Source organism: Oncorhynchus clarkii, chromosome 2 (assembly GCF_045791955.1).
Source record: "Oncorhynchus clarkii lewisi isolate Uvic-CL-2024 chromosome 2, UVic_Ocla_1.0, whole genome shotgun sequence".
Taxonomy (NCBI): Eukaryota; Metazoa; Chordata; class Actinopteri; order Salmoniformes; family Salmonidae; genus Oncorhynchus; species Oncorhynchus clarkii.
The window spans coordinates 15,437,480-15,701,591 of NC_092148.1; the positions used below are offsets into that span (position 1 = coordinate 15,437,480).

Sequence of the window (264,112 nt, forward strand, 5' to 3'; positions counted from 1 at the left end):
ATACAGTGCCCTCTGCATTGTTACAAAATGTGAGAGGCGCACAGTGATGTGGTACGGAGCTTGATTTGGCCTCTGCATGCCTCCGGAGGCTTCGCAATTGTGTCACACCTTCGACCACATTTGTGGATCAAGCATAGATTGGCTTTCAGGCTACACTATCATTCCCACATTTTGATAGTCACATTGTGGACTTAGGGACATTCTCAATTAGCCTAGCTAACTCTTCCGTCATCTCATCGCCTCTTTTTGAAACTGGTCAAAGGTCATCAAAGAGAGGAGGCGAGGAAATGTGGAAACAAATGCACATGTATGAAGACTCCTTCACATGCAAATTAAATGTTTAAAGTAGTACAAAGTCATTTAGATAGTTTTATGAATAAAAGGATAAGTAGCATGTCGTTTTTAAATACGTGCCCCTCCCGCAAAGGACTCGGGTAGGATAATCTTGTGCTTCCTTGACATGAGGGTGCAAGGACACTTCTCAGTTCACCTACTAACATATTGACACTCGACCACTTATCGGTTTCTGGGTCACGGAGGACAGAGTATTCGAGGAGAGGACAGCCTTTTGTCCAAATGAGAACATCCCCTAGTCTCTGAAATTCCAGACCTAGGGCAACAAGGCTGTGGGTTGTAGGTCTTGTGGTTGAAGAAGCTGACACAATGTGCCAACAGTGCATTAGACTAATATATATATATATATATATATATATATATATATATATATATATATATATATATATTGGTGTGCTTGTTAAAGGGTTAATGATGCAAGGTGATTTGTAGATCAGTCAGTCTCGACTTGCATTTAAAGTCGGCTGCAATGTCGAACGCGCCCATTTATAACTAACTCGAAATAGTCAATTTATGTCGTTTTCAATGAGGGGGTTCGATCAATCTTGCCCAGGCAAGCGTGTAGTCGTGTTTTGCACCTGCTGAAAGTAGATTGCATTCGATTTGGAACCGAGCTGCCTCGGCGTGAGACCACTGATTAACAAAAAGGAAGAGGAAGGCATAACTCGCAGAAACTCGGTCTTTCTCCAGCAGGTGGCGTTTGTTCATTGTTTCAACAAACAAGGAGTTTAAATGAGAGTGTAAAACCGGGGCCTCCCACTCCTCTTTCTATTCTGGTTAGAGACCGTTTGCGCTGTTCTGTGAAGGCAGTAGTACACAGCGTTGTACGAAATCTTCAGTTTCTTGGCAATTTCTCGCATGGAATAGCCTTCATTTCTCAGAACATTAATAGACTGACGAGTTTCAGTGGAAAGTTATTTGTTTCTGGCCATTTTGAGTCTGTAATCGAACCCACAATTTCTGATTCTCCAGATACTCAACTAGTCTAAAGACTGACCGTTGTATTGCTTCTTTAATCAGCACTACAGTTTTCAGCTGTGCTAACATAATTGCAAAAGGCTTTTCTAATGATCAATTAGACTTTTAAAATTATAAACTTGGATTAGCTAACACAACGTGCCATTGAAACACAGGAGTGATGGATGCTGATAATGGGCCTCTGTACACCTATGTAGATATCCATTAAAAATCAGCCGTTTCCAGCTACAATAGTCATTTACAACATTGACAATGTCTACACTGTATTTCAGATCAATTTAATGTTATTTTAATGGACAAAAAAATGTGTTTTTCTTTCAAAACAAAGACATTTCTAAGTGACCCCAAACTTTTGAACGGTAGAGTATATTTAACAGATGTTATTGCGGGTGTAGCGAAATGCTTGTGTTCCGAGCTCCAATATCTAACAATTCACAACAATGCACATATCTAAAAGTAAAATAATGGAATTAAGAAATTTATAAATATTAGCACGAGCAATGTCGGAGTGCCATTAACTAAAATATAGTAGAATAGAATAGGGTATATACATTTGAGACGAGTAAAGCAGTATGTAAACATTATTAAGGTGACAAGTGTTCCATTAGTAAAGTGGCCAGTGATTCCATGTCTATGTATTTAGGGCAGCAGCCTCTAAGGTGCAGGGTTGAGTAGTCGGGTGGTAGCCAGCTAGTGATGGCTATTTAACAGTCTGCATAGAGATGCTTGCGAATATGGTCTATGGGGTATATCTGACCTCCATCATCTAGGACATGACAATGATTAATCAAATCTCCCCATTTCTGACCTTTTTTTTATACAGTTTTGCAGGCCTTCTCATACAGCTGCAACTGTATATGCATTTGTAAATCAAGACCTTTTTTGATTTGGGTTCTGGATGGTGCAACTGTTGAGAATCTGAGTCTATGGTTGTTGTGGGGGAAAGGGGTTGAATGTGTATGAGTGTGTGTGTGTGTATCCCACAACTGTTGCGAGGGGGTAAAAGATGTTAGGGACAATATAGGAAGATTCACAATAGTTGTTTGCTAATATAATAATTGCTTGCCATAATGTAATTTTGGTAATGGCGAGACTGGTGAGAGGTAAAAATCCTTTGCATAAATTGCCTACATTACTACAAACATTAACAGCTAATTATATATAATATAAATCGAGGTGAGGGCGATGGAAATGCATTTGGCAGTTGATCTACTTCTGTTCTGGAAGGATGGTTCCCGGTTTCTCCGGGGCTATGGGATCCGGGGGGTCGAGGGTGGTCTGCCGGGCATTGGGATGACAACCCAACTCGGGATGAGGAGGGATTTTAGTGGGTGGAATAGGGGGGACCAATTGGAGGTTTACTTAGTAGCAATGCAAATATTATGGTACAGCTATATAGACACTCAATCATCATGTTACATTTGCAAACATATATTTTGATTAATAGAATTTAAATGCGTGTCTTATTCTGGTAAGTGGTGAAGCCTACTAGATGATAACTTGTTTATAACTAGGACAGAAACGTATAACTGACTCTTTCCGACATAAAATAGAGTTGAAGTCGGAGTTTACATAGAGTTAGGTTCACATACAGTTAGGAGTCTGAGTTTACATAGAGTTAGGTTCACATACAGTTAGGAGTCATTAAAACTCGTTTTTCAACCACTCCACAAATTTATTGCTAACAGACTTTTGGCAAGTCGGTTAGGACGTCTACTTTGTGCATGACACAAGTCATTTTTCCAACTATTGTTTACAGACAGATTATTTCACTTAATTCACTGCATCACAATTCCAGTGGGTCAAAAGTTTACATACACTAAGTTGACTGTGCCTTTAAACAGCTTGAACAATTCCTGAAATGATGTCATGGCTTTAGAAGCTTCTGATAGGCTAATTGACATCCTTTGAGTCAATTGGAGGTGTACCTGTAGATGTATTTCAAGGCCTACCTTCAAACTCAGTGCCTCTTTGCTTGACATCATGGGAAAATCAAAAGAAATCAGCGAAGACCTCAGAAAAAAATTGTATACCTCCACAAGTCTGGGTCATCCTTAGGAGCAATTTCCAAACACCTGAAGGTACCACATTCATCTGTACAAACAATAGTACGCAAGTATAAACACCATGGGACCACGCAGCCATCAAACTGCTCAGGAAGGAGACGCGTTCTGTCTCCTAGAGATGAACGTGCTTTGGTGCGAAAAGTGCAAATCAATCACCGAACAACAGCAAAGGAACTTGTGAAGATGCTGGAGGAAACAGGTACAAAAGTATCTATATCCACAGTAAAAAGAGTCCTATATCGACATAACCTGAAAGGCCGCTCAGCAAGGAAGAAGCCACTGCTCCAAAACCGCCATAAAAAAGCCAGACTAAGGTTTGCAACTGCACATGGGGACAAAGATCGTACTTTTTGGAGAAATGTCCTCTGGTCTGATGAAACAAAAATAGAACTGTTTGGCCATAATGACCATCGTTATGTTTGGAGGAAAAGAGGGAGGCTTGCAAGCCGAAGAACACCATCCCGTGAAGCACGGGGGTGGCATCATGTTGTGGGGGTGCTTTGCTGCAGGAGGGACTGGTGCACTTCACAAAATAGATGACATCATGAGGCAGGAGAATTATGTGGATATATTGAAGCAACATCTCAAGACATCAGTCAGGAAGTTAAAGCTTGGTCGCAAATGGGTCTTCCAAATTGACAATGACCCCAAGCATACTTCCAAAGTTGTGGCAAAATGGCTTAAGGAAGCATGTGGGAAGCATGTGGAAGGCTACCCAAAACATTTGACCCAAGTTAAACAATTTGAAGGCAATGCTACCAAATACTAATTGAGTGTATGTAAACTTCTGACCCACTGGGAATGTGATGAAAGAAATCAAAGCTGAAATAATCATTCTCTACTACTATTCTGACATTTTACATTCTTAAAATAAAGTGGTGATCCTAACTGACCTAAGACAGGAAATGTTTACTAGGATTAAATGTCAGGAATTGTGAAAAACGGAGTTTAAATGTATTTGGCTAAGGTGTATGTAAACTTCCCACTTCAACTGTATATGAATATATTTACCCCCAAAATATATGGTGCAGACAATTACATTGATGGAAGCAACAATCTATCTGCAATATAAATGCTGATCCATCCCTTAAAATAAAACAGTCTTGAGATAGAAGCTGTCTCTTGGTCCCAGCTTTGATGCACCTGTACTGACCTCGCCCTCTGGATGATAGCTGGGTGAACAGGCCGTGGCTCGGGTGGTTGATGTTGTTTGATATTTTTGGCCTTCCTGTGTTATTGGTGTCCTGGAGGGCATGCAGTGTGCCCCGGTGATGTGTTGGGCAGACCGTACCACCCTCTGGAGAGCCCTGCGGTTTAGGGTGGTGCAGTTGCCGTACAGGTGGTGATACAGCCTGATAGGAGGCTCTCATTTGTGCATCTGTAAAGGTTTCTATTGGTCTTAGGGGCCATGCTGAATTTCTTCAGCCTCCTGAATTTGAAGAGGCGCTGTTGCCCCTTCTTCATCACACTGTCTGTGTTGGTGGACCATTTCAGAATGTTAGTGATGTGTACGCCTGGGAACTTGGAGCTTTCCACCTTCTCCACTGCTGTCCCTTCGATGTGGATCGGAGTGTGCTCCCTCTGCTGTTTCCTGAAGTACACGATCAGCTTCTTAATTTTGTTGACAATGAGGGAGAGGTTATTTTCCTGGCACCACTCCACCAGGGCCCTCACCTCCCTGTCGGCTGTCTCATCATTGTTGGCAATCAGGCATACTACTGTTGTGTCATATGCAAACTTGATGATTGAGTTGTTGGCGTGCGTAGCCACGCAGTCATGAGTGAACAGTGAGAACAGGAGGGGGCTGAGCATGCACCCTTGTGGGGTCCCTGTGTTGAGGATCAGCGAAGTGGAAGTGTTGTTTCATTCCTTCACCACCTGGGGGCAGCCTGTGATGAAGTCCTGGGCCCAGTTGCACAGGGCGGGGTTCAGACCCAGGGCCCCGAGCTTAATGATGAGCTTTGACGGTACTATGCTGTTGAAGGCTGAGCTAGAGACAATGAACAGCATTCTGACATAGGTATTCTTCTTGTCCAGATGGGATAGGACAGTGCGATGGCGATTGCATCCTCTGTGGATATATTGGGGTGGTAAGTGTAACAGGGTTGGTTATGTTTCCACTTGCCTCTAAAGAAATGTGTATTTAATGTTCAAGCATTCTTATTGGTTGGTTCAACTCTGATGAAAATAAGGTGTGTTGTGTATTGCCCCGCTTGCAGATAGGGGGAGATCGCGAACGTCAAGCCTTCCCAGTATGAAAATGTGATGTAAGGGGTAGGTCATGTTCTGAATACTGTTTTCTATTTTACAATGTGTACAAGTTTTCTGTACGCTACTGATTTATACATGTGTGGGCATATGGTACCTGTTAGGGATTGAGGGGTTTTCTGGGATGTGCTTTGGCATATGATTGCTGTAAATAAGTGTGTTAGCTAACATACACTGATGTAATGGTCACATAAACCCACTGCTAACACAGTTGTCTTCATGCTACAGATTTTGCCATCGACACCCATCAATATCGTTAAGCCCTGCACAACTAACGTGCTGTTTCCCATTTAACAACAGCAACAGAAATAAATTATGCTCAACTGGAACCGTTGGCTGATGTGATTTATTTGGAGAAAACAACGCAAGGAGAGTACGATATACATCTGTTACATAAGCACATTGAAGTGGGTCTAGGGTGACAGGTAAGGTAGAGGTGATATGATCATTAACTAGCCTCTCAAGCACTTCATGACGACAGAAGTGAGTGCTATGGGCGATAGTCATTTAATTAAATTACCTTTGCTTTCTTGGGTGCAGGAACAATGGTGGACATTTTTAAGCAAGTGGGGACAGCAGACTGGGATAGGGAGAGATTGAACATGTCCGTAACCCAATTCGGCCTTCTAAACAAACTTTGGCGAAGGATAAAATCTAAAAACTTAGTCCACTCTGTTTGTAATTTATTTTGTAATTTTTATTTCACCTTTATTTAACCAGGTAGGCTAGTTGAGAACAAGTTCTCATTTACAACTGTGACCTGGCCAAGATAAAGCATAGCAGTGTGAACAGACAACACAGAGTTAGACATGGAGTTGTCACGTTCTGACCTTTATTTCCTTTGTTTTGTCATTATGTAGTATGGTCAGGGCGTTAGTTGGGGTGGGCAGTCTGTTTGTTTTTCTATGATTTGGGTATTTCTATGTTTCGGCCTAGTATGGTTTTCAATCAGAGGCAGGTGTCATTAGTTGTCTCTGATTGAGAATCATACTTAGGTAGCCTGGGTTTCACTGTGTGTTTGTGGGTGATTGTTCCTGTCTCTGTGTTTGCACCAGATAGGGCAGTTTTGGTTTTTCCACATTTCTTGTTTTGTTAGTTTGTTCATGTGTAGTTGTGTTTGTGGGTGATTGTTCCTGTCTCTGTGTTTGCACCAGATAGGGCAGTTTTGGTTTTTCCACATTTCTTGTTTTGTTAGTTTGTTCATGTGTAGTTGCTTTATTAAAGTACCAGGAATAGAAACCACGCTGCGTTTTGGTCCGCCTCTCCTTCACCTCAAGAAAACCGTTACAGGAGTAAACTATTAACAAGTCAATAAATAACACAGTAGAAACAAAATAGTCTATATACATAGTGTGCAAAATGCATGAGGGGGTAGGTGAATAATTACAATTTTGCAGATTAACACTGGAGTGATAAATGATCAGATGGTAATGTACTGGTAGAGATATTGGTGTGCAAAAGAGCAGAAAAGTAAATAAATATAAACAGTTTGGGGATGAGGTAGGTAAAATTGGGTGGGCTATTTACCGATAGACTATGTAGCTGCAGCAATCGTTTAGCTGCTCAGATAGCAGATGTTTGAAGTTGGTGAGGGAGATAAAAGTCTCCAACTTCAGCGATTTTTGCAATTCGTTCCAGTCACAGGCAGCAGAGAACTGGAACGAAAGGTGGCCAAATGAGGTGTTGGCTTTAGGGATGATCAGTGGGATCAAGGCAGTCATCAGAAGAACCGAGGCTACTGAGTCTGCTGGTAGGAATATGGTTTCAATATGGCTTCTTCACACCATATTTGGTGTGAAGTGGATATTCCAACCGGATGCTTCAGATTTACACATCCGGTGAAACATCTGGTTCCTTGTTCTATGGCTTCCACTAGTTACCAAATCCACAAAGTCAAAATATGTTCAGAAATAAGGTTATCACTGTGGTTAAGGTTTAAAACCACGTTTTTTTTTGTTGAAATTGTAGAATAGGTTCCGTGTGGCTCAGTTGGTAGAGGTTGGTGCTTGTAACGTCAAAGTTGTGCATTCGATTCCCACGGGGGAACAGTACAAAAAGGTATGCATTCACTACTGTTTAGGAGTGTCTGCTAAATGAGGTAAAATGTTGTTTTTTTTAAATGCGGGGTTTATGTCTTTGTGAATGTGGTAACTAGTGACGATCTTGTTCTGTATGTGGAGGAACGTTGCGGACATAGACCCGGAAGTGCAGCGTTTTAAGGCGTCAACAAAGGAAAGTGAAGCTGTGTGCCATTTTCTCGTTAAGCATTTACAATATACAAAGTAATTGGCCTTCGTTGTGTTGTTCTCATTTACAAAGACTAGGCTACTAGCAGCTCAAAACAGTAGCTAGTTGGCTGCAACAGTAAGTAGAGTTTGCTGCCTGTAATATAATCCTATAACGAGCTATGCTATGTCTGAGGGAGGGGGTTGGTAGCAGCATGAATGCTAATGTCATATTGAGGGTTAGCTGACAACGTCACGAAAAGGATGCGCATGCTTCAATGTGGCATAACTCCATGTGTTGTGATTCTGGATTGCAAATAGCTAACAACAATGACAAGAAGCTGCCGTGTGGGGAATCGTTAATGGCTGGTTCCATATCGTTTTATCTTGTTATTGATACCGTGTCGTGTTTTGAGGTGTTTTTACTGTTGCCACGTCATCTATGCTATTATGACTCAAATTCGCTAGCTAGCTAACCAAGAAATGTAACGATGTATTTGAGAGACAAGTTCTCATTGTGCAAATGTATTTATGTTTTCAATAAACATTGGAGACGAAATATAGTTTACATGTTGTCAGCAATTTAAGACAACCCCGTCTGTTTTGCATTAGTTGTACAGGCGTCGGGTTTGTTGCTAAACAACCAATTCGTCTATAGGCCTATTATTACTGGTAGGTTGACTGTTAAAAAACGTATACATTTACATTGATTGTTCATATAGACTTGTGGTTTAAAAAATTACCCGATGATTGTTCAAATCAAGTTTGATTAGTCACATACACATACATGGTTAGCAGATGTTATTGCGAGTGTAGCGAAATGCTTGTTCTTCTAGTTCTGACAGTGCAGCAATATCTAACAAGTAATAAATATCTAACAATTCCACAACAAAAACCTAATACACACACATTTAAGTAAATTAATGGAATAAGAATGTTTAAATATATGGATGAGCAATGTCAGAGCAGCATAGGCTAAGATGGTATAGAATACAGTATATACACATGAGATGAGTAATGCAAGATATGTAAACATTGTTAAAGTAGCATTATTAAAGTGACTAGTGTTCCATTTATTAAAGTGACCAATGATTTCATGTCTATATGGCAGCCTCTCTGTACTAGTCTGATGGCCTTGAGATAGAAGCTGTTTTTCAGTCTCGGGCCCAGCTTTGATGCACCTGTACTGACCTTGCATTCTGGATGATAGCGGGGTGAACATGCAGTTGCTCGGGTGGTTGTTGGCCTTGATGATCTTTTTGGCCTTCCTGTGACTTATAGTGTTGCATGGTTTATTAATATGATCACTACTTGGTATAGCTCTCTAAGGGTGATGCTCAATAAAACCTGCTCTTTTCCCCACAGAATTCAAATGAAGAAGCACTCCAGTCAACAAGATGAAGAACAAACCTGGGAAAAAGCAACACAACAAAACCAAGAGGACTAAACACCATCGAGACCTAATCAAAACAGAGTGTGGAACACAGTCAGATGATGTTGACTGCAATAGAGAAGAACCAGACATTAGTCAAGCACCCTACATTACTAAAGGAGTTTGTATCAGCTCCATCCAAATCAAAGAGGAACCAACAGACTTTGAACAGCAGGGAATGGGAGAGGAACAAAACCGTTCAGTTCCTTCCTTCCAGAAGAAGCACATCAAACATCAAAATACATCCAATCCAATGACCGGGTGTAGCCAGATATCAAGGAGTCCTATGGTGATGCTAACAAGATTGTCTAATGTAAGAAGAGTTCCCAACATGTGACAGTTAGTAACTAGATAAGTGTTTCGACTTTTGGTTCATGCATACTGTGGTTTCTTCATCTTTCTAATCCATAAGGTGGTGGTTAAGACTCTTCTGCGAGACACTAAAGTGTGTTTGGTGAAGGAGGAAAACCCAGACGAGACAGATGGAGGTAAGGCATAGTTCATACATCCAGTTCACCCACAACACTGTATTTGAAATGGATGATGGGATTACTTGAACATCACCTGAACATTAATTTAGCAAACTTTGAAATGTATATTTAGCAGAGATATTTACTCAAGCGCTTTGTTGAATGAGGAAATGTAGGAAAACGCAACTATGTTCTGTCCCATCTCTCACTTCTCACTCTTTCTACCTTCTTTCCACTGCTCTGTCCCTCCTTCAGTCTCTTCTCCTCAGTTCTTTCCTTGTCCACACTGCACCATCTCCTTCACTGACTGTTACTTCCTGGAGAACCACATGAAGACCAAACACCATAAGCAGTACCTGGCTTTGTTCAAAGGCCATGTCTCAACGAGTAAAACCGTGTATGCCCCCACACACAGCTGTCCCCACTGTAGCTGCATGTTCCATACCTCACGGCAGCTACACGTCCACACCCGTCAGGCCCACCCCTCTCCCTCTCTGAGAAAACTCCACCCCTGCCCCTATTGTGCCCGCAGCTTCCAGTACATAGCCAGACTGCATACTCACTGCAAGGTTTGGCATAAAATGGCTGTCGCTTTCACAGATGGATACCTCAGTTGCGCTGACTGTGGAAAGAGCTTCAAGAATTGCTGGGGACTGGGGCCTCACCAGTGTCACAAGCCTGAGGACACTAAACTTGAGAATGGCCCTGTCTGTCTGAACATCGGCATGCCATGCTCAGAGTGTGGCAAAAGCTGCTCTAGTCCTCAGAATCTGCGCATTCACATGCGCACACACACCGGCGAGAAGCCTTACGTCTGTAAGGAGTGTGGCAAGAGCTTCTCAGAAGCCAGCAGTCATTGCAAACACATGATGATACACTCGGGGGTCAAGCCATTCAAATGCCAGGATTGTGGAAAGGATTTTGCCCGGATGTGGCACCTCCGAGTTCACATGACCGTTCACTCTGGCGAGAAGCCTTTATCCTGCCCCAAATGTGACAGGCGGTTTGCATACAGTGATTCTTTGAAGCTTCACCTGCGCACACACTCAGGGGAGAGACCTTTCAAATGTACTGTGTGTGGTAAAGATTTTGCAGATAAAGGTTATCTGAAGTTGCATCTGAAGATCCACAGCAATGAAAGGAACTACCATTGTGGGGTTTGTGGGCTGAAGTTCATAAACATTGCTGCGTTGAAAACCCACCAGCGCACACACACTGGGGAGAGGCCTTTCCATTGCACAGTGTGTGACAAGACATTTTTCCGACACGCACACCTGAAGAACCACCAGCGCACTCACACAGGTGAGAAACCATACACCTGTACTGAGTGTGGCAAAAGCTTCACTCAGTCTGGAGATCTTACAAAACACATACGCACCCACACTGGAGAGAAGCCGTATGAATGTTCTGTCTGCCACGGCTGTTATACCTCTTCAGGGGATCTGGGCAAACATATGAGGATCCACAATGGCTCACGGCCATATCACTGCCAGGAGTGTGACAAAAGCTTCCGCATGGTCGGTCACCTTAAAACTCACATGAGGACCCACACTGGTGAGAGACCGTACTCCTGCCCCCGCTGCCATCGTACTTTTGCTCGCGCCCACCACCTCTCTGGCCACCTGCCTAGATGTTGCTGAATGATTAGATTATTTATATACAGTCAACTCTTTTACTCTTGTTGTAGTTATTTAATAAGGGAACAGTGATGTACAGAAGATGGTTTTGTGCCCGACTGTTGTGGTAATGTCAATAAAGGCCTCTATAGTCTGTGAAAGATGGCACGCCTGTTGTCTGGTTCTGATGTATTTTGTGTATGTTTTTTCTTTGAGCTGAAATAAGAGAGCCATATCACATACATTTCAATCTCACAGTATTCTATTGGTAAACCATCATTGGCCTGCACTGGCTGGTTTTGATATTACAGCACGTTGTACATTTCATATTACAATACGCAAGCTATTGAAGAGGATTGATTCAATAATTTAGGCTATTTGTCTCTGAAATCCCAGACCTAGGGCAACATTGTCAGTGTGGGAGTCAACCTGTCTTCCTATGGAGAATCAGGACAGTAAATAAAAGGGTATGCTTTATCCTCTTTACAACAGGTGCTTATAATCCATACAATAACTCTCTTCTTGATAATACAAAGACAATTCATCATTGATTGTAACCTTTATTTAACTAATCTAGTCAGTTAAGAACAATTTCTTATTTACAATGACGGCCAAACCCGGATGACGCTGGGCCAATTGCTCTCTGCCCTATGGGATTCTCAATTACAGCCGGATGTGATACAGTCTGGATTCGAACCAGGTACTATAGTGACATCTCTTGCACTGAGATGCAGTGCCTTAAACCGCTGCACCATTTTGAGTCAGAACTGGCAAAGCTACAAAAAATGCTGATACAAAACTGATACTTTTGGCGAGAATTAATATTTATTTAAGAATCCACACCAATCCGGGCGACAGGGTAGCCTAGTGGTTAGAGCGTTGGACTAGTAACCGAAAGGTTGCAAGTTTGAATCCCCGAGCTGACAAGGTACAAAACTGTCGTTCTGCCCCTGAACAAGGCAGTTAACCCACTGTTCCTAGGCCGTCATTGAAAATAAGAATTTGTTCTTAACTGACTTGCCTAGTTAAATAAAGGTACAAAATGTTTTTTTTAAACAGCCTCTAAATTATTGCACACAATCTAGAGGTCATTGCTTGATTGGTCAGGTACCGTGAAATATTAACCGCAGGAATGGAAACGCTTGTCTATTATGTTGACCAGATAGTCAACAATGGAAATATATGTCCTCCCTCAATTATGGAAGACAGGCGGGACCATTCTAGCCAATGAGAGGTCAGATATACTTTGGCACAACAGGCAGCGCTAAGTCGTTTTTCTCCTAGCTGCCGTAATGCCACGTGCATCTACTTATATCCGTACATTTGTAACAACCTAAACATTACGAAACTTATATTTGATTTAAAAAAGCCTCACGTAATTCGACACTCTCATAGACCTCCATACAACAAAACATTTATCTCTCGGACAGATTTTAACGAGTAAAGCCTCTCCCTCTGTAAGGAAACACATTCTTCCGGTGTAGCGAAACTTCATTTTCTATTTGTGATTATTTGAACGAGAAACAGAAACTTGTTACTCTTATGGTTAGTATCTTTACAATCAGTATTTGGTGAGAGATATCTAGTCGTCAATAGGAGTAAGGTAGCTTACATTATCTACTATCTAGCTAATATTGTTAGCTAACAACCCTCAAGGCGAAGAGTCCATTTCTGACCCAGAAAGGTATGCAATCTAGCTAATTTAACTAACCTCCTAATGACGTAAAATGTAGTCTGCTATCAAATGTTCCACTCTGCTGTATGTTAAACCTTTTGATTTGAGAAAATAACACCGAGGTTCTGTACTGCCTCTTGATAGAGGTATGTCCATGTGACCGTTGTAGTAGAGAGAAACAGTGAAGGTGTCCTAACACCCATAGAACCAAACGGGGAAATGGTTCAAATCCGTTTTCCACCATATAATATGGGAATTTTAGAAACACTTAAAATAAGGGCTGTGTTTCGTGTAGGCTAACCCTGGCATGACTTCTTGATAACCAAGTACATCTCTCTTGGACAAGGTTACTTTTATCAATATATTCAGCTCTATTTACTCAGATCCAAAAATGCAAATTAGCATCAAAGTAGACCTGCAAGACTACAAATTTCATTTTGGTTTGGAAGGGGTAAATATAGGCGAATATATTGAAAAGTCACCTTGTCCGAGAGGGGATTCACACGGTTATCAAAACGTCACGCCAGGGTAAGCCAACAGAAAACAAAACCCTTATTTTAAGTGTTTCTAAAATCCCCTATGGGAAAAACAATTGGAACAATTTCCTTGTTTGACTGCTATGTTTCATGGGTGTTATGACTAGTACTGTGATGAGGTTGTGCAATTAAGGTATGTCGAAGTAAACATACTTCTCCAGTGTTTTGGCTAAGCCAGAATAGTTTTTTTCCCAACAGCCTAGTATTTTGTTGGCTTTACTCTGTAATATCTACAATGGGGAGAACAAGTATTTGATACACTACCGATTTTGCAGGTTTTCCTACTTACAAAGCATGTAGAGGTCTGTCATTTTTATCATAGGTACACTTCAACTGTGAGAGGCGGAATCTAAAACAATAATCCAGAAAATCACATTGTATGATTTTTAAGTAATTCATTTGCATTTTTTTGCATGACATAAGTATTTGATACATCAGAAAAGCAGAACTTAATATTTGGTACAGAAACCTTTGTTTGCAATTACAGAGATCATACGTTTCCTGTAGTTCTTGACTAGGTTTGCACACACTGCAGCAGGGATTTTGGCCCACTCCTCCATACAGACCTTCTCCAGATCCTTCAGGTTTCGGGGCTGTCGCTGGGCAATACGGACTTTCAGCTCCCTCCAAAGATTTTCTTTTGGGTTCAGGTCTGGAGACTGGCTAGACCACTCCAGGACCTTGAGATGCTTCTTATGGAGCCACTCCTTAGTTGCCCTGGCTGTGTGTTTTGGGTCGTTGTTATGCTGGAAGACCCAGCCACGACCCATCTTCAATGCTCTTACTGAGGGAAGGAGGTTGTTGGCCAAGATCTCACGATACATGGCCCCATCCATCCTCCCCTCAATACGGTGCAGTCGTCCTGTCCCCTTTGCAGAAAAGCATCCCCAAAGAATGATGTTTCCACCTCCATGCTTCACAGTTGGGATGGTGTTCTTGGGGTTGTACTCATCCTTCTTCTTCCTCCAAACACGGCGAGTGGAGTTTGGACTAAAAAGCTCTATTTTTGTCTCATCAGACCACATGACCTTCTCCCATTCCTCCTCTGGATCATCCAGATGGTCATTGGCAAACTTCAGACGGGCCTGGACATGCTCTGGCTTGAGCAGGGGGACCTTGCGTGCGCTGCAGGATTTTAATCCATGATTCAATCTATAGTGTGTTACTAATGGTTTTCTTTGAGACTGTGGTCCCAGCTCTCTTCAGGTCACTGACCAGGTCCTGCGGTGTAGTTCTGGGCTGATCCCTCACCTTCCTCATGATCATTGATGCCCCACGAGGTGAGATCTTGCATGGAGTCCCAGACCGAGGGTGATTGACCGTCATCTTGAACTTCTTCCATTTTCTAATAATTGCGCCAACAGTTGTTGCCTTCTCACCAAGCTGCTTGCCTATTGTCCTGTAGCCCATCCCAGCCTTGTGCAGGTCTACAATTTTATCCCTGATGTCCTTACACAGCTCCCTGGTCTTGGCCATTGTGGAGAGGTTGGAGTCTGTTTGATTATGTGGACAGGTGTCTTTAGATTCTGTCTCTCACAGTTGAAGTGTACCTATGATAAAAAAATAACAGACCTCTACATGCTTTGTAAGTAGGAAACACTGCCGATTTGGCAGGTTATCAAATACTTGTTCTCCCCACTGTATCTTGCTAGCCTTTGACCATGACTCTCATTTCAGTTCCATTACATTACACCTGAGCCATATGTATGTGTGCCTTCAGAAAGTATTCATACCCCTTGACTTATTTGACATTTATTGCGTTACAGCCTGAATTGAACATTTTATAAATATGATTTTTTTTTACCTTTTATTTAACTAGGGAAGTCAGTTAAGAATAAATTCTTATTTTCAATGACGGCCTAGGAACAGTAGGTTAACTGCCTGTTCAGGGGCAGAACGACAGATTTGTACCTTATCAGCTCGGGGGTTTGAACTTGCAACCTTCCGGTTACTAGTCCAACGCTCTAACCACTAGGTTACCCTGCTGCCCCTTTAATTTCCTTACCCACCAATACACGCAATACCTTATAATGACAAAGTGAAAATGTGTTTTTAGACATTTTTGTAAATGTATTTAAATTTTACTACAGAAATATCTCATTTACATAAGTATTCACTTCCCTAAGTCAGTACTTTGTCGAAGCACCTTTGGCGGTGATTACAGCTGTGAGTCTTTTTGGGTAAGCCTCTGAGCGCTTTGCATACCTGGATTGAACAATATTTGCCCATTATTCTTAAAAAAACGGTTAATTATTTATCAATGCTAGACATTTTCAAATCTTGCCATAGATTTTCAAAACTAACTAGGCCACTCCGGAACATTCAATGTTGTCTTGGTAAGCAACTCCAGTGTAGATTAGGCCTTGTGTTTTAGGTTGTTGTCCTGCTGAAAGATGCATTGATCTCCTAATGTCTGTTAAAAAGCAGTCTGAACCAGGTTCTCCTCTATGATTTTGCCTGTGCTTATAGCTGTATTCCGTTTTCTTAATATCCCACCAAAAATCCCTAGTCCTTGCCAATGACAGGCATACCCATAACATGATGCAGCCACCACCATGCTTGAAAATATGAAGTGGTACTCCCGTGATGTGTTGTGTTGGATTTGTCCCAAATGCCTTCTATTCAGGATAAAAAAGTATATTTCTTTGTCACATTTTTTGCAGTATTACTTAAGTTCCTTGTTGCAAACGGGATGCATGTTTTGGAATATTTTTTATTCTGTACAGGCTTCATCCTTTTCACTCTGTCATTTAGGTTAGTATTGTGGAGTAACTACAATGTTGTTGATCCATACATTAAACTCAGTAGCTGTTTTGAAGTCATTGGCCTCATGGGGAAATCCCTGAGCAGCTACCTTCCTCTCTGGCAACTGAGTTTGTAAGAATGCCTGTATCTTTGCATCGACTGGGTGTATTGATACACCTTCCAAAGCCGAAGGAATAACTTCACCATGCTCAAAGGGATATTCAGCATCTGCTCTTTTTATTTGTACACATTTACCAATCGGTGCCCTTCTCAGCGAGGCATTGGAAAACCTTGATGGTCTTTGTGGTTGGATCTGTGCTTGAAATTCATTATTCAATTGAGGGACCTTAACAAATAACTGTATGTGTGGGGTACAGAGATGGAATAGTTATTCAAAAATCATGTTAACTACTATTATTGAACACGGAATGAGTCCATGCAACTTATTATGTGGTTTGTTAACCATATTTTTACTCCTAAACTTTTTTAGGCTTGCAATAACAAAGGGGCTGAATACTTATTGACACAAGACATTTCAGCTTTTAATGTTTTATTAATAATATCTACAAAACAAATTCCACTTAGACATTATGGAGTATTGTGTGTAGAACATTGACACAAAATATCAATTTAAAATTTAGGCTGTAACACAACAAAATGTGGAAAATGTAAAGGGGTGTGAATACTTTGAATCCCCTTTATATGGCTCTGCATTACACATAAAACCAGTGATGCTCGGCCTGAACATTTGACACGCATCACTTGTGGTACGGTTTTGGAAGCATAAGGACCTAATCTTTTATATTGGCGAAATAATTTTTTAAAAACCAAAGGTTAAATTGATACACCTTTTTATAGGGTTAGGGTTCTCTACACGGCCATATTTCCATGTTACAGCGCTTGTTTACGGAAGACGGTCAACTACCTGTGCTAATCAGCTTACTGTAAGTGTGTATTTTGCATTTGTGAGATGAAAGTAGAACGATTTATGTTTCTAGAACCATACCGCAATTGAGAATCGATTCACATTTTGGAGTATTTGGCTGTTTTGGCTTGCAGAGCTAATTCGCCCTATAAACAAGATGTAAGGTCCTTGGACTAAGGAGTAACGTTAGGCCCCTTTTGTCCAATATGGGGCTACTGTCTTGCTAGCTATTTATTCACCCATTGATAAGCTATGTAAAAATGCATGTTGTAACGAAATGCTTTCCTTTGCTTGTTGTATTACTTTGTAGTGTTGGATGGGATGATTGTCATGATGATTCCTGACCTGGTGTTTTATTCAAATCAAGTATATTTTTTTTCCACAGAATGCAAATGAAGAGGAAGACCTAGACAATAACCAATCGACAAGATTAAGATCAACCTGGGAAAAAGCAACGCAATAAAACCAAGATGACTAGAAGTCATCGTGATCACATCAAAACGGATTGTGAAACACAGTCAGATGATGTTGACTCCAGTAGAGAAGATTCAGACATTGGCCAAGCCCACTCTCTCAGCAGTAATGGGTTTACTTTCAACATCATCCAAATCAAAGAGGAGGAAACAGACTTTGAAGTGCATGAACCAAGTGAGGAACATAACGGAATCAGATCAAATTATCACTTGGATTCTAGAGCACTCCACCAGGATTCTGGAACCATCAAAACCAAGACTGAAACAGATTCTGTTTACATTAGCCAAGGAACGGTGGAAATTAAGACTGAGCATGATTCTGAAATCAGAGTGGTTGAGACAGAAACTCTAGTGTACTCCCCCTCACACAGCTGCCCCCACTGCAGTTGCATGTTCCACACACCACAGCAGCTACTTGTCCACACCTGCCAGATCGCGAATTCTGACAACGTTGTGGATTTTTTGTTGAAGACCCCATTTCATTCTTTGGAGTCCACAGAAATGGTGCGAATTAAAACAGAGGGTCGACCTCTGCCTGAAATCAAGTACATAAGGAAGGATGACAAAGTGAGGAGGGCGTTCAATACCAACTGGTATAAAAAGTATCAATGGCTAACAGGTAGTCTTTCATCAAGCCGCTTGTATTTCTGGCCTTGTCTGCTCTTTGGAACGTTTGAGCCTTGGGCTAAAGGGGGGTTCAGTGACCTGAAGAACATTGACCGTTCAGCTAAACGGCATGACGAAAGCCGGGAGCATCTCAACTCCTACGCGAAACTCAAGCTTTTGGGACACCCGAGTCATCATGCCAATCATTCACTCAATGAAGGCCTGCGTATTCAAGCTGCGCAACACAACGAAAAGGTCAGAAGAAACAGGGATGTTCTCAAACGCCTCATTGACAGCATTGCATACTTAGGCATGCAAGAGTTGGCTTTTAGGGGGCACGATGAGATGGAAAGTTCCGCTAACAAAGGCAACTTCAGGGAATTGGCAGAGGTAATCGCGCGGTATGATGCTTTACTTGCTCAGCATATGGAATCTTCAACTGTGTTCACTGGAATGTGAAGAACTATTCAGAATGACTTGATAACTGCTATCGCATCATCAATTAAAAGTGAGATTAAAAGCGAAGTTGACGCTGCTCCATTTTTCTCATGGCAAATGGATGAAACTACAGACCATTCGCAGTTGTCTGTCATTGTCAGGTATGTGGATGAACGGGGGTGTGTCCAGGAGCGTTTCTTGGGCTACTTTGATGTGTCAGCTGGGCGAGATGCACAGTCTGTGTTTGATCTAGTGAATTCGGAGATGTCAGAGTTTAACTTTGTGGAGAAACTAGTCGCTCAAACATATGATGGCGCTGCTGTAATGGCTTCTGATTTAAATGGTCTGCAAGCAAAAGTAAGAGCTGTAGCTCCGAGCGCCACCTTTGTGCATTGCTATGCACATCCCCTCAACTCCGTATTAAGCCAGAGCGTGAAGTCTATGCCCAAGACCAAGGTTTTCTTTGCCACGCTGGGTGGCTTCGCAACTTTTTTTTGTAAGTCCACCAATAGAATGCTGCTAGAAAAGGCCACTTGTGCAAGTTTGCCAAAAAACGTACCAACACATTGGAATTTCACGTCCAGAGTCGTTAACACAGTGGCAAAAAACTTTGAGCATCTATTGGACACATTCACAGGTATCACAGAGCATCCTAACATGGATGATGACACGATTTTCGATGCAAATGGCTTCAAGACACAGCTGGAAGATTTTCATTTTATTTTTTTATTTTTCTCACTTTTGAATATATATTTGCTTGCACAGATGTGGTTTTTGACAGTGTGCAACAGAATGCCATGGATGTAGAATTTTGTAAGAGGAGGATTGAGAATCTTTTACTCAAGATAGAGGAGCACAAATCTGAAGAAGAATTTAGTGCTATATATCAGAAGGCTTCGAACATGACAGATGATCCAGAGTTGATGCACAGAAGGAAGCGGAGGCAGGGCACTCAGGATGTACTGCTACGTACAAATCACTGTACAATTCAATCCATGACAACATCAAGACACAAATATCACAGAGGTTCCAAAGCCTGGACAGCAGGAGATACATGGAGTTGTTAGATGATGAGAAATTTGAGTCATTCCGGAGTGAATTCCCTGCAAATGCAATGGAAAGCCTGTCCCAGAGCTATGGGTGTTTTTTCAACATGGAAAAACTGAAAAATGAGCTGCAAGTGTTCTACTGTGGTGAGGAGCTTCAAGGGAACAGTCGAAAACTGTGTGACAGAATCTTGCATTTCAAGGGGTGTGGATTGAATGAAGTGATGCCTGAGGTGTACCGGTTCATGTGCCTAGTTGCAACTATAGGGGCAACGTCAGCGGGCGTGGATAGCAGATTCTCTCGTCTGAAGAGGCTGAAAAGCTACACAAGGAACACCATGGGACAAGAGCGACTCAGGAACCTGGCAATCCTATCCATAGAAAGGAGAATTCTTAAATCACTACAGAAGAATCCTCACTGGTATGAGAGGGTCATTGACCAGTTTGCCAACCAGACTATGAGAAGAATGGACTTTATATTCAAGGTAACATATTAATAAAAACAATTGTGCTAAGTTTTTTTTTTTATTGCACCGATATGTGTAATAGATTTTATATTTACGTAAATAGTATTTGTTTTTTGGCCCAACTGTGTTTTGAATTGATTTGTTTCCAACAGTGATTGAGACTGGATGGTGGAAACTCCCTGAACTACTGCAAGGGAGTATAAGGTCCCATGATGCCAGTGATGTCTTAAAAGCAGAGTGTAGGTTCTGTTTGTAAGCATGTGCACATGTCCACATCCTGTCATTCTTCCTCTGGAGACCTCAACCCTTCTCATGCACTGCAGTCCGCGTTGACTAAAGCTGTCAGTGTCATCGAAAGATGTCAAACAAACTGACCGCTGCTGCTGCTACTAAAGAAAATTAAAACTTTGACTATTTTGGTGAATGCCGGTTTTCCTTTTTCAGTTTATATGCCTTTTGGACCCTGCACCCAAAGACTTATTTGAACTGTTAAGTTGGTTCTTGATTTTGTGTTGTATTTTGTAGTTATTATGGATCCCCATTAGCTACTCTTCCTGGAGTCCAGCAAAATTTAAGGCACTTATAAAATGTTTGTAGTTGATTAACAAGGGAAAAGTGATGCACAGATGGTTGTATATGGCCGACTTACTGCCAGGGGATGACAAAAGTGACAATGATTGCTGTAAATGAAGTATGTGAAAGAGGACACGTTTGTTGTTTGGTAATTGCACATTAGACATTACTTTAAAATTAATTATTCAGTGTTCACTTCAACAGCTGTAGAACATCCTGTCATAACTGATTTGTGTCAATCCATATGCCATCAATGGCCTGCACTGGTTTTGATATTGTGCCATGTTTCACTTGCTAATAATCATACGCATTCATTTTATTGAAGATGATTGGGCCAAGCATGTAGGCTACATTGTCATTCCCACATCTTGGCAGTGATGGTCTCTACCAATTAGAGTAGGGTTCCTATGCTATTTTCTCCATTCCAGCCATTACAATGAGCCCGTCCTCCAATAGCTCCTCCCACCAGCCTCTGCTGTAGTTTATACATTGGTTTCAATAACCATCATCTTGGTAATCCAATGGACACATTTAATCTTTGACAACAGTATTTCAGTAAGTACTGCTTTGATAAAGCTAGAAAATGCGAAGGGCGCAACTGCTACAAAACTGATACCAAAAGTACACCAAACGTATGTGGACACCCCTTCAAATTAGTGGATTTGACTATTTCAGCTTCACCTGTTGCTGCCAGGTGTAAAAAATTGAGCACACAGCCATGCAATCTCCATAGACAAACATTGACAGTACAATGACCCATACTGAAGAGCTCAGTGACTTTCAACGTGGCACTGTCATAGGATGCCACTTTTCCAACAAGTCAGTTCGTCAAATTTCTGTCCTGCTAGAGTTGCCCTGGTCAACTAAGTGCTGTTATTGTGAAGTGGAAATGTCTAGGAGAAACAACGGCTCAGCCGCAAAGTGGTAGGTCACACAAGCTCACAGAATGGGACTGCCCAGTGCTGAAGCACATAGTGTGTAAAAATCACCTATCCTCGGTTGCAACACTCCAAACTGCCTCTGGAAGCAGCCTCAGCACAATAACTTTGTCGGGAGCTTCGTAAAATGGGTTTCCATGGCCGAGCAGCCACACAAAAGCCTAAGATTACCATGTGCAATGCCAAGCGTCACCTGGAGTGGTGTAAAGCCCACCGCCATTGGACTCTGAAGGAATAATGGTCAGGGCTGTTTTTCATGGTTCGTGCTAGGCCCTTTAGTTCCAGTGAAGGGAAAGCTTAACGCTTCTGCATACAATGACATTCTAGATGATTGTGTGCTTCCAACTTTGTGGCAGCAGTTTGGGGAAGGCCCTTTCCTTCTTTAGCATGGCAATGCCCCCGTGCACAAAGAGGTCCAAACAGAAATTATTTGTCGAGATTGGCGTGGAAGAACTTGATTTGCCTGCACAGAGCCCTGACCTCAACCCCATCGAACACCTTTGGGATGAATTGGAACGCCAACTGCGAGCCAAGCCTAACCACCCCAACATCAGTGCCCGACCTCACTAATGTTCTTGTGGCTGAATGGAAGCAAGTCCCAGCAGCAATGTTCCAACATCTAGTGGAACCCCTTTCCATTTTTAGATAGTCAATTTTCTTCTTCACAATTGGCTGACTCCTCCTGATGGCCTGGTTGGACATGACTGCAACATGGTCTCCATGAGGGATCATCCAATGAAGTTGGAAGTCCCACCCAGTTGGCTACATTAAAATGGTGGAATCCCTCAATAGTGCTGCCCATGCTAATTCTCTTTTGGCCACTAGAGGTCTCTATCATTCTCTATGGCAGATACTTTTTGGCGAGAATTAATGTTCCTTTAATGTTCCCTGTTCCATCAGTCAATTCGTCACAGGCGCTAAATCTTTGCACATGATCCAGGGATCTTTGCCTGATTGGTCAGGGTTCATGACTAACAATCCAGGAAATGCATCAGCTTTCCGGTTAAAGATGGTGGATAAAGGAAGAGGTCCCGCTCAGGCCGTTGATCATTGAAATAAAATGGTATGTTCCGGTCTGCTTAACGTGGTGGCTGTCCAATGCATTAGCAGTTTGGTCTGGTCAGCTTACTTCATTGACTGTATATGAACCAGAACAATTAGGGAGTGGGATGTCTCGCTTTCTCTTCCGTCTCTGTTTCCGGTGACAACAATCAGAAAGAAGCTAGCTAAGCTAATTTCAAAACTTTGCTAGCTTGCCTTTTTATTTATTTATCCGTGAGTATTTATACGATAAACAACTTTTTCCTCTCGTGGTTGTCTTCATAATCAAGATAGCTACATTTGGTGGGTGACAATCATACAAAGTAGCAAGGGTGCGTTAGCTAACATACACGTTTAGCTGTCTTGCTACAACTATGCAAGCCTACATAGGTTACCAACGTCGACGTAGAAATCTAGCTAGGTAGGTTGTAACCAAAAGTTACTCCGCAGGTAATTATGATAATGCTGTGTTATGAAGGGCTATGAAGTAGTAGGCTATTGAGTGTTACTATGCCAGACTTCAGCATAGCTATGGCAGAATTGGGGTTTCTTACTTTTTACATTGTTGGATGGGTTATTATAATCCCCGATAGCTCTCTATCAGGGATCATAATAGGGTGATGTTCAATCAAACCTTGTCTTTTTTCCACAGAATGTAATGTGAAGGTGTTGACCTAACCAGAAACACACTTGTCAACAAGATGAAGCACAAATCTGTGAAAAAGCAACACAAAATCATGAGGTCTAAGTGTGAAACACAGTTAGATGATGTTAACTGCAAAAGAGAGGAACCAGACATTAGCCAAGCTCCCTCTCCCAACACTAAAGGGGTAACTTCCAACTCCATCCAAATTAAAGAGGAACCAGCGGACTTTGAAGTACAGAGTCATTGCTTCGATTCTAGAGCACTCCACAAGGATTCTGGAACCGTCATAACCAAGACTGAAACAGATTCCGTTTACATTAGCCAAGGAACAGTAGAGGTAAAAGCGGAGTATGATTCTGATTCTGAAATACATAAGGTAGTGGTTAAGAGAGAAACTCAAGTGTGTTTCATGAAGGAGGAGAATGTGGGTGAAGAAGACACAGATGAGGACACCAAAGACGGGAGGGATACTGACAGCAACAGAGGTACGCATACACACCCACCCTTAAAATCAGTGTCATCTTAAAATTTGCTGGAATATTTGATATTGACTGACTAGGCTAAATGGTTATTTGATATTGACTGACTAGGCTAAATGGTTATATTGACTTTGAATTTAAGATTCATCATGAAAATATAGGACTACTCTTGTTTACTTTTGAAATGTTTCTTATTTTAGTTTATGTCCCTCTTCTGTAAATCAAATCACATTTGATTAATCACATACACAGTTTACAGCAGGTAAAAGGTGCAGTGAAATGCTTACGTGCTAGCTCCCTCAACTATGCAGTACGTCAGTCAATAGCAATAATAACAAGAGTCAAGTCAAGAATAACAACTCATCTATTATTCTCCCTTTGTCTTTTTCTACCCCTACTTCCACCACTCTCCCTCAGTCTCTTCTCCTCAGTTCTTTCCTTGCACATACTGCACCATCTCCTTCACCAACCATTCCTTCCTGGAGAAGCACATCAAGTGGAACCACCAGAAGGAGTATCTGGCCATGTTGAGAAGCAGTTTTTCAAAGAGCAGTGGAACAGAGACGCTCCCAACACACAGCTGCCTCCACTGTAGCCTCATGTTCCAAACCCCACGGCTGCTTAGCATCCACACCCTCCAGATCCACCCTTCAGCCACTCCCCGGAAACCTGCCCGTCCACACAGAGTTTCGGCAAAACTCTACACCTGCCCACAGTGTGCCCGCAGATTCAGATACCTGGGCAGTCTGCAAAACCACTGTGAGCTTTCACACAAAATGGCTGTGATCAGCACCAATGGACACCTCAGTTGTGCCGACTGTGGGAAGAGCTTCAAGAATTGTTGGGGACTGGGACCTCACCAGTGTCACGAACCAGAGGGCACTGAACCTCAGGACATTAAGCCTGTGGTCTGTCTTGAAGTCGGCTTCCATTGCTCAGAGTGTGGCAAGATCCTCTGTAGTCCACAGAGCCTGAACATTCACATGCGAATTCACACCGGAGAGAAGCCTTATGCCTGCAAGGAGTGTGGCAAAAGGTTTGCGGAGAGCGGCAGTTTACGCAAACACCTGCTGATACACTCTGGAGTCAAGGCATTCAAATGCCAGGAATGCGGGAAGGATTTTGCCCGTATGAAGGGTCTCAGGAGTCACATGACCACTCATTCTGGCAAAAAGCAGTACTCCTGCTCCCACTGTGACCGGCAGTTTGGATACAAGTCTAGTCTGACTATTCACCTACGCTCTCACACAGGGGAGAAACCCTTTCACTGCACAGAGTGTGGTAAAGACTTCTCTATCAAGAGAAACCTGAGGCTTCACCTAAAGATCCACAACAATGAAAAAGGCCACCAGTGTGGGGAGTGTGGCCTGAAGGTGATAGACATTGGGGCGTTGAAGACACACATGCGCTCACACACCGGCGAGAGGCCTTACCACTGCACAGTGTGCAGCAAGCAGTTCATTCGACTGGAACACCTGAAGAACCACCAACGCACTCACACAGGGGAGAGACCATACGTCTGTTCGGAGTGCAGCAAGAGCTTTGCTCAGTCTGGAGATCTCACAAAACACATACGCACCCACACTGGAGAGAAGCCGTATGAATGTTCTGTCTGCCACGGCTGTTATACCTCTTCAGGGGATCTGGGCAAACATATGAGGATCCACAATGGCTCACGGCCCTTTCCCTGCCAGGAGTGTGACAAGAGTTTCCGCTTGGTCGGCCACCTTAAAACTCACATGAGGACCCACACCGGTGAGAGACCGTACTCCTGCCCCCGCTGTCTCCGGACCTTCGCTCGCACCCACCACCTCTCTGTTCACCTGGCTCAGTGTCGATGATTGATGATAATGATTTGCCTGGTTGTGTTGCGCCTTTCTCAAATTCATTGCTTTATGGGGGTAACTCACTCTTTCCACTACTCCCAATGTGTAGCCCTTACCTGGGGGGGGGGCAGCCATATTTCACCAGAACACTGAGGTGGGGCATTTGGCTGACTATTACAGCGGACAAACAAGATGATGTAGGAAGCGTCAATTCGAAGGTCTAAGAGCTCCAGACATTGACACTCCACTAGATACAGCTAGATGTTGGGTAGAGTTTTTAGTTGGCATGCAGTTTCAGATTTGTTTTCTGGACATTAAAGGGGTAGTTCAAAGTACAAATTAATCTAATTTCCCACTTACCGTGGCTGTAGATATAGATGATTCATCAAAACGTCAACATTTGATTATAGAGCAATAAAGTGACTTAAATGTAAGGTCTGTCATGTCAATTACTATTTTGGGTGAATTATATCTGTTTTGTGCTATATCTAAAATCATGACACTATTTTACTGAATGTATGATGACAACAATTTTCTGATGAAGGTGAGCAGAGTGGGTCTGCAGTACAGTCGTGGCCAACAGTTTTGAGAATGACACAAATATTCATTTTCAAAGTCTGCTGCCTCAGTTTGTATGATGGCAATTTGCATATACTCCAGAATGTTATGAAGAGTGATCAGATGAATAAGCAATTCATTGAAAAGTCCCTCCTTTGCCATGCAAATTAACTGAATCCCCCATTAACATTTCCACTGCATTTCAGCTCTGCCACAAAAGGACCAGCTGACATCATGTCAGTGATTCTCTCGTTAACACAGGTGTGAGTGTTGACGAGGACAAGGCTGGAGATCACTCTGTCATGCTGATTGAGTTTGAATAACAGACTGGAAGCTTCAAAAGGAGGGTGGTGCTTGGAATCATTATTCTTCCTCTGTCAACCATAGTTACCTGCAAGGAAACACGTTCCGCCATCATTTCTTTGCACAAACAGAGCTTCACAGGCAAAGATATTGCTGCCAGTAAGATTGCACCTAAATCAACCATTTATCGGATCATCAAGAACTCCAAGGAGAGCGGTTCAATTGTTGTGAAGAAGGCTTCAGGGCGCCCAAGAAAGTCCAGCAAGCGCCAGGACAGTCTCCTAAAGTTGATTCAGCTGCGGGATCGGGGCACCACCAGTACAAAGCTCGCTCAGGAATGGCAGCAGGCAGGTGTGAGTGCATCTGCACGCACAGTGAGGCAAAGACTTTTGGAGGATGTTCTGGTGTCAAGAAGGGCAGCGAAGAAGCCACTTCTCTCCAGGAAAAACATCAGGGACAGACTGATATTCTGCAAAAGGTACAGGGATTGAACTGCTTTTCTCTGAGTCCCTTTTCCGATTGTTTGGGGCATCTGGAAAAAAGCTTGTACGGAGAAGACAAGGTGAGCGCTGCCGTCAGTCCTGTGTCATGCCAACAGTAAAGCATCCTGAGACCATTCATGTGTGGGGTTGCTTCTCAGCCAAGGGAGTGGGCTCACTCACAATTTTGCCTAAGAACACAGCCATGAATAAAGAATGGTACCAACACATCCTCCGAGAGCAACTTCTCCCAACCATCCAGGAACAGTTTAGTGACGAACAATGCTTTTTCCAGCATGATGGAGCACCTTGCCATAAGGCAAAAGTGATAACTAAGTGGCTCGCGGAACAAAACATAGATATTTTGGGTCCATGGCCAGGAAACTCCCCATACCTTAATCCCATTGAGAACTTGTGGTCAATCCACAAGAGGCAGGTGGACAAACAAAAACCCACAAATTCTGACAACCTCAAGCATTGATTATGTAAGAATGGGCTGCCATCAGTCAGGATGTGGCCCAGAAGTTAATTGACAGGAAGCCAGGGCGGATTGCAGAGGTCTTGAAAAAGAAGGGTCAACACTGCAAAATTGACTCTTTGCATCAACTTCATGTAATTTTCAAGAAAAGCCTTTGACACTTATGAAATGCTTGTAATTATACTTCAGTATTCCATAGTAACATCTGACAAAAGTATCTAAAGACACTGAAGCAGCAAACTTTGTGGAAATTAATATTTGTCATTCTCAAAACTTTTGGCCAGGACTGTACATACAAGAAACAAATACTCTTTATACCGCCTATGTACTGAATCTATAACCTACTTTAACTGATAGTGTTGTCTTGGTGTGTGTGATAAATAGTTGTGTTGTAACTGATTAATTACACTACCTTTCAAAAGTTTGTGGTCACTTAGAAATATCCTTGTTTTTGAAAGAAAAGCACTTTTTGTTGTCCATTAAAATAACATAAAATTGATCAGAAATACAGTGTAGACATTGTCAATGTTGTAAATGACTATTGTAGCTGGAAATGGCTGATTTTTATTGGAATATCTACATAAGTACAGAGGCCCATTATCAGCATCCATCACTCCTGTGTTCTAATGGCATGTTGTGTTAGCAAATCCAAGTTTATCATTTTAAAAGGATAATTTGATCATTAGAAAACCCTTTTGCAATTATGTTAGCACAGCTGAAAACTGTTGTTCTGATTAAAGAAGGAATAAAACTGGCCTTCTTTAGACTAGTTGAGTATCTGGAGCATCAGCATTTGTGGGTTTTATTACAGGCTCAAAATGGCCAGAAACAAAGAACGTTCTTCTGAAACTCGTCAGTCTTCTTGTTCTGAGAAATGAAGGCTATTCCATGCGAGAAATTGCCAAGAAACTGAAGATCTCATACAATGCTGTGTGCTACTCCCTTCACAGAACAGCGCAAACTGGCTCTAACCAGAATGGAAAGAGAAGTGGGAGGCCCTGCTGCCAACTGAGCAAGAGGACAAGTACATTAGAATGTTTAGTTTGAGAAACAGACGCCTTACAAGTCCTCAACTGGCAGGTTCATTAAATAGTACTTGCAAAACACCAGTCTCAACTTCAACAGTGAAGAGGTGACTCCGGGATGCTGGCCTTCTAGGCAGAGTTGCAAAGAAAAAGCCATATCTCAGACTGGTCAATAAAATATTGAGATGGGCAAAAGAACACAGACACTGGACAGAGGAACTCTGCCTAGAAGGGCAGCATCCCGTAGTCGCTGCTTCACTGTTGACGTTGAGACTGGTGTTTTGCGGGTACTTTTTAATGAAGCGGCCAGTTGAGGACTTGTAAGGCGTCTGTTTCTCAAAGTAGACACACTAATGGACAAACAAATTGCTTTTCTTTCAAAAACAAGGACCTTTCTAAGTGACCCCAAACTTTTGAACGATAGTGTACATTGTATTTATTCTAAATGATTAGGCAACTGTTATTATAAGAATGTGTCAATGACTTGTTATCTACTAAGTCATTACTTTGACTAATAAATATGAACAACGTTAAGGCTGTTTAACCAAACCGTGCACAATGGAATAAATTATTTCAAAAAATTGTATATTGATAAATAGTTTTATTAGGTAGATATGTTTTGTTTTGAAACTTAGAATTTCTGTACAATGTAAGCCTAATAGATGCTAGGAATTAATATAGCACTTACAGTGCCTTCAGAAAGTATTCATACCCCTTGACTTATTCCACATTTTGTGTTAAGGCCTGAATTCAACATTGATTAAATTATTTTTTTTCTCACCCATCTACACACAATACCCCATAGTGACGAAGTGAAAGAAAAAAAAATGGAACTTTTTGCAAATGTATTGAAAATGAAATACAGGAATATCTCATTTACATAAGTATTCACACCCTTGAGTCAATACTTTGTAGAAGCACCTTTTGGCAGCGATTACAATTGTGTCTTTCTCGGTTAGTCTCTAAGAGCTTTCCACACCTATGATTGTGCAACATTTGCCTCAACTCTGTCAAATTGGTTGTTGATCACTGCTAGACAACCAAAGATTTCAGTGAAAACTTTATCTCGGCCACTCAGCAACATTCACTGTCCTCTTGGTAAGCAACTCCGGTGTAGATTTGGCCTTGTGTTTTAGGTTATTGTCCTGCTGAAAGGTGAGTTCTAGAGGTTGACCAATTGATTTTTCAACACCGATACCGATTATTGGAGGACCAAAAAAAGCAGATACCGATTAATCTGCCGATATAAAAAATAAAATAAAAAATGTTGTGTGTGTATGTATGTATGTATGTATATATATATATATATATATATATATAATACAGTTGAAGTCAGAAGTTTACATACAGTACACCTTAGCCAAATACATTGCAGTTTTTCACAATTCCTGACATTTAATCCTAGTAAAAATTCCCTACATTAGGTCTGTTAGGATCACCACTTTATTTTAATTAAGAAGTTGAAATATTAGTAGAGAGATATTTATTTCATTTATTTCTTCCATCACATTCCCAGTGGGTCAGACGTTTACATACGCTCAATTAGTATTTGGTATCATTGCCTTTAAATTGTTTAACTTGGGTGAAACGTTATGGGTAGCCTTCCACAAGCTTCCCACAATAAGTTGGGTGAATTTTGGCCCATTCCTCCTGACAGAGCTGGTGTAACAGAGTCAGGTTTGTTGGCCTCCTTGCTCGCACACGCTTTTTCAGTTCTGCCTACACAATTTCTATAGGATTGAGGTCAGGGCTTTGTGTTGGCCACTCCAATACCTTAACTTTGTTGTCCTTAAGCCATTTTGCCACAACTTTGGAAGTATGCTTGGGGTCGTTGTCAATTTGGAAGACCCATTTGCGACCAAGCTTTAACTTCCTGACTGATACCTTGAGATGTTGCTTCAATATATCCACCTAATTTTCCTCCCTCATGGTGTCATCTATTTTGTGAAGTGCACCAGTCCCTCCTGCAGAAAAGCATCCCCACAACATGATGCTGTCACCCCGTGCTTGACGGTTGGGATGGTGTTCTTCGGCTTGCAAGCCTCCCCGTTTTTCCTCCAAACATAACAATGGCCATTATGGCCAAACAGTTCTATTTTTGTCTCATCAGACCAGAGGACATTTCTCCAAGAAGTACGATCTTTGTCCCCATGTGCAGTTGCAAACCGTAGTCTGGCTTTTTTTATGGCGGTTTTGGAGCAGTGGCTTCTTCCGTACTGAGCGGCCTTTCAGGTTATGTCGATATGGGACCTGTTTTACTGTGGATATAGATATTTTTGTACCTGTTTCCTCCAGCATCTTCACAAGGTCCTTTGCTGTTGTTCTGGGATTGATTTGCACTTTTTGCACCAAAGGACTTTCATCTCTAGGAGACAGAACGCGTATCCTTCCGGAGGGGATTGACGGCTGAATGGTCCCATGGTGTTTATACTTGTGTACTATTGTTTGTACAGATGAGCGTGGTACCTTCAACCGTTTGGAAATTGCTCCAAAGGATGAACCAGACTTGTGGAAGTCTACAATGACTTTTTCCTGAGGTCTTGGCTGATTTCTTTTCATTTTCCCATGATGTCAAGCAAAGAGAGAAATACATCCACAGGTACACCTCCAATTGACTCAAAGGATGTCAATTAGCCTATCAGAAGCTTCTGTATGTAAACTTCTGACCCACTGGAATTGTGATACAGTGAATTATAAGTGAAAAAATCTGTCTGTTAACAATTGTTGGAAAAATGACTTGTGTCATGCACAAAGTAGATGTCCTAACCGACTTGCCAAAACTATAGTTTGTTAACAAGAATTTTGTGGAGTGGTTGAAAAACTAGTTTTAATGACTCCAACCTAAGTGTATGTAAACTTCTGACTTCAACTGTAATATATATATATATATATATATATATATATATATATATATATATATATATGTAATAATGACAATTACAACAATACTGAATGAACAAAGAACACTTATTTTAACTTAATATAATACATAAATAAAATCTGTTTAGTCACAAATAAATAATGAAACATGCTCAATTTGATTTAAATAATGCAAACACAGTGTTGGAGAAGTAAGTGAAAGTGCATTATGTACCATGTAAAAAAGCTCATGTTTAAGTTCCTTGTTCAGAACATATGAAAGCTAGTGGTTCAATATTCCCAGTTAAGAAGTTTTAGATTGTAGTTATTATGACGTGTCCGCTCTTTGTCTCTATACCTTTTGTATTTCATTCACCTTTGACTATGAACAGCGCTGTGATTCATGCATTGCTAAGAGCTGCTGGCAAACACAGTAAAGTTTGAATGAATGCTTACCAGCCTGCTGCTGCCTACCACCGCTCAATCAAATATCAAATCATAGACTATATTATAATATAATAAACACAGAAATATGAGCCTTTGGTCATTAATATGGATAAATCCGGAAACTATCATTTTGAAAACAAAGTTCAATGTAATGTCATAATTATGTAAAATTCTGGAAAATTAGTTCGCAATGAGCCAGGCGGCCCAAACTGTTGCATATACCCTGACTCTGCATGCAATGAACGCAAGAGAAGTGACACAATTTCCCTAGTTAATATTGCCCATTAACATGAATTTATTTGAACTAAATATGCAGGTTAAAAAATGATATCCTTCTGTGTATTGATTTTAATTAAAGGCATTGATGTTCATGGTTAAATTCATTCGTGCAACGATTGTATTTGTTTCGCGAATGCGTTTTTGTTTTCCACCGTTTGGCGAAGTAGGCTGTGATTCGATGAAAAATTAACAGGCACCGCATTGATTATATGCAACGCAGGACAAGCTAGTTAACCTAGCAATATCATCAACCATGTGTAGTTAACTATAGATTATGTTAAGATTGATTGTTTTTTATTAGATAAGTTTAATGCGAGCTAGCAACTTACCTTGGCTCCTTGCTGCACTCGTGTAACAGGTGGTCATCCTGCCACACAGTCTCCTCGTGGATTGCAATGTAATCGGCCATAATCGGCGTCCAAAAATGCAGATTACCGATTGTTATGAAAACTTGAAATCGGTCCTAATTAATCTGCCATGCCGATTAATCGGTCGACCTCTAATTAATTCATCTCCCAGTGTCTAGGATTTAGCCTGTGCTTAGCTCCATTCCCTTCATTTTTTTATCCTGAAAACTCCCCAGGCCTTAACAATTACAAGAATAACTATAACATGATGCGACCACCACTATGCTTGAAAATATGGAGCATGGTATTCAGTAATGTGTTGTATTGGATTTGCCCCAAACATAATGCTTTGTATTCAGGATTTTTTTTAAATTGCTTTGCCACCTTTTTTGCAGTATTACTTTAGTGCCTTGTTGCAAACAGGATGTATGTTTTGGAATATTTTTATTCTGTACAGTCATACTTTTTTTCACTCTGTCAATAAGGTTACTACCGTGGAGTAACTACAATGTTGTTGATCCATCCTCAGTTTTCTCCTATCACAGCCATTAAACTCTGTAACTGTTTTAAAGGCACCATTGGTGAAATCCCTGAGCAGTTTCTTTCCTCTCCGGCAACTGACTTAGGAAGGACATCTGTATCTCTGTAGTGACTGGGTATATTGATACACCATCCAAATTGTAATTAATAACTTCACCATGCTCAAAGGGATATTCAACATCAGGATATTTATTTATTTTTTACCCATGCCCTTCTTTGCGAGGCATTGGAAAACATCCCTGGTCTTTGTGGTTGAATCTGTGTTTGAAATTCACTGCTCGACTGTGGGACCTTACAGATCACAATTATTGCACATAGAGTGAGTCCATGCAACTTATTATGTTACTTGTTAAGCACATTTTTACTCCTGATCTCATTTAGATTTACCATAACAAAAGAGTTGAATACTTATTGGGGCCAGTGCCAAGCAATCTCAATTGAATCCATTTTAATTTGAGGCTGTAACACAACAAAATGTGGGAAAAAGTTGAGGGGTATGACTACTTTCTGAAGGCACTGTATATGTGTTTATTTCTATTTAAGCAAAATACAAGATGAATCAAATCACCTTATCACCAATGAGTCAACTCATTGCCGTCATTGTAAATAAGAATTTGTTCTTAACTGATTTGCATAGTTAAATAAAGGTTACACATAGCCAGTGACTGATATCAGAGATCTGCATATAATGACGAGATGCTCATGTCGCCGCCCGAAGTAGTTTCTCAAGGCTGGAGGGTAGGAGACATGCTTAAGCCCATAGAAACGCATTGGGCTTATTTTGGTGAGAGGGAACCCTCTCGCTTTGCCTCTTCCTCTCTGCTGATATACACTGAGTATACCAAACATTAGGAACACCTTCCTTATATTGAATTGCACCCACCTTTTGTCCTCAGAACAGCCTCAATTCGTCAGGGCATGGACTCTACAAGGAGTTGAAAGCGTTCCACAAGGATGCTGGCCCATGTTGATTCCAATGCTTCCCACTGTTGTGTCAAGTTAGTTGTATGTCCTTTGGGTGGTGGACCATTCTTGATACATACAGTAAACTGTTGAGCAGGAAAATCCCAGCAGCGTTGCAGTTGTTGACACAAACCGGTGCGCCTGGCACCTACTACCATACCCCGTTCAAAGGCTCTAAGTTATTTGCTGCTGTGCATTCTTAGAATCACTTGTATCGTTTAAACTTGTGTTAAATCCACTCCTCGGGTCATTGAGGACCACAAACACTTTTGTCCCTAATAGTATCCTATAGTAAGCCAGCCATTCATCAGCTGTGAACCTTACTCACACATTCATTTACAGCCTGAATATGCATCACTTGGACTAGGGTCCCAAACAAGCTTGTCTGGGCCATTTCAAAGGGAATTGCTATATTATTTTTACGTCTGTGATTACGAGGACGTAGCTGTAACTACCACTCGGGCACAGATAACAAAGATGTATTTAGAGCTAAATAATATTGAGTGTACCTTTGTTTAAAGCTGGAATCAATATGTTTTAAACCGTGTCCATTTTTCATTTAGCCGCGTCATGTCTGTGCAGAGGAGGAGCCGGGAGATAAATGGGCTGGATCTTCTAATTCCCCTGTTGCCGTTATCATAATTGTTGAACAACCACGGTTTTTAAAGATCGGGCGTTAGGGAAGGCAGGCCACACAAAGAAAGTTAATAGATTTAGAAAATTGAGATGGATTGTGCAGCAGACATATTTAGAATGTTCCATTGGTTTGGCAGGAAGATGGACAAATATGATCAGGGGTTGTGGTGGGGGAATAAAACAGAGTACACACACAGGGCAGCAGCAGAGAATGCATCCTGCCTCACAGATAAAGGTGTTAGTGTGAAGATATGTTGAGTGAGTGTGTGTCTCTGTTATGGTTAGTACTGTAATGGCCGGATGTGTCATAGTTTGAAGTCCAGAACTGCCGTAATGCAGATGAGTTCACCCGTGAATTGTCACTGAAGGGTCCTAATTGACAAGCAGTTCCTTTCTCGGGGCAGCAGGGGGAAACCGCTAGCTGTCGTTGGATGCTTCAGCCAGGGAATACAGGAGGAAATCTCTCCTCCTCTGATTTAGGAGCAGGCAGGAGGAAGAGCTTGAGTGCTGTTAGATGGCACAAACTAGAGATGGCAGTAAACAGACTTAGCACATTGTTTCAGATAAGCACAGAATGTTCTGAATCAGAAGGCATTGGAAAACATTGTTTCAGATAAGCACAGAATGTTCTGAATCAGAAGGTCTCTATTCCATTTGATAATCTATTCTTGTATCTATAATGTTGATCAGTGTTACATGTATTCTTGTATCTATAATGTTGATCAGTGTTACATGTATTCTTGTATCTATAATGTTGATCAGTGTTACATGTATTCTTGTATCTATAATGTTGATCAGTGTTACATGTATTCTTGTATCTATAGTGTTGAGCAGTGTTACATGTATTCTTGTATCTATAATGTTGATCAGTGTTACATGTATTCTTGTATCTATAATGTTGAGCAGTGTTACATGTATTCTTGTATCTATAATGTTGATCAGTGTTACATGTATTCTTGTATCTATAGTGTTGAGCAGTGTTACATGTATTCTTGTATCTATAATGTTGATCAGTGTTACATGTATTCTTGTATCTATAATGTTGAGCAGTGTTACATGTATTCTTGTATCTGTAATGTTGATCAGTGTTACATGTATTCTTGTATCTATAATGTTGATCAGTGTTACATGTATTCTTGTATCTATAATGTTGATCAGTGTTACATGTATTCTTGTATCTATAATGTTGATCAGTGTTACATGTATTCTTGTATCTATAATGTTGATCAGTGTTACATGTATTCTTGTATCTATAATGTTGATCAGTGTTACATGTGTTCTTGTATCTATAATGTTGATCAGTGTTACATGTATTCTTGTATCTATAATGTTGAGCAGTGTTACATGTATTCTTGCATCTATAATGTTGATCAGTGTTTCATGTATTCTTGTATCTATAATGTTGATCAGTGTTACATGTATTCTTGTATCTATAATGTTGAGCAGTGTTACATGTATTCTTGTATCTATAATGTTGATCAGTGTTACATGTATTCTTGTATCTATAATGTTGATCAGTGTTACATGTATTCTTGTATCTATAATGTTGATCAGTGTTACATGTATTCTTGTATCTATAATGTTGATCAGTGTTACATGTATTCTTGTATCTATAATGTTGATCAGTGTTACATGTATTCTTGTATCTATAATGTTGATCAGTGTTACATGTATTCTTGTATCTATAATGTTGATCAGTGTTACATGCCACAAGTGGAATACACCCCTTTTATTTAGCACTGTGTTTTTTTCTGTCTAAAACTACTTTTAGAACCTGTAGAGAGAGACAACACAGCCAACGCTTTTTTATTTCCTATTTTGGAACCAGTCATTGTGTCCAATGACAAACATCTCTCTCCTACATTCTGTCCTATTTTCTATAATATTGACATAATTATGGCATGATGCATCTCTTCCCTCCCTTCAATAATGTATTTTTCTCTCTATGGCTCTTATTTTCCATCCATTATCTTTCCCCAGCCTCAGATACATTGTATTTATGGTGCTCCAGTATACTCTGTGAATGTCTGACTCTGCAATGACATTATATTTCATCAGTACAATATAGATGGTACTATTGCGGATACTACTGCAAATCATCAACAAATCGAAACATGAAACCAAACATTTATTTAGCCTTCGACATCCCAAAGACAAACGGCAAAAGCGTTTTCAATCTGTCCCCTGACAGACAGTTGGTAGTCTTTTAGGTTGCAGTCTGAAAATTGAATTACCTCATATTGGATCCTATAAAAGTCCAGTTGGGGGGATTTTCTTTCTGTGATGTAATTTGAGGTATCCAATTTTCCTCGTATTTACTGTCTATATTTTTGTCAATTTGGCAGAGGAACACATTGTACGCGTTGGTGCTTCGGTGTCACCGGTGTCGTCGCAGTACGGTGGTTTTGGCTCTCATTGGCCCTGGAGGTCAGTGTGTGGGAAGAGAGGGTGGCTCTATGGGGGCTTTGGAGCCGCTCTCGGCCGTCCCTTTGGGCACCACCAGGCCCGCATCCACTCCTCTCATTCATGAAGGGGTCAAAATACGGGTCAAAACATCCCGTTAGACTCTGGAGAGACGCGCTGGTGTGTAGGCGTAGATGAAACTGGGTATTTTGGGGGGGCTTTGGTAAAGGCTGCAGCTGGTAACAGTTCTTTCGCTTCACTCTCTCACAAGTCCAAAGACGCCTAAAACTATTGGTTTACACAAAAGAGGAAGGAAAAAAACAACTCAATTGTTTGGTAAAGAGTGCTATGAGGAGGCTGGTGAACAACGTGGGTATGTAAGTGGGGTCGCGACCCAAAGTGGGCCACGGATACGTTAATGGTGGATCGCGACATGTCAGAGTAAAATACATATATATATATATATATATATATATATATATATATATATACAGTGCCTTGCGAAAGTATTCGGCCCCCTTGAACTTTGCGACCTTTTGCCACATTTCAGGCTTCAAACATAAGGATATAAAACTGTATTTTTTTGTGAAGAATCAACAACAAGTGGGACACAATCATGAAGTGGAACGACATTTATTGGATATTTCAAACTTTTTTAACAAATCAAAAACTGAAAAATTGGGCGTGCAAAATTATTCAGCCCCCTTAAGTTAATACTTTGTAGCGCCACCTTTTGCTGCAATTACAGCTGTAAGTCGCTTGGGGTATGTCTCTATCAGTTTTGCACATCGAGAGACTGACATTTTTTTCCATTCCTCCTTGCAAAACAGCTCGAGCTCAGTGAGGTTGGATGGAGAGCATTTGTGAACAGCAGTTTTCAGTTCTTTCCACAGATTCTCGATTGGATTCAGGTCTGGACTTTGACTTGGCCATTCTAACACCTGGATATGTTTATTTTTGAACCATTCCATTGTAGATTTTGCTTTATGTTTTGGATCATTGTCTTGTTGGAAGACAAATCTCCGTCCCAGTCTCAGGTCTTTTGCAGACTCCATCAGGTTTTCTTCCAGAATGGTCCTGTATTTGGCTCCATCCATCTTCCCATCAATTTTAACCATCTTCCCTGTCCCTGCTGAAGAAAAGCAGGCCCAAACCATGATGCTGCCACCACCATGTTTGACAGTGGGGATGGTGTGTTCAGGCTGATGAGCTGTGTTGCTTTTACACCAAACATAACGGTTTGCATTGTTGCCAAAAAGTTCAATTTTGGTTTCATCTGACCAGAGCACCTTCTTCCACATGTTTGGTGTGTCTCCCAGGTGGCTTGTGGCAAACTTTAAACGACACTTTTTATGGATATCTTTAAGAAATGGCTTTCTTCTTGCCATTCCTAAGAATTGGTAAGACTCTTATTTGCATAAAATGGACAGAGACCAGTCTCAAAAATCAACCAGCTGCGTTTATTCTCGAGAGTACTGAACATGATACAGTTTACTACAGTTTACTATTATAAACTGAAAATGACGTCATTAGTTTTCGTACTACTATGTCTCATCAACCAGCAGTACAATGGCTGTATAGTTCTCAAGCCTTCCCACATCGTCTCTCCCTAGTAAGATAATTTACGACCCAAGCCAAGGTCTGCCTGTGTAGATAAGCATTCTAGCCAGTCTGGCTATAAGTTCATTCATTTCTACCAAGGAACAGACAGTCATTGTTCTAATTCTTGATTATATTTACACACATTATATTCAGTACTAAGGTTAAAAAGAAAATGCATACATCTATACAGTAACATAATCGTTTTCTGATTAGTCAGTCCTGATTGAAATGTATACATAATTAGTCCTTATTGATTAAAAATCCCTTAACATGGGAACGATCTGGTAACGTCAGGTGAATGTTTTTTGCACCCTAAAATAATCAACCACACAACTGGTAGAATCAACCACACAACTGGTAGAATCAACCACACAACTGGACAGTTTTTGTATTTTGAGAAAATATATTTTGTGATATCCCCATAACGTTTGCACCAGACTGTTTCTATAGACCTAATGAAACATTATGGGAACCTTTTAAAGAACAGATTAAATGTGTTCCAAGAATATTCTTGCAACATCAGGCGAATGTTTTCTACATTCTATAATCATCAGCACGACTGGACAGTTTTTGTGTTATGAGAACATTTGCCACGACCTAACAAATGTTCTGGGAACTTTCACAGAAACATTTTTGGTTTGCTGGGCAAGCTGAAAAAGTTTAACAACCTCTGTCCTAGACAGTTGCTGCCAACTATTTGTTTCACACCCTCTGGCATGTAGGCCTATAAATAGGGCCTGTGTTTTGAAGATCTGACCTAGAAAAACTCAGGGCCTTAGTTATATAGCCTATATGGTTCCAGAGGTTTTCCTAGTCAGGACATGTAGTGTTTGTAGTGAGGACTTCCAGAGCTATCGCTAACAGGAACTGCTAACCACTTTCTCTTTGCTTGATTATGGGCTTGTCCAGCTGTACCATCCAGCTAGCATCTGTCGCAGCGGCTGCTGTCGTGGCTCTCTGACCATGGCCTCCCTCCTACTCCATCCCAATGTAACCTTTTGCTCCCTCTGTCTGTTTAGGGAGGGATAGAGATGTGGAGGGCGAGAGAGACTGACAGTGTGCGCTCCTCTGCTCAGTAAATATGAACTGTACCCAGCAGACAGACTCATTCATCACAGGGGAAAGAGAGAGGGAAAAGGAGGGAGGGAGAGGGAGGGAAAGGGAGAGAGGGGCAGAATGGAGGGTAGAGGAAAGGAGCGAGGAGGAGAAGAAAGTAGCGGCAACAGAGAAGTGACCACAGTACAGCCAAAGAGAAGGGGAGAAAGAGGGAGAGGGACAATTGAAGGAGGCAGATGGGGAGAGGATGAGAGAAAAGAAAGGAGGATGGAATGAGTGGGAGAGGAGGATAGCAGAATGGAGAGGCTGAGATGATTGAGGGATAAATAGAAGATAGTGGATGTATTTGGGGAAGCATGGCAAACAGGAAGACTTATGAAATGTAGAGGCACAGAGAATAGACTGGTGTATATTGTTTGAGCTCTTACAAGTGTGATACCTGACAATGTGTAGATCCTGATGTCATTCTAACCCTCAAGACAGACAGGCTTCAGATCTCAATTTTAGAGACTTGTTGAACCTCAGACCTTGACCTTCAATCACTTCATTTCTTAAAGGGAAGTGTCTTGTAGAGAGATTTCCACGTCAACCAATAAATACATTTATTTACTGCGTTGTGGTCATTTTCCCTCCATGCTTTTTACACTATTAACCATAGTTTGGATGCCATTAGCATTATGTTGAGGCCTTTCCTACTGAATTAACTCAAACTAGCACACTAAACATTACTAAGGCAACTAGACCATTTATACATCATTAGGCCTATATACCTATATATCTTCACTTTCAAATTCCCCTCTTCTCCCCTGACCCTCCAACTGCACCTTCCCGTTCCTCTCTCACCCCAAACCTCCCCCTCTCTGTATTTCCCTCCATTTCTCCTTCCTCCACAAAGAAAGACAGGAGAGAGGGAAGATGGCGTTTGGCAGATGCCATATTTCGACTTTCTGTCAGTGTGATTAATATTGACACGGTGTGTTTCTTACCAGGGGGTTGTTGACTGTGTGTGTTGTGTTTTGATTTCATTATTCTGTGCTCAGGCAGTTTTTCTTAAAGATCATACAATAACAGATGTGGGGTCTGAAATAGAGACACAGATATCAGGATGGGTTGAGTGCACTGGCCATATCACTAGTAGAGACATCGTCATCAGTCCTCCTATCTGAGACATGTCTTACCCCCTCAGGGTGTGCTAAGCAGAGGCCTTATCAACTGTGACACCCCCCCCCCCACACCCATGTATGTCTATGCCTGTGTTCATATTTCTAAAGAACTTCCCCTCTGGACTCGAGAGGGATTTAGGCTAATCATTCATTTCAGTGTGAACAGTTGAGAAGGCGGAAGAATCAAATCAATATCTAAATGTTGACTGCTGAGGAGAATAAATGAAGCAATGTGACGGAAAGGTTGAGAGATAGGAGAGAGAAAGAGGATGGGAAGGAAAATAAACTTTTACGAATAAACAAATAAAATACGAAGCTGGGAAGAGATAGTGCTGGAGACGCAAGAGGCGGACGGGGGGGTTATCGCTGGAGACTTGCATTGACTTTTTCCCTACTCAATCGCACGTGACTGGAGCCTGCGTGGGGGCTAACAGATAAATTCACAGAGAGAGAGCAAGAGGGAGGGAGAGAGCGAGAGAGAGAGAGGGACTGAGGGAGAGAGAGAGAGAGAAATTAGAAAATAAATTACTCTGGAAAGATATGACGATAGGCTACACTCGGCTTTAAATCTAAAAGGGAATTCGCGACACACTCGACCAATTTGTCACCGCGCTCTTTACCTTTTTTCATTTATTTTTTGTACTTTTTCACCTATTATTTTCGCTTCTTCAATATACAGATGCCCCTAATTTACCCCACTTTCCCTGTCTATCCAATTCTTCTTCACCCCATCCTGTTCCATCCATTCTCTTTACAAATTTCCCACAATGTTTTTGTCTTGGTTAGGCTACTATTCGCCTATCATTTGCCTAAAATTGTATCTGTTTGGCTTTTTCTTTTTTGCATTAGGCTATTATGTATTATTAATAATAAGCTACCTGCCTACACTTAACCCATGATCAACCCATTTCATGATGCTACTCTCAGTGTGGGATCATGCTACTTACCCCATAGGCTACCCAAAACGAGTGTCTTTATTTGTGTCCGTTTATAATTTATGACAAATCCATAAATCTATCAAACTAAACTACTTGTCTTTCAATAGGTCTGCCTTCATCTGTAACTACACCCAAGGATCTGTGCCCACTCTCCCTCCTTCTCCTCCTCCTCCCCAAACATATCAAAATCTAAGAGAGAGAGGGAAATGAGATGCATCGAAAAAAAGACTGAGGGGAACCAACAGTAAAGGATGGTTGGAAAAAGGGTGGAAGAATGGAATGGAAAAGAGAAAATAAAGAAAACGCAGACTTAAAGTATACCCCCCTCTTTTATTTAATTTAGACGCCAGGCGAAAATCGATCCTGCCATTCGATACGCAATCCGAATCAAGGCGAATTAAGCGGGCGGAAATTAACTCTGAAAATATTTTTGATGGAGTGGCTTGTAGTCTCTCGGCCAAATGGACTGCAAAGTGGAACAAATGACAGGGGCCTAGTGGTGGAGACAGCGCCGCTCCATCTTCCATTAGGCCGTAATGGGATAGGTCCAGCCCCCTAGCTCGACTCGGCTGCATTAATCAAAACAGCCGCTATATGAAGATTTATGGTTCTCCCCTCGTCTCCGCTCCACTCCAGCGCCGCCAAAGCCAGAGCCTGTTCTCGGTGTGTGTGTTTGAAGAAAGGAGGGGGTGATCTCTCTCTCTCTCTCTCTCTCTCTCTCTCTCTCTCTCTTCCTCCCTCCCTCCCTCCCTCCCTATACCTTGCATATACACAAACAGAGTCGTGTGTCTCGCTATGTGCACATGCTCCTTTATTCCGGGACTGTGTAATCGTATCTTGTCATTTTTGTCTACATGCATGTCATAAGACCTGTTTCTTCGATTGGTGCCTCTTATGGAGCTAGGTGATAGTCTATACTTCATGGGTTTCTACAGACTACATTAATAGTTTTAATATATACTGTATGTCTGTGACGCTGAAAGGCATTTGCCTTCTTTCCATCTATTTTTCTTTTATTACTGTTTATGACTGAACAGACTGAACCAATTGAACCGACTCTACAGACTGAACAGACTGAACCAATTGAACCGACTCTACAGACTGAACAGACTGAACCAATTGAACCGACTCTACAGACTGAACAGACTGAACCAATTGAACCGACTCTACAGACTGAACAGACTGTATTTTCAGAACCACAAACTTTTCATGAACAAATAAATCTTAGGATATCTCTGGCTAACAATCCTTACTCTCAGGCATTCAAATGTGTGACTTTAATAATAGCTCAGCCTAGTGGATGTACTGAACCATCCCTCCAGGTGGTTGATCTGTGGCCCAGTGAGAGAGAGAGAAGGAGGGCCACTGCTGTGCTGAAGCAGCGTAGCAGGGGGAGACAATCTGACTGACTAGTACAATGTAGGAACAAACCAAAAAACTTCAGCCCACTTTTGATGAAATGAGACTGATCGGCCCACCGCTGAGAGACCCTATTTGAATGTGTGTGTGTGTGTGTGTGTGTGTGTGATTTTAACAGGGAGCAGAACTGGAGGTCTCCCAATGGACATCCTCATGCCGTTGTACCTTATTTCCCAATATCTCTCTCTCTCTCTCTCTCTCACACGCACACGCATACACACACAGTGACTTCTCTCCTTAACGCCTAACTTTTCCCAGCTCTCTCCTATTCTCTTTCCCCTACCTCTTTACTTCCTGTATCTCCTCTGTATTCCTTTCTCTTTGGTACCCATTATTTCTACCTGTCCCGTCTCTTTCCCCTCTATATACCTCCCTATCTTTTTCCACTTTAGCCTATTCCCTTCGACCCCGTCCCCAGCTCTCCCATGCGGATAACCAAACCAACATGGAGACATCTCTATATCCATCTATCTCTCCTTTCCTTTTGCCCTCCCTCTTTTCCCTTCTTCTCTTTCTTTCACTGGCGCGTGGAGGGGAAGCTTGCTGCCAGTTTCAGTCTGCCGAAGGGTTTATTTAAATTAGAAACGCTTCTCTCTCTCTCTCTCTCTCTCTCTCTCTCTCTCTCTCTCTCTCTCTCTCTCTCTCTCTCTCTCTCTCTCTCTCTCTCTCTCTCTCTCTCTCTCTCTCTCTCTCTCTCTCTCTCTCTCTCTCTCTCTCTCTCTCTCTCTCTCTCTCTCTCTCTCTCTCTCTCTCTCTCTCTCTCTCTCTCTCTCTCTCTCTCTCTCTCTCTCTCTCTTTCCTGTTGAAGCCTCCAGAGTCCAGTCAACACTGGGCAACTTTGTTTGTAGAGTGAAGGGAAAGAGTGCAGGATGGACGGGGAGGAATGAAGTGAGGATATGAAGGGGGGGAAAGTAGAGGTGGGAGAGAGGGAGTTAGAGAGAGGTCAGGGGAGACCTGCTAGTCAGTGTTTGTTAGTTCCTCCCTCCTAACATGGCTCATTCAGCTCTGATTAGGCCCCTTAAATGTCCCCTCCACTTGACTCTGTCTGTAGGCTACCGCTCTGCCTCCTAGACATCCTATCATAGCACCCCTACCTTCTAGGCTACTGCTCTGCCCACTAGACATCCTGTCAGAGCACCATACCTTGTTCTCTTTTCCTCTCACTCTTTTTGTTTCTGTCTACTCTGGTCATATTTTCTTCTGTTCTCTTTTGGCCTCCCTATCTGTCTGCAGTCTCCCTGTTTCACAAGCTTGTTCTCTTACTAAGTCTCCAATTCCTCCCTCTATCTCTTTATCTCTGGTCCGTCTATCTGTCCATCATTTGACTCCGGTGAGTGAGATGCAGGGCATGGGTCAGTCAAGGCACCTAATCATCCCTGTAAATGATGACCCTGCCTTTTAAACACTTCTTCTCCCCCCCCCCCCCCCCCACCCCTCCTCACCTCCCTATCCCCCACCACTCTTTGCCTAACACACAGTTATGTGAACAGGCCTCTGCTCCGCTGCCGACACCGGCGTCAAGGAAACCAAGTGTGGAGAACTTAGAGGCAAGTCTCTAATGGCTGACTGACATCAGACAAGCTCATAGATCATAGGATTATTAATAACACTGTTAACCGGCCCAGTCAGGACCACCATCATCAACACAGACAAGAGACTTAATGGACACACTGATCATCTCTCATTCCCAGCACACAGCTCTATGCCTGTCATATAGGCTCTTGGGAGGTGGCACCCATTTCATTTGACTCATTTAAATTATGCCCCTATAGATGTGGGATCTTAATTTGATCATCCTGTTGCAGGACATTTAAAACTTGTTATTTGAGGTTCAACAAGGTTTTTGATGTTTGTAATTTTCACTTAGAAATTTCAGACTTGATTTTCCCATATGAAAAATATGTCAAATGTCCATTAATTCTAATCCACATAATAATTCACATTTCCTGTTGGTGCAGGAAAATGTTCCTGCAGTAGAAAACTGGCTCAAATTAAGATCCTACATCTGTAGCTCACAGGTGTTGGTGTAGAGATTAGAATCAAATCAAATTGTATTTCTCACAGGCTTCGTAAACAACAGGTGTAGACTATCAGTGAAATGCTGACTTACCAGCCCTTCCAACATTCTAGAAAAATTATAGAAACATAATAACATGAGGAATAAATACACAATGAGTAGCGATAACTATCTATATACACAGGTTACCAATACCGAGTTGATGTGCAGGTGTACGAGGTAATTGAGGTAGATACTGCATGTACATATGGGTAGGGGTAAAGGGACTAGTCAACAAGATAGATAATAAGCAGTAGCAATCACATGTACAAGTTAAGCAGTTATTCGCACCATAAGTGGCCACATCTTTTTTTTACCTTTATTTTCCTTTCTACAATGTCGTGGCATATTCCTTGTTACTTACAGTTACTTACTTCCTTATGAATGAGTTACTTACAGTTACAGTTACAGTTGTTACTTACAGGTAACGGAAAACACTCTCATTGAACATGCTTACAATTTGTAAAACTCTTATCAGCCTCATATTATTTCTATCTTTCTGTTATTCCTTACTTCCTTATGAGTGAGTTGTCCCCATTTACTGGTGATGATTACAACGGTGTTGATTGGGTTATGATGATTACGATGGTGTTGATTGGGATATCATTCTGCAGTGCGATGAGATATTCCCTGTGACTTGTAGATAATGGGCAGGGAAATGTGGCCTTTAAGGCAGTGAGGGCCCATCTAGGGAGGGGAGATTGAAAGGCAGCAGGGAATGAATGACCTGTCCATTTAACCAGCCGGGCTCAGAGAGATGGCAGGGGAGCGGGGCGTCCCTGGAGAGCAGGGTCTGGGGAAATCACACTCACACATCCACCAAACAACTGGATCCTATAGGACTGAGCTGAGGGAGCTATATACAGGCCAAGTTGAACCATTCTCCATCCACTATCATGGTTTGTTTGTATACTGTAAAAGAGAGTCACATTTGTGTTGTATGATTGAATGTGTGTGAATAATTTGAAATCGCAGTCTAAAGCCAATGACTCACAATCAATAGTTCATAGGCTTCTAATAAGGGACCTACAACAACTAACATAAATTAGTATATTTATTCACCTCATGTTTGATCATAGTGTGCTATTTCTCCAATGGTCTGTCCAGAAGTCTCAGAGAGCCCTTAGAATTGTAAATAATCTACACCACCTAAAGAGAAAAATAAAAACTATGGCTGACAGTCCCAGTCCTTTGCCCTGTAGTGCTGAAGGTTGGAAACTCTGAACACAGCTATCATCGCTGTCTATGGTTCTAAATGTTAACATTAGATATTCTGCAGGTGACAAAGTCACCACAGATCTCTTAGGAGATCGTTGGCCAATAGTAGTGTTGCTAATGCCAGCTCATTGATCCTTCAACTGATTACACTAATGAAATGCCTTCTATGAACTAGCATTGCATTAGAACATGTATTCATTTATTCACCATTAGGTCTTAAGTCTGATGCCAAACTAATACACAGTTAGAGCTTTCCTCTTTGTCTGGAATATGTGTTACCTTCAGCACATCACCCAGACCTTGACCACTGTGACCTTTGACTCATTCCACTGACCCCTAAAACAATAGAAGTGGCAATTGTATCTTAAATTGTCGATGCATCATGTTTGATTATCTTTACAGATCCAATGAGAGGGAGGAATGGGACTCTACTGCACCACAGACAAAGTGAGTACTTTCATATCAAAGATGCTTTATACTCGCCCAATGACAGACCTACTGAAATTATTTGTTTGTGGGAGATAAATAGTGGTCTGTTGGCCTATCGTTGTTTATTGAGCCCTTTTGATACAATATTTAGCAATAGGCAATTTAATTGGCCTTTGTGAAGAGGCAGTACTAAAGTACATTATGACTGTATTCTCATTATTCTAGTCTAAAACATTTAAACAGTTGTAAAGGCATCAAATAATTCAATAATATTGCTAAAGAATCATATTTTATCTCTAGCTGCCTTATTTTGATGGATGTCTGTTTATGATTCGTTCCGCCAAGAAATTCCTACAACATTTCTTTCCTGATAATATATCAATTTATCAGCCGAGATTTCTATGTTAATTTCCACCCCTCCCCCTAAAATAAAGCGTCTTACTCCTAAACGATCTCGAACTAATTAAGCAAGCGTTAATTAAAAATTCGAGAGACTATAAACGTGGAGAATTGTTGTGGAAACGCTGAAGTTAATCAAGCTTTCAAATTATTGATAACATCCTTAGAACAGTGATCGATCGGTAAGACATTAAGTGATAAAATAAAGCAGGGATTGTGATGTGTGTGTGTTCTTAGGAAAGTCTCTAGATGTAACTATCTAACAGTAAAAGGCTTGTTTTCAACCCATATGTTTATTTATTTTATTACATTTATTTAACTAGGCAAGTCAGTTAAGAACAAATTCTTATTTACAATGAAGGCCTAGGAGCAGTGGATTCGATCGAGCAAACTTTCGGTTACTGGCCCAACGCTCTAACCACTAGGCTACCTGCCGCACCTATGCTATAGTATGTTATAATGTACAATAATGTACAATGGCCAAATGTCAAATGTCATCACTGATGTTGTACTAGCTAAATCCCCTTTACATAAAAAACACAAGCTGTGAGCTCCTATGTAGTTAGTTATACGTGTATCGATACTCAATTGATGTGATGCCAATGCTTCCTCTCTTTGCAGGCGTTATACAAAACATCATGATTTCACATGTTTACATGTTATGTCCCCTGTGTGTCTGTTTACGCCTGTGTCAATGCCTGTGTGGCATGTGCTTACAAGGCGCTTCATCATTCCGCCAGCTATAGGAGCAATTCACCCATAAAGTGAGCCTTTCGCCCATAAATAATATTCAAGTCGCTCTATTGTTAAGTGAAAAGTTGACTGGTGTTTGATTTTTTCTTCTTATTTTTTTTCCTTCTTCTTTTCCGCGGCGACCTCGGGTTAGGACTCATACATCACGGGATGACAGGTATAGAAAGGCCCTAAATTAGCAACTAAATCGAATATTGATCAGCTATGTGCGGCCCTGCTAGTCTCGGCTGCTTGCCGTTTTTTTCCAGTGAAGGAGAGAGAGGAGAGAGAGAACGAGAGATAGAGAAGGAAGGAGGGAGGGGTGGGGGTGAGAGATGCGGCTGTGTGGGTCTCTCACTCTCTCTCCCCCCTTCTCTCTCTCCCTATCCTACTCTCTGTTTGAGTTTGAGTGCTTGTGAGTGTCTTGTGTTGTATATTGCTTTGCAATAAGAGCCAGTGAAACCGTTTTTATCTTCATCCGATTGAGCTTTTTCGTCTGTGCGTATCATTTTCTGTACCCGTTTGACTAAATATATGCAAAACGATTGATGTATACGCCTCCGTATTAACTCTCCCCATTATCTTTGGTTGAAGTGTTGTTAAATTGGCGTTCCGTTATTAATGATACAATGATGACAAACGTAGACTCCCATTAAGATCATTGTTAGCTGCTACGACATTATAGCCTACCCCCTTCCCTTATCACACGTCTGTCTTCAGAGGGAGAGAAAAAACTTTCCATACATCCCATCCATCAATCAACAATAGCCATATGCAAAATCCTCTCCACCACTTATTTTGTTTATTTTAGTTTTCAGCCCATGCTTCTTGAAGTTTCAATAAAGTATATCCTTACCCATTTGACTATTGGCCTACGCTGTTTATAGATCATTTGCTCGATGGCGGTGCCCCCTCCCTCCATGTTAGGATGAGAGGGAAGTCGACGGCGCGCACCGTTTGATGAAACGATCAAGGTCTTTCTCCCGGGAAACGTTGTGTGTCCGGGGCGGTGATGAACCAAACGCAAGGCCGGGCAGTGGGTGGTCAAGGTTACGCCGGGTCACTGAGATTAGTCCCGGCGAAGTCTTTAACAAAGGGCCGGAGCGTCAGGCCCGCTGAGTCCAGATCAAAGTATCGGGTGTAGGACAAGCGGGGCGTAAAACAGGGATGAGCTGCGGATTACAACGGGCTAATTGGAAATGAGTCTGTAAGTCCATTAAAAGAGGTGGTTGAAACATTCTGCTTCTCGTTTAGGCCTCTGTCGTCCCACGACTCCCTCATAGGCCAAAGTGAAACCGTTGGATACGGTTCTCATATAGTCATAGCCTAGGCCTATGGGATTCAAAATGTGCAGCCTACAATATCCTATTCATATTAGGTCTATAGCCAATGTTGCTATATATGAGTTTCATTGAACGCATAATGACCGTGCGCTTTGCTATGGTCAGGCGTTAGCTATTTCAGTACCATGGACAGCGTCAGGTCAGCACCTCGCTTTTGGTCAGCGCCAGATCGAGTTCACGTTGCAGATTCCTTAAATATTCCAGACTGCATCACTTTTTGAACTTTGTAGGCAGTTCTTGTCATTCTAACATTTTCATATGACATATGTGGGCCACGCATATTCCAATATATTCCATTGTAGAGATAAATAGCCTATTGCACCGAATAGGCCTACTTTTCTTCCATCTCATTTGTCTATTTTTGGTGTTACACTTCAAGATATATTTTAACAACTGTTTGCATGTTTTTTCATGCAAAGAGGACGACGATAGAAAATAGCAGAAGTTGTCAGAGATGCGCACACCCCTCGTCACGCGCCTCTTGGCTAGCAAGTTGTGTAGAACTTTGCTCGAGGACATTCCGGCAACCATCTGTTTCCGGAAGAACTCTGAGCGCAAGGCAGGAAGCCGAGTTCGCAAATTTGCGGGGAAAGGTGGTTGTCTGCCAATACGCCTGTTACTGTGAAAATGCTCCGTTTGATTTATTTTCTCTCTCCACTCAACTTTTCTAAAGACCTAACAGGAGGTAAGAAAATACATGCTATCTTCCTTTTTCTTTTTTCCTTGGCAGAACCAGAAATCAACAAACCTCCTTCCTACCGCCACACACAAGCCCAGTCTATAAACACCCACATCTTCCCATCAGATGAATGGTCTTCTTGAATTAGGCTGAAAATCATAATTCAAAGGATATCCTCAACATACTGAGTTCATATAGGGTTCATATGAAAGTGACCAAACACTTGTGTCATAGGCGCATTCATATATCACTAACCTCTTACATTACTTCATTTTAGCGAGTTACATTGCATTAAATGTATATACTGTAAGTGTACTTCTCAAAAACAGAATCTGAGCTTTGTGTATACTTTCATTTCAGAAGAGATCAAAAACTTGCACATTTGAGAGAGACAGAGAGTGAGAGAGACAGAGAGAGCGAGAGAAACAGAGAGAGAGAGAGAGATGGATAGAGGAAGATTGAGCAAGATGGAAGGAGGAGAGACCAGGGAAAGTACGGGTGGGTTGAAGGTTGTCAACAAATTAACACTGTTCACATTCTGTTCATTAAGAGAACGTCTGGCGCAGAACAAGGCGGTGTGTGTGTGTGTGTGTGTGTGTGCATGTGTGTGCGTGCGTGTATGTGTGTGTGTGTGTTATCAAGGTGAACTGGCAGAGAGACAAAGCACCTCTTCGAGGGGAAGTGCCCAAGGCAGTCAATGGCTTATACAGTACATGTGATTATATACAGTGCATAGATTAGAGGAGTGGAGTGCTCCCCAACTGTGGGCATTGGAGGGACACACACAGCTGATTCCTTCTGAAGTGTATCTTAAGACTGTACTAGCCTGTGGCGTTGGTTTTGTTTACAGTATAGGTCCCAAAATCTGTAGGCTATGTTTTAGCCCACAGGTTGAGGGCCACATATTAGAGGGTTGTCTGTTTCTGGCTGGTGGTTGTTATTGTATGTCTAACTACATCTTATGGTCAGCTAAATAGCTGGTCCCAGGCATGCCATCTTGTTCTGCTCATAAAGGCTAAGATTGAAGCTAAGGGAGGGAGAGCTGATCTTAGATCGGTTGTTGTTGTTGACTCCAACAGCATCTAATGATTTGGGCCAGTTCCAGAGAGGTTATAGAGCAGGTGGGTGCTCCACTGTTCACCATCAGGTGTTGTATTTTCTATTCTACTGCAGAGATGAGACCACCTGGCCTCACTGAGTCCCACTTGACATCATGGCAATCAGGAAATGGAGTAATGACATCACAGTGTTTCATTACGTTGTTTCATTGTTACTGTCTGTGTATTTGCTTGATAATAATAATAATAATTGAATTCTGTTCATAAAGGTTAAACGTAATTGACATTTATATTTACCATAGGAAAGTTCCTTTAGGATTTGGAGAGTGACATACATGGATGAGTGATATTTTGTTTCACTCTTTGAGGGTGTAAATTGATCAGAACAAAAGAGCAGAAGGTGAGAACCAACAAAAGAAGAAACAACAAGAGAAGCTTTAGATAAAGGAAGAAGAGGAGTCAGTTGTTTGAGACGCAAACTAAAGATGCAGCAAAAGGCCATTGCCATCCAAGCAAAGAGTACAAATGTAATGTAACCAGAAAAAATAGATACAGAGAAGGAGAGAGAGATGAATGATGGATAATTGCATTAGAAAGAAGAGAGGGCCAGAAGGAAGGAAATGATTAGAGGAGAATGGACTGATATCCGAGAGAGAGAGAGAGAGAGAGAGGGCGGGAGGGGAGGGCTCGCTTACCACCGCCGTTCAATACACACTGACACTCTCCCTCTGTGTCAATACATACCGTGTGTGTGAGTGTGTGTGTTCATCCTAATCCTAGTCCAGTGGCATACCCACTCTTGTCAACTCCTCACTAACATTTCATTCATTCTCTTTGTCTCAGTCCATCTCTCTCAATACTTTCTCTCAATTTGAGATCAATCCAACTAATTGTGGGATTATTTGATTGTGTGAAAGTTCTATATATAATGAGGACCTCTAATCCATTGATTTGTGTAGGTGTCAGAAACGGATTGTCTTATTCCTCTGAGATGGGCTCACATTTACACGTCAGTACTTGTTCTGTGTATTTTGTTGTCCATTGCTTCTCTCTCCCTCTCTCCCTCCCTCCCTCCCTCTCTCCCTCTCTCTCTCCCTCAATTTATTCTCCCTCCCTTCTCCATCCTACCCCCTCTTCTATCCAGGCAAGGACATCTACCCTTTGTCATTGACCCCTGACCTGTGTGTCTGGGCATTGACGGTCTCTTCTCTCCTCATGTCACTGGAGCTCCCTGTCAATACTTACCTGGTTTAGACACCATCCCTCAGCACTGTGGTCAGAGAGTGGGGGGGGGGGGGGGGGCAGATGCACTGGGGCACCAGGAGAGGAAGAGGAGGAAGGAGGAGGGATAGAGGGGGAGGGAGAAACATAGAGATGGGGAGCAGTGAAAGTGATCAAGATCGAGCATGTTTTAAAAAAAAGGGGTGAAAATGAGAGTGAGAGAAGTTTTAATGGAAATTATATAACTGTTGCAATGATATCTGTAAGCAGATGTACATTGACACTGACATTCATACTCATTCATCAAAAACATTTAACAGAAATTAACAGTTGAAAATGTCTTGATTACAATACACTTCATAACTCAGGCTGCATCTAGAGTGTATTTCATTTAATTCCTAAAGTGCACGTCTCTATTGGCCCTATTTTCCAGTCTACTCCACCTCCACCACGCTCTGCAACCCTTTCCTTCTCTCCCTCTTTCCTCTTTACTATTTTCATTTCCTCTAATCTTTCACTCCCTTGCTCTACATCCGTGTCACTTTGATTTCCCTGTCCACTGGCCTGCGGGATGTGTATGTGTGTCTGACTGTCGTCTGTTAAGAGAGTGTGACTTAATTGTGTAAAGCAGTTTTACCATCCTAAGTGAATCACCACGTGTCCTTTAGCACATCAAGATATGTGGCATCGGAATCCCACTGAATGTTTGAATGTACTGCTGAAACACACACACACACACACACACGCAAATACGTCTTTATTCCGTCTGTGTACTGGTGTGTCTGAGCACATTTGACGCTTTGCCTAAGCTATATGTATATGTATATCAGTGTGAACCGTGTGTGTGTGTGTGTGTGTGTGTGTGTGTGTGTGTGTGTGTGTGTGTGTACACTGCTGTGTCTGTGCTTGGTGCTGGATGGGCCAGCCTGAATGAGAGTAGACAGTGGGCACGTGGAGAGCAGGGGAGTGAGAAGGACGTAGCCCGGGTGGAGGGGGGAGAGAGGAGAAAGCGCTAGGCCGAGGGGGCCCCCTCTCCTAGACAGTTTGACTGATGACATGCATTAAACAGTTAATCTGTCTGATTGAATGTTTGCTTCCTCCAAATTGAAACATTAAACAACAAGGCGAGAGAGAGAGGGAGGGGAGAGACGGAGGAGGAGAGAGGGATATGGCTTCATCTATTGCCCAAATCATGCAAAGCATGGGACTGGAATATATAACACTGCCCTGTGAGCCAGAGAAGAGGGAGAGAGAGGAAGAGGGAGATTGGAAGGGACAGAAAGGGGGTGTGAATGAGAGGAAAGAGAGAAGGGGCGTGAGAGAGAGGGATGAGAATGGAAAGGCCATGGGTGGAAGAGAGAGAGAGAGAGAGAGAGAGAGAGAGAGAGAGAGAGAGGGAGAGAGAGTGTGTGTTGTAGAATGGAACTAACGAGAGGTATTGAGGTGAAAGTTCTGTACGGTTATCTATGTAAGTGTAAATAAGAACAAACTAACCATCACAGTGATGAGAAAAAGGAAAAAGGAGGGTAATCGATGACATTAATCAATCAATGAACTACCAGGGAGTAAAGAAAACCAGCAGCACTCTGGACCGCAGGGCCTGGATTTGAAATCCCCTCTCCTCATGTCATTAAAAGGACCCTCCTTTCCATAATGATGTCTTTTAACACATAGAGTTAAGAATTAGAACATTTAATATGATCTCTATGTTCTAACATTTGTTCAGATTACCCCTTCCCCTCCATCCTCCAGTAGGCTTGTCCTACCATGCTTCTCAACGTGTTATTATGTTCACTACCATGTCAGATTACCCCTTCCCCTCCATCCTCCAGTAGGCTTGTCCTACCATGCTTCTCAACGTGTTATTATGTTTACTATAGCCGAACCAGGTTATACTTTCTCAGGTTGTGACCTCTCTCAGAAAGAAGTCAAACCCCTGTCAGCAATCTCCCTGTGGGACCAACATGGAGATGACTGAGTCTGTCCGCCTACCACTGTAAGTACATCTATTTGTACAGTTGTTTACACTTGATCATGTCTGACCATGTGACATGTCTATATAGGTGATTCTAGGTATGAAAGCAAAACCAGAAAGGCAAGATCTTCATACTTGTTATTAATATTATTTTGTAGAGATTAAATATAAATACTGAGAGCAACAATTGTAATATGCCTGCCAATAAATGGTCCTCTCATACAAGAAAACAGACATTTTACTAATGAGTGGTTGCTGTCCAGTGCTGAAATGTGACTATAGTCTGCCGGTGCCTGCTGGGGTTGCTGTCCAAGGTCTTGAAACTGTTGCTGCTGATAGAGTCCTGGACATTAGCTTTAATGTTTACAATACTGTTAACAGACAGGTGCATAGACGGACAAACAGAAAGAGCTGTTACTGTGGTGAGGATGGTGAAAGATTGGGAGGAATTGGGTGACCCTCACTAGGTAATGTGATATGTAATTTACTCTCAACCTGACCCTGCTCTTCCCTGTATCCCACCATCACAACCCACACAATGTGTTTCCCTCTGTCTCAAGTGCATATTCTCAACAATGACCCGTCATTTTCTTCCCCGGCTGATTTTGGCCCCGCTTTAGGACCAGGGCATATAATTGCACAAACAGACAGAGATAATGGCTTGATGAACACGAGTCTTTATCGTCAACAGGCGCCAGAAACCCAGAAGCAATATGAAAACATTAATAGGTAGGTAGCAGGATGGACAGATAAATGGATAGATCTCTTAGAGAAGGTCAAACTCCTGTGGCCAAGCGCTAAGACCATCATGAAGAGAGAATTGATCGCCGCATGCTCCCAAAGGGGATAAAATGACCAATAAATTATTTTGAGGGTGAGGAACATTCTATAGGGAGGGAAGGAGCAAGGAAGGGGAGAAAAAAACAACCTGTTCTTTGACTGTATATAATGACCCAGGTAAACTGCTGTCAAGAATAGCTCCTGGATCTTCAACCGGATTGTTTGGGTTTAGAACCCGGAGTTGTAGAAGGTACATGCACCTCTCTCTCACCACCCTGAAATAATGTATTGGTGGATAGTTGTATCTCTTGTTCTTCTAAATTCAGCACTACCAGAACCCTTTGGCATAGCCCTTTGATTATTGACATAATCACCAACAAACCCCTCTATACACCCCCCCCCAGCTATTTTCTTCCTTTTCGGTTGAAAAACAATAGCCCAAGTACAGATACAGTAATGTACACACACTTATGCCATGTCATGTCATTCCTGGACCACCTATTGAGATGTGCCTTTTGTTAAGTAAATTAAGGGATCACCCCCCACTCCCACAGACACACACACACCCTTAAACACCCCTTCCCCCTTCAAAAGTGAGTGATCCCTCAGTGTGATGATGGCTCTGGTTCCTCCCCAGCCTGCATCAGTCTCTGCTTGGCTAATGACGCTCAGATGGATGGAGCGAGACACAGCCAATGGCCCTCCGTCACTAACAGAGGGATGGAGGGGCACGAAGAACAGTGGCGGATATGCAGATTGGGGAGGAGATGAGCGTGTGTGAAGACAGAGACAGATAGAGAGATCCACGAACGGGTAAACAGGGTGAGGTTGATTGCTAGCACAGAGAGAGGCCATTACGGCAAATCCGCACACTAATCATAATGAATCACTTACTTATTAAGTGTTAATTACAGTGCGCAAATACATCCCAGGCAGGGAGGCATGGACGTAGCTAGGCCTGGGTGGGTGCTACTGTCTGTAGGGTGCAGGCCATATTCATTTATTCGTATGTATTAATTTCCCTAATTAAAACAACAAGGCTGAGATAATAAGTGTTTTCTTTGTGAGAAACAAATGAAGGCTGAGAAAAGCAATATGAAGCAGAACGTGGCTCAGTGTAAACACTAAATCATATAAAGTGATGGTTCTTGTTCAGCTGTTCATTGTTAAAATGGCTTTATATCCATTGGGTTGGGTTTGGCTCCCCCTCCCCATTTAGTTATTGCTATTACCTCAAACCACCCCCGCCACACTAAAGTAAAGAAAACATACTCATCCCCCCTCTCTCTTTCTCTCTTGTGTTACACACACACACACACACACACACACACACACACACACACACACACACACACACACACACACACACACACACACACACACACACACACACACACACACACACGCACACACACACGCACACACACACGCACACACACATACACACACACAACCATTTAATGAGAGCATCTTTTCAACCCTTTCCATTGAGAGTATGGATATTCTTGATTTAGGTGGCAAGTTAATCTGCTCATTAAATGGCCTACAGTACTAGGGCCTCCAGTCCAGGACCCTTCAAACAGTAACCCCTCTGAAAACTATCAAATCAACCAAAAAGACTCAATCTTTCCCAGTTAATTGTCAAATGTTTACATTCTCTTCCAGAATCACCAAAATACTATTCCAATAGAGAACTAAACTGATTTGACCATTTCTGTTCTCCTATGCACACATCTCTCCTTGTTTTCATCCTCGCTCTTTCCTCCAATGGATTTTCTCAATTTCCTCATCTTTCTCTCTCTCAGCCCCAGAATGGCCCACCTGAACGTCTCTGGCGAGGGCGGGGCGCGGTAATGGCGTTAATGCTCAGTAATACGGGCCAGATATTATAATCTAAACACTGTCACATTGCGTTAGTCGTGGGAGACTGACGTGTCAATGCCGCGTTGCGCAGGTGACGCATAGGGCTCAGGAAGCGTGGCCCGGTAATCGTCGAAAACAGACACGTTTATTTTATGGTGAGTTTTTGTTTGTAGAATTTATTTCAGCCTATGGTTTGTGCCAGGGACAGTGAGTGGAATGCGCCTGCCTGTGATCCCACGTGCATGCGCCTGCCTGTGTGTGTTCACGCTGAGTGCGCGCTTGGTTGGTGATTTATGCGCGTGTGTAATTGAGTGTTCATAAAAGTTTGTCCGGAGCGCGTGTAATTGTGTGTTCAGGACCCACCATGTGCGAGCGTGTGTGTAATTGGGTGTTATCGATGCTGTGAGTGTTTGTGTGAGTCTCAAAGTGTGTTTGGACAGATCACGGGTTGAGTGGAGGCCTCGTTGTGAGGTAATGCTCTGGAAAGTTCTCATTGTTTGTTATCAGGACTCAGACATTCCCCCTAAAAGATGGTCCGTTTTGTTTGTGTATCGCTGTCTGTAAATTGCCTGGATTTACTGAAATCCTTATAGTGCTTGTAGTGTTTTTATTTCTTGTCGTCAATCATACAAGGATAAAGAATACTTTAAAAAACATGTACAGATGATTGTGGGTTTTAAAACCTTAAAGCCACAGTCTGTAAGATGTTCAGTGATTTAAATTGCCATTCTCATAACATTTCATATTAATGCAGCTGATCTATATCCTATATGTGTGGTGTCCTATATTAATGTTCTGTATTACTCTGGATGTATGGTGTATTATAGTGGTGTATGTATTCAGATGTTCTATAGTGTCTAGTGTTGAATATTAGTGTATAGTGTAGGTGCTTGTGGTCTGTGAGCATACATTAGGCATATGCTTAGTATAGTGTGTATATTGTTTTGTAGTGTAGATGCGTGATGTGTCTATACTATTGTGTAGAATTGTGTAGTGAAGGTGTGTGTGTGTGTGTGTGTGTGTGTATAGCCTGAAGGTGTGTGTAGTGTTGCGTAGCGTAGTTGTGTATAGCATTGTGTAGGGAAGGCGTGTGTCTCGAGTTGTGTAGTGTGGGTGTGTTAAGCGTTGTGTAACCTAGGTGTGTGTGGTGTGGGTCCTGTTTAATTGATGCAGGCTGCCCATCGATCCCTCCCGCCCGGCCTAATGAAGGCCTGATTGGTTTGTGAGGGCTGGCTGGTTCTGCTCAGCTGCCTGCTGCCGGCCCCGCCGCACACACTAATCCACACACACACCCTCAATTCACCATCACTCTTTTCTCTTGGTCTCACACTTGTCTCTGTCTCTCTCCTCTGTATCTCACTCTCCCTGCTCTCTCTCTTTCTACCACTGTCTCCCTTTATGTCTCTCTACTATTTCTCTGTTCTACCTCACTTTCCCCTTTCTTTTTATTGGACCCGTCTATCATAGACATTTGACCCCAACAACACTGTGTAACAAGTCTGACACCTAGATTTAGTCACACCCTTCTGTAAATGTGGACACACCAGTGGCTGTCCTCTGGTATTTGCTGTATATTTCTATATCTGTGTCTCCCCTTCAGCACCAACCTGTCATTCAGGGCAGGTGGGGCAGAGCCAAAAAAAAAGGCTTGCCTGTTTTGCATGTTATTTTGGCATTAACACGTGTCACATATCAGTGTGCAAAGAATGTAAAAAAATATATATATATAATATCTCATTGAGCTAATAAAGCCGCATACACTCAGTGTTCTGTCACTCATGGGGACACTACGTCACAGCCAAGTCTAAGGGTAGAGATAGAAAATTCGAACCCCTTGAGTGCTGCCATAGAGTTACATTAGAAGTGCCCATCCAAGAAGGCTCAAGGCTCATTGGCCACAGATAAAATCACATCAAATCACATATCTACAGTAGCTTTGATTGGACTACTTTCAAATCTTAGCTAGCAGTTATCATCATGAATCAAGTCGACAATCTACTGGAAAATCCTTTTTAATCTTTGCCATATAAAGAGAAATTATAGATCAAATGTATTGGTGAGTCTCCCGGATGGCGCAGTGGTCTAAGGCACTGCATTGCAGTGCTTGGCATGCCACTAGAGGTCCAGGCTCTGTCGCAGCTGGCCATGACCAGGAGACCCATGGGGCGGTGCACAATTGGTTCAGCGTCGTCCGGGTTAGGGGAGGGTTTGGCCGGCAGGGATGATCTTGTCCCATCGCGCTCTAGCGATTCCTGTAGCGGGCCGGGCGCAATGCCCGCTGACACGGTCGCCAGGTGTACGGTGTTTCCTCTGACACAATGGTGCAACGGACTTCCGGGTTAAGCGGGTATTGTGTCAAGAAGCAGTGCAGCTTGGCTGGGTTGTGTTTTGGGGACGCACGGCTCTCGACCCTCGCCTCTCCCGAGTCCTTACGGGTGTTGCAGCGATGAGATAAGACTGTAACTACCAATTGGATACCACAAAAAAGGGGCAAAAGTAAACGTGTGTGTGATATATATATATATATATATATATATATATATATATACATACATACATATATACAGTGCCTTGCGAAAGTATTCGGCCCCCTTGAACTTTGCGACCTTTTGCCACATTTCAGGCTTCAAACATAAAGATATAAAACTGTATTTTTTTGTGAAGAATCAACAACAAGTGGGACACAATCATGAAGTGGAACGACATTTATTGGATATTTCAGACTTTTTTAACAAATCAAAAACTGAAAAATTGGGCGTGCAAAATTATTCAGCCCCCTTAAGTTAATACTTTGTAACGCCACCTTTTGCTGCGATTACAGCTGTAAGTCGCTTGGGGTATGTCTCTATCAGTTTTGCACATCGAGAGACTGACATTTTTCCCCATTCCTCCTTGCAAAACAGCTCGAGCTCAGTGAGGTTGGATGGAGAGCATTTGTGAACAGCAGTTTTCAGTTCTTTCCACAGATTCTCGATTGGATTCAGGTCTGGACTTTGACTTGGCCATTCTAACACCTGGATATGTTTATTTTTGAACCATTCCATTGTAGATTTTGCTTTATGTTTTGGATCATTGTCTTGTTGGAAGACAAATCTCCGTCCCAGTCTCAGGTCTTTTGCAGACTCCATCAGGTTTTCTTCCAGAATGGTCCTGTATTTGGCTCCATCCATCTTCCCATCAATTTTAACCATCTTCCCTGTCCCTGCTGAAGAAAAGCAGGCCCAAACCATGATGCTGCCACCACCATGTTTGACAGTGGGGATGGTGTGTTCAGCTGTGTTGCTTTTACACCAAACATAACGGTTTGCATTGTTGCCAAAAAGTTAAATTTTGGTTTCATCTGACCAGAGCACCTTCTTCCACATGTTTGGTGTGTCTCCCAGGTGGCTTGTGGCAAACTTTAAACGACACTTTTTATGGATATCTTTAAGAAATGGCTTTCTTCTTGCCACTCTTCCATAAAGGCCAGATTTGTGCAATATATGACTGATTGTTGTCCTATGGACAGAGTCTCCCACCTCAGCTGTAGATCTCTGCAGTTCATCCAGAGTGATCATGGGCTTCTTGGCTGCATCTCTGATCAGTCTTCTCCTTGTATGAGCTGAAAGTTTAGAGGGACGGCCAGGTCTTGGTAGATTTGCAGTGGTCTGATACTCCTTCCATTTCAATATTATCGCTTGCACAGTGCTCCTTGGGATGTTTAAAGCTTGGGAAATCTTTTTGTATCCAAATCCGGCTTTAAACTTTTTCACAACAGTATCTCGGACCTGCCTGGTGTGTTCCTTGTTCTTCATGATGCTCTCTGCGCTTTTAACTGACCTCTGAGACTATCACAGTGCAGGTGCATTTATACGGAGACTTGATTACACACAGGTGGATTGTATTTATCATCATTAGTCATTTAGGTCAACATTGGATCATTCAGAGATCCTCACTGAACTTCTGGAGAGAGTTTGCTGCACTGAAAGTAAAGGGGCTGAATAATTTTGCACGCCCAATGTTTCAGTTTTTGATTTGTTAAAAAAGTTTGAAATATCCAATAAATGTTGTTCCACTTCATGATTGTGTCCCACTTGTTGTTGATTCTTCACAAAAAAATACAGTTTTATATCTTTATGTTTGAAGCCTGAAATGTGGCAACAGGTTGCAAAGTTCAAGGCGGCCGAATACTTTCGCAAGGCACTGTATACAGTGGGGAGAACAAGTATTTGATACACTGCCGATTTTGCAGGTTTTCCTACTTACAAAGCATGTTGAGGTCTGTCATTTTTATCATAGGTACACTTCAACTGTGAGAGACGGAATCTAGAACAAAAATCCAGAAAATCACATTGTATGATTTTTAAGTAATTAATTTGCATTTTTTTGCATGACATAAGTATTTGATCACCTACCAACCAGTAAGAATTCCGGCTCTCACAGACCTGTTCGTTTTTCTTTAAGAAGCCCTCCTGTTCTCCACTCATTGCCTGTATTAACTGCACCTGTTTGAACTCGTTACCTGTATAAAACACACCTGTCCACACACTCAATCAAACAGACTCCAACCTCTCCACAATGGCCAAGACCAGAGAGCTGTGTAAGGACATCAGGGATAAAATTGGAGACCTGCACAAGGCTGGGATGGGCTACAGGAAAATAGGCAAGCAGCTTGGTGAGAAGGCAACAACTGTTGGTGCAATTATTAGAAAATGGAAGAAGTTCAAGATGACGGTCAATCACCCTCGGTCTGGGACTCCATGCAAGATCTCACCTCGTGGGGCATCAATGATCATGAGGAAGGTGAGGGATCAGCCCAGAACTACACCGCAGGACCTGGTCAATGACCTGAAGAGAGCTGGGACCACAGTCTCAAAGAAAACCATTAGTAACACACTAAGCCGTCATGGATTAAAATCCTGCAGCGCACGCAAGGTCCCCCTGCTCAAGCCAGCGCATGTCCAGGCCCGTCTGAAGTTTGCCAATGACCATCTGGATGATCCAGAGGAGGAATGGGAGAAGGTCATGTGGTCTGATGAGACAAAACTAGAGCTTTTTGGTCTAAACTCCACTCGCCGTGTTTGGAGGAAGAAGAAGGATGAGTACAACCCCAAAAACACCATCCCAACCGTGAAGCATGGAGGTGGAAACATCATTCTTTCGGGATGCTTTTCTGCAAAGGGGACAGGACGACTGCACCTTATTGAGGGGAGGATGGATGGGGCCATGCATTGCGAGATCTTGGCCAACAACCTCCTTCCCTCAGTAAGAGCATTGAAGATGGGTCGTGACTGGGTCTTCCAGCAAGACAACGACCCGAAACACACAGCCAGGGCAACTAAGGAGTGGCTCCGTGAGAAGCATCTCAAGGTCCTGGAGTGGCCTAGCCAGTCTCCAGACCTGAACCCAATAGAAAATCTTTGGAGGGAGCTGAAAGTCCGTATTGCCCAGCGACAGCCCCGAAACCTGAAGGATCTGGAGAAGGTCTGTATGGAGGAGTGGGCCAAAATCCCTGCTGCAGTGTGTGCAAACCTGGTCAAGAACTACAGGAAACGTATGATCGCAGTAATTGCAAACAAAGGTTTCTGTACCAAATAATAAGTTCTGCTTTTCTGATGTATCCAATACTTATGTCATGCAATAAAATGCTAATTAATTACTTAAAAATCATACAATGTGATTTTCTGGATTTTGTTTTAGATTCCGTCTCTCACAGTTGAAGTGTACCTATGATAAAAATGACAGACCTCTACATGCTTTGTAAGTAGGAAAACCTGCAAAATCGTCAGTGTATCAAATACTTGTTCTCCCCACTGTGTGTGTGTGTGTGTGTGTGTGTGTGTGTGTGTGTGTGTGTGTGTGTGTGTGTGTGTGTGTGTGTGTGTGTGTGTGTGTGTGTGTGTGTGTGTGTGTGTGTGTGTGTGTGTGTGTGTGTGTGTGTGTGTGTGTGTGTGTGTGTGTGTATATAATTATCAGTGCTCATCGGCCATTGGACATAAACATTACACAACAAGTTGGAAATCAGAATTTCAACAATGAGTGGTTTGGAAGGAATCAGTGGCTAACTGCAAGCGTTGCAAAGCAATCATTAGCATGCTATTCAGTGGAGTGGCTGTGTTGTTCCAAGTCTGAGATTAAGGGTTTATTTTCCTAGTTTAAAATTATAAACATTCAACATTGGCCATGCTGTCAATGAAGCATGATTTGTGCTACGCTCAAAATAACTTAACTCAGTACTACAAAGTCTGACTTTAGTGAGTTCAAGACAACTGGGAACTCGGGAGAAATGAGCTATGACTGGGAAAATATGTTTTGAACTTTCATCCAACTCAGAATTGTAAATTGGGAACTCAGGCCTCTTTCTAGAGCTACGATCTGAAGATCACTGACGTCACCGCGATTCATACTTTTTTTCTGAGTTCCCAGTTGTCCTGAAAGCACCATAAATCCACAAAGGACCACTGTGCCACCTTCCTGTTCAAGTGAGCACAGCACAACAAGGTGAGTCCAAAAATGTATTGTATGCTGCTGCATATATGATGTAATATGCCAGGGAGATATGTACAGTATACTGTAGCTAAGAAAGTAATACTAAGTGTATGCTGTGTCGTAAGCTGTTAGTAGCCCATGGACCTCACCCTAATAATTGTCTATTTTTGCCTACTGTTCTGACTTGGTGGTGCACACGTAATCTATAACCTGTTTTTGAGAAATGTAATTGTTGAATATTATAAGTGCTTTCATTGTCTGCTTATATTCCCCCTTTATTTATCCTACGGTTCTGACTTGGTGTACAGCGAGAGCACTGTAGAATGGTCCATGTTCTGAATTGTCACTGTACATTTCAAAAGTGCTGAACAAATAATTATATTGACTATGTCCATTCTAGCTTGTTCATTAATGTCTTACTCTAAATTACGGATTGCCTCTTATCCACTTGTTCCTTTATGCCATAGTTTGTACATCTCAATTGTCTGTAGAAATCACATGTGTTTAAGCAAGTCAGCCATATCAGCTATGTTTTTTTAAAGGCAGTAAATGAGGCTGAATTAACTGTTTTGCTGCCAGACAAGGCTCCGCTGATAGCCAGGTGTAGCAGTGGTATAGTGCAATTAATGTATTGTTTAGTGTTGTGTTGTGCAGTGGCTTTGCTGGCATGCATCCCACTTTTTTTTTGCTCCACCAAGATGTGCATGCTAAAATGGCCACTGCTCCCCTTACTGTCCCCATATCTCTGTCTTGTATCAGGAACCATCCCAGACACACATGGTGTGTCCTTTTGTCTCTGTATCTCTATGTGTCTGAGGGCTTCTCTCTTGGTGTCAGTGTCTCAGTGTCTCTTTTCAGCACAGACAGTCTCAGTAACATGTCAGTCAGACATGGTGCGTCAGTCATCTCAACGACTATAAGTCTTCCTGTGCCAGTCACTACAGACACACATACCAAGGTATTACACTGCCGTCTCCCTAATGGGTTTGTCAAACACTCCTTCACAGAGCCAGTCACTACGACAGGCAGGGGACTGCTATCAGTCTCTCTCGCTCTCTCTCTCGTGTGTGTGTGTGTGTGTGTGTGTGTGTGTGTGTGTGTGTGTGTGTGTGTGTGTGTGTGTGTGTGTGTGTGTGTGTGTGTGTGTGTGTGTGTCATTCACCAGTGTCAATCTCAGAAGGGGAAATAAAAGGCCATCCATGTATCAGCCAAAACTCTCCCACTTTTCAGTCTGGCATTGCAGCGGGCGGCCCCATCTCTTACTGTGTGTCAGTCAGTCAGAGAGGCTGGAGCTGGCATCAAGAGGCATCAAGCTGTCATAGAAGTCTCTAGCTAGCAGGGTTCAAATTGTAGGGTTGCACCCTCACATCCATGTTGGAAATATGACTGTCTATCCAGACCTTTTTTTAGGTTATCCCTGTGGGTTCACGTGAATAATAATGTAAACAAACAAGCAAATAGCGCTGATAGCAGAGATGCATATTCAACACCATGGACAGCGTGATCAGAATCCCTGCAATCTGCCGTTCAGGACCAAATAACAGTGGAGAGAAGCTGTGTCTGGTGAAGCTGCAGTAATGTCAATGGCCACTAGGGGAATCCTGAACATCAAATCAACTGTTATTTGTCACATGCGCCGAATACAACAGGTGTAGACCTTAACGTGAAATGCTTACTTACAAGCCCTTAACCAACAATGCAGTTCAAGATAGAGTTTTTAGAAAATATTTACAAAATAAATGAAAAAGCAACACAATAAAATAATAACGAGGTTATATACAGGTTATTGGAGGTAATTTGTACATGTAGGTAGGGGTAAAGTGACTATGCATAGATAATAAACAGCGAGTAGCAGCAGTGTAAAAACAAAGGGGTGGGTGGGGTCAATGTAAATAGCCCGGGTGGCCATTTGATTAATTGTTCAGCAGTCTTATGGCTTGGGGGTAGAAGCTGTTAAGGAGCTTTTTGGACCTAGACGTGGCGCTCTGGTACCGATTGCCGTGCGGTAACAGAGAGAACAGTCTATGACTTGGGTGACTGGAGTCTTTGACAATTTTTGGGGCTTTCATCTGACAGGTCCTATTATATAGGTCCTGGATGGCACGAAGCTTGGCCCCAGTGATGTACTGGGCCGTACGCACTACCCTCTATAGCGCCTTACGATCGGATGCCGAGAAGTTGCCATACCAGGCGGTGATGCAACCGGTCAGGATGCTCTCGATGGTGCAGCTGTAGAACTTTTTGAGGATCTGGGGACCCATGCTAAATCTTTTCAGAGGGGGAAAAAGTGTTGTTGTGCCCTCATCACGACTGTCTTGGTGTGTTTGGACCATGATAGTTTGTTGTTGATGTGGACACCAAGGAACTTAAAACTCTCGACCCGCTCCAACTACAGTCCTGTCCATGTGAATAGGGGTGTGTTCGGCCATCCTTCTCCTGTAGTCCACGATCATCTCCTTTGTCTTGCTCACGTTGAGGGACAGGTTGTTGTCCTGACACCACACTGCCAGGTCTCTGACCTCCTCCCTATAGACTGTCTCATCGTTGTTGTTGATCAGCCCTACCACTGTTGTGTCGTCAGCAAAGTTAATGATGGTGTTGGAGTCATGCTTGGCCACGCAGTCATGGGTGAACGGGGAGTACAGGAGGGGACTACACACACACTTCTGAAGGACCCCCATGTTGAGGATCAGCGCGGCAGATGTGTTGTTGCCTACCCTTACCACCTGGGGGTGACCCGTTGGGAGGTCCAGGATCCAGCTGCAGAGGGAGATGTTAATTCCCAAGGTCCTTAGCTTAGTCATTAGCTTCGTAGGCACTATGGTGTTGAACGCTGAGCTGTAGTCAATGAACAGCATTCTCACATAGGTGTTCCTTTTGTCCAGGTGGGAAAGGGCAGTGTGAAGTGCGATTGAGATTGCATCATCTGTGGATCTGTTGGGGCAGTGTGCGAATTGGAATGGGTCTAGGGTTTCCGGGATAATGGTGTTGATGTAAACCATGATCAGCCTTTCAAAGCACTTCATGGCTACCGACATGAATATAATTCGGCCTTACTGCTGTCCAAGGTGCTGAATCTGAATATGCAATCCTGCTACGGGAAGGCCCACACAGGAAGAACCTATTAAGGAGCCTGATAGACTGCTTCCGCCTTACTTTATTTCAAACTATTAGATTTAGTTTAGTAAATAAGTCACAAATCTGCAAAAAACTAAAAAACTTCTTCAGTGATTCCTTGAAACGACAATCCCGAGGGGTCAATGAATCAGGGTGGGGGTCAATTCAGTTTTCAAATCAGAAAGTGAATTTTTTAAATCATTTTTTAATGAATACATGGAATTTTAATTGAATTACAAATTGACTGCATTCTATGATCTGAACCCTGGTAAGCTACAGAGTAGACTGGGTCCTGGTCAAGATGTTAACCTACAGAGTAAACTAGGTCCTGGTCAAGATGTTAACCTACAGAGTAGACTGGGTCCTGGTCAAGATGTTAACCTACGGAGTAGACTGGGTCCTGGTCAAGATGTTAATGTACAGAGTAGACTGGGTCCTGGTCAAGATGTTAATGTACAGAGTAGACTGGGTCCTGGTCAAGATGTTAACCTACGGAGTAGACTGGGTCCTGGTCAAGATGTTAACCTACAGAGTAGACTGGGTCCTGGTCAAGATGTTAATGTACAGAGTAGACTGGGTCCTCATCAAGATGTTAACCTACGGAGTAGACTGGGTCCTGGTCAAGATGTTAACCTACGGAGTAGACTGGGTCCTGGTCAAGATGTTAACCTATGGAGTAGACTGTGTCCTGGTCAAGATGTTAACCTACAGAGTAGACTGGGTCCTGGTCAAGATGTTAACGTACAGAGTAGACTGGGTCCTGGTCAAGGTGTTAACCTACGGAGTAGACTGGGTCCTGGTCAAGATGTTAACCTACAGAGTAGACTGGGTCCTCATCAAGATGTTGGTTTCCCTATAGAAGGCCAAGCTCTTCAACTGTCAATCATATTAAAGTCAGTCTGTGTACCTGTGGTGTGTGTGTGTGTGTGTGTGTGTGTGTGTGTGTGTGTGTGTGTGTGTATGGTTCCCTTTACCTTAACCCTCCACATATTCCTATAGCCAACGCTACCCCCACAAACACACAATAGCACACACTCTGATAAGTGGTGTGTGTTTACAGCTTGTTCATTTCCACTCTGCAACTCTCAGCTGAGAAAAGAGTGCGGGAGAGAGAGCAGGAAAGAGAGAGGGATAGAGAAAAGGAGAGCAGGAGAGAGCGAGGGATAGAGAAAAGGAGAGCAGGAGAGAGAGAGGGAGGGTTTATGGCAATGTTTTTGTCCTGGAGAGAAATAGCCCTCTAGATTGTAATTGGAGGCAGAGAAAGAGAGAAAGAGGAGGGAGGGAGAGACAGCAGAAATTGCTTGGCTGGGGCTGTGTGGGATGATAGTGTTTTTGACAGGTAAATAAGGCTGTGATTGTGGACAGTTACACTGCACCTCGCTGACCCTCACACACGCTGGCCTCCTCCATCTATATTTCACTCTGACACGCATGCTGACTCCCTCTCTCTACTACACACACCCTCACACACAACCTCACATACTGTACACACTGATACATATACACTCACACACAACCTCGCATACTGTACACACTGATACATATACACACTCGGACACACAGCCTCACATACACACAAACACAGACACACACTCGGACACATGACCTCACATACACACAGACACAGATACACACTCAGACACACAGCCTCACACACAAACACACACAAATGTACACGTGTACACAGACAAAAACATGCATGCCCACACACACTGTGTACACTATGGCACTCTCATTGATTCTACCAATAGCCACAGCACAGCATGCTCAGGAAAACACAACAGTACCCTGTTGTATGTATGTATGCATGCATGCATGCATGCATACATACATACATACATACATACATACATACATACATACATACATACATACATACATACATGTACCTTATAGGACAATCTGCCTTGGATATCAGGGTAACTTTCTAATGAAACTAGTCTGCGACTCCCACATGTACCAACCCCACTGCCTGACACAATCACATACTGTATAACATATACTAACATGACAGTGGGCTAAATACGTCATCCTTATAGACCTATACTGCCCTACCAAGCAAAAAGGCAGTAACTGCTCATAGTGTGGAACTGAGAAAAATTGCTTTTATTTACCTTGGTTTCACAGTAACTTTATGACCCCCAATTTCTTCCAAGCACAATACAATAGAGGCAGGATACTTGTCCACATGATTAAACATGTACTTAATGTAGCAAAAAATGTCATTAACTCATTTTTGACCAAATGTACAGTATACTGCCTTTTTGCTTGATAGGGCAGTATACTGCTCAAACATTCACTGACCACCATTAATTTATTAACCCTATTTATTTATTACTGTCCCTCTCAAACGATGTATTTTATTTTTGAATTTTTATTTTTGAAGATAGATTTTCTCTATAGGACTATAGTGGTATCTCTTCTTCCTACACGTTTTTCCCTTGCTTCCATCTTCCCATCCTCTTTTATCAAGTCAACAACCATCTCCCCCCTCCCCTCCTGCCTGCCCTTGCCTCCCTCGCTCCCTCCCTCTCTCACTTCAATCTCAAGTGTTTTCAATTTTATTCTAGAGTGGAATTAACTACCCCCGATGTCAAATTGCCGACGAAATCGATAATAATATCTTTACAAAAGAGGATATTCCAGTCTCTCGCGTCGGCTTTTGAAAAATGGAAAATTTAGCCGAGATTGATTCATTAGTTGACACGTTATAGGACGGTATAAGTATTGATCGCGGCCTGTCATGTCCCATCTCGGCTAATCGAAGCTGAGGCGCTCTGTCGATGGGCGCATTTTTCATAATTCCAACGCCGGGGAGAGAGACTAGCCGGCGCAGGCGACTGCTCGGCTCTGAGAGAAAAGGGGAGAGTGGAAGGAGGGGGGAGGGGGGGGGGGGCAGAAAGCAGAAGAACGATAGACGGGAAGAGATGACTGGGGGGAAATAGGTAGGGGGCAAAGAGTGGAAGACCGAGAAATAGAGTGAAAAAGAGGCATGGGGTAAAAGGGAAAAATAAAGGGAAAAGAACGGGGATTTTTTTGTGTGTGCACGGACACAGCTACACAGCTAGCCTGGAGGCCTGAGGGGTGAGGGCTAGGGGGAAGGTATTGGGACGTAGATAATTAATGCATTAACAAATTAAATCCTAACGGTGAGATAACGAGGTGGAGGGAAGAACGGAGGGGAAGCCAGTGGGATGGCAAAAGAGAGAAATAGGGCGACAATGGGGAGGGATGGATTTTAATTGGGGACGAAGATGCGGAGAGGTGTGAAAACGGCTAGATCGTATGAGGAGAGAGCGAAGGTGGAGTGCTGAGAGGGGAGGTTGGGGTGGTGGGGTGGGTGAAATAAATAGAAATCGAATGACTTGGGTGCGAAGAGAAAGAAGTTCTGAGGCGGAAAAAAATATAAAGAGCAGCGAAAAGACACAACGACAATGATGGAGAAACTTTTGATAGCTGTGCAATTCGTTTGGAAAGTTGGTATTGCTCGCGCTCAAGAATTCAGTCCAACATAATGCCACCGCTCTCACATTCTTGTCACGAGTTCCATGAATCTAGGGGACACGTCAATCAACTAAAGAACGCTGTTGGAAGGGAATGGAGTCTACCTGTTTTTTTGCCGCTCTTTTACTGGCCCCTGCATTGGCCCTCTGGCCCATGTCCTAGATATACCTGTTTTCCTTCCTGTATAAATAACATAATTGGCATACTGTAGTAGCTACAGTGTGAAACCATAAATGTTGTTCAAATGAAGACAATGTTTAAGTTGGATGAAATGGGCCAATAGACCCACAGATCCCTTTCTAAAAGGGGACTAAATTGTAAATATGGTGCAGTGTGGCTAAATTGATTAAGCTTGGCACTTGCAATGACAAGGTTTTGAGTTCGATTCCCACGGGGATCAGTAAAAACACATTTGAAAATGTATGCATGCAAGTAAGTCGCTCTGGATAAGAGCACCTGCTAAATGACTCAGATCAAAATGTAGACCTACTACAAGCGGTTTAGGCCTACTTAGAGAGGGAGATGCTGAGCTGAAGATGGTCCCCTATGTTCTAATATTCGCATGCCTAAATATAACCACTATTCTGGTGGCAACCTTTATGAATCTCAGTTCATTATATATGATTTGAATAAAGTCACAGGGATATTTTGTTGTGTTGAGTGTTGAGAGAAAAGCAGAGGTTGGGCCAAAGGCTACCACAAAAAAAATATGATAAGAGTGCTGCTGATGACAAATGGTGGGAGGGGGGGATGGAAAGCATCAAGACAAATGAGATACACAAAATTAGGAGAGATTGAGTTGATGGAGTTGGATTAGAAGAAGGAGAGAGGGATGACTAGAAAAGGAGGAGAGTGAGTGCATATGAGCAAGATGGAGAAATAGAGGGGAGGGGGTGCGCGCGGGGGTCTCGGTACTTGGCAGTCTCTGGGTATCTCAGGTTCTCTCCGGCCGGGAAAGCGGTCGATATTTAATTGTTATTGCTAGCATGAAACGCACGGAAGCGGGGCCTGTACGAAAAATTCTCATTTATTTGGTATTCTTGTTTTCTCTCCCCCCCCCTCTTTGTAGAACGCCAGGGGTGCGCGGGGTTAGAAGCGATGGGCAGTTACCGCGCTATGGGGGTAGACATAGAGGGATGAGGATGGGATAAGCTCTAAGGGAAGAAATACACCGTTTTCTTCTCCCAAGTTTAGTTTCTGTCCCTAGACACATCGGATCCCCCCTCTATCACCTGCACGTAGTCTCACTCCCACTGTCACCCGCCCCTGGACCCCCTCCCCCTGTTCCTCCATCACCCCTCTCTACCCCCACCTGTCCAAAATGAAAGATCTGTCATTTTCATCAAACGTCCAACCAAATATTATCTACACTCCATTCCAAGAGATCGAATCTTATTTAAGGCGACGAGATTCGCCATCTGTTTTCAAATTTCATTCCTCCATGAACTTTATTTTCCCCGACTTTGGGCAAAATTATAACCTGATCGATCCTCTATCTGGCCACCGTCTACATATATTTTCATTTTCATTGGCGGTCTCCCACTTTGCTTTCAGTCGGCGGGTCAATTTGATGTCTTGTGGACACACAGGAACACGCGCAGTTCACATTTTACAGAGTAGATAGAAACTCGAGTGCAGCCAGCTTGGGTGTAGAGGGCTAGACCCATATGAGCTTCTCAATCTCTTTCTCTCCACCCCCTCTCTGCTCTGCTCTTTCCCCGCGTCCTGGACCTCTCTGTCATGCTCGCTTGCTCTCCCCCTAGCAAGCACTGTCAACCTGCCTCGCCCTCTCATATAGCATTGTTTCTCGTCATGTCTCCATCTGGTTCGCAGCTTCTTCTTCTTGTCCCATCTCTTACGCACCGCGGACGCAGATGGAAGTGACATAGGAAACGTTTAGAGCGGACAACTTTTTTGTTGTTGCATTTGTCCTCTTTTCTTTTAGCAAACTAGCCTATTTGTTTTTAGGCAGGACATTTCAACAGAGTTTTGTTTGTTTTATTTACCAGCCTGGTTGTCTACACTTTAGACTACTCATACAAGGTCCGTTTTACTTTAACCTAAAGCTCAATATTCAGATTATTTTCTGTTTATCAATAACTTTTCAATAGGATGTAGCCTACTCTATTTATTAGCCTATTTATCTTTCTTTGAGTTGCTTTAGCCTACTATTATGCACACGTGGAGGATGGGCAGTGAAACGTGTTCATGAGTTGATTCGCAGTCGTCAGAAATCTCTGTCTATGTCAGTTACGTCGACCGGGCCCCGGAAACTCAAGTGGGACCTACTGCCAAGTCAATGAGAGCGCATCGGAGAAGGTAAGCATGCTCTCTTCCCATTGCCTCTGGATAGACACGTTAGACTAAGTGAGAGGAATACTAAAAGAAGACGTCGGAGTGCTCTGGAAACAGAGAGCTCAAGAGATTGAGGGGGAAAACACGTGGCTCCTTCAGAAATTGATTGATCTACAGAATGCGCACGGGAGTATTGTACTGCGCTCTATGCGTCTCCAAATAGATCTACGCGGGTTCCTTTGCTATTAAGCAGTATTGCGATGCTTATCTGACGAGAAATTGAGATGCTTCTTTGATGAGAACGTGTTGCGTTGCATTTGTAATGTAGGCCTACACTGAATGTGCACAACATTAAGGACACCTGCTCTTTCAATGACAGACTGACCAGTGGAATCCAGGTGAAAGCTATGATCCCTTATTGATGGCATGTGTTAAATCCACTTCAATCTCTGCAGATGAAGGGGAGGAGACAGGTTAAAGGAATTTTAAGCTTTGAGACAATTGAGACATGGATTGTGTATGTGTCGCATTCAGAGGGTGAATAGGCAAGACAAAATATGTAAGTGCCTTTGAACAGGGTATGGTAGTAGGTGCCAGGCACCCTGGTTTGTGTCAAGAAATGCAATGCTGCTGTTTTTTTCACGCTCAACAGTTTCCCATGTGTATCAAGAATGGTCCATCACCCAAATGACATCCAGCCCACTTTGGGAAGCATTGGAGTCAATATGGGCCAGCATCCCTGTGGAATGCTTTCGACACCTTGTAGAGTCCATGCCCAGACGAATTGAGGCTGTTCTGAGGATAAAAGGGGGGTGCAACTCAATATAAGGAAGGTGTCCTCAATGTTTAGTACACTCAGTGTATATCTTCACTTTAAAGAGCAGAAAGGTGAGATGTTAGCCGTGTATCTAATTGGCAAGAGAGAGTGGAAGGAGAGGAAGTGAGGAGGCAAGGGAGCTTTAGTACATGGGTAAACAAATGGGAGATTCACTTGAGAAGTTGTAGGTACAGAGTGTGTGTGTGTGTGTGTGTGTGTGTGTGTGTGTGTGTGTGTGTGTGTGTGTGTGCCTGTGTGCATGAATGTGCAAGGAAAGCCTCAAACTCATACAGTGTGTGGCTGGCCTTAGTTAATGCTTGCAGCACTTATAATGTAAGTAGGTTTAAATGGTGTATATTTGAGGGTATATTAGAGTGTGAAGCCCCTGTGAGGTGTATGTCTGTAGCAGTGTCAGTGCTGTATCTAGATGGGCCACAGTGTGATCAGTCAGAGTAAAGCATTATGCATGAGACACCGGCTGGGCCAGAGGTAAAGGCCAAGCAAGCATAGGATTTTTTTCCAATGATATCAGTGGTATCAATCACAGGTATATTTTTGTTATTCAGTATGTCTGGCTGGAAAAGCAACAAGCTCTCAGTCTCACTGCAGAATTAAATGTTCATCCATGTTCTCCAAAAGTCACATTTATATGATCCTGCTGCTTTGTGTTGTTCCATTTTCCCAAAGGTCAAATGTCGAAGTTAAAGGTCAAGTTTAGTCACTCATTCTGAATGGTTAAGGTTTGGGATAGGGTTAAAACCAAAAATAAAAAACTGTGTCCACGACTGGATTTGAACACACAACCTTCTGATCCAGAGTCATGGGATTACACACATGCCAGCACCCTGTCCACAATGCCCCATCAAAACACAAGCCTACTTGATGGTAATAGCGCTCGCTGTTGCCCCTAGTGGTCGTTAGTGGTCGCATTTCCCAACGTTCTCAGGACACGGGAAAGACGTCCAATTTCGATGTCAATCTTGAATAACCTGTCTGGTTGATCAGTGGCTTTGAGCCTCATCCATTGATTAGGTCGGCTACATCAACATCCACACCTCTCAGAAACACAGCCATTCAGTTATTTGTCTTGTACGTTATTCGACTGAGGTGATATTTATGATGACTTTAACCGGTTGATTATTGTCAGGTTGAATGGTTCCATGAGAGATAAAACAGTCATAAAGGCAGGTCCAGAGTCAGTCCTCCAGCACTGAGACGATGACAGTACAGTCAATGGCTCCAATCATTCCTCATCTGCTTTATGGCTCGTCCGACTTTTATAGCCGTTAGGCGGGCTTACATAAATGCATTAACGGATGTGAAGGGCACGGGGGCTTTATTCAGCTGGGTACTACATTTAATCAAGGGTCACTCCCAGTTCATAAAGTCAGTCATCCACTCCATGTCAGCTAGATCCACTTCAGAGTTTGGCTGAGACATGGCAGAGGACTGTTGCATGGATGTTTGTCTATTATTATTATTATTATTATTATTATTAGATGACTGCACTCCATAAAGAGATTATGATACTAGATGTGTTCTGTTTATTCATTCAACCAACTGATAGTAAAATAGATTAAAAAAACATTGTTCCTGCTTTATATTCCCTCTTATCAGTGCCTGTGAATTGCCTTCATTCTTTTCCTCTGTCCTTACTGTTATCCTTCCCTTTTCCTCTGTCCTTACTGTTATCCTTCCCTTTTCCACTGTCCTTACTGTTATCCTTCCCTTTTCCTCTGTGCTTACTGTTATCCTTCCCTTTTCCTCTGTCCTTACTGTTATCCTTCCATTTTCCTCTGTCCTTACTGTTATCCTTCCCTTTTCCTCTGTCCTTACTGTTATCCTTCCCTTTTCCTCTGTCCTTACTGTTATCCTTCCCTCTTCCTCTGTCCTTACTGTTATCCTTCCCTTTCCTCTGTCCTTACTGTTATCCTTCCCTTTTCCTCTGTCCTTTCTGTCCTCTGTCCTTTCTGTCCTTTCTGTTCCTCTGTCCTCTTCCTCCATCCTTACTGTTATCCTTCCCTCTTCCTCCGTCCTTACTGTTATCTTTCCCTTGCTCTTCAGTAAATCCTTATTTCTTTCTCCTCACTCAATTCTTCCTCAAACTTTTCCATCTCTTCCACATTGTCTCTGATTCACTCCTCTCTTTCTATCCACCCTCCCGTCTCACCTACCCCCAAGTTGGCCTGCCCCATGTTTGGGAGTCGCTTACCCCCTCTCCTTCTCTCACTTAACCCCATATTTCACAGCTGAACTGAGGCTAATTTCCCCCTAGTCGGCCGAGCAGCGCTCCCTCCACCACACCACCACACTTAATTACCCACAATTAAAGACCAACGCTAACGAGTAAATTGCTCTGTTATGAAATGACTTCAAAAGGGGACTGGAGGAAGTGGAATGGATTCGAGGAAAAGTTGGGCGCTAGCCTTGGGGGAGACTGGGAGGGAAGAGGAGAGTTGTCATGAAGTGTTTCCTTTTACCCCCGAGGATGTTTCCTTAGGCTGGATGTGCAAAGACCCATAGGCCACACCCGGGGCTGTAGACACTAAAATGTATGTGTATGTGGCCCATATAGTATCAGTCCTGTGTGAAGTATGCAGTATGTGGCTCTAACCAAAATTACTATATTGTGAAAAGCCTGTCATTTGAGGTTTGCTCAACTATTTTATATTGAGGTCAATTGGATATAGGTTCTTCAATTGAACATTGCTAACGCCCTTGCATTTTTTATTTATTTAACCAGGCAAGTCAGTTAAGAGCAAATTATTATTTACAATGACAGCCTAGGAACAATGGGTTAACTTCCTTGTTCAGGGGCAGAACAACAGATTTTTATCTTGTCAGTTCGGGGATTTGATTTAGCAACCTTTCGGTTACTGGCCCAATGCTCTAACCACTAGGCTACCTGCCGCCTGTAATGAAACATGTGGTGTGGCACAGGGATAGTAAAGGCAAATAGCAGACTGATGTAGGGGGACTTATTTGATCCTGGACCCCACAGAAAAGCCAGAATGTGGGTATAGTATATAGTATACTGTATTCTAGTCATTGATCATTTTAAAAGTTATTCTGTTAATTTTCTGGATTATGTGTGTATAGTTTATTTATTGCTAGGTATTATTGCACTGTTGGATCTAGAAACACGGCACTTCGCTGCACCTGCGATACCATATTCAAATCTGTGTATGCGACCAATAAACTTTGATTTGATTTTGTAAAATTATCTTGGATACTAAACATAACACAGCTTAGTATTTTTCAGTCAAAGGAAGAGCAGGCTTTCCAACCCCCCAAATAAACCCTAATTCAGATTATTTTCATACAGTTTGCACCCTAATACACAGACTAATGGGGAAAAGAAGAGCTATATGCTGGGGATAATTGTAACAGTGGTAGTAATAACGTCAGACCCTACACTGATAACAATTAGATTTGATTTCATTTGAGAATGCCTCCACAGCTGCTCCCTTCTCACCTCCTTAACCCCCCCCTGCCTCACTCCCCCAGACCTGTCTCCCCCCTCTAGATTAAAGTGGGTGTGTTAATTCCCTGGTGTAGCGATCGAAGGGCTCTGGCAACAATGGGAAATGGGCTATTGATTAGAACAGCTCAGATTAAGACTAGGCAGTGGAGCTCTTTCTTGCTCTCTTTCCCCCCCTTTTCTCTCCATTTCCCACCTTCTTCTTTCTGTCTTCCTGTCTGTCCTGCTTGTGTCACCTCCCTCTATCTATCCCCCTCTTTCTTTCTTTTGCCTACCTGTCTCTCCCCCCCTCTCTCTCTCTCTCTCTCTCTCTCACACACACACACACACACACACACACACGCGCACACACACAGTAAATGTCTGAGGATTTCCGTGTCTGTCTGCCCCCCCCTCCCCTCTTCTCTCCCTCCTTCTCTCCCTACATCCTCTCTCTTTCTCTTTCCCAATCTCTGTCTGTAGCTATTAGGCCTATCTATTTGCTCTCTCTCTCGCATGCACTCGTCTCCTTTGGAAACAAGGTAAAAACATTTGCCAATACCACCGTTGATGTAGTAAAGTCTAGAGATGTAGAAATAGAACTGTACAGTAAATGTACAGTAGTATAGACTTAAACAACTAAATATTCTAGATTCTAAACCACTCACTCCATAGCAGTCTGACACCCACACTGCTGTGAGGTTATATATCAATCAATCAATCCACGTCTTTGTTGTACCACAATTAAAACCTCCACTATCAAAATCTCTCTTATACTAAATTAGCTGTCATGATCTGACAGGGGACAAAATACATTGGATTTGCATTGAAAAGACATAAAACATACAAAATATAAGGAGACAGCAAATCTATACAGTGAAAAGTGAGCTAAAATTCCCCTGCTCTACTTATATTAATTACCTCAATCAATGGGAATGCTGTAGGTCAGTTATCCATCCTCCCCCTCCACCACTACTCTCTGGCAGAATGCCTACCAGGCGCCGGAACCACATCCAAGCCCAGATCTAGGATCTGTGGCCACACCACTGCTTCAACCTTGTTGGTGTTATAAGGTGCCTGGGATTGGTCTTGGGTCAGTGGTTAGGAGTAACTGTATTGCCCACTGCTTCCACTCTTTCGGCTGTGAGACGCACGCACGCACGCACACACACACACACACACGTGTCCACATCAATATTCCTATGTTCCTTAGGGACTATGAGAGTATTGGTGGAGCTTTCATCTGCTGAGTATGTGACCGTGTGTCTGATATCCCCTTCTCTCGATACACACACACACACACACTTAGCCCCCTCCCAGACACATGTGTAAACACTATGATACACACACACTTAGCCCCCCTCCCAGACACATGTGTAAACACTATGATACACACACACTTAGCCCCCCTCCCAGATACGTGTAAACACTATGATACACACACACTTAGCCACCCTCCCAGATACATGTGTAAACACTATGATACACACACTTAGCCCCCCTCCCAGACACGTGTAAACACTATGATACACACACTTAGCCCCCCTCCCAGACACGTGTAAACACTGATACACACACTTAGCCCCCCTCCCAGACATGTGTAAACACTATGATACACACACACTTAGCCCCCTCCCACACACATGTGTAAACACTATGATACACACACTTAGCCCCCCTCCCAGACACGTGTAAACACTATGATACACACACACTTAGCCCCCCTCCCAGACACGTGTAAACACTATGATACACACACACTTAGCCCCCTCCCAGACACGTGTGTAAATACTATGATACACACACGTAAACAGACATGGGTCAATGTCAAGGACATAATTGCATTCTTCAGCACAGTATCATGATAGGTTTGGTGTTAGAGGGGAAACTTGACAGGAAACTCAAGGGAACATGGAGGTGAAAAATTAGAAGGGGTCGTAGGGAGGAGAAAGGATGGGGACGCCATGCAGAATATGCACAAGTATCTTCAGAGGTTAATTAACAAGCCCAGACAGTCAGATCAGCACAGGACACACTAGAGGGCAGTAAAGAGGTGTGTGTGCGTGTGCGTGCGCACGTGTTTGTCTTGGTGTCTTGTTCTTGTTTGACCCAAAAGTTATTTATCTGAATATCCACTGTGGACTTACAGGTAACTGCCAAAATAAGGAAACACCAACATAAAGATTCTTAATAGGGTGTTGGGCCACTACAAGCCATTACAAGCCAAAACAGCTTCAATGCACCGTGGCATAGATTCTACAGGTGTCTGGAACTCTATTGGAGAGATGCGACATCTTTGGGGCATAGCCATGGTAGCCAAAATAATGGCCTGGCCAGCATTTTTATACATGACCTCAACCATGATGGGACGTTAATTGCATAATTAACTCAGGAACCACACCTGTGTGGAAGCACCTGCTTTCAATATACTTTGTATCTCTCATTTACTCAAGTGTTTCCTTTATTTTGACAGTTACAGTGCCTTGCGAAAGTATTCGGCCCCCTTGAACTTTGCGACCTTTTGCCACATTTCAGGCTTCAAACATAAAGATATAAAACTGTATTTTTTTGTGAAGAATCAACAACAAGTGGGACACAATCATGAAGTGGAACGACATTTATTGGATATTTCAAACTTTTTTAACAAATCAAAAACTGAAAAATTGGGCGTGCAAAATTATTCAGCCCCTTTACTTTCAGTGCAGCAAACTCTCTCCAGAAGTTCAGTGAGGATCTCTGAATGATCCAATGTTGACCTAAATGACTAATGATGATAAATACAATCCACCTGTGTGTAATCAAGTCTCCGTATAAATGCACCTGCACTGTGATAGTCTCAGAGGTCAGTTAAAAGCGCAGAGAGCATCATGAAGAACAAGGAACACACCAGGCAGGTCCGAGATACTGTTGTGAAAAAGTTTAAAGCCGGATTTGGATACAAAAAGATTTCCCAAGCTTTAAACATCCCAAGGAGCACTGTGCAAGCGATAATATTGAAATGGAAGGAGTATCAGACCACTGCAAATCTACCAAGACCTGGCCGTCCCTCTAAACTTTCAGCTCATACAAGGAGAAGACTGATCAGAGATGCAGCCAAGAGGCCCATGATCACTCTGGATGAACTGCAGAGATCTACAGCTGAGGTGGGAGACTCTGTCCATAGGACAACAATCAGTCATATATTGCACAAATCTGGCCTTTATGGAAGAGTGGCAAGAAGAAAGCCATTTCTTAAAGATATCCATAAAAAGTGTTGTTTAAAGTTTGCCACAAGCCACCTGGGAGACACACCAAACATGTGGAAGAAGGTGCTCTGGTCAGATGAAACCAAAATTGAACTTTTTGGCAACAATGCAAAATGTTATGTTTGGCGTAAAAGCAACACAGCTCATCAGCCTGAACACACCATCCCCACTGTCAAACATGGTGGTGGCAGCATCATGGTTTGGGCCTGCTTTTCTTCAGCAGGGACAGGGAAGATGGTTCAAATTGATGGGAAGATGGATGGAGCCAAATACAGGACCATTCTGGAAGAAAACCTGATGGAGTCTGCAAAAGACCTGAGACTGGGACAGAGATTTGTCTTCCAACAAGACAATGATCCAAAACATAAAGCAAAATCTACAATGGAATGGTTCAAAAATAAACATATCCAGGTGTTAGAATGGCCAAGTCAAAGTCCAGACCTGAATCCAATCGAGAATATGTGGAAAGAACTGAAAACTGCTGTTCACAAATGCTCTCCATCCAACCTCACTGAGCTCGAGCTGTTTTGGAAGGAGGAATGGGAAAAAAATTCAGTCTCTCGATGTGCAAAACTGATAGAGACATACCCCAAGCGACTTACAACTGTAATCGCAGCAAAAGGTGGCGCTACAAAGTATTAACTTAAGGGGGCTGAATAATTTTGCACGCCCAATTTTTCAGTTTTTGATTTGTTAAAAAAGTTTGAAATATCCAATAAATGTCGTTCCACTTCATGATTGTGTCCCACTTGTTGTTGATTCTTCACAAAAAAATACAGTTTTATATCTTTATGTTTGAAGCCTGAAATGTGGCAAAAGGTCGCAAAGTTCAAGGGGGCAGAATACTTTCGCAAGGCACTGTACCTGTATCTCTTACCTGTATCTCTCTCTATCCTCACTATCTGTATGGTGTTTTCTGTCTCACCTGCCGTACTCCCATCTCTCTACCTCATCCCTGTCTCTACGCCAGTGGAGGCTGCTGGGGGGGGGGCTCATAATAATGACTGCCATGGAGCAAATGGAATGGCATCAAACACATGGAAACCATGGAAACCATGTGTTTGATGTATTTGATACTTATTCTGCACCAGCCATTACCACGAGCCCGTCCTCCCCAATTAAGGTGTCACCAACCTCCTGTGATACACACACTCTATCTCTTGCTACCCATGCATGCACCCCATCCCTCTCTCCATCTTCTCCTCTGTCTCAGTGACTCCCTTGTCAGATACTGCACCTCTCTGCACTCGAGTGAGTTCCATAGGTTTACCTAATTGATTATTAAGTAGCTGATTGGGGATCAATTAAGTAATTAAAGTTGGTTAGGGCAGGGTCGATTGCTGGCATGGGACTGAGGACGTGCATTGAAGTGTGTGTGTGGTATAGCATAGCGCTACAGCCTTGCTTTTGCAGCCCTACATGACTTTTTACTCATGTTAGTAATTGTGGTGTATAAAGTGATATTTGGGGAATTATGTCCCATAGACATTTAACTACGCCCTTAATTGAATGTTGGATGCGTGGTAAGAGGAAATAAATGGCCATTGACTGTGAAAGTGAATGATACTGTATCTTAATATCTTCACCGTTTCTTTTACCTATTATGTTGAATTCCCTCTAGAAATATGGCAGTGGCTGTGGCGGTGGCTTATGCTTTTTTAACCTAGGCATCATCTGGCATTAAATATGTACAGGAGTAGTGAGGATTCAGTCTGAAAGAATAGTGAGGATTCAGTCTGAAAGAATAGTGAGGATTCAGTCTGAAAGAATAGTGAGGGGAGCGAATATGTGAAGGGATAGAATAACGACCGAGAACGATGATTGACGGTGTCACTGAGTGCACAATAGTACATTTGGGGGGTTTATTCTACGTCTTCCCACTGGGCACACACTGGTTGAATCAACGTTGTTTCCACGTAATTTCAAAGAAATTGCGTTGAACCAACGTGGAATAGACGTTGAATTGACGACATTGGGTTAAGCCTATCCGGAAATATGTTAGCGGTGCAAAATAGCCCAATACTTTGTTAATTGACGCATAATTGCACGGTTGAGTAGAAAAAATGGACAAAGATTTTGGTAAAACAGAGGAAGGGTGAGAAAGTATATGTGGCTAACCAGTGAGGAGGTAAGATAGAGGGGCTCCTCTTGTGGCGGTGCGACTGAAAAGAAGAGCGTGAAAGGAAAAACACACATACACACAGTCAAACTCGTGCACACACACAAAGACACACACAAACCTCATATACGAAACACAGGAGCGGAAACGGGTCGAATCCTACTTCAAATTCTCTTTCCTCTCGGCTTGTCGACCGGGGAAAACAAACCGACCCGAGGCACAGCGAATGGGGATTTACTAATTAACTACTTACACACAGAGAGATGCACACCTCCTCCGCTCCCTCCCTCCCTCTGTCAGTTCCCTCGGTCGAGGTTGTTAGTGTAGTGCTGCTTCCACGGTCCCCGGCTCGGTGCGCTACTGGAACAAACGCCTGGAGAGTGATCTCAGACCTAGGTAGACTGCTCACGCTTTGGCTGTTGAAAGAATACTGAACTACTGGGCAAAGACATTTGAGGTATGTCATCGTCTTTATAACGCCATGTCTTTGGCCGTCAAATGCTTTAGTTTTAGAAAAAGTATATGATTGTTTGTTAGATTTTGGATATGTGTTTTCTTTTATGAGTTTACTTTTTGTTGTGTTGTCAAGTGACTGAAACCAATATTATTGGGATTTTATTAGTAGTATTGTTATTAGGCTGAGCTTTTAAATGCTACTTTAGATTCGATTCGATTAACTATCCTATATCACTGTTTATTTTAGTTTTGATAATTCCTAGTTGGCTTCCAGTCTGCATACAGTAGCCTACCTGAAATAGTGAACAATCATAAATAGGCTAGTTTTGGGGGGATCACATTTGAGTCTCCCGTCTTGCCCAGCCCAGCATGCATGTGAGACCACTGCTGCTCTCCCGTCTTGCGGAGGGGGAAGTTGTCTCCCGCGCAGAGCTGTCTGTGCTGGCCCGGATTAGCCGTTAAGTGTCTCTATTTGTTAACGCTTTTACGTCTAACCCTCACCTCCACACCACAGTATCAATCAGTCAATTAAACAGGCACTCACACGGCTAGCAAGATGCGTCTAATGTCGGCTATGCGCCGCCTGGGCTGTGTGTGTGTATTTCTCTATCTGTCTGTATGAGTGACCCAGCCTAATTTACCTTCACAAAGTGTATGTAATGTTTGGCCGCGGATGCATTTGTCTTTGTGTCATCTTTTTCACGCTCTGGTGAGCCAGGATGCAAATACATGTAACATGCAAGGGAAACTGTGATTTTGGCAGACCCATTCATCATTGCGCGAGTAGACGTTTGCGGATGATTGTAACAAAACGGTTGGGTATCCAAAATCAGACCTAAAGTTTGTGTTTCAGGCTTTAGATAATACCCCCACATGTTTACAATGCTGTTATTTGTTGTGATAGGGACACCATATAGTTGAAAATAAAATAGCCAAATTTGAATGTTCACATTATTTAATTTTTTTTTAAATAACATGTTTATTAGAATATAATCGACTATAATATTATTTTATTTTACGAGTATCACAGGAAGTTCAAAGTCGTCTTGTGTGGATAACACAAACAGTTTCAATAAGTGGTATTGTGACTTTATTTGCTTTTCTAATTCAGTTGTGAGTGTGTGTGAGTGTATGTGTGTGCGCGCTTTCATGTTAGCCTAGATGGGAGTTGGAGATGCTGATCACGGGTGACCTGGCTGCGATATAGACGCAGAGAAAACCCTAAAATCTTTTGGAATAATCTAGCCTCTGCTTGACTTGACTTGGTCCCCCCCCCCAAAAAATATGTTGTTTACCCTAGTGAAACGTTGATGCATATTTATGGGCGCCGTGGGTTACCTTATCAATTATTTGTGCCAGTACATTTCTAGATAAACAGTGTTTATAAATCAATAGATGCATGTAACTATTCCAGATTAAGAGATAGATCAATAGGTCCACCTAACCCGACCGAATGTTTATTTTTTCTCTGTTCAATTATTCAGTATATCATCTAACTTTGCACAACTTTGCCACTGCTTACAAGCATCTACTGTGAGTTGCTGAGTTCAAGGCTTAAATTAAAGTTGTATTAATTTTAATAGACTATAGGGCTGCTCTTCTAATCGTCTGCATTGCTATTACTATGATATAGACCTAACAATGGTGACGAGAATGACAATGCGGTGCATATTGAATAATCATAATAATAATGATAAGAGCTGAATAATAATAATAATAATAATAATAATAATCTATTTAATTTAATCCAGCGTCAATTACGAAAAATAGTGTACAGAAAGAGTTAACAGTGCAGATTTTTATCCATGAAAAAGGAAGTCAGAAAGCTGTGTTAATGATATATTTTTGAACGACTAAATGCCCGAAATTGTGAAACCAAAAAATAACAAAAAATTCTCCTGCACTTTCACTTACTGTATTCCACTTTTTTTTAAATATTCAATGTACATTGTTCACTTAGAAAGTTACATTATTTCCGTACATTTTTGTTTTGTCTTTTGTAGTTTTGTCTTGGTTTAGTTTTTGCAGTGCTTAGTTGGAAGTCTCAAACCCAATTTTCTCTCATCTCCAAACTGAGCATTCATTTAATTATTTCCGCGGTTTGTGCCGCCTCTTCCCGGCTGCCTCTATCTTTCAATTATCAGTATTTGGTAGAAATACTTCCGACATTAAATGGCATTTGGGGAAATCTCTCCCCACATCACTCACCCTGCCCTCCCTCCCTCCCCCTCGTCTTGAATTTGGGCTAGAAGTTCTTCACCTGTCCAATTAGGCTGCATTTGTTGTAAGCTATCGGTGATTTCAGTTTAGGTTGTTTCTAACTTAATTCGAATCGATTAAACAAATTAATAATAAATAACAATTGCTTACATTTTGGTAGGCCTATTTGTGTGCCGTTTTGGCAAACACGTAGGCTATTATAATTATTAGTGGTGGTAGTAGTAGTAGGCTAGTATTATCAGTATTATCATTAGTATTAGTATTATTCAATTTTAATATATTGCAATAATGACAGATGTAATTGTTACAACGTTAAAACGGTATTTTACAAAATAAATACATTCTAATCCCATAATTTTCTGATACAAAACTAAAATGTAAAGGCATACAACAATATAATATGTCGACAATGAACTCCAAAATGAACTATTACATTTTAAATATATTATATTCTTCAATTACCAATTTAAAGTATGTCGCCTACAAAATGCCTGCACATGCAGTTGTCCAAAAAGTCTGTCATATCGAGCTGCCGTCTCGCCTGGCTTTAACGTGACCTGTTGAGGTCAATATCGTCATGTTACTCAATCCACTGAGGGAAAATGCATAATCTGACATTTCTCCACTTCTAAAGGCTGAATTTTCCTCTGATATTTCTGGATAATCTCTTGATAATGTTTCCATATGTAACATCTTACATATAGGAGCCATTTCACATATATGAACCTTTGGATACACAAAGGGGAAGGATAATATATTTAAATTCAGGAAATGCATTTGTAGAATTATAGCAAGTTTTGAAGGTCAAACATTTGCCCATGCATGGCACCGATATTCACCTTCTCATTTAGTTCAGGCTCGATACCAGTGTTTTGAAAGCCTCGTAGTTGAATGTTGCTTCTCAGCCACAATCTACGTTCTAATGCTAATAGCGCCATCAAATATTCGGGGTAAAACGCCTAGGCCTACTTGGAAATGAGCGCCGTGTGGTTTGATTTATGAAAACGTTATTATCCTTAATGTCTTGCATCTGGAAGCTAATTTGGTATGATCAAAGTGCAGCTAGTTAGTGCGGTCAATACAGAGGCAGGCAAGCGCCCCATCGATAGTGTATGAGACGCTAGGAGGCCCACTTCAGTGATGATGCGCGGCATTCAATTCCAGGGAATACTCGTTGCCTGAGCCAGTAGGCTACCCCTGTCTCATCTCAGTCTCCTCTCCTCTCTTCTCGCCATGACAGTCAAGAGTAAATAAGGTGATTGATCGGATGGGTGGAGTGGTTCCACCTGTCATTGTGCTCTTCTGTGATGTAGAGGCTGAAGTGGCCCTCCCGGACACAACTCAAGTCCCAGGGACGGTTCTGTTCAACTGGAAGAAAGCACGAATCTCTTCCACTTTGTCGTGTGTTTGATTATTTCTTCCCCAAGAGTGTCTTCTCTTTTGGGGAAGCACTAGGCCATGACGAGGCAAATTCATAGCCAACATGACGTGGGGTTGGTGTTGGACGTGGTTATAGGGCCAACAATAGGCTACATATGGAATTAGCCTTATCTCGTTTATTAACTAAAATACATGTATTATTTAAATGGGTTAAATAACAAATAAGTTGAACGAAACTATTTATTTTTTAGTGTACCATCCCTTATAGTGCGACGCGGGACTTCCCTCGTCTCTCCGTCCAGAACCAGCGCAGCCCAGAGAGGTCCAGTTCAGTGCGGTGTTTGGAATTCGGGCTTCGGCCTCAGGTGCATCTCTGAGGCGGGGCGACGCGGGAGTCCAGGTTGGTGGCAGCCCGCTCCATTGATGACATTAGCCCTTCTAGCTTTTCAATTAAGACTACTGTCTCTCACTAACTGAATGTATTTACCAATGTTTATCCAAAAGGAATCATGTTTTTGATGTTTCAACTTGTTGCTTTACTATTAAACTATATGACCGAAATAGACCTATTGACAATACGTGTTATCATGTCAATAAAACATTATAGCTAAGCATTGCAAAAAGCGAAAGTAAAATGATTTTCTCATTATAATTGAACCAATGTGACTGCACCTCATACTGAATGGGTTTCACAATGTCCTTTGAGCTTTGATCAGCACTGTCTGTCTAAAGTGATAAGCTCAATAATGAATAAAAGCAAGATATCGAAGCCATTTTGTTTCGTATGTTATAAGAGAAAAACGTAGTTCTCTTGACCTGATTGTATAATGCAATTAGGGTAGCAGAGCTCAAAATACCTATAACCTCTCTTTAATGCATACAGTTATCCCCATACATACTGCACCTATAGGACAATTGAAGGACTATTCAGTCCCTCTCCCTGTGTCTATCTCTTCCTACCCCCCCTGTCTCCTCTACCCCCTCCCTTTCCCTCATCTCTTTCTCCTCGCCCCCCTACCCCTGTCCTCTCTTCCAGGCACACCTGGTAACTACAAACTTGTACACAATAATAACAGTGAGATGTATCCATCTATCTCTCTATCTGGCCTGTCTGCAGTTAGTGGAGTGGCTGAGAGACTCGCAGGCGTGAAAGGTCAGTTAATCGATGGCGCACAATTTGACAAATCCCAGCGACTCTTATCATCCACACGGCGTTTAGGGCCAAAGGAGAGGAGAACCGCAGAGATAAATGTTTAATCCTGACTGGAGAAAGAGAGGAAGAGGAGAGAGCGAGTGAGGGAGGCAGAGACAAAGAAAGAGGGGAGGAGAGGGAGAGAGAAAGCGGGAGGCAGAAAGAGAGGGAGAGGTAGGGAAGGAGGGATGTAAAGAGAGAGGGAGAGAGAGAGAGGGAGAGAAAGAGAAAGAGAGGGAGAGGAAGAGAGAGGGGGGAGAGGGAGAGATAAAGGGGGAGGGAGAGAGAGAGGGAAAGATATAGGGGGGAGAAAGAGAGGGAGAGAAAGAGGGAGAGATAGAGGGAGAGAAAGAGAGAGGGCGGAGAGACATAGGGAGAGAGAGACAGAGAGGGAGAGAGGGGGAGAGAGAGAGAGAGAAAGGGGGGGAGAGAGAGATAGGGGGAGATATAGGGAGAGAGAGATAGGGGGAGATATAGGGAGAGAGAGAGAGAGGGAGAGAGAGAGGGAGAAATATAGGGATAGAGATAGGGGGGAGATATAGGGAGAGAGAGAGGGGGGAGATATAGGGAGGGAGAGATATAGGGAGGGAGAGATATAGGGAGAGAGAGAGGGGGAGATATAGGGAGGGAGAGAGAGGGAGAGATATAGGGAGAGAGAGATAGGGAGAGAGAGAGGCGGGAGATATAGAGAGAGAGGCGGGAGATATAGGGAGAGAGAGAGGGGGGAGATATAGGGAGAGAGAGAGGGGAGATATAGGGAGGGAGAGAGAGAGCGGGGAGGGAGATATAGGGAGAGAGAGAGGGGGGAAATATAGGGAGAGAGAGAAAATAGGAAAGTAAATGGGTTACAGCCAAATGGGCGTTGAAGTTGTAAGTGGAGGGACATAGCCACATGGACATAGCAACATGGACATAGCCACATGGACATAGCCACATGGACATAGCCACATGGACATAGCCACATGGACACAGCCACATGGACACAGCCACATGGACACAGCCACATGGACACAGCAACATGGACATAGCATCATGGACATAGCCACATGGACACAGCCACATGGACACAGCCACATGGACACAGCCACATGGACACAGCCACATGGACATAGTCACATGGACATAGCATCATGGACATAGCCACATGGACATAGCCACATGGACATAGCCACATGGACATAGCCACATGGACATCGCAACATGGACATAGCATCATGGACATAGCCACATGGACATAGCATCATGGACATAGCCACATGGACATAGCATCATGGACATAGCAACATGGACATAGCAACATGGACATAGCCACATGGACATAGCCACATGGACATAGCCACATGGACACAGCCACATGGACACAGCCACATGGACACAGCCACATGGACACAGCCACATGGACACAGCCACATGGACAAAGCCACATGGACACAGCCACATAGCCACATGGACACAGCCACATGGACACAGCCACATGGACACAGCCACATGGACACAGCCACATGGACAAAGCCACATGGACACAGCCACATGGACATAGCCACATGGACATAGCCACATGGACATAGCATCATGGACATAGCCACATGGACATAGCCACATGGACATAGCCACATGGACATAGCAACATGGACATCTAAATGTTTCTTGGATTAATTTGGACAGGAAGAGTATACTTAGCAGTTATGGTTTTGACCTTATTTTTGGCAGCTTGTGTAAAGTTGAGAAAAACAAACCTTGTATGATTGGCAGATTTCTGAAGCACTCATGGGGCAGTAGGATGTTAGTCCAACAATAAGACCGAGCAACAAAGAGGAGTTTTAGAACACAAGCTAGTCGGAGACTTTTCTTCATTTTTTTTTTTAAAGTGGCAGTGGTTTAGAAATGGACCCACTTTCTCTGTCCTCACGCCCTTGAGAAGAATGTCTGAACTATAGCATGGCCTCAGTTGATTAACCTTCTGCTCTTTGAAAGGACTTAATGAAATTGCTCAACCCAAGTTCATTTTATTTAGGGGGTTTCTTTCGCTGAGTCATAATTATCGCTTTGACAGTGATGTCAAAAAACGTTAATGCTTTGGTGGACTTTTCTAATGGATAATCCTTATGCGTGAAATGCATACTGCTCTTTCTATCCAGACATTGACACAGATGGACTGATGGTGGAGAGAATACAGTAAGAGACTGAGAGATGGCATAAAAAGACAGATGGACTGATGGTGGAGAGAATACAGTAAGAGAGACTGAGAGATGGCATAAAAAGACAGATGGACTGATGGTGGAGAGAATACAGTAAGAGACTGAGAGATGGCATAAAAAGACAGATGGACTGATGGTGGAGAGAATACAGTAAGAGAGACAGAGATGGCATAGGAAGACAGATGGACTGATGGTGGAGAGAATACAGTGAGAGACTGAGAGATGGCATAGGAAGACAGATGGACTGATGGTGGAGAGAATACAGTAAGAGAGACTGAGAGATGGCATAGGAAGACAGATGGACTGATGGTGGAGAGAATACAGTAAGAGAGACTGAGAGATGGCATAGAAAGACAGATGGACTGATGGTGGAGAGAATACAGTAAGAGAGACTGAGAGATGGCATAGAAAGACAGATGGACTGATGGTGGAGATAATACAGTAAGAGACTGAGAGATGGCATAGAAAGACAGATGGTTGGAGAGGAAAGAACAAGAGACAGTGGATAGAAAGACAGACGGACGGACGGACACAGAGACAGACAAAGGGCAGACCATCCACCAGACAGACTGACTTCCAGACTGTGCTACTGTGTGTGACTGAGGGAGCTGCTTGGCCGAGCATCCAGACACACGCTCATGTCCCTTCCCGCCGTCTCAATACGAGCTCAATGTAATTCGATTGAGATTAGTCGCACTGGCATGACAGCAGATCCCTAGTATTGCCAAAGCACTTAGGAGGCAATGACAGGCCTACATCGATGGGTGCTAACACACACACACACACACACACACACACACACACACACACACACACACACACACACACACACACACACACACACCAACATGCCATGCAGGCAAGACAGAGAGACAGTGAGAGAGAAAGAAAAAGAAGGAGAGAGGGAAAGAGAGCTCATAACTGGCAAAACATTAACGACTGTCAAGAAGAAGCAGTGGGCAAGAACTGTAAAGAGTGTAAAAGAAATGGTAAGGGTGTCTGGGGAAGAAAGAAAAGAAAGAGGAGTGGATAAAATGAGGTGAGTGGGGTAAGATGGGGGACTCAGACAGAGAGAGATGAGGTGGGTGGGGTAAGATGGGGGACTCAGACAGAGAGAGATGAGGTGGGTGGGGCAAGATGGGGGACTCAGACAGAGAGAGATGAGGTGGGTGGGGTAAGATGGGGGACTCAGACAGAGAGAGATGAGGTGGGTGGGGTAAGATGGGGGACTCAGACAGAGAGAGATGAGGTGGGTGGGGTAAGATGGGGGACTCAGACAGAGAGAGATGAGGTGGGTGGGGTAAGATGGGGGACTCAGACAGAGAGAGATGAGGTGGGTGGGGTAAGATGGGGGACTCAGACAGAGAGAGATGAGGTGGGTGGGGTAAGATGGGGGACTCAGACAGAGAGAGATGAGGTGGGTGGGGTAAGATGGGGGACTCAGACAGAGAGAGATGAGGTGAGTGGGGTAAGATGGGGGACTCGGACAGAGAGAGATGAGGTGGGTGAGGTAAGATGGGTGACACAGACAGAGAGAGATGAGGTGAGTGGGGTAAGATGGGGGACTCAGACAGAGAGAGATGAGGTGGGTGGGGTAAGATGGGGGACTCAGACAGAGAGAGATGAGGTGAGTGGGGCAAGATGGGGGACTCAGACAGAGAGAGATGAGGTGGGTGGGGTAAGATGGGGGACTCAGACAGAGAGAGATGAGGTGAGTGGGGTAAGATGGGGGACTCAGACAGAGAGATGAGGTGGGTGGGGTAAGATGGGGGACTCAGACAGAGAGAGATGAGGTGAGTGGGGTAAGATGGGGGACTCAGACAGAGAGAGATGAGGTGGGTGGGGTAAGATGGGGGACTCAGACAGAGAGAGATGAGGTGGGTGGGGTAAGATGGGGGACTCAGACAGAGAGAGATGAGGTGGGTGGGGTAAGATGGGGGACTCAGACAGAGAGAGATGAGGTGGGTGGGGTAAGATGGGGGACTCAGACAGAGAGAGATGAGGTGGGTGGGGTAAGATGGGGGACTCAGACAGAGAGATGAGGTGAGTGGGGTAAGATGGGGGACTCAGACAGAGAGAGATGAGGTGGGTGGGGTAAGATGGGGGACTCAGACAGAGAGAGATGAGGTGAGTGGGGCAAGATGGGGGACTCAGACAGAGAGAGATGAGGTGGGTGGGGTAAGATGGGGGACTCAGACAGAGAGAGATGAGGTGGGTGGGGTAAGATGGGGGACTCAGACAGAGAGAGGTGAGGTGGGTGGGGTAAGATGGGGGACTCAGACAGAGAGAGATGAGGTGGGTGGGGTAAGATGGGGGACTCAGACAGAGAGAGATGAGGTGGGTGGGGTAAGATGGGGGACTCAGACAGAGAGAGATGAGGTGGGTGGGGTAAGATGGGGGACTCAGACAGAGAGAGATGAGGTGGGTGGGGTAAGATGGGGGACTCAGACAGAGAGAGATGAGGTGGGTGGGGTAAGATGGGGGACTCAGACAGAGAGAGGTGAGGTGGGTGGGGTAAGATGGGGGACTCAGACAGAGAGAGATGAGGTGGGTGGGGTAAGATGGGGGACTCAGACAGAGAGAGATGAGGTGGGTGGGGTAAGATGGGGGACTCAGACAGAGAGAGATGAGGTGGGTGGGGTAAGATGGGGGACAGACACAGAGAGATGAGGTGGGTGGGGCAAGATGGGGGACTCAGACAGAGAGAGATGAGGTGGGTGGGGTAAGATGGGGGACTCAGACAGAGAGAGATGAGGTGGGTGGGGTAAGATGGGGGACTCAGACAGAGAGAGATGAGGTGGGTGGGGTAAGATGGGGGACTCAGACAGAGAGAGATGAGGTGGGTGGGGTAAGATGGGGGACTCAGACAGAGAGAGATGAGGTGGGTGGGGTAAGATGGGGGACTCAGACAGAGAGAGATGAGGTGGGTGGGGTAAGATGGGGGACTCAGACAGAGAGAGATGAGGTGGGTGGGGTAAGATGGGGGACTCAGACAGAGAGAGATGAGGTGGGTGGGGTAAGATGGGGGACTCAGACAGAGAGAGATGAGGTGGGTGGGGTAAGATGGGGGACTCAGACAGAGAGAGATGAGGTGGGTGGGGTAAGATGGGGGACTCAGACAGAGAGAGATGAGGTGGGTGGGGTAAGATGGGGGACTCAGACAGAGAGAGATGAGGTGGGTGGGGTAAGATGGGGGACTCAGACAGAGAGAGATGAGGTGGGTGGGGTAAGATGGGGGACTCAGACAGAGAGAGATGAGATGGGTGGGGTAAGATGGGGGACTCAGACAGAGAGAGATGAGGTGGGTGGGGTAAGATGGGGGACTCAGACAGAGAGAGATGAGGTGGGTGGGGTAAGATGGGGGACTCAGACAGAGAGAGATGAGGTGGGTGGGGTAAGATGGGGGACTCAGACAGAGAGATGAGGTGAGTGGGGTAAGATGGGGGACTCAGACAGAGAGAGATGAGGTGGGTGGGGTAAGATGGGGGACTCAGACAGAGAGAGATGAGGTGGGTGAGGTAAGATGGGTGACACAGACAGAGAGAGATGAGGTGGGTGGGGTAAGATGGGTGACTCAGACAGAGAGAGACGAGGTGGGTGAGGTAAGATGGGTGACACAGACAGACAGAGTGACTCAGAGAGAGCGAGGATGAAGACGAGTGTATACAAGTGATGTACGGGAAGAGGGGAGATTTACTAGGAGAGATCGTTAAGTCAACATGTCCTGGGTCAGTCATTAATCCGATTTAACAGCAATTAAGGTGAGACTGATTCCTTCCTAGAGAGGAGGGGGAATCAGAGAGAGAGAAAGGGAGGGAGGAGAATGAGAGGTGGTAGGTGGGAACCACCACACTCCACATAATACAGCTCTATTCTCAATAGTCAGCTATAATCAAAACTATGACCTTGTAAACAGGCGGTAGACGTAGGCCGGGATTCAACCCGATCACGTTTTGTCCTCAATGCACGTTGTAAAGGTAATGTCCCTGCGTAAGCAGAGACCGCATTCACGGTAACCTCTGCATACGTTGAATCCCGGTCTTCCATTGTCACGACTTCTGCCGAAGTCGATGCCTCTCCTTGTTCGAGCGGTGCTCGGCGGTCGACGTCGCCGGTCTTCTAGCCATCGCCGATCCATTTTCCATTTGTCTTGTCTTGTTTTCCCACACACCTGGTTCTCATTTCCCTCATTATGTGTTGTGTATTTAACCCTCTGTTTCCCCTATGTCTTTGTGTGGTATTGTTTATTCTGTTTCATGTTATTTGCACGTTAGTCTGTTGCGCTGGGTTATGTTAACCCGTATTGTTATTTCGTGTTCACTTTGCCCTGTGCTTTTGGTTCGCCTAAATAAAAGGCTCCGTTGGCTACCCAATATCTGCTCTCCTGCACCTGACTCCCTTACAGCCATATACGCATACCTGACATCCATCTAATACAGTGATGTAGACTGTAGGAGGTGGAGGGGCAATCTCTTTCTACTGAAGGTGAGAAAGAGGAGAGGAGAGAGGAGGGTAACTCTGGTACATATAGATGAAATGCAGGCCCTTTTCCCCCTCTCCTTCCTCCTTCCTCCTTCCCCCTCTCCACCCTCAGCCCCCAGCCGTCGTGCTCTGCTCTCTGGGTTGTGTTGTTCCAGATGTGTATCGGGGTCCTGGGGTGGACAGAGGGCCCCGTCGTCCCTGTAGCATTGGTGCGTCTATTGGGAGATTGTGGTCCTGATAGCTCTCCCGTCTGACATATACACAACAGAACATAAATCACACACACACACAGACACATAGATGCACACTCACGCTTTATCTCTCACTCAGCACACCTCAGATAGGAGCCAGCTCTGCAGAGAGAGGGAGAGAGAGAGAGAGAGAGAGAGAGAGAACAGGGTTGCTAAGTAGGGTAAACGGTTGGGTTTGAGATGATCTGTATTGCTCGGTTCCTTTTTCTCGTTGTGTCTATCTACTGTAACTGGTGTTTACTCACAGTCTTAATGAGAAAGTTGTTGGCTTGAATTGGGTTGCATGATGTTTGAGATTTAAATGAAGTTGTACCATTATTTACCATCCTTAAAACAACCGTAACACACCATTAGGGCTCCACAGAATGGCCAGCGCATTGAGATATGCAGGGTTCTCATTCCCATTCTATGGGTATACATTCTATCCTACGGGCCAAGTCCATGTCTGATTCCCCCAGTAGCAGTGCGTGGGTCAAATCACTGGAGAAGCCAATCCAGAAAAAAAGTAATATTACAACCTATATGTTGTGATAATTGTGTTGTTTGCTCTATAACCCGTGAGTTCATGTGCTTTGACACCGTGATATACAATATAGGCCCAAGGCCGAGACAATAAGAAGACACAGTGGCAGAATAAATTCAACCACACAATTGTCTCATCACAAAACAAGAGAGCAGCATCTGTCTGGTGAGGTCCACGAAACTAATTGCATGTAACAAAGTTACATGACCTACAGCATGGTCAAGCAAGGTAACGTTTCCCACATTTTTGGACTACTAAACAACTATTGATTTAGAACACCGGAGAGTTACTGCAGGTCCCAAAGAAAACAGGAGCCTCCACTATTCCAGCACCATTTCAACTTCAACATGTCAACATTATCAAATCACCTATGCTTAATCTAATATAGTTACAACTAAAAGATACCAAAAACAATTTAGTCCAATCAACATAAGCTAAATATCATGTGGCTGTCCATGGTACTGATTTCTCTCTCTCTCTCTCTCTGTGTGTGTGCAAGTAGAAAAAAATCATGTTGACTGACCCTACTTGTAGAGAAACACCAATGCCATCCTCCTCTTTCATGTTGCCTAAATGGTCTATGACTGTCATACAGTACACGCTTTAATTGTTGTTGTTCTAGGCTACCTGGCTAAAATACTTGCTTACTAGCCTAACTTCCTTCCATGGGCTACGATGTGGCAGGCCAGCTAGTTAACATTAGCATACAACATCTAGTTACATGTTGAATTTCCATCCTCTCAGGCCAGGGGTGCAATGTATGAATTTATGGTTGGATCAGAATCACCGTTATAATCATTAGCCAGTATGGAGAATTTAAGTAAAACCACAAGTCTAAATCCATATCTCCATCCATGGCTAATTTAGGAAAGGGTCGGTTTTAGCTAGCTATCTAGCCACCAGAGAACAACAACACAATGAGATGCAACAATTCAACTTTTAACTGTAAATACGGTCTAAGGCACTGCATCTCAGTGCAAGAGGCGTCACTACAGACCCTGGCTGTATCACAGTACCGGCTGTATCACATCCGGCCATGATTGGGAGTCCCATAGATTGGGAGTCCCATAGGGCGGCGCGCAATTGGCCAGGTTTGGCTGGGGTAGGCTGTCATTATAAATAAGAATTTGTTCTTAACTGACTTGCCTAGCTAAAGAAAGGTTAAATAAAATAATAATAATTCCCTTGCCACTTTTTTTTCTGGTGCACCAGGACCATTCACAGTTAGTTTAGCTAAACGCTGGTTGGCTGATATTTTATATATTTTTTATCAAGGCTTACTGGCTTCCCTTTCTTGTTACAATGTCATACTCTTTCTGACCAGACAGCATCAGATAGATATGCTACACATACTGAGACAGAGGAGTGCTGTTTTGTTTGCTCAGATGCTTTCTCTGGTGAGATACATCCAGCCTCTTGCGAATTGAAGGAAATGTATGCAACACAGCGAGATGAAAGATAAATTATTATTTTGTATGTTTTTTCTTTTTTGGGGAAGCCTGGCTTCCCTTGGCATCCACAAATACACGCCACTGGATACCCCAGATAGAGAGAGCATTACATTTGGCCTGTGTTGACAGAGGGAGGTTGTATTGACTGGCTCTTGCAGGGGAGGCGTGTCCCCAGCCCTGTCTCCAAACCATTTGTGGCGTTTAATACACTGTAGCAGAGGTCTCCCTAACCTGTACACTGCATGCAGCAGCTGTAGGAATCAATATGCACTAGTCTAGACTGAAACGGAGCATCTGACACAGAGTGAAAGAGGGAGTGAGGATGAGAGAGAACGGGGAAGGAAGAGGGAGAGAGAAATAGGAAAGGATATACAGGGAAACAGAGGAAAGGTCAGAGTGAGGGATCCAGGAAGATACAGAAAGGAGACAAAAGGACAGGAAATGATCAGAGACATGGTTTGAAAAGCATGGAACCAAAGAGAGGAGAGAGAGGGATGGAGAGAGGGGGGGGGGTGGAGTTAGAGAGACGTAGATGGTGAAAGAGAGCAAGCGATAGAGAGATAACAAGAGAGCGCCGTCAGTGGCTGAAAGAGAAATTAAGCCAAGAGAAACAGGGATGGAGACACCGAAAAGAGGAAGACAAGGACACAGAAGAGGATACACACAGGAAGAAAAAAAGACATAAGAGAAAGAGAAGGGCGGGAGAGAAATAGAGACAGAGGGAGAGAGGGAGAGAGTGGAGGAAGAGAGCGAGAGAGAGGGAAGAAAAACAGAGAGGGGGGTAAAATTTCCATCAGGTTTTCAATTGGGGCGGATCAATAGTGTATTAGAGCTCACCTTGACCCTGTCTCTCCCCCTTCTCCCTGGCCCCCTTCTCCCTGGGCCAGCACACAGGCCAAACTACTCTCCCTCACAGCAGGGGGCGGAGAGGGGGAGAGATTGCATTACTGCCTCCTTTTCTTGGACCAAAGTGGCAGAAAATGGCACAATAAAAAGAGGGATAGAGGACAGAACGAAAGAGAAATAGAAAGAGGAAAAGTGAGAGTGAGGGAGAGAGAGAGAGAGTTGTGGGGTGGAGGTGGTCCATACTGGTTGTTGTGTTGTGTGTGTTGGCAGACAGTGACTATACATGAGGAGATCTGACTGAGGGACATATAGGCAACAGAGACCATGCATGGGAAATGAAAGCACTGTGGCCCTATGGGCTGCAGCTGGTTCTATTTAGGAAAACAGATACATGTGTACTCTTCTTGTACAACCTTCACTATATGGCACCATTCTGTTGTATAGGGAGGGTTCTGTCTTTACTCTTTTGGACCTCCTGTTGTAGGTTGATTTATTACATATGGTCTCCATGACATGAATATAATGTTGAGCCAAAAAGCAGTTGATTTGTTATGTATATTATTATTTTCTGTCTTTACATTGTGAGTTTCTGAATCTTAGTCTTGGCCTGGCAAACGCACATACACGCACGTGCACGCACGCACAAACCCTCAAACACACACACACAGTCGACAGGACACACTACATCACAACACGAGGACACAATACTTCACACCATTTCAGGGGACAGAAGCAGGGGCAGAGGGAGCGAGGGGATGGGGAGCGATTGAATGAAAAAAATTGATCCGGGAATTTAGCATTTAGACACAGTTTACAAAGCGATATAGAGGGGAGGCGCGGGAGCAGAGGGGAATATAGGGGGAGGACACTTAACTTTACTATAGGTCAGTTTTGGCCCAATTGACTAACTGTAACCCCGGCGTAGGTTAGGATGTACTGTAAATACCCGCGTGGTGTAAAATAATGTTACAATAGTGTTTTTGTTTAATAGAATTTAACTAAAACGACAGGATTGTTGGAGGAAGTTGGCAGGTTTTTTTTGTAGAATCTCAGTTTATGTTCCCGTTAACTTGCCCATATGGAAACTAGCGTTTTTCACTCATTCCCGTTCAAACTATTTCATAATATATATTTGTTGTTATTGTAAATAGATGCACAACCACGTCTCAATAAAGGTTTATAAGGAGAAACCAGCCACTAACCTCCACACATTTCCTAATGTTGTTCACATTGTCACCCATCCACACTTGGGCGCACATGTACATGCAGGGACTCTCAACAACACACTGTCCCTCTTGCTGAGGGGAAAAAATAGAAGAAAAAAGGAGAGAAAAGAAATCGATCGCCGGGGATAGCGGTGCGCGTCGGAGGATCGTATCTTGTCAAAATAATATATTACCCTCATCCCCGGCTGATCGATGCGGTGGATTAGGGACGGAGGGCTCCCTCTCCCCTCTTTCTCCCTCTCTACCTCCCCGGCGCTCCTTGCAGTTTAATATTTACCTTCGTGAAAGAGCGGCCGTGACGGCGCTCACTCCTAATTGATTCCGACACTTGGGGCTCTCTGTTTGGGCTGCGGATGAGAGAGGGAGGCGTTTGTGGAATGCAAAGAAAGAGAGAGAGAGGGGGAGAGGGAGGGAAAGAAGGAAACAGTGTCGAAGAAAAGTGTGTAAACAGTGAATGGACAAAAAAAATGAAATGAAAATGCCTACAACGAGACAAAAAACATTCTGAAGATTGTGAGAGCAGTGACCTAATGGGAAATTATGTATTTAGGGAGATGGATGAAGTGAGTAAGAGAAGGATAAAGGGCAGAAGTGAAAAGGTTAGGATAAGTCTGTGTTAATGATGTGGAGGTAGATTGATAGAGAGATGGAGTAGCCTAACAAATGGATTGAAAAGAGAGAAGGAAAGTAAAAGGAAATAAAGGTGAGAAGTGTAAGAAGAGAGATGGGGGTGGGGGGTAGTAGAAAAGGATGAATAGCACGGCATGGATAGAGAGATGAATAATATGACAAGAATGGAGGAAATGAATGTGGAAGAGAAGGGGAAATGGAGAAAAGCAGGGGGAAATGGGAGAGAGTGGAAAATTGGACAGGAGGAGAGGAAGAGAAATGGAGGCATAGGGAACAAGGAGAGAAAACGAGAGGGATTAAGAGAGCGACAGAAAGATACATGACAGGAGTGGTGGACATAGAAAACCTATCAAATGGAGCGTAGGGGAAAATAGGGGATGAGGGAAGAAAAGCGAGAGAGGTGACAGGATGATATCGAGGGGGATAGACCGAAAACAGGAGTTATAGGGAGGGAGGGGGCAAGAGACAGACATTTTTTTCAATGGAGGAACTGGCCTGTCTTCTTGTTCCGCCAGCACAGAGCGCTCCTTTAAAATACGGGGAGCAGGCAGGCCACACAGGGTGACTTAATGTGTATATGTAGGCTTTGTCAATATATCTTTCTGTCTTCCTTCCTCTGTGCTCCCCTTTTGCTCCCTTGCTGTCTCCTTCCAGCTCTCTCACTCTCTGTTTCTCTTCAGCTCCCTCTCTCTCTCTCTCTCTCTTTCTCTCTCTCTCTCTCTGTCTTTCTGTCTCTCTCTCAGTCCCAGTTGAGTAATCTCATTTCTCTCAGACCAGCACATTGCTTTATATCTCTCCTATCTCTCTGTGTAGTTCCCACACAGATTCACAGGCTATGTGAAGGTTTTAATCCCGTGAGGATTTATACATGAAAAATAACCAGAGGGACACTAACTTGAACACACATTCAGTTGCCTCTGTAAATTCTCCAGGTCTGTGTCCCACAATGATGACACAGTATTATTACGAGAGTCTGCAGGGGAGAGGGATAACCGAATGAACAGTGTAGTGTTCCAAGGTGTAGTATACATTTATGTAGTATACATTTCCTGTCCCTGAAATACTTCAGCGAGCAGGCCTTTCTAGTCGACCTGGCCCGGGTATCCTGGAAGGATATCGACCTCATCCCATCAGTAGAGGATGCCTGGTTATTTAAAAAAATGCCTTCCTCACTATCTTAAATAATCATGCCCCATTCAAGAAATTTAGAAGCAGGAACAGATATAGCCCTTGGTTCTCTCCAGACCTGACTGCCCTTAACCAACACAAAAACATCCTGTGGCGTTCTGCATTAGCAGACTCAACAGCCTTGGTTTCTCAAATGATTGCCTCGCCTGGTTCACCAACTACATTTCGGACATAGTTCAGTGTGTCAAATCTGAGGGCCTGTTGTCCGGGCCTCTGGCAGTCTCTATGGGGGTGCCACAGGGTTTAATTCTTGGGCCGACTCTCTTCTCTGTATATATCAATGATGTCGCTCTTGCTGCTGTTGAGTCTCTGATCCACCTCTACGCAGACGACACCATTCTGTATACTTCTGGCCCTTCTTTGGACACTGTGTTAACAACCCTCCAGATGAGCTTCAATGCCATACAACTCTCCTCCCATGGCCTCCAACTGCTCTTAAATACAAGTGAAACTAAATGCATGCTCTTCAACCGATCGCTGCCTGCACCTGCCCGCCCGTCCAGCATCACTACTCTGGACGGTTCTGACTTAGAATATGTGGACAACTTCAAATACCTAGGTGTCTGGTTAGACTGTAAACTCTCCTTCCAGACTCACATAAATCATCTCCAATCCAAAGTTAAATCTAGAATTGGCTTCCTAGTTCGCAAAAAAAGCATCCTTCACTCATGCTACCAAACATACCCTCGTAAAACTGACCATCTTAACGATCCTCGACTTTGGTGATGTCATTTACAAAATAGCCTCCAACACCATACTCAACAAAATGAATGCAGTCTATCACAGTGGCATTCATTTTGTCACCAAAGCCCCATATACTACCCACCACTGCGACCTGTACGCTCTCGTTGGCTGGCCCTCGCTTCATACTCGTCGCCAAACCAACTGGCTCCAGGTCATCTACAAGACCCTGCTAGGCCTTATCTCTGCTTGCTGGTCACCATAGCTGCACCCACCCGTAGCACGCGTTCCAGCAGGTAAAGTGAGGGAATAAAGTATTTTATCCCCTGCTAATTTTGTACGTTTGCCCACTGACAAAGAAATTATCAGTCTATAATTTTAATGGTAGGTTTATTTGAACAGTGAGAGACAGAATAACAACAAAAAAATCCAGAAAAATGCATGTAAAAAATGTTATAAATTGATGTGCATTTTAATGAGGGAAATAAGTATTTGACCCCTCTGCAAAACATGACTTAGTACTTGGTGGCAAAACCCTTTGCAATCACAGAGGTCAGACGTTTCTTGTAGTTGGCCACCAGGTTTGCACACATCTCAGGAGGGATTTTGTCCCACACCTCTTTGAAAATCTTCTCCAAGTCATTAAGGTTTCGAGGCTGACGTTTGGCAACTCGAACCTTCAGCTCCCTCCACAGATTTTCTATGGGATTAAGGTCTGGAGACTGGCTAGGCCACTCCAGGACCTTAATGTGCTTCTTCTTGAGCCACTCCTTTGTTGCCTTGGCCATGTGTTTTGGGTCATTGTCATGCTGGAATACCCATCCACGACCCATTTTCAATGCCCTGGCTGAGGGAAGGAGGTTCTCACCCAAGATTTGACGGTACATGGCCCCGTCCATCTTCCCTTTGATGCGGTGAAGTTGTCCAGCTGCCTTGAGATCATTGACAATATCCTCCCGTGTAGTTCTGGGCTGATTCCTCACCGTTCTCATGATCATTGCAACTCCACGAGGTGAGATCTTGCATGGAGCCCCAGGCTGGGGGAGATTGACAGTTATTTTGTGTTTCTTCCATTTGCGAATAATCGCACCAACTGTTGTCACCTTCTCACCAAGCTGCTTGGCGATGGTCTTGCAGCCCATTCCAGCCTTGTGTAGGTCTACAATCTTGTCCCTGACATCCTTGGAGAGCTCTTTGGTCTTGGCCATGGTGGAGAGTTTGGAATCTGATTGATTGATTGCTTCTGTGGACAGGTGTCTTTTATACTGGTAACAAGCTGAGATTAGGAGCACTCCCTTTAAGAGTGGGCTGGGCGTGGGGCTGGGCGTGGGGCTGGGCGTGGGGCTGGGCGTGGGGCTGGGCGTGGGGCTGGGCGTGGGGCTGGGCGTGGGGCTGGGCGTGGGGCTGGGCGTGGGGCTGGGCGTGGGGAGCTATGGGGGGTTGGCATCCTGCACTCTATGGGGTTGGAGCGGAAGCCTACTAGGTGCACTCTTGAACTATTTCTAAAGACATTAGAGCTTTATTGAAGGGGTATTCTGAGTTATGACAGCTCATGCTTTCAGACAGGACAGGCCCCGTTTAGATCCATTTCTTCTGGATTCAGTCAATTCAAAATAAGTATTGAAATTCATTTAATGGATCATCAATTTTTCATTTTGTCTCTCTCACTTTTCAATTCATAATTTGGATTTCAATGTATCTCATTTGAACTGACTGAATTCAAATGTAATTGACTCCAGCCCTGCAGTATGGGACAACTCTTGCCTCACCCCCTCCTCTACAAATGGCAGGCAGGTTTGGGGGGAGGACGGGTGAGTGCGAGACAGCGGGAGGAGAGTTCCCCTGGAACGAGCCATAACTTATTTATTTTACTGAACAACACAGAAATAGAATCCCAAATCCATCCGTGACTTCCTCTGTTCCTGTTTCATTCTGTCTTTCATTCCCTTTCCCTGTGTGTGTGTTATTTATTTCTCTCTCTCTGTCCTCTCTCTCTCTCCCTCTGTCTGTGTATTTCTCCCTCTCTGCTCTTTATTTACCTCTCTCTCCTGCTCTCTCCGGTGGCTCAGGGAGCGGTAACAGAAGTGTCAGTTGTCATTATTGGTCTAATTCAGTAATCCGTCATCGAGGCTCACTGTATGCAGCGTATTATACGCCGGCACAGCAGGTGTACTACGCACTGAGGTGGAGATTCCATTTGACACGCACAGAGGCGAGGGCCGACGGGGGCCAGGCTGGCGGGCATGCTGTGTGTGTGTGTGTGTGTGTGTGAGTAGTAAAGGTCTTCTGATTTCACTGGAAACAAAGAGTTCTGAGAGGAATCAGTACAGAGAGGAGCCACAGTCACATAGGAGTTCAGAGGGACAGGGTTAAACACACACAGTTACACAAACACACACAGTTACACAAACACACTCAGTTACACAAACACACTCAGTTACACAAACACACTCAGTTACACAACCACACTCAGTTACACCAATACACACACAATTACACAAACACACTTAGTTACACCAACACACTCACACAGTTACACAAACGTACTCTGTTGCACAAACACACTTAGTTACACCAACACACACAGTTACACCAATACACACAGTTACACAAACACACTCAGTTACACCACACCCACAGCCAGACACAAAGCCAGTTGGTCAATGAATAGTCAGTAGTGCACTGAGAGAAGGAAAGGCTATCATACCTATAGCTATCAAAATGACTTCTGAGAGAGGTTTAATTTCTTTGCGGATATCGATGAATGAATATGCAATGTAGAAATGAATGATTTGTCTTCCATGATAGGATTATCAATATGATGAATGGTACTAGATTCATTTTGATAGTGATGATCTGGGTATTATACATCGTGATTGTATTAGGACTTTCAGCTCTCCACAACATTGATTGTGTTTCCATGTTTTTTTTTTACTGTTCACGCTGTTTCATCATTTATTGCCGTTATGAATACACATGTCGTCATTTTTATATTACACGCTTTCCATGTTCATCAACGAGTTTGTCTTATCGCTTTCCATGTTCATCAACGAGTTTGTCTTATCGCTTTCCATGTTCATCAACGAGTTTGTCTTATCGCTTTCCATGTTCATCAACGAGTTTGTCTTATCGCTTTCCATGTTCATCAACGAGTTTGTCTTATCGCTTTCCATGTTCATCAACGAGTTTGTCTTATCGCTTTCCATGTTCATCAACGAGTTTGTCTTATCGCTTTCCATGTTCATCAACGAGTTTGTCTTATCGCTTTCCATGTTCATCAACGAGTTTGTCTTATCGCTTTCCATGTTCATCAACGAGTTTGTCTTATCGCTTTCCATGTTCATCAACGAGTTTGTCTTATCGCTTTCCATGTTCATCAACGAGTTTGTCTTATTGCCATATATTGAAGTCCATTTAGAGAGTGTCCAGGTTGAATCACGATGACCCTAAAACTACAACTCCCATCTCATAGCACTGCAGTCCTAGTTTGCCGGGGGGTCTCAAATGGAATATTCTTTAGTAAGTGTATTGTGAATTGTGAGGACAGCGTAGCTCTGCTTTCGTTCTCTTACTTTTATCAATTTGTATGGGAGCTCCCACCTCTCGGTTCCCCACGGGTATGGCGGGTTTGATCACGTTCTCAACCCCACAAGGCTGTAAATCCAGTAACCACTGTAAGTGTTTTAAACAGTTTAAACTATCATCGTGCTTCACGCTGTGTCTAGAACCCCTATACTTGTCTCAGACCACACCCCTTCTCTTCCGGTAGGCTACTTTACTTTGAGGTTGTTTTTTGAGGCACACGGTCTCGTTCAATGGCATCACTTATGTGGATATTCAGCTGGTGAATTTTTCAATTGCTTTTAAATTAAGAAAGTTTTAAGAAACAATTTCCCAAGATTAATACTTGCGTTTCTTTAGCCTACCAATTATAATGTATCCAATTTGATCTTCCCATGGTCGTTTTTCTAGGCTACTGTTTCGATAGAATTACGAATTGTACATGTCATTGTAATCCAGGCCAGTAAAATTTAACCAAGAAGCAAACACATTTATGCTTGTAATATTGTCCATAGAATAACTGAAGAGCTTAACCATCACTAGGCAGACAAGGAACGAAAATAAATTAGGGGTTGGCCTATAATAATAACAGTAATAAGAATTATTATTATTATTACTACTACTACTACTACTACTACTACTATTAATAACAGTAATAATGATAATAATAACAATAATAATAATAATGTCAAAATGGAGAACATTTATTCATAAATGGTGAAAATGCACATGATTCGTTGACTAAATACTTTTCAGTAGGCTACTTATCAAACATCATGCCTATAAATCAAACACACACAAAAAAACTAAATGTTACCACTATTTTTGTATCCGTTAAATAATTGATATAGCTCACTGATGTTATGAGCTTGTTATTTCAACATTCAGACATGTAGGCTATTCAAATTTCCCTTCGTATTCATCTGTAGAGTGCTACTTTCGATCGAGTCAGGGCGTAGAGACAGGAGGCGATGGAAGGGGGGGGGGGGGGGGGGGGGGGGGTAATGAAGAGGAAAAGCACCTGTCTGCACGGTTCTGGGGGGAGTTCAACCCGCGGTTTCGCTTTTGCAAAAGCTGCGGTAATGAGACAAGACTAAGAACTAAGAACAAACGGATAGCCCAAACCGGCTGCGGCCAATCCGGTTGAAGACAGAAAGAAATGAACAACTAACAACGGTCCATTACTGTCCGACTCTCTTTCTGAAAAAAAGAAAAAACACTTTCCCTCTCTCATACTTTTTTAGATCGAAATCTTTACGAATTTTAAAAGGTCTGTTAGAATCTAGATATTGTTTGCATTGCAACAAATCTCAACATTTGTCACACAATGTTTTACTATGAAATAATGGACACGAGAGGGATATGGATGGGCTGCGAATTAAATGAAGGAGTAATAGCCTAGGATTTAGAAAAAAAAAGTAGAAAAGAATACAGGAAACGAAGAGGCAACTTGAAATAAAGGAGGAGAGGAGTGATACAGCAGGTGAAGAAGAGGGGGGATGTATGGAGACAGACAGAGGGAGAGAAAGAGAGAGGACTTGGGCAGAAGGAGGGAGTGTGTTAGACAGAGTTGGGAGGTAGTGGCAGAGAGATTAATGGTCTGTGTTGATGTTTGGGGCAGGGCACTCACTGCTTTGGCCCTCTATGTAATTCTGTACTTAATCACCATCATTATGACACAGGGAGCGGACGGAGGAGAGAGGGAAGGAGGGAGATAGAGAGAGAGAAAGAGGAAAGGGGGAAACCGAGGAAAGATAGAGAACAAGGTGATCATGGAGGTTGATGATGGAGAGGGGGCACTCGGAGGAAAAGAGAGCTAAATAGAGGAGAAAGAGAGGAGACAGAGGACAGATGAAGGAAAAGAATGGGTACTGGATGTGTGCTTGAAATATTACTGTATGCCTGAGTGAGCAGGAGATGGAAGATAAGAAAGAACAGGAGGGAGAGGGGGGGAAAGAGCTATGACAGAAGATGTAAAATGAGGGAGGGAGGGAGGGAGGGAGGGAGGGAGGGAGGGATGAATGGATAGAAAACAGGATGAGAGAGGGAGCAGCATGAACGAGTACGTGTTGAAGAGTAGGGAGCTGCTCTGCAGATGATGAAACGCTAATTAAAGTAAACGAGCTACCTGAGCCCTTCGACTAACCCCTTGTCACACTGTCAAGAGCAGGAGAGAGTGAATGAACTAGGGAGGGAGGGAGCGGAAGATGTAGTGGGAAGATGAGACAGGTTTATGGAAGACAGAAGTTCTTGATGTTCAATAGTTGTGCCTTTAGGTCCAGGTTTAGTTTCCCATGTTGCCTTTTCATATGAACCATTATGAACTAAACAACTAAGTTTACCCAATACCTCTTGTTATGGGTATTTTCTATAATTTACATGGCATCGGCATTGTTTATGTGTAATCTGAATCATTTATGTTCTGTATGACCTTGTACCAGTTATGGACAGTTGTCACTGTTCATTTTGGTATCCAAGGAAGTGTATTGAATGGGTGAAAGTGCCACTGTTGAGGGCCAGTGCTCCAGTGTTGCACCGAGGTTGGGCTGTAGTACATATCCTTTTCGTTTTCCAACATGTGCACAACATGGGCTTGTGTCAAGTAGGGAACAGTAACGGCAGTTGGCATGACTCGTGGACTTATTTGCCAAGTGCCCTTGAATCGATATCAAATATCTTGGGTGATTTGGAAATAAATAGCTACCATTATCATATAGTGTATGTTTGATGTCATGCTTCTTCCACTGTATGGGTTGGGGTGGTTTAACTACATGTCATTGTAACCACGGTGTTCTTTATCCCGACCAGTCATTTTCAGGGTTCACATGTTTTACCATAGCTAGTTTTTTTGTATGTAGAGCGCCATGAAGACATATAAGTGAACCCCGTTATTAAAGATACTTTGTTGTCATCCTGTCACTATTACAATTGGTCCTTTGGTTGTTACCCCTTCATGATATTTCCTTAGTCCATCAAGCATTTTGTTATCTAACTGGCGAGCTATATATAAATCCAACATTCTTTATTTCTTAATGCTCATATTCATTCAATTAGTCCCGCGTCTAATTCGTTTATATATTTATTTAGCCCGTCTCGCTATTCCTCTTTCCTTTTTTCATCTCTTTCTCCAACGATTATCCTGGCGTCTAATTAGAAATCGATGCTGTTGGGGCCGGCGGGTATTTGCGATGTGTTTGTGGACATTGAGAACAATTCCCCCGACAGAGACAGAGAGAGAAAGAGCGAGAAGAAAGAAAGTAAATATGAGGAAAAAACACACACACCTCCTCAATTTACCATACTGACAAGCAACTTCACTCCTTCCAGCTATTCTTCTTTTTCAAAAGCAGTAAAAAGCAAGTAACGGAGAAATGAAAAAAATATCATTTTAAACAGTGGCGCGAGGGATTTGAGCGGGGAGTGCTTTTAGAATAAATAAACGATGAGGGGTATTTCAAAACGCTTGAAATGAATGAGCATAGTTCAACACTAAAATACAAACAAATGTTACCAACAACTGTTTAGAAACAAATGGTATCGGCTCGGTCACCAAGGCAGTATGCAGGATGACCATTGGCCTTCTCAGTTTTAGTCTTTCTGCTTAATGTAGGTTTAAAAAAAACTATTTTGGGGTTACCGGTATTAGCCTTTTTATTTACTTATAATTTCCTTATTATTTGTATTATTATATTAATAGCTTACTATTATCATTATTATTATTATTATCATTATCGTTGTGATTGGTTATTATGCCTGTATTTAATATTCATATAATTTGCTGAATGTTATTTTTTAAATAGATATGTAATGCATTGCTGAATTTTTGTGTCTGTGCCTCTGCACCTGTCTGCTCTATTCTGATACGGATCCAAAGTCTCTTCCGGTCGGCGCGTCCCGTGGAGAGGAGTCGGTAGAGGCGACGGGTTAGCACGATTACTGCCGGAGCAATCGAACCTAAACGAATTAGGAACCCCAGATGCCGGTCTGGGAGAACATTTTAAAACGAAGTGAAAAAGGAATGAGAGTGCGCCCTTTTATTAGTTCAGCTCACACCGGTGCCGTCTGTGTTCAGCTTTATTTCTCTACCCATAATCAGTTTTAGCTGTTTTTTGTTGTTGTTGACCCGTACAACGAAATATCTCTCTCCTGCTTTATTCGGACTTTGTTGAATTCAGTGTCAGGAAATGTCAAATTTGGGAATACATTGTCATCTTTTAGCGATAAGGAAAAATAAAATAAGTTGTTTTTCTCGGTGTTGCCTCACATTTCGTCAGCCCCTCTGATGCTTTACTTGGCAAAGGCAATCTGCTGGTGTGTGTGCCTCTGTTCGTTGGTTTGGTATTTGAGTCAGTCAGTGCATGCATGTCTGTCAGTCCATCTCTCCATCTCGCGCGCTCATTAAACGTCCCTCTCTCCCCTTCCCGGCGTGTTTGTGCTCCCACTCCCGCCCTCCTTCCTCCTCGCCTCGCTCTCCCCTTGCCCATGGCTATATGATCGTGAAAAATGTGTTTACAAAACTCGCTCTCTCACAGATCAAACCACACGCGAATCAAAGACTTGGAGAGAGAAAGAGAGAGGAGGGAAGAGAGGGGTGTGTGTAATTTAAAAATTCGGTGTTTTTTTTCCTTGTGCATGTGGATGTCTGCACATGGCTCCTTTGGCAATACAATATCTTTAAGCCCAAAACAACTGTTTGTGTTTCATAGTTAAACATGAGACATAATATAATATTGATGGCTCATTGACACACTAACACGGTGAAACACCGCCTGCCTCAGTTCGGTTGATCATTAGTGTGTATTACATGCCCGTACAATACTGTGCTAACAAGCACCGCACCTGAGATAAATTGTCATCTGTAGTTGAGCTTTCAGAAGTGTGACAGGAATCGGTTTAATTGACAGTTAGAGAAGCGTTTGCTGTTGTTTTATTTCTCATGTTGCTTTTTCTCAAAGTCCATTTTAGGCCAGTCATTTTTGTGAGGATGATTATGATGATGATGGTGGTGGTGGTGGTGGTGGTGGTGGTGGTGTGTGTGTGGTGCTCAGGTATGTATCAGAATATGGTGGGAGATGGAGGGAGGGACAGTAGGGATCTTTAGATTCATCATAACAAAAGAGGAGACTGAATATAGAAGTGGGTAATACAATACAGTATTGATGGAACAATGGGGAGAGGAAGAGGAAGAAGAGGAAGAAATGAAGAGAGTGACTTGGCGAGACACAGAAGGGGATGAGAAAGAGAAGAGTGTGAGAGGAGAGAGTGAAGGGGTACAGAGAGGGGGATGAGAGACATGGAGGGAGGGGCAGACAGACAAGTGGGGGAGTGATTATAGCAGGGTTTATGTATGAGCTATTGATTTAGTCGGTGGTGACTTCTTGAGTGGTTAATTCGGGAAGTGAGAGCGATAGAGAGAGTAACTCACTGACCAGGGAGGAGGAGGGATAAATAGAGAGGGGGATAGAGAGCAGGGAAGGGAAGGATAAGGAGGAGAGAAGGGTCTGTAACAAGTGCATCTCCTCATGGGGTGAAATCATCGACAACGGCAGCTTTTATCACCATGCATCTAAAGACAGGTGTTGAAAGCAGGGCGGTACAGTATTGGTGTCCTCAGGATGGAGTTAAAGGTGTCATTTTTCTGCTAACCTTTGACCTCTGAATCCCATAACCTCTGAATCCCATAACCTCTGCGTCCAAAATGCAACCATTTTTCCTTTGAAGTGCACTACCTTCAACCAGGCACTGCTGAAGCTAGTGCACACTATAGGAAATAGAATGCCATTTTAATCCCCTGATCTGACAAACCACCATGCAAGATTTAAATAGGCTACATTCTGGTCAACGAAGAAAATATTATGTTCAAATGTCAGATTTTTGCATAAAACAGTTGTCTTTCATGAACAAGTTTGATAGCTTTTGTTATCTTTCCAATCTCATGCTCTCACTTTCTCTACAACTTTGCAATTCTGAGAAGGGAAAACGCAAAGGGGGGCAATGTGTGTGTGCGTCTGTGTGGATTTTTCACTGGCACCGGTAGAGCCAAGCTCGAGCTTTTTCTTTGCCGCGGGACATGAAACAATGAGGCTCGAGCCGGTTTTAATAAAGCGCGCTTTCCCTCCTTTCAACTCTGGCGCTCGGCGGACGAGCCGGCAGCGGAGAGCGATCGATAATTAATGACGATGAATAATTTAACCCTATCGATTGATACTTTTTCTTCCTCTTTTTTTCTTCGTATTTTTCTCCTTATATCTTAAGGCCGGTATTCTGTAAGGTGGTGATACCATATCACATGCAACACTCTCCCTTCACCATCTCCTTAACTTGAGCAAGTTTTCCAAACATTCGCTTCCTCATCCACATGCCAATCTACTGTATATTTATATATAATTTAGCTTCATAATTTAACACACTAGTTCGTTTTCTTAATAAAATCGTCATCATTAGGGTTCACATACAAAACTTTACCCCATTTATTTCCCCTGGTTGATTCCACGTAATTTCAGTGAAATTAAGTTGAACCAATGTGAAATAGGGCCTAGACTTTGAATTGACGTCTTTTCCCAGTGGGATGGCTGTTTGGTGATGTCGATTCACATACACACATACAGTGGGGCAAAAAAGTATTTAGTCAGCCACCAATTGTGCAAGTTCTCCCACTTAAAAAGATGAGAGAGGCCTGTAATTTTCATCATAGGTACACTTCAACTATGACAGACAAAATGAGAAACAAAAAATCCAGAAAATACATTGTAGGATTTTAATGAATTTATTTGCAAATTGTGGTGGAAAATAAGTATTTGGTCAATAACAAAAGTTTATCTCAATACTTTGTTATATACCCTTTGTTGGCAATGACAGAGGTCAAACGTTTTCTGTAAGTCTTCACAAGGTTTTCACACACTGTTGCTGGTATTTTGGCCCATTCCTCCATGCAGATCTCCTCTAGAGCAGTGATGTTTTGGAGCTGTTGCTGGGCAACACGGACTTTCAACTCCCTCCAAAGATTTTCTATGGGGTTGAGATCTGGGGACTGGCTAGGTCACTCCAGGACCTTGAAATGCTTCTTACGAAGCCACTCCTTCGTTGCCCGGGTGGTGTGTTTGGGATCATTGTCATGCTGAAAGACCCAGCCACGTTTCATCTTCAATGCCCTTGCTGATGGAAGGAGGTTTTCACTCAAAATCTCACGATACATGGCCCCATTCATTCTTTCCTTTACACGGATCAGTCGTCCTGGTCCCTTTGCAGAAAAACAGCCCCAAAGCATGATGTTTCTACCCCCATGATTCACAGTAGGTATGGTGTTCTTTGGATGCAACTCAGCATTCTTTGTCCTCCAAACACAACGAGTTGAGTTTTTACCAAAAAGTTATATTTTGGTTTCATCTGACCATATGACATTCTCCCAATCTTCTTCTGGATCATCGAAATGCTCTCTAGCAAACTTCAGACGGGCCTGGACATGTACTGGCTTAAGCAGGGGGACACGTCTGGCACTGCAGGATTTGAGTCCCTGGCGGCGTAGTGTGTTACTGATGGTAGGCTTTGTTACTTTGGTCCCAGCTCTCTGCAGGTCATTCACTAGGTCCCCCCGTCTGGTTCTGGGATTTTTGCTCACCGTTCTTGTGATCATTTTGACCCCACGGGGTGAGATCTTGCGTGGAGCCCCAGATCGAGGGAGATTATCAGTGGTCTTGTATGTCTTCCATTTCCTAATAATTGCTCCCACAGTTGATTTCTTCAAACCAAGCTGCTTACCTATTGCAGATTCAGTCTTCTCAGCCTGGTGCAGGTCTACAATTTTGTTTCTGGTGTCCTTTGACAGCTCTTTGGTCTTGGCCATAGTGGAGTTTGGAGTGTGACTGTTTGAGGTTGTGGCCTGGTGTCTTTTATACTGATAACAAGTTCAAACAGGTGCCATTAATACAGGTAACGAGTGGAGGACAGAGGAGCCTCTTAAAGAAGAAGTTACAGGTCTGTGAGAGCCAGAAATCTTGCTTGTTTGTAGGTGACCAAATACTTATTTTCCACCATAATTTGCAAATAAATTCATTAAAAATCCTACAATGTGATTTTCTGGATTTTTTGTTTCTCATTTTGTCTGTCATAGTTGAAGTGTACCGATGATGAAAATTACAGGCCTCTCATCTTTTTAAGTGGGAGAACTTGCACAATTGGTGGCTGACTAAATACTTTTTTGCCCCACTGTATCTCCAAAAGGTCCATCGTTTTCAAGCACCCAATGCTTATAGGCCTACATTGTATGGTCTTTTCTGTTGTTGTTGATGAAATGACATGTTGTTTCTGAAGTGGTTTAACAGTTATGGGATTATAGTCAATTTTACAGGTTAATTTCAAGTTCTCCATAATTTTCTCTTCTTGACCTGTTCCTCTTTTGACTTTTGTTTATTTATTTTCCTTCGCCATTTCTCCCACCATCGATCCTAGTTGTATTGTTGTCTGTTCCATAGACCTCTCCACCTTCCTGTTTAACATTTGGACAGCCAGCAGGTCCTGTCTTCCACCCCCTGCACTTTTCTCCCTCCCTCCCTCCCTCCCTCCCTCCCTCCCTCCCTCCCTCCCTCCCTCCCTCCCTCCCTCCCTCCCTCCCTCCCTCCCTCCCTCCCTCCCTCCCTCCCTCCCTCCCTCCCTCCCTCCCTCCCTCCCCCCTCCCTCCCTCCCTCCCTCCCTCCCTCCCTCCCTCCCTCCCTCCCCCTTCTCTTCTTACAAACCCATACTACAGTCCCTCTGTTCTTCCACCCCGAGGCTGACCAGAGTGTCAGAGCTAACCAGAGAGAGGAACAGAGAAAGAGGGAGAGGGGGTAGAAGGATAGGGAGAGGGTGTTCAGTTGGGCATTTTCAGGGGCAACCAAAAAATAAAGATGAGACAGATGTACAGAGTTTGTTTCATCTGTTGGAAACAGAGCGAGAGAGGCCAGACTCATATCTCTTCTCTTTTTTTTGAGACCCTACACTTTTTCCATCTTTGGACACCACTGGAGACAAAATGTTGCCAGAATGTCAGTCTGTCCAACTTCCATATCTGGCTGTTACTCTTCGCTCTGCTCCCTCTCTGTCCACAGTCTTTCCATTACTTGTCTTTCTTCTGTTCCAAGTCCCCATTCTACCACAAGTCCTCACTTTACCCCTTTCCCAAGTCCCCATTCTATTCCAAGTCCCCACTTTACCCCCTTTCCAAGTCCCCACTTTACCTCTGTTCCAAGTCCCCACTTTACCCCTTTTCCAAGTCCCCACTTTACCCCTTTTCCAAGTCCCCACTTTACCTCTGTTCCAAGTCCCCATTCTACCACAAGTCCCCACTTTACCCCTTTTCCAAGTCCCCACTTTACCTCTGTTCCAAGTCCTCACTAAACCCCTTTTCCAAGTCCCCACTTTACCCCTTTTCCAAGTCCCCACTTTACCTCTGTTCCAAGTCCCCATTCTACCACAAGTCCCCACTTTACCCCCTTTCCAAGTCCCCACTTTACCTCTGTTCCAAGTCCCCATTCTACCCCAAGTCCCCACTTTACCCCTTTTCCAAGTCCCCACTTTACCCCTGTTCCAAGTCCCCATTCTACCACAAGTCCCCACTTTACCTCTGTTCCAAGTCCCCATTCTACCCCAAGTCCCCACTTTACCCCTTTTCCAAGTCCCCACTTTACCTCTGTTCCAAGTCCCCATTCTACCACAAGTCCCCACTTTACCTCTGTTCCAAGTCCCCATTCTACCACAAGTCCCCACTTTACCTCTGTTCCAAGTCCCCACTTTACCCCTTTTCCAAGTCCCCACTCATCTGTCAGACCTGATTTCGTGAACTGCAGTTCATTACCATATAGAATCTGATTCTACATTTCCATTCACAGAAAAGCTCAATAGTGAACAGGTTCAGGTGTACTATGGGGTTCCAGGACACATGTTATAGGTGTATTAGTGTAACAGTGGAACAATAGTTGCCCGTGTAAAACTGGGGACAATATGTCTCATGCTCTGCCTTTTTTGTTATTGGTGATTAGAGTAATCCTTCATCTATACTGTTGTATTGGGTGGCCATCAGTTACGGTGTGAGACTGGTCTTTTCTTTGGTCCATTATAGGCTCGTCCCCAATGCTACATGCAAACCTCTGTGAGTATCTTTTAGCCTTTGTTTATGCACTGTGTGTGTGTAGTCTGCATCTTTGGTAAACAATGAACATTTTATTTTTAAACCCTGCGATAAATGTGTGTGTGTATTGATTCAGTTAGTATCCATGGTTTCAACAACGCCTCATTGTGTGTGCTATTACTATCACTATCAGTCTCTACCTGTACACTGGTGTTGGTATGTTTGAGTAGAGCATATATATAATATACCTGTGACTCGGTGTGTCTGTGTGGGTATAGACACTCCATTAGTCTATCAGTGTGCCTCTGTATCTGCCAGTGTGTGTGCATGAGGAGCAGTATTCCCTGTGCTGCTAGTTATAATGTTTCTGGGGGTGATAGGGGGAACTTGAAAGCCCTGTGCTGCCCAAATCAAAACTAACAAGGAAATGATGGGGGCTCCTTTATCTCCTCTCTGGCCTGGGGGGCTGAGGGGGGCGAGAGAGGGAGATTGGGAGTCGGGGTGGGGAGGGGGCCTGGCTTCCTCTTTGATTTGTAAAAAATGCATTACCTCCGAAATCAAACAGAAAATTACTGCGCCGAAGCATAACACACAGAGCAGGAGAGGGAGGAAGAGAGAGAGACAGTGGACAGGTGGGAAAGGGAAGGGAGGAGTCAACTGTGGAGATAGGCTGGCAGATAGATAGGAGATGGGTGCATATAGATTTTGAGGAGGTGCATAGGAGGAAAGAGAGGTAGACCTTGTCCGGTACTAAAGCACCCATATTGTGTGTCCTCTGAGAGTACAGACTGGGGTTTAGGAGTCTATGGTAAATGATAGGATGATGTGCTATTGATGGCCCAAAGCTCAAGGGAATAGGGAGAGGCATAGATTGTTGCAAACATAAAATTACATATGGAATCATAGACATATAGGAGCTCTACGGCTGTAAAAATCAAATAAATAGACAAGTTGAAATTCAGTACAGGTCTCAAATATGCTTAAATACTGCTTAAATACTGTACATATAGCCTCTAAAAGTGTAGAAATAATTCCACAACAATCTCTGGAAAATTGTTTTGAATGTACAGCTTCCCAGAATGCATAGTTATCTTAGTAAATAATTGAACAGGGAGTATAGGCTTGTTAGTTACAGGTGAAGAGAATGACTTGTGACAGACAAGAGTTTGCACTCAAAGAGGGACAGTAAAGGAGGAGCAGTAAAGGAGGGGCAGTAAAGGAGGAGCAGTAAAGGAGGGACCGTAAAGGAGGGGCAGTAAAGGAGGAGCAGTAAAGGAGGAGCAGGGAGAACAAGAAAATGAGGAAGAGAGGGAAAAGAAGAAGGGATATATGCATTCAGACGATGGATTCTGAGAAAGAAACAGAGGTCTGAAAACACAAAGATGAAGAGAGCGGGAGGAGCCACAGTCCAATGACTAAAAAGAGCAAGAGGGTGAGGGTGAGAGTGCGAGAGGGTGAGTGTGAGTGAGAGAGAAATGCCTGGAGTTACTAATAATAATTTATACAAACACACCTCAATAATTCACGTACCATTTCAATGCTGGAGGGAAAATCCACATTTCACAGAGCATAATTAAATAGAGACAGAGAGTGGAAAGAGAGAGAGAAAGAGATGGAGAGATAGATGGAGAGACCAGCATTAAAGATACTTTTGCAGTGGCAAGGTTTATTTTCCATTTGAGGTTTGTAAAACAACCAAGATGAAACTGTAATGTCCAAACTGTATCCAATCTCTTGAACTCGTCTCACTTCACTTCATCCTAACATTGACAGATGTTCATCCTTAGTATTTCACCGAATTACAACTCTGTCTTTAGTCATATTCACTCATATTACAGGGTCAGCCATAGTAGTATGGCACCCCTGGTGCAAATGAGAGTTAAGTGCCTTGTTCAAGGCACGTCGACAGATTTTTCCATCTTGTCAGCTCGGGTATTTAGAGCCCACCGCTCCAACCACTAAGCTACCTGCCGCCCTAATTCACAGTTTAATTTCTATATTCAGAGGTTATTTTCTCAGAAATAAAATGATGTGAATGTTCAGACAGAAAGACTGCTGATCAACAGTTTGCTGGCCAATAAACATGTCTGGATGTATTTATTCTGTACATTCACCTGTTGTGAATTTCACTAGCCAACCCAATTCCAATTTTTGGGCATTTAATCTTAGGTATTAGGTATTAGTAATGTGAAAATATGAAAATACTTCAGCTTTATTTGTTTTTACACTCCTGGCCTTGGTTCTCATTTTAGTGTCTATTTTTGTAATTTTCTCCTCATTGTATTACAAAATATGAATTATTTTAAATGATTGTAAATTGAATATATCAGTCTTTCATGTTACGTCTTTGTCAATATAGCCGTTATAACCACTAAACCACTAACCATTTTGGAATGAATCACTACTCTCTACTCCCACTTTTTGATCAAAACATCGTCTATCTATCACCTCATTATCCTGCTCCTTCAAGTTTAAAGAGATGAATTTCTCATATTATTTAAAAATACTGTAGGGATGTCCACCACATTGCATCAGTTACTGCTCTCTGACCCTGCTAGATCACGCCTTCAACACATGATCTACAAAAGCTCTTGATATATACTATATGTAACGTTGATATAAGGGACTCAAAACCATGGTGTAAAAACATCCCCTGCCCTTTGCTCTGCAGGTCATCTCTCACCTCGGACTTGGTTAACTCATCCCTCTCTCCCACCTTTTCTCACAGGAAATAAAAGTAATTTGAATTAAATTAGAATTTTTCCCTCTCTCCCCTTCTCTTCCTCTGTCTCCCCATCTCTCAGGTGTAGTGGAGGCATGGACTGTAACTGTGTCAGTGATCTGTTGCTCACCCCCCCTGTCCCTGCCCTCTGGACTCCAGGTGAGGCAAGCAGGATGGGGGCACTTTTTTGCGGAAGCCGGGGTACGTGGTTTGGGGAGTTGGGGAATTTATTAGGGTTGTGGAGGAACATTTGATTCACTTTTGGGGGAGGGCAGATACCAGTTATACACTAAGGGGAGATGTACAAAGTGCTGTACCTGTGCAATGTTTTGTGTTAGCTGTTATTATTAGCAGGAATAAAATGGACAACAAAAAACCTTGATGCTAATTTACCAAACTGTCTTTATTTACACTTCAACTAAATGCTTTATTCCTACCGCTTAACCTTTATGTACCTATTTGTAGTAGGTTTACCTGTATTCCCTTGCATTATTTTTCCCTGTGTTACTGCTTAGTACACCAGGCCTTGATAGCTAGTGTTTTCTAATGGTCAATATGTATACCCCAACAAGTCTGCATTATAAAGATAATTTGTTATTTATGAATAACCAAAAACTTTCCACACACATCAGTGAACAAATAACGTTTCTAATTTGTTACAATTCATGTTTCCTTACTTATTCTGCAAGGGCTAATTAGCCAGAATTCTTGTTCAATTGATGAGCTATTTAATTATATTAAAAGTGTACGGCAGCAGGCAGTTAGAATTCAAGTATTATCAAAATGTAAGTAGCATCCATCAACTCCGAAAGAGAGTAGAAATCTAACTGACCAGCTAGCGGGTCCAAGCTAGAGGCCATTAGTAGTACCACAGAGCAACATTGCTGTAAGCATGCTCTATGATATTAACCACATCATCCCTTAACTGTATCACTCCATCAGTCATCCAGACAGCTAGCCCCTTTGGCCAGCACTCACCATTCACAAACCAATGGGCCTCAATCTCATCCTCCCACTCTCCTGCTCCTCCTCCTCAGGCATTGCCTTCCCAGACTGGGCCTACAAGCCTGAGTCGAGCCCCGGCTCGCGACAGATTCAGCTTTGGCACTTCATTCTGGAGCTGCTGCAGAAGGAGGAGTACCAGAGTGTGATTTCCTGGCAGGGGGAATACGGAGAGTTTGTCATCAAGGATCCTGACGAGGTGGCCAAACTGTGGGGCCTCCGGAAATGCAAACCCCACATGAACTACGATAAGCTGAGCAGGGCGCTAAGGTAGGAACTGTGTGCGTGCGTGTGTGCGTGCGTGTGCGTGTGCGTGTGTGTGTGTGTGTGTGAACTTTTTCTGATATTTTTCAGTAAAAGAAGCCAGAGAAAGTAGCAATATTTATTTTTTGTGGATTTAAGTCCTATGTGTCCCATTCACCTCCCTCCATGTCAGTAAAAATGGAAAGAAAAATATTATGTTTTTACCTTATAAAATGTCAATATCCTCGATTTCACCTTATTTTCCATTGTCCAAATGGAAAAGTTCACTCTTAAACCTTCGTATAAAAAATTCTATAAGAATTTTGCAATTAATCCCCCATATAAAATAGCTTGTATTTAGACCTACTGAGAATAAATCCTTCTGCCTTCTCAGAAATACTTGTCTCAAAACTCTACGCATTGCTATGTGATTTAAGCTATAGCCCTGCTACCTATTCTGCTATACATCATTCTATTGAATTTACCCCGCACCCCACCGCTACTCGTTGTTTGCTCATGCAAATGAAAATACACACACACACACACACACACACACACACACACACACACACACACACACACACACACACACACACACACACACCCTGTTACCGCCCTCCCTGGTTTCCCCTGCCCTCTCGTTAATGGGGGCTGTCGTAGGGGTCTAATTGTTATGAATTGGCTGGGGCCATAATTAGCCTTCTTGATTAGCCTAGCTTAATTGCTCAATTAAGGGCCGCGGCACAATTGCTACGCAAAGCAAAAGTGTACAAATCATTGCGAGGGCCCGAACCGTTTGTGGTGGATACATACTGATATACATTGTATTTGGAAAGTATTCAGACCCCTTCACTTTTTCCACATTATACTAAAATGGATTTTAAAAATGTATCTCATCAATCTACACACAATACCCCATCATAATGACAAAGTGAAAACAGTTTTTTTTTAATTGTTGCTAACTTATAAAAAACAGAAATACCTTTTTTACATAAGTACTCAGACCCTTTGCTATGAGACAGGAAATTGAGCTCAGGTGCATCCTGTTTCCATTGATCATCCTTGAGATGTTTCTACAACATGATTGGAGTTAAATTGATTGGACATGATTTGGAAAGGCACACACCTGTCAGAACAAAAAACAAACCATAAGTCCAAAGGAATTGTTCCTAAAGCTCCAAGACATGATTGTGTCATGGCACAGATCCCGGGGAAGGGTACCAAAACATTTTTGCAGCATTGAAGGTCCCCAAGAACAGTGGCCTCCATCATTCTTAAATGGAAGAAGTTTGGATCCACCAAGACTCTTCCTAGAGTTGTCTGCCCGGCCAAACTGAGCAATCAAGGGAGAAGGGCCTTGGTCGGGAAGGTGACCAAGAACCCAATGGTCATTCTGACAGAGTTCCAGAGTTCCTCTGTGGAGATGGAAGAATCTTCCAGAAGGACAACCATCTCTGCAGCACTCCAACAATCATGTGCCTTTTACTCCTCATTAAAAGGCACATGACAGCCTGCTTGAAGTTTGTCAAAAGGCTCCTAAGGACTCTCAGTCCATGAGAATTAAGATTCTCTAGTCTGATGAAACCAAGATGGAACTCTTTGGCCTGAATGCCAAGCATCACGTCTGGAGAAAACCTGGCACCATCCCTATGGTGAAGCATGGTGGTGGCAGCATCATGCTGTGGGGTTGTTTTCAGAGGCAGGAACTAGAGAAATAGTCAAGATCGAGGGAAAGATGAATGGAGCAAAGTACAGAGAGATCCTTGATGAAAACTTGCTCCAGAGTGCTCAGGACCTCAGACTAGGGTGAAGGTTCACCTTCCAACAGGACAACGACCCTAAGCACACAGCCAAGACAATGCAGGACCGGCTTCGTGATAAGTCTCTGAATGCCCTTGAGTGGCCCAGCCAGAGCCCGGACTTCAACCCGATCGAATATCTCTGAAGAGACCTGAAAATAGCTGTGCAGTGACACTCCCCATCCAACCAAACAGAGCTTGAGAGGATCTGCAGAGAAATAGAGGTGTGCCAAGCTTGTATTGTCATACCCGAGATGACTCAAGGCTGTAATCGCTGCCAAAGGTGCTTCAACCAAGTACTGAGTAAGGGGTCTGAATACTTACGTAAATGTGATATTTCAGTTTGAGAATTTGTATACATTTTTTGCTTTGTCATTATGGGGTATTGTGTGTAGATTGATGAGGAACAAAACAAATGTTATCAATTTTCGAATAAGGCTGTAACGTAACAAAATATGGAAAAAGTGAAGGGGTCTGAATACTTTCCGAATGCACTGTGTACAGGTCTGTATGCCTGTGAAGTTGTTACCTTACATCTGCAGTGTAGCTTATACAGGATTTTAAATGACTTGCATGCTTAAAATAGTAATTTAAAGTCTAAGAATGTATCAGGGCAGTCACCAGCTTAATATAATGTGTTTATTCTTTATTCAGTTTTGAGAACACCCCCCACCCCACCTCACCTCTGTACCAACCCTCTCATCTGAACCATATGGCAGTATGTAGTATCTGACAGTGTAGGATTCTGACAGGTACTGTAGCCTGTGACACCTCAGTAGATGGCACAGGAAACAAGCACTGTAGAGTTGGAGTGATTGGGACCTGAGGTTGTTTCCAAAGAGGCACCACTCACACTGTAGTCCCGCCCTCAAAGAGGCACTTCAGTTGTGAATGATGCCAGAAGCACTGACAGCAAGAGTTGATGTATATCTATTATGCATATTTCTGTACATATACTGTACATGTAATACATAATATTTCTGTACATATACTGTACATGTAATGAATAATATTTCTGTACATATACTGTACATGTAATTAATAATATTTCTGTACATATACTGTACATGTAATACATCATATTTCTGTACATATACTGTACATGTAATACATCATATTTCTGTACATATACTGTACATGTAATACATCATATTTCTGTAAATATACTGTACATGTAATAAATCAAATGTATTCATCACATGCTTCGTAAACAACAGGTGTGGATAAACAGTGAAATACTTACTTACGGGCCCTTCCCAAATATATTTCATATTTACATAATAATTGCTGTATGTCAACGGTGCACAGCAGGTCAGATCAGGCTCTGGAGGGATGTTGTTTATGTGCTTGTTTTTGGTTTTACTCAGGGACCTAATTAGTCCTGCCTAACGAGGTGTGTGGAGACTTTATCAAATCAAAACATGAATTGATCAGTGAGATGCCAGGGAGAAACAAACCCAGCAGGAGTTCAGCCCTGGAGGACCAGTGTTGTTCCCCCTGCTGTTAAGGGAACACATTACTGTTGACCAGGGCTCTCCAACCCTTCCTGGAGAGCTACCCTCCTGTAGGTTTTTGCCCCAACCCCAGGTGTAACTAACCTGATTGATTTTACCAACCAGCTTATTATTAAAATTGGGTGTGCTAGATGCAGGTTGGAGGGAAAACCTACAGGATGGTAGCTCTCCAGGAAGCAGGTTGGAGGGAAAACCTACAGGATGGTAGCTCCAGGAAGCAGGTTGGAGGGAAAACCTACAGGACAGTAGCTCTCCAGGAAGCAGGTTGGAGGGAAAACCTACAGAATGGTAGCTCTCCAGGAAGCAGGTTGGAGGGAAAACCTACAGGATGATAGCTCTCCAGGAAGCAGGTTGGAGGGAAAACCTACAGGATGATAGCTCTCCAGGAAGCAGGTTGGGGGGAAAACCTACAGAATGGTAGCTCTCCAGGAAGCAGGTTGGAGGGAAAACCTACAGAATGATAGCTCTCCAGGAAGCAGGTTGGAGGGAAAACCTACATAATGGTAGCTCTCCAGGAAGCAGGTTGGAGGGAAAACCTACAGGATGATGGCTCTCCAGGAAGCAGGTTGGAGGGAAAAGCTCTCCAGGAAGCAGGATGATAGCTCTCCAGGAAGCAGGTTGAAGCAGGGAAAACCTCCAGGAAGCAAGGACGGTAGCTCTCCAGGAAGCAGGTTGGAGGGAAAACTACATAATGGTACAGAAATGGTAGCTCTCCAGGAAGCAGGTTGGAGGGAAAACCTACAGCATGGTAGCTCTCCAGGAAGCAGGTTGGAGGGAAAACCTACAGAATGGTAGCTCTCCAGGAAGCAGGTTGGAGGGAAAACCTACAGAATGGTAGCTCTCCAGGAAGCAGGTTGGAGGGAAAACCTACAGAATGGTAGCTCTCCAGGAAGCAGGTTGGAGGGAAAACCTACAGAATGGTAGCTCTCCAGGAAGCAGGTTGGAGGGAAAACCTACAGAATGGTAGCTCTCCAGGAAGCAGGTTGGAGGGAAAACCTACAGAATGGTAGCTCTCCAGGAAGCAGGTTGGAGGGAAAACCTACAGAATGGTAGCTCTCCAGGAAGCAGGTTGGAGGGAAAACCTACAGAATGGTAGCTCTCCAGGAAGCAGGTTGGAGAGCCCTGCGGTGAACCATCCATGAAAACATGGATATTTGTTTCTAACTCTTCCTATTTTTTTCTCTCCTTTCTCCATTCCCTCTTTCCTAATCTCTTCCCGTTCACCTTTCTCTCCATCCTCCCCCACCCAGGTACTACTATAATAAGCGTATTTTGCACAAAACCAAAGGGAAGCGTTTCACCTACAAGTTTAACTTCAGTAAGGTGGTGCTGGTGAACTATCCTCTGCTGGACATGGCCAGCTCCCCCTTCCTGCTCCAGAACCACTTCAATGGGGGCTCCGCCGCGCCCGACTGCAGCCCTCTCACACCCGAGGTACGGAGGGAGGAACGGAGGAAGTGAGGGAGGGAGGGTGGGAGGGAGAGAGGAACGAATGGAGTTTAGGACAGAGGGAGGGACAGAGAGAAAGGGTAATGGATGGAGGAGGCTATGAAGGGAAAAGAGAAAGAGAGGATTACTAGGACAGGAACGACAGGTTTTCCAGAATAGACAGCTACTCCAAGTTATTCCCCGCTATTATCACAATCCATCACATTGTCTAAAGGGAGCTGTCATTTGAACAGTACATGTTTGAATTCACCAACATTAAAAGACAAGTTGGATAGAAGACCAGCAGATTCCTGAGAACCATCAACGACAAACATTGGGGAAAAGAAGAAAGAAATAAAGGGAGGAAAATGAGAGGGAGAGATGGAAATATGGTTGCCACAACTCCATACTTGATTGTTTATTAATGTTGATTTGATTCAGCGGGTCTAGCTAAAATCCATTTGGTCTCAGGGAACTGCAGATTGTACTGTACAGACTCCTGCTGTGTATTCAGTCTTCAGTTACGGGAGGATCAATTGTATTCCGCGTGTCTTATCATACATCTTTTATTCACTGTTTCTAATAGCAGCAGTCCTGATCATGATAAAATGTTCTTCACTTATTATTTGCCCAGAGACATCTTGAAATTTTTACAGAGATAAATGTTCTTGGACCACCAGAGGGGTTGTATGAATAAAACTGTCCTGTTACAGTTTGTAATGAAACAATAGATACACTTATTGAAGTAATGGTATGTGCTCAGGGTGCATATTTCTGATGGGTCCATTTAGGTGATGATATATGCAAATGAAACACTAACTGATTCATACTTTCTCATTTGCTTGAATATAGAAATTGCTATGACAATTATTTTTTACAGATTTTTTACAAATACAAAAAACGGACATTGCAGTACTAGTGCAAATAGTATTTTGTCCTTATTAATTTAATTCATGAAATGTATTTAAAAGGGAATAGAGTTAACTTTAAATGACTAGAAGAGTCTGATTGTCCTGAAAGATAGAAACAGAAAAGGAGAGTCACAAAGAGAGTGAAGGAGAAACTGGAGAGATGGTTTTAACTTGTCCTTAAAACAAAAGAAGCCGTTATCCACCCCTCTCACATTCCCGTCTCGGATGGCCTATCCCTCTGTCATCGATTGAAAATGAAAGAAATAAAAGACAAGTAGATACGTCAGATCAGATCAATGTTCGGTCATTAATGCAGGTTTGGTTAAGCAATCCAGATCATGCAGCTTGGAAGTACAGTCTCACTTTTCAAACTTGGAGCTGAGGGGTGACAGAAATTATTGATCCCAGCTCTTCTAAAAAAAGAGAAATCCTCCCTCTCTCTCTCTGTCTCCCTCGACTCTGTGTGACTTAACCGTTTCGTTTGTTTGGCCTCTTTTCCCTTTCCTGTTTTAAAGCACCTCTACACACACACACACACACACACACACACACACACACAAACATTCTCCTCTCTCTCTCTCTCTCTCTCTCTCTCTCTCTCTCTCTCTCTCTCTCTTACCCCACAGCTATTATGTTGTTTAGTCTCTCTCTCCCTTCCATCAATCCTTTCCCTCCTTTGTCCCCTCACACTCTTCCCTCCTCGAAGGGCACCCAATCCCTCTATCTCTCGTCGTTTATCCTTTGTGCCCACTTAATCGTAGGCCTCCATTTGACTCTGTACTTCTCCTGGCTTTGAGTCTTTGAGCCTCTGTGTCCTCCTACCTCCTCTCCTCATCTTCTCCTCTGTTCTCCCTTCTCCTCTCCCTCTCAGTCCCCTGGCACTTCCTTTTATCCTGTCCTTGCTGTGACTGTTGGTGTGATTGCACCACACTACAGGGTGCCATCTCCATCAAATGACTTACCCTAAATACATGCTGATTTAAAGAGGAGGTTGAGGATCCTATAGACAAGTCTAGTTTTTATTTGCTGATGAAATTAATTGCTATTGATTGCTTAACTGACATGAGCAGATTTTAATGTTTTCTTTCTGTCTCTGTCTCTCACACTTTCTCCCAGGCCCTGCAGTCACTGTTCCCTCGTTTGCCAGAGTCAGGGAGAGGAACCTCCCTGTTTGACCGAGTGGCCACAGCCCCGGGACCAGAGGGAGACAAACTGAGACTGGACACATTCCCCTTCCTCAGCTCAGGTTAGAGAGAGAAGAGGAGAGATAAGAGGCGAGAGGGAGAGGGGTGACAGCGGTAACAATAAGGTAGAAGATGATTGAGAAAAGCGGGAAGGTAAAGAACAGATGAGAGAGGGAAGGTAAAGAACAGATGAGAGAGGGAAGGTAAAGAACAGATGAGAGAGGGAAGGTAAAGAACAGATGAGAGAGGGAAAAAGAGGTGAGGAGGAGAGGGAAGGTAAATAACAGAGGAGAGAGGGAAGGTAAAGAACAGAGGAGAGAGGGAAGATAAAGAACAGAGGAGAGAGGGAAAAAGAGGTGAGGAGGAGAGGGAAGGTAAAGAACAGAGGAGAGAGGGAAGGTAAAGAACAGAGGAGAGAGGGAAGGTAAAGAACAGATGAGAGAGGGAAAAAGAGGTGAGGAGGAGAGGGAAGGTAAATAACAGAGGAGAGAGGGAAGGTAAAGAACAGAGGAGAGAGGGAAGGTAAAGAACAGGAGAGAGGGAAGATAAAGAACAGAGGAGAGAGGGAAGGTAAAGAACAGAGGAGAGATGGAAGGTAAAGAACAGAGGAGAGAGGGAAGATAAAGAACAGATGAGAGAGGGAAGGTAAAGAACAGATGAGAGAGGGAAAAAGAGGTGAGGAGGAGAGGGAAGGTAAAGAACAGATGAGAGAGAGAAGGTAAAGAACAGATGAGAGAGGGAAGGTAAAGAACAGATGAGAGAGGGAAAAAGAGGTGAGGAGGAGAGGGAAGGTAAAGAACAGATGAGAGAGGGATGGTAAAGAACAGATGAGAGAGGGATGGTAAAGAACAGATGAGAGAGGGAAGGTAAAGAACAGATGAGAGAGGGAAGGTAAAGAACAGATGAGAGAGGGAAGGTAAAGAACAGATGAGAGAGGGAAAAAGAGGTGAGGAGGAGAGGGAAGGTAAAGAACAGAGGAGAGAGGGAAGGTAAAGAACAGAGGAGAGAGGGAAGATAAAGAACAGAGGAGAGAGGGAAGGTAAAGAACAGAGGAGAGAGGGAAGGTAAAGAACAGAGGAGAGAGGGAAGATAAAGAACAGATGAGAGAGGGAAAAAGAGGTGAGGAGGAGAGGGAAGGTAAAGAACAGATGAGAGAGAGAAGGTAAAGAACAGATGAGAGAGGGAAAAAGAGGTGAGGAGGAGAGGGAAGGTAAAGAACAGATGAGAGAGGAAAGGTAAAGAACAGATGAGAGAGGGAAGGTAAAGAACAGATGAGAGAGGGAAGGTAAAGAACAGATGAGAGAGGGAAGGTAAAGAACAGATGAGAGAGGGAAAAAGAGGTGAGGAGGAGAGGGAAGGTAAAGAACAGAGGAGAGAGGGAAGGTAAAGAACAGAGGAGAGAGGGAAGATAAAGAACAGAGGAGAGAGGGAAGGTAAAGAACAGAGGAGAGAGGGAAGGTAAAGAACAGAGGAGAGAGGGAAGATAAAGAACAGATGAGAAAGGGAAGGTAAAGAACAGATGAGAGAGGGAAGGTAAAGAACAGATGAGAGAGGGAAGGTAAATAACAGATGAGAGAGGGAAAGTAAAGAACAGAGGAGAGAGGGGAAAAGAGGTGAGGAGGAGAGGGAAGGTAAAGAACAGATGAGAGAGGGAAGGTAAAGAACAGATGAGAGAGGGAAAAAGAGGTGAGGAGGAGAGGGAAGGTAAAGAACAGATGAGAGAGGGAAGGTAAAGAACAGATGAGAGAGGGAAGGTAAAGAACAGATGAGAGAGGGAAGGTAAAGAACAGATGAGAGAGGGAAGGTAAAGAACAGATGAGAGAGGGAAAAAGAGGTGAGGAGGAGAGGGAAGGTAAAGAACAGATGAGAGAGGGAAGGTAAAGAACAGATGAGAGAGGGAAGGTAAAGAACAGATGAGAGAGGGAAGGTAAAGAACAGATGAGAGAGGGAAGGTAAAGAACAGATGAGAGAGGGAAGGTAAAGAACAGATGAGGGAGGGAAAAAGAGGTGAGGAGGAGAGGGAAGGTAAAGAACAGAGGAGAGAGGGAAGGTAAAGAACAGAGGAGAGAGGGAAGATAAAGAACAGAGGAGAGAGGGAAGGTAAAGAACAGAGGAGAGAGGGAAGGTAAAGAACAGAGGAGAGAGGGAAGATAAAGAACAGATGAGAAAGGGAAGGTAAAGAACAGATGAGAGAGGGAAGGTAAAGAACAGATGAGAGAGGGAAGGTAAATAACAGATGAGAGAGGGAAAGTAAAGAACAGAGGAGAGAGGGGAAAAGAGGTGAGGAGGAGAGGGAAGGTAAAGAACAGATGAGAGAGGGAAGGTAAAGAACAGATGAGAGAGGGAAAAAGAGGTGAGGAGGAGAGGGAAGGTAAAGAACAGATGAGAGAGGGAAGGTAAAGAACAGATGAGAGAGGGAAGGTAAAGAACAGATGAGAGAGGGAAGGTAAAGAACAGATGAGAGAGGGAAGGTAAAGAACAGATGAGAGAGGGAAAAAGAGGTGAGGAGGAGAGGGAAGGTAAAGAACAGATGAGAGAGGGAATGTAAAGAACAGATGAGAGAGGGAAAAAGAGGTGAGGAGGAGGGGGAAGGTAAAGAACAGATGAGAGAGGGAAGGTAAAGAACAGATGAGAGAGGGAAAAAGAGGTTAGGAGGAGAGGGAAGGTAAATAACAGATGAGAGAGGGAAGGTAAAGAACAGAGGAGAGAGGGGAAAAGAGGTGAGGAGGAGAGGGAAGGTAAAGAACAGATGAGAGAGGGAAGGTAAAGAACAGATGAGAGAGGGAAAAAGAGGTGAGGAGGAGAGGGAAGGTAAAGAACAGATGAGAGAGGGAAGGTAAAGAACAGAATAGAGAGGGAAAAAGAGGTGAGGAGGAGAGGGAAGGTAAAGAACAGATGAGAGAGGGAATGTAAAGAACAGATGAGAGAGGGAAAAAGAGGTGAGGAGGAGGGGGAAGGTAAAGAACAGATGAGAGAGGGAAGGTAAAGAACAGATGAGAGAGGGAAAAAGAGGTGAGGAGGAGAGGGAAGGTAAAGTACAGATGAGAGAGGGAAGGTAAAGAACAGATGAGAGAGGGAAAAAGAGGTTAGGAGGAGAGGGAAGGTAAAGTACAGATGAGAGAGGGAAGGTAAAGAACAGAGGAGAGAGGGAAGGTAAAGAACAGAGGAGAGAGGGAAAAAGAGGTGAGGAGGAGAGGGAAGGTAAAGAACAGATGAGAGAGGGAAGGTAAAGAACAGATGAGAGAGGGAAAAAGAGGTGAGGAGGAGAGGGAAGGTAAAGAACAGATGAGAGAGGGAAGGTAAAGAACAGATGAGAGAGGGAAAAAGAGGTGAGGAGGAGAGGGAAGGTAAAGAACAGATGAGAGAGGGAAGGTAAAGAACAGAGGAGAGAGGGAAGGTAAAGAACAGATGAGAGAGGGAAGGTAAAGAACAGATGAGAGAGGGAAGGTAAAGAACAGAGGAGAGAGGGAAGGTAAAGAACAGAGGAGAGAGGGAAAAAGAGGTGAGGAGAGGGAAGGTAAAGAACAGAGGAGAGAGGAAAGGTAAAGAACAGATGAGAGAGGAAAGGTAAAGGAGAGAGGGAAGGTAAAGAACAGAGGAGAGAGGGAAGGAAGGAAGGAAGGAAGGTGGAAAGTGGAGATTGAGAATGATAGAGGAAATAAGGAGAGAGAGAACAAGATCAAATCCATGTTCACTGCAGTAGCAAATCTGTCCCTTTACTGCCTCCAATTCATACTCTCCTCCAGGTGACGGGAAGGGTTAGACGGGAGTGATCTACAGGATATACTATCGTATTATTACAGTGATATGAGGCAGATGCTCAATGAAGGTTTTTGGAATTAATGTCAGTGTAATCATGTCCCCTTTATATAATCCCTCAGTTTGCATGTGTGTGTTTTATTTGTGTGCTTGCGTGCGCGAATGTGTGCATGTATGTGTGTGTTTTTTGTGTGTGCATTTGTGTGTGGGTGAGCATGCGGGCGTATGTGTGTGTGTTTGTGCGTGTGTGTGTACAGATGCCTTTGTCTGTCTGGATACTCCATGTGTGCTCTTCAGCCCTGCTGCTGCATCAGAATGTGTTGCCTCACTGTACAGTGAATATGTGTGTGTGAGTTAGTGTGTGTTCACTGTGAATACACTCCCCTTCCCATCACAACCTGGCCCCCCTGTTCCGTTTGTCCTCAGGTCCTATTCCCCCCTCCTTCACTCCTTACCCTCCTCTCCCTCCCATGTGTCCCTCCTGTCCTAATCCCTTCCTAGGCAGGAAGGCCCTAATTGAGGGTGCAGGCTTCAGTTTGTGGCCTGTGGGCGCCCATTACTGTGTTTTCATAAGCAAGTGAGGCCTGCCTGACTGATTTCAATATTCATGTGTCTGCCAGCTACTTCTGGCCCAGCACACAGAGACTCAAGCACTGTCAAATTAGCCCTGCATAGCAGGGGGGGAGGAGAGAAGGAGGGGGAGAGAGATGGAGAGGGGGAGAGAGAGAGGAAGAGAGAGAGAGATATGGGGTAAATCTTTGAGTTTGCTGTTTGTTGTTGGAAGTACAGTCAGGGTCATAGAGAGTTATTTTGTTCGCGCTAAAAATTTTTTTTTTCCCAGTATCACCTCAGATGTACCGCCTTTGTTTCAGTTGTTATTAAATGATGCATATAGGGAAGCTGATGTAATACACATACACATTTAATCAGCTGTTATGTTAATCAGGTTTCTGCTTTTGTCTAATAGAAGAAGACAAAAAGTCCCACATTGGTTTTAAGTGATACAATTGAAGTCTGAAGTTTACATCCACTTAGGTTGGAGTCATTAAAACTCATTTTTCATCCATTCCACAAATGTCTTGTCAACAAACGATCGTTTTGGTAAGTCATTTAGGACATTACTTTGTGCATGACACAAGTAACTTTTCCAACAATTGTTTACAGACAGATTATTTCACTTATAATTCACTGTATCACAATTCCAGTGGGTCAGAAGTTTACATACACTAAGTTGATTGTCTCTTTGCTTGACATCATGGGAATATCAAAATAAATCAGCCAAGACCTCAGAAAAAAAATTGTAGACATCCACAAGTCCGGTTCATCCTTGGGAGCAATTTCCAAACGCCTGAAGGTACTACGTTCATCTGTACAAACGATAGTACGCAAGTATAAACACCATGGGACCACGCAGCCTTCATACCGCTCAGGAAGGAGACGCGTTCTGTCTCCTAGAAATGAACGTACTTTGGTGCGAAAAGTGGAAATCAATCCCAGAATAACAGCAAAGGACCTTGTGAAGATGCTGGAGGAAACAGGTACAAATGTATCTATATCCACAGTAAAACGAGTCCTATATCGACATAACCTGAAAGGCAGCTCAGTAAGGAAGAAGACACTGCTCCAAAACCGCCATAAAAAAGCCAGACTATGGTTTGCATCTGCACATGGAGACAAAGATGGTACTTTTTGGAGAAATGTCATCTGGTCTAATGAAACAAAAATTTGGCCATAATGACCACCGTTTGGAGGAAAAAGGGGGAGGCTTGCAATCTGAAGAACACCATCCCAACCGTGAAACACGGGGGTGGCAGAATCATGTTGTGGGGCTGTTTTGCTGCAGGAGGAACTGGTGCACTTCACAAAATAGATGACATTATGAGGGAGGAAAATTATGTGGATATATTGAAGCAACATCTCAAGGTATCAGTCAGGAAGTTAAAGCTTGGTCGCAAATGGGTCTTCCAAATTGACAATGACCCCAAGCATACTTCCAAAGTTGTGACAAAATGGCTTAAGGACAACAAAGTCAAGGTATTGGAGTGGCCATCAGAAAGCCCTGACCTCAATTCTATAGAAAATGTGTGGGCAGAACTGAAAAAGCGTGTGCGAGCAAGGAGGCCTAGAAATCTGACTCAGTTACACCAGCTCTGTCAGGAGGAATGGGCCAAAATTTATATCAGCTCTGTCAGGAGGAATGGGCCAAAATTCACCCAACTTATTGTGGGAAGCTTGTGGAAGGCTACCTGAAACGATTGACCCAAGTTAAACCATTTTAAAGGCAATGCTACCAAATACTAATTGAGTGTATATAAACTTCTGACCCACTGGGAATGTGATGAAAGAAATAAAAGCTGAAATATATTATTCTGTCTACTAATATTCTGACCTTTCACATTCTTAAAATAAAGTGGGGATCCTAACTGACCTAAAACAGGGATTTTTTACTAGGATTAAATGTAAGGAATTGTGAAAAACAGAGTTTAAATGTATTTGGCTAAGGTGTATGTAAACTTCCGACTTCAACTGTATATTCAAGTATGATGGAGCCAGGGTGTGCGAGTTGTGTTTTTCTATGATTTAGTTGACTTCACGAAGCACCTGGACTTTACACACGGCCAAAACAGACACATTTTCTAAATAACTGGATTTCTCTTACCACAGTCCATTTTCCTTTTTTCATGGACAGTATTATTTTATTACAGTGGCATAACTATTCTGTTATTAACAGGATATTTGAGTTTGCCAGAGAGCATATCTCTCATCATGTTAATATTTGTTGTGAACCAGTTGAATGTGTGAATAGGTCTGGCAGGCATATAGACTAAGATCAGGGTTCTATTCAAATCAACAGCGCTCCCATTTTGCCCCAGCGCATAGCTGTGGATTTGCATTGCTAATTATTGCAGAGCATAATTAGTGAACATGCTTGGATGTGGTATGTCAGGAGACCTTTACCCCTTCAGAGAGCTAACCTCTGTCTCTGTGTCTCTGTTCTCTTCCAGCCGCTCCCTGTTACTCCAAGCCCCCGTCCCTGTTGGGTCCTTACCCCCGCAACCCTCCCTTCGATTACCCCTGGGGCTTCAATCCCTACCTCTCAGGGGCCTTCTCCCTCAACAACTGCCCCAAACTGCCCCCAGGCTCCCTCTACCCCTCCCACTTCTACCCCAACCCGCTGCAGACCAGCCTGGGCCAGCTGCCTCACCCCTTCTCCTCCCTACTCCCCCCGGGGGAAGTGGCAGGAGGGGGGGAGAGAGGAGCAGCGGGCCAGACCGGGGTTACTAACGGCACGGCAGGTGGGCAGCCCAGACTCTGCCTGCCTCCTTACCCTGGTGCTCTGTCGCTGGGCCGGACGGACATTGGCAACGGGGGCTCTGTTGGTGAGAGGGAGAGAAGGGAGACCAATACCCCAGGCATGGGGCTTGGGTTGGGGCTAGGGTTAGGGTTAGGGCTGGGTCTAGGAGGGATGGGTCTTGGTGGTGGTGCTGGGGGGCGACAGAGCCCATCGGAGCGGCGAGGCGGGGTGAAGCAGGACCCAGAGTCAGACTCGGACCTGGAGATCACAGATCTGAGTGACTGCAGCTCAGACAACGAGCCTGACTTCAGCATCACCAAGGAGACCAGGCTGAGCGTTCGATCACAGATCCTGGTGGAGGGGAAGAAAGGGGGAGCACTGCCACCTCTCTCCTCCCTCCCTCCCCCTGTATCCCCCCATCCCCTCAAGAGCCTGGTGCCCCTCACCCCTCCCCCTCCGTCCCTCCTTCTATCCCTCTCTCCCTCCATGGCTCTGGTTGAACGACACAGGGAGACAGAGACTCTAAAATTGATCCAGAGCTAATAGATTCTAATAGATAACTCTCTCTCTCTCTCGTTCCCTCCTCTCTCTCCTTCTCTCTTTCGCTCCCTTCATCTGTTATGTTGTCCTTTATTTGAGCCATCTTGCCCCGTCTCTCTGTTTTTTTTCTTCCTCTCTCTCTCCACCCTTCTTCTCTCTCTCCACCCTTCCGCTCTCTCTCTCCACCCTTCTTCTCTTTCTCCACCCTTCTTCTCTCTCTTTACATGTTGACTTGTATAGCTGAGATAGTGAGCTTGCTGATTTCGACATTACTGAGAGTGTTCCATGTTTCAGATATATGTGTACTACTTATTCATCATGTTCTCCAACACATTTTATTGTCTCAAGGTTTCAGTGATATTTTGAGCTTTAACAGCATTGCACGTTGTTCTGTGCTATGTTACCGTGTTACTGCAATGGGTCCGTCAAACTGCATAAATATAACTCAATGTATAATGAATAACATTTAAATATAATGCTATAACAATAATAAACAACACTACAATACACACACATAAGATTCATTGCAATAATGACCACATGAAATTATATCTGACGGAGATATTACTTTAGTTTTTTGGGGATTCCTTTTCTTGGGTACCGGTATGTATTTGTCTGTTCAAAACATAGTCAAACATTGCCAGCTGGTGGTCTTTATAGGAGGCTGCTACAGTTAGTTGTTTGTTGGGAAAAATGATCATCCCCCAAATCCAAACAATTAGTCATTTTGCTCTGCTAATGTAATGCTCTGGTATTGTAATGCACATTTCTAACTCCATACTTGTTTGTTTGTTATTGTTTAATGCCAATTTCAATTGCTTAACTTTCTTCAGTGAGAGGGAGAGGAAGAGAGAGCTGGAAAAATCTAGAATTTGTATCAATATTTCATTGTATATATTTTATTATGGTGTACATTACATTTAATTATTATCAACATTATAAAAGTTAGCTGTGTTGGTGTGATTGAATTACGTATTTAAATAATGTTGGGAAATTGACAAGTATAGGTGTATTAAAGTTTTAGATAATTAACAGCAGTCAGAGTATCTGCGCTGGAAATATGTTTTTTCTATGAGGAGGACTCATATATGGGGAATTGTCTCATATTTTCTCAACCCCAGCTAATTGTGCCCTTTGGTCATTTTCCAAGATGCCCTTTGGGTTTAAATATTCTGGTAGTGTTATTTTTATAGTTAGCATCCACCCAGTGTAACTGTTCTGTCATTTCTCAAATGTGAGTAAAATTGGTTTCAGCACATTCTTTCAACTACCAAAAAAAAAAAAAGTAGATTATTTTTGAGACTAAGCTTTTTATCCATGGCTACATTTAGGCAATGGGTCCCCTTGTAGAAACTAAAACAAGAGGTACAAAGTATCTCAATACCAACTAGGGACACAAACCAACTTCTCCATTCCATGTTGCTCACTTTGAAGCACAGAGTGCATCCTAACTACCCCACATTGTACAGATTCATATGGTATGGTTTGTAACAGGTGGCGGTGTAACATTAGGTGTGAAAGCCCTATTGTAAAGGTCATGTAATTCTATATTTGTTGGATTCTACCAGAAATCTCTGTTTCATGATCTCTGTGTGGCATTTACCAACACCACTGTAAATACTCTTTCCTTTGTGAATGTATGTGTAAACACATCCAAAATTATCATGCCGTGAAATAATGTCACATTTCTTTGTTTTATTGTAAAGAGAAAAAATGGAAAGAGCAAAAATAAGACAAAAATATTAATAACTTCTAAAGCAATAAACATTATTCTGGAGATTGGACTGTTCTTGGCACTGAACTCATTGTGTGAATGTGTGTGCTTTACACAGTAAGAGGCACCTATATAGGCCTGCTTGAGACCCCTGGTGTAGAGCATCCTTTCTCCACAGGGTGGCGAACCTGGACCTATATTACAATGTAATGAATGACCTTATCTAGTCTACATGAATAGTTTGCATTATATCATGGAAGGGTTTGATTTCATGAGCATGAGTAACAATTGGCAATAGTTTCCCATAGTCTTATTTTTCTTGCACGTGTAATTGACTGAGTTCAATGAGTTGTATGCCATATGGCCTCCTCTCCCAAGGATATTATGTCATGAAAATCTGTCGCCTACCTTTATTAAACGTGTTGATTAAAAAGTCTGAAAATGGCATAGTTTTCCCTACATAGTGTGCACTACATTTGACCAGTGCACTATAACGTGAATAGGTTGCAATTTCGGATGCAACTGGAAGCAGAGCCACAGTAGTAAAGGCCGGATATGTAGAAGGGAAATGAAGATGACAAACCAAGATAAGTGCATGCCCTAAACTTTCACAAACAGCCAACACTACCTAAATCGGAATTACTTTGTGTGATAGCCTATTTGTGAATTGTGAAACATATGAGATCATATTTCTAAGTGAAACAGAAGTTTACGAAACAAAAGCATTGCCTCTACTGGATATACCTAAATGTATTTATGGATGCACTCAGTGTTCCATACCAAACTGTTCAGTAATTGACATTGTGTTCAATTCCATAAATAATATTTTAACACAGATTACCTTATGTGTGGAAAGATTATCAGTGAACTAAAATGTTGCTACATAAACACATTGAAGATGCATTGAATAACTGTTGATACGGTTGACTCCCATGGGTGAACGAGGGGAACGAATACCGTGTAACACAATATTGTATGGAAGCCCAACAGGAAACAACGGGATGGGGAAAGTTACATGAAAACCAGATTTGGCTTAACTAGATCATATTGAAAACTGTATTATTACATCAAAGTAATATATTTTGACATCGTCATGCATTACTTTGCCAGTGGTTTATTCAGATAAAAAAATTCAGTCAAGGGGAAATTGTGCACTTGAATTTGTACTTCCGCGTACAATGTTTTTTTCCAGCAACATACGACAACTTTCGAACAGCAAACCATATTAGACGTTTGTCAGTCTTTTTTTGTTGTTGCTGTATTTTGAGGTGAGTACCACGTTAAAACATTTTGTAAATCTATTTAACACGTACATACGTTCGATGCTTAGTTACTTATTTTTTAAAAACTTGGGAATTAATTAAGTTATTCCGCGAGTAAAGGCTTGCCTCTCGCTAGCCAGCTCTCCAGACAGCCTTTAGTTAGCGTCTAGCTAAAGGAATGTTGTGTTTGGCTACAGTCTAGCAGAACACCTTGTTCTCTCGAGTCCCAAAATCAGGTGTTTTAGAGTTAATTAAAAACTATTTTATTACAAAGCAAGACTTGCTGAAGCATACTGGTATTTCAAGGGTACGTGTCAGGTCGCTAGCTAATTTGTTCAATCAAGTGATATTTTTTTAGCAGGCTACAAAGTATCGCTATCCGTAATGTTATAAAAATGTTGCAAGGAGCTGAATTTGTAAAATGACTCGCGACATTGTAGCCTATTATTTAATGTAACTCTGTAACTATAGCAGTTATTGCCAGCAATGCGTCCAGGCCTACGTGCGATCATTTGCCTGCCTATGTATTTTTTTCCTGGTTTTCCAATGTGACATTTAAAACCTAAAAAAGTATACTTTATCAAATAACATTAATAGCGCATGTTTGATTTAGTTGTTAAACCACCCTAACGTCTGATTGTTATTTAGACATCATTATACTGATTAGATTGTTAATCATTATAAAAAAGTAGATAGCCTACTGATAGCAAGATGTGTGAGATTGTACCAGTAGGCTTATCTGTAGCGTATTTCTCCTGCACTCCAGTTGATCACACTATTTTATATTTCTATATGAAAAGTACAGCAGCTACACAAACACACATCCATCCCACTTTTGGCCCTTTTTGCCTCTCCCCTCCCCTTTGTCTAACTCCCCTCCCCTTTGTCTAACTCCCCTCCCCTTTGTCTAACTCCCCTCCCCTTTGTCTAACTCCCCTCCCCTTTGTCTAACTCCCCTCCCCTTTGTCTAACTCCCCTCCCCTTTGTCTAACTCCCCTCCCCTTTGTCTAACTCCCCTCCCCCTTTGTCTAACTCCCCTCCCCCATCGTTCTGTTTAATCCTCTACAAATCAAATCAAAATGTATTGATTGCGTACACAGATATGCAGATGTTATCGCAGGTGCAGCGAAATGCTTGTGTTTCTAGCTCCAACAATGTGGTAATAGTACCTAGCAATAATCCAATATGCGCATAATCCAATAAGTACAAATAAATAAAAAATATCAGAATGAGCTATGTCAAAGTCCGGAATATATATATCAACTGGTATAGACAGTATATTAGTAGAAAAGGCGGGTACAGCAGTAGTTGTATAGGATGAGCCATGACTAGAATACAGAATGTACGTATGAAGTGGCTAAAACAGTATGTAAACATGATTAAAGTGACCAGTGCTCAATGACTCTGTACACAGGGCAAAGCAGTCTGTAAGGTGCAGGGTAAAGTACCAGATGTTAGCCAGCTACTGTAGTAACAGTGACTTAGAAATTTGGGGATCAAAGATCAAGAGAAAAATATACATGATCAGACCTAGAGGGTTGGGCCTATATCCATAGTAGGAGTTGTTCAACACTTATTTAGCACTCTAGTTTCGCAGCCTCAGTTGAACTCCAAAAATAAGTTTGTCTATATGTTACTAAGAGACTGAATTGGGCCTATAACACATCAACATTGTGAATGCTGAATCAGTAAAAATGTTGCTTTAGGTGCTATGTATGACCTTTGCTCAGAATCTGAACAGCACTCTGTCTCAAGTCCAGCCATGGTCTGTTGTTATGGGCCTGTGGGTTGACCCGTAGTTGTTTTGGAATAGTTCTGTAGCTGAACTGATCAGATGAGACGTGATGCTGAAACGGCGGTTGGGCTTGGAGCGTTGTGATATGTCAGCGGCGACACTGAATTACAGAGGCTTCCTGTCTCTTAGAGGAACAACAACATTTTGCTGTCATCCCTTTCTTTCTTTCTCTACCTCTGCAAGTGCAGTCTTGCCAGAAGCTCAAAGGGTACCGTCTCTTCTTATCTCTCTCACACACACACACACACACACACACACACACACACACACCAGGGCTGGGCTGGGCTATGTATTGAATTTGATTATTTGAATTCATGTTTTGGCGCGATATTCCAAATGCCTGTATCGCAAGAATCAAGGTATTGTTTATTTCTCGTTTATGTCTGCTTATTCTCTTGTCTTTTTGGTCTCATCCTTTGCTTCTTCTGCTGAGGCTGTGTATAGTTACACACACCAAGACCCTCCCCCTACAGGCCCAGCTCCTCCCCCTAACACCAAGCCACTCACTCATAACAACAAAAATGAAGCGGTTTTAACTCGCTGTTTGCATTTGAGGTTTGGTCCAACAGAATGGCTCATATGGAGACTGAAACACATTTAGACATTATTTTACTGTAATACAGGAGTTAACCTTTCTAACTATGTCATTTTTATGTCTCAACTCTGCAAATTGCATGCAGAGCAGACACTACTGAAACAGGAGTATCAATGAACGTTGGTTCTGGAAAATTAATGCTCAGTTTGTCGCTCGCGTTGGCATTGCGGTACCACATACTGCTAGTGTAACAGTATAACTTTAGACCGTCCCATCGCCCATACACGGGCGCGAACCAGGGACCCTCTGCACACATCAACAACAGTCACCCTCGAAGCATCGTTACCCATCGCTCCACAAACGCTGCGGCCCTTGCAGAGCAAGGGGAACTACTACTTCAAGGTCTCAGAGCAAGTGACGTCACAGATTGAAAAGCTATTTAGCGCGCACCGCTAACTAAGCTAGCCGTTTCACATCCGTTACACTAGCAGCATTTTAGCCAAAGACTGTCATAGCTTAAAACACCATTATATAAGGAATTTGTTTTTAATTCTCATTGGCAACTCGTTCTCATTATGAGAAAAGATATCCACTAGATTTTATTAACATCTGAACAAAGTGGACAGGCTAGCATGCCGTTCAAACAGTTGGAGACGGACAGAAGGGTGTGTTAATAACAATTCAACTTTTAGACCTTGTTAGCAAGCAAATAGCTCCAAGTTGGCTAACGTTGAAATATATAGATTAGCTGGCTTCTCGCTAGCACGTGGGCTTGTGCTTGAGCGATTGTTCATGAGACCTGTGTTACTTTTCTATAATGCCTGCTACAAGAAGTGGGTACATTCACTAATAATGACATGTTTCTGGTTAAATTTGTAACAAAAAGGGCATTTTCATAGACAGACTTGAAAACCAGATCAGTTATTATTGCAAAAAAAGCAGGTTAAACTATTTTGATTAAATAATTAAATAATAAGTGGGTCTCATGGTTGTGGAATGCTTATATTTAACCTAGGTATAATTTCACTAGCCCTGAATTCATTAGATTATTGCTGGCTATTTGAAATGCAGTGTTTTTGATAGTGATGCACCGATATTACATTTTTTGGCCGATACCAATATTTTCCTTGCCAAAAAAACAATACCGATAACTGATATTTAAAATTGTATCTGCCTTTTAAGCATTCTTGTACAGTTAAATAGTTAACACACACACGGACGCAGCGGTCTAAGGCACTGCATCTCAGTGCAAGAGGAGTCACTACAGTCCCTGGTTTGATTCCAGGCTGTTTCGTTGTTCATTTGTTCAGTTGTTTCATTCTCAACCAGGATTTCTATGGAATGCCGTTTGGGTCTTTGTCAAAAAAGATACATGGTAAATAACACTATTTGACGTGGCAAATAACATTTTTGACGTGACAAATAAACTTGTTGACCAATCTGGACCTGAATATGACTGCATGTCACGTGGATGTTTTGGAGTCTGTTAACTCTGAGGAGGATGTTGGGAAAAAATAGCTTGGGTATTGAGTAGACTGATACCCCATTTCATTGATCCCCAATCCTTAGGTAAAGCTGTACAGTGCAATATGAATGTCAATACACACAATAGGCTGACTGGGGAGGTGATATCACACAGTCATAGCCTTGCGATAAGAGCTACAATGCTAATATTTGCATAAACTCTACACAGTTGTGTTCTGTGGGTATCAGAGTAGACGGGATCCCTCTAACGGGATCGATATGACAACAGCCAGTGAAAGTGCAGGGCGCCAAATTCAAAACAACAGAAATCCCATAATTAAAATTTCTCAAACATAGAAGTATTTTACACCATTTTAAAGATAAACTTGTTATATCCCACCACAGTGTCCGATTTCAAATAGGCTTTACGGCGAAAGCACCACAAACGATTATGTTAGGTCAGAGCCAAGTCACAGAAAAACACAGCCATTTTTCCAGCCAAAGAGAGGAGTCACAAAAAGCACAAATAGAGAGAAAATGAATCACTAACCTATGATTATCTTCATCAGATGACACTCATAGGACTTCATGTTACACAATACATGTATGTTTTGTTCGATAAAGTTCATATTTATATAAAAAAATCTCAGTATACATTGGCGGGTTATGTTCAGTAGTTCCAAAAACATCCAGTGATTTTGCAGAGCGCCACATCAAAATGTTGATGAAAATACAAGTGTTATGCATGGAACTTTAGATACACTTCTCCTTAATGCAACCGCTGTGTCAGATTTCAAAAAATCTTTACGGAAAAAGCAAACCATGCAATAATCTGAGTACGGCGCTCAGAGACCAAACAAGCCAAAAAGATATCCGTCATATTGTGCAGTCAACAGAAGTCAGAAATAACATTATAAATATTCACTTACATTTGATGATCTTCATCAGAATGCACTCCCAGGAATCCCAGTTCCACAATAAATGTTTGTTTTGTTCGATAATGTCCATCATTTATGTCCAAATAGCTACTTTTGTTAGCGTGTTTTGTAAATAAATCCAACCTCACAAAGCGCGTTCACTAGGAGCAGACGAAATGTCAAAAAGTTCTGTTACAGTCTGTAGCAACATGTCAAACAATGTATAGAATCAATCTTTAGAATGTTTTTAACATAAATCTTCAATAATGTTACAACCGGAGAATTCCTTTGTCTGTAGAAAAGCAATAGAACGCGAGCTAACTCTCACATGAACGAGCATCACAAGCTTGTGGCACTCTGCCAGACCACTGACTCAAAGAGCCCTTATGAGCCCCTCCTTTACAGTAGAAGCCTCAAACAAGTTTCTAAAGACTGTTGACATCTAGTGGAAGCCTTAGCAAGTGCAACATGACCAATATCCAACTGTTTCTTCAATAGGGAATGAGTTGAAAAACGACCAACCTCAGATTTCCCACTTCCGGGTTGGATTTTTTCTCAGGTTTTTGCCTGCCATATGAGTTCTGTTATACTCACAGACATCATTCAAACAGTTTTAGGAACTTCAGAGTGTTTTCTATACAAATATACTAATAATATGCATATACAGTGGGGCAAAAAAGTATTTAGTCAGCCACCAATTGTGCAAGTTCTCCTACTTAAAAAGATGAGAGGCCTGTAATTTTCATCATAGGTAAACTTCAACTATGACAGACAAAATGAGAAAAAAAAATCCAGAAAATCACATTGTAGGATTTTTTATGAATTTATTTGCAAATTATGGTAGAAAATAAGTATTTGGTCACCTACAAACAAGCAAGATTTCTGGCTCTCACAGACCTGTAACTTCTTATTTAAGAGGCTCCTCTGTCCTCTACTCGCGTGCTATGCCGTCCTGCGTCTCCCTGGCATGAAGGAAGGATCTGAAAGCAGCAGTGTGTGTGTCTCCCTGGCATGAAGGAAGGATCTGAAAGCAGCAGTGTGTGTGTCTCCCTGGCATGAAGGAAGGATCTGAAAGCAGCCGTGTGTGTGTCTCCCTGGCATGAAGGAAGGATCTGAAAGCAGCAGTGTGTGTGTCTCCCTGGCATGAAGGAAGGATCTGAAAGCAGCCGTGTGTGTGTCTCCCTGGCATGAAGGAAGGATCTGAAAGCAGCAGTGTGTGTGTCTCCCTGGCATGAAGGAAGGATCTGAAAGCAGCCGTGTGTGTGTCTCTCTGGCATGAAGGAAGGATCTGAAAGCAGCAGTGTGTGTGTCTCCCTGGCATGAAGGAAGGATCTGAAAGCAGCAGTGTGTGTGTCTCCCTGGCATGAAGGAAGGATCTGAAAGCAGCAGCATTAATCCTGGCCTTGAGCAAGATGAAGCTGAACACCTTCTAACCAAGAACCGTGTGTGTGTACTGTATGTCCGTTTGCAATTAGCCTAGTGTGCATTCCAGACGACAGTTAAATGAGACATTTATTTGTAATAAGTGGAGATTGTAACGGCAGGGTTGGTGATGGTTCTCAGGTAGCCTAGTTCAGGGTTATTCTCAGGTGAACACAGGTAGCTCTGGTTTACTGTCAGCTTGTACAGTAGAAGTGCTTATATCTCTCTCCCCTGTCTGTCAGTGTGCACAGCCATGTAGTTCAGAACAGTCCAGGACCAACCCACTGTCCTCTGATACACTAGGTAGAAGCAGGGGAATGGGGACAGACAGACCGGTGTGACATGGAAACAGCTCTACCCCTCAGTCAGAATGTGAGTCAGACTGGTAGAGAACAGGAGGGAGAGAAGGAGCTCTTTCATTCCCAGGGTCAGGCTGGAAAAAATAGACTGGGCTTCATGGACTGTGTTTACTCTTGGGGATGGATGGATGGATGGAGAGAGAGGGATAGGGGTGGGTGGGATAAGTGGCGGTTTAGACACACACCACCATCACGAGAGCAAGCAGCCTGAATTGACCATCCATGTTGACAGTGCAACAGGGCTGATGAGGTTTCTAATGTAAACAACGAGAGGGGGCCCTAGGACATTACACTATCCTAACATTTACAACTCTGAATGAGTTGTATACACATTATTTTCTAAAAGTCTGGTTAGAAAAGGGGGCGACAGAGCTATATGACTAAATCTGAAGAGATGAATTATTAGGCCATTTTCACTGAGAAATGTAACAGAAATGTCCAATAATGATGCTAGCTGCAGTATGTGGTTCATGGTGCCTCAGAAATAGAGCGATGTTAAGATGGAGGATGTGAATGCAGCAGGACTGCGTTGCATGGTTGGTGAGTTATGTGGGCCGTACCGTCATGGAGGGGCGGCGGTATTGCTACCTCCATGTTCAGAACCAGCCCAGATTGGGATTCTGGGAAAGCTCTTCCAACACTCTGGCCGGACATAGCTGCTTTATGTGCTGCAGTCCTCAAGTCATCATCAGCCACCGCTGGACATAGGGGTGGTAAAACGTGGCCTGCCAACACACACACACACACACACACACACACACACACACACACACACACACATGCCTTCTGAATGAATGAGAATGTTTCTCCACGACCCAAATGGTAATCAAAGGCCTCTGTGTTTGGCCTGCGCAATTACCCTACTATCCAGACACACACACACCAACACACACACACATTTGGAAGCAGTTAAATAGGCAGGAGGCTCACTGCGAACCCGTTCCATGACAGTCGATTGGCCTTCGTCTATCCAATGTTTCCATAAAGCATGAAAAAGTGACTTCTTACATGGCGAGAGTGAGAGAAAAAGAGGGTATGGAAAGTAATGCCAAGGAGTTGTTAGGTATGGAAGTATATTTTGCCTCTAACTGATAGGCAATCGGGACAGAATGAGATGCAGGGGATTTAACACACCACTGGTGTTCTAAGGGTTAGGACTTTTTTGAGTTGCTAGTCTTATGTCAGCCAGTGCGTAATGGCTGTTAAATGACATAATTGTCTCTACTGTTCTGGTCATGAGGTAGTGGGGCGGCAGGGTAGCCTAGTGGTTAGAGCTAGTAACCGGAAGGTTGCAAGTTCAAACCCCCGAGCTGACAAGGTCTCGTTCTGCCCTTGAAACGGCAGTTAACCCACTGTTCCTAGGCCGTCATTGAAAATAATAATTTGTTCTTAACTGACTTGCCCAGTTAAATAAAGGTAAAAAAAAATGAGTGGCTTGGCTGTATTGGAGTGGCCATACCAACCAAGATTATTGAGTTGAAGGTGGAGAGAGAGGGGAGAACAGAGTACGGGGAGGGAAGGAAGAGAGCGAGAGACACGGACAAAGAGGGATGGGTAGAGAGGATGTGGTATGAGGGCATGTTCACACCACCTTCAGCGCAGCTGTTTCTATCACACATCCTCCTGACACTTCTGTCTCTCTCTCACCCCTCTCCTTTTTGCCCATTCATTCTCATCTCCTTTGTCTCTCGAGGTTCTTTCTTCTGTCTTATATCTCTCTCTTTTTGAACGTCCATCCATTTAGGTCCAGAGTCTGCTATGTTGATTTGTGATTGACAATCTCTGTTTACTCAATACTATTTTCTGCTATGTAAACAAATGTACTGATTAACCCTACAAATACTTACAAGGCCAGGCAGAAAACTGTTCTAGTAGCTAGTTATCTTAGATGATTTAATCTGTTGACATTGAGTAATATACACTACCGTTAAAAGTTTGGGGTCACTTAGAAATGTCCTTGTTTTTGAAAGAAAATGACTTTTTTTGTCCATTAAAATAACATCAAATTGATCAGAAATACAGTGTAGACATTGTTAATGTTGTAAATGACTGTTGTAGCTGGAAACGGCTTTATATCATTTTTTATTATGGGCCTCGTACAGAGGCCTGTGTTCCAATGGCACGTTGTGTTAGGAAATCCAAGTTTATCATTTTAAAAGGCTAATTGATCATTAGAAAACCCTTTTGCAATTATGTTAGCACATCTGAAAACCTTTGTCCTGATTAAAGAAGCAACACAACTGGGTTCGATTACAGGCTCAAAATGGCCAGAAACAAAGAACGTTCTTCTGAAACTCGTCAGTCTATTCTTGTTCTGAGAATTGAAGGCTATTCCATGCGAGAAATTGCCAAGAAACTGAAGATCTCGTACAACGCTGTGTACTACTCCCTTCACAGAGCAGCGCAAACTGGCCCTAACCAGAATAGAAAGAGGAGTGGGAGGCCCCGGTGCACAACTGAGCAAGAGGACAAGTTCATTAGTGTCTAGTTTGAGAAACCGATGCCTCACAAGTCCTCAACTGGCAGCTTCATTAAATAGTACCCACAAAACACCAGTCTCAACGCCAACAGTGAAGAGGCAACACCAGGATGCTGGCCTTCTAGGCAGAGTTGCAAAGAAAAAGACATATCTCAGACTGGCCAATAAAAAGAAAAGATTTAAATGGGGAAAAGAACACAGACACTGGACAGAGGAACTCTTCCTAGAAGACCAGCGTCCCGGGGTCGCCTTTTCACCGTTGACGTTGCATTGTTGGGAAGGGGCCGTAAGTAAGCATTTCACTGTTAGTCTACACCTGTTGTTTGCGAAGCATGTGACAAATAACATTTGATTTGATACGCCCCCCCCCCCCCCCCCTGCACACATGATGGCAGTGAGCAGTACTAGGGCCTTACTGTGCTTCTCACACCTTATCTCAGTTTTACCCACGTGACCTCGACTCCTCTCTCTGTTTCTCAATCATCTTTCTTCGGTTAGTTTCGTTCATGTAATATTTGCCAACTTCCTCTTCTGAGTGACAGAGGTGATGAGCACAGGTCAAATAAAGAAAAGGGTGTCACTTCTTAATCGGACCCCTGACCTTGTTCTCCTCTGCCATGATCCATCCTTCTTTCTAGCTTTCTTTCTCTTTTTTGTGCCCCATCCCCCCCCCCCCTCTTCTTCATCTCTCGTCTTTGATCTCTTGACGTGACTCTTGCAGACAGGTCGAACAGGAAATGGCTATGTTTCCTGAGGAAATTACACCCACTTCCTGTCTGTGTGCCTCCCGCTCCTTTTCTACTCAGGCGCCTCTGGGGACACCCTCTCGGAGCCAGGCCAGGGCCGTAGGACCCCAGAGAAGCTCTGACTCATTCAGTGTAATGAAGCCCAGCCTGATGAGAAGGCCAGATAAAAAGAGCACAAACACAGCTAGCTGCCTTTAGGGCTCTGCTCTATTTCAGGGCCATGCTGTCAAAGTGGCACAGGGGACCAGACATAGGCTATTGTGCGGGACCGGGTGTTTGGGGTGAAGAGTGACCTAAGCTGACACAATGAATGAATGTTTGGTACTTAGAAATGCACCTACTTTATGTTTTCATATGGGATGACAGACTGGCTTCTATGATTGATAGATACTGTAGAACCCTCGTTCTCTGTTGCTTTTATTTTTACAGTATTATGACTCACCAGTCACACAAGGGCAGTGGTGTCAAGTACTTAAGTAAAAATACTTTGAAGTACTACTTAAGTCGTTTTTTGGGGGTATTTACTTTACTATTTATATTTTTGCAATTTTTACTTTTACTTCACCACATTCCTGAAGAAAATAATGTACTTTTCCCATTCATTTTCCCTGACACCCAAATGTACTCGCTACGTTTTGACAGGAAAATGGTCCAATCCACACACTTATCAAGAGAACATCCTTGGTCCCTGGTGCTGACTCTGGTCTGGCGGACTCACTAAATCAAATCAAATCTTATTTGTCACATACGAATGATTAGCTGATGTTAATGCGAGTGTAGCGAAATGCTTGTGCTTCTAGTTCCGACAGTGCAGTAATATCTAACAAGTAATCTAACAATTTCACAAGTACCTAATACACACACATCTAAAGGGATGAATAAGAATATGTACATATAAATATATGGATGAGTGATGGCCGAACGGCATAGGCAAGATGCAGTAGATGGTATAGAGTACAGTATATACATATGAGATGAGTAATGTAGGACATGTAGACATTATTAAAGTGCTGTTATTTAAAGTGACTAGTGATACCTTTTATTAAATCCATGTATTCAATTTATTTAAGTGGCCAGAGATTTGTCTGTATGTAGGCAGCAGCCTCTATGTTAGTGATGGCTGTTTAACAGTCTGATGGCCTTGAGATAGAAGCTGCTTTTCAGTCTCTCGATGCACCTGTACTGACCTCGCCTTCTGGATGATAGCGGGGTGAACAGGCAGTGGCTCGGGTGTTGTTGTCCTTGATGATCTTTTTGGCCTTCCTGTAGGTGCTGTATGTGTCCTGGAGGGCAGGTAGTTTGCCCCCGGTGATGCGTTGTGCAGACCTCACTACCCTCAGGAGAGCCTTGCAGTTGAGGGCGGGGCAGTTGCCGTACCAGGCGGTGATGCAGCCTGACAGGATGCTCTTAATTGTGCATCTGTAAAAGTTTGAGGGTTTTAGGTGACAAGCCACATTTGTTCAGCCTCCTGAGGTTGAAGAGGTGCTGCTTTCTTCACCACGCTGTTTGTGTGGGTGGACCACTTCAGTTTGTCAGTAATGTGTACGCTGAGGAACTTGTAACTTTCTACCTTCTACACTACTTTCCTGTGGATGGGGGGGTGCACAGGGGGACTGAACACAAATGCTTTGTTTGTAAATTATGTCTGAGTGTTGGAGCATGCCCCTGGCTACCCGTCAATAAAACATTTCTTTTTTTAATGAATGAATGGAAGGAATTTGAAATGATTTTTTACTTTTGATACTTCAGTATATTTAGAACCAAATACTTTTAGACTTTTACTCAAGTAGGATTTTACTGGGTGACTTTGACTTGTCATTTTCTATTATCTTTACTTTTACTCATGTTTGACAATTGAGTACTTTTCCCACCACTGCACAAGGGTCTGTCTAAGGCTTCATCCCTCTGAAGGGTTGTGCCAGTCGGCTCTGTTGGCATTATCATAACTCCAGCCGTCTGTGATGCTCTACTCTTATTGGGTATTGGCAGGCACCATACAACTAGAATTTCTATGATCCTTCCTATTATGATTGGCTCACACAAACTGCTCTGACTGACTCTGACTCTGCTCTGTCATTGAAGAAGCTTGATTGACCGGTATCAGCCCCTCCCACTGTGGTATGGACTGTGAAGAAGCTCACAGTGGGGTGAGGTCATCGTTTGTCCCCTCAGTGTCCTGCTTTCTTATTGGTTGTGTAAATGGTGACACGGTGGGTGTTTGTTTGCTGAAACGGTTACACAATGGGGATTGTGGTCTTGGTGCTAGAGCTGGTGTAACAGTGACTCAGTGGTTATTAATACAACTCTCACAGTGACCTGCCTGGTGGAACTAAGAAATGCTGTAAAACAAAACATGATGAATAACCATATAATATGAATGAGTTTCAAGTGAAAAATGGAGATAGGAGTTGTAACAGGTGCTTTATAATACACACATACAGAGGCACATGTGCCTGATAGCTATCAATAGACTGATGCCAGCTGACACCTATTGAGTTATAATAACATGCTGAGTTATTGTTGGAATGTGACGAGAGGGAGAGGAGGAGGAGGTGGAGGGGAGTGTGGGAGAAGTAGCACAGCTGCCTCCTCAGGAGCTCCAGGGCTCTCCTACTCTTCTGGGCCACATCCCAAAAATGGCCTGAATCAACTTCCCCTCCTTGTCTCCTTTCCTCACCAAGTCACGTCCCAATAGTCTGTAATAGATTCTCACCCTTTCCTCACTGTCAGAACAGCCCCATCCAGCCCTTTTCACGTGTCTCGACGAGAAGGGAAGGGGATGAGATGAGAAGGGGAAGAGACTGGTGTAGTCTGGTGCCATGCTGTGGAATGTTCAGTATGTCAGGAGAGGAGAGTAGAAGGGACCCTCCCACGTAGACCCTCTCAGATTTAAGCTATAATATCCCAACACTGTCTGTAACAGCAGACTCCCCATGTTTTCACTGTAGTGGGGGATACTACTTCATGTGACAGCATTTCATAGTTCCACCAGGCAGCAGTGCATTCAGCCTCTGTGGTAGCCATGGTGATGTAACTGTACGGTTGGGTAAATGATGGGCTACTGCAGCGGTGTTACTTTACATGCCACCTCGTTCCCAGTCTAATTCAACATAGCATTGGGCAGAAGTGTGTGTGTGGTGAACAAGATTACTGTAAGTGCAGCCAGGGCATTGGTTGATTCAGGCTACTAACAGTGATGGTTATGTGTGGTGCTGAGGGGAAGGTGTGTGGGATTATTTCACCCTACTCTGCGTGTGTTTGTGCACATTTGTGCATTCCACTCAGTTCCCTGGTTTACTTACTTGACTGGCAACCCTTCATAGCCTGCTTCCTCTCTAGGTTTCTTCCTAGGTTCTGGCCTTTCTAGGGAGTTTTTCCTAGCCACTGTGCTTCTACACCTGCATTTCATGGTGGTTGGGGTTTTAGGCTGGGTTTCTGTACAGAACTTTGTGACATCAGCTGATGTAAGAAGGGCTTTAAAAATACATTTGATTGACTTACCTCTACACATGACTGAATGTCCACATGTTCTCTCCTCCTCCAACTCCATTTTTCCATCTCTCTCCTTCTTGACCTCTAAAGCCTCTTTGAACTCATACTAGCAACACCACTTCTCCTTACGAGACAATGTGCTATTTTAGTCTCTGTCACTTACCTAACCTCTCTCCAAACCCAACACACATTTGCTACTATCGCGCCTCACGTCATCTAGATACGCTGCACTGTTTCTACACTGTACTCTTTCTACACTGCACTATTTCTACACTGCACTCTTTCTACACTGCACTCTTTGTACACTGCACTCTTTGTACACTGCACTCTTTCTACACTGCACTCTTTCTACACTGCACTCTTTGTACACTGCACTCTTTGTACACTGCACTCTTTGTACACTGCACTCTTTGTACACTGCACTCTTTGTACACTGCACTCTTTGTACACTGCACTCTTAGTACAATTTGTTTTTACACTTTCACAGGCCCACACCCACCCGCTCACATCCTTATTCACACACAGGCCTTCTCAGTAGTGATTTGACTCGGGGCTGGACAATGGTGCTGCTCTGACTGTCAGGGTGTTTCCCAGTGGCTTCTAGGAGCCTGACTTACTATGGCCTGGAGGATGAATGCATGGCGGGGGTCCACTCCTGTGACTTAAGGGCAATTGCACAGTAATGGAATTATGCTGAGAGACTCATTTTTCACTTAAAAATGTATGCCAAACAAAAACAATTGATTTCAAATTTGAATAAACCATACAGCTCTATGCACAATGACTACTTTGAACAATTGACACAATAAAACATTTTTTTTTATGCCTCCTGGTGAAAACTGTGCAGATACAAAGTTTGGTAACAGAATTACAGTAAAATCTCCCTTAGTTGTGTTATTTTACCAAACTTTGTATCTGCACAGTTTTTACTGTAAATGTGTTTTTGCACAATTTTATGTGGAAACTGTTAAAAGCAGTCCTTGTGCATTGAGTTGTACGGTTGGTTAAGCTTTGAAATCAATGTTTTTTGATAGCCCTAGCCCCTACCCCCTCTGTGTTTGGAGATCTGAAGTTGTGTTGGGTATGTGTAAGCAAAATGGTAATCTGGCTCTACTTTCGAAATGGGTTTAGGTTCTGAGCTTCTGCCAGATTGCTTAGACTACATCAATTCAAATCAGATTTTATTGGTCACATACAAACATTTATCAGATGTTATTGCGGGTGTAGCGTATTCCATTCCTACAGTCTACATTTGAAGGTGTAACCTAGGGTCTAAGGGTAGAGTTCAAGGGTTGGGGTTATTCCTGGACAGGCCTAGCTGTCACTGACTGTCATGAGTTCTCCCTCAGGGCATTATTGGCTCAGGCTTAGTTAAACTTTGTTGAATGCTCAGCTGTAAACTGGGTTTTGGCAAGGCATGTCCAACTGTTTCCCCTGGGTTAAAATATTTATCCCTCTCTCTAACTCCCTCCAAGCTACGATCCCAAATCTAAATGTTTCAGAGGAGCCTGGAGGAAGAGGAATTTGTGATTTGCAGAAACACCTTGATTCTATTTAATTAGTCAAACACTCCAGGATTTTAATGGCACTAGATATTTAGCCATTCTCCAAAAATTGATTGGCGAATTCAAATTGGCCCCTATATTTTCTTGCAGTCAATTGCGTCAGTAATGAATGACCTGTCGTGATAAGCAAGCAAAGGCCCTAACCAGAGTTTACCCCCCTCCCTAACCAGAGTTGACCCCCCCCCCCTCCCTAACCAGAGTTGACCCCCCCCCCCTCCCTAACCAGAGTTGACCCCCCCCCCTCCCTAACCAGAGTTGACCCCCCCCCTCCCTAACCAGAGTTGACCCCCCCCCCCCCCCCTAACCAGAGTTGACCCCCCCCCCCCTAACCAGAGTTTACCCCCCCCCCTCCCTAACCAGAGTTTACCCCCCCCCTCCCTAACCAGAGTTTACCCCCCCCCCTCCCTAACCAGAGTTTACCCCCCCCCCTAACCAGAGTTTACCCCCCCCCCCCTAACCAGAGTTTACCCCCCCCCTCCCTAACCAGAGTTTACCCCCCCCCTCCCTAACCACGTTTACCCCCCCCCTCCCTAACCAGAGTTTACCCCCCCCCCTCCCTAACCAGAGTTTACCCCCCCCCTCCCTAACCAGAGTTTACCCCCCCTCCCTAACCAGAGTTTACCCCCCCCTCCCTAACCAGAGTTTACCCCCCCTCCCTAACCAGAGTTTACCCCCCCTCCCTAACCAGAGTTTACCCCCCCCTCCCTAACCAGAGTTTACCCCCCCCCCCTCCCTAACCAGAGTTTACCCCCCCCCTAACCAGAGTTTACCCCCCCCCCCCCTCCCTAACCAGAGTTTACCCCCCCCCCCTCCCTAACCAGAGTTTACCCCCACCCCCTCCCTAACCAGAGTTTACCCCCCAGCCCCTCCCTAACCAGAGTTTACCCCCCCCCTAACCAGAGTTTACCTCCCCCTCCCTAACCAGAGTTTACCCCCCCTCCCTAACCAGAGTTTACCCCCCCTCCCTAACCAGAGTTTACCTCCCCCTCCCTAACCAGAGTTTACCTCCCCCTCCCTAACCAGAGTTTACCTCCCCCTCCCTAACCAGAGTTTACCCCCCCTCCCTAACCAGAGTTTACCCCCCCTCCCTAACCAGAGTTTACCCCCCCTCCCTAACCAGAGTTTACCCCCCCTCCCTAACCAGAGTTTACCCCCCCTCCCTAACCAGAGTTTACCCCCCCCCCTCCCTAACCAGAGTTTACCCCCCCCCCTCCCTAACCAGAGTTTACCCCCCCCCCCTCCCTAACCAGAGTTTACCCCCCCCCCCTCCCTAACCAGAGTTTACCCCCCCCCCTCCCTAACCAGAGTTTACCCCCCCTCCCTAACCAGAGTTTACCCCCCCCTCCCTAACCAGAGTTTACCCCCCCCCTCCCTAACCAGAGTTTACCCCCCCCCCCCAACCAGAGTTTACCCCCCCCCCTCCCTAACCAGAGTTTACCCCCACCCCCTCCCTAACCAGAGTTTACCCCCCAGCCCCTCCCTAACCAGAGTTTACCCCCCCCCCTCCCTAACCAGAGTTTACCTCCCCCTCCCTAACCAGAGTTTACCCCCCACCCTCCCTAACCAGTGTAAATACCCCCCCTAAAGAAGCTCTTACCATATACTCTATCCGAACACTCTAATCGTAGTAGACTCCCCCCAACTCCTTGCTTTGGACCTTGGCATATCTGATTCGAATCAGTTCTTTTTCCTGAAATTTCAACAGCCAATTTCAAGCCACATTTCAAACCACCTTCATTCTTGTCTGAACAGTCAAATCTGATTTATTTGCCCTCAAGTGGTTTTTAGACTGTTATTTGGCATATCTTGACAGTTTGACAAAGAACATGTCAACTAACTAGCTTGTTAATTGTTTACAAATAACTTTCTAGCACATTCTTTAATTTAACAGCTAACCAGCTAGTTAGTTGACTGCTGTGGCTAGCCAAAATGGACTTGTTTTGAAAGCTGGACCATCTTATTCTTTGAGGGCTTAAGTGTTCTTACACTATGATTTTGAACACTCAAAGCAGCTGGGAAACGTCCATGGCAGGCGTTGTTGTCACCTTGACTTGCTACATAACTTCTGAGTGATAGGAACCACCACCACCAATCAGAGTACACCCACAGATAGAACAATGAGACAGATATTTCAGCGGATGTATAAATGTGAAGCATCCACTTGGCGTTCCCACTCACTACCAAATATGGCAGTGAGAGGAAGCCCAGTGGCCGGCAGTGGGAGAAGGTGGAACGAGATGGATTTTGGCTGACATTCTGCAAATTTTCTCATTGATTAAACCTTTGATCTCAATAGAGTTTTCTGTTCCCGAAACCATAATCTCTTGTAAACAGTAGACTAAGTTTTCTAGACTTTACCCTTTGCTAATGTCTCCAAAAAATTGCATTGTTTAGAAAAGGTGAATTGAGTTATTGCACATGCACACTTCAGACTAGGCGTTCCATAACGGAAATATGCAAATGTTTGCTAGAACAAGCCAATAGGATCTTGCTAGCTTGTGCTTGGCTCTTCCCACCTCTTTGCTTGTTTTGCTGACTATGACTCATTTGTTTCCATTTGAAATGACAGGCTGTGGTCTATCTTGGTTTAGTTATAAATATCTTTGCTACACCACTGCCACACACCAGTGGTTGCTATGACAACTAGCTTGGCCATGTCAGCAAATGACTGCTGTCTGAACACACATCTGATTTGGTCACTTGTAACTTGCTGTTTGGACGGTCAGTATTCTAAAATGGATTTGAGCATTGCAGTGTGAACAAGGCTTTAGTAGTGTGATTATGGGGTCCTATAGACTAGGCCAGGGGGACGGCAACCCTGTTCCCGGAGGGCCGCAGGTACTGCAGGATTTTGTCCCAACTAGGCACCACACCTGACCAACTGAGCTCATTGATCAGTTCAGTGATTGTCTAAAATCAATAGACCTGGTCTTCCAGGTCAGTTAAACTAAAACAAGACCAGGGTTGTCTAACCCTGGTCTAGCCTATATATATTATATATATTTCCTCCCTCATCTTCTTGTGTGTGGCCGAGGTCGGTGTGGGTTGACTTTCGTAGTGTCACTCAGCAGGTTGTGGTGGTGTCAGATGATGTAATGTCTTCTCGCTCTTTTCTGTCTCCTCATAGTGCCAAAAATCCACATCGCAATAAATTGTCTGAATTGATGTGATAACAATAAATATAACTATGTTTATAATAGTAATGTGCACCACAGTTTTTTAAAATCCTTTAAACTAGTACTACTAGTTTGATGGTTGTAGCCATCAATTGTCCCATTAACAATCACCCACATTAGCAAACTTATTTCATTTCAAACTTCACATTTCTCTGGTATAGGCTACTTATTGTGATGAACCATATCAGAAAAATGTCGGCAATAAGTGATTGGTATGGTCGGCGTCCGTTAATTTTCGGTTTATTTACCCAATCATATTGTCTCTAGTGGGGAGCGTTTGGGGCTCAGTGGTCTAACCAAAGTCTCTGACTGTAGGGGGGAGCGTTTGGGGCTCAGTGGTCTAACTGTGTGTCTGTCTGTAGGGGGGAGCGTTTGGGGCTCAGTGGTCTAACTGTGTGTCTGTCTGTAGAGGGGAGCATTTGGGGCTCAGTGGTCTAACTGTGTTTCTGTCTGTAGGGGGAGCGTTTGGGGCTCAGGGGTCTAACTGTTTTTCTGTCTGTAGGGGGAGCGTTTGGGGCTCAGTGGTCTAACTGTGTCTCTGTCTGTAGGGGGGAGCGTTTGGGGCTCAGTGGTCTAACTGTGTTTCGGTCTGTAGGGGGGAGCGTTTGGGGCTCAGTGGTCTAACCCAGCCATGAGCATCATCGGGGCCGAGGATGAGGACTTTGAGAATGATCTGGACCCCGTGAGTAACTTCCTGGTGACAATGAACTGTAGCGAACAATAGGCTGATGAATGATCATATCTGTTCTGACCTTTCTCTCTAACCCTCTCACATACTCCATTCTCTACCCTTCTCCTCCTCATTCCCTGTCTATCTAATCTGTCCCTCTCACATACTCCATTCTCTACCCTTCGCCTCCTCATTCCCTGTCTCTAATCTGTCCCCCTCACATACTTCATTCTCTACCCTTCTCCTCCTCATTCCCTGTCTCTCTAATCTGTCCCCCTCACATACTCCATTCTCTACTCTTCTCAACCTCATTCCCTGTCTATCTAATACTCCATGCTCCATTCTCTACCCATCATTCTCTGTCCACCAATGTCCTCTATCTAATCTGTCCTTCACTCTGTACCTTCTCCTTCTTCCCTCCTCTATTCCTCACCTCTCCCTTAGTATATCTACTGTTTCTAATCTCCCCCCCCCCCCTCTCTCTCTGTCCATCCCAGACGGTGGATGACCACAGCAGTCACTTCACCAGTATAGAGCTAGTGAAGAGTCGGCCAACCCACCTGCTGGTCTTCCTTCAGCACGTCATCCTGCAGTTCGACTGCTCCTCCTTGGTGAGAACTACAGTGTGTGTGTGTGTGTGTGTATGGTGATGTATTGTCTGGTGTGTGTGTGGGTGTTTATGTCCATGTTAGTGTGTGATGAGTGTCTGTCTGCTCCATGTGTAGCTCTGTTTCTGTGCATCTCCAGTGATATTAAGCATGCCTGTCTCTCCCTTTTATTCTGCATGCAGACACCGTGATCCACCCAGGTACTGTTACCCCTTCACAGCCCAGACAGGCTCCCTCTCCTCACCCCTCTCCCAAACCCCCTTACCTGTCCCTGTAGCTAGTGATGCACCTGTATTTTAATTCACACCAGACTGTCTATCCTCCACATTGTCACAATGTGCTGTATAAAGTCTGCATACGCCCGCGCAAATGACCTAATAGTGTTATAGAAAATGGTTTGTGTGTGTGGTACTTACATATTTTAGCTCCCTTCCTCATTTTTATATTTCTTGTTCTCTCTCCCTCCCAGTTGTGTTACCTCCATGCTGACCTCTTCAAGAACCTCAGTACCAAAGAGACCAAGAAGCAGTTTGTGGAGTTCTACAACAGCTTCCTGGACAAGAGCGCTGTAAGTGCAAGAAACACAGGGAGCTAGGAAGCGAGTGTAGAGCCCAGAGCCAGAATGGCACGTCACTGTTCTGTACCGTACTTCCTCTGCTTTCTTGGTACTGGCCGTTTGTCCAGCTGTACCCTCTGTACCCCTCTTCCTCTCGCCCTGTGTGTGTGTGTGTGTCTCTCCCTCTACTCAGTGTGTCACACTTTCTCACGCTGACAAACGACTTCCTGTTCAGGTCGTGGGAATGACCGTTGTTTTACACTCCCTCTCTATTCTAAAAGGATACGTTTAGTGAAAGTTCATTGGAACATTCAGAGGTAGAGAGAGACTCATGGAGTAGACATTGTACTTTTGTTTTCACATTTTCCTCTTGCCTGCATTTGGTTTTATTGGTATTCAAGTGACATCTGGTGGTGACTGTGGTGTACTGCATTGTTTGAGATTTCTATACTTTATTTATTTGATTTATTTCACCTTTATTTAACCAGGTAGGCTAGTTGAGAACAAGTTCTCATTTGCAACTGCGACCTGGCCAAGATAAAGCAAAGCAGTTTGACACATACAACAACAGAGTTACACATGGAGTAAACAAACACAAAGATACACAAAGTAATTACAATATAGCAGTTAAACACTGGAATGGTAGGATGTGCAGAAGCTGAATGGGCAAGTTGAGATACTGGGGTGTAAAGGAGCAAGATAAATAAATTCAGTATGGGGATGGGGAAGATTGGATGGGCTATGTACAGGTGCAGTGATCTGTGAGCTGCTCTGACAGCTGGTGCTTAAAGCTAGTGAGGGAGGTAAGAGTCTCCAACTTCAGAGATTTTTGCAGTTCGTTCCAGTCATTGGCAGCAGAGAACTGGAAGGCGAGGCGGCCAAAGGAAGAATTGGCTTTCGGGGTGACCGGTGAGATATACCTGCAGGAGCACGTGCTACGGGTGGGTGCTGCTATGGTGAGCTGAGATTAGTTGGGGCTTTACCTAGCAGAGACTTGTAGATGACCTGGAGCCAGTGGGTTTGGTGACGAGTATGGAGCGAGGGCCAGCCAATGAAATCATACAGGTCGCAGTGGTGGGTAGTAAATGGGGCTTTTGTGACAAAACGGATAGCACTGTGATAGACTGCATACAATTTGTTGAATAGAGTTGGAGGCTATTTTGTAAATGACATCGCCAAAGTCGAGGATTGGTAGGATGGTCCGTTTTACAAGGGTATGTTTGGCAGCATGAGTGAAGGATGCTTTGTTGCGAAATAGGAACCAATTCTAGATTTAATTTTGGATTGGAGATGTTTAATGTGAGTCTGGAAGGAGAGTTTACAGTCTAACCAGGCACCTAGGTATTTGTAGTTGTCCACATATTCTAGGTCAGAACCGTCCAGAGTAGTGATGCTGGACGGGCGGGCAGGTGTGGGCAGCGATCGGTTGAAGAGCATGCATTTAGTTTTACTTGTATTTAAGAGCAGTTGGAGGCCACGGAAGGAGAGTTGTATGGCATTGAAGCTCATTTGGAGGTTAGTTAACACAGTGTCCAACGAAGGGCCAGAAGTATACAGAATGGTGTCGCCGCTCTCGCTGCTGGTGATTCTTTGATCCACCTCTGCGTAGACATCATTGATGTATACAGAGAAGAGAGTCGGCCCAAGAATTGAACCTTGTGGCACCCCCATAGAGACTGCCAGAGGTCTGGACAAAAGGCCCTCCGATTTGACATACTGAACTCTATCGGAGAAGTAGTTGGTGAACCTACCGAGGCAATCATTGAGAAACCAAGGCTGTTGAGTCTGCCAATAAGAATGTTGTGATTGACAGAGTCAAAAGCCTTAGCCAGGTCGATGAATACGGCTGCACAGTAATGTCTCTTATCGATGGTGGTTATGATATCGTCTAGGACCTTGAGCGTGGCTGAGGTGCACCCATGACCAGCTCTGAAACCAGATTGCATAGTGGAGAAGGTACGGTGAGATTCGAAATGGTCGGTAATCTGTTTGTTAACTTGGCTTTCAAAGACGGATGGCTTGGGTGTTAAGCATGTCCCAGTTTAGATCACCTAGCAGCATGAGCTCAGAAGATAGATGGGGGGCAATCAATTCACATATGGTGTCCAGGGCACAGCTGGGGGCAGAGGGTGGTCTATAGCAAGCGGCAACGGTGAGAGACTTGTTTCTGGAAAGGTGAATGTTTAGAAGTAGAAACTCGAGTTGTTGGTACAGACCTGGATAGTGTGACAGAACTCTGCAGGCTATATCTGCAGTAGATTGCAACACTGCCCCCTTTAGCAGTTCGATCTTGGCTGAACATTTTATAGTTAGGGATGGAAATTTAAGGGATTTTGGTGGTTTTCCTAAGCCAGGATTCAGACACGGCTAAGACATCGGGGTTTGCAGAGTGTGCTAAAGCAGTGAATAAAGCAAATTTAGGGAGGAGGCTTCTAATGTTAATATGCATGAAACCAAGGCTTTTACAGTTACAGAAGTCAACACAAGAGAGCACCTGGGGAGTAGGAGTGGAGCTAGGCACTGCAGGTCCGGGATTAACCTCTACATCACCAGATGAACAGAGGAGAACATACAAATGTTGTTGTAGAAGTCAGTGTGATGCATATTATTATTATTATGTCAAATTAAAATGTTCTCTCCCTCCTCTTCAACCCACACAGATTCTCAGAGTGCAAATCCCTCATAATGTATCGTTTGAGTTGGGTAAGCCCTCCTACGATCGTTCTCTTATGATTTTAGATAATGCAGCCACCACTGGTCTACTCAGCATTATCTGGATAAAGCATGGTGTGTATGTAATCTCTCTCTCAGACCGTACCAGACCAGACCTGCTCAGTGAGGAGCAGCAGAGGAAGTTTGTCCAGGATGTCCAGTTGGCTCAGGCCCCAGAGGTGCTGCGACAGCTGGAAGACTTCAGGTGACACAACCACATCCATTGAACCAGCAGTGACCTGGTCAAAACCTATTGACATATTGACTCATCAGTGATAACATTGGGTTAAAATAGTCTCTGCCCTAAACACAAACTCTCTTGTTGCTCCCCATACACACGTGTGTACCAACTAGCCCTCAGCGATAATGTCAGACTGATGACAGTTATACAGTGTGAGATGTAAATACTTAAAGGGATACTTCCTGCTGTTCCTCCCTCCCAGGCAGAAGAGGATGATGGGTATGACCCCTAACGCGGCAGAGCTGCTCGAGGTGGAGTCTCACTACCCCACCGATCGTATCCCCATGGAGATGAAGGAGAAGGCCGTGGCAGAGACCCTGCTGGACAAAATGTCTGAGATTCAGTGAGTAGACGGCTGGGGTGGATTATTGACTGTCATAATGCAGTACTACATAACGTATAGCTTTTATGTAACTTCATAGATAAAGGTACAGTCAAATTAGCTAAGTTAAACCTCCCATGGCTTCGTTTGGGGGCAAGTTTCATTTGAATTCAATTAAATACTGTGTAGTATCATCATGACATCACAGGCCTCTAGACATCACAGTTCCAGTCCCTCAGCGGACATTTCTAGAATATGGTGCAGAAATACACACATTGACACAACCAGTTCAACACACAGGGACCACTAGGGGGATAGATGGATGATTAAAGACATGGAGGAGAGAGAGGGATTTGGGGAGAAAAGAAAGAGGGACAACAGTGATTGGAACAGAGGAAGCAGAGGGAGAAGGAGAGAGTCAGCAGTGCCACGTTGGCAGGAAGCTTCTCCCCTGGCATGCTGCCAACCGGAGGAGGTTGGAGGATGGAGAGGGGGAGGGAGAGTAGAGACAGTCTAGTCCGTTCATCTGCCTCTGACCCGGTAGCCAGATACAATGAATTAAGTGAGGAGGAGAGCAGGAGACAAGCTCTTTAACCTGCAGTGTGAAGAGAGAGGATGAAAGAGTGACTATAAGAGAGAGACCAACAAAGGGGATATGCCCAATGCATAAGTCCCTTTTTTCTGGTTACTACTGTATTGTCAGTGGAGGAAGTATGAAAAGCTTGTCAGCAGGCAGTGTCAAACACATCATAAACTTACTGACTCACAATCAACTCTCTCTGTCTCCTAACTACAAAAGAGTTATTCATTTATTCTGCCCATTTAGATTCACTTACACAATCCTCATCTCTCCTCCACAATCCCACACCCGCCCTCGTTCAGTCGCTCCCCCGTCTCTCCCCCTCTCGCCGCCAGAACATGGTGACCTCACCACCTCTGTCTCCTATTGGTCAGTCAGTGGAATGGAGGGATGGGGCATCCTGATTGGCTTGAGGAATCCCGAGGAAACCCATCCCCTCCCTTTATGTTAATAGAAAAGAGAAACAGTAAGATCTCATTTCCATATTCTTGCCTGCTTGTTGCATCAGACTAAAACACAGTTAAATAGCCATTTCCGGTGTCCTGGAGCATTGTTAGATTTTCCAGCCCACCCTGCAGACAACTCCCAGAGAGCAGCTGTGCCTTGACTTCACACTTATCTTTTGCAGATAGTTAGACAGCTGATACCTTGCCTTGTGCAGAAAAGCAGATTGGATAGATTTGTACAGATTAGATTTTTGCAGTGTTTTAGTTTAAAAACAATTGTCAATAGTTTCTTGTGCATTTTCTGGGGTGCAGCTTTTAATGCATCTCTCATTGTTTTAGACTTTGTTTTATTTTTTCCCTTTTTTTGTTGGAAAGATCAGGATATGTTCAGTAGCCTCTGCTCTGAACACAATATCACTGCAGTCAGATTTGAGTTGGATCAGGAGAAGCTTAGCCGCTTCAGATTCCACCGTCCCAAAACAGAGTTAAGAATCAGTCGAGAAAGAGCGAGGGAAAATGCCACTTAATCGACTCCACCGGTAAGTCTACAGACTTGGCAATGTCTGCGCTTATCTTTCTCTCTCTCTCTCTTTAATATCTATTCATCTCCTCTCTTTCAGCCCCTCCATCGTCGCAGACGAGGAGAAATGGTGAGTTCTGTGTTTCACGGTGCTGTGTGTCTGAACCACTTCCGTCAATGTGTGAATGCATGCTAGACCTGCTTTGTCCAGCTCCCTGCTTAGATTCATTGATCTTTTAAAGTCCATACATGCCTTATATTTATTTGACCTTCCTCCTCAATTAGTTTGTTTTGCTCTATAGTTGTACGTTGTGCAGACTGCAGTCCTGTATGTTGTGCAGACTGCTGTCCTGTACGTTGTGCAGACTGCTGTCCTGTATGTTGTGCAGACTGCTGTCCTGTACGTTGTGCAGACTTCAGTCCTGTATGTTGTGCAGACTGCTGTCCTGTACGTTGTGCAGACTGCTGTCCTGTACGTTGTGCAGACTGCTGTCCTGTATGTTGTGCAGACTTCAGTCCTGTACGTTGTGCAGACTTCAGTCCTGTATGTTGTGCAGACTTCAGTCCTGTATGTTGTGCAGACTTCAGTCCTGTACGTTGTGCAGACTTCAGTCCTGTACGTTGTGCAGACTTCAGTCCTGTATGTTGTGCAGACTTCAGTCCTGTACGTTGTGCAGACTGCAGTCCTGTACGTTGTGCAGACTGCAGTCCTGTACGTTGTGCAGACTTCAGTCCTGTACGTTGTGCAGACTTCAGTCCTGTACGTTGTGCAGGCTGCTGTCCTGTACTTTGTGCAGACTGCTGTCCTGTACGTTGTGCAGACTGCTGTCCTGTACGTTGTGCAGACTGCAGTCCTGTACGTTGTGCAGACTTCAGTCCTGTACGTTGTGCAGACTTCAGTCCTGTACGTTGTGCAGACTTCAGTCCTGTACGTTGTGCAGACTTCAGTCCTGTACGTTGTGCAGACTTCAGTCCTGTACGTTGTGCAGACTGCTGTCCTGTACGTTGTGCAGACTTCTGTCCTGTACGTTGTGCAGACTGCTGTCCTGTACGTTGTGCAGACTGCAGTCCTGTACGTTGTGCAGACTGCAGTCCTGTACGTTGTGCAGACTGCAGTCCTGTACGTTGTGCAGACTGCAGTCCTGTACGTTGTGCCGTTGTGCAGACTGCAGTCCTGTACGTTGTGCAGACTGCAGTCCTGTACGTTGTGCAGACTGCAGTCCTGTACGTTGTGCAGACTTCAGTCCTGTACGTTGGAGCGCAGACTTCAGTCCTGTACGTTGGACCGCAGACTGCAGTCCTGTACGTTGGACCGCAGACTGCGGTCCTGTACGTTGGACCGCAGACTGCTGTCCTGTACGTTGTGCAGACTGCGGTCCTGTACGTTGTGCAGACTGCGGTCCTGTACGCTGTGCAGACTGCGGTCCTGTACGCTGTGCAGACTGCGGTCCTGTACGTTGTGCAGACTGCAGTCCTGTACGTTGTGCAGACTGCTGTCCTGTACGTTGTGCAGACTGCTGTCCTGTACGTTGTGCAGACTGCTGTCCTGTACGTTGTGCAGACTGCAGTCCTGTACGTTGTGCAGACTGCTGTCCTGTACGTTGTGCAGACTTCAGTCCTGTACATTGTGCAGACTTCAGTCCTGTACGTTGTGCAGACTTCAATCCTGTACGTTGTGCAGACTGCTGTCCTCTACGTTGTGCAGACTGCTGTCCTCTACGTTGTGCAGACTGCTGTCCTCTACGTTGTGCAGACTGCTGTCCTCTACGTTGTGCAGACTGCTGTCCTCTACGTTGTGCAGACTGCTGTCCTCTACGTTGTGCAGACTGCTGTCCTGTACGTTGTGCAGACTGCTGTCCTGTACGTTGTGCAGACTGCTGTCCTGTACGTTGTGCAGACTGCTGTCCTGTACGTTGTGCAGACTGCTGTCCTGTACGTTGTGCAGACTGCTGTCCTGTACGTTGTGCAGACTGCTGTCCTGTACGTTGTGCAGACTGCAGTCCTGTACGTTGTGCAGACTGCAGTCCTGTACGTTGTGCAGACTGCAGTCCTGTACGTTGTGCAGACTGCTGTCCTGTACGTTGTGCAGACTGCTGTCCTATAGTTGCATTACTTTGCCATAAATGGCATTCTGTAGCTGATGTAGACTGACTTGGTTTATGGTCTTATGGCCTCAGTTTGAAAAGCTCTCGCATTTTCTCCCTCAAGCTCCTCTTTCTACTCCTCCTTTCCTCTCTGGTAAACTACCAACTCTCCACCCAGCATCACCCCAGCCTTTCTCATATTCCAACCCCAGCCTTTCTCATATTCCAACCCCAGCCTTTCTCATATTCCAACCCCAACCTTTCTCATCTCAACCCCACCCCTACTGTCTCTTTCACGCCATTATTTTTATTTACAGCTCATGCTTTAGCATCCTCTCTAATAGTGTATCATTACTGTTTCTATTGCAATGCCAATATATATGCATTTATACAGTATGTACTTTCATACTTTCATCACCACTAACTTTACAGAGATCTCGCTCTCCCTCCCTCTCTCTCATCCTCCAGTTCGTCAATCTTTGCAGCAGTGGCCTTCTACATGAAGCACCTAGGAGTGAAGTCCAGGGTAGCTGACAGTAAGAAGTCCAGAGGGTTCTTCAGGAGACCCCTTGGGAAGGTGAGTCTCTGTCTGTCTGGTTGGCAGTTAGCTGGACTCCACGGTCCCCAGTCCATACCACACACCAACCTATCCAGTATTATTAGACTGTTCTTGTCATAATGCGCTCTCTCTTTGTCTCTCTTCCTCCCTCTCAGAATAAGAAGAGTGAGGAGTCCACTAAATCTAAACAGAAGGGGGGTTTTCCCAACATCCTCAGCGCCGCCGGTGGCTGGATTGCTGGCAGCAGTACGTACCAGTAGTGTCATAATATGAGATGAGATTGTACTTTATCAATACCCAAGGGGAAATGAGTTTGTCTTCCTTACATTGTTAAAAAACAGTACATACTGTATACACTACTAAATGCATACTGCATACTGAAGGTACAGAGAAACAGAGTGGATGACATATCGTATAAGCTATGTCAGGTGTTTGATTATCGATCGCCATCTAAAAGTGGGTCTACCAGAATGACCGTAGTGCCTGTATAAGACAAAGTCTTTGTAGAATTAAAAAGAACCCGTTGTCTTGCCCTGTGTTCTTCTTTCAGCTGAGGTCAAACTTCCTAAAGTGGAGGCTGAAGGTACCACCGTCTGGCTCTCATCTCCTCTTCCCCACCCCTTTATCTCTAGAATGGTTTAGTCCTTACTAATCAACCCCAATGCATGTTTGCATGTACCAAATCAAACCTGGAAGGGGATCTGAGGGGAATGCCGAGTTTTTGATTTGTTGACTTACTGTTTTGCGTCTGTTTTGCGTCTAGGTGTAGATTATATGGCATGATCTGTAATCACTGGTGTTTTGATAGTTGGACTCACCACACACGCTACAGCTGGGACGAAGAAACAAACATCTGTGATTTTGCTATACAATGTTCCTGTAGATTGTTCTCTAAACCGTTGTTTGGTCAACGGTAATAGCCTATGTGTTAAGTTGATACCTGCAGAAATGTGACGTTTGGTGCAACTTTGAAATTTGATGTTTGGAGAAACGCGGATAACCTTCAGAATCTGACTGGTAAAACTGTGAGCTCTTGTTCTACATCAAGTAGCCTCGGTCTAGTGCTGGAAAGTTGTTGTAGGATGTTAGCCTACATTTACTGATCGATGAATCAAATAGCCTACTTGTCTAATATAGCAACAATATCACTAGCTAAGTGTTTTGAGTTCCAACTGCTATCTCAGTTGACTTACTTGGCACTGGAACTAAATGGTCAAAAGCCCTCCCACTAATGTAAAGTAGCCTAACTGTCCCTTCAAAACATTTAGTTTTATTGTTGTAGGCTATTTATTGTTATCGAGCAAAATAGTTACATTCATCACATTATCACTTTTTGTCCATCTCGCCCAGCTCTAGCACCTCCCCCAAACATGATTTATTGCTGATTCATCATTATTCAAACAATTGGTCAATGTATCACAACATGGATTTTTGTCCATCTCGCCCAGCTCTCTCACTCACACACACACACACCCTGAGAATGATTAACCCTCCTCTCTCACCACAGATCCACTGATTACCCTATACTCATCCTGTCTGTCTCTGTTTGTCTCTCTCATAGAAAGGCCTCTGACTGTTTTGACTCTTTTTTTTTCTCCTCAATGTTATCCCTTTTACCATCTCTCTCTCTCTCTCACTCACTCTCTCTCTCTCTCTCTCTCTCTCTCTCTCTTTCTCTCCTCTCTCTCCTCTCTCTCCTCTCTCTCCTCTCTCTCTCTCTCTCTCAGTGGATAAAGAGAAGGTGAATCAGGAGCGTAAGGTTTCCAGCGGCCTCGCCCCCTCTCGAGGCTCCTCCACCCCTGATGCCGCTCCTCCAGCATTAAACAGGAAGTCTGTTTCCACAGGATCCTCCCCACATCAGGGTTTGGAGGTCAGCGAGGGCTCAGGAGTTCACATCAGTGTGACCTCCAGCCCAGACTTCTCCCACAGCGAGATAGGTAAGGCTGATTGGACGGATACATGGTAGCATAGCACCACCCAACCTAACTTAGGGTGTAGTCAGTGAGGTGAATCTGAAATGTGTGTTTCCTTTGCTCCTCTCCCAGGTCTGTTCAGCAGCCGTTCGGACCCCCATTTGGTGGCGGAGGGGGGTGAGCTGTCCCCCGGAGGGATGGCAGGGGGGCTGGCTGTATGGGAGCCCCCCTCACCCAATGAACCCCCCCTGGAGGAAAACCTGGACAAAGACAGGTGAGGAAGAAATAGAGGAAGAGAGAGGTAAAAAAAAAAAAAATGGAGTAGATGAGATGTATAAAACCAAAGACCAACATAGACCCAACCCTGTTCGGGAAGATGTTGAACATAGTCAAACAGTTTAAAAAGGTTAGGGGTCAGTGGCTATGCTAAGGCTGAGGAAGCGTGGTAAAACTCCCTCAGTGTCTCCGTCCGTCCCTGCTGTGTACTGTGCTGCCTAGCCTACCTACCACACCTTAACCCTGTCCTGCCAGAGCAGCTCCATGTAGCGAACATCACTAAGACCCACCCAGCATTTGGAGATGGACCCTTACTGGGGCTACAGGGACCTGGTCTTCCCCTCCAGCCCCCAACCCCTCCTCCTCCCTTCTCCTCTACCACAAATCTCTTGTTTTGTTTACCTGTTCTCCACTTTCTCTCTGTGTGTGTCCATCATTTTTCATGTTTGTGTTTGCTCTGCTGTCTCCTTGTTTGTGCGATGCTGACTTTGTGCGATGCTGACTCTGCTCAGTTATTCAGAGCAAGTTAAGTGTATAATAGTTAACATTGTACTGTAGTGTGTCATCTTGTCTGTGTGTCTGCAGGCTAGACTCAAGTACCAGAGCTGGGGAAAGCTGGTATAACGTTATGTTGTCTGGGGTTGTGCGTCTGTCTGATTTGGGCATTCATTGTGCTATATTTGGTTTGTAGAGCATTGTATCTCTACAGGCTTAAGTTCATTAAGTTGACTTTTACTGTGCTTCAGTCGTGCGGTCCAGCTTTAGATTTGTCTGTTGTCGTCTTTATCCCAGTCCTACTGTAAGTCAAGCAGTGAGGTCTGGTTCGCTTTCATGTCTGTTGCTTGCAGAAGGCATCAGTATGTGTGGTTCTATAGGGTTCCGCTATGTTCTGTTGTCCAGTCTTCACAGGGCTTCATGTGGTACCATGTTCAGGACAGCAGACGTCTTGTGTTTGTGGGCGTGCTTTGCTTTCTGTGGTTTTACAGTGCGTTCAGTGCTGCTAGGCTCTGTCCGTGTGCTGCAGCGGTTGATGGGGAGAGTTGGAGGTTTGTAGAAAGGGGGTGTGTTACTGTTGAATGGTTGTGGTGGTTATGTAACTGTCCTGTCCCGTGTTTTTACAGACGCAAGACAAGGTGGGTTTCTACTTCTCTGCGACAGGGATACGGACACGCACTGGGCCTCATATTGATAACACACAGTCCATCCTGCATTACTGCGTGCACACACACACACACACACACACTGCATGGCTAAGTATTGTTTATCCTGTACCTTGGGACTGACGTGAGTGGGCTGTGATGTTAGAGAATAATAGTCTTCTTGTCAGTGTGTGTGTGAGATTGGAGGGTTGATAAGCCCAATTGATTGCCATTTAACACTGCGTAATTGAAAGGCCTTGGTACACAGACACACTGAGATGTTACTAAGGACCGCTTTCTTAACTTATAGTGTTGAGGTAGATGGGCTTCCAATGTGTTTCTAATAGGGCTAGTCATTAAGCAGTAACCCAGGACTGTGTGGAGTGTCTCTGCTTCCAATGTGTTTCTAATAGGGCTAGTCATTAAGCAGTAACCCAGGACTGTGTGGAGTGTCTCTGCTTCCAATGTGTTTCTAATAGGGCTAGTCATTAAGCAGTAACCCAGGACTGTGTGGAGTGTCTCTGCTTCCAATGTGTTTCTAATAGGGCTAGTCATTAAGCAGTAACCCAGGACTGTGTGGAGTGTCTCTATGCTCCTGAGTCTAACCATCCATTCTCTGTCACATCTCTTGTGTGCTTTTCTTTTGATCCTCTACATTCCTTTGACATCACATTGACTTCCTCTGTAATGGTTCTCCTGCTTGGATCCACTTTATCCTAATATCTCCCCTGTCTTTGTTGTTCCACTCCGTACTCTTTGGTTTGGTCTTTTGGACCATTTCCTTGTGGTTCCTGTACTCCTCACTCCGTCTGTCTCTCTACTTCCTCCCCTGCCTTCCTCCTTATACTACCATCCTCCTTGTATTTTTCCCACCCACTGGCCCTCCTCTTGCTCTCCTCTCTCCCTTCGATGTACTCTCCCCCTCCCTCCCCTCCCTCCCTCCTCAGGCGTGTGGGACGCAGTGAGAGTGCTCGTGTGGACAGACATTCCTACCGTCGCCGTGGCTCCTCCCGGGCCAAACAGTCGCGTTCCCGTAGCGACGTGGACCTGCAAGCCGCCGCCACGGCAGCACACTCCTCCCCGACCTCTCCCCACCCCTCGTAAGGCAGACCCCCTATCCCCCCTTCTCTCATGGGTCGAGAGAGGAGCACAGCCACAGACTGACATAGTCACAAGCAAACTGACAGACTATACTAAATGATAGACAGACTGACTGACTGACTATAGTAACTGATGGACGGGCTGACTGACTGACTGATTATAGAAACTGATGGACAGGCTGACTTGACTGACTGATTATAGTAATTGATGGACAGGCTGACTGACTGACTATAGTAACTGATGGACAGGCTGACTGACTGACTAAAGTAACTGATGGACAGGCTGACTGACTGACTATAGTAACTGATGGACAGGCTGACTGACTGACTGATTATAGTAACTGATGGACAGGCTGACTGACTGATTATAGTAACTGATGGACAGGCTGATTGACTGACTGATTATAGTAACTGATGGACAGGCTGATTGACTGACTGACTATACTAACTGATGGACAGACTGATTGACTGACTGACTATAGTAACTGATGGACAGGCTGATTGACTGACTGATTATAGTAACTGATGGACAGGCTGATTGACTGACTGATTATAGTAACTGATGGACAGGCTGATTGACTGACTGATTATAGTAACTGATGGACAGGCTGATTGACTGACTGATTATAGTAACTGATGGACAGGCTGATTGACTGACTGATTATAGTAACTGATGGACAGACTGACTGACTATAGTAACTGATGGACAGATTGACTGACTATAGTAACTGATGGACAGGCTGACTGATTATAGTAACTGATGGACAGGCTGACTGACTGACTATAGTAACTGATGGACAGGCTGACTGATTATAGTAACTGATGGACAGGCAGACTGACTGACTATAGTAACTGATGGACGGGCTGACTGACTGACTATAGTAACTGATGGACAGGCAGACTGACTGACTATAGTAACTGATGGACAGGCAGACTGACTGACTATAGTAACTGATGGACAGGCTGATAGTTTCACTGACATTACTGATCAACTAACTTTGCTTTACTGACTGTCTGATGTCTAACTAAGACAGAAAGGCTGAGTGAGAGTGAATGGAAGCTTCTTCCACTGTGTCCCCAGCAGCTTCATTAAGACAGGAAGAGATCCATGCTGAGTGACACAGCTTGACTGGAGGAGGAGGGTCAGAGCCGGAGTTATTTTCTTAGTCAGGGCTACAGTACCAACTGTAACTACGTGTAATGTTAGTGCTGTGTGTGGATTATGTAGACTTACGCCAATAGCGTAATGTCCCAATCCAAATGCTTCTCAACCCAAGCAGGTTTTTCTAGCTTCGCGTTAGATTATTTTGATATTATCGCCCATACCCTTTATCCCCATACCCTTATACCTGCCCCTCTCCTCCTCCTCTGTCCTCCTCTCTTCTATCAGTGTTGATGAAGGGGTGTTACTGCCCGAGGGTGTGCTCCCAGGTCTTTCCCTCTCTGGCCCCACTCCCCAGCAGGAGGAACAGGACCCTCGCCTCCTGGAGCTGGAGCAGGACCCGCCCAACTGGAGAGAACACACCCCCCCAGACACGCTCAAAGACCTCAGCAAGAAGGAGACCAAGCGGCAGGAGGTCATCAACGGTGAGGAGGGACTGGGGAAGGGGTGGGGGATGGAGGGATCCAGCTAACGGAGGAGGAAGTAAACTACTTGCGATGTAAGAATGAGCTGCTGCTCATCTGATGCAAAATATTGTGAATTAATTGTGACTAGAGTAATCTCTCTCTCTCTCTCTCTCTCTTTTCTCTCTCTCTCTCTTTTCTCTCTCTCTCTCTTTTCTCTTCTCTCTCTCTCTCAGAGTTGTTTGCGACGGAGCACGCCCATGTGCGCATGCTGAGTGTTCTGCAGACAGTGTTCTGGAAGCCTTTGGAGAGAGAGGAACTCATGACCGCCACAGAGCTGGCCACCATCTTCCCCAGCCTGGACGAGATCATAGACATGCACTGTGAGTACGATCCCACTGCTGCTTGACCGTAGTATCACCATAACCCCCTCTACAGTACAACCACATGACCAATGTACTGCCACTGTAACCCCAACTACAGTACAACCACATGACCAATGTACTGCCACTGTAACCCCAACTACAGTACAACCACATGACCAATGTACTGCCACTGTAACCCCAACTACAGTACAACCACATTACCAATGTACTGCCACTGTAACCCCCTCTACAGTACAACCACATGACCAATGTACTGCCACTCTAACCCCAACTACAGTACAACCACATGACCAATGTACTGCCACTGTAACCCCAACTACAGTACAACCACATGACCAATGTACTGCCACTGTAACCCCAACTACAGTACAACCACATGACCAATGTACTGCCACTAACTCCAACTACAGTACAACCACATGACCAATGTACTGCCACTGTAACCCCAACTACAGTACAACCACATGACCAATGTACTGCCACTGTAACCCCAACTACAGTACAACCACATGACCAATGTACTGCCACTGTAACCCCAACTACAGTACAACCACATGACCAATGTACTGCCACTCTAACCCCAACTACAGTACAACCACATTGACCAATGTACTGCCACTGGACGACCGTAACCCCAACTACAGTACAACCACATTGACCAATGTACTGCCACTGTAACCCCAACTACAGTACAACCACATTGACCAATGTACTGCCACTGTAACCCCAACTACAGTACAACCACATTGACCAATGTACTGCCACTGGACGACCGTAACCCCAACTACAGTACAACCACATGACCAATGTACTGCCACTGTAACCCCAACTACAGTACAACCACATGACCAATGTACTGCCACTGTAACCCCAACTACAGTACAACCACATGACCAATGTACTGCCACTGTAACCCCAACTACAGTACAACCACATGACCAATGTACTGCCACTGTAACCCCAACTACAGTACAACCACATGACCAATGTACGTACTGCCACTGTAACCCCAACTACAGTACAACCACATGACCAATGTACGTACTGCCACTGTAACCCCAACTACAGTACAACCACATTACCAATGTACTGCCACTGTAACCCCAACTACAGTACAACCACATTACCAATGTACTGCCACTGTAACCCCAACTACAGTACAACCACATTACCAATGTACTGCCACTGTAACCCCAACTACAGTACAACCACATGACCAATGTACGTACTGCCACTGTAACCCCAACTACAGTACAACCACATGACCAATGTACTGCCACTGTAACCCCAACTACAGTACAACCACATGACCAATGTACTGCCACTGGACGACCGTAACCCCAACTACAGTACAACCACATGACCAATGTACTGCCACTGTAACCCCAACTACAGTACAACCACATGACCAATGTACTGCCACTAACTCCAACTACAGTACAACCACATGACCAATGTACTGCCACTGTAACCCCAACTACAGTACAACCACATGACCAATGTACTGCCACTGGACGACCGTAACCCCAACTACAGTACAACCACATGACCAATGTACTGCCACTGTAACCCCAACTACAGTACAACCACATGACCAATGTACTGCCACTAACTCCAACTACAGTACAACCACATGACCAATGTACTGCCACTGTAACCCCAACTACAGTACAACCACATGACCAATGTACGTACTGCCACTGTAACCCCAACTACAGTACAACCACATGACCAATGTACTGCCACTGTAACCCCAACTACAGTACAACCACATGACCAATGTACTGCCACTGGACGACCGTAACCCCAACTACAGTACAACCACATGACCAATGTACTGCCACTGTAACCCCAACTACAGTACAACCACATGACCAATGTACTGCCACTAACTCCAACTACAGTACAACCACATGACCAATGTACTGCCACTGTAACCCCAACTACAGTACAACCACATGACCAATGTACTGCCACTGGACGACCGTAACCCCAACTACAGTACAACCGCAAAACCCCTGACATACAACCACACTTACACTACATGACTGCCACTGCATGGCTGTGACCGTTACCCGACAACAGCACTTCTACAGTTCTGATACTGGCTGAAGTCAGTCTGACCAATGTAAATTGTTGGCAAGACCTCACGATACGATGTTACCATGATACTTAGGTTCTGATATGATCTGTATTGCAATTCTCACAATTCTTTATGTATTGCAGTTCGATTCTGTAATTGTATTGCAATTCCATGTTCCAAACATACTGTATTGCTCACCATATGTCTGCTGCAGGAGGACAAGAGAGCCATGAGAAAAACAAGTTTTGATCGATCATGGAAATAAATGTGCTGAAAACAAATTGTCTCCTTATTTAAAAAGAAGATGGAGAACAAGCTATGATGGGAAAATACTGGAACTTTGGTGCAACTAGCGCAAAAATAATATTGCGATATTGTCAAAATGATACCGGCATATCTTCCAAAATGATATCCTGATATTTAAATGTTTTTATATTTTTCCCTCGTCACTAGTAAATGAACCCTAGTGTAACTTTAACCCAACCATAAATTGACCTCAGTCTGACCATAATAACCCAACCATAAGTCTACCCCAGTCCAACCACTGTGTTCCCTGTGTGTTTCTGTGCAGATGCTTTCTACGAGCACCTGAAGAAGCTGCGTCAGCACAATTTCATCGTCAAGGCCATCGGAACCACGTTACTCAATAGGGTAAGGAACAGGTCACCTTCCATCACTCCCCCTTTCTGTGCCCCTCACTGCCCTCTCTCTCTCTGCCCCTCACCCCATCTCAGCCTAACCCCCTCATCCCTTATATGAAGTGGATACTTAGGGAAATGGATCCCTAAAGAAAGCTTTTAATCTCTCCCTCCCTCACTTTCTCTCTCTGTCTAGTTTGGAGGGACGGAGGGTGAGTGGTTTCAGAAGCTGACGTCTAGGTTCTGTAGTCACCAGACGTGGGCCCTGGAACAGCTGAAGATGAGACAGAAGAAAGACCCTCGTTTCAACTCCTTCATACTGGAGGCAGAGAGTCGGCCTCAGTGTCGTAGGCTGCAGCTGAAGGACATCATCCCCACTGAGATGCAGAGGCTCACCAAATACCCCCTACTGCTGGAAAACATTGCCAAGTGCACAGGTCTGTGTATGTCCTTCCCTGCTCACATTCAGATAAACAGAGAGAGTGTGTGTTGTGACATGTGTTGTGTGTATTCCTGTAGAGGACACCTTGGAGAAGGAGAGTATTCAGCAGAGTGCAGAGTGCTGTAGGAAGATCCTCAACCACGTCAACGAGGAGGTCAAACAGATGGAGAACCTGCTGGTGAGACACACACACACACACACACACACACACACACTACTATTACAACTGCTACTACAACAACAACAAGTGTCTGAGGTAAAGTATAAATTATTTCTCTCTCTCCCTCCAGACCCTGAAAGACTACCAGCGCAGGCTGGACACCTCAGGACTCAAACCCAGTAACGAGCTGTACCTGGAGTACAAGGTGACTGACAATAGTGAGGGCTTCTTGTAGTGTGGTCCAGTGCTCTTCATGCTATCCTTTCTACAGTTGTCCCGTTCTCTCATTCTTTATCAGTCTCTATTGTTCTCTTCTCTCTCAGTACCTTGACCTGGCCCAGAGAAGGATGATCTATGAGGGGCCTCTGACCTGGAGAGTGACCAAGGAGAAAACCTTAGGTGCACTATCAACTCTACAAACATTAGTTTGTTTTAATGTATGAAGTCTGATTTCATTTTACACAAACCCAAGCTGTTGGTCATCTGCTGTTCACTTCCTGCCCCACTCTCCTCCTCCTCTCCTTTCCACCCTGTTCCTGCCCCACTCTCCTCCTCCTCTCCACCCTGTTCCTGTCCCCCTCTCAGAAGTGCAGTGTGTGTTGCTGGGGGATCTGTTGGTGCTGTTACAGAAGCAGGATGATAAGATGGTGTTGAAGTGTCAGAGTAAGAGTAACATCGCTGTTCAGGAGGGAAAGCAGATGCTCAGCCCTATCATCAAACTAGACTCTGCCTTCCTCCGAGAGGTGGCCACAGGTGAGACACACACATCTTTAAATACTTCATTTGAATGCACAAATCACATTACAGTCCCGAAGGATTCAAACATTTCAAAGATTCACAGATACATGGACACACGTAGTGTCAAAGCACCTTCTCCACACAGCTAGGCTGTCCATGACAAAGAGCAATGAGCAGTACCTTGCTAGCTGCTTTGCCTTTTTCCCTATGCAGTCCTGCAATCTGATGGCCATGCACTATCAGCCTATGTACACGGTCAAAAGCTGTTCAGGCATGACTCAAGAGGCTGGTATTTCAGAAACTTGACAGCACAGGGTCTGATCCATGTAAGAGTCAAAAGAGCAACCCACTTCCAAAAAGAGCATCTGTCTCCGGCCTTCCCCCACAACAACAACACCTGCCATATTTGGTATTCAAGAAAACACAACATCATCAACATGGAGCCACACACACACACACACACAAACACCTTGCAGGAATATGTCATCTCTATCCCCCTCTCTTCTGTCCCTCTGTCAGACCGTAAGGCCTTCTACGTGATCTTCACCTGGGACAGCGGGGCTCAGATCTATGAACTGGTGGCTCAATCTGTCGGGGAGAGGAAGAAGTGAGTGTGGGAGAGAAGGGTTTGGGAAGAGGAGAGGAGGAGAGAAGGGGAGGGGAGAGGGAGAAGTGAGTGTGGGAGAGAAGGGTTTGGGAAGAGAGAAGGGGAGAGGGAGAAGTGAGTGTGGGAGAGAAGGGTTTGGGAAGAGGAGAGAGGTTTATGGGGAGGGAGGAGGAGAGGTGGAAGATATGAAGATAAAGATGAAGCACCAACTGTAGTGGTGATGTGGCTTTGTTGTGTGAAGCTGGACAGATGTGATCAAGATGGCGGTAGATGAGCTGAAGAAGACAGGACCTCCATCTGACCTGAAGAGAGGAAACAGCATCTTAACTGGAGGAGGAGGAAACCCATACAGCCCCACCACGTGAGTCAACACAGTTCTGAGTGTGCACTGTTATAAGCCAGTCCTCTGAGCACTGATCACATTTTAGTCATTTAGCAGACGCTCTTATCCAGAGTGACTTAACGGAGCAATTAGGATTAAGCGCCTTGCTCAAGGGTACATCGACATATTTTTCACGTAATCGGCGTGAAGATTCAAACCAGCGACCTTTCGGTTTCTGGCCCAGCGCTCTTAACCGCTTTCCTACCTGCCGCCGATCACATTTCTTTCTTGCTTTCTCTTTCTTTCAGGTTTCCTCAACCCCCTCTCAGCCCCACTGAAAATGGAGGAGTCTTGTTGAAAAATAGCATTGGTGAGAACAGACAGCAAAGCAACTCTTTCAAGCCATTGAGCTTCTAGATGTTGATAATGTCATTGTTAATGGTGTTATTACTGTTTATTTAGTTTTTCCTGTTACTGCATTACTACCAAGACTGCTTCTGTGTTTTTACTGTGACTGCATTACTACCAAGACTGCTTCTGTGTTTTTACTGTTACTGCATTACTACCAAGACTGTTCCTGTGTTTTTACTGGTACTACCAAGACTGTTACTGTGTTACTACCAATACTGTTCCTGTATTTTTACTCTTACTGTGTTACTACCAAAACTGTTCCTGTATTTTTACTGTTACTGCATTACTACCAAGACTGTTACTGTGTTTTTACTGTTACTGTGTTACTGCCAATACTGTTACTGTGTTTTTACTGTTACTGCATTACTACCAAGACTGTTACTGTGTTACTACCAAGACTGTTACTGTGTTACTACCAAGACTGTTCCTGTGTTTTTACTGTTACTGCATTACTACCAAGACTGTTACTGTGTTACTACCAAGACTGTTACTGTGTTACTACCAAGACTGTTACTGTGTTACTACCAAGACTGTTACTGTGTTACTACCAAGACTGTTACTGTGTTACTACCAAGACTGTTACTGTGTTACTACCAAGACTGTTCCTGTGTTTTTACTGTTACTGCCAAGACTGTTACTGTGTTACTACCAATATTGTTCCTGTGTTTTTACTGTTACTGTGTTACTACCAAGACTGTTCCTGTATTTCTACTGTTACTGTGTTATTACTGTTACTGCGTTACTACCAAGCCTGTTACTGTGTTACTACCAAGCCTGTTACTGTGTTACTACCAAGCCTGTTACTGTGTTACTACCAAGCCTGTTACTGCGTTACTGCCAAGACTGTTACTGTGTTTTTACTGTTACTGCCAAGACTGTTACTGTGTTACTGCCAAGACTGTTACTGTGTTACTGCCAAGACTGTTACTGCGTTACTACCAAGACTGTTACTGTGTTACTACCAAGCCTGTTGCTGTGTTTTTACTGTTACTGCGTTACTACCAAGACTGTTACTGTGTTTTTACTGTTACTGTGTTACTGCCAATACTGTTACTGCGTTACTACCAAGCCTGTTACTGTGTTACTACCAAGACTGTTGCTGTGTTTTTACTGTTACTGCATTACTACCAAGACTGTTACTGTGTTACTACCAAGACTGTTACTGTGTTTTTACTGTTACTGCATTACTACCAAGACTGTTACTGTGTTTTTACTGTTACTGTGTTACTGCCAAGACTGTTACTGTGTTACTACCAAGACTGTTACTGTGTTACTACCAAGACTGTTGCTGTGTTTTTACTGTTACTCTGTTACTACCAAGACTGTTACTGTGTTACTACCAATACTGTTACTGTGTTTCTACTGTTACTGCATTACTACCAAGACTGTTACTGTGTTTTTACTGTTACTGTGTTACTGCCAAGACTGTTACTCTGTTACTACCAAGACTGTTACTGTGTTACTACCAAGACTGTTACTGTGTTACTACCAAGACTGTTGCTGTGTTACTACCAAGACTGTTCCTGTGTTTTTACTGTTACTGCATTACTACCAAGACTGTTACTGTGTTACTGCCAATACTGTTACTGTGTTTTTACTGTTACTGCATTACTACCAAGACTGTTACTGTGTTACTACCAAGACTGTTACTGTGTTACTACCAAGACTGTTCCTGTGTTTTTACTGTTACTGCATTACTACCAAGACTGTTACTGTGTTACTACCAAGACTGTTACTGTGTTACTACCAAGACTGTTACTGTGTTACTACCAAGACTGCTACTGTGTTACTACCAAGACTGTTACTGTGTTACTACCAAGACTGTTACTGTGTTACTACCAAGACTGTTCCTGTGTTTTTACTGTTACTGCCAAGACTGTTACTGTGTTACTACCAATATTGTTCCTGTGTTTTTACTGTTACTGTGTTACTACCAAGACTGTTCCTGTATTTCTACTGTTACTGTGTTATTACTGTTACTGCGTTACTACCAAGCCTGTTACTGTGTTACTACCAAGCCTGTTACTGTGTTACTACCAAGCCTGTTACTGTGTTACTACCAAGCCTGTTACTGCGTTACTGCCAAGACTGTTACTGTGTTTTTACTGTTACTGCCAAGACTGTTACTGTGTTACTGCCAAGACTGTTACTGTGTTACTGCCAAGACTGTTACTGCGTTACTACCAAGACTGTTACTGTGTTACTACCAAGCCTGTTGCTGTGTTTTTACTGTTACTGCGTTACTACCAAGACTGTTACTGTGTTTTTACTGTTACTGTGTTACTGCCAATACTGTTACTGCGTTACTACCAAGCCTGTTACTGTGTTACTACCAAGACTGTTGCTGTGTTTTTACTGTTACTGCATTACTACCAAGACTGTTACTGTGTTACTACCAAGACTGTTACTGTGTTTTTACTGTTACTGCATTACTACCAAGACTGTTACTGTGTTTTTACTGTTACTGTGTTACTGCCAAGACTGTTACTGTGTTACTACCAAGACTGTTACTGTGTTACTACCAAGACTGTTGCTGTGTTTTTACTGTTACTCTGTTACTACCAAGACTGTTACTGTGTTACTACCAATACTGTTACTGTGTTTCTACTGTTACTGCATTACTACCAAGACTGTTACTGTGTTTTTACTGTTACTGTGTTACTGCCAAGACTGTTACTCTGTTACTACCAAGACTGTTACTGTGTTACTACCAAGACTGTTACTGTGTTACTACCAAGACTGTTGCTGTGTTACTACCAAGACTGTTCCTGTGTTTTTACTGTTACTGCATTACTACCAAGACTGTTACTGTGTTACTGCCAATACTGTTACTGTGTTTTTACTGTTACTGCATTACTACCAAGACTGTTACTGTGTTACTACCAAGACTGTTACTGTGTTACTACCAAGACTGTTCCTGTGTTTTTACTGTTACTGCATTACTACCAAGACTGTTACTGTGTTACTACCAAGACTGTTACTGTGTTACTACCAAGACTGTTACTGTGTTACTACCAAGACTGTTACTGTGTTACTACCAAGACTGTTACTGTGTTACTACCAAGACTGTTACTGTGTTACTACCAAGACTGTTCCTGTGTTTTTACTGTTACTGCCAAGACTGTTACTGTGTTACTACCAATATTGTTCCTGTGTTTTTACTGTTACTGTGTTACTACCAAGACTGTTCCTGTATTTCTACTGTTACTGTGTTATTACTGTTACTGCGTTACTACCAAGCCTGTTACTGTGTTACTACCAAGCCTGTTACTGTGTTACTACCAAGCCTGTTACTGTGTTACTACCAAGCCTGTTACTGCGTTACTGCCAAGACTGTTACTGTGTTTTTACTGTTACTGCCAAGACTGTTACTGTGTTACTGCCAAGACTGTTACTGTGTTACTGCCAAGACTGTTACTGCGTTACTACCAAGACTGTTACTGTGTTACTACCAAGCCTGTTGCTGTGTTTTTACTGTTACTGCGTTACTACCAAGACTGTTACTGTGTTTTTACTGTTACTGTGTTACTGCCAATACTGTTACTGCGTTACTACCAAGCCTGTTACTGTGTTACTACCAAGACTGTTGCTGTGTTTTTACTGTTACTGCATTACTACCAAGACTGTTACTGTGTTACTACCAAGACTGTTACTGTGTTTTTACTGTTACTGCATTACTACCAAGACTGTTACTGTGTTTTTACTGTTACTGTGTTACTGCCAAGACTGTTACTGTGTTACTACCAAGACTGTTACTGTGTTACTACCAAGACTGTTGCTGTGTTTTTACTGTTACTCTGTTACTACCAAGACTGTTACTGTGTTACTACCAATACTGTTACTGTGTTTCTACTGTTACTGCATTACTACCAAGACTGTTACTGTGTTTTTACTGTTACTGTGTTACTGCCAAGACTGTTACTCTGTTACTACCAAGACTGTTACTGTGTTACTACCAAGACTGTTACTGTGTTACTACCAAGACTGTTGCTGTGTTACTACCAAGACTGTTTCTGTGTTTTTACTGTTACTGCATTACTACCAAGACTGTTACTGTGTTACTGCCAATACTGTTACTGTGTTTTTACTGTTACTGCATTACTACCAAGACTGTTACTGTGTTACTACCAAGACTGTTACTGTGTTACTACCAAGACTGTTCCTGTGTTTTTACTGTTACTGCATTACTACCAAGACTGTTACTGTGTTACTACCAAGACTGTTACTGTGTTACTACCAAGACTGTTACTGTGTTACTACCAAGACTGTTACTGTGTTACTACCAAGACTGTTACTGTGTTACTACCAAGACTGTTACTGTGTTACTACCAAGACTGTTCCTGTGTTTTTACTGTTACTGCCAAGACTGTTACTGTGTTACTACCAATATTGTTCCTGTGTTTTTACTGTTACTGTGTTACTACCAAGACTGTTCCTGTATTTCTACTGTTACTGTGTTATTACTGTTACTGCGTTACTACCAAGCCTGTTACTGTGTTACTACCAAGCCTGTTACTGTGTTACTACCAAGCCTGTTACTGTGTTACTACCAAGCCTGTTACTGCGTTACTGCCAAGACTGTTACTGTGTTTTTACTGTTACTGCCAAGACTGTTACTGTGTTACTGCCAAGACTGTTACTGTGTTACTGCCAAGACTGTTACTGCGTTACTACCAAGACTGTTACTGTGTTACTACCAAGCCTGTTGCTGTGTTTTTACTGTTACTGCGTTACTACCAAGACTGTTACTGTGTTTTTACTGTTACTGTGTTACTGCCAATACTGTTACTGCGTTACTACCAAGCCTGTTACTGTGTTACTACCAAGACTGTTGCTGTGTTTTTACTGTTACTGCATTACTACCAAGACTGTTACTACCAAGACTGTTACTGTGTTTTTACTGTTACTGCATTACTACCAAGACTGTTACTGTGTTTTTACTGTTACTGTGGTACTGCCAAGACTGTTACTGTGTTACTACCAAGACTGTTACTGTGTTACTACCAAGACTGTTGCTGTGTTTTTACTGTTACTCTGTTACTACCAAGACTGTTACTGTGTTACTACCAATACTGTTACTGTGTTTCTACTGTTACTGCATTACTACCAAGACTGTTACTGTGTTTTTACTGTTACTGTGTTACTGCCAAGACTGTTACTCTGTTACTACCAAGACTGTTACTGTGTTACTACCAAGACTGTTACTGTGTTACTACCAAGACTGTTGCTGTGTTACTACCAAGACTGTTCCTGTGTTTTTACTGTTACTGCATTACTACCAAGACTGTTACTGTGTTACTACCAAGACTGTTACTGTGTTACTACCAAGACTGTTACTGTGTTACTACCAAGACTGTTACTGTGTTACTACCAAGACTGTTACTGTGTTACTACCAAGACTGTTACTGTGTTACTACCAAGACTGTTCCTGTGTTTTTACTGTTACTGCCAAGACTGTTACTGTGTTACTACCAATATTGTTCCTGTGTTTTTACTGTTACTGTGTTACTACCAAGACTGTTCCTGTATTTCTACTGTTACTGTGTTATTACTGTTACTGCGTTACTACCAAGCCTGTTACTGTGTTACTACCAAGCCTGTTACTGTGTTACTACCAAGCCTGTTACTGTGTTACTACCAAGCCTGTTACTGCGTTACTGCCAAGACTGTTACTGTGTTTTTACTGTTACTGCCAAGAATGTTACTGTGTTACTGCCAAGACTGTTACTGCGTTACTACCAAGACTGTTACTGTGTTACTACCAAGCCTGTTGCTGTGTTTTTACTGTTACTGCGTTACTACCAAGACTGTTACTGTGTTTTTACTGTTACTGTGTTACTGCCAATACTGTTACTGCGTTACTACCAAGCCTGTTACTGTGTTACTACCAAGACTGTTGCTGTGTTTTTACTGTTACTGCATTACTACCAAGACTGTTACTGTGTTACTACCAAGACTGTTACTGTGTTTTTACTGTTACTGCATTACTACCAAGACTGTTACTGTGTTTTTACTGTTACTGTGTTACTGCCAAGACTGTTACTGTGTTACTACCAAGACTGTTACTGTGTTACTACCAAGCCTGTTGCTGTGTTTTTACTGTTACTCTGTTACTACCAAGACTGTTACTGTGTTACTACCAATACTGTTACTGTGTTTCTACTGTTACTGCATTACTACCAAGACTGTTACTGTGTTTTTACTGTTACTGTGTTACTGCCAAGACTGTTACTCTGTTACTACCAAGACTGTTACTGTGTTACTACCAAGACTGTTACTGTGTTACTACCAAGACTGTTGCTGTGTTATTACCAAGACTGTTACTGTGTTTTTACTGTTACTGCATTACTACCAAGACTGTTACTGTGTTTTTACTGTTACTGTGTTACTGCCAAGACTGTTACTGTGTTACTACCAAGACTGTTACTGTGTTACTACCAAGACTGTTGCTGTGTTTTTACTGTTACTCTGTTACTACCAAGACTGTTACTGTGTTACTACCAATACTGTTACTGTGTTTCTACTGTTACTGCATTACTACCAAGACTGTTACTGTGTTTTTACTGTTACTGTGTTACTGCCAAGACTGTTCCTGTGTTACTACCAAGACTGTTACTGTGTTACTACCAAGACTGTTACTGTGTTACTACCAAGACTGTTGCTGTGTTATTACCAAGACTGTTGCTGTGTTTTTACTGTTACTCTGTTACTACCAAGACTGTTACTGCGTTACTACCAAGACTGTTACTGTGTGTTTACTGTTACGGTGTTACTACCAAGACTGTTACTGTGTTACTACCAATACTGTTGCTGTGTTACTACCAAGACTGTTGATGTGTTACTACCAAGACTGTTGCTGTGTTTTTACTGTTACTGCATTACTACCAAGACTGTTACTGTGTTACTACCAAGACTGTTACTGTGTTTTTACTGTTACTGCATTACTACCAAGACTGTTACTGCGTTACTACCAAGACTGTTACTGTGTTTTTACTGTTACTGTGTTACTGCCAAGACTGTTACTGTGTTACTACCAAGACTGTTACTGTGTTACTACCAAGACTGTTGCTGTGTTTCTACCAAGACTGTTGCTGTGTTTTTACTGTTACTGCATTACTACCAAGACTGTTGCTGTGTTTTTACTGTTACTGCATTACTACCAAGACTGTTACTGTGTTTTTACTGTTACTGTGTTACTGCCAAGACTGTTACTGGGTTACTACCAAGGCTGTTACTGTGTTACTACCAAGACTGTTGCTGTGTTTTTACTGTTACTGCATTACTACCAAGACTGTTACTGTGTTACTACCAAGACTGTTACTGTGATACTACCAAGACTGTTACTGCGTTACTACCAAGACTGTTACTGCGTTACTACCAAGACTGTTACTGCGTTACTACCAAGACTGTTACTGCGTTGCTACCAAGCCTGTTACTGCGTTACTGCCAAGACTGTTACTGCATTACTACCAATACTGTTACTGTGTTACTACCAATACTGTTACTGTGTTACTACCAAGCCTGTTGCTGTGTTTTTACTGTTACTGCCAATACTGTTACTGTGTTACTGCCAAGACTGTTACTGTGTTTTTACTGTTACTGCATTACTACCAAGACTGTTACTCTGTTACTACCAAGACTGTTACTGTGTTATTACCAAGACTGTTACTGTGTTACTACCAAGACTGTTACTGTGTTTTTACTGTTACTGCATTACTTCCAAGACTGTTACTGCGTTACTACCAAGACTGTTACTGTGTTTTTACAGTTTCCGTGTTACTGCCAAGACTGTTACTGCGTTACTACCAAGACTGTTACTGTGTTACTACCAAGCCTGTTGCTGTGTTTTTACTGTTACTGCGTTACTACCAAGACTGTTACTGTGTTACTACCAAGACTGTTACTGTGTTACTACCAAGACTCTTACTGTGTTTTTACTGTTACTGCATTACTACCAAGACTGTTACTGCGTTACTGCCAAGACTGTTACTGTGTTATTACCAAGACTGTTACTGTGTTACTACCAAGACTGTTACTGTGTTTTTACTGTTACTGCATTACTTCCAAGACTGTTACTGCGTTACTACCAAGACTGTTACTGTGTTTTTACTGTTTCCGTGTTACTGCCAAGACTGTTACTGCGTTACTACCAAGACTGTTACTGTGTTACTACCAAGCCTGTTGCTGTGTTTTTACTGTTACTGCGTTACTACCAAGACTGTTACTGTGTTACTACCAAGACTGTTACTGTGTTACTACCAAGACTCTTACTGTGTTTTTACTGTTACTGCATTACTACCAAGACTGTTACTGCGTTACTGCCAAGACTGTTACTGTGTTTTTACTGTGTTATTACCAAGACTGTTACTGTGTTACTACCAAGACTGTTACTGTGTTTTTACTGTTACTGCATTACTTCCAAGACTGTTACTGCGTTACTACCAAGACTGTTACTGTGTTTTTACTGTTTCCGTGTTACTGCCAAGACTGTTACTCTGTTACTACCAAGACTGTTACTGTGTTACTACCAAGACTGTTGCTGTGTTTTTACTGTTACTGCGCTACTACCAAGACTGTTACTGCGTTACTTCCAAGACTGTTACTGCGTTACTACCAAGACTGTTACTGTGTTACTACCAAGACTGTTACTGTGTTACTACCAAGACTGTTACTGTGTTACTGCCAAGACTGTTAATGCGTTACTGCCAAGCCTGTTACTGTGTTTTTACTGTTACTGCATTACTACCAAGACTGTTACTGTGTTTTTACTGTTACTGCGTTACTACCAAGCCTGTTACTGTGTTTTTACTGTTACTGTGTTATTACTGTTACTGCCAAGACTGTTCCTGTGTTTTTACTGTTACTTCCAAGACTGTTCCTGTGTTTTTACTGTTACTGCCAAGACTGTTACTATGTTTTTACTGTTACTGCCAAGACTCTTACTGTGTCTTTACTGTTACTGCCAAGACTGTTACTGTGTCTTTACTGTTACTGCCAAGACTGTTACTGTGTCTTTACTGTTACTGCCAAGACTGTTCCTGTGTCTTTATCGTTACTGCCAAGACTGTTACTGTGTCTTTACTGTTACTGCCAAGACTGTTCCTGTGTCTTTACTGTTACTGTGTTACTACCAAGACTGTTACTGTGTTTTTACTGTTACTGCATTACTGCCAAGACTGTTACTATGTGTTTACTGTTACTGCCAAGACTGTTCCTGTGTTTTTACTGTTAATGCCTTACTGCCAAGACTGTTACTGTGTTTTTACTGTTACTGCATTACTACCAAGACTGTTACTGTGTTATTACTGTTACTGTGTTACTACCGAGACTGTTGCTGTGTTTTTACTGTTACTGCGTTACTACCAAGACTGTTACTGCGTTACTTCCAAGACTGTTACTGCGTTACTTCCAAGACTGTTACTGCGTTACTTCCAAGACTGTTACTGTGTTACTGCCAAGACTGTTACTGTGTTACTGCCAAGCCTGTTACTGTGTTTTTACTGTTACTGCATTACTACCAAGACTGTTCCTGTGTTTTTACTGTTACTGCCAAGACTGTTACTGTGTTTTTACTGTTACTGCCAAGACTGTTACTGTGTCTTTTAATGTTACTGCCAAGACTGTTACTGTGTCTTTACTGTTACTGCCAAGACTGTTCCTGTGTCTTTACTGTTACTGCCAAGACTGTTCCTGTGTTTTTACTGTTACTGCCAAGACTGTTACTGTATTTTTACTGTTACTGCCAAGACTGTTCCTGTGTTTTTACTGTTACTGCATTACTGCCAAGACTGTTCCTGTGTTTTTACTGTTACTACCAAGACTGTTCCTGCGTCTTTACTGTTACTGTGTTACTACCAAGACTTTTACTGTGTTTTTACTGTTACTGCATTACTGCCAAGACTGTTCCTGTGTTTTTACTGTTACTGCCAAGACTGTTCCTGTGTTTTTACTGTTACTTCCAAGACTGTTCCTGTGTCTTTACTGTTACTGTGTTACTACCAAGACTGTTCCTGTGTTTTTACTGTTACTGCCTTACTGCCAAGACTGTTCCTGTGTTTTTACTTTTACTGCCAAGACTGTTCCTGTGTCTTTACTGTTACTGCCAAGACTGTTCCTGTGTCTTTACTGTTACTGTGTTACTACCGAGACTGTTCCTGTGTTTTTACTGTTACTGCATTACTACCAAGACTGTTCCTGTGTCTATAGAACGAGATAAGGACAGCCTGACTGATGAGATGAAGTCTGTGGACTCTCATCATTCTTTGATTGATTACCTCTCGGACAAAGGCTTCGACTTGATTGGCCACAGCAACAGTGATCAGGTGAAAGTGGCCAATAGCGCGTTAAACGAAGGTGAGTGGGTTTATTTGATTGGTCCAAGCGGTTACCATTTTCACTGATGTTCCTCTTACTGTCATGTAGTAAGTAACAAGTAGGCTATTATTAGTAAAACATTTTCAGGTGAACAAAAAACTCCATACCAGCAGTGACTAACCTTGCTCCATTGATCCCTGATCTACTGCACATCAACTCTTCCTGTCTCCTCCCACAGTCATGTACCTCAAGAGACTATTGGTTGGCAGCATCAGCCTATCAGACGACTCACAACCTGATGAGCAGAATGGAAGGGTGGGGCCAGAGAGCCATGACCAAGGACTGCAAGGGGAGGAGGGGGAGGGGGAGGGAGGAGGAGGAGGAGAGGGTGGAGGGATGAAGGTAGACGAGGAGGGAGGGATCAGCGCTCCTCTGATTCTGTCCCAGGAGAGGATGGAGGAGGTGCGCCGGAAACTGCAGAGTCTGGAGGTACAGCTGAAGAGACTGCAGGTGAGAGAACGAGGGAAGGAAGGAAGGATGGCAGAAAGAGGATTGAGTAATTGGGTTGCAAAGGATGACTGAAGCATAAAAGGAGGGAGCCAAGTTTGACAGATGGGGACAAACAGCAGCATAGAAGAGAAAGATAGAGAAAATCACTTCACCAGGGCTTGTGCTGCTCTGCTGCTATTGTCACTGAAATGGCTATGTGAAATTGGAGTTCTGGGACAATGGCCTTTGTCTGCAGCTACAGTGCCTTGCGAAAGTATTCGGCCCCCTTGAACTTTGCGACCTTTTGCCACATTTCAGGCTTCAAACATAAAGATACAAAACTGTATTTTTTTGTGAAGAATCAACAACAAGTGGGACACAATCATGAAGTGGAACAACATTTATTGGATATTTCAAACTTTTTTAACAAATCAAAAACTGAAAAATTGGGCGTGCAAAATTATTCAGCCCCTTTACTTTCAGTGCAGCAAACTCTCTCCAGAAGTTCAGTGAGGATCTCTGAATGATCCAATGTTGACCTAAATGACTAATGATGATAAATACAATCCACCTGTGTGTAATCATGTCTCTGTATAAATGCACCTGCACTGTGATAGTCTCAGAGGTCCGTTAAAAGCGCAGAGAGCATCATGAAGAACAAGGAACACACCAGGCAGGTCCGAGATACTGTTGTGAAGAAGTTTAAAGCCGGATTTGGATACAAAAAGATTTCTCAAGCTTTAAACATCCCAAGGAGCACTGTGCAAGCGATAATATTGAAATGGAAGGAGAATCAGACCACTGCAAATCTACCAAGACCTGGCCGTCCCTCTAAACTTTCAGCTCATACAAGGAGAAGACTGATCAGAGATGCAGCCAAGAGGCCCATGATCACTCTGGATGAACTGCAGAGATCTACAGCTGAGGTGGGAGACTCTGTCCATAGTCGTATATTGCACAAATCTGGCCTTTATGGAAGAGTGGCAAGAAGAAAGCCATTTCTTAAAGATATCCATAAAAAGTGTTGTTTAAAGTTTGCCACAAGCCACCTGGGAGACACACCAAACATGTGGAAGAAGGTGCTCTGGTCAGATGAAACCAAAATTGAACTTTTTGGCAACAATGCAAAACGTTATGTTTGGCGTAAAAGCAACACAGCTCATCACCCTGAACACACCATCCCCACTGTCAAACATGGTGGTGGCAGCATCATGGTTTGGGCCTGCTTTTCTTCAGCAGGGACAGGGAAGATGGTTAAAATTGATGGGAAGATGGATGGAGCCAAATACAGGACCATTCTGGAAGAAAACCTGATGGAGTCTGCAAAAGACCTGAGACTGGGACGGAGATTTGTCTTCAAACAAGACAATGATCCAAAACATAAAGCAAAATCTACAATGGAATGGTTCAAAAATAAACATATCCAGGTGTTAGAATGGCCAAGTCAAAGTCCAGACCTGAATCCAATCGAGAATCTGTGGAAAGAACTGAAAACTGCTGTTCACAAATGCTCTCCATCCAACCTCACTGAGCTGTTTTGCAAGGAGGAATGGGAAGAAATGTCAGTCTCTCGATGTGCAAAACTTATAGAGACATACCCTAAGCGACTTACAGCTGTAATCGCAGCAAAAGGTGGCGCTATTGTCTTAAGGGGGCTGAATAATTTTGCACGCCCAATTTTTCAGTTTTTGATTTGTTAAAAAAGTTTGAAATATCCAATAAATGTCGTTCCACTTCATGATTGTGTCCCACTTGTTGTTGATTCTTCACAAAAAAATACGGTTTTATATCTTTATGTTTGAAGCCTGAAATGTGGCAAAAGGTCGCAAAGTTCAAGGGGGTCGAATACTTTCGCAAGGCACTGTAGCTGTGTGATGTCACAAAAGCACCCACAAAAGGGAAAGAAGATTATGAAAGGAAGGGATGGCGGAAACGGTGGGGGTGAAGTGTGTGTTTGTGTGTGTGTGTGTGTGTGTGTGTGTGTGATTCAGCATTTAACTGCTGATCTTGCTCCATCAGAGTGTTGAGGAGGAGCACCACCGGCTGCAGCAGGCCCTGTCTAAGTTCTCCCTGGAGGGGGGCAACTTCTAGTGAGACACACAGCGCCACTTTCAGGACACCAGGTAAACCTTCATATTCAACCCTTTATACTGATGTCTTGTGGGAGGAGTTTTCCTTTACCACTGATATAGGGTCAGATCTTTTATTATCCCTCTAGTTAAGATAAGGGTTGGGGTTAGAGTAATCTGATTTTAGGTCTGTGGTTACCAACTTCTACCTCAGGCTCTGCAATGCCATGGGTATTAATACTAGAATTGTGTCAAGGATATGTTGTCTTCTCTAATCTCACCAAATCTTTTCTTTAACCTTGTCATCTCTTGGTCTTCCTCAGATCACTGTAAGTGCTGGATTGGAGTGCTCGAGTTGCTTTTGGAGGATTGATGAATGCGTCCTGGAATTTCCTATTTACTAAACACTCTGTGCTCCACTGCCATGCCTGAGCCCTTGTTAAAGATTTCCAAGGGGTCGCAGCCAACTGTGAGGCCCTTGCAAGGCAGAGGAGCACGGCTTTACGCAAAGTAGTTGAGTAATGCAATGTGGGAGGTGTGTTTGTGCGTGTTTGTGAACATGCTCGTATGTGCAAGTGCGTGAGCGTGTGAGAGATGGGTGTTTTGCAAACAGGTGCCAAAGATTGGAGCAGTAGTTTGCTGTGAGAGATGCTGCCTGGGCTTATTGATTGTGAGCTTCTGCAACACACACACACAACAGATACTTCCCCCAGTGCATGTTCAATAAATATATCTATCATTGCCAACTGTAGGGGTTTGGACTGTATAATAAACCCCCATGTATGCATGTAGAGAGAGATACTAGTATCAGCCCTATAGAGGGCGATGTAGAGCTGTAGAACCAGACAGGAACATGCTCAGGGTTGTGAAATTCTGGCAACTTTTTTCTGGTAACCAAAATTCACAGGTTTTCCCCAAATCCTGGTTGGAAGATTCCTGGATTCAGGAGGGAATAAGGAGGAATTCTGGGAGTCGTTCAACCGGAGATTTCTGAAAAACCTGGGATTTTTGGGACATTTTACTGAACATTTAGAAGGCCCCTATATCCAGTACATGCCCAAGTACAGCAGAGATGCACCTTTAAGTTAGTATAATCCAATTCAAGTGACCAACCACACTGAATTCCCAACATTGAATTTGCTAATATGTATTACTATTATTATTATTATAATATATGCCATTTAGCAGACGCTTTTATCCAAAGCGACTTAGTCATGCATGCATACATTTTTACATTTTATCCCAATTGTTGAGAAGATCTGCGTGTGTGTGTTTGTGTGTTAGTGTTGTAGAAGCAAAATGGCCTTCTGGAGTTACTGTAATAGAGTCCTATTAGATCTGTAATTATGGCCCAAACATTCATCCAGTAGTATTTGAATTGATCATGTTGTTAGGGATATAGATGGTGTGTGTACCGCTTTTTACTTCAGCCGCCTCTCCTTTGGACCCTGCTACTGTGCTGGGCCGGGCGATAGAGGGATGGACAAAAATACAGAGATGGAAGGAGAGGAGGACCATTTTTATGACTGAAGTAGGATATAGATTATAGATGGAGGGATACAGCAAGGAAGAGAGGAGTAAGGGAGGAGAGGAGGCAGAAGGGTTATTCCTTGGAAGACCAACTTGATTAGCAGCGTATTAGATGGTGATGGAGGTAGATGTAGAGAGAAGACTTGAAGTTCAGTGTTCAATGTGCTGTGGAATCGGTAATAGGGACCTCCCGAGTGTGCTAGCTGTGCTACTGTGCTTGCTGTGCTACTAGAGATTCTGGGTTCGAGTCCAGGCTCTGTCACAGCCGGCCGTGACCGGGAGACCCATGGGGTGGCGCGCAATTGGCCCAGCGTCGTCCGGGTTATGGGAGGGTTTGGCCGGCAGGGATGCTCTTGTCCCATCGCGCACCAGCGACTCCTGTGGCGGGCCGGGCGCAGTGCACCCTGACACGGTTGCCAGGTGTACGGTATTTCCTCCGACACATTGGTGCGGCTGGCTTCCGGGTTAAGTGGAAATTGTGTCAAGAAGCAGTGCGGCTTGGTTGGGTTGTGTTTCGGAGGACGCACGGCTCTCGACCTTCGGCCTCTCCCAAATCCGTACGGGTGTTGCAACAATGACACAAGACTGTAACTACCAATTGGATACCACGAAATTGGGGAGAAAAAGGGAGTAAAAAAAATCTGTAATAAAATTAAGAATTGGTTATAAACACAGTCAGTCAGACCCATACACACACTGATACTCACATTGCGTGGGAGCCCAGTGCAGTAACAATGGTCACACAGGAGCACGGTCATCACGCGTGGACTTCCTGACTATAGGGCTAGTAGCTTCTCTGTAAAGAAAGGAGGGAGACAGAGGGAGACACAGTATTATATGCTGTATGATACATTTAATGGTGGCAATACCATTTTTGTGCGTATTTTTCTTCAGGAGTTGATTGTAATTATTGTTATTATTTTGATGATTTAGAGTAGTGGCATTGAACTGTGGACTGGGAAACGGGACCAAAGAGACACCCATGTACCTGTAGATCCTCATATGAGCTGTTTATACTGTCCCACTGCTTATTACTATAGGAGAAAGTCACTTCATGCTGATTGGAGAGGGATGCCTACAGTAAGCAGCCGTGGCTCTCTGCTTCTCCTGCATCCAAACTCCAGCGTCACATGTAGAGAAAACAACACAGTGGGTAGAAACGTAGAGGAGAGATAATGATATCTAAGCGTGTATGAAGACTGTATCGTGATACATCCATCCATGCTGCTGCCCCAGACTAATGAACAAGATTTAACTGGACACTTCACAATCACACTGCCGTTCAAATCCTCTCTTCATTGCTACCATGTGTGAGCAGGGCTGCACTGTGTTGTTATAGACATGACTCACCTAGCGTCACTTTGATATTGACTGGACCACGTTTAGGGACAGCATGGGGTGGCGGTACAGTACAGTAAGATACAGAAGGATACTGAGATGAGACCCATCATTACTGATTTAAGCTACTGTTTCTATAGACCACTTCTGGAATGAAAAGAAGCGGGTCTGGGGAGTTCGGATGCAGAAATTGCAGGCGCGACTTGTCGTCACTCTCACCAGTGTTCGGTATGACAGTTATCTTTCACGATCACTTTTGAATTATGCATTCTCGTTGTGGCCATAGCAACCATTCCCTTACACCCTCCCCCAAATATGTAATTATGCAAATGTTATTGATAGTTACTCTAAGAAGCAGAGGGCGTAGTTACAAGTTGTGTTGAAACTTCATTGCCTTTTTTTCTTTCACCCCCCACCCCTTTATTTTCTCGTGTTCCCCTCCATCACCAAGTCCACAATAATAGTCTCCATCTCTCCTTCATCCTGTCTTCCTTCTAGAAGTCGTAGAAATGTAGTCCTTACTACTCTCATCACATTTTCTTATCTCACAATTTCACTGTACGTTGCGGTGTATTTTATTTAATTTGCTTAAACGGGTCGGGAGGTTTTGTTTTTGTTGGTGATGTTTTGTTGAGAGGAACTTTTGTAATGATGTACTATGCAATTGGCAACAATGGGAGAAAGAGGAAGAGACTTGGATAGCTTTTGTTTGCCATATGTGAGACAACTCACTTGTATTATACAATACTAGATGGCAACAAGATGAGGTTAAAGAGATTATCTCTAACTTGGGCTTTTTCACCATTGAAGCACAGTAATGAGCAGGTTAAATCCTGTTATACCAGCTTAGGTTAATACCTCCACCGCCACTGTAGTCTCAAGACTACTTGGCAAACGTGTGCTTACAATCCTCTCTCTCTTTCTCTCTCTTTCTTCCCTTTGCTTCCCCTCATGTATCCTATTTACAAATGCATAGTGGTCTAGTTTTATATGTATAAAATGTATTTATAGAGAAGGGTGCCATGTTCTGATGATCAAGCTTGTTTTTCCCCCCAAATGGCTCTCTAGTAAACAAACACGTTTGGTTGGGGAGATGTTTGGCTGTTAAGGTAGAACCATGAAATTAACATAGAAAGAGTTGGGTGACCAACATCAAGTCTCCAGTTTCAAGTTTTAATGTCACAAGTACAGTGAAATGCCTTTCTTGCAATCTCTAAAGCAACATGCATTCTAGGTCTGGCCAGGAGGTTTTCCTAGTCAGGTCACATGGTCCGGAAACCCCCCTGGCCTTACTTCTAGGTAATCCAAGGTTTCAGATAGGTGGTTTGTGGCGGATTGACTGTAGGGTGGCTGTGTAAGTCCTGCAGTGTCCCCTGTAACTATGCTATCTCAGGGGTATGTATGTTACAAAGTGTATTGTGTGTGTTCACCTCAGCGACCACAAGGTTTGACCAGCGCCATGTTTGCACCAGCTAGCCAGCGCTTTGTATAGAACAGGGTCTGGTCTGTCGCACATGCATCCGCCACATGTATATCTATAAACAAATGAATATGCAAGATCTATACTGTGTATTTTGGCTTTGATTTCATTGTGTAAGAGTTTTTAATTGTATACTTCAAAAGAAATGAGGTACGTTTTTTTTTTTTTGTAATTTTCTGTTTTTTAATAAATGGGGAAGAAAAACCAAAATGTTTGGGGTCTTTTACTGTTTTGAGTTCTAGAACACTGCAATCACTCAAGCATATATCCTGACACAGAGAGACCAACAAAAGAGGAAGGAAGGTTTATTCACAAGACAACTGGGTAGAAGTGTATAGCTGTGTTGAAAGGCACAACACTCAAAATAACATAAAGGCCTTTTTATAATCTGCAACGACTGGCAACCAATATAAAACACAGCGAAGAAGATGGTGGCCGTGACATTCTTGTTCCTCTGCTTCTGGGCTGGTGAGTAAAGGGCTGCTAGGATATGCTGATAAACAATGCTGGGTAGTTAGTCTTTTAGTGCATATTCACCTTTATTTGAGAAGTTCCATTACAGGTGGAGGATGAAGATGAGACCGAAGTGTAAAACTATGGCGTTTGAGGGAATTAATATGAATAGGTTCAACATGCTTTGAACATATTTCAACCCTTTTTAGACCATGCATTGTAACATTAAAACAATTTCCCCCCATTGTATCCCTTGGAACATTAGATTATTTGGCTGTGAGTAATGTATCTGTTCTGCTCTAATGAACCGTATCTCCTACCAGAGCAGATGGTTGTGCAATCAAATTAAATTGTGTTTGTCACATGCGCCGAATACAACTGTGAAATGCTTGCTTACAAGCCCTTAACCAACAATGCAGTTAAGAAAAAGACTAAAAGAAAAATAAGAAATAAAAGTAACAAATAATTAAAGTGCAGCAGTAAAATAATAGTGAGGGTATATACAGGGGGTAATGGTTATTCGAGGTAATTGAGGTAATATGTACATGTAGGTAGAGTTATTCAAATCTGGGTAGCCAATTGATTAGATGTTCAGTAGTCTTATGACTTAGGGATATAAGCTGTTTAGAAGCCTCTTGGACCTAGATTTGGCACTCTGATACCGCTTGCCGTGCAGTAGCAGAGAGAACAGTCTGAGACTAGGGTGGCTAGAGTCTTTTGACAATTTTTAGGGCCTTCCTCTGACACTGCTTGGTATAGAGGTCCTGGATGGCAGGAAGCCTGGCCCCGGTGACGTACTGGGCCGTACGCATTACACTCTGTAGTAGAGGTCGACCGATTATGGTTTTTCAATACCGATACCGATTATTGGAGGACCAAAAAAGCCGATACCGATTAATCGGCCAATTTTATTTTTTTATTTAAAAAAAAAACATTTTTACATTTTATTTTTTATCTATTTGTAATAATGACAATTACAACAATACTGAATGAACACTTATTTTAACTTAATATAATACATCAAAATCAACTTAGCCTCAAGTAAATAATGAAAAATTTTCAATTTGGTTTAAATAATGCAAAAACAAAGTGTTGGAGAAGAAAGTAAAAGTGCAATTTGTGCTATGTAAGAGAGCTAACGTTTCAGTTTCTTGCTCAGAACATGAGAACATATGGAAGCTGGTGGTTCCTTTTAACATGAGTCTTTAATATTCCCAGGTAAGAAGTTTTAGGTTTTAGTTATTATAAGAATTATAGGACTATTTCCCTCTATACCATTTTTATTTTATTAACTGTTGACTATTGGATGTTCTTATAGTCACTTTAGTATTGCCAGTGTAACAGTAAAGCTTCCGTCCCTCTCCTCGCTCCTCCCTGGGCTCAAACCAGCAACACAAGGACAACAGCCACCACATCGAAGCAGCATTACCCATGCAGAGCAAGGGAAACAACCACCCCAAGGCTCAGAGCGAGTAGCGCGCGCTAACTAGCCAGCCATTTCACTTTGGTTACACCAGCCTCATCTCTGGAGTTGATAGGCTTGATGTCATAAACAGCACAATGCTTGACGTACAACGAAGAGCTGCTGGTAAAACGCACGAGAGTGCTGTTTGAATGAATGCCTGCTTCTGCCTACCACCGCTCAGTCAGATACTTAGATACTTGTATGCTCAGTCAGATTATATGCAACGCAGGACACGCTAGATAATATCTAGTAATATCATTAACCATGTGTAGTTAACTAGTGATTATGATTTGTTTTTTCTAAGATAAATGTAATGCTAGCTAGCAACTTACCTTGGCTTACTGCATTTGCGTAACAGGCAGTCTCCTTGTGGAGTGCAACTAGAGAGAAGCAGGTCGTTATTGCGTTGGACTAGTTAACTGTAAGGTTGCAAGATTGGATCCCCCGAGCTGACGAGGTGAAAATCTGTCGTTCTCCCCTTGAATGAGGCAGATAACCCACCGTTTCTACGCCGTCATTGAAAATAAGAATGTGCCCTTAACTGACTTGCCAAGTTAAATAAAGATTAAGTAAAGGTGTAAAAAAAAAAAAAAAAGAACAGCAAATCGGTGTCCAAAAATACAGATTTCCGATTGTTATGAAAACTTGAAATCGGCCCTAATTAAATCGGCCATTCCAATTAATTGGTCGACCTCTACTCTGTAGTGCCTTGCGGTCGGAGGCCGAGCAGTTGCCATACCAGGCAGTGATGCAACCAGTCAAGATGCTCTCGATGGTGCAGCTGTAGAACCTTTTGAGGATCTGAGGACCCATGCCAAATCTTTTCAGTCTCCTGAGGGGGAATAGGGTTTTGTCGTGCCCTCATCACGACTATCTTGGTGTGCTTGGACAATGTTGGTGATGTGGACACCAAGGAACTTGAAGCTCTCAACTTGCTCTACTACAGCCCCATCGATGAGAATGGAGTCGTGCTCGGTCCTCCTCTTCCTGTAGTCCACAATCATCACACACTAGAAACCATACCCTACACTTATAACTCTAAATAACCTGATGTTAAGATACATAGTATTACAGCACTCTGGATTGTGTGGAGTTCTTCTATTTTGTAGGCTACTGTTTCTTTTTATCATTGTCTTGGGCCAATAGTTGGACAGATATGCTGTCAATAACTGACCTTTGATCAGTGTGTTATGGGTCAACCTCATCCTACTCCTGCTGCTCTGCCTTCTAGCAGGTGACCTCAGCCGTATCCAGGTTACTCTGGAGCCAGACAGGCCCTCTCAGAGGGTGCAGCTCTCTCACACCGCCTCCCTGCGCTGCTGCTACTCAGTCACAGGGGGAGCCGTGGACACCACCTGGGCCACCAGCCCCCACATGGTCAAAGGCATCCTTCGGGGAGTGGACTGGAGAGACAACCGTGTGACGGTGGATGGGGGGAATCTGACAGCAGCAGGGGTCATGTGTCACACACTCATCCTGAGGGAGGTCCGTCTGAACGACACAGGGTTGTACCAGTGTTTCCTCAACCACAGCGCCCTGCGGCCCTCTGTATACACCCACGGCACCTTCCTGCATGTCTACAGTGAGTGTGGGTGTGTGTGAAGCCCTCACAGTAAGCACCCATGTCACCTTCCTTCAGGTCTTGTGTGTGTGTAACCCTCAAAAGCTTTAGCCTGGTCTGCACTCACAGTACTTTGTTGTACAGTATTTATATTATGTGTGTGTCTGTACATGTGGGTGTCTGGGGGGTGGGGTCAAACCAGCTAAGCAATGCAGAATTCTTTGTGTTCCACAAATCCAGTTAACCACTGCCCAGTCCAGTAGAATGCAATCCACCTAAAGCACCTAGACTTAAGCCACCAGTGAATGGCTACATTGTGTAGTAATCCCTCTGATTTAATTCAAATTACCAATGTTGAAATGTTAAAGAAATGCTATGGTTCTAGTTTTTCCTGGGAAATTGTGTGTCATAAGGAGCATTGTTTAAAGAAAATAATTGCACTGCTAAACATACACTGGCTGTTTGTCTAATTGATCTATTTTCCTCTGTCTTGCTGCAATCTGATGCATGGTACTGTCCATCCCCCCACTATCTCTCTTTCATGCACATCTAGCCTGCATCTCTTCCATGAAAGAGCAGCAGGTGAGTTCTACTCTGATGACCTTTATACGACCCCTCTCTCCTTGCTCAGGGCCGATGGTTAAGATTCTGGACATCAGTGAAAGCACCAAGAACAGCATCCTGACTGCCGAGGGAATGTTACTGATGGTGGCAGTGCTTCTGCATGGTACCATGATGCTCTGTAAGGTCAGTGAGACAAGCAGGCCACCTTTTCTACTGCTAATGCTAGGCTACTAGATCTAATATTCCTAATTTGCTCTCATTCCAATATTGAATATTGAAAACTGCTGTAACCAGAAGGACTAGTATGTATGGTAATCTTACTGTATGACTACAATGGGCTTTTTCACACCATTGGCCAAGAGAATTATGTAATATGTCATCAACTTCCTCTGCTTTTTAAGACGAAGAAACTCAATCAACTGAAGAAGAAAAGGGTCAAAGAGGAAGAGGAGAATATCTATGAGGTGGGACTTGAATGAGATTCTCTGTCTTTCTGTCATAGTCACTGTTTTCACCATTCTTAAGTCAATCAAACAAGTTCTAGAAGAAGGGAAGAGGAAGTCAACCTATCATAACCTCCCTTACCTCAATCCATATCCAGGGTCTAAATCTGGAGGAATGCTGCTCCACATATGATCAGATCCAGCGCTCTCTGGTGCAGGGCCCCTACCAAGACGTGGGCAACATGATTATGGAGGAGGAGGAAATCCAACTGGAGAAGCCTTGAATGAGAGGGGGAAGGAAGGAGGGGGAGGAAGAGAGAGGGTGGGAGAAGAGTCATTTGATAGAACAGAATTGTGGTGAGGGTTTTGATAGGAATTTTCTTAACTGCCCCCCCCCCCCCCCCCCTCCTTATGTTTGAATTTATAGAGTTGACCTGCGTCTTCCTTGCAGCCTTTGCTTATATGCAGCCTTTGCTTATATTTGAATCTAATTTCTTAGTGGACCAAAAAGACAGTAACCTACAATGTCAAAGGGCATTTTGCTTTCAATTGTGCCTTTCATTACCAATGCCGATACCTAACAACTTTATATTCATAAGAGATTTTTTTTCTGCATGTTTGCATTTTCTATGCTTTGTGTATGCATTGGCCAAATGTTTTTTTCCTCTCTCCAATCTCAATAATTCAAGGCCTGGATTGCGCTTTGTAAATAAAATTATAAAACTGATTGCCTTTATGTTTTCATGTTTACATAGTTAGCATTTTAGCTTCATGAAATGTATGTATTTGTCATATGTCCCTCGCACCCATACCGATGTGACTTGCTTGATGGAGTCTCGGAATTGTTATCCCATTTCTTACACCACTGTAGCAAAATTGAGGGGTAGCACAACTGTGATTTGATCCTTGTCAGTCAAACACCTTACCATTACACCAAGAGGTTCTTGATAGGTCTCTAGCACAGGAGGTTGGTGGCACCTTATTTGGGGAGGATGAGCTTGTGGGAATTGCTGGAGCGGAATATGTGGAATGGTATCATATACATTAAACACATGGTTTGATGCCATTCCATTTGCACCATTCCAACCGTTATGAGCCGTCCTCCCCTCAGCAGCCTCCACTGGCGATGTTGTAGCTTGTAGGCAGCTGTTAAGCAGTCACTAGCCTACAATACATTAAGGTATACCTACCTCCCTGTGATGGGAAGCCTACTGACAGACAGTACTGTACTATGTTTACCACAGATGATTATCTGGGAAAGCATTTGGACATTGCAACGCAGCAAAGAGGGCGGTGTTTGTCGAACTGGAGCACGTTAATAGGCTCCAGGAATGCATTACCAGCGCTGACTGGCTGCAGTTTTGGTTGTGGGTGTGGCTCTTTTTACATGTATGACTAGAAGATTTGAGGAGGTGCTGCGAAAATAGTGGGCGAAGATGGCGTCGGGAAAGAAGGGAGGCAACAACAGCAGCAGCCTCGGAAAAGGTTTGAATGGAAGACGTTCGTCAAAACATAAAGAGGGGCCAATAGGTACGTTATTTACAGCAGTTAGACCGTTCGCTTTATTTGTTTTTGATAATGGCGGTTAAATTGTTAATTTAGGTTGCAAACCCCAACTCTTGTCTCTCTTCTAGCTAGCTAACTAGGATGCCAACGTTAGCAAAATTACAGAAAGATTTAAGCCGCGGGAAGTGACAACAGTCTAACATGTAACTTTATAATTACGTTTTCTGGCAACTTGTATTATGTGATGAGGTTTGCATTAAAATAGTTGTGTTTCGAAGTTAAACTTAGTAGCTAACGTTAGCAAGGGGGAAACTTTCACAACTCGTTATTTTCATAATGTAGGTACTGTAACGCGCTATCTCGCTACAATGTACCAATGCAATGACTTGGAAATTGTAACAATTTCGCCCGAGTATTTGACGGTAACGTTAGTTAGAATGACCATTGTATCTAATCGAAACCTCTAGTTACCTGTTATATCGGCATCTTTCTTTAGCCCCTGTTGCTTACGCCCAGCTCATGTAGGCTGACGATGGCAACTGTCCACCTGATCAGGTTGTCCACTCAGATAACACAGTGGGGTATGTGGGGTCAGGGATTAACGTTGGTTGTGTGTGGAGAGGTGAGGGACGTTGAAAAACGACACAATGCAACAGCAGCATCATTCAGTCAGACAGTTCTCCCACTGTATAGCAGGCTTATTTACTAGTATTTATTTAAACTAGCACTATATTTAAAAACAACTGGTTTAAATATGTCCAAGAGCCTTTCACAATAGTCTCTCACAAACAAACCATTTATCTGTAGGTATTTAATAATGAGGTGAACAAACATGTTATTATCTAAAGCAAATGTGCCTCTTGGATGAAAACTGGCACTAGACTGTTATTGTGGTGCAAAGAGACCTGTTATTATCTCTATCTGTAAGCCCCTTTTTGAGTAATTCCAGATCATGAGCGAAGAGCCAGATGCATTCTGCAGGGGTAGGATTTCCTGCTTCCCATAGACATTTGAATTGCAAAAATACCTGTGGATTGGATTCCCACAACATTAACCACACGTTTAGCCTATCCATCAAAATATGCAGGTAATGGTGAATGTAGCCTAGTTGTCAACATGAGCTGCAGATTAGGTCTGACCTTAGCAATGAACTGTTGAATGAGATGTTGACTCAACTGTCAGTTGACTAGCCACCTGTAGTGCTAGACTTTCTTTTCTGGTCTGTCATCTCAGTCAGACAGTGTAGTAAAGGGCTGAGGGGAAACTGGTGAGGCCACCAGGCATGCTTGGTTGTGAGGGGTGGAGAGGGGCTCATTGTTACTAACGTCCTGTTGTGAAGTTTGGCCACAACTGAAATAGTCTGGAGCAAGGGTCGCACCTTCCGAACCCCACCATGACAGGAAATACCCCCCCCACCCCCTTACACAGCCCGAGGAAGATGTAGCCTAGCCTTCACACTGTTTGAATGCTTCTTCACTTCAATTAGCAATGGAGCCTACTTCCTCCGTCTTAGCCTATTATTGGTACCATGACATTTTGGATGAAAGTGAACTTCTATGCTATCTAAAGTTAAAGAGCAGTGCGGTGTGCACCACCCATCACATCTCTAGGCCTAGATGACATCATGCCATGATCAATTAGGGTAACTTACACATACTATAGGCTTTAGTATTCATATTAGTGGTTGAACTTTGCGCTTTAATGGTCTTCTTAGAATTCTGTACCCACACTCTGTAGACCCTCTGTATTTTGTTCAATTATGTGAGTCCACAGTGTTTAAATGAATACCTGACTATTTGAATATCATTAACATGCAACATATTCAAAGAGCATAGGAGACACTAAATGGATGTCAAGTAGCCAATTATCTCTGCTATGGATACTGAGGTACCAAGTTTGGAAATACGAGCAGACATGGTTATTAATTTTAATGAGACTTTATTTTCAAGATTAACTTGTAAGCCTCTCCTATCTAGAATGTAGAAAGTAATTTCACTCTCTTTGCCTGCCTCCTTACTTTTCTCATTGTAACTTGGCTGAGAATGTACCTTTTTCTTTGAAGATAAGCTCATCAGGGAGGGTGCTAAAACATTCAGTCAACCTATCCTTACTCTGTATTCAGATGATTCATCATGTTTGTCCTGCAGTCTATGGGATCATTAGGATGCCACCTCACCTTGCATTTTTCAGTTGAAAGGTGACTTTGTATGTATGTGGTTCCCTAAACATTCTGACAGCCTCTATAACCCCTCAGACTTCCTGGTGGGTCACTAAATTAACCAAAACAATATTAAGGCCTAGCCAGTCAGACTCAAGCTGCAATCCAGGAGAAATGAGCTGAGCTGCCACCCACCAACAATAATTTGTTCCCACTGTTTGGAAAGCACTGCTTACAACCAATCCAGCTGCTGCCCTGGCACGTACAGTGCATTCAACAATGAGGTTCAGGCCTGGAGCAGATTTAGACATTTCTCAAGACTTGGCCTGGCCTACACACACATCTCAGCATCCCTAAACAGTACATGTTCAAAGGTTCAGTATTACTGTTAAGACTTGAACTCACATGTTCAGACAGTATGAGGTGTTTGTGGTGTAGTAAGTGTCTGTTTGCATGTGAGTGTGCAGTAGGCTGTAGATGAAGATCCTTTATTGGTCTATTGTTCACAAGGTCACACTGAAATTTGACCTCTGGTCCCAACCTCTCCGAAAGACATGCAGGTTGAAGAGGTTGCAGCGGAGTGCTGCCACACTGGACACCCATGGAACAGTTGTTGTGGGGGTGGGTTAAGTGACTTACTCAAGGGGCGGCAGAGTAGCCTAGTGGTTAGAGTGTTGGACTCTAGTGGTTAGAGTGTTGGACTAGTAACTGGAAGGTTGCAAGTTCAAACCCCCGAGCTGACAAGTTTGTTCTGCCCCTGAACAGGCAGTTAACCCACTGTTCCTAGGCCGTCATTGAAAATAAGAATTTGTTCTTAACTGACTTGCCTAGTTAAATAAAGGTTTTAAAAAAAATGGGAAGGGCACAACGGCAGGCGGTTATTATTTTATTTATTTCACCTTTATTTAACCAGGTAGGCTAGTTGAGAACAAGTTCTCATTTACAACTGCGACCTGGCCAAGATAAAGCATAGCAGTGTGAACAGACAACACAGAGTTACACATGGAGTAAACAATTAACAAGTCAATAACACCGTAGAAAAAAAGATAAAAATATTGTATATACATTGTGTGCAAAAGGCATGAGGAGGTAGGCGAATAATTACAATTTAGCAGATTAACACTGGAGTGATAAATTATCAGATGGTCATGTGCAGGTAGCGATACTGGTGTGCAAAAGAGCAGAAAATTAAATAAATAAAAACAGTATGGGGATGAGGTAGGTAAATTGGGTGGGCTATTTACCGATAGACTATGTACAGCTGCAGTGATCAGTTAGATGCTCAGATAGCAGATGTTTAAAGTTGGTGAGGGAGATAAAAGTCTCCAACTTCAGCGATTTTTGCAATTCGTTCCAGTCACAGGCAGCAGAGAACTGGAACGAAAGGCGGCCAAATGAGGTGTTGGCTTTAGGGATGATCAGTGAGATATACCTGCTGGAGCGCGTGCTACGGGTGGGTGTTGCCATCGTGACCAGTGAACTGAGATAAGGCGGAGCTTTACCTAGCATGGACTTGTAGATGACCTGGAGCCAGTGGGTCTGGCGACGAATATGTAGCGAGGACCAGCTGACTAGAGCATACAGGTCGCAGTGGTGGGTGGTATAAGGTGCTTTAGTAACAAAACGGATGACACTGTGATAAACTGCATCCAGTTTGCTGAGTGGAGTATTGGAAGCTATTTTGTAGATGACATCGCCAAAGTCGAGGATCGGTAGGATAGTCAGTTTTACTAGGGTAAGTTTGGCGGCGTGAGTGAAGGAGGCTTTGTTGCGGAATATAAAGCCGACTCTAGATTTGATTTTAGATTGGAGATGTTTGATATGAGTCTGGAAGGAGAGTTTATAGTCTAGCCAGACACCTAGGTACTTATAGATGTCCACATATTCTAGGTCGGAACCATCCAGGGTGGTGATGCTAGTCGGGCGTGCGGGTGCAGGCAGCGAACCGTTGAAAAGCATGCATTTGGTTTTACTAGCATTTAAGAGCATCTAGGGTTTGAAATATATTGAGACAAGTTAGACAGTAACCTGTAGCAAAATATAACTAATTTGATTGAACATGAAATGTATTTCAATATAATTGAAATATCACTATAGTCTACAGTTTATATTTTAATGCAGTCCTCTAGGTTTTCATTTTATGTCACTTGTTCGTATCAATTGCGTAGACATTGGCAACTTTGTATTTGTGGTCAATTTAGCCTTAAAATGCTTTTGGGGCGTGTCATTTAAATCATGACCAAAAAAATCTAAGATATTTGGCTACAGAAGCTATTTCTTACCGATCTTTACATCTTCTGTCCAAAAAACAAATCCTGTGAAATGATGTCAACACATAGGGGGGAGTTTCTGGCTAGCTACGAACTAGCTATGTCGGCCGTGGCGTGCATGACCAGAATGACACATCGCTGAGAAAGAGGAATTGTTGGACCGTTGCCCGGAGTCTACTCTTTTAATTAGTTTATCCTATAGCCTACTTTACCATACTTTTAAATGTACCTCCTGTAAATTCAGTGAATGAAATGTAGACCTACCCTTTGATCTAGAATAATATTGCTTTAAAATTCCTTTACTACTGGCTTACCTCATCAGAACTATAAAACGAAGGATCTAAAACCTAGAGCTTGGATGATAAACCGAAAATTATCGACAGCGACATTGCTTTCCTCTTACCAATGTGGCCTATTGCTGCAAAGTTTTTATAGGACATTAGCCTACATTTTACTGGTAGATTAAGCAATTAGCCTACACGACTATATAGCAACAATATTATATTCAGAGTTAGCAATCTCTTAAGTGTTTTTTTTAGTTTCCCACTTCCTCAGGTGGTGAATATTATAGTTTATACTCCAATATGCACAAAGATGTCGACAAATTCCCTGAAGAGCCAAAAATAAATCTGATCATTCTGTAGCCTATTTTGACAGGTTGAACATCAAAATATCAATCATGCATTTCCTGGATGTTCGATGAAATAGCTTACTTTTTTAATCATAGGCTACCATCTCAGTTGACTGACTAGGCACTGGAAAAAATGTCTAGAGCCCTGCCGCTAATGTAAATTAACTGTCTATTAAAACATTTATCATGCAAAAGTTATTTATCTCAATATGACTTTTTGTCTCGGCCAGCTCTAGCACCTCCCCAAGAATGATTTATTGATTTTATTGTTAGTGCTCTACTAGAATCTGACAAAAGGAATTTTCTCTCTCACATGCTCACACGCAGTTGTCTTTTGACCATGGTATCTACCAATTTGGCTGAAGGTCACTGGGAGTTGCCTACTGAACAGCCAATAACAGCCAAGGTTACTAACTTCCAGGGGGGAGAGGCAGAGGTTAGGCTACAGTATATCACCACTTGGAAAAGGGTATTATTTCAATCTGACATCAGGGAACATGCATGCACCCAATCCCCCTACTCGGTTCTGTGTGTATACTGTGTGCATGCAAACAATGTCTGTTTTACCCTGACTGGGAAAAGAGTCATGCCCCCAGAGTACAGCTCAGTGGGACTGCTGGCATGTGGCAGAGTGAATAGAAAAACAAGACTGGTTGGAAGTGGATAAAGAATGACATGCTGCCTGACACAAAAACAGACAGGGGAAGAGTCACCAAGTGAGGGAGAGAAGGTGAAGCGCGGGAGGATAAATCCTAAAACTCTGTCTGTCTCTTTTACTTCACTCTTCTCTTCCCTCCTTCTCTTGTTGCTGTTGTTGAAGAGAGGTGACTGACAAGGACAGAACCATGAACCCCGACACGGGTAAAAAAAACTATTTATACTCATGGCTTTAGAGTAGTTGTGACCTACAGCATGCTTAATGCCTATATATGTATCTGCCTGCGCATACACATTATTTACCTTATCTTTTTCTCTCACCCATCCACACCATTCCCCCTGTAGGGCTCATTAGAAGCCTGTTGTGCTGCTGGTGGTAGTTGTTGTACATGATTTATTAATGCCGGTATTCATCCATCTTTAATGTCTTGGGACCAGATGTCGCTTTTAGTTCAGTGTGGTTGTTTACACTTAACTGCCTGGTGTAAAAGTTGACTGGTCATAGTGCGACTGAAACCATGTTAGGTTCTTTCAGAGATTTTAGATGGGTGATATGGACTGAACCGCTGTTGCTTGCGTAGGCTGCCACCATCTCTATAGACTTGAGAGAGAATATAGTGTGCTGCTGCTTTCACTCATTTGATTAGTTTAATTGATTGATGGTTTAGTGGTCTGAGTTGTCCTCTTGCCCTCTTAATGTCATGTTCTCAGGATAAATAGTGGGCCAGAAACCTCAAATGTTGCTTGAGTAGAAAATAGACCCTGTACATATTCTCTAGTGGTTGAAGTATTGTATTGCAAGTAGCCTAAGTATTTTGTGCACATGGGGGATATGAGACACTTAGTCATAAAACAAGATCAGCCATTTGGCCTTAGTGAGAAGAGCGAAAACTAGTATTTAAAAAAATAAATAAAATAGACATTAGAATCTTTCATTTTCACCACCATTGCAGAATAAATCCCTTACCTTTTCTAGGCAGCCGGTCTGTAGTCTAGTTGAATTTAAAGTGAACATGCAGACAGTTGATATTTTACTTTGAAGTATTTATGCTGCTACTGTTTGTAGCCAACTGTAAAATGACTAGCCTCGACAATGTTTAAGAATTCACGGGCATGTTAGGTTGCGGGGTAAGTCAATGCAAAACATTGTTGAATTCAAAGTCCTCAACAGTTTGTGACCGACCACCTGGGTTCAGTCTTATGTTGCAAAATTTGAAATTGTGTTTTTTACTTTGGATGAATGTAGACTCAGAGCTACAAAATGGTATGTCATACACTGCAGTTGAGGAACAATGGCAAAGTAAATGGTTACTTGCATAGATGTAATATCAAAAATAGAAAGTGTCCAGATAAAAATATTTACAAAATATTTAATAATTGTTAGATGATGCTTACCCATACATACTTGTCTAAATTGTTGGGTCATGTGAATGAAGTGCCATAACCACCCTCCAGCTACATCTTGCTAAGTGGATGGGTCACTTATCTAAACGAGTACAGTGGTTCCTCTTAAAAGTTGCAGCATTCTGTGGCACGTCATTTAATTGTCAGACATTATTTATGTTATTGCTAGTTTGACCACCAGAGGGCATCTTTAACCTCTCTGGGATATGTGGGACAGTAGCGTCCCACCTCGCCAACAGCCAGTGAAAGTGCAGGGTGCCAAATTCAAAACAACAAAAATCTCATAATTACAATTCCTCAAGCATACAAGTATTTGACACCATTTTAAAGATAAAATTCTTGTTAATCCAGCCACGGTGTCTGATTTCAAAAAGGCTTTACAGCGAAAGCACCTCAAACGATTTTCAGGTCACCACCAACTCACAGAAAAACACAGCCATTTTTCCAGGCAAAGATAGGAGTCACAAAAAGCAGAAATATAGATAAAATGAATCACTAACCTTTGATCTTCATCAGATGACACTCATAGGACATCATGTTAAACAATACATGTATGTTTTGTTCGATAATGTGCATATTTATATCCAAAAATCTGTTTACATTGGAGCCTTACGTGCAGTAATGTTTTGATTCCAAAACATCCGGTGATTTTAGCAGAAATACTCATAAAACATTGATAAAAGATACTAGTGTTATTTATAGAATTAAAGATAGACTTTTCTTTAATGCAACAAAATTGCAGAAAAAAAGGGAAGAAGATTAACGAAAGCATAAAGATGTTGGTGGATAAATGCTGTTTTGAGTTAGAAATGTAACACTTTAGAGTACTTAAGCATCGACTACATTGCAAGTTGAGGGATTTTCACAACAGTAGCCGGGCTATAAAAAGTATTGTCCTTCTAATTGGAAACATTTGCATTCTGGGCTAAATTATTTATTGTAACCACAATGTCACATAATTTGTATCTACCTTTCCAATTACTTTTAGAGTTTGGGATTTACAAATGTGCGCTTTTAATTATTATTTACTTTGTTTTATTTTGATCGTGCAGACTTTTTTCTTTAAATGATTGTTTTATGTAGGATGATACATTTGACCAGTTGCATTTGTAAGTAGGCCTAATAAAAAAAATCCTGCTATTACGCTGTTAAGCCTCATAGCCTACCTCAGCCAGTTAAGTTATTTTATATAGGTCTAGGCTCTGAAGAAATAGACTTCAATTAAGCCCTCTTGTTTGTAAAGTCAAATTAAAATGAAGATTATTGTTGAAATGAATTGCTCTACTGGTGTAGGTTTTCTCCATCTGTTGGTGTGCAACACTTGTCTAACGTGTGAATCTCTCATGTCGCACATCAAATTGAAACATATTGTCATTCTCTGCGGTGTAACGTTATTGTATTTGGCGCAGCGAAGGTGTCCACTTTAGGCCGGGGATTGTAGGCCTGTTGAGGGCTAGCTCTAGTGTAAATCCCTGTAATAAGGATATCTTCCATACAGGGTTCTAGCGTGATCTGCCCAGAAGAGTGTAGCCTACCGCCTTTAGAAATATAATGACTGAGGGCAGTTTCTAATTAGCAAAGCTGGTCTCGTGAATTGCAAAGAGTTATGGGATATTAGAACCCCATTGTCTTAACCTTGTAATCTTCAACCTACACGTTAACTAGCTGGCTAGATGTTTTTTTGTCTTTTTCCTGGCATTAGCTTAAATTTCTATTTTATTTCACTCAACTTATGATCTGCTTCAGACTGCTTGCGTTCTGCCTAAGCAGCATAGCTACAATGCTTGAGCTGGTCCTATGGTTGATTCAGAGCAGTAGACCCTTTGCATTATTGTGACTCCATTGTCTTAACTTCTTGCGGATCAGTGGGACGCTAGCATCCCATTTCGACAACTTCCGGTGAAATTGCAGAGCGCGAAATTCAACTTTCAGAAATAGTCATATTTAACATTCATGAAAATACAAGTGTCATAAATCAGTTTAAAGCTTAATCTTCCCATCTTAAACCTAAGCATGGGTACACAAAATATCTGACAGTTAGTGGTGGCTCCTCAGAGAAGAGTGAATTTCATAAATAGTGAAACCTTAGACTACGGGGTAGAATGTTTAGGGTTCAAAACCTGCTCCGTGCATGTTTCATTACATTATTATGCCAGTCTTAGAGCAAATAGCTTGGATTGTTACTCCCATCTGGTTCCTCGCGTCATTTAGCACACTTGTGGGCGTGTTGGCAGGATGTACTGTTTTTTTATTCTGTATATATGAATTACAAAGCAGCCTTTTCTTAAATCATATTTCAAGTCTATTGCATAGTTACAATGTGTAATCATTGATGTCCCAGGACATGTCCGAAGTGTATCAATGTAAAACATACATGCAGACACAGCATCATTCACAGAATGGAGTTTGATACACTCTGTATTGGATATGACAGAATATTTTTTTTTCTCGTAAATTAACTTTGACAAAAAAATACGCACAATTGTTTGTCTCTACATTAACTAACATATTCCTCTCAATTGTATATTTTTTGCTTGACTCGTTATGACTTTATAAACTTACATTTACTTCCCCTGCAATGTTTTGTCAGCCATCTTTGCTGAAGAAAGTCACCAGGGAGTGGTGGCTGTAGTCAAATTAGTCATTGGAACCACTCGAAATGATTGGTCATATTTGGCTGTAACTAGCAATGCAATTTGCTTGACATAAGAATAATATTACTAGTTACTACACAGATCATACATAACATTAGTTAGTGATCCAGCAACCTAACGTTCACTAGCTAGCTAACAGTAAGCTTCAAGTTGCAATGAAAATGACTTTCTGGCAAATACTAACGTATAATATCTGATTGTAGCTAGGCTCTTAGCCATATACACTAAACAAAAATATAAACTCAACATGTAAAGTGTTGATCTCTAAAAGTTCCCAGAAATGTTCCATACTCACAAAAAGCGTATTTCTCAAATGTTGTGCACAAATTTGTTTGCATCTCTTTTTAGTGACATTTCTCCTTTGCCAAGATAGTCCATCCACCTGACAGGTGTAGTATATCAAGAAGCTTATTAAACAACATGATCATTACACAGGCACACCTTGTGCTGGGGACAATAAAATGTCACTATAAAATGTTCAGTTTTGTCACACAACACAATTTCACAGATATCTCAAGTTTTGAGGGAGCATGCAATTGGCATGCTGACTGCAGGAATGTCCACCAGAGCTGTTGCCAAATAATTGAATGTTCATTTCTCTACCATAAGCCACGTCCAACAATTTTAGAGAATTTGGCAGTATGTCCAACTGGCCTCACAACCGCAGACCACGTGCAAGGTGTTGTGTGGGCGAGCGGTTTGCTGATGTAAATGTTGCGTACGGAGTGCCCCATGTGGTGGTGGGGTTATGGTAGGAGCAGGCATAAGCTACGGCCAATGAACACAATTGCATTTTATTGATGGGAATTTGAAGGCATTGAGATACCGTGGTGAGCTTTTGAGCCCCATTGTCTTGCCATTCATCCACCACAATCACCTCATGTTTCAGCATTATAATGCACGGCCCCATGTTCCAAGGATCTGTACACAATTCCTAGAAGCGGAAAATGTCCCAGTTCTTCCATTGCCTGCATACTCACCAGATATGTCACCCGTTGAGCTTGTTTGGGATGCTCTGGATCAACGTGGACGACAGGGTCTTCCAGTTCCCGCCAATATCCAGCAATTTCGAACACAACCATTGAATAGGAGTGGGATAACATTCTACGGGTCACAATGAACAGCCTGATCAACTCAATGTGAAGGAGATGTTGCTCTGCATGAGGCAAATTGTGGTCACACCAAATACTTTTCTGATCTACGCCCCTACCTTTTAAGGTATCTGTGACCAACAAATGTTTATCTGTATTCCCAGTCATGTGAAATGCATAGATAAGTTCCTAATTAATTTATTTTAGTTGACTGATTTCCTTATGAACTGTAACTCAGTAAAGTCTTTTTTGAAATTGTTGCTTTTATTTTTGTTTAGTGTACATGGGTGAACGTTTCACGGCAGACTGGAACTCCAGTTTAACTAAGACGTCCTGTGTCGTTTCCGTTTTGTTTGTAGCTACAGCTTGTTGGGCCTGTTGTGTAAAGTCACTCCGGTTCAAATTGACTGTACAGAAATTAGTCCAACTTTTTCCCACTGATTTTTGCAGCAATTGTGTTGAGCACTAGCAACACTTTTGCAGTTCTCCATGGCTAACATGTCTCAAAAAAGCCACGGTATCATCTACTGAGCAGCTCATGTTATCGACAGAATTATGCTACATGGCAGACCAATCCAAACTCCTCTCAGCATGTCCAGCCCATCCATTATCTTAGCCAATCATGGCTAGCGGGTAGGTTCCGGTCTTTTTTTCTGTGGCTAAATCAACAATTTTATTTGTATTTACAGATGGCATACACGTTTGGTTAAAGCACATGTAAGTTCATATGTTCCAGAAGGCATTTTGATTTAAAAATATATATGTTGAAATGCTTCTCCTGTAAAGTAGTGACGTGTGACATATGCCTAGCTTCCTGAAACGGGTCACATTTTCCATCGTTTTCTCTTTCAGAAACCGCCACAATCCTTTGCCAATTACAGCAAAAATTAAAACATTCTGCCAACACAATAAATAGACAGGTAGCTTATGTAAAAGATTTTACAGTATTGCTGTGCGATAGGTTATGATGCTATGCTCCTATTTAAGGAGATGGGATCCAAACAGTCACATTACATTGCAACCATTCTGACCACAGTGAAAGTGGCATAAGTCAACTTTTACACCAGGGGCCTCATTTATAACTGTACATTTCACACTAAATATCTGCTTGCGCCATTTCTGAAAGTAGGTCTAAAATGTATAAACTTGGCAAATGCCATACCTACACAGGTTTTCCTTTGTAAATCACACCTGTTGTAAAACTGAGCTCGTGAACTAGCATAATAACGCTGTCAACAAAAATACCCTCCATTCACCTTTTTATGGTGACAACACCCTTTATCCCCAACAATGGAATCAGGCTCTGTCTCTGTTCGTTGGTTACACGCAGTATCTCAGACAGCACTGGGACGAGTTTGACAACTTTGGTGAATTGAGTCTTGCCATAGAGATCCGCCACTTACAAAATTACACTGATTGGCCCAAGGCGGGAGCTAGAGTAATTAACTGAAAATTGTTAGTCACATTATCTCAATTGGCCCAAGGGTAGGCGCTGCATCATTTGTGGGTTACGACATGTTTGCTCTATAATTTGAAACCATTCAGGTTAGGCCACAGCAGTAAAAAAAAATAATGTAAATTTGATCTAATTTCTGTAGAGGTGTGGGCAGAATTTAAATCTCTTTTTAAAAGTAAACATGCATGATGCCTATAGCGAGTGCCAAACACTTGATTCAATATTCTAAACCATTAAAAAGTCAAATGCTACAGCCCACACTTCTTTGCAAAAGACGTTGTGATTCAATGTTTTGTTTAGCAATGGATTGTTTCTATCTGCTGCCTTGAGTTATGCACACGTACGTCATTCACTTTAGCATCATACATTAATGCAGATCTCTTCTGGGCCCTTAGTCAAGTGAATTATCGGTAGTTGGCTTTGCTATGCGTGTCTGATATTCTTTAGATTTAACGACGCAAAGCTGAATCTTAAATTTGGTCTTGCTGCCTCCTTAACTGAGACAGATAACAGGCTGAAGGAGAGAGATTAGAGTATTCGGCTAATCCTGGATTAATTTAGGTGTATGACTTTGCATTTTATTGATGAACAATGGTCTTCATTGTCATTTCAAAAAAAGATGTGGCTAATACATTAGGCATAATCATTCACACATGATGGAGAGGTGGTAAGGCTCGTGAGAAGATATCTACCAGAAAATTGAGGGCCTATAATGCTGATTTATTCTGGTTCAAATTGCAACAACTGCTGCTTATTCAGTATCAGCAATGATCTTGTTCTGCGGGCAGTTATGCTGCTACTAATTAAGCAATGTCAGGTTATTTTACACTATTTCCCAACACTGGCCCGGCAGCAGGGCTTAGGCTTGTGCTGCTGCCACACTCTGGACTTTACTTTGTTCTGGAGATTTAATTCTGGTCTTTATATTATTAAGCACCTCCCAATACTGCATTATGTTGCAGTCGTCACATTAGATCAGATTGCTCTTCCAATGTTCAGAGCTAAACTCTGTCTTGCGCTCTCTCGGTCTTGCGCGCTCTCTGTGTCTGTTGCAAATAGGTAGGGATATCCTTGTCTCATTGCGGCACCAGCGACTCCTGTGGCGGGCCGGGCGCAGTGCGTGCTAACCAAGGTCGACAGGTGCACAGTGTTTCCTCCGACACATTGGTGCGGCTGGCTTCCGGGTTGGATGCGCGCTGTGTTAAGAAGCAGTACGGGTTGGGTTGTGTTTCTAGGACGCATGACTTTCGACTTTCGTCTCTCCCGAGCCCATACGGGAGTTGTAGCGATGAAACAAGATAGTAACTACTAATAATTGGATACTATGAAATTGGGCAGAAAAAGGGGGGTATAAAATAAAATAAATAATAAATAAACTGACAATGAAAGATCAGTGAGCAAATTGCACAAGTTTAGGTAGTACATAACTGAGAAGCTGTTCTGCTGACTTTATAAAATTACATTCTATTCCAAAATGAATTAAAATAAAATGACACCATCAAAAATATAATTTCCACCTCCAGAACTGAGCCCAATAGTATTCGTAAAATGATTTCAAATCATTTTTACATATTGGACCTTGCATATAGGTTGGTCCATATTATCAGGTATGCTGTTAGCAATAAGAAATATCACCCGTAGTGGCTATAAATAAATGGGTAACCCCATGCTTCAGCCTTTTTGCATTTACAATGAGTGAATCATGAGCTTGATCCCAAATGTGATCTCTACTATTTAGCATGTATTGAGGAATTGTCTCAAACTTGCATAAACGGTGAATATACACAACCTAATGTCACTTGTTAAATCCACTTCAATCAGTGTAGATGAAGGGGAGGAGACAGGTTAAAGAAGGCTTTTTAAGCCTTGAGACAATTGATGCAAGGATTGTGTATGTGTTGCATTCAGAGGGTGAATGGGCAAGACAAAATATGTACAGTGGGGCAAAAAAGTATTTAGTCAGCCACCAACTGTGCAAGTTCTCCCACTTAATAAGATGAGAGGCCTGTAATTTTAATCATAGGTACACTTCAACTATGACAGACAAAATGAGAAAAATAAATTCTCCAGAAAATCACATTGTAGGATTTTTAATGAATTTATTTGCAAATTATGGTGGTAAATAAGTATTTGGTCAATAACAAAAGTTTATCTCAATACTTTGTTATATACCCTTTGTTGGCAATGACAGAGGTCAAACGTTCTGTAATTCTTCACAAGGTTTTCACACACTTGCTGGTATTTTGGCCCATTCCTCCATGCAGATCTCCTCTAGAGCAGTGATGTTTTGGGGCTGTTGCTGGGCAACATGGACTTTCAACTCCCTACAAAGATTTTCTATGGGGTTGAGATCTGGAGACTGGCTAGGCCACTCCAGGACCTTGAAATGCTTCTTACGAAGCCACTCCTTCGTTGCCGGGGCGGTGTGTTTGGGATCATTGTCATGCTGAAAGACCCAGCCACGTTTCATCTTCAATGCCCTTGCTGATGGAAGGAGGTTTTCACTCAAAATCTCACGATACATGGCCCCATTCATTCTTTCCTTTACACGGATCAGTCGTCCTGGTCCCTTTGCAGAAAAACAGCCCCAAAGCATGATGTTTCTACCCCCATGCTTCACAGTAGATATGGTGTTCTTTGGATGCAGCTCAGCATTCTTTGTCCTCCAAACACAACGAATTGAGTTTTTACCAAAAAGTTATATATTTTGGTTTCATCTGACCATATGACATTCTCCCAATCTTCTTCTGGATCATCCAAATGCTCTCTAGCAAACTTCAGACGGGCCTGGACATGTGTCCCCCTGCTTAAGCAGGATTTGAGTCCCTGGCGGCGTAGTGTGTTACTGATGGTAGGCTTTGTTACTTTGGTCCCAGCTCTCTGCAGGTCATTCACTAGGTCCCCCCGTGTGGTTCTGGGATTTTTGCTCACCGTTCTTGTGATCATTTTGACCCCACGGGGTGAGATCTTGCGTGGAGCCCCAGATCGAGGGAGATTATCAGTGGTCTTGTATGTCTTCCATTTCCTAATAATTGCTCCCACAGTTGATTTCTTCAAACCAAGCTGCTTACCTATTGCAGATTCAGTCTTCCCAGCCTGGTGCAGGTCTACAATTTTGTTTCTGGTGTCCTTTGACAGCTCTTTGGTCTTGGCCATAGTGGAGTTTGGAGTGTGACTGTTTGAGGTTGTGGACAGGTGTCTTTTATACTGATAACAAGTTCAAACAGGTGCCATTAATACAGGTAATGAGTGGAGGACAGAGGAGCCTCTTAAAGAAGAAGTTACAGGTCTGTGAGAAATCTTGCTTGTTTGTAGGTGACCAAATACTTATTTTCCACCATAATTTGCAAATAAATTCATTAAAAATCCTACAATGTGATTTTCTGGATTTTTTTTCTCATTTTGTCTGTCATATTTGAAGTGTACCTATGATGAAAATTACAGGCCTCATCTTTTTAAGTGGGAGAACTTGCACAATTGGTAACTGACTAAATATTTTTTTGCCCCACTGTAAGTGCCTTTGAACAGGGTATGGTAGTCGGTGCCAGGTGCACCAATTTGTACCAAGAAAAGCAATGCTGCTGTTTTTTCACACTCAAGTTTCCCCACACTCAACAGTTTCCCCATGTGTATCAAGAATGGTCCATCACCCAAAGGACATCAAGCCAACTCAACATTAGGAAGGTGTTCATAATGTTTAGTGTACTCTGTGATACACCATGTGCCTGTACTTCTCACAGAAGACTTTGTCACTATTTTTTTCACTTGCTGTTGACCAGGGCAGAAATGTTACAAACGAACTTGTTGGATAGTTGCATCCTATGACGGTGCCACTGTGAAAGTCACTGAACTCTTCAATAAGGCTTTTCTTCTGGCAATGTTTGTCTATGGAGATTGCATGGCATGTCTTCTAATTTGAAGGGGTGTCCACGTTTGTGTTTAGTGTTTCTTGCATCTAATGCACAAGAACAAGCAGAACTAGGTAAATAGATCACTTTCTCCCTGTGCCATTCCTCGTTTTTATTTTATTTAACCATTATCTAACTAGGCAAGTCAGTTAAGAACAAATTCTTATTTTACATTGATTGCCTACCCCAGCCAAACCCTCCCCTAACCCGTAAGATGATGGGCCAATTGTGCGCCCCCCTATTTGTTTAAGCCTCTTGCATCTCGCCCTCTGTATTCTTCCTTTCAGTGTGGCAGTGTGCAAGTCGCGGGAATGTTCCATATATGCCCAGTAGATTATATTCCCAATAACTTGAACCAATAGGAAATTACATGCATAGAATTTCTAAAATAAAACAAGGCCTTACGTTTTCAAATGTTTTTTTGCTTTCAACTTCAGATACCAAGTTTTAATAGAATTCCATGCTGCTTTTAGGTTCCGTTTAGGTTTCGGATTTACTTAATCACAAAACCTAATGAATTTGTCATGTAATGTGTAAGAATCTGGTTGTACTAAGCTCTTGCTAAACCAGCGTCTGTTTCAGTGTTGCTATACTTGTGTCTCATGTCCAGTTACTGGTGGCCCCTGGGCCCAGCATTAGACACACTCTTTTGGACACATTGCCACCAACTCTGTCCAGCAGCAATGTGCGCACACACACCCTCCCTCTGTTTCTGGTTAACTATAGATACTTGGTTTGTGACACAGAGAGGGAGGGAGAGAGGGAGGGAGAGAGGGAGAAAATGAAATGGCATACGAAGAGCTAGTGGAAGAGAAGGAGTTTTGTCCCAAAGGGTGTGCTGCATTCTGGGATGCTTGGTGATGGAGGCTGAGCATTTGGGGAATTGGAGAGAGGGTGGTTGGGTAGTGTAGGCCAACGCATAGGGTGTACTCAATGTAGCAGTCAACTGAAGAATACCAGGTAAATTACACATTATTTGCTTCATGCTTTGGAGGAGGATAAGTAATTGGCAATGAATAAGCCTGATAATACATTTTTCTTCAATGCTGTGATGTTTTGGACTCTCCCCCTCCACCAAGTGGTAGACGTCACACGCCTAGTGTCATTCCATTGCTTTCTGATGTGAGACACAAATGGAGACAGATGTAGTGATGGGGAGATTCACTGGTGTGTGTGTGTGTGTGTGACAAGTTGCTGCCTGGTTGTTAGGAGGTTGAGATTCCTCACAGCAAAGTGATGGCCCCTCTGACTGACTTGTACAGTACCATAAATGTCTGTGGCTGGCCCACCATTTCTCTGAGAGGCATTGTACCTGTATTGCCTTCCTTATTCCATTCCTTCTCGCTTTTCTTCATATAGAATAAGTGGCCTTTAGTAGAGGTCGACCGATTTCAAGTTTTCATAACAATCGGAAACCGGTATTTTTGGACGCAGATTAAAAAATCAATTATATATATATAAGATTGAATCCCTGAGCTGACAAGGTAAAAAAAAAAAAAAACTGTTGTTCTGCCCCTGAACAAGGCAGTTACCCCACCATTCCTAGGCCGTCATTGAAAATAAGAATGTGTTCTTAACTGACTTGCCTCGTTAAATACATTTAAAAAAATATATATATATATACATACATTTTTTTTAAATGTATTTAACGACGCAAGTCAGTTAAGAACACATTCTTATTTTCAATGACGGCCTAGGAATGGTGGGGTAACTGCCTTGTTCAGGGGCAGAACAACAGTTTTTTTTTATTTTTTTATTTTTTTTACCTTGTCAGCTCAGGGATTCAATCTTGCAACCTTACGGTTAACTAGTCCAACGCTCTAACCACCTGCCTCACGAGGAGCCTACCTGTTACGCGAATGCAGTAAGAAGCCAAGATAAGTTGTTAGCTAGCATTAAACTTATCTTATAAAAAACAATCAATCATAATCACTAGTTATAACTACACATGGTTGATGATATTACTAGATTATCTAGCGTGTCCTGCATTGCATATAATCGATGCAGTGCGCATTCACGAAAAAGGACTGTCGTTGCTCCAATGTGTACCTAACCATAAACATCAATGCCGTTCTTAAAATCTATACACAGAAGTATATATTTTTAAACCTGCATATTTAGCTAAAAGAAATCCAGGTTAGCAGGCAATACTAACCAGATGAAATTGTGTCACTTCTCTTGCGTTCGTTCATTGCACGCAGAATCAGTGTATATGCAACAGTTTTGGCCGCCTGGCTCATTGCGAACTAATTTGCCAGAAATTTACGTAATTATGACATAACATTGAAGGTTGTGCAATGTAACAGCAATATTTAGACTTACGGATGCCACCCGTTAGATAAAATACGGAACGGTTCCGTATTTCACTTAAAGAATAAACGTTTTGTTTTCGGAATGATTGTTTCCGGATTCGACCATATTAATGACCTAAGGCTCGTATTTCTGTGTCATTATGTTACAATTAAGTCTATGATTTGCTAGAGCAGTCTGACTGAGTGATGGTAGGCACCAGCAGACTTGTAAGCATTCATTCAAACAGCACTTTTGTGCGTTTGCCAGCAGCTCTTCGCAATGCTTCAAGCATCGCTCTGAGACTTGGAGTAGTTGTTCCCCTTGTTCTGCTCTCTCTCCAGCTTTGTCATTCTATACAGTAAGTACCTGTGGCACCTGGGCTGCTCTGCCCTGTGCCTCTGCAAATTGATCTCAGGTGGTTCACTAGAACTCAATACAGCAGGCAGCCTGGCTACTCCACAAGGAGTCCACCAGGGCGTTAGGTTTTAATTGCTTGGATGGCAGTTCAGTTCACTGTTAATGCATGGTTACTCTGTTTGATGAACTCCTCAGAAATGGTTTCAGTCATGTATCTCCCTTGGGGACCATAAGAGTGGAAAAAGAGAGCGGAGAAGACAGCAACATGGTGTGTTCCACCACTTGCTCTCTGCTCCTGTTACATGACTGTCTTAGAGGAATGAAGCTTGTATTTAGTTTTCTCAGCTTGTGCAACATTTCACTCAATCAGCTTCTATACTTAAGCAATAATACATGAGGCCATCTGTTAGGACATTTATCATGGTTGTGACATGGTCTTTTTCTGACGGCCATGTAAAGCACAACTAACCAAAAATGGTTGCTATGGAGGCTCTTCCCCCTTGCTAGCTACACACTTAACACAATCACTTCAGACTGAAGTTGAAAGATGGCAAACGAGCTGCATTTTTGTTTCATTTGACCTGTTTTTCTATTGACATCTCTTTGTATATATCCAGAAAAACTATGCTGATTCATGATTTCGACCGGCAGAGAAAAGCTTTCTGTCTCGTCCCGACTCGACACATTCATTATTACAGTACCCAGTGGAGATCAAATTTCAATGTTGCAAATGTCGGAACGTCTCAATGCTTTTTACAGTGGCAGATGAGACTGTGGATCTGGAACCGCTAGGGTTGCAAAGGGTCAAACATTTCGGGAATTTTCCATGGGAAGTTCAACCTTGGGAATTTGGGGAATTTTGCTTAAATTCATCAAGAAAGTTAGCTTATAACCGTGAACCTTTTTTTGCGGGATACACAAGGCAATTCTAGGTCTTGTGGCATATTTTGGTTAAACTATTCCCAATTGAATTGCAACCCTCTGCATGCACAATGTATTCTTCATCACATGTACAGCTGATTCACAAGATATTGCACACTAATGAGATGCTATTGAGCCCACACTACAACACTGTCTGAGCCAAGGACTACATGCTTTCTGGTAAGTTTTGACTAAAATACTGATTTGGGTGAATATATTTGATGATATACATGATTTTTTGATAACTAGTAAATAGTAGCTTACAGCAAAGTGTGTTTAAATCATTTCTAATGTTAACAATTTCTGCTAGTCAGTTTTTGCTACCATGTGGGTTTTAGCTTGCTCGAGCCTGCTAACTGAGTGTTAATTCACCTGTTTCCATGTTTAATTTTAAACCATTTATCTTACAAAGGAGTTTAATCTAACGGCTTAACTATTTATCTGTACATGGAATGGTATTTAAAAATATATATATATAATTATTATTACTTTTTTTTCCCCTAATCTTTACAGTGCCCTTGGCTTTTTCCTATCTGTGTGGAGACATTTCACTGGAGCTAATGTAGAAGGAAAAGCTGTGTACACTTGCAAATACTGTGCCAAATTATATGTGAAGAATGCAACAAAGATGCAGAATCATCTGGCCAGGTGCATAAAGTTCCCTCAGCGCTCACAACAAGCAACCTCTGACAGAAGTCCCTATACTTCTATTAGAAGTGAAAATTATGAATCGGACATCTTATCGATAGCAACAGCTCATGGTCCTCCTTGAATCAGAAGGTTTTTTTTAAGCAATGGAGGAACGTAGTCAGAGTTGCTGATGAATGTCTTGCTCGAGCTGTGTATGCAACTGGTTCACCTCTGATTCTCACAAGCAATGTGTATTGGTAGATATTTCTGAATGTTCTTCGCCCAGCATACACCCCTCCAACCAGACATGCTTTATCTACTCATTTGCTGGATGCAGAGTTCAACAGAGTTCAAGTGAAGGTCAAGCAAATCCGAGCAAGCAGACTGTATTGCAATCATCTCTGATGGGTGGTCGAATGTTTGTGGGCAAGGAATAATTAGCTTTATCATCTCCCCTCAACCAGTATTCTACAAGGGACAACAGACACCGGTCTCTACATTGCAGATAAGCTGAAGGCAGTCATCAATGACCTTGGACCACAGAAGGTATTTTCACGGGTGACAGACAGTGCTGCGAACATGAAGGCTGCTTGGTCTAAAGTGGAGGAGTCCTACCCTCACATTACACGGCTCATGCATTGAATCTGTTCCTCAAGGACATTATGGTACTGAAAACAATGGATACACTCTACAGGAGAGCCAAGGAAATGGTTAGGTATGTGAAGGGTCAAATTATAGCACCAATCTACCTCTCTAAGCAAATTGAGAAGAATAAGAGCACCACATTGAAGCTGCTGGTGGTGTTGTCATCTTGTTTGGCAGTCTTCTGGAGGGGAAGGAGTCTCCAATAAATGTCCATATCAATCTGTTGATATGGACAGCCCCATCAAGAGGATCCTCCCAGATGATGTATTTTGGGAGAGAGTGGGAAGCGGCCTGAAACTCCTGAAATCTATAGCAGTAGCCATTAAATGGATTGAGGGAGACAATGCCATCAGACTCTGCTTGTAGACGTAAGAGAAGAAATCCGTACTGCCCTGCTCACTTCACTGTTGCGCCAAGCAGAGGAAACTGCTGTTCTGAAATGCACCAAAAAGCGTGAAGACTTCTGCCTGAAGCCCATACACGCCACAGCGTACATGTTGGACCCAAAGTTTGCTGGCAAGTGCATCCTGTCTCGTGCAGAGATCAACAAGGCCTATGGTGTCATCACTACTGTGTCTCGCCACCTTGGCCTGGATGGTTCTTGGCAGTCTGGCAAAGTACACTTCCAGGCAAAGGCTTTGCCAGTCGTATGATATGACAGTCGTGCCAACATATCTCATCAGCCACCTGGTGGAAGGGACTTTGTGGATCTGAGGCTCCTTCCCCTGTTGCCTCCATTATCCTCCAAATCCCACCAACATCAGCCGCCTCAGAGTGCAACTGGTCCTTGTTTGGGAACACACACACCATAGCACGCAACAGGCTGACCAATACAAGTGTTGAAAAATTGGTGGCCATTGGTGGCCATCCAGGCAAATTTGAAGCTTTTTGAGCCTGACAACGAGCCATCCTCAACAGGGTTGGAAAGTAACAGTGAAGATGAGGCCTCAGAGTCTGATGTTCAAGAGGTGGACATTGAGGTCCAGGGAGAAGACATGGAAGACAGACGGAGGAAGACAACCAAAGCTTTAGTTTCTGGACTATCATTTTACAGATGTATGTTGAAAATGTTTTTGGGAGATGCCATGGATCATTCAATATTCCCTTTTGTTCAGTGAAATCATTCCATGTGAAGTCAACTCATTCAATTCGTAACAAAGTGTTTTTATTTCTATTGGAAGGATTTAATCATTTTCAATTGTCTACTTATGATAAGGTAAAAGGTTTGTTTCGGGCTCCATATGATATGGTAAATATCTCCAAAGCAAAAAACATCGACATTTAAATGGTATTAATATTAATTCCCATATATTCCCACGGAAATTTTCCACCTCTGAATATTACCCAAAATGTGCCACCCTAGTAACAGCAGTATTGCGTTGCTAGGGTAATGATGCCAACAATGCCTGTTTTTCTGAATGTGGCTATGTGTATGTTGTCTAGTATGTCATGGGATAGACTCTTACTCCAAATCACCTGTTGTATAAGGCTGGCTATAGTGGGTCAGCCATTTGAATAAAGTGAGTATTAAGTATAGCCTATTTTGGGGGAATAAGACAGGATCAGTCTTTGTATGGTGTTGCATGCTGATTGTTTCTCTCTTCCCCCCCCCCAGTGATGGACACCAAGGCCGTGTTTACTGCCCTGTACAGTGTGTGTGAGGAGAATGCTACGTTCTTCTCTGAGGGTGCTAAGGGGGCCCAGGGGGGCGCGGCACAGCGACTGGTGGACACCATGACCCTGATCCAAGAGCACGCCAGCAGCCTGGAACCTGTCATCTCCGGCTTTGCTGCTGTCTACCACCACTTTGACTTTGACCCACACATACCAGCCAACGGATACCGCTCTCTAGTCAAGGTAGAATGGCTGGGTTTGTTTGTCTGTATGTGTGACAACTCCCTAGTTAAGAGAGATTGAGGGAGTGTGTGTGTTGTGTTTTTGAGTGTCCTTAGTGCATATATATATATATATATGTATATGTGTATATGTATATGTGTATATGTATATGTGTGTGTGCCTGATGGCCTCAAAATTGCGGAAAACCCAACACCAGCATCGTATGCCTCAAGTTTATTTTTATTTCCGCTTTTTTTTCTTTTTTCTACCAATTGATTGTCACGATAGAACCTTTTCAGGATCCCTCTTTTATTGATGAGAAATCATGACCACCTCTCTGCCAGCTGCTTACCTCTATTAAATAGTCTCAATTTCTGTCTCCACCTTTTTTCATGGTCTCTCACACTCCTTTTCTGTACCTGTTGTTTTTTGCTCTGACATTCTCTTTTTTAATGTTATTTCTCTCTCACACAAGCACTTTTCCTCCTCCTGCCTATTTCTTTCTCTTTTTCCTCCCACCCCTCTCCTAGGTGGTGCGCTGCTGCATTCTCCACATCATCCACAAGGGGCGCTACATCTCCACCAACCGACGCAGCATCTTCTTTCGGACGGCCCACAACGCAGGGGAGATGGAGGCCTACTGCTCGGCCCTATGTCAGCTGAGAGCCCTGCTCTACCTGGCCCAGCGACTGCTGCACGACAACAGCCACGGGAACCTCTTCTTCCATGAGGAGAGCGGCCTCAGCCAGAGCTTTGTCCGGGAGTACTCCTCCATGCACAAGGGATGCTTCTACGGACGCTGCCTTGGATTCCAGGTAGGGGGGAGATTTGGAGGGAGGAATACTTTTGGAATGACTGAGGCCCTTTTGGTTAGCCTCAGGGAAAAATATTTTAGAGTGATTTGTGTTCATGTCTCCTCTTCCAGTTCACTCCAGCCATCCGTCCCTGTCTGCAGACCATAGCCATCGGCCTGGTGGCCTTTGGAGAGAACTACAGGCGCAACCAGTCAGGCATTGGTCAGTGGCTCCAGCAAACCTCCCTATTGATGGAAACAAAAGCCACTCAATCATTAATAAATTCTCATTTACATCCTAAACCATTCTACTGACATGGCAACTCAGTCGACGTGAAGGGATTGTGAGGGTGAATATCAATGCTAGATACAATACATTATTAACCTTAACCTCTAAGGAATGTGGGATGCTAGCGTGGCCTGGCCAGAAGCCGGTGAAATTGCATAGCGCCAAAAACAGAAATACTCATAATAAAAATTCATAAAACATACTAGTGTGTTACATCGGTTTAAAGATTAACTTCTTGTTAATTCAGCCTTGTGTCAAATTTCAAAAAGGCTTTACGGCGAAAGCATACCATGCGATTATCTGAGGACAGCGCCCAGCACACAAACGCATACAAGCATTTTCCAGCCAGGTAGAGGAGTCAAAAGTCAGGCGATAAAATTAATCCCTTAATGTTGTGTATTGATATTCTAGTTTTGTCCCTTTAGGGCGCCTGTAACTCCCCTTGGCTTACCTACATTGAATGGTCTTCCTGGGAAACGCATGAAACAATGCCCTCGTTAATTTCTATTCTTGTCTCATGTCCTGTCCTTTTATTAGTTGTGTAAGTAATAGTGTGCTTTACAACAAAACTGGAGACGAGGAAGAAACGTTCTCACGTTTGTGCTCATCTTCTGCAGAAAGTCTGAGTAAAAAAAAAAAATCCGCTTTAGAAAAACTCAAACAAAACGTGGAGCTAACCAGTTGAGTGATGCTAGCTAGCCTTTGATGTCACGGCCTCGAGGGATAGAAAGAATTTTGCTGCGTGAGAAAGTGAAGTCAGCATGAGTTAAAAAAAAGAAAAGGGTCTGGGAGTACGGGACCGTCTGAAAAGTGTGCGAAATAAAAATAAACCGAAAATATCTGCATTGATTGGAAATGTAGGAACATTTGATGAATCTGTGGAACAATGGAGTTCTTACACAGAACGTATTGAGTACTTTGTGTTGGCAAATGGAATTAAAGCAGAAGTCGTTGTGCCAACATTTTTGACTTATGGGAGGAAAAACATTCAATCTATTGCGCAGCCTAGTAATGCCTGAAAAACCTGGTGATAAATCATATGATGAAATTGTCTACCTTTTTAAAAAGACATTCTCCCAAACCACTGATAATCGCAGAGATTCCGGTTTCATAAGAGAAATCAAGAGGGGAGGGAATCAATCTGTTTGTGGCTGTTTGAAACAGTAATCTGAAAACTGTGAATTTGGGCGAGCAATGAGTGACCCTATCTATACGTGATGGGTTAATGTGTGGCATGCGCAGCGAGGCAATTCAGAAACGCCTTTTGACTGAGAGTAACTTCTATTGCTCTCTGTAATGTTGAGTACGTCAATGGAAATGGCAAATAAAGACGCACAACAGCTAAGTGCATCGACCAAAGTGCATAAGGTGTCTACGTGGTTAAAAAACAAGGCAGGAGGTGGGAAGCCATGCTATTGCTGTGGGAAACCAGATCACCAAGCAGAGGAGTGTTGGTGCAAAGACTTAGACTGCAGAAGTTGTGGAAAAACGGGTCACATCGAATGTGCATGTAAAAACCAAAAGACACAATCAAACAAAAGTACTGAACAAAGGAAAAGCCACTTCAGGAAGTACAAAAAGAAAGTGCATAAAATGGAGCACACAGAGGATGAACAAAGTGTCTGAAGGGGAGGAATTTTTGCATGTTATGTTAATTTCAGACAATGGATACGGACGGGTACTGGGTGACACCGCTACTGGATGGAAACGCAGTACGGATGCAAGTGGACATTGGAGCAGCCATATCTTTGCTGTATAGAAGGAGAAACTACATCATCTTACACTACAGCCCACAAAGATGACTCTGAAAACATACAGTGAGAGGAAGTATGATTGTTACAGTGGAGCTCAACAAACAGAAGGTAAAGCTACCACTCTACATTGTGAAAGGTAACCATCCAGCATTGCTAGGACGCACATGGCTGGTAAAGATCAAACTAAACTGGCAGGAAATTCACATGGCTGCAAAAGAGGACACCAACCTACAAGGGATATTGAGGAAACACGCAGATGTGTTCAAAGGAGAACTTGGCAGAATAAAGGACATAACCTGACTGAAACCAGACAGCAACCCAAATGCTTCAAAGCTAGACCTGTCCCATACGCCATAAAACCTTTGGTCACGCTTCCTCTCACTGTATGTTTTCAGAGTCATCTTTGTGGGCTGTAGTGTAAGGTGATGTAGTTTCTCCTTCTATACAGCCTCAGACAGCAAAGATATTGCGGAAGCTTCATCCCCACAGAACGTGAGTCAGCTGTGATCATTCTTAGGACTACTGACATACTACACAATCTTTGTGCCAAACCTAGCTAACATGTTAAAGCCACTGCATGTACTTTTGAACACAACCCAACAGTGGAAGTGGACAGACAGATGTGAGGAGGCTTTCAAGAAAGTGAAAACGGCCTTAGCTCAGTCAGAGGCCCTAACTCACTTCAACCCCAACTTGCCATTACAGTTGGCATGTGATGCATCGCCTTATGGCGTTGGTGCGGTTGTCTCACACATCATGCCATCAGGTGAAGAAAGGCCAATCGCTTTTGCATCACGGACCTTAAGTAAAGCCGAGAGCAATTATGCACAGATAGAGCGTGAAGCGCTCGTCATTGTGTTTGGAGTAAAGACATTTCATCAGTTTCTGTTTTGCCGTTGATTCACACTGCTGACGGACCATAGACCCCTCACCTCCATCTTTGGTCCCCACACCACCGGCATTCCGTCGCTTGCATGCAGCGATGGTTGTTATTTGCTCACCAGTACGATATCAAGTACCGAAGGTCTGAGCAGCACTGCAATGCAGACGGCCTCTCAAGGCTTCCCTTACCTGTCGCACACACTGAGCACTCCCAGGCTGAAATCTTCTACTTTAAGGAAGTGACGAACGCCCCAGTTACTTCTGTCCAAGTGAAAAAGGTCACCCACACTGATCCAGTGATGTCGGCGGTCGTGGACATTGTCACTCGTGGAAAAGGAGAAATGTTGGACAGCCTACAACCTTACCTAGTGAGGAGAAACGAGCTCACAGTTCAGTTTGGACGCTTGCTATGTGGTTTTCGAGTCATCATACCACCGCCACTGAGAAGGCAGGTGCTTGAAGAACTCCATTCAGGGCACTGTGGCATGGTGTGAATGAAGGAGATTGCCCGCCGCTACTTTTGGTGGCCAGGTCTGGACGCAGCTATCGAAGACGAGGTCAAGTCATGTTCTGCATGTCAAAAGATAAGATGCCTCAGCTAGCGCCACTACACCCATGGGACTTCCCAGAGGAGCCTTGGCAGCGAGTCCACACAGACTATGCAGGCCCACTGGAAGATCGTATGTTCTTAGTCGTAGTTGATGCAAATGGCCTGAGGTCACAGTGATGAAGAGCACCTCAGCTGAAAGAACCATCGAAGAGCTACGGTCAATCTTCAGTCGCTTCGGCTTGCCAGCTCCCTCAATAGGTGTCTAAACACCTCCTGTTAACTTACAGAAACACTCCCCATGCTACAACCAAAGTGGCCCCCGCGTCAGCCATGATGAAAAGACGGCTTCACACGCGACTCGACCTCCTGAGACCTCCAAAGACGAGACCGTTTGTACAGACACAACAGCGAGCACAGGTGGAGAGACAGAGCAAAGCAAAACACAGAAGCTTCATAGCTGGAGAGCGAGTTCTTGCTCGGAACTACTGCAAAGCTCCAAAGTGGATACCAGCCACAGTGGTTGCACAAACAGGGCCTGTGTCCTACACAGTTCACACACCGGAGAACATCATATGGAGAAGACAAGCGGATCAACTTTTGCAAGGAACCAACCTCAGATGACTCCTGTCAAATGACGAACTAAGATCGGCTACTGGAGACCTACCACGACTATGAGCTATCACCTGAACATCCTCTGCAGCAACCTACGAATGTGGAAAGTGCTCCAGACTCACCTGAACCAGTCAAGAGTGCCTACTCAGGGTACTGTTTCACCCCAGTCTGGGCATACACCATCACCACTCCGACTCAGCGATAATGTGACTGTAGACTCACCTGTACGTCGTCATTACACTGCAAGAAAAAGACAACACCCTGACAGGTTGACTATTTAGTTCAGACTAACCACTGACATTGGGGCAGAATACACCCCAGGTCTGGGGACTGAGGCAGTCTACCCTCTATCCCTAGTTTAGAAGAGGTTATTCTGAAAAGTTAATTTACTTACATAAAGATAACTTATATTAAAAAGAAAACAATAGGCAAAACAGTGAATATTTACTTTTTCCTTATGAGTCATCAAATGTAAAAGGGGGAGGAATATGTTGTGTATTGATATTCTAGTTTGGTCCCTTTAGGGCACCCTGTAACCCCCCCCCCAATGTCCACGCTAATTTCTACTCCCGTTTCATGTCCTGTCCTTATGTTAGGTATAAGTAATAGTGTGCTATACAACACTTACCTTTGATCTTCATATGGTTGCACTCACAAGACTCCCAGTTACACAGTAAATGTTCGATAAAGTCCCTCTTTATGTCCCAAAAACTCAGTTTTGTTGGTGCGTTTTGTTCAGTAATCCAATGGCTCCAAGGCGGTCACAGCAGGCAGACGAATACATACTAAAAGTACCGGTAAAGTTTGTCAAAACATGTCAAACGATGATTATAATTCATCCTCAGGTTGTTTGTCTTTATAATCAATAATATTTCAACCGGACAATACCGTTTTCAATAGAAAGGAAAAATAACAAACGGAGCTCGCCGAATCAGGTCTGCAGAGTTCCTCTGTCCTCTCACCATGTCTAAAGACTGCAGTTCCTATGGCTTCCACTAGATGTCAATCTGATTCCTAACCCATTGGATTCTCTATAGGCATTGAGTTGAAAAACAGCTACATGAAAATAATTCCACTTCCTGAATGGATTTTTCTCAGGTTTTCACCTGCCATATCAGTTCTGTTATTCTCAGACATTATTTTAACAGTTTTTGAAACTGTAGTGTCTTCTATCCAAATCTACCAATAATATGCATATCCTAGCTTCTGTGCCTGAGGAACAGGCAGTTTACTTTGGGCACGCTTTTCATCCGGAGGTGAAAATACTGCCCCCTACCCAAGAGAGGTTAAAGGAAGACTTACTTACATTGCCCATTAACCCACACACACACATTTTAAATTCTTTCTTAATCCCCAAATGACATTACAGTCTAGAAGGATTCCAACATTTCATAGGTCATGGATATATGGACACTTATGAGTACAGAAACACTTTTTCCATACAGCACACACAAGTAAGCATTTCACTGTTAGTCTACACCTGTTGTTTATAAAGGATGTGACCGCACACACAAACGATTTGATCGAACACTGTCTTGTGCTTTATGCTGCTTCCCAGTGGAGCAAGGAGGTATTGCACCGTATGGTGAGTATCTGTCCCCCTTGACCACTGCTATAGTCTGTCTGGGACATAGAGCCAGCCTTTGACATGGTCACTCTATCCCCATGGTCACCTATTAACCAAGTCTTGGTGATTTAATTAGATTAGGGGAATCTGTTTTAGTGCTGTGGCAGAACAAATAGCCATATAGTTCAGCTCTCCTGGACAACAAGTGACCATTGCTCTGTCCCATCCAGACACTCCTGTAGCTACAGGGATTGAAAGAGTTCTGTTTAACAGTAGCATGTACTGCCTCCACTCATGGCCATCGCGCTGTCTCTGCCTCCCCCTCCCTGTGTTTCTGTCTCAGTGAGGTGGTGATTTGATGTTAGCTACTCCCTCTCCTCTTCCCTGTCCCTTTTCTTTTCATTCATCTTTATCCATACCTATACATTTTTCCCTCTGCCACTTCCACTACCTTGACCCACTTCCACTACCTTGACCCACTTCCACTACCTTGACCCACTTCCACTACCTTGACCCACTCTTTTTTTTTACCTGCAACTGTCTTTATCACCCTCTCCTTCTTGCCTCCCTCCTACAACCATCTCTCCACTATCTTCTCTCCCCCTTCCCTCTTTCTCCAGGTGTAGCAGCCAGCTCCTTCTTTACCTCAGGGAAGTACGCCATTGACCCGGAGCTAAGGGGGGCGGAGTTTGAACGCATCACTCAGAACCTGGACGTCCACTTCTGGAAGGCCTTCTGGAACATCACAGAGACTGAGATTCTATCTGTGAGTCACTGACCACTGGATGGACTTTGGAATGGGTCGCTAGTAGAATATTCTTCCCTTGCGCTGGGATGTACAGCTCAGTGGTAGAGTACTCTTCCCTTGCATGCGTTAGCCAACAGGACAAACGCTGAGACAATCTTAACTCTCTTTCATGCGTCTCATAGTTATGTAGTTACAGAGCTTGTAATACTGTCACTGTGTTTAGATTTTACTGGATGCTTTCCTGCCATGAGGAGATGCTCTCAGCTTTGTCTTTTTGTCAAGTTTATTGACCTACAAATGACCGGAAGTTCAAAACAAAATAATAAAATGATATGGTGAATTATGAATGTTTATCTGATTTGCCCTCTGCCTTCACTCTTTCTTTCTTGTCCCTCCTCCTGAAGGAAAAGACTGAAACATTGCGGTGTATCTGTGACGGATGACAAAGTAATCTTCTTCCTCCTTGCCTTCTACTCGTCCCCTCAGAGTCTAGCCAGTATGACGTCCACCCAGGTGAAGGTGAACCGTGCCCTCTCGGTGCCCCCTGTGCCCTTTGACCTCCCGCTGGTGGCCAATCCGCACCTCACTGTCACCATAGAGGCCCCGTCGGCCCACACTGGCCCTGGCCCCGTGCAGATGAGGCTGATCTCCTACGAGCTGAGGGAGGGGCAGGTAACTAAAGCCTTGTTCATATTGGCATTTTGAAGTGACTCAAATCCTATTTTTTTTATTTTTTTTTATATCTGATTCAAATCGTACTTTTCCTGCCGTCTGAACAGCCAAAAAGTACATGGGATCGGATATTTCAAGCCACATTTCAAACCACCTTTACATGTGATGAAAAAGGAGGACCAAGGCAGTTTTCATATAATACATTTAAATGCCTTTATTTTTATGGCGCGTTCAATGGAAACCAAGATAAAAAAAAATAGTAAGCAATACTATACACACAAAAATTTGAAATACTGTAAGTATGTTATCAAAATACAAATTAAGGCTAGAAGCATAATCGAAAAACGTTTTGCAAAATAAACAAGTTTGTATTGGACAAATGCAGGTAGGTCCCGCTTGGTTCTTCGGTTCCTAGTGAATACAACCCTGGTCTCATACTGGTTATATTCCAGTCTCAGCTGATTCTACATCAAAGTTCACTGTTGTTAACCTTTCAAATCTGACATGCAGAACCTTTTAACTGGTAGATCAAAATGTGCTGCTGTCGCTGTACTAACTTTAATAGCAGCAGTCTGACAGTGTGTATTTCTCATATTAATTGGCTTCAAGCTGTTGAGAAGCCTCTTCCTGCGTGAAATGCTCGAACATCAAGGGATTCTGTTAGTTTGCGTTTCCTTTGTCTGAGAGCAGCTGTTGTAAACAACAGTGTCTTCTCTGCTCATCCGTGGCTCTTAATCCCTTTAAATCCTCACACACACACACTCACATTTATTTATTTGGGGAGGTATTGAACAGCAGAGCTGAGCATCTGTAGTCTGGTATTAAACCAGACATATCAGCCAACACTTTCAACTCACTCATTGATCCTGCTCAGTCAAAGAGCTGTCGTTTTATGTGGAGGACACAAGCGAACGCCTCTCTGCTGTTCCCTGCTAATGTTAATGAATGGGAATGAGGATGGTGTGTTTTTGGTGGAGATGGAAGGACAGTCAGGAGCAGAGAAAAAACCGCACAGCTAATCCTGACTGAAGGGATTGTTCAACAGAGAGCTGTAAAGCAAACAGACAAATCAATATCTGTAGCAATTGTGAAAACAATTTTTCTACCTTTTGATTATGATTGTCTGTCTGTCTCTCTGTAGGACAGTGAGGCGTTGCTGTCCCTGTCTCGTTCTGAGGGGGGTCCGATCTCCCTGTCCCTGGGAATGAAGACCAAGCAGAGCCCCCCTTCTCGCTGGCTCCTGCTTCACTACCACGGAGGAGGCTTTGTGGCCCAGACCTCCAAGTCTCACGAGGTAACAACACATTCTGTTCTCTCTCGTTCGTTCGTTGGTAAGGAATTGACATCACGTTTCACCTTTAACCTAACTAGTGTCTCTATGGTGGGAGCCCATGGTGTGGCCTGGTTCTCTCCACAGCCTATCTGTGTTCAAGACATCAATGTCTTTTTTAAATATATTATAGTTAACTGGAATCAAACCATTCTAATGAACAGTTTGGGAGTTGCGTTGTTAGAGGGGTACTTGGTGGTCTTGAGGATATGATTGTGTTTTCACTCCATGGCTTCCCTGTAGTGAGCCGTTCCTGCTAAAGACCGTTTAATTCATCCTGTAGGGTTGATGGACACACACTGACTTTATTTGTATCACTCTATTATCTAGTAATTGGTGCAGGCCAGCCCTCCTTACCCCCTCTTCCACTCCTGTCTCTTTCCTCCCTCCTCATTCTCTCCTCTCTCTCCTTCTCCCCCTGTCCTCTTGAAGTGGTCAGCTCAGAGCTCAGCCTCTAACAGATGAGACAGGGGGCTGTATTATATAACCAGCAGGCTACTTTTAACCACTGAGAAGCGTCACCATGAAACCAGAGTGGACTGGCAGTCCCTTGATCTCCAATAGCCTAGCAACCAGAGGCTATAGGAAGTGATCTGAGGAGGAACAAGCCTGTCATGTTGAATTAGCCTGGAACTCTGCATGAAGTTATTATGGCTTTATATTTCATAGACATCTTCCATTAGGGCCTATCTGTGTGTGATCTCTAGACTCTCTCCTCTAAACCTGTCCTCTACGCGTTCCTCCTTTCTGATCATTATTCCCTTTGTTCTCTACTCTCCTTTGTCCTAATGACCTCTTCTGTCATTTTTGTAATCACTTTGGCTCTTTGCTTTCTTTTCTCTCTCCTCCCTCCTGCACTGTACCCACTCTTGTTCTTCCTTCTTCCCCCTGGCCAGTGGGGGGATGGATAGAGCCTGTGAGGGCAGGAGTCTGTGGTGTCTCCATTTTTCACTTTTCCCCCTCCTGCCACCTTCACTCCTCCTCCTGGAGTGTTCAGGGAGATGGATAGTGTCTGAGGGCTGAAGCTCTCACTCTCTCACACAGAGGGAGCTGTGTAGTGTGAGGGCAGAAGTCTGTGGTGTCCCTCTCAGTACCCCATTGATCCAGACCCCCAATAATGGATGGGCCACAACTTAATCACTCAAGTGTGTGTGTCAGAGGTGCTAGCCCAGAAGCAGATTAACCACAGTGCCTGTCTCTGCAGAGGAGTGGAACTACTACACCCTGTAACCCCGGCAGTAGGAGATGATCTGCAAGGTTATGGATAGGTGGGCATACTTTCCATACACACCTCTCATCAGGACAGTTTAGACCCAGCCTGTTGTTCTGTGGGTATTCATCTCTCTATGGGGGCCGCTGGCAAACCTTGTGATTGTCAGATCTGGCCAGCCGTGCTGACGGGTGTCAAAACGCATCATGTACTGACAATGGCGATCGTTCAGATTGACACGCAGGTACACACACCACACACGTCAGCGGTGCCAGACTGGGATCCATTATGACAGCGTGGCTTTAAGAGTGCAGGGCAGATTCCCAGGGATGGTGTTGAGGTGGTGTCTGGCAGTGTGATGTGGTCACATCCAGTCATGGGCCACTGAGGTGAGGCTCTCTGTGTATTGTTTAGAGAGGCGGAGCTGTCACTACTGACACTGTCCCTGATGCTTAGAGAGAAGAGGAGAGGTGTTCTGTAGAGGGCAGACTAATATTGTCAGATGAGATTTATTGTCAGATGTACGCTCTCTGACTAGGCTAAGTACTTGATGACCGTACAAGGTTATAATAATAAAAGCAAATATTCTAAGGATGTTTTGATCTGAGAAGTATGTTTCTAAGAATGCTAATCACTTAGCTACCATGACACCATGACAGCTATACCAATTGCATAGCAACAACAGGTTAACACCACCCCTGTGTAGTGAGAGCAAGGTTGTCATGTTGCATTTGTGAGCACAGTGCGCATACCTGGTATTTTCATAACAGAATTACCAAGCCACCACTGGAGTTCTGCAGTGTACGTTTGAGGTTGGGTTGGTAGTTCACCATTACAGAACCTGCAAGGTGGGAATCTGATACCAGGACCTCTTCTCCTATCCTTAACACCACCTCCTGTAAAGCTAGCTAGGGGGCACTAAGAAGCATTCAGAACTGCAAACAGCACTCTGCCTGCCCTGGTAGGGGGTTCACTCACTCCTTTCACCTCCATTCACCCCCTTTCTTTCTTCTCCAGCCGTACCTGAAGAGCTGGTCTCAGGACCTGGGTGTGCCCATCCTGTCTGTGGACTACTCTCTGGCCCCTGATGCCCCCTTCCCCAGGGCCCTGGAGGACTGCTTTTACGCCTACTGCTGGGCCATCAAGAACCACCACCTGCTGGGTAGGACTACACACCACTACCACTTTATCTTAGAATAAAGGATCTTTAATATCCCAGAGTGGAAAATGTCTTTGACAACATTTTGATGCTGTGTATATGTAAATGGACATGCCTGTTTTTTCAGGTGGGCTTTATTCGCAATGATCTCAATATTTACCATGGATACTTCCTGGTACTTAATAGATTATTATGACAGAAAGCTAAAGACTGGTTAGCTTGGAACTCACTCAACTGAATGTCATAGTCTCAACTTATGTCTCCAAATATAAAACATTGTGGGAGAAGATTAAACATTGCCCCATGTAAACACGGGCACAGAGAGTGGGACTTGGAAGTGTTATATAGACTCTCACTTTTAGTAATATTTTCTCTTTTCTCTCCCTCTTGCTGTTTCTCTCTCACTTTTTTGCCTCAATCTAATGACTGACTCTCCTCTCTCAGGTTGGACGGGGGAGAATGTCTGTCTGGCCGGTGACAGTGCCGGTGGTAACCTGTGTATTACAACATCGATGCGCGCTGCCTCTCATGGTGTGCGAATGCCTGATGGCATCGTAGCTGCCTACCCTGCCATCCTGCTCACCGCCTACGCCTCGCCCTCCCGCCTGCTCACCCTCTTTGACCCCCTACTGCCCCTCAGTGTGCTCTCCAGGTGTCTCAGCGCCTACGCAGGTACGACTGTGTGAGAGGGAGCAGAGATGGTTTACTGCACCGGAGTGTAGTGCGTGGTGTTTGTGCATGCCAATCAATGCTGATGAGTGATGGGTACCACATTTCCCCTCTCCCCCTCCCTCTCTCTCCCAGGTGAGGAGCCCCAGGCAGAGAAGCAGGTGGAGAAGGTGAGCACTCTGAGCATGGTGAGGAGAGACACGGCCCTGCTGCTCAGAGACTTCAAACAGGGAGCTTCCAACTGGATCCACTCCCTACTGGACCCCAACAGAGCAGCTGCCACGGCATCAACAGGTAGGTACACCTGTGTGTGTGTTGGAGGGGCTGGGGTGTGTCTTGTGGTGAGTGGGTATGTGTGTCTCTATGTACTTGTGTTCACGCATCTTTGTGTCTGACTGAGGTGAAATAATATTTTCCTATTACCGGAAGGGCCATGTATGTATGTATGATTTTTATTAAAATTGATATCCATAGTTAACATCTTAACCAATCAATCACCCACGGCTACCACCCTGTTACGTCACACCCTCATCCATACATATCAATTCACTGCTTAGTCTCAGGCCACAGAAGGCTCTCCCCACTATAATTGTGTTGAAACCCTGCAGTAAGCAGACTATTCCAGGCGTCACCATGTTACCTGACACACAGCAGCTGTGGGCCAGACTAATGACTTTGTCATTGGGGGGTGTACATTATTAAAGGCCATGATGGGGACTTCATTATTAATAGAAGATCTCAGTGAGTACAGCTTTGAGAACAGACAAGCCATGACACCTCTTACAGCTGTGTTGTGACGGGGAGATCATATCGTAATGACACCATTATTGCTTAAAGCTAGAATCCGCAATTGAAACGATAACAAAGCGGGCACCCGCCTCTGTTTTGGTCAAAAGCTGAGGGATGGGCCTGGAGCAATGTAACCACTCAAATTCAAACTGTAGACTGCTATGGATGGAAGGAACCCATGTGATAAAAAATGTAGTTTTAACCATGTTTTAAAGCTTTACAGTGTTAGTTTACATTTATATCGTTTACATTTATAACATTGGTGTGAAATAAGATTGTGGGGTTCTGATGGGGTGTGACAGTTGAACTAAGCTCACAAGGCATTTTTAAGTGTTATTCTTCAATCAATGGTGTATATCAATAATTTATTAGTCCAAAAATGAATGTAGTATCTAACGATTTTAGCTTTTATTATCCATCTCCCGATAACTGCATGTCCCTCACTCCCGCCTCTTCTCACCGTCCTCCAATCATGTCTTCATTGATGTTTCCCTGTTCCATAATGGCCTCAGTCTTTCTCTCACTCTGCCTCTGCCTCTGCCTTATTTTGGTTTGTCAATGACTTTCTCTTCTCTCTCCAGACACGTCTTCGTCAGTGAGGAAGAGTGTGTCTGAGGCATCCATCAGCTCACCCCACTCGGACCCCCCTGAGCATCCCTCGGACTTCTCCCTTAGGAGAGAGTCTCTGAAGAGCCTCGCAGGCCACGCCAACAATGCCATTGCCACCCCCGCTGCTGCCCCCACCACACCTGCCCACAATGCAATGGTGTTCCCCGAAACCACGGTATGATACTCCCTGAGTTTCCCTTTAAAGCAGATGTAGGATCAGATTACCCTCCCCAAATCCTGACCATTTGGGGGGGGGGGTTTAACTGACTTCTGATCAGTGTTGCAGTTTCATCCTTCTTTTACAACAACTTCAGACACACTTGTCACTGAAGTGTTGGTGTTTGTCTTAACTAAGCCTCTCTGAATAATTTATGCAAATAGATGGTGACCAAGCTGCTTGTCTTGTTCCCTCCTCCACAGATTTATCTGGCGCTGACAGAACTGTGTGTCTGAGTGTAACCTGTAGTGTGTCAGTATGGGGATCATCTCTGTGCTTCTGTAAAGCCAGTCTGAATGAATGCCTCTGTCTACAGGGGGAATATGAAGAACTGTCACATGATGTCACAGTGAAACATGTCAATGTTTGTTCCTGTGATTTGAAATGTGAAAAAATATACTTGAGGCTTGTAGATTCTTAGAACAAGTGTCTGGTCCCAACGGAAAGACGCATCAGTATGATCCAGTATCATCAGGTTTCCACATCTTGGTCTTAGTGTTAACTTATGTATTGTCATGGTAATCTATTTTTCCTGTACCCCTCCAGCCTGACAACGTGAGCTTCTTCCTCTCCAAAGAGGTGGTGTCCATGTCGGATGCTCTGTCTTCTGTTGCCATAGCGCCCCCTGAGGGGGAGGAGGGCGTGGTGCTGGAGCACCCTCGGGAGTTCCCCCTGGGCTTCGAACCGCTGCGTTCTGAGCGGCTGGCTGAGATGAAGCTGGCCACCTCGCCTGTCGTCAGGAACCCCTACATGTCTCCTCTACTGGCCCCCGACAGCATGCTGAGAGGACTACCCCCCATACACCTAGTGGTGAGAGGGAGGGAAATGGAGTTGAGGACTGGCTTGTCCCAATCCTTTTTGGGTCTTTTCCACCAATTATAATTTTTTACTTGATCCTATAATATCCTCTTTGACACCGTTTATCTCTCCTTCTCCCCCTAGGCCTGTGCATTAGACCCCATGCTGGATGACTCTGTGATGTTTGCCAAGCGCCTGAGGAACGTAGATCAGCCAGTCACCCTGTGTGTGGTGGACGACCTTCCCCATGGCTTTCTCAGCCTATCACAGCTCTCCAGGGAGACTAGGGAAGCGGCTAACGTTTGCGTCAACCGAATCAGGGACGTCTTTGACCAGAAGGACTCGCCCCAGGAGCCGCGCATGCACCGCAAGCTGGAAAGGACCAATTGCCGTGCTTCCTCTGTCGCCACGGGTGACCCAGAGAAACTCTTTGCAACACCCATTCAGGAGGAGGAGCTGCTGGTTGCCAGGGGAGGGGCTCTAGTTCCAGGTGGGGAGGGGCTAGTTGGCGTGGCAGCACAGAACAACAATAATGTTGTGGGATAAAGACATAATCAGGGGTTTGCTAGATGAAGAGTGCTGTTTGTCAAAGGATTTAAAAGAGGGGGGATTTGGGCCATGTGAAGCCTGGGAGAGGATAAGCGAATAGAGTGAAGGAAAAACAGCAGGAGGAGGATATGCAGAAGGTGTTGGTAGCGTGCCCAGTTTTGGAGAGACAGAATGAAGCACCCATGGATAGAGAGGACAGCAAGTACTAAATGCAACTTCTTCAGTTTTCAAACTCTCAATTGCTGTTTAGCACCATGCACATGTTGACCACACACACACTAAACCATTTTGCCTTTTGGGCTGCTGCATTGTGCTCGGTGTAGAACTGTGAGTTTGGAGCCAGGACATTATGAAACAGCACAGAGCGTTGGGGTGAATAGTCGATCCATCTCCCTATAGAAGACTATTCCAGTCCCTAATCAGATAGTGGTAGACGTGCAATGAGCTCCTACATAGTGCCATCACAACTTAATGGCCACTTGTCTTTTAGGGAGCCACTCTAAATCAAGCTTAATAACTGTAGAACTCTGAGGTCTGTTAAACTAGTTGGTTGTGAATACTGCCGCTGTTCGGTCACTTACTCTGCTGATTGGCCCATCAATAGGACGCTGCAGTGCTAAAAACAACAAACTTAGAAACTGGAAGGATTTCGTAGTACCTTAAAATTCCACAGAAATTGTTATCCATAATTGATCGTATTATGCCATAGTATTCCTTGTTGTTTTTATTTATTGTGTGTGTACTCGTATTTTATTATTTAAAAAATCCTAGATTATAGTTTTCCCTATTTGTTCAAGGCTTTTAAGAGCATATTTCCTAGCTGTGTAGTGCCATACTCTATGGCTGCTCATTCCTAGTTGTTCAAAGTAGCCAAATGTTAACCGCTATCACTCTCACTGTAGTGACTAGTGGTCAGTTAGCCGTTACCCACCCAACCAGTCACCTCATAGTGAGATGTGGCTGAGGGTTGATATTATGAGGCCAATATAATCTCTATATGCTGGTCTGTCTTTTATACTGATATATTATAACTAGCCAATCATAAATAGTTAATGCAATATTATAGCTGCATTTTCATTGATCAGTGCAATCAACAGGATTCAGTGGAGCCATGATGATATTGTGTTGGATTTAAGTCACTGTTGTGGGAGCAAAGCATCAAGTCAGTCATTTTTGATTTGATCATTTTTATTAACGCCAAGTATTACGTCTTATGATTTTAAGTCTCTTGTGCTCAGCCTTTGTTGCCATCTAAAATAAATCACTTAGCTGTCTATAGACTGACTGCCTTTAGAAGCAGATGTTTTTTAAAAGACTGGAAATCCTTTCTCTATTTGCAAAGTGAATAACTTCAATAAGAAAGCCTGAAGCAGACAGATGCACGGCCCATCTCTTCATACTATCTGTACATCACTGCACTGACTGCCAAAAATGCAGCCCTCTATCCCAGGATGCAGTGCATTACACTGCCACAGCCCTTGAGCCAGGGGACGTCCTGCTTGCTGAACCATTTCTGCATCTCTGTCCAAATCAGAGGATCCATTCTGCTCCAACAGCCTGTACCGAGTGAGCAGGAGAATCTAGAACAAGCATGATAGTGAGCTCATACTCACTGAACAGGTGACTTCTCTAGTTAGAGAATGTGTCTTTCTATGCACCTTTAGGACATTCTACAGTGGCTGACTGACAATCTGTGATTCTCTGTCCTATTTGCTGCCAGTGCTTATTGCAGTGTTTTGAGGCAGGCTGGTAGAAATTAAAAGAGCTGTTAAGTGATTCCCTTGAATACCTTCACGGTTATCTTGTTTTTAGAAGTATTGTGTTTAATGGTTGCTGGTTATGATCATTTCACACTTTTTCTTTGTAAGTTAAGTGTAAATGTTTGTTTCGTGTGTCAGTGTTTAGTGCCCATGTGCGTGTCTGGTAAGTGGATTCTGTATGCGTCTATCAATGACTCTTAACTTTGCACGTGTTTGTCAGTGCTTGTGTGGGTGGAACATCTACCATCTTTGAAACCATGATTGTGTGTTTTTAATTGCAGCAGTAAAGCATACACGTGGGTGTATGGGGCCATGAGTTGCGACCCAAGCCCCTGAATCTCATGGGTGTTGTACAGTACACTATTGTTTAGCCAAGCAGGACTTCTGAGATCCCATTTAACACTATGCATTCTGTCAGCCATCGCTATGATGCATTACAAGGTCCTTGATTAATAAAGTTATCATTGTGTTCTAGCAACATAACTGATCATGCATTTTGAGATTTAGTAGCCTGGCGTCTCCATTGCCAGAGTAGATATCATAACCCCACACCCGACCAGCACCACTCCAGGCCCTATGGGATGCCCTGAATGGCTCCTATAGACTACTAGCGCCCCCAATGAGCAAGGCTAGTACAGCCCTCTGATCTATCTATGGAACTGTGTAATGGTGGGTTAGAACCGCTTGGTGGTTTAGGACCAAATCCTTTTTGGGTTGTGGCTTTAGTGTTTGTTTCTGGTCCTGGTCAGAAACATTGCTCTTGTTTTCTTGGTGGGTCACAAATTATTTTATATGGGTCACAGTGCAACAACTTTGGGAACCACTGCAATAAGCTGCTCTTTTAATGGCTACCAATCCTTCACCTGATCTGAGAAGAGGGCAACGCACAGGAGAAATCCATGACATGGTGCTAGTCCATCTGCCATCTTGTTTTCACCTTCCTAGTCCTATTGGTTGTCAGGAAAGGGAAGGAGCCATTTGAGAGCATTGGAACATGGTCTCCCTCCATATGTGGGCCAACCACTGTTTCTATGCCTCTAGAGGATTGATGCATCATGTATTTGTGTGCATGTTGCTGTGTTCAAAACAACTTGGATCTTGGAAAGTGTCAAATCAGGACGTCAGTGATCTTCACGTCGCAAAGTCTGAGTTCTAGAACGAGGCCCACGATTCAGAGTTGGAGGAAGGTTGTTGGAGATCGCTTTTTTTCCCTCGAGTTCCCAGTTTTGAATGCTCGGAAGTCAGAATTTCCCGAGTTCCTGGTTGTTTTGGGCAGTATGCACCTTTTTTGGGTCTTGAAATGCAAATTGGCTGAAGTAGTGTTGAGAAATGTAATGTGGCTTTGTGTGTTTTGATTGTACATTGTACTTCAACCATTTCCCTCGTGTATAGGCTATTTACACTGGATTCAACATCTCTTAGCCCGGGATATCTTTAGCTCTAGGCTAACATAAAACATGCAGTGTGAAAAGCCTATTAGTCAACATATCTAAAAGCTGTTTAGGTCAAGTACCCGGTCGAATGTTACCCTACACACAGCTATGTAATAACACACCAGCATCCTTTCGTAGATTTTATCTCCTGTCTTTGGTGAGCCATGTCTGTTTTTCGATCTAAAATTCGGTCTTGGTTGAAATGCTTTCGATCAACCCTGAGGCTCGTTATGCAAGGCTATTTTCCATTTCCATTTGGTCATTTAGCAGACGGTATTCCACTTAGTTTGCCTAGAGCATTGTGGAATCTACACAATCTGGTCATTTGAGAATCATTTCCTCGAATAGAAATGACCCCCGACTGCCTGCTTCGCAGAATGTGTTCTTAATAGGAAATGTTTTTCTTTATTTTTTTGTCCCACTTAGACCAGGGGTTCTCAATGGGTTCTGTAGAGGTACTGCCGGGCGTCCGCAGCCAGACACACATTTCACCAATTATATATTTTTCAACTCAGCTATTCCAATGTGCAATATGTCGATTGCAGGATATTACCTTTAAAGCAGCAATTCAGTGGAGCCATGAGAACTGCAACATTTTCACTCCGATGCCAACAGGCGGGTCTTTTTAATGTTCTTTCCCCTGGCCCGAGACTTGGTTCGTTCAGCCATAAACTGCAGAAGTCATAACTCCTTGTAGACTATTTTTATCACACGAGTTATGATTATGAGGGGGATCCTGATGAATTTGCGCACATAAAATGGGTCCCCTCCCAAGACCCAAAACGTTTGCGAACCCCTGATTTGCACTTTATCACACAAGTGGTATTGTCTATGTTAGATTAAGGCAGAACCAAAGATTGCATCTAGTTTTATATGAAACTTGCTGTCACTGTCATTGACATTAGTAACAGACATTTTGGCCTGGGTTGATGTCCTGGTGGCTGTATCATTGAGATCTACATAGTAGTTCTCTGTTTGCACTTTATGGAACAAGATGCTGTTGTTAATATAGAGCTATTGAAGATAACTATATTTTATTGAAGCCTACACAAAGCCATAGACTGGAAGAAAATGTTTTGAAGTTTACTTGATTTTTATTTTACAACACCACAAGTGCAATCATGTGAATAAAAAAATATGAATCTATATTACAAAAATAAAATGCATTTCCTGTATAGATATTTTTTACTTTGACTTGTTATTCCATTTATTTTGTTTTTGACTCCTGTAATGTCTCTTTACAGAATTGATTGAATGTTTCACATATGGATTGAGTATTTTGTCTCTTGTAACCCTTGTTTATTCTCCTAAACGTGTTACATCTATTTATTTCAAAGCTGAAATACGGAATTGGGGCAACAGACATTTTGTGACCTATGGGTAAATCCATTACCTGTCAATCAAATCTTAAACAGGATTACAAGGCTGTTTCAACAAGCTTATTCTGTTTATCAATCTGACTTTGACACAGGTCTATAAAATGTGTACATTGACCAAGTTTTTATATTTGAATGGAAACCAAATGAGCTGAAGTTGCAGGCTTTCAAATTCGGTGAACAATGTAGGAATTACAGCATGTTTTATAGCCCTAAACACTTCAGAATTCATCCTGCTGCTTTTGTCAGCAGTCACATCAATAAATACAAGGGAACCAGTTCCATTGGCAGCCATAAACGCCCACGCCGTAACACCACCTCCACCATGATTCACAGATGAGGTGGTATGTGTTGGATCATGGGTAGTTCCTTCCCTTCTCCCTACTCTTCTCTTCCCATCATAATGGTACTAGTTGATCTTTCTCATCTGTCCATAGGATGTTGTTTCAGATCTGAACATTTTCCGATGTTTGGCAAACTAATTTGGTTTTCCTGTTTTTGAGGCTTACCAATGGTTTACATCTTGTGGTAAACCGTCTATTTACTCTGAAGTCTTCTCTTGAATGTTGACTTTAAGACAGATACACCTACTTCCTGGAGGGTGTTCTTGATCTGGCCAACTGTTGTGAAGGAGTTTTTCCTTCACCAGGGAAATAATTATTCTGTCAACAACCACAGTTTTCCGTGGTCTTCCCGGCTTTTTGGTGTTCCTGAGCTCACCAGTGCATATTTTCTTTTTAAGAATGTACTAAATAGTTGATCTGGCCACACCTGTTTTTGCTATCTCTCTGACGTTTGTTTTGATTTCTCAGCCTAATGATGGCTTGCTTCACTGGCAGTGACAGATTCCGAGTGACAGATTCCGAATGCAAATGCCACACTTGAAATCAACTCTTAGACCTTTTTATCTGCTTACTTGTAAATGGTCTAATAAGGGAATAACACACCTGGCCATGGATTAGCTGAGCAGCCAATTTTCCAATTACTTTTGGTCCCTTAAAAAGGGGGGACACAAAAAGTTGTGTAATTCCTACACCGTTCACCCAATTTGGATATAAATACCCTCAAATTAAAGCTGAAAATCTGCACTTTCAGCTCATGATTTACTTTCAAATCCAATATGCTGTGGTAGAAGATGAAATAACTTGGTAAATGTCCATATTTATTGATCTGACTGTATGTTGCGAACTCCTCAGACGACTTATGCCTGACGTCCACCAGATGGGTATGTGTTTTGCCGGAGGTTTAGCCTGCGTTTTACGTAGTGACTAGTGCACGTTCTTCACTTTACAACTATACTGAACAAAAATATAAATGCAACATGCAACAATTTTGAAGATTTTACTGAGTTACAGTTCAGATAAAGAAATCAGTCAATTAAAATGTATTAATTAGGCCCTAATCTATGGATTTTGCATGACCACTGGGTAGCCAGGCCCAGCCAATCAGAATTTGTTTCCCCCCACAAAAGTGCTTTATTACAGACAGAAATACTCCTCAGTTTCATCATCTGTATGGGGGGCTGGTCTCAGACGATCCCGCAGGGTTAGAAGTCGGATGTGGAGGTCCTGGGCTGGTGTGTGTGTGCTCAAATCAAATGTTATTGGTCACATACAAATGGTTAGCAGATGTTATTGTGAGTGTAGTGAAATGCTTATGCTTCTAGATCCGACAGTGCAGCAGTATCTAACAGGTAATATCTAACAATTCCCCAACAAAACCTAATATCTAACAAATTACACAAAACAATTAGTAAAGGAGTGGGATAAGAATATATAAGTATAAAACATAAGGATGAGTGACAGAGCGGCTAAGATGCAATAGATGGTAAAGAATAGATAGTGAAGGATACAGTATATTCATATGAGATGAGTAATGCAAGATATGTAAACATTCTTAGTGGCATTATTAAAGTGACTAGTGTTCCATTTGTTAAAGTGGCCAATGATATTAAGTCTAGGTAGGCAGCCGCCTCTCTTTGCTAGTGGTGGCTGTTTAACAATCTGATGGCATTGAGATTGAAAAACACCTTCTATCTCTCCGTCCCTGCTTTGGTGCACCTGTACTGACTTTGCCTTCTGGATGGAAGTGGGGTGAACAGGCAGTGGCTCAGGTGGTTCTTGTAGGTGTCCTGGAGGGCAGGTAGTTTGAAATAACAGTAGCGAAGCGATATACGGGCACCGGTTAGTCGGGCTAATTGAGGTAGTATGTACATGAATGTATAGTTAAACTGACTATGCATATATGATAAACCAAGAGTAGCAGCAGCGTAAAAGAGGGATTGGAGGTGTCACACAATGCAAATTGTCCGGGTAGCCATTTGATTACCTGTTCAGGAGTCTTATGGCTTGAGGGTATAAGCTGTTGAAAAGCCTTTTGGTCCTAGACTTGGCGCTCAAATCAAATCAAATTTTATTTGTCACATACACATGGTTAGCAGATGTTAATGCGAGTGTAGCGAAATGCTTGTGCTTCTAGTTCCGACAATGCAGTAATAACAAGTAATCTAACTAACAATTCCAAAACTACTGTCTTGTACACAGTGTAAGGGGATAAAGAATATGTACATAAGGATATATGAATGAGTGATGGTACAGAGCAGCATAGGCAAGATACAGTAGATGGTATCGGGTACAGTATGTACAAATGAGATGAGTATGTAAACAAAGTGGCATAGTATAGTATAAAGTGGCTAGTGATACATGTATTACATAAGGATACCGTCGATGATATAGAGTACAGTATATACGTATGCATATGAGATGAATAATGTAGGGTAAGTAACATTTATATAAGGTAGCATTGTTTAAAGTGGCTAGTGATATATTTACATAATTTCCCATCAATTCCCATTATTAAAGTGGCTGGAGTTGAGTCAGTGTCAGTGTGTTGGCAGCAGCCACTCAGTGTTAGTGGTGGCTGTTTAACAGTCTGATGGCCTTGAGATAGAAGCTGTTTTTCAGTCTCTCGGTCCCAGCTTTGATGCACCTGTACTGACCTCGCCTTCTGGATGATAGCGGGGTGAACAGGCAGTGGCTCGGGTGGTTGATGTCCTTGATGATCTTTATGGCCTTCCTGTGACATCGGGTGGTGTAGGTGTCCTGGAGGGCAGGTAGTTTGCCCCCGGTGATGCGTTGTGCAGACCTCACTACCCTCTGGAGAGCCTTACGGTTGAGGGCGGTGCAGTTGCCATACCAGGCGGTGATACAGCCCGCCAGGATGCTCTCGATTGTGCATCTGTAGAAGTTTGTGAGTGCTTTTGGTGACAAGCCGAATTTCTTCAGCCTCCTGAGGTTGAAGAGGCGCTGCTGCGCCTTCTTCACGATGCTGTCTGTGTGAGTGGACCAATTCAGTTTGTCTGTGATGTGTATGCCGAGGAACTTAAAACTTGCTACCCTCTCCACTACTGTTCCATCGATGTGGATAGAGGGGTGTTCCCTCTGCTGTTTCCTGAAGTCCACAATCATCTCCTTAGTTTTGTTGACGTTGAGTGTGAGGTTGTTTTCCTGACACCACACTCCGAGGGCCCTCACCTCCTCCCTGTAGGCCGTCTCATCGTTGTTGGTAATCAAGCCTACCACTGTTGTGTCGTCCGCAAACTTGATGATTGAGTTGGAGGCGTGCGTGGCCACGCAGTCGTGGGTGAACAGGGAGTACAGGAGAGGGCTCAGAACGCAACCTTGTGGGGCCCCAGTGTTGAGGATCAGCGGGGAGGAGATGTTGTTGCCTACCCTCACCACCTGGGGGCGGCCCGTCAGGAAGTCCAGTACCCAGTTGCACAGGGCGGGGTCGAGACCCAGGGTCTCGAGCTTGATGACGAGCTTGGAGGGTACTATGGTGTTGAATGCCGAGCTGTAGTCGATGAACAGCATTCTCACATAGGTATTCCTCTTGTCCAGATGGGTTAGGGCAGTGTGCAGTGTGGTTGAGATTGCATCGTCTGTGGACCTATTTGGGCGGTAAGCAAATTGGAGTGGGTCTAGGGTGTCAGGTAGGGTGGAGGTGATATGGTCCTTGACTAGTCTCTCAAAGCACTTCATGATGACGGATGTGAGTGCTACGGGGCGGTAGTCATTTAGCTCAGTTACCTTAGCTTTCTTGGGAACAGGAACAATGGTGGCCCTCTTGAAGCATGTGGGAACAGCAGACTGGTATAGGGATTGATTGAATATGTCCGTAAACACACCGGCCAGCTGGTCTGCGCATGCTCTGAGGGCGCGGCTGGGGATGCCATCTGGGCCTGCAGCCTTGCGAGGGTTAACACGTTTAAATGTCTTACTCACCTCGGCTGCAGTGAAGGAGAGACCGCATGTTTTCGTTGCAGGCCGTGTCAGTGGCACTGTATTGTCCTCAAAGCGGGCAAAAAAGTTATTTAGTCTGCCTGGGAGCAAGACATCCTGGTCCGTGACTGGGCTGGGTTTCTTCCTGTAGTCCGTGATTGACTGTAGACCCTGCCACATGCCTCTTGTGTCTGAGCCGTTGAATTGAGATTCTACTTTGTCTCTGTACTGGCGCTTAGCTTGTTTGATAGCCTTGCGGAGGGAATAGCTGCACTGTTTGTATTCGGTCATGTTACCAGACACCTTGCCCTGATTAAAAGCAGTGGTTCGCGCTTTCAGTTTCACACGAATGCTGCCATCAATCCACGGTTTCTGGTTAGGGAATGTTTTAATCGTTGCTATGGGAACGACATCTTCAACGCACGTTCTAATGAACTCGCACACCGAATCAGCGTATTCGTCAATGTTGTTATCTGACGCAATACGAAACATCTCCCAGTCCACGTGATGGAAGCAGTCTTGGAGTGTGGAGTCAGCTTGGTCGGACCAGCGTTGGACAGACCTCAGCGTGGGAGCCTCTTGTTTTAGTTTCTGTCTGTAGGCAGGGATCAACAAAATGGAGTCGTGGTCAGCTTTTCCGAAAGGGGGGCGGGGCAGGGCCTTATATGCGTCGCGGAAGTTAGAGTAACAATGGTCCAAGGTCTTTCCTCCCCTGGTTGCGCAATCGATATGCTGATAAAATTTGGGGAGTCTTGTTTTCAGATTAGCCTTGTTAAAATCCCCAGCTACAATGAATGCAGCCTCCGGATAAATTGTTTCCAGTTTGCAGAGAGTTAAATAAAGTTCGTTCAGAGCCATCGATGTGTCTGCTTGGGGGGGGATATATACGGCTGTGATTATAATCGAAGAGAATTCTCTTGGTAGATAATGCGGTCTACATTTGATTGTGAGGAATTCTAAATCAGGTGAACAGAAGGATTTGAGTTCCTGTATGTTTCTTTCATCGCACCATGTCACGTTAGTCATAAGGCATACGCCCCCGCCCCTCTTTTTACCAGAAAGATGTTTTTTCCTGTCTGCGCGATGCGTGGAGAAACCTGTTGGCTGCACCGCTTCGGATAGCGTCTCTCCAGTAAGCCACGTTTCCGTGAAGCAAAGAACGTTACAGTCTCTGATGTCCCTCTGGAATGCTACCCTTGCTCGGATTTCATCAACCTTGTTGTCAAGAGACTGGACATTGGCAAGAAGAATGCTAGGGAGTGGTGCCCGCTGTGCCCGTCTCCGGAGTCTGACCAGAAGACCGCCTCGTTTCCCTCTCTTTCGGAGTCGTTTTTTTGGGTCGCTGCATAGGATCCACTCCGTTGTCCTGTTTGTAAGGCAGAACACAGGATCCGCGTCGCGAAAAACATATTCTTGGTCGTACTGATGGTGAGTTGATGCTGATCTTATATTCAGTAGTTCTTCTCGACTGTATGTAATGAAACCTAAGATGACCTGGGGTACTAATGTAAGAAATAACACGTAAAAAAACTAAAAACTGCATAGTTTCCTAGGAACGCGAAGCGAGGCGGCCATCTCTGTCGGCACCGGAAGTGCTCCGGTACTGCTTGCCATGCGGTAGTAGAGAGAACAGTCTATGACTGGGGTGGCTGGGGTCTTTGACAATTTTTAGGGAATTCTTCCGACACGGCCTGGTGTAGAGGTCCTGGATGGCAGGTAGCTTAGCCCCAGTGAAGTACTGGGCCGTACGCACTACCCTCTGTAGTGCATTGCAGTCGGAGGACGAGCAGTTGCTGTACCAGGCAGTGATGCAACCAGTCAGGATGCTCTCGATGTTGCAGCTGTAGAACCTTTTCAGTATCTGAGGACCCATGCCAAATCTTTTTAGTTTCCTGAGGGGGAATAGGCTTTGTCGTGCCCTCATCATGACTGTCTTGGTGTGTTTGGACCATTCTAGTTTGTTGGTGATGTGGACACCAAGGAACTTGAAGCTCTCAACCTGCTCCATTACAGCCCCGTCGATGAGAAAGGGGGCGTGCTTGGTCCTCCTTTTCATGTAGTCTACAATAATCTCCTTAGTCTTGGTTATGTTGAGGGATAGGTTGTTATTCTGGCACCACCCGGCCAGGTCTCCGATCTCCTCCCTATAGGCTGTCTCGTCGTTGTCAGTGATCAGGCCTACCACTGTTGTGTCATCTGCAAACTTGATGAAGTTGGAGTCATGCCTGCCCACGCAGTCGTGGGTGAACAGGGAGTACTACGGTGTTGAACACTGAGCTGTAGTCAATGAATAGCATTCTCACGTAGGTGTTCCTTTTGTCCAGGTGGGAAAGGGCAGTGTGGAGTGCAATAGAGATTGCATGAGCTGGTCTGTGCGTGCTCTGAGGACGCAGTTAGGGATGCCGTCTGGGCCGGCAGCTTTGCGAGGGTTACCACGTTTTACTCATGTCTGTCACGGTGAAGGAGAGCCCACAGTCTTTGGTAGCGGGCCGCGTCAGAAGGACTGTATTGTCCTCAAAGCGCGCAAAGATGTTTAATTTGTCTGGAAGCAAGACGTCGATGTCCGCAACGGGAATGGTTTCCTTTTTGTAATTCATGATTGTCTGTGGACCCTGCCACATCTTGTGTTTGAGCCGTTGAATTGCGACTCCACTTTGTCTCTATACTGACACTTTGCTTGTTTGATTGCCTTATGGCGGGAATAACTACACTGTTTGTATTTGGCCATGTTTCCAGTCACCTTGCCATGATTAAATGCGGTGGTACGTGCTTTCAGTTTAACGCAAATGTTACCATCAATCTGCGGTTTCTGGTTAGGGAAGGTTTTAATAGCCACAGTGGGTACAACATCTCCTATACACTTCCTTATAAGCTCGCTCACCGAGTCAGCGTATACGTCAATGTTATTGTCTGAGGCTATCTGGAACATATCCCAGTTCACGTGATCGAATCAATCTTGAAGCATGAAATCCGATTGGTCAGACCAGCATTGGATAGACCTAAGCATGGGCGCTTCCTGTTTTAGTTTCTGCCTGTAGGAGGGGAGCAACAAGATGGAGTCATGGTCGGATTTGCCAAAAGGATGGCAGGGGAGGGCCTTGTATGCATCGCGGAAGTTAGAGTAGCAATGGTCGAGCGTGTTACTCGCTCGTGTACTTCAATCGATATGCTGATAGAATTTCGGTAGCAGTGTTCTCAAATTAGCTTTGTTAAAATCCCCAGCTACAATAAATGAAGCCTCAGGATATATGGTTTCCAGTTTGCATAAAGTCCAGTGAAGTTCTTTGATGGCTGTCTTGGTATCCACTTGTGGGTGATCTACACGGCTGTGACGATAACCGAGGATTGTTCTCTTGGGAGATAATACGGTCGGCATTTGATTGTGAGCAATTCTAGGTCAGGTGAACTAAAGGACTTCATGTTCATGTATGTTGTTACAATTATGTTTCGTTAATCATGAAACATACATCCCCACCCTTCTTCCCGGAGAGATGTTTATTTAAGAATCCAGGTGGCTGTACCGACTCCGACAGCATATCCCGAGAGAGACATGTTTCGTTAAAACAGAGTATGTTACAATCCCGGATATCTCTTTGAAAAGCAACTCTTGCCCTGATTTCGAGAGAGACTGAAAACCAGCTTCTATCTCAAGGCCATCAGACTGTTAAACAGCCACCACTAACATTGTGTGGCTGCTGCCAACACACTGACACTGACTCAACTCCAGCCACTTTAATAATGGGAATTGATGGGAAATGATGTAAATATATCACTAGCCACTTTAAACAATGCTACCTTATATAATGTTACTTACCCTACATTATTCATCTCATATGCATACGTATATACTGTACTCTATATCATCGACTGTATCCTTATGTAATACATGTATCACTAGCCACTTTAACTATGCCACTTTGTTTACATACTCATCTCATATGTATATACTGTACTCGATACAATCTACTGTATCTGCCTATGCTGCTCTGTACCATCACTCATTCATATATCCTTATGTACATATTCTTTATCCCCTCACACTGTGTACAAGACAGTAGTTTTGGAATTGCTAGTTAGATTACTTGTTGGTTATTACTGCATTGTCGGAACTAGAAGCACAAGCATTTCGCTACACTCGCATTAACATCTGCTAACCATGTGTATGTGACAAATAAAATTGGATTTGATTTGATTTGATATCTTTAGTTTAATTTGACCGATTTTAGATTTTTTTTATTATGTTACTCAGATTGAAGCACCGGTTTTAACTGCATTACATCAAATTTAGTGTGCCAATTGTTTTTTATTTTGTGATGTAGGGAACATAACCCAAAATGAAGTTTAATTTTAAATGGTTTAAAACTGGACTAGTGTTTGAAAAATCTTTAGCAATAGGAGAGAGCTGCCTAATATACAGTGCCTTGCGAAAGTATTTGGCCCCCTTGAACTTTGCGACCTTTTGCCACATTTCAGGCTTCAAACATAAAGATATAAAACTGTATTTTTTTGTGAAGAATCAACAACAAGTGGGACACAATCATGAAGTGGCACGACATTTATTGGATATTTCAAACTTTTTTAACAAATCAAAAACTGAAAAATTGGGCGTGCAAAATTATTCAGCCCCTTTACTTTCAGTGCAGCAAACTCTCTCCAGAAGTTCAGTGAGGATCTCTGAATGATCCAATGTTGACCTAAATGACTAATGATGATAAATACAATCCACCTGTGTGTAATCAAGTCTCCGTATAAATGCACCTGCACTGTGATAGTCTCAGAGGTCCGTTAAAAGCGCAGAGAGCATCATTTAAGAACAAGGAACACACCAGGCAGGTCCGAGATACTGTTGTGAAGAAGTTTAAAGCCGGATTTGGATACAAAAATATTTCCCAAGCTTTAAACATCCCAAGGAGCACTGTGCAAGCGATAATATTGAAATGGAAGGAGTATCAGACCACTGCAAATCTACCAAGACCTGGCCGTCCCTCTAAACTTTCAGCTCATACAAGGAGAAGACTGATCAGAGATGCAGCCAAGAGGCCCATGATCACTCTGGATGAACTGCAGAGATCTACAGCTGAGGTGGGAGACTCTGTCCATAGGACAACAATCAGTCGTATATTGCACAAATCTGGCCTTTATGGAAGAGTGGCAAGAAAGCCATTTCTTAAAGATATCCATAAAAAGTGTTGTTTAAAGTTTGCCACAAGCCACCTGGGAGACACACCAAACATGTGGAAGAAGGTGCTCTGGTCAGATGAAACCAAAATTGAACATTTTGACAACAATGCAAAACGTTATGTTTGGCGTAAAAGCAACACAGCTCATCACCCTGAACACACCATCCCCACTGTCAAACATGGTGGTGGCAGCATCATGGTTTGGGCCTGCTTTTCTTCAGCAGGGACAGGGAAGATGGTTAAAATTGATGGGAAGATGGATGGAGCCAAATACAGGACCATTCTGGAAGAAAACCTGATGGAGTCTGCAAAAGACCTGAGCCTGGGACGGAGATTTGTCTTCCAACAAGACAATGATCCAAAACATAAAGCAAAATCTACAATGGAATGGTTCAAAAATAAACATATCCAGGTGTTAGAATGGCCAAGTCAAAGTCCAGACCTGAATCCAATCGAGAATCTGTGGAAAGAACTGAAAACTGCTGTTCACAAATGCTCTCCATCCAACCTCACTGAGCTCGAGCTGTTTTGCAAGGAGGAATGGGAAAAAATTTCAGTCTCTCGATGTGCAAAACTGATAGAGACATACCCCAAGCGACTTACAGCTGTAATCGCAGCAAAAGGTGGCGCTACAAAGTATTAACTTAAGGGGGCTGAATAATTTTGCACGCCCAATTTTTCAGTTTTTGATTTGTTAAAAAAGTTTGAAATATCCAATAAATGTCGTTCCACTTCATGATTGTGTCCCACTTGTTGTTGATTCTTCACAAAAAATACAGTTTTATATATTTATGTTTGAAGCCTGAAATGTGGCAAAAGGTCGCAAAGTTCAAGGGGGCCGAATACTTTCGCAAGGCACTAACTGAATAATGATCTTTGTATAATTAACTCATTAATAAGTAGGCATTCGTTAGTGGGCAGTGTCTGTCTGGACTAAGGCAGACCGTTTATTTGTGGGCTATTATTGAATTGAATGTATTTTGGGTAACAGACATATACAACAAAATGTACAATATGGACCCAGAGGAATTCACTTGAAAGTATTAATTAAAATGCTTGTTTCCAAAGTGGTCCTCGATGGTAAAAAGAATAACACATACCCTACCAGTCAAAAGTTTTAGAACATCTACTCATTCAAGGATTTTTCTTTATTTTTACTATTTTCTACATTGAAGAATAATAGTGAAGACATCCGAACTATGAAATAACACACATGGAATCATGTAGTAACCAAAAAAGTGTTTAACAAATGAAAATATATTTTATATTTGAGATTCTTCAACTAGCTACCCTTTGCCTTGATGACATCTTTGCACACTTGCCATTCTCTCAACCAGCTTCACCTGGAATGCTTTTCCAATGGTATTGAATGAGTTCCCACATATGCTGAGTAGTTGGTTGATTTTCCTTCACTCTGCGGTCCAAATCATCCCAAACCATTTTAATTTTGTTGAGGTCGGGGGATTGTGGAGGCCAGGTCATCTGATGCAGCACTCCATCACTCTCCTTCTTGGTAAAATAGCCCTTACACAGCCTGAAGGTGTGTTGGGTCATTGTCCTGTTGAAAAACAAATGATAGTCCCACTAAGCGCAAACCAGATGGGATGGCGTATCGCTTCAGAATGCTGTCGTAGCCGTGCTGGTTAAGTGTGCCATGATTTCTAAATAAATCACAGACAGTGTCACCAGCAAAGCAACCCCACACCATAACCCCCCCTCCATGCTTTACGGTGGAAAATACACATATGCAGATCACCCGTTCACCCACACCTTGTCTCACAAAGACACTGCGGTTGGAACCAAAAACTCTCATTTGGAATCCAGACCAAAGGACACATTTCCACTGGTCTAATTAATGTCCATTGCTCGTGTTTCTTGGCCAAAGCAAGTATCTTCTTCTTACTGGTGTCCTTTAGTAGTGGTTTCTTTGCCGCAATTTGACCATGAAGGCCTGATTCACACAGTCTGAACAGTTGATGTTGAGATGTGTCTGTTACTTGAACTCTGTGAAGCATTTATTTGGGCTCCAATTTCTGAGGCTGGTAACTCTAATGAACTTATCCTCTACAGCAGAGGTAACTCTGGGTCTTCCATTTCTGTGGCGGTTCTCATGAGAGCCAGTTTCATCATAGCGCTTGATGGTTATTGCGACTGCACTTGAATAAACTTTAACATTTCTTGAAATTTTCCGTATTGATTGACCATGTCTTAAAGTAATGATGGACTGTTGTTTCTCTTTGCTTTTTTTTTGTAGCTGTTCTTGCCATATGAACTTAGCCTTATTTGGTAAAAGACCATCTTCTGTATACCACCCCTACCTTGTCACAACACAACTGATTGGCTCAAACCCATTAAGAAGGAAAGAAATTCCACAATTTCTTTGTTAATTGAAATGCATTCCAGGTGAATACCTCATGAAGCTGGTTGAGAGAATGCAAAGACCGTGCAAAGCTGTCATCAATGCAAAGGGTGGCTATTTGAAGAATCTCAAATATAAAATATATTGATTTATTTGACTTTTTTTTTTGGTTACTACATGATTCCATATGTGTTATTTCATAGTTTTGATGTCTTCACTATTATTATAGAATGTAGAAAATAGTAAAAAATAAAGAAAAACCCTTGAATGAGTTGGTGTTCTGAAACGTTTGACCGGTAGTGTGTAATGATTAAAGACAAGACAAAATGTCAAACAAACATAAATACATTCATTAAACTTTACATGCAAGTTTTATCTGAACTTGTGAAAATCATGTAGCCTATCCTTTGTGTGATGATTTGTGTAGTGATTTTAGAAGGTGTAACCTACTACAGTCTTGTTCAAGTCTATGGGTCTAGGCTAAAAGTGAAGAATAGGCTTATAATGTGAGTGAAAACCCCACCCATCGAAAATGTTTGATCAAATAGGTAACAAATTAATTTCACTGTGATTGATGTATGTCTCTTGAATGTGTCGCAATCTGAGAGCGAGAACGCGCATTCTGCCTCTGTTACAAGTGAGTGGGAAAGGAGTAGGTTGCGCGTATCCAAAGCGCGCTCACACCTGAATTATTGGGGCCACATGCATCGGCAAAAGACGAGAACGCGCGCCCTGTGTCTTCTCTGCTTCCCTCTCGGATACTGTCGTTTCCTGCATTCTAGTTGATTGGCAAGTGGGGCCGAGATGACCACTGAGTAGCGAAATACTGGTATAAGATGGAGGTTTGCGAGAGACTTTTGTGCCTGGCCGTGGTGTCCAGCGTTCTCTGCGTTGGCTCGGTTCTGGGGAAATACGTGAGAGGTATCGTCAATACCAAGGAGGTAAGGTGTTTGATACCTAATGTATCACTTGTGACAATGACACCATTATTAGACTCGTCCGCGCCTTCTCATGTAGCCTAAAGCCTTTCCGTGTTTATATTCTATTGTGAGTGTGACGCGCTCCGAAATTGCCTGATCATATTTATTCCAAACCAAGCAATTCCTCCAAGATGTTACAGGCTGTCCATACTGCCTTGTATTTGTGCGCATCTCTGTGTGTGTCAGAGCAAGCGTATTTATATTTCTATCTTCATCGTTCTGGCTCTGTGGCTCTCACCGAACGGTAGAAGCAAGCTGTGCATGTTTACGAGAATGTGACTTGCAAATCCATCTAGCATTTATTTTTCTTTGTGATAGCGCCAAGTGTTGGCGATATCCTACACTGTAACCAAAATAACTCGCATCCATCAGTCGCATATAATAACGGTAACCCCGCCGTTACAGGTGTACGTCAGTTGTCGCTCACGTCGCATATTGTTTATTATTTGTCCTCCAGCTCACATCAGCTGTGCTCCAACACTTAACACTAGCCTATCAATATAAAACCGTCTTCTGATATCAATCTATTATCAATATCAACGATAATATTATCTGATTTAATCTGTTTCCGCGTTTAGATGCTGTGCTCATATTGTTCCCATGTGCACCAGACAGATGTGCGCCAGCCGCGACTATCCCGTGCACTGAGCTCTCTCATAACTCTTCTCATCTCAGCTCTTTTAGTGTCCCACTTCTGCATAACAGTTTGATGATCAGGTGTGATATTTAACCCATGACATTCATGATTCATAAAGTAGGCTAACACCTGTCCTTCACAATATAATTAATTCCCCATTCCCTCTTCAGAAGGACCACAATGGAAATAAACTTTATTGTGTTATCCTTGATGATTTTCTTATTGTATGTGGAGGCGTCACGGGCTGGAGTGCCCTTATGTACGTGTATATATAAAAAATGGTCTAATAAAATCAATCAATATCATATGTAGAAACACTTAGGATACTTATCAGATCATGTAGCTTCCAATCAAGAGCTATTGAAAATTGACAAACTCTAATATAGTTAACTAGCTAAATACACTAGTGTTTGTATCAGACATGCTTATGAATAACATAAACCATATTAGATCCCCAGCTCATGCCAGACGTACTCTATACTCTCTTCTCTTACATGGTGTGTGTTAGTCTGAACCAGGGCTGTGTCTTCCCTCAAACACCATGTCACTGCTCTGAATGGACTGAAACAACACTCATCTGGATATGTTGATATAGTGTGTGTGTGTGTGTGTGTTGTCGTGGGACTGTTCAACACATCAGTCTTGTCTGTGGACTCCCACCCAAGGTCACACACACACACAGCCTCACTCCTCCACCTCAAAGTCACAGTAGAGTACAACATATAAAATCAGAAGGCAAGGTATGATCAGGTTCAGTGATGGTGGGGAGGATTATAGGTATGATCAGGTTCAGTGATGGTGGGGAGGATTATAGGTATGATCAGGTTCAGTGATGGTGGGGAGGATTATAGGTATGATCAGGTTCAGTGATGGTGGGGAGGATTATAGGTATGATCAGGTTCAGTGATGGTGGGGAGGATTATAGGTATGATCAGGTTCAGTGATGGTGGGGAGGATTATAGGTATGATCAGGTTCAGTGATGGTGGGGAGGATTATAGGTATGATCAGGTTCAGTGATGGTGGGGAGGATTATAGGTATGATCAGGTTCAGTGATGGTGGGGAGGATTATAGGTATGATCAGGTTCAGTGATGGTGGGGAGGATTATAGGTATGATCAGGTTCAGTGATGGTGGGGAGGATTATAGGTATGATCAGGTTCAGTGATGGTGGGGAGGATTATAGGTATGATCAGGTTCAGTGATGATGAGAAGGATTATAGGTTAGGTTAGGTTTTTGTGAGTTTATTTATGTTTGTGTGTGATTTCATGTGGCTGTGAGTATGTTGAGGCAAGTGAGTGTGTTTGTGTTGCACCGTTGTGTAACCTTACCAATGAATCATTGAGAGGTCCAGGGGTGACTGGACTATAGCTGATTGGTAATTAATTGTTAATGAGGCTTAGCAAGCAAACTGGGTTCTGGAGAGAGGGGGAGAGACAGAGAGGGAAAGAGGAAGGGAGGGACAGCGTGAGCGGGTAGAGACAGAGAGGGAAAGAGGAAGGGAGGGACAGCGTGAGCGGGTAGAGACGGAGAGGACGGGACAGGGAGAGAGAGGGAAAGAGGAAGGGAGAGCGAGAAATTGAGGAAAGAAGGGACAGACAGAGGGCCGAGAGAGAGGGAGTAGTAGTGACCGCTGTAGTGACCGGATACTGCATCGAGGCCTAGCACTTGATTAATGGGCTGTCTAACCACACACACCCTCTGACACCCTCTTTCACTCACACACACACTCACTCACTCACTCACTCACTCACATACATACACACACTGGCTCAATGTCTCTGCATCAGAATGCAGTGGCTGTGGGGTAATGAGAGGACTAAGGAGGATTAAGGTTGACACCCCATCCACTGTTCCACTGCTCCTGTTTCCCTACTACTCTCCATTGAGACCGACTGGGCCTAGGGCAGGACTACAGGTGCCCTCTGGGCTAGGCTTACACTGAGCTGCATGGACTGGGGCTAGCTTGGACTGGCCTGCTCAGAAACACTGCTGTTAGACTAGGTTCTATTTCCTTACTGTTCCTTAAGCGCATGCCCCGCCCACCTGAGGATCTTTTTTCAGCCATATATTTCCTGTTTGAGGAGTGCAAAATCCACTTGTCACTAAAATCTTGCTGCAGTGATTGCTTTAATTTGGCTCCTGCGACTCGCTCGTTAACTTGACTCATTAACGTTATGACCGAGGAAATGACGCCTCTAGCACTGAGATGCAGTGCCTTAGACCACTGCTCCACTCGGGAGCCGAAGTGACAATAGTGGTAGGTGGATCGTTTGTCCAGATCTGTAATAGGCAAAACAGTGGTCACCAAACTCTTGAGTCGAGATCACTGAGTCAAAATGCAAGCCGAGAACTACAGTTCAATTTGTTTTTTTTTACGCTACTTAAAAAATGTAAGCCTATTAAAACAATAGTGTAATTATAGTGTAATTTGTGTAATTAATAGTGTAATTTTAATAGTGTAATTTGAGATTTGAGAAGTAGGCTTCTCGGGATGTTTTTGAAAATTATATTTTAACATTTGAACATTTGAAGGCTGGCTATATGATCACATCGGTAATACAATCAGTTGTTGTATTACTTGTGAGGCACAGCTGAGTGAGAATATGTAACCGGCTCTGTACCGGTACTTTTCTGCATTGGGTTCTGGTGAGGTGTAGGTGGAAGACAAGGCTCTGGACACAATTCTGACAGTTGTCTCTCTCTTTTAATGACTGCATGGAATGGATACAAATACAAGCCGAAAGTTAATGCTGCCGTCTGGACTCCCATACAAGTACATTTGCCTCTCCTCATCACGCGCTGAGCAAACTCAGGAGTAAAAGCATCAACAAAAAAATACATTGTACAAAATGTACATGTTCATATTTTCAAAAGACTCATTCGTTTTATAAATGTTGTACACCAATAATCTGCTAATAAGTGCACAATATTTCTTAGCGTGCCTCATACCTGAGGCATACTAATGAAGTAACAACGCCATTTTTTAAATGACTGGACAGGTAACAAAAATAAACAACAGCTAACTAGGCACATTAAACATGAAATACAAAATCGTCACATTTCTCAACATACCTGCATGGAATGGGTACAATTACAAGCAAAAGTTAATGCTGCCGTCTGGACTCACATACAAGTATATTTGCCTGATAAAAGACAGAATGTCCGTAAGAAAATCATCAGAAAACTCATGCTGTCGGTACCTGAAAGAGACCCTCTCCCACAACTGAGCTAACAGTAGCTGGGCTAGCCTTGTAAAGTTGCACTCAAACATTATTCCCATTCCCATTAATATATATTCCTATGAACAGTAATGCAACACTAAATCAGTGACGATATAACTTTGGCTTGTCTTTTCATGTGCATTTGTGAACATGTGCATTGAAAAGACCGGAGCATACATAAACCCTCCTCATCACGCTCCGAGCAAATTGAGGAGTAAAAAAACATGGCTCCCGTTGATGACATCACATAATTAACACAATTTAGAAAATAAATACAGGTAAACCTAAAACAGTTTTCCTCACCTCAAGTTCTACTGTCGGTGTCAGTGTCGGTGCGCACTCCCTTAATATCATAGGCCTGCAGTATAATATGCTAAGAGCCACATCAAACTTTCACACAAATTTCTAAACTTTTATTAGGGTAACATCAAAAGTAAGTACATTTTTATAGGGAAAATACGAGAAGGATATTATATTGTGGCAAACAAAAAAAGGGCTCAGAATTTAATAAAACACTTACGAACTGGTTTGAACCTTCATGGATTTTAAAACATTTTATTGGCCAAAAGCCGGCAATTACCAGCTAACCGAAACATATATTCCAGGCAGGCCCAGTGATTCATAAAATCTTAACGCTTTCTCTGCCTCCTCTCCAAACCGAGCGGCTATTCCTCGCTCACCTAGAACCTAAAGCTTCAATACAGACGTTGAATTGACGTGGGTACTGTGTGTGTGTGTATGTATGTATGTGTGTGTGTGTGTGTGTATATATATATATATGTGTGTGTATATATATAAAATGTTTTACTGGCAAATAAAATCAATCAATCCAATCAAGAGACATCTGTTGCAAAACACAAATAAGTTTGATTGTCAAGCCAAACTTTCGGTACTGGGTAAGCCTACAAGGTAAGGAGGAATGCATTTTCTGTTTGTCGAGATTGACAATCTACAGTTGAAGTCAGAAGTTTACATACACTTAGGTTGGAGTCGTTAAAACTCTTTTTTTCAACCACTCCACAAATTCTTGTTAACAAACTATAGTTTTGGCAAGTCGGTTAGGACATCTACGTTGTGCATGACAAGTCATTTTTCCAACAATTGTTTACAGACAGATTATTTCACTTATAATTCACTGTATCACAATTCCAGTGGGTCAGAAGTTTACATACACTAAGTTGACTGTGCCATTAAACAGCTTGGAAAATTCCAGGAAATTATGTCATGGCTTTAGAAGCTTTAGAAGCTTGTACCTGTGGATTTACTTCAAGGCCTACCTTCAAACTCGGTGCCTCTTTACTTGACATCATGGGAAAATCTAAATAAATCAGCCAAGACCTCCACAAGTCTGGTTCATCCTTGGGAGCAATTTCCAAACTCCTGAAGGTACCATGTTCATCTGTACAAACAATAGTATGCAAGTATAAACACCATGGGACCACGTAGCCGTCATACCTCTTAGAAACGAGACGCCTTCTGTCTCCTAGATGAACATGCTTTGGTGCGAAAAGTGCAAATCAGTCCCATAATAACAGCAAAGGACCTTGTGAAGATGCTGGAGGAAACAGGTACAAAAATATCTATATCCACAGTAAAACAAGTCTTATATTGACATAACCTGAAAGGCCGTGCAGCAAGGAAGAAGCCACTGCTCCAAAACCACCATAATAAGCCAGACTACGGTTTGGAACTGCACATGGGGACAAAGATCTACTTTACTACTTTTTAGAGAAATGTTCTCTGGTCTGATGAAACAAAAATAGAACTGTTTGGCCATAATAACCATCGTTATGTTTGGAGGAAAAAGGGGGAGGCTTGCAAGCCGAAGAACACCATCCCAATCGTGAAGCACGGGGGTGGCAGCATCATGTTGTGGGGGTGCTTTGCTGCAGGAGGTGACTGGTGCACTTCAAAAAATAGATGGCATCATGAGGCAGGACAATTATGTGGATATATTGAAGCAACATCTCAAGACATCAGTCAGGAAGTTAAAGCTTGGTTCCAGATGGGTCTTCCAAATGGACAATGACCCCAAGCATACTTCCAAAGTTGTCCTTAAGCCAATTTACCACAACAAAGTCAAGGTATTGGAGTGGCCATCACAAATCCCTGACCTCAACCCTAGTGAAAAATTTGTGGGCAGAACTGAAAAATCGTGTGCTAGCAAGGAGGCCTACAAACCTGACTCAGTTACAATAGCTTTGTCAGGAGGAATGGGCCAAAATTCACCCAACTTGTGAGAAGCTTGTGGAAGGCTACCTGAAACGTTTGACCCAAGTTAAACAATTTTAAAGGCAATGCTACCAAATACTAATTGAGTGTATGTAAACTTGTGACCCACTGGGAATGTGATGAAAGAAATAAAAGCTGAAATATATTATTCTCTCTACTAATATTCTGACATTTCACATTCTTAAAATAAAGTGGTGATCATAAGACAGGGAATTTTTACTAGGATTAAATTGTGAAAAACAGAGTTTAATGGTATTTGGCTAAGGTGTATGTAAACTTCTGACTTCAACTGTATATATTGTGGTATTGAAAACGCAAACCATGATATTGAAGTGCCCGACGTCAGTATACTTTATTTATTGGTTGTTTGGTGCATTGGCACAGAAACCTGTTGGTGGAAAATTAATTGCATATATTTTATAGTATTATAAATATGGCATTAAAATGTTGAAAATCTGATTTTCCCCATAGCTGATCATTGTCTGCAGCCAGCTCTGATCGTAGTGTAATGAAACAGCCAGGGAGAGTGAGATCGTCTGTGGTGGTCAGCGAACCCTCAACCTTCTGGCCCATAGCCCTGCCTGGCTTCGACTGTGCCACAAAGAATGGTGAAGTGGCAAAGTCTTTATCCACGTTTATAAACACAGGGTCGTTACAGTTATTGTTATTTGTGGGCATAAACATTATTTAGAGTAATTTTTTTTTTGGGGGGGGGGGTGCAGTTTATTTTACAGTACAAGGAAGGGGCATGAAAATATTTGTATCATTGGGGAGGGGGGTGCATTTATTTTTACACCATGTGTTGGACTTTTGAATCTGAGGGTATCCTCTATTAGCATTGTTTTTTAGTTAAGCAACGTGACAATAGACAGCACAGCAATAGACAGCACAGGTGACTGCAGGTAGGGTAGACAGAGCAGGTGACTGCAGGTAGGGTAGACAGCACAGGTGACTGCAGGTAGGGTAGACAGAGCAGGTGAGTGCAGTTAGGGTAGACAGAGCAGGTGACTGCAGGTAGGGTAGACAGAGCAGGTGACTGCAGGTAGGGTAGACAGTGCAGGTGACTGCAGGTAGGGTAGACAGCACAGGTGACTGCAGGTAGGGTAGACAGAGCAGGTGACTGCAGGTAGGGTAGACAGAGCAGGTGACTGCAGGTAGGGTAGACAAAGCAGGTGACTGCAGGTAGGGTAGACAGCACAGGTGACTGCAGGTAGGGTAGACAGCACAGGTGACTGCAGGTAGGGTAGACAGAGCAGGTGACTGCAGGTAGGGTAGACAGAGCAGGTGACTGCAGGTAGGGTAGACAGCGCAGGTGACTGCAGGTAGGGTAGACAGCACAGGTGATTGCAGGTAGGGTAGACAGAGCAGGTGACTGCAGGTAGGGTAGACAGAGCAGGTGACTGCAGGTAGGGTAGACAAAGCAGGTGACTGCAGGTAGGGTAGACAGCACAGGTGACTGCAGGTAGGGTAGACAGCACAGGTGACTGCAGGTAGGGTAGACAGAGCAGGTGACTGCAGGTAGGGTAGACAGAGCAGGTGACTGCAGGTAGGGTAGACAGAGCAAGTTTTTGGTGGTTGCAGCCCTGTTACTCTCCTTATGTTAATTTATTAATAGATGCAAATATACATGGTGTATTTATGCAAATATGTCACATATAATTGTCTTCAATTAAACACAAAATATATATACAAAATATCTGATACAGTAAGAAAATGTCTATATAGCTGAATTCCCACCAAAATGCCAGAACTCCATTCATGATGTGCTAAAGTTCAATATCTGATGGATTATAAAGATTTAAAAAGTTTGGTGTATCTTCATCCATTGTTCAACTGTTGCATTTAAGGGGAATATAATTTCTTTTGACCTTTTAACAATTTTGATGACCATTTCTACCTTATTGGGTAAGAACAGGGTAAGACAGAACTCAGAAACACTGTTGTTGGACTCTATTTCCTTACTGAGTATGACCAGGGTAAGACAGGACTGCATGGCTGGAAGTGATCAGCAACTGAAAACATCAGGCCCCAAACAGCCCAGCCAAATCGAAGAAGAGGTCATCGATACAGAAAGACGGCTAGAGCGAGCGAGATGGTCAATACAAATGGAAAGACGTTAAGGAATGGTCTAAAATTAGATTATTTTGTCCGTGCAACACAGAAACACAGATTCATTTACGGGGTTGTGTGTATGTGTGTGTGTGTGTGTGTGTGAAAGAGAGGAGGAAGTAGAAAGGAGTGTGTGTATTTCTGAGTGAGTGCAGTGACTTTCATGGTTTCTATGGCAGCTGCAAACTCAGGCAGCATGTGGCAGTTGCTATGACAATAATGGAGGAATGGTGGTTTGGTGTGTTTGTGTCTGAGCCTAACAAGGGGGTCTTTCACAGTCCTTGGGCAGTCATATGATATACCCCAGGTCTCCAGCCCCACCACCTCTCCTCCTTTGTGACTGCTCTGTAGTCATGGATACACCTTTAGCCTAGGACAATAAAATACATTGAAGTGCAGTATGTAGTACTGTATGCTTCAGCAGGTCTGGAAGTTAGACCTCTTGATATACAGTACCAGTCAAAAGTTTGGACACATCTACTCATTCAAGGGGATTCTTTATTTTTTACGATTTTCTACATTGCAGATTAGTAGTGAAGACATCAAAACTATGAAATAACACAAAATATATTTTATATTTGAGATTCTTCAAAGTAGCCACTCTTTGCCTTGAGGACAGCTTTTTCACACTCTTGGCATTCTTTCAACCAGCTTCATGAGGTAGTCACATGGAATGCATTTCAATTAACAGGTGTGCCTTGTTAAAAGTTCATTGGCGGAATTTCTTTCATTCGTAATGCTTTTGAGCCAATCAGTTGTGTTGTGACAAGGTAGGGGTGGTATACAGAAGATAGCCCTATTTGGTAAAAGACCAAGTCAATATTATGGTTGAATTGCTGCAAAGAAACCACTACTAAAGGACACTAATAATAATAAGAGACTTACTTGGGCTAAGAGAAACACGAGCAATGGACTTTAGACTGGTGGAAATCTGTCCTTTGGTCTGATGAGTCCAAATTTGAGATGTTTGGTTCCAACCACCGTGACTTTGTGAGACGCAAAGTAGGTGAACGGATAATCTCCGTATGTGTGGTTCCCACCGTGAAGCATGGAGGAGGAGGTGTGATGGTGTGGGGGTGCTTTGTTGGTGACACTGTCAGTGATTTATTTATAATTCAAGGCACACTTAACCATCATGACTACCATAGCATTCTGCAGCGATACGCCATCCCATCTGGTTTGCCCTTAGTGGGACTATTATTTGTTTTTCAACAGGACAAGGGCTAATTGACCAAGAAGGAGAGTGATGGAGTGGCACATCAGATGACCTGGCCTCCATAATCGCGCCCTCAACCCAATTGAGATGGTTTGGGATGAGTAACAAGTGCTCAGCATACAGTGGGGCAAAAAAGTATTTAGTCAGCCACCAATTGTGCAAGTTCTGCCACTTAAAAAGATGAGAGAGGCCTGTAATTTTCATCATAGGTACACTTCAACTATGACAGGCAAAATGAGAAAAAACAATCCAGAAAATCACATTGTAGGATTTTTAATGAATTTATTTGCAAATTATGGTGGAAAATAAGTAGTTGGTCACCTACAAACAGGCAAGATTTCTGGCTCTCACAGACCTGTAACTTCTTCTTTAAGAGGCTCCTCTGTCCTTCACTCGTTACCTGTATTAATGGCACCTGTTTGAACTTGTTATCAGTATAAAAGACACCAGGCCACAACCTCAAACAGTCACACTCCAAACTCCACTATGGCCAAGACCAAAGAGCTGTAGAAGGATACCAGAAGCAGAATTGTAGACCTGCACCAGGCTGGGAAGAGTGAATCTGCAATAGGTAAGCAGCTTGGTTTGAAGAAATCAACTGTGGGAGCAATTATTAGGAAATGGAAGACATACAAGACCACTGATAATCTCCCTCGATCTGGGGCTTGACGCAAGATCTCACCCCGTGGGGTCAAAATGGTCACAAGAACGGTGATCAAAAATCTCAGAACCACACGGGGGGACCTAGTGAATGACCTGCAGAGAGCTGGGACCAAAGTAACAAAGCCTACCATCAGTAACACACTAGGGACTCAAATCTGCCAGGGACTCAAATCCTGCAGTTCCAGACGTGTCCCCCTGCTTAAGCCAGTACATGTCCAGGCCCGTCTGAAGTTTGCTAGAGAGCATTTGGATGATCCAGAAGAAGATTGGGAGAATGTCAGATGAAACCAAAATATAACTTTTTGGTAAAAACTCAACTCGTCGTGTTTGGAGGACAAAGAATGCTGAGTTGTATCCAAAGAACACCATACCTACTGTGAAGCATGGGGGTAGAAACATCCTGCTTTGGGGCTGTTTTTCTGCAAAGTGACCAGGACGACTGATCCGTGTAAAGGAAAGA

At 43.3% G+C, this 264,112-nt stretch overlaps 8 protein-coding genes across 20 annotated transcripts in view; all 8 read left to right on the top strand.

Annotated features, from left to right (window-relative positions):
- The first annotated feature begins 7,824 nt into the window (after positions 1-7,824).
- LOC139422615 (zinc finger protein 436-like) lies at positions 7,825-11,577 on the top strand. Of its 4 annotated transcripts, none has more exons than XM_071173764.1 (4): positions 7,825-8,030; positions 9,257-9,636; positions 9,736-9,811; positions 10,049-11,577. In XM_071173764.1, the coding sequence occupies exons 2-4, from the start codon at positions 9,289-9,291 to the stop codon at positions 11,431-11,433; spliced, it is 1,809 nt and encodes a 602-aa protein (XP_071029865.1). In that variant the 5' UTR covers positions 7,825-8,030; positions 9,257-9,288; the 3' UTR covers positions 11,434-11,577. The 4 variants fall into 4 exon arrangements, with proteins under 4 accessions (XP_071029865.1, XP_071029885.1, XP_071029873.1 ...); XM_071173784.1 differs by having other exon boundaries at positions 7,862-7,948; XM_071173772.1 differs by lacking the exon at positions 7,825-8,030 and adding an exon at positions 8,138-8,563.
- Positions 11,578-14,878: 3,301 nt separating this feature from the next.
- Positions 14,879-21,021, top strand: LOC139419237 (uncharacterized). Its single transcript, XM_071169206.1, has 3 exons — positions 14,879-14,900; positions 17,726-20,338; positions 20,473-21,021. Exons 1-2 carry the CDS (start codon positions 14,879-14,881, stop codon positions 18,826-18,828), a joined length of 1,125 nt encoding a protein of 374 aa, XP_071025307.1. The 3' UTR covers positions 18,829-20,338; positions 20,473-21,021.
- A 1,793-nt stretch (positions 21,022-22,814) lies between these two features.
- Positions 22,815-26,257, top strand: LOC139422660 (oocyte zinc finger protein XlCOF6-like). 3 transcript variants are annotated; one of them, XM_071173845.1, is made up of 3 exons: positions 22,815-22,894; positions 23,525-24,003; positions 24,415-26,257. In XM_071173845.1, the coding sequence occupies exons 2-3, from the start codon at positions 23,574-23,576 to the stop codon at positions 25,836-25,838; spliced, it is 1,854 nt and encodes a 617-aa protein (XP_071029946.1). In that variant the 5' UTR covers positions 22,815-22,894; positions 23,525-23,573; the 3' UTR covers positions 25,839-26,257. The 3 variants fall into 3 exon arrangements, with proteins under 3 accessions (XP_071029946.1, XP_071029937.1, XP_071029955.1); XM_071173836.1 differs by having other exon boundaries at positions 22,833-23,322; XM_071173854.1 differs by lacking the exon at positions 22,815-22,894 and adding an exon at positions 23,026-23,175.
- Positions 26,258-117,300: 91,043 nt separating this feature from the next.
- Positions 117,301-132,883, top strand: LOC139379926 (ETS domain-containing transcription factor ERF-like). The gene is made up of 5 exons (XM_071122507.1): positions 117,301-117,364; positions 118,243-118,477; positions 123,014-123,197; positions 125,219-125,348; positions 132,051-132,883. Exons 1-5 carry the CDS (start codon positions 117,301-117,303, stop codon positions 132,881-132,883), a joined length of 1,446 nt encoding a protein of 481 aa, XP_070978608.1.
- Positions 132,884-135,555: 2,672 nt separating this feature from the next.
- LOC139422642 (rho guanine nucleotide exchange factor 1-like) lies at positions 135,556-192,315 on the top strand. 4 transcript variants are annotated; one of them, XM_071173796.1, is made up of 30 exons: positions 135,583-135,862; positions 154,402-154,488; positions 154,974-155,087; positions 155,554-155,652; positions 158,301-158,343; positions 158,452-158,557; positions 158,796-158,936; positions 160,562-160,591; positions 163,014-163,122; positions 163,260-163,350; positions 163,655-163,687; positions 164,832-165,041; positions 165,150-165,291; positions 166,415-166,426; positions 167,380-167,532; positions 168,923-169,119; positions 169,335-169,481; positions 172,139-172,218; positions 172,402-172,642; positions 172,725-172,825; positions 172,938-173,012; positions 173,131-173,206; positions 173,393-173,560; positions 174,065-174,152; positions 174,394-174,513; positions 174,783-174,844; positions 185,092-185,238; positions 185,438-185,709; positions 187,708-187,811; positions 188,081-192,315. In XM_071173796.1, exons 2-29 carry the CDS (start codon positions 154,438-154,440, stop codon positions 187,777-187,779), a joined length of 3,180 nt encoding a protein of 1,059 aa, XP_071029897.1. In that variant the 5' UTR covers positions 135,583-135,862; positions 154,402-154,437; the 3' UTR covers positions 187,780-187,811; positions 188,081-192,315. The 4 variants fall into 4 exon arrangements, with proteins under 4 accessions (XP_071029923.1, XP_071029897.1, XP_071029905.1 ...); XM_071173804.1 differs by lacking the exon at positions 166,415-166,426; XM_071173814.1 differs by lacking the exon at positions 163,655-163,687 and having other exon boundaries at positions 135,745-135,862.
- Positions 192,316-192,376: 61 nt separating this feature from the next.
- LOC139422671 (B-cell antigen receptor complex-associated protein alpha chain-like) lies at positions 192,377-197,318 on the top strand. The gene is made up of 5 exons (XM_071173870.1): positions 192,377-192,573; positions 195,255-195,605; positions 196,216-196,331; positions 196,550-196,612; positions 196,750-197,318. The coding sequence occupies exons 1-5, from the start codon at positions 192,534-192,536 to the stop codon at positions 196,873-196,875; spliced, it is 696 nt and encodes a 231-aa protein (XP_071029971.1). The 5' UTR covers positions 192,377-192,533; the 3' UTR covers positions 196,876-197,318.
- A 687-nt stretch (positions 197,319-198,005) lies between these two features.
- LOC139422822 (hormone-sensitive lipase-like) lies at positions 198,006-240,585 on the top strand. Of its 2 annotated transcripts, XM_071174213.1 has the most exons (14): positions 198,023-198,125; positions 203,977-204,017; positions 220,787-221,028; positions 221,538-221,822; positions 221,933-222,023; positions 228,075-228,220; positions 228,689-228,874; positions 230,016-230,168; positions 232,432-232,576; positions 233,018-233,245; positions 233,378-233,536; positions 234,613-234,815; positions 235,404-235,667; positions 235,800-240,585. In XM_071174213.1, the coding sequence occupies exons 1-14, from the start codon at positions 198,028-198,030 to the stop codon at positions 236,199-236,201; spliced, it is 2,643 nt and encodes an 880-aa protein (XP_071030314.1). In that variant the 5' UTR covers positions 198,023-198,027; the 3' UTR covers positions 236,202-240,585. The 2 variants fall into 2 exon arrangements, with proteins under 2 accessions (XP_071030323.1, XP_071030314.1); XM_071174222.1 differs by lacking the exon at positions 203,977-204,017 and having other exon boundaries at positions 198,006-198,121; positions 235,800-237,980.
- Positions 240,586-253,361: 12,776 nt separating this feature from the next.
- Positions 253,362-264,112, top strand: part of LOC139422679 (transmembrane protein 145-like) — a 31,989-nt gene continuing 21,238 nt past the window's right edge. For all 4 annotated transcript variants that reach the window (XM_071173906.1, XM_071173881.1, XM_071173887.1 and 1 more), the window contains exon 1: positions 253,362-253,533. In XM_071173906.1, the coding sequence (XP_071030007.1) occupies positions 253,429-253,533 (105 nt within the window). In that variant the 5' untranslated portion in view covers positions 253,362-253,428. The remainder of the gene's footprint in view (positions 253,534-264,112) is intronic.

Bases quoted from the DNA above. Each gene is read 5' to 3' on its own strand.
- LOC139422615 (XM_071173764.1), top strand. From the start codon at position 9,289: ATGAAGAACAAACCTGGGAAAAAGCAACACAACAAAACCAAGAGGACT. The intron at 9,637-9,735 runs GTAAGAAGAGTT...CTAATCCATAAG, and splicing joins TGCTAACAAGATTGTCTAAT to GTGGTGGTTAAGACTCTTCT. The intron at 9,812-10,048 runs GTAAGGCATAGT...TCCCTCCTTCAG, and splicing joins CCCAGACGAGACAGATGGAG to TCTCTTCTCCTCAGTTCTTT.
- LOC139419237 (XM_071169206.1), top strand. From the start codon at position 14,879: ATGATCATTGATGCCCCACGAG. The intron at 14,901-17,725 runs GTGAGATCTTGC...GACAAGATTAAG, and splicing joins GATCATTGATGCCCCACGAG to ATCAACCTGGGAAAAAGCAA.
- LOC139422660 (XM_071173845.1), top strand. From the start codon at position 23,574: ATGAAGCACAAATCTGTGAAAAAGCAACACAAAATCATGAGGTCTAAG. The intron at 24,004-24,414 runs GTACGCATACAC...ACTCTCCCTCAG, and splicing joins GGATACTGACAGCAACAGAG to TCTCTTCTCCTCAGTTCTTT.
- LOC139379926 (XM_071122507.1), top strand. From the start codon at position 117,301: ATGGACTGTAACTGTGTCAGTGATCTGTTGCTCACCCCCCCTGTCCCT. The intron at 118,478-123,013 runs GTAGGAACTGTG...TCCCCCACCCAG, and splicing joins AAGCTGAGCAGGGCGCTAAG to GTACTACTATAATAAGCGTA. The intron at 125,349-132,050 runs GTTAGAGAGAGA...GTTCTCTTCCAG, and splicing joins ATTCCCCTTCCTCAGCTCAG to CCGCTCCCTGTTACTCCAAG.
- LOC139422642 (XM_071173796.1), top strand. From the start codon at position 154,438: ATGAGCATCATCGGGGCCGAGGATGAGGACTTTGAGAATGATCTGGAC. The intron at 173,013-173,130 runs GTGACTGACAAT...CTTCTCTCTCAG, and splicing joins AGCTGTACCTGGAGTACAAG to TACCTTGACCTGGCCCAGAG. The intron at 173,561-174,064 runs GTGAGACACACA...TCCCTCTGTCAG, and splicing joins CCTCCGAGAGGTGGCCACAG to ACCGTAAGGCCTTCTACGTG.
- LOC139422671 (XM_071173870.1), top strand. From the start codon at position 192,534: ATGGTGGCCGTGACATTCTTGTTCCTCTGCTTCTGGGCTG. The intron at 196,332-196,549 runs GTCAGTGAGACA...CTGCTTTTTAAG, and splicing joins GTACCATGATGCTCTGTAAG to ACGAAGAAACTCAATCAACT. The intron at 196,613-196,749 runs GTGGGACTTGAA...ATCCATATCCAG, and splicing joins AAGAGGAGAATATCTATGAG to GGTCTAAATCTGGAGGAATG.
- LOC139422822 (XM_071174213.1), top strand. From the start codon at position 198,028: ATGGCGTCGGGAAAGAAGGGAGGCAACAACAGCAGCAGCCTCGGAAAA. The intron at 221,823-221,932 runs GTAGGGGGGAGA...CTCCTCTTCCAG, and splicing joins GACGCTGCCTTGGATTCCAG to TTCACTCCAGCCATCCGTCC. The intron at 228,221-228,688 runs GTGAGTCACTGA...TCGTCCCCTCAG, and splicing joins CAGAGACTGAGATTCTATCT to AGTCTAGCCAGTATGACGTC.